The 288,358-nt window shown below is 40.4% G+C and overlaps 3 protein-coding genes, 1 non-coding gene and 1 pseudogene across 8 annotated transcripts in view; all 5 read left to right on the forward strand.

The window, feature by feature from the left end:
* The first annotated feature begins 68,551 nt into the window (after positions 1-68,551).
* ATP2B1 (ATPase plasma membrane Ca2+ transporting 1) lies at positions 68,552-189,430 on the forward strand. Of its 3 annotated transcripts, none has more exons than XM_043447428.1 (22): positions 68,552-68,682; positions 126,623-127,050; positions 138,203-138,400; positions 143,943-144,197; positions 144,289-144,414; positions 148,500-148,640; positions 151,092-151,130; positions 151,858-152,019; positions 153,675-153,889; positions 156,864-157,106; positions 159,218-159,459; positions 160,552-160,789; positions 165,529-165,708; positions 166,355-166,442; positions 166,810-166,916; positions 172,907-173,098; positions 173,336-173,549; positions 173,983-174,194; positions 175,604-175,711; positions 177,611-177,793; positions 178,182-178,335; positions 186,155-189,430. In XM_043447428.1, exons 2-22 carry the CDS (start codon positions 126,843-126,845, stop codon positions 186,178-186,180), a joined length of 3,531 nt encoding a protein of 1,176 aa, XP_043303363.1. In that variant the 5' UTR covers positions 68,552-68,682; positions 126,623-126,842; the 3' UTR covers positions 186,181-189,430. The 3 variants fall into 3 exon arrangements, with proteins under 3 accessions (XP_043303363.1, XP_043303361.1, XP_043303362.1); XM_043447426.1 differs by having other exon boundaries at positions 178,182-178,268; XM_043447427.1 differs by lacking the exon at positions 178,182-178,335.
* A 31,960-nt stretch (positions 189,431-221,390) lies between these two features.
* On the forward strand, positions 221,391-221,722 carry LOC122427186 (annotated as a pseudogene).
* A 3,944-nt stretch (positions 221,723-225,666) lies between these two features.
* On the forward strand, positions 225,667-225,774 carry LOC122427919. Its single transcript, XR_006265609.1, has one exon. It is a non-coding gene; the product is annotated as a U6 spliceosomal RNA (small nuclear RNA).
* Positions 225,775-259,072: 33,298 nt separating this feature from the next.
* Positions 259,073-288,358, forward strand: part of POC1B (POC1 centriolar protein B) — a 97,658-nt gene continuing 68,372 nt past the window's right edge. For all 3 annotated transcript variants that reach the window (XM_043446553.1, XM_043446554.1, XM_043446555.1), the window contains exons 1-3: positions 259,073-259,336; positions 260,006-260,090; positions 286,167-286,338. In XM_043446553.1, the coding sequence (XP_043302488.1) occupies positions 259,076-259,336; positions 260,006-260,090; positions 286,167-286,338 (518 nt within the window). In that variant the 5' untranslated portion in view covers positions 259,073-259,075. The remainder of the gene's footprint in view (positions 259,337-260,005; positions 260,091-286,166; positions 286,339-288,358) is intronic.
* Positions 260,085-265,742, forward strand: LOC122427243 (polypeptide N-acetylgalactosaminyltransferase 4). Its single transcript, XM_043446551.1, has one exon. It carries the CDS (start codon positions 260,695-260,697, stop codon positions 262,441-262,443), a length of 1,749 nt encoding a protein of 582 aa, XP_043302486.1. The 5' UTR covers positions 260,085-260,694; the 3' UTR covers positions 262,444-265,742.

Here is a 288,358-nt window from a genome sequence, read left to right on the forward strand (position 1 = left end):
TTCTTCTAAGGTGTTCCTGCCCACAGTAGATATAATGGTCATCTGAGTTGAATTCACCCATTCCAGTTCATTTTAGTTTGCTGATTCCTAGAATGTCGACATTCACTCTTGCCACCTCCTGTTTAACCACTTCCAATTTTCCTTGATTCATGAATCTATATTCCACGTTCCTGTGCAATATTGCTCTTTACAGCATTGGACCTTGCTTCCATCATCAGTTATATCCACAGCTGGGTGTTGTTTTTGCTTTGGCTCCATCCCTTTGTTCTTTCTGGCGTTATTTCTCCACTGATCTCCAGTATGCAGTATGTTTCTGGAAATCAGAGGAAATATTTCCATTTATATTTTTAGTGTTTAGCAGTTAATTAGATTTTAGTCATAGTTAATTAAGTTCTAGAATGCAGAACCACTCCAGCTTATCTAGTCAGAAACATGACTAATACAGAGACACAGGTATACACGAAGTTTGAGGAGCAAGATCTCATCTTAGCTTCCAGAAGTGATTCCCAGGTACAACAACGAACCCATGTGGAAACTGCTGTTTCTCCATCAGAAATCTAGAAAATAGGAAAAATGCAGTTGCTCATTTCAAGAACACACCGTCTTAAGTGCAATCCACAGGAGCACAGTGGGTGCTCCGTGTCCTACTCCTCAACACCCCAGAAGTGAGAAACAACCAAACCTCTTGCAGAAAAACAAATGCTTCACAACCAAATATTTCACAAACAAACTTGTGCAAAGTAACAACAGAAGCACAATCACCTCATTTCTGACTTCCAAAAATTATATTTGGAAAATCCCAAATATAAGGGAAATGGTGAAATGTAGGCTTTGACTTCCAGCCCACTTGTTTTCAATAATGCATGATCCAAAGGTTGGAGTGATGTTGGGTGAGCCGAAGAACAGTAATTTTACAATGCTGTGGCTGCTAATTCACTCACAGGCCCCAGATGTGATCATCCACCTAACTAAAGCTAATTAAAAAGTTAATTCCATTAGAAAAACTCCTAAAACTGATCCTCTCACAAGACATAGCATTTATTGAGAAGTCAATGATTAGTAATAGCTAATAAAACTATACATTTATATATGACTATATATCATATTTGAGGGCTTCCCTGGTAGTTCAGATGGTAAAGAATCTGCCTGCAATGCAGGAGATGCGGGTTTGATCCCTGGGTGGGGAAGATCCTCTGGAAAAGGGAATGGCCACCTACTTCAGTATTCTTGCCTGGAGAATCTCATGGACAGAGGAGCCTGACAGGCTACAGTCCATAGCACCACAAAGACACGACTGAAAGATTAACGCGTTCCGAATGTTGTTAGAAGTGAAGTGGTATGCACATTCCAATGATTTCGTCAATAAGAGATGGAATCATCCCTGAAATAAGAACAGTGTGTTGGTCCTTAGACTGTCCTCAGACTCACACCTCTCTCTCCCTCCTTTCTGCTCCCCTCTGTCTGCAGAGGGGCCGTCCCACAGGCTGTTTTTCCCAGACTCCTTTGTCAACTGCTGTTTTGCTGGATGTTTTTCAATGAGAAATGCTGAACAGAGGATGGGAAAGGAAGAGAGAAGGGAGGACATTTCTCCCTCTCTGCCTTGGGGATCATCTCTGGCAGTATATACATTTCCTCCTTGACTCCAGCTATCATTAAAAAGCCCATCTTGGTTTCACCTTCCTTCAGATAACCCTGAACACTAGGCTCTGATAATATTACCTCCTCCTTGAGGCTCTCCAGCAGTTACTAATCTACATGATGATTTCTGTTTTCCTGATTGGACTCTGACTGATAAAATTATTGCAATAATCCTTTTGAGTTGATCTGCAATTTTTTTCCCCCTGGGGGCAAGAGATAGTTTGTACTTAGCCTGTGATTCGAAATCAACTTTAGTGATTGTCTTTCTTTTTCTAATTTTTACTTACTTCTGGCTGTGCTGGGTCTTCGTTGCTGTGCAGGGACTTTTCTCTAGCTGCAATGAGTGGGGACTACTCTTCGTTGCAGTGCAAGGGCTTCTCCTTGCAGTGGCCCCTCTTGTTGCAGAGCACAGGCTCTAGGGTGCATGGGCTTCAGTAGCTGCTGAGTGTGGGCTCAGTAGTTGTGGCTCCCAGACCCTAGAGCTCAGGCTCAATAGTTGCGGCACACCAGCTCAGTCTCTCGGCAGCTTGTGGGATCTTCCAGGACCAGGGATCAAACCTGTATCTCCTGCATTGGCAGGCAGATTCTTTACCACTGAGCTATCAGGGAAATCCAGTGATTGTCTCCTTTTTTTTTAAATGTGAGTTTATTAACTTTTCCTAGTGATCTAGTGTGTGTGGATCAAGGATTTCCTTTGACATATGAAACATAATTGGGATAATGAAAGGGTTCAGTAAGTGCTTAGTTAGGAGACAAAAGCCAGCCTGCCTTCTCTGTTTCTTTCTCAACCTGGTTCTCCATCAGAATAATATGGAGAGTCTTAAAAATTATTCCCACCAGGGAGATTCTGATTTAAATAATCTAGGATGAAAAATTTTTACAGTAAGGGTCCCCAGATCAGTGGCATCAGTATTACCTAGGAACTACTTAAAAAAGCAAAATGTGGGTTCTCCCTCCCACCCCATAACTACTGAATTAAAAACTTCTTGAGGTTGGCACAGGAAATCTTTGTTTTAACAAGCCTACCAGGTGTTTGGATGTACACTGAAGTTTTAAGTGCAACTATTCTAAAACTGGTGCTTCCCAAATGGCTCTGTGGGTAATGAACTGCTTATAACACAGATGTGGGTTCAATCCCTGGGTCAGGAAGATCCCCTGGAGGAGGGCAAGGCAACTCACTCTAGTATTCTTGCCTGGAGAATCCCACAAACAGAGGAGCCTGGTGGGCTACAGTCCAGAGGGTCGCAAAGAGTCAGACATGACTGAAGCAACTTAGCTCGCACACACACACCCTAAAACTACCCAGGTGGTGCTGGTGTGCATCTTAACCCAGGAGTTTAAGAACCACTGGTTTGGGGATAAGCTATCTATAAAATCATAGCTTTAATTAAGCATGCAATTATTTAATACCTGCCATGTTTTGGAACTTCCTGTTGCCCAAGAAAACAACTGAAAGTGAGATTATTAATAAAATTTGAAACTATGCAGAAAGACGATGCATTAAAACAAAAAGTTGTAAGAACCACAAATATTCAATCACCGAGAATACAAAAAGCAAACTACATTATGAAATGTCTTCTTTCTGAATTGAAAATAGCTAGCTGGATAGTAAATGTGCTTCAACAATAAGGCTGAACTCCATTGCAGTATGCATGTCCAATTATCTAACATACATTTCTCCAACTTGTCTTTAATCACACTAATGCACAAAGTCTTTGCTAGTGATGATTTTAGATATCATATAATCCAGCATTTTTTGACCAATAATTCATGGACCCAAGAGCTCACAAAAGTTTTCTGGCAAGGTAACAGTTGAAGGATGCAAATAACAGTAGCTCCAACTCAAAGTAGCATAAATGATCAAGCGGATAGGCTCACTCATTTTAGGTCCACGACTAATGATAGTTTCAGGTGCAGTTTGCCCCAGCTCCATCTCTCTGCCATTCTCTTGGTTTCGCTCTCCTCCTTGTGTCAATCGACTTTGACTTCAAACTTGATGCCCGTCATTGTCACAAAACAGCTGCAGCAGTATCAGACCTCTCATCACATCCCATACCATCCAAAGAGAAAGTGTCACTCCAGATAAACACTGAAGAAAAACAAGGATTCTCTTTTTCTAGAAATCCTTGAAAAATATATTCTGGTTTTTCTTTAGCCCAGGTTGGTTTATGGGACCTAATCCTTGTGGTCCGGAGAATGAACTAGACCTCGATCAGGGCCAAGTCCTAGAGCTAGGGTTGAAGTTGTTTTTTTCATGAGACAAATGGAAAACTAAGATACTACTGCCATAGGAAAATGCAATGAATGCCAAGAAGCCTGAAACAGCAAATGTCTGCCACACATGGGGGAGGGGAAGTGTTTTAAAACTGACAAGTAAAATAATTGTTCAAATGTTTTCTTTCAAACTAGATGCATCTTAGAGCCTCCAAGAGTTTATCAGATGACCGTTCATGGCAGCCAGCGGGCATCAGAGGGATATTCTCAATACTCTCAATCATTAAGTCAGTTTATTATCTAGTTTAATGCTTTATTTGTTCTTCACCTTAAGATAATTTTTATTCTTAGTTGTGTATTGTATGATTTAGCATCTACAAGGGACCACTGTTTCGAGACAGATAGGTATACATATTGATGTGTTGTTCATGTTCACCCAGCACATTCTGATGACAGAACCACAGTTTTCTTATAGGAGGGTACCGATACTCTGGGACTTCCCAGGTGGCTCAGTGGTAAAGAATCCACCTGCCAACTCGGGAGATGCAGGAGACATGGATTCTATCCCTGGGTTGGGAAGATCCCCTGGAGAAGGAATTGACAACCCACTCCAGTATTCTTGCCTGGGAAATCCCATGGACAGAGTAGCCTGATGGGCTATACAGTCCATGGGGTCACAAAATTTGGACATGCCTGAGCACAGAACCAGCACCTCTTTCCTAGTGGGCACAATATAAGCAGGACTAGGGTTTCCCTGGTGGCTCAGTGGTAAAGAACCCTCCTGCCAATGCAGGAGGCGCAGGAGATGCGGGTTTGATCCGTGGGTCGGGAAGATTCCCTAGAAAAGGAAATGGCAACCCACACCTATTCTTGCCCAGGGAAATCCCATGGACAGAGGAGCCTGGCGGGCTACCAAAGAGTCAGACACAACTTAGCAACTAAACAGTAACAACATTAATTATGACGTCCCTCTATCGCATAACCAAGCAGTGAACACGTGACTCGCAACAGGCCAACCAAATTCCTTTTCCTGGGACAGGAACGAATGACAGAGCTGATTCATCTCTGTGATGACACCTTAACACGACGATTAAACTACCTACTGCTCACAAAACCCAAGAGCTTTCCAGGTTCTTGCTGTTTCTAACCTGGCCCTTGAGCGTCCTTTGATGTGTGAGTCACCCGTGGCCTTCCAGTCAATTCTCTTCTTGTTTGAGTTTTTCAAGAATAGGTTTCTATGGTTTGCAACATACAATCCTGACAAGAAGCATAAAAATTATAATTATGAACATTTCCTTCAAAATGATCAACACTGAATTAATAAATTGCATATCTGATCAAAAAAATTTATACAGTGCATGAATGTACCTCTAGTACTTTAAAAATCATTGTTGAAAAGGGAAAACATTTTATCCAATCTGACTTATAATTTGTTAGGAATAAAATCTTTCTAAACTCTCAATGTGTTATTTGTGGATGAGTGGTTGGGAATAGCAGCTTGAAGCCTTCTCTTTTATCTTACCATTTAGAAACAAAAGAAAAAAATTATGAAAATAAACTAGCTTCTTTTTTAAAGCAAAACTGCTTTAAATGTTAAAATTCTAAGTATAGCTACAAAAGTGGGTTTTTGTCAAGGTTTGATGCATAATAGGCAGTAAAATTTTAGTGTATATTTTAATATGTATTTAATCCCCAAAGAAACATGATGTAATATTATTTTTAGTTGATTCACCAACAGATTATGCTTTTTCTCATACAATAAAATTCAGGAAAACTAAAGAGAATTAAGCTTTTTCTGAATAAGTCATAGGAATGTAATGTACAGAACAACTATAGTTAATGATACTGTATTGCACATTTGAAAGTACTGAGTTGATCTCAAAAGTCCTCATCACAAGAAAAATAATGCTGTAGCTATGTATAGCTATGGATATCAACTATAGTTGTCATGGTGATCATTTTGCAATATATTCAAATATCAAATCATCATGATGTGGTATACCCGAAACTAATAGAATATTGTATTATACCTCAATTTTTAAAAAAAGAAAATTAAATGCTTTCTAAAGCCAAATGGTATATTCAAATATATGGTAACTAATGCACAATAAATATAAAGCAATATTAAGAAAAAGAATAAAAATGTGTATAGTGCTCTTTGAAGACATACTGATTTGGAAGCTTTCCTTGCCTTTCCAATCTACATTTCACACAGATAATAATTATTTTTAACTTCTAGTCACCTTCTATAGATTATTTATCTCACTGAAAGGTGTTCAAGTCAAAAGGAAAGCTGGGAAACACTGATATACCTCCTTACTTGACAGGAACCAGAGAGGTCACACAGATAACCCTGAGTGAGATACAAGCAGAGTTCCTTAGACTCTCAGGGCCCATCAGACACTCTTGCTTTCTGCCACCACAAATGCACTTCAGCACTTGTACAAAAGCAAATTCTCATCAGCTTCTAGGCTATGTCTGTAACTTGTCAGTTCCCAAACCACACATTTCTATGTAATTACATATATGATTGCCTATGAACCTCCAGATGAAATCTTGTGTTGAACCCCAACATTTTGAGGCTAAAATCTAGAGCAGTTGCCCAGGATCCACAGCCCATAGGTTGATTTAGGACCTTCTCAATATTGAGTGATATTGCTAAATGAAGATTTCATACATCTGAGTTTAGAGATTGAACTTCTAATATTTAAAAGAGGTGTAACCCTATATGCAAAACAGAAAAAGAGACACAGAAATACAGAACAGACTTTTGAACTCTGTGGGAGAATGTGAGGGTGGGATATTTCAAAAGAACAGCATGTATACTATCTATGGTGAAACAGATCCCCAGCCCAGGTGGGATGCATGAGACAAGTGCTCCGGCCTGGTGCACTGGGAAGACCCAGAGGAATCGGGTGGAGAGGGAGGTGGGAGGGGGGATCGGGATGGGGAATACGTGTAAATCCATGGCTGATTCATATCAATGTATGACCAAACCCACTGAAATGTTGTGAAGGAATTAGCCTCCAACTAATAAAAAAATAAAATAAAATAAAATAAAAGAGGTGTAGAAAGGACTGCCCTCCTCTAATCCTCTGCGAGAAGTTTGCTGGGAGACCAAGGCAGGAAACCAAGAACGGACAGAAGCTGTGTCCCGTTGGTTGCTTCTGTTGCCCCAACCAGCCACTTTTGAATATTTCTGCTGTCTCCAGCTGTCTCTGATGAAACTGATACATAAACTTCCAATAATCAGGATCCCATGGCATTGAGTGTCTGTAAGTAACAAAGAATAATTCAAAGTTCCCAGACAAGACTGTTCCCCTTGTAAAATGGGCTGCCCTGATAAGCAGAGGAGGGGTAGACTTAGAAGGTTGGAGAAGGTGACAATATCATACCATTAGTGAAGTGAAAGTCGCTCAGTCATGTCTGACTCTTTGCTACCCCATGGACTGCATAGTCCATGGAATTCTCCAGGCCAGAATACTGGAGTGGGTAAGTTTTCCCTTCTCCAGGAGATCTTCCCAACTCAGGGATTGAACCCAGGTCTCCCACATTGCAAGCAGATTCTTTACCAGCTGAGCCACAAGGGAAGCCCAAGAATACTGGAGTGTGTAGCCTAGCCCTTCTCCAGTGGATCTTCCCAACTCAGGAATCAAACCAGGGTCTCCTGCATCGCAGGTGGATTCTTTATCAACTGAGCTATGAGGAAAGCCCCATACCATTAGAACACCTGTCAAAATTTTATGTTAGCTTCAGTCGGAGCCCGATGTGACTCCTGTGACATGATGAATGTCATGTGGCTAACAAAAACCACATTTTAGACCAAGAGCTTTCATGTTCCTCTAGATAGGCCAAGAATCCTAAGCTAAAAAAAAAAAAAACCAAATTAAATAAACAGACAAGCAAATAGAGGAAGAGTTTTAATCAGCTATAGCATCCACCAACTGTAGTGCTCCACCCAGTTGATTAGAATTCCTGCCGTGTTTTTTTTCTGAAAGGATGGCCAAAAGATACATGTTTTATCAATTATTCTATTTTTTTTTTTTGGTGAGAACATTTAAGTTCTACTCTCTTAGCGTATTTTAATTGTATGATTCAATATATATTCACTATGTTATATATTAGATTCTCGGCTCTTACTGATAACTGAAAATTTGTATCCCTTTACCAACTTCTCTATTCCCTCAGGTCAGACTTATTCCTGACTTTATTTTATTTTATTTTAATTGAAGTAGGGTTGATTTACAATGTTGTTAGTTTCTGTTATACAGCAAAGTGATTCAGTTATTTGTTTTTCAGATTCTCTTCCGTTATAGTTATTATAAGATGTTGAATATCGTTCCCTGTGCTATATAGGAAATCTTTATGGTTTATCTCTTCTATATATAGAAGTGTGTACTGTTAATCCTGTAATCATAATTTATCCCCCCCTTTTCCTTTTTGGTAACTATAAGTTTGTTCTCTGTATCTCTAGATTCCACGTATAAGTGGATACTATATTATATTTGTCTTTCACTGTCTGACTTACTTCACTTCGTATAATAATCTCTGGGTCCACCCATGTGGCTGCAAATGGCATTATTTCAATCTTTTCATGACTAAGTAATATTCCAATGTGTGTGTGTGAGAGAGGGTGTATGTGTATGTACAGATACACACATCTTCTTTATCAATTCCTTCTGTTGGTGAACACTTAGGTTACTTTCATGAAAAGACACGTTTTTTTCTTCAACACTCTGCCACCAGGTCTAGAATCCAAGTGAATTTTCCCTCACCCCTCTCTTATTCTGAAATTTAGGATTCAGGCCTAATGATCTGCCTTCACTTAAATTCCAGACCACTATCAGAACAGTGTTTCACCTCCTCAACAGTTGAGTCTCTGGGCTTCGGTCAGCATGGAGCCCATAAGAAGTTACCAGTGTTGACCTTTTGTGGCTTATCAACCTGACAGTCAGGTCCTTGTGGCAACCCACAGAAATCTTCTTAACTGATAATATCATTGAACTGTGGTGGTAATACCAGTAGATCTCCACTTGCAGAGTTTTAGTTGGAGATACCAATCACACCCCTTCATTGGCTACAATGGAAGCATAAATTCAAAATCTTTATAAAAATGTGCCATAGAATCAAGTTTAATCTAGCTCAGTGTCTGACACCATTGTGTAGTAAACACCACGTGATAAATAAAATCTCCCAGTATTTTTCCTGCTAATGATCTCTGTGTTTCTTTAAGTTTCCCAAGAACACTTCTTTCCTAAGAAAGCTATGACAACAAAAAGGAAGTGGGGATGGATATGATCACCTCAAGATGTGCCACTTTCAGGGCCTTCATATCTTAGTGATGTAGGGACGAAAGTTACCTGTTTAATATTCATTGGACCCACCTGAATCAGGGAATGTCCATGCTTACTTTTTCAACTCTGAAATTCTGCTCTCTGATCTTTTCCTCTTTTGGCTGGGGTGAGTCTTTGTTGCTGCACGCGGGCTTTGTCTAGCTGCAAGGAATGGGGACTACTTTTAGTTGTGGTGTGCAAGCTTCTCATTGCAGTGGCTTCTCTTCTTGCAGGACACAGGCTCTAGGAGCACTAGCTGGAGTACTTACAGTGCGTGAGCTCAGTAGTTACGGCTCATGGGATCTAGAGTGCTGCTTCAGTAGTTGTGGTGCACGGGATTAGCTGCTCTGTAGCATGTGGGATTGTCCCGGGCCAGGGATCGATCCGGTGTCCCTTGCACTGCAAAGCAGATTCTTAACCACTGAACCACCAGGGAAGCCCTGCTCCCTAATCTTTGAAGTTAGAGTTTTTGTCAGAGAAAGTAAGAGGATTATTCATAAAGATTGTGGCATGTATGGTAGGCTGAATGTAGCACAGGTAATGCAAATGCCATATTAAATGTGAAACCATGTTTATGGAAAAGAAAAGGGGAGCTTCCAGGGAGCAAAAATGCACCAGAATATAGAAACTACAGAAGACAGAGTTAGAACATGCTTCAGATGTCTAGGAATAGCAGAGTTAAAATGTCTGTATATTAGCAGATGTGGAAAATTACAGAATCATATTTGACAAAACCTTTTATTTCATACTTCTGCTGTTTGTCCAGTTTCTTCCTTCTTTCCTTCCTTCCTTTCTTTCTTTCTCTTCCTTCATTTCTACAATATAAGATTATATATTTATATGCTGCTCTTAATATATTCTAGTTCTGTTCATGTTTCCCTTCTTTTGATTCTATGGGCACCAAAAATAGTTTGCCTTTCTGATCACTGAATGGAAACATTTTTGTGTAAATTCTGAAACCTGGACCCTATGATATTGAGTATAGTCTTTCAGGGAGGCTGAACTGAAAATTTCCACAAAGTTATTTTTCAATTATAATATCCTTCTGTGCAATATGGGATATGATTTCTTATCCAAAATTTTCAAGTTAATTAATTTGTGAATTTGCTATATTGCATACTCTTTGATCAACATGAATACCAAATAAGTGAAATTATTTACCTATAGTCATTTTAGGTTCCCAAAGAGAAAAATCTCTGTATATCTTAGGTACGATTACCAGTCCATGCTTAATCCATTTTAGCTGACCAGCTGGCTGGCTAACTGCAGGTCTCTCTGTATCAGACAGCCCAGGTAGCACATTGGAAAGGTCCTGGATGAGGAGCCAGAAGCTCAAATATCAGCTCCACAGTGTCCCTGGTAAAATCTCCCAGCCCTTATAACTCTCAGTTTTTTCATCTGTAAAATAGGATAAAAATATCTTCTGGCCTGCCCTGCTGGATTGTTAGGAGAATCAGAGAAGACAGTTCTTGTGAAAGCATTTTGCAAATGCAAGGCATTTGGGATACAATTTTACTTAACTAGTAATTGATATTCTCCTGCTTTAAAGCCACATTGTCAGAAAATGAAGCAATTAGTTATGGCAGTTCATATATATCCCAAAGCTAATTTTGACATAAAAGCATCAAGTTCAAAGGCCCAAACCATGTGGCCTGTCCTTAGGCCTGAAAATTATTCAATGTTTCGTAAAGCTGAGATCAGTCCATTGGTGCCTCAGGACGGTATCAGCAGCAGGCCAGCGATACTCAGCTTTAACTGGAGACCAGTTTTCCGCTGTCCTCAATATTACAGTGTTTCAGCTATCACATGTTACAACCCTGTAGGCTGGTTGATAAGAAAAATGAGGCAGGATGCAAACAGCTGGGGCATAGCTACCCTAGTGAGGTCAAGTCACTGTTAGGAATCAGGAGGCATTTCGGCAAGGGCTCTCACATTTATTTAAATTGATTTTAGCCTAAAGGTAAACTATTAACCTACTTAAGGAGCAACTAAATTAGAGTAGCAATGTAGTTTCTCAATTCAGGTATCAGAAGGACCTGGTAGGGAACCTTGCCCATGAATGAAGACATGGTCACTTTGTCACCTAGGTATTCAACCTGGGACAAGTTATTTTCCAGAAAGTGGTAGCATCATCTTATGTTTGTCTGGTCTTTGGGATTGAAGGGGCATAGTTCTATGAGAACATTACTGGTAGAAATGGAACCAGCTCAAACATTAGCATCATGACAGCAGTCTCACTGCCAGTGGTTAAAATTTCAGCTTTCAGTTTTCAGATATTAAAATAACAAGAACAATTTCTACAAATTAACTGATACTTTTCCCTACCTTTGCCACTTCACAAACACATTATATCTGGAAGCTAAGATATGGGACCAGGACTTTGAGTGTTTCCATTAGTAGGTTGGTTTGCATGGCTAGATAAAGATGTCTGCTGCTGCTAAGTCGCTTCAGTCGTGTCCGACTCTGTGAGACCCCATAGACGGCAGCCCACCAGGCTCCCCCGTCCCTGGGATTCTCCAGGCAAGAGCACTGGAGTGGGTTGCCATTTCCTTCTCCAATGCATGAAAGTGAAAAGTGAAAGTGAAGTCGCTCAGTCGTGTCCTACTCTTTGAGACCCCATGGACTAGAGCCTACCAGGCTCCTCTGCCCATGGGATTTTCCAAGCAAGAGTACTGGAGTGCATTGCAATTGCCTTTTCCAAGATAAAGATGTCTGGGGGAGTCCGAATCTCATTTACCACGAGGCTCCTTTTTATTTTTCCATTCACCTTCTGTATTGTATAACACAACAAAGTTAAATAGCATAGATTCCCAGGTTGAGGGCTAGCAATAGACTAGACCGAGTCTACTAGAGGATGAGCAGTGGAGAAGCAGAAATTTTAATAAAATCCAGGGAGCAGGGGTAGAAAATCTGATGTTTTAATTAGTTCCACCTCTTCCAGGCTTCTGATAGTTGTACAGTTATTTTCTGCTTCATCACCATGAGCTTCTTCAAGTAAAACAGTAATTAATAAATCTTTAGACTGCCCTTCCAAACAATTAAAAAAATCTGCAAGCAGAATTATTATATCATTTTATCACAGCCATTTAAAAAAATAGGGTAATATAATTAGCAAATTGAGACTGACCTGTGACATGTCCAAGCACTTTCTTAACTGATAAATCAAGAATTGAACCAAGCATTTCTGGAGTCTCTCCAAGCACTAATACTCTATGCTTCTATTTCAAAAGGCAAAGGGATGCAGATAGCTCTTGAATTAATTGGGATGAAATTAATGTATCTAATATAACTGATAATACTAAAACCTAATTTTATCAATTTATTTTTGGCTCCTCTTTCCCTAAATGTCTTTTTCTCTTCTTCCTGCTTATTTTTTGGTAGTTGCACAAGTGGAAATGAAAGGTCAAATAGATGGCATAGACAGAGGAAACATAGGTCAGAGAATACAAACTTTCAGTCATAAGTAGAGTAAGTTCTGAAGATCAAATGTACAGCATGGGGGCTACGATTAATAACATGGTATTGTATACTTGGAAGTTGCTGACAGTAGATCTTCACCTTTATCACTATAAAAAAAAAAACTTCGTGAGTGTTGAACATGTTTATTTCATTGATGTTGGTAGTTACTCCGCAACATATATGTGTATCAAATCATCATGCTGCATACTAATTATATACAGTTATATCTGTCAATTAATCAATAAATTTGTGGGTAGGGGGACAAACAGCTGATCTTTCAATATTAAAGCCCTGGCCATTGTCAGGATTCCACACAACCACTTATGAAATTTATTGAAAATTCCTCATATATCTATCTTTACTGTAAGTGGATTAGGCCTTAAAATGTTTCAGGTGAGATCCCACCTAGGGTTGCTTGCCTTCTAACTGAAGAATTTATTTAACATTGTTGATGAGTTTTCATGCCAACCCCTCTTCCCCCGCCGCCCATTCATCGAAGAAGAGAAACAGAGCATTGACGAGCCTGCTCCAGGGCATTGTGCTACTAGTTGGCCTCAATCCTGACCTAGAAGGAACATCTTCAAAGCTGAATGTTAATTTAGAGTCTGTTCCAGGTCAGTCCTTGGCATCTTTGCTGAGAAGACCTATTAATGCCAACCTCAACAAAAATAAACACAAGCCCATCAGGAAATGGACTAAGACCATTCATCATTTAGCATAAGACAAATAGCACAGCCTATCAAATGATGAACCTACCAACTCAAAACTGAGTACAAAATAGCATTTCCAAAATGTTTTAGTAGGTAATATCCTATTAAAAGGTATAGAGTTTACACATGACCAACAAACAAATTAATGTACAATTAAAATAACATACTAGAAAACTCTAAATGTAATGATCTTGTGATGTAGTCTGAGCCAGGAATGCTTCAAAATAACATATTGTAATTTAGGGTATTTCACTACAAATTATCCTTCATACCTGGTACAATTTAAGATATAAAGATGCATGTCTGGGATATGGTGAAATTTTTATTACCATAAAAACAGTAAGCTGCAAAATATTAAAACATAACTAGCAATCTACCATCTCAATTTTTGAAACACTTTCAAATATCTCCATAAATGGAGAGATTTTTAGAGTTATCAAGTAGGTATAGGATTTTCTTGACAGTAAATTCTTATAGAATGAAGCTAATTTATACTCATTTTTCAATATCTAAAAGAACTACAAATTTAAATTAGCAAACTGTATCATACACTCGTATTGATAAGCATGTCCTTGGTGGTTCATATATAAATATTTTAAACACTTCTTTGCATCCTTTGGAGAACTGGATTAGAAGGACACTTTTCTGAGGTCTTTCTGTCATCATAAGGGGCCGGTCCAGATAAAAAGTCTGTCTCATGTGGCTTACAGACAAGGAGACCCCTGTTGTTATCTGGGCAGGTGTTGCTTCTGCTACTAGGCATACTAATACTTCAACAGTGTGAGTAAGTAATGAGGGAAATGAGGTCAGGACTGGGCAGGGACAAAGCTGGGAGAAAGCATCCCAGCTCTAGGGCTGGTGCCCAAGGAGGTAGTCTACAGTCAAATGACCAGTCTAAAAGGGCACAGTGATCCTCCAGCGTGGTTGCAGCAGTCAGGGTCCTAGAGGAATCACACTCAGATTAGGAAAATTCAAGAAAGTTCAGGTAAGGAACTATTTCAAAAGTTGCAGGATGCAATCAAAAGGGAAAAGACAATTCCCCAATACCTGAAAATGAAAGTGTTAGTCATTCAGTCATGTCTGACTCTTCGTGACCCCATGGACTGTAGCCCACCAGGTTCCTCTGTCCATGGAATTCTCCAGGCAAGAATACTGGAATGGGTTACCATTCCCTTCTCCAAGGGATCTTCCTGACCAAGGGGTCAAACCTGGGTCTCCTGCATTGCAGGCAGATTTTTACCATCTGAGTCATCAGGGAAGCCCCAATACCTAGCTAGGCTAGGTGAGAAGGGGTGAGAAGTGAAAGCAGTTCTTAGAATTTGGAAACAGAGGACCACCTGGAACAGAGCTCTGACCTTCTGTGGAAGGAGGCAGGCAGCTCCAGGTAGCCCCAGAGGAAAGAATCCAGAGATATAAATCCAGACATATAAATATATAAACTCCGGCCAAACCCAGCCAGAACCAGAGGGCGAGCGTTGGTAGGTTCATATGGGTCAGTATGGAGGAGAAAGGAAGAATGCAAGGTGGAAGAGGGTGGAGAAGAGTCTGCAGAGCAAACAAAAAAAAAATGGTGACATAAACAGGATCCCCCAAAATATGCGGGAGTCTCGGGATGAGGGTCCAGCATCCGGAGAAAGGGGCCCACAGAGGGAAGCAGAATATTACAGCCGTCATCAAAAAAAAAAAAAAAAAAAACAGAAATTGCGTCAGAGGACTCCACCCACGTAGGAAGTCAGATGCTAACCATCAAACCAAGTCTGCTGGCGCATGTTCTGCCAGAGATGTGGGAGGAGGAGAAAGTCCCCAGGCAGGCTGCAGGACTGGCTGCAGAGCAGAAACTCTCATCCTAGATCCAGCTCACTGATGCCTTTAGCATCGGAAGTACCTTCTGCCTAGATCAGGACTCACAGAAGAACAAGTCAGGATTGAGACTAGTGAAGATCAACACATGGGCCACTGAGCAAACAGGAAGGAAAAGAAGCATCAGGGCTATCAGAGACTGTATTCCCTGCAGGAAGTGGATGACACATGCAAGTTGGGAAACCTAAGGAGAGTTTACAAAGGTGTGGGAAGAATGTAGGAAATCCTGAGAATCCACACAGGATGTGTGCTCCTCCTCTAGGTTTGGGACAGCAAGGGGAGGGGGTAGTTACAAAAACCGTAACTACAACCTGAGAGAAGCCCCCAGCCTCCAACTGAGGGACATTATCAGCCCTAGGATGGAAGGAGGGTGGCCACCTATGGAGAAGAAATCGAAGGGGCATATCCCTGGACGCACTCTCCACCCTCTTCTTCTTCTTCTTCTGCAGGACTCCCCATTGACCAAACCCACCCTGCAGCCAGAGAACCCGCTTAACTATTCCATATAGGTCAATGTTGTAGGCCTCAAAGAAGGATGCAGAAGGTTGGGATAGGGACACAGCAAAGCTGATCAAAATTATCCAGCACAGGCTGTCATGTCATCCTGGTGACAATGAGGTTCTTCCCATGGGATACTTATTCTTTACAAAGGAAAAAGAGTAACTTCACAGTAAAAGATACTAGCAGACCCCACCTTGACTAGATGATCAAGATAGCATCACCAGACACAAGTCAAAGTGGTATCATGTGCCTCCCTGTGTGATTCACTGAGAAGAAATGCACACCCAAGTCTAATTGTGAAGAATCACCAGACAAACCCAGACCGAGGGGCAGCTTGCAGAACAATTAGTCCATCCACTTCAGAAATGTCAGTGTCATGAAAGGCAAAGAAAGACTGCACAGTTGTTCCTGGTGAAAGGAGACTAAAGAGACTCAATGGCTGAATGCGGTGCATGACACAGGGTTTTCTCCTGCTACAAGGACATTGCAGGACACACCGCGAAATTTGAATTAGGTCTGCAAATCAGGTAACAGTGTTATATCTGTGTTAATTTCCTGATTTTGATTGTTGTACTGCAGTTATGTAATAAAAAGCCCTTGTTTTTAAAAACTACATAATGAGGTATTGAGGGGTAAAGATGCCCTGTGTCTACCCTCAAACAGTTCAGGGGGAAAAAGGCACAGAGAGAAAGAAAAGACAGAAAATACTATAAAATGGTAACATTTGGGGAATTTGGGTGAAGGATATAGAAAAGTTCCTTTACTATTCTTTGCAATTTAAGTATAAAATTATGTCAAAATAAGGGTAAAGATAAAAGTGATGAGACCTTGAGCTGGTGCAATAGCAGTGGGGTTAGAGAGAAAGGAACATATACAAGAACAGTGTGGGAGGGAATATGGATCTAATTTAAGTGATGAATTAAGTGGGAGGGGTCTCCAGTGGACATAACACATATGGTTTTGGCCACTGCATAGTGCAGAATATCGTCATTTTTGGTATTGTTAGCATGAGTTGTTAAGTTGTCTGAATATATACTAAATGTGCCCTGGCTAAAATTTAAATGTCTATTTCTATAATTTGCTATTTTCCTATCAGATTGACACAGTCGTTTAAATATTAGTAGATTCAAAACAAGATCCTAAATATTGCCATCATCAGTAGTAGTAAGAGTTTAATTCTTTCCCCCGGAAGAGCAAGCAAGTGTGAATTTACCCAACAAGGGGTGAAAGAATGCCCCTGCCAAATCAGTCCCTCTTCTCCAGGGATACAGAGCCTATTAGAGGTCTTTCTAAACATCAGAAGAACAGTTAGAATGCAAAATAACTCAGACCTGTGAGAGAAGAGTTACCTGAAACTGATATTGGAAGCCAATTGTAAGAGAGAGCATTCCAAACTCTTCTTCTCTCATGTAAAACACGAAGTTGAGAGAGAAAATCATATGTCTTATAGGCTTCCATCAATCTCAAGTAGTCGCCAATTTGAGAAATTAGCCCCATTTCTCTGATCATCCCATGTGTCCTATTCCAGGGTACAAAGGCCATTTTTTTTTAAGGCACAGTCTATTCAACAAACTCAACAAACACGTACCAAACACGTACCATTACATCAGCTTTCAATCAATGTCAGATTTACGTAGGTATAACCCACACTTGGTATAACCCACACGTAGGTATAACCCACACTTGGCAGGAAATAGAGACTTAAGGGTATAACTTTTCTGCTGTATTTCTCATAATAGTGTGAGTTTTGTGTGACTAATTGTGATTATGGATTTAATGCCTAGTGAATATGAATTTTATCTGAATTTCATCTGTGAATATGAATTTTACCTGTATTCTCCAGGCCGGAATACTGGAGTGGGTAGCCTTTCCCTTCTCCAGGAGATCTTCCTAGTCAAGGGCTCAAACCCAGGTTTCCCACATTTCAGGCAGATTCTTTACCAGCTGAGCCACCAGGGAAGCCCAGATTCCACAAGGTTACCATTAAATCCCATAGGTAGCCATTAAATACCATAGATTCTGCAAGGTTACCATTAAAAATCCCTTGCTTTGGAATAACCACACCTATCAAGGTCTCCTTTAAAATGCAAATACCCTTAAGGTATGTCAATTATACAGAAGGGTAAATCAATTTATTAACTATTACCAAGGATGAGGATAATATAAGAGTATTTTCAGGTCTGAAAGGGGAAGATTTTAAAATGGAGAAAAGGGCAGAGAATAGGGAAGTGCAAAGTTTGAAAAGAAAAAAAAAAAAAAAATCTGCCTACTTCACAGCTTTCCCCGGGACTGGCCCTAAAACTAAGGTCGTGAGTGTATGTTTTCTTTAACTTTGTCCAGTCAAGAAATTTTTTCCAAGGCTACAATCTACATCCCCAAATTTTGACAAACACATTGTATCAGAATGAGAGTTGAGGAGCAAGAGTGCAGGAACTCAAATAACTAGAATTTCCAGAACCCATGCTTTTAAATGTGGGAAGTAGCATCAAAATCATAAAATAATTCAGGATGTTTGCTTATCTTCCCTATTTGCTTACCTTCCTATGACCTGCCATTTCTAGCATTCTCTCTCTGCCAAAAACAAAGTTTTGTTCTGACCACATAAAAGAGCATCACTGAGATCTGCGACTGTTTGGAAGGATATCTCCAAGCATGGGGCTGGACTTCTTCAATTAATTTTCAAAGAACATTTCCTTCCATCAAGATATGTTTGGCATTTCAGGATTCAAAGCATTGTACCTTAAGCTTCATTTTCAAACTGAGCATCCTCTTTAATTTTCTCATCACACAGAGCATGCACATAGTGGAGAGCTCCCTGGGACCTGTGTCTGATCAGAGCCCACAGTTCAGCAGGAGGCATCTTCCAACCAAGATCTAAAGGTAAACTGTGAGTGTTCTCATGAACACACTCTGGATAATGGCTTATATTTAATCACTTCAAGTGCTGCCTCTCTTTCTCTCTGGTAACTTCTATTTTAATTTTCATCTTTAGTGATCAAAAAAAGAGGAAAGAAAAACTTACAATAATTTTTCTCCTAGTTTTTTGTCATTGGAACTACATTTCTAAATTTTTCCCACTCTGTTTCCTAAACCTAACATAATGTTATATGCCAATTACAACTTGATTTTTTAAATAATTACAATGGCTTTTACATTTTAAAAATTTGATAAAATATAATAAAATCCAGGAGGGTCAACTCTCCGGTCAGGCCCCACATATGTAAAATAGCATAATGCTTTCTATCTCACATAGTCTTGGTAGCACATGAAGTTATATTACATACATATCTCGCACAGAATGGACACTTAGTAAATAGTTTTTCAGTCGTGTCTGACTCTTTGCGACCCCATGGACTGTAGCTTGCCAGGCTCCTCTGTCTGTGGAATTCTCCAAACAAGAATACTGGAGTGGGTAACCATTCCCTTCTCCAACCTAAGTCTCCTGCATTGAAGGCAGATTCTTTACCACTGCGCCACCTGGAAAGCCCAAATAGTAGCTATTATTTTCTAAGACTGGCATTTTAATAGCTGGCGATTCAAGAGCAAGATAGAGACTGATAATGCTAAGAACATCAATGAAAAAAAAAAAAAAACATCAATGATAGCAGTTAGGTTATGTATGCTGCTTAATAATTTCTGATGCATTTTATACAATAATCACACAGCAACTCTGTAAGGTAGATGGATAGTGTGATTATATTAGTTTTTCATTGCTGCATAACAAATGGCCACAAATTTACTGAATTAAATGATACAAATATATTATCTTATAGTTCTGCACATTCCAACAGGGGTCTCAACAAGCTTAAATCAAGGTGTTGGTAGGGCTGTGTTTCCTTCTGGAGGCTTTAGGGGAGAATTTAATTCCTTGCTTACCCAGGTTGTGAGTGGAATTTAGTTCTTTGCAGTCATAGGACTAAGGTCCGCATTTCCTTGCTGGTTGTCAACTGACAGCCATTCCAGCTTCCAGAGCCTGCCCTATTCCTCAGCTCTCGGCCTCTTCCCTCCCTCAAAGCCAGCAACATTAGGGTGAATCCTGTTCATTTTTTTCAGGCTTCCCTGCTGATTCAGACAGTAAAGAATCTACCTGCGATGCAGGAGACCCGGGCTTGATCCTTGTATCTGGAAGATCCCCTGGAGAAGGGAATGGCAACCCACTCCATATTCTTGCCTGAACAGGGAAGCCTGACTGGCTACAGTCCATAGAGTCACAAAGCGTCAGATATGAGTGAAATGACTAACACTTTCAGACTTGCAATCATTTTTTAAATCTTTCCTGCCTCATCTGGCATAACATCTTTCTGATTTCAGTCAGGAAAAGTTTCCCAGTTTTAAGTGTTGGTGTGACTAGATTGGGCCCACTTGAATTCTCCAGGATAACTCTCCGTCTCAGAGTCCGTGTCTTTAATCACACCTCCAAAGCCCCTTTGATCATGTAACATAATGCATTCACAAGTGCTAGGGATTAAGACACAGACATCTTGGGAGATGGAGAAGGGCATGGCAACCCACTCCAGCATTCTTGCCTGGAGCACTCTATGGACAGAGGAGCCTGGCCAGTTACAGTCCATGGGGTCACAAAGAGCTGGACACAACTGAGTAACTAATACAACAACAAAATCTTGGGAGATTCATTAATTTTCCTCCCACCGTTATCATTATCCACATCTTCAAGAAGAATAATGAGATCAAAGAGAATAAGAGCCTTGCAAAGAATGCACAATACGCAGCAAAGAATGAACTCAAATCCCCAAATTGTTTTACTCCAAACCCAAGTCAGTGTTCTCCCAGCAGTTTTTCCTCTGAAAGGCAATTTGGCATTTTTTGCTCTTGCATCGTCCCTCCCTCCCACCCACATGTAAACCCACACTTCCTTTAACTATATTTAAGGCTGACATTCTTCAGGAATTAATGCATTTTCCAAAGCTTCCAAAAAGAAGCCAAAGTTTAGTTGCATTTCTACTGATTTTGATGTAATTTCTTCCAGGACTTACACCATTGAAAGTATTATTTTGCCAACAATTGGATACTTTCAGCTGGAGCTATAAAGAAAATATATTTGCTGATGGGCTGAGCACTAAAAGAAGTTTATGTCATGGTACATTTAGGTTATCTCACAGTTCTTCTCAAAAGATGTACTTAGCCATTTGATACTGAAATGTTCAACATTCATCTGAGATAGGACTGATCACTTCACGCTTCCTAGAAAATAGTATTTCCAGGCTCCTATCTTTTTGTTAGGATTTAGAAACATAATTTCAAATTTATTTTCATGTGATTTCAGTTGACCAGTAAGTGTTTATTAAACCCATTAACAAATATGAAATGTTGATAGGCAACTCAAGGGAATATGTGATTAAATGGAAAATTGTGGAGCCCAGATTGTACTCTGTAAATAATCATGTTCCTGAAATCTAAGGCGACTGTTCTGACTAGAAGTAGAAAATGCTCTTTAAAGACCAGCCCAGGTGGGATGCATGAGACAAGTGCTCGGGCCTGGTGCACTGGGAAGACCCAGAGGAATCGGGTGGAGAGGGAGGTGGGAGGGGGGATTGGGATTGGGAATACATGTAAATCCATGGCTGATTCATATCAATGTATGACAAAACCCACTGGGAAAAAAAAAATAAAAAATAAAAAATAAAAAAAAAAAAAAGAAAGATGAATGATAAGTTCAGCTTGGTTGTATGCCGAAATATAGAGAACATGGTAAAAGCCTGGCCATGATCAGTCATATACAAGAAAAAAACAATAAAATTAATGTTTTTATTTTTTAAAAATCCTGAAAAGTAAGTCATCAGTTTATGCATTTTGATATATTTCTATAAATTACAAAATTAAGTCGATAAAACTCATTTGTAAAAAGACCAGACCATGGAGTAGATGCAAAGCAAAATAGAGAGATTAAAATTTAAGACATTTAAATTTTAAGTGAAATTTAAGCAAAATTAGTCTGACAACAGTACCCAATCTGAACTGTAAGTGGAAGAAAATAAGGACTGATAAAGAACCAAATGCTTCACAGCCATTTCAGTCTGTGATAATGAAGGCAGTGTAATTGAATAGTTGACTGGCTCTAGAGTCTCACACATATTGGGCCAAATTCTGGCTTTTTCCTTACCAGCTCTTTGCCTTTGAGCAAGATACTTGATTACTTTAAGACTCAATGGTCTCATCTATAAGATGAAGATGATGATATTATCCAATTCATGGAATTGTCAGGAGAATTAAATGAGCTGCTATATAAGAAGCACCTAGCATCTAACAAATAGAAAACACTCAATAACTTTTAACTGTCATTATTATCATGATTATTAACAATGGTGGCAATGAAATGGAAAGAGAAGAGACAAAGGTCATTTTGCAGGCAATATGATTAGGACACAGTTAATATCCCCAGACTTTCTAACTTATTACTAACACTTAATTGTTTAGGAAGTTGGTACAGCTTAAAACCTGACTCAATCTAGATCTTCACTCCAAATACATCACCTTAAATCATTTCTGTCTACATAGGGCAAAATATGGTCAGGATTGTACTCTAAAGACCTCCAATTTAACAAAGTTGTCCAACAGAACTTTCTACAGTGAAATAAAGGTTCTATATTGGAACTGTGCAATATGATTGACACTAGCCACATGTGGTATTGAGCCATAAAAGTGTGGCTAGTGGAGCTGAAGTTGAATATTTTGGCCACCTGATGCAAAGAGTCAGTTTATTGGAAAAGACCTGATGCTGGAAAAGATTGAGGGCAAGAGGAAAAGTGGGCAACAGAAGATAAGATGGTTGGATGACATTACCGACTCAACGGACATGAGTTTGAGCAAACTCCAGGAGATAATGAAGGACAGGGAAGGCTGGCGTGCTACAGTCCATAGAGTAAGTCCATACTCTAGGGTCACAAAGAGTTGGACACAACTTAGCAACTGAACAACAACAAGTGCTACTAAGAAACTATTTCTTTAAAATTTTAGTCAATTTCATCTTATTAATTAATTAGCAAATTTAATTTTAATTAAAAGTGAATGTCCACATGTGGCTGGCGGCTACCTTCCTAGACACTGGCACAGCTGCTATGATACCCAAGATGGTCTGTGACCAGGATGTGAACCCTTCAGTGCAAATGCATGACGTGTTGCGGGCTGGCGGCTCTGAGTACAGAGGAGGTGTTCATAAGATGACTCCAAAAGCTGGAGTAGACTAGAACAAAAGCTGAGGCCGTGATCATCCTAGAGCTAAAAAGCCCAGTTCTTCACTGTACACTTCAAAGCCAACTATTGAATACGTTTACACTATCCAATAGTTTCCATAAATCTGAAGGATGGGTAGAGAGGAGGAAATGAATTAGGAGGTAAGAAGATGAAATGGGGGACACTAAAGACAAAAGTTCAATGTCCAACCAGGAAGCCGCTGGGGTCGATCCGCTTCTCTCTGTCTCTGCGCACAAGTGAAACTCGAGATGGAGGAAGAAACAGTAGTTTGATTTCACTTCCTTTTTTTGCCTTCTCCATCTATTTGTCCACTTCACTTCCAGTGTTAACCCTTCAGCTAACTGCTTCCCTCCTCTGTCTTCTTCCCTGATAGTGACAACGCAGAAAGAAACAAACATTCTGGAAAGTTCATTCTATCTCTCCTAAGAGAAGCAGAGGGAACAGGGTAGGACAGATGGAGAAACTGTGATTCAATTGAACCAAAGGCCTCAGCTGATCCCTCGGAGGGTGTGGTGGTGGAAAAGCTTGAGTGGCCCCTTCAAAAGGTCTTGAAGTGTCCCGAACTGCAGCAAAGAGGCTAGTCCTTGGAATTTTCCGCAGCCTAGATACCAGACAGTTCCGGAATGCAGGCTCTGCCTGGGGCAAAGGCAGAGGCTTGAGCAAGGCAGCTTCCCTTTGGCAAAGGACGGTGCCTAGAGAAAGGGAATTCCTGGAGAGGAAACTGACTGTCTCAGCAACCAATGCTCCAGGCTGTTGACAGACAAAAAGAGCCCATATAAGTGGAGCGGAGGGGGAAGCAGCCACTGAGGTTGGGTCCCAGTCTTTGCCACCAGCAAGTGAACTTGAACCATCCACTCCGCTGTGATTGGGTGGGATGGCTTTTAAGCCACCCCTGAGGAAAAGGTTTAAGTCTCATTCTTAAATGTCTCCAAGGAGCTCTTTCAGAATGTGATATGCCCTTTAACACTCATCAGCAACATTCATAGTTAGGAAGTTCTTTCTGATATCTAACCTAAATCTCTCCTACTGCAATTTCAAACCACTCCCTTTTCCATCCTTAATTAAATAGGAAAAGATCTGGTAATCACTGTCACTTACCTCATAATTTTCATGTTTAACTTTATCAGGATTTACTAATACCTAAACATTCTCTCCTATGTGGCATTTTATCCCACTTAGCTATTGCCTGCTTTTTGACTCTTGAGAAATATTGTTTAATCTTTTTAGTACATTTTCTAGCTTCTTTATTCCTTTATTTATGGAGCTTCTTTATTCCATAAAGAATGGAGGCCAAACTTAATGAGTCTTTAAAACACCATGATTAATGAAGTCTTTGTTTAGACATTTGGCATATTACAACCTAACATGGGTTAGCTTTCAAATTGCCTTTAACTATCCCTACATTAAAAATGTATATCAGATTGTTTAACCTCAAGGAAGAAGTAATTTTCCCATGAGACCTATTTATAAAGTAGGATAGGATCTTCCCTTATAGAGGAAGCTAAGGTAAACTATTAATGGCATGTATCAAGTGCAAAATGTTCTTCATGTTCACTCTTTCCAAATAATCTTTAAAATAACAAGACTCATTTTGCCTATTAGAATTTGGTTTTGAAAGACAAATATCTTCATTATTATTAGCTCAGTAATCAATACTTAGGAAAGTTACTGTTTTTTCTGAGTGCAGCCTCCATAATGTCATTGGCTAATGTGAGTTTTTTGACATGTAATATCTTTCCTGACGTTTACAAAATTAGAAGAAAAAAAAAATGAATAGAGCTTCCTGACAGATTTTTCTGTTAGTATGTAGAGTTCAAAAGAATTACAGAAAAACAAAAGCTCAAATTTTGTGTTTTAAGGAACATATGGAGAAAATACAAAAAAAGAAAATTCACTTTCTACCTGACATGTCAAAGATAAAGACAATTTAAAACATTTACAGTGGTTTCTATTTAAGTGTAAATTTTATATTTATACATGGGAAGTAAGTATATCATATGCACTTGTATTTTGGGGACACAGCCTCCTTAAATGGACCTCTGCCTGATACTTTTATCATCTCCTCCTAAAAGTTGACTACCCACAAATGCATGTCAATTGGAGAGTCTCTTGACACTGTAATTTGGGTCTCCTCTGGCCTGTAGTCACGGTGACTATCACCTCTGCCTCTTGGATTTATATTACCATTGAGAAAGTGAAAGTCGCTCAGTTGTGTCCGACTCTTTGCTACCCCATGGACTATACTGTCCATGGAATTCTCCAGGCCAGAATACTAGAGTGGGTAGCCTTTCCCTTCTCCAGGGGATCTTCCCAACCTAGGGATTGAACCCAGGCCTCCCGCATTGCAGGCAGATTCTTTACCAGCTGAGTCACAAGGGAAGCCCACATCTTCTCCCAGTTCTGACTATGAGCCCTGGGTTTACTGCTCTGATACCCCTGTTCCCACAGGCTGGGAAGAGCAGCTGAGCTGTTCCACAAAATCCCTTTGCACAAAAATACCTTCCCCCTTTTTTCCCAGTCATACATTCAGATGTGAAGAATGCTTCATATTTTGGTGACAGGTACTGTCTAGGCACTAATTTATTTAACTCCATACTAAACTTGTAATATAAGTACCACTGTTACTATTCTACATTTTAGAAAATTAAATTCAGAGAAATTAAATATCTTACCCAAGCCGCATACCAGTAAAGGGAGGAGACAAGATTTGAATAGGTATTTCTGACCCTAGTGCACAAGTGTTTCCCATTATCCACTTTATATTCCTGGCCATATGTAGGCAGGACAGCTTAGTGGTACAAAGCGATGGTGGAGTTAAACTGTTAAAAGTGTTCCAAAACCGCTTCTCAGTTTATGACCTACTTGGCATCTCTACACTCCAGGTCCGTGTAAAATGGATATAATATTAATAATAGTGAATAGTTCATAGAGTTGGTGTAAGCATTAAATGTGACTGTGTGGAAGGTAATGGTTAGCATGTAGTGTCATTAAATTAGCTATTATTATTATTATTTTATTTTTAACACACACTAAGAAGATCCTGAGTTGTGTGTAGTCGCTCAGTCGTGTCCGACTCTTTGCAGCCCCATGGACTGTAGTCCGCCAGGTTCCTCTGTCCATGGGATTCTCAAGGCAGGAATACTAGAGTGGGTTGCTATCTCCTTCTCCAAGGGATCTTCCTGAACCAGGGGTTGAACCCATGTGTCCTCTGTCTCCTGCACTGCAGGAAGATTCTTTCCCCACTGAGCCACCAGGGAAGCCCCAAGAAGGTCCTGGTGGGGGTGGTTTCATCACTAAGTTGTGTCTGACTCCTTGCGACCCCATGGACTGTAACCCGCCAGGCTCCTCTGTCCATGGGATTTTCCAGGCAAGAGTACTGGAGTGGGTTCCCATTTCCTTCTCCCAAGAAGATCCTACTGAAAAGCAAATGATATAAAAGTGGAAGAGGGGTAGTCACACATTAATTCAACAGCCCCTGTGGAGTCTGAAAGCTGGTAACTAGTCACCTAGTAGATCTGTAGGGAAATGGATAAGAGCAGGTGTATTTGACTGTTGGACAAGGTAGGTCTCCTTCAAGGTAGTGCTATGGTGGACAATGACTGGGAGCAAGGGACACGAGAAGCCCACATTTAAAATTATACATGTGGGAGAATAATTATAAAACTACTTGGGGTTATATATGGGACCTATATTAAATCTAAGCCTTAAATTTTTATTATTTCCTAATTTGGGTCAAGGTCTGGTGCTTAATAAAGTCTAGAGTGTGTTTGACAGCATTCCAAATATCCTTTATTCATCTTGATTTGACTTTGAACTTCTTTACTTAACATTCTACTTCTTTGTCAGCACCTCAGAGGAGATAGCCTGCCTAAGTAATAGATTTCATAGCTATACTGGTACCAAGATCTTAAAACTCTCTGATCAGCTTGTCACACTTTAAGAATTAAAGCTTTAGTGGCATGATCAAATGCTGAGATTCCATTGAGAACTTCACCTAGGATTTTAATCTGACTCCCTGTACATGCTAGTTGCAAGCATATAAAAAATTTTATTAGTTTGTAGTGATTCCTTATGTAAAAAATTAAATCATGCAGAGGAAAGGGTCATGGAAGTGACTAAATCGTCAGAGGAAAGATGAAACCATTTGTACCTTTGCTTTTCCAACTGATGCACAGTCAGAGGAATTTAGATTCCCAGTAACAGTTCAATAAGCACTCTATTGGAGCAGTAGGAACTTGAATGCCTACTTCATAACACAAAACCAATGGATGTGCACCATATTATTATGAATTCCTCAGTGAATTTTTAGTAATATCTAACATTCATTCTTTTTGTGTTCCTCCAATAAAATAAAACTTAATAGTAAGAATGAGTATGCTATAATGGCATGTGTTTTTGTTAGTGTATCAAAAACACCAACTAACAGTATTTTAATCTAAATTTCATCAATTTATAGTGAACCCTACTCCACTGATTGTTGTTGATTAGTTGCTAAGTTGTGTCCCACTCTTTGTATGGACTACAGCCTATGGACTGTAGCCCACTAGGCTCCTCTGTCCATGGGATTCTTCAGGCAAAAATACTGGAGTGCATTGCCATGATTCACTCCAGGCGATCTTCCCAACCCAAGGATTGAACCCACATCTCCTGTGTCTCCTGCATTGCAGGCGGAATCTTTACAACTGAGCCACAAGGGGAGCTCAGGGAGTTTTATGTGAGGCAAAAAAAAAAAAAAAAAAAGGCCTGGATTCAACAAAACAAACGGAATGGGCGTGAAAGAAAAGATAATTCATTAGCAAAGTGTGAGATGAATTAGAAGGGCCATCAAAATAATGGAGGCATGGTGAAGCCTTATATCAAGAATAGCACTGAGTCATTAAAGAAAGAAACCAAATACTATTTTGGGGAACCAATATGATTTAAATGCAAACAGCAAAGATCAGAGGCAATCCCAAGAATTAGAATTACCTGTATGATGATGGCATGTGTGTGTGTGTGTGCATGTGTAGAAATGGAGCCTCAAAAATGCTGGGTAAGGTTACAAGGTTATGGCAGAATGTGGATTCAAAGCTAGGTCTTCGGCTTTGAATTTGGTATACAGCAAAAGAGCATGGTTCTTCTCTAAATACACCGTGAACAAAGGAAAAGGATCTGCTAGAGAGTGTCCTGATACAAGAGAAAAGATACAAGATACAATAGAAAAGGACACTATTATCTTTGAAGAGTAAAAACGTAATAGGAAATAAGGATAATGTTAAGACAAATAATAAGATATAAGCTGGATAAACATACGCTGAAAAGATATATAGGAAAGATGCACTCAGAGTGTACAGTGTTATTTTTAACATATCAGTGGTTAACACAGAGTCCAAAAATTATCTCATATTCTGTGATAATATTAGGAGTACTCCCTGAAGTCAAAAAAAGATTAAGTGATAAGATATTTTAAATCTGAAATTTTAATATTTTCCATATTATTTAGAAATTGGATGTGATGTCTTTCCATCCAAGAGTGTCAAATGCTCTCTACCTCTGTAGACATGTTGTTCTTGAACATTTATCTCAGCACAGAGCCATCATCAACTCACAGATTAGTCATGAAGTTCAAGAACTGAAACCCAGGGACTTGTCCATATAAATGAACATGTTTAACCTGTGCAGCATGACAGAAACTAAAATGTTTCTTTCTAATGGATGAATCATAGCATAATATAGACCTTCCCACAAAAGAACTTGACACTTTTTAAACATGCAATTTTAAAACCATTTAGTAAGCACAAAAGATTTCAGTTAATGTTAGATTTAGGAGAAGTAATTCACAGTAAAAGTCCTTCACTGGAATTTGACTCTACCTTTCAGTGGTCCTCAACCTTGACCATGTATCAGAATGACTTGCAAAGCTTCATAAAAACGCCTGCTGAGTCAGAACCTCCGAAGGTGCAGCCTGGACTTATTTGTCTGGGGAAAAAAAACAATTCTACAAATGACTTAAATGCACAAACAAGATTGAGACTTCTGATATAAGCAATTCAAAAACACAAAAATGGTTCTTCAGTCACTTTTCTCTGTGGGGAATTAGTTAGGATATTGTCATGCAAGCCTAAAAACTAAAGTGTTCCCTGATAAGGAGAGTTTGACCACTTCTCAGAAGAGTTACCTCAGTTCCACAGAACAGCTGTAATTCCACAATCTGTGCACCTCCAGGCTATCCCACTTTCAGCAGCTGCGATAAATTCCAAGCATATTTCCAATGCAAACCACCCCAGCCTTTGAATCTAAATCCCTCCAACTCTCTCCTAAACTTTAACTGTGTAAGTGTTCCCTTTAGTTCAACTTTCCATTTCCCTGTGTATTAGTCAGCTAGAATGGTTTAAAGATTTATAGATAGAAAAGCTCACATATGATTCATATTTTACTGTAATCAAATATAAACTGGGTTGTTCATGCTACCAAGTGTTTGTCTACTAGGGACACTTGAAAATAATTATTTTCAATGAATCTGGGCTTTTTTTTTCCTTTGAAAAGTGATAGTTGACCTTAATAAATATTTATTGGCATTCTACTATTGTTGGACATAATGACATGCACTGGAAATATAATAATGCCCTTAATCTGCTCATGTTCTAATAGGAGAGCATGCACTAGACAAATATTTATTGAATGGAAGCAAAGATATTTAAGGTGTAATCTCTGCATTCTGGGACATCCCAGTTTACGTGGAGAGTCAGATTTATAAACAGAACTTCCTCTTCCATTTGCTAAGTGTCATGACAAAAGTATTATGAGGTGCTTGCTATGTGATCACAAAGGATAAGCAGTCTATATGGGGAAAGTCAGTACATGCTCTTCAGAGAAAGTGGCATCTACAGTGGAAGAACAAATGGAATTTTCCAGAGGAAAAGAAAGAGTATTCTGAACAGAGGTAGTACATGCAAGTCTCAGAAATATGAAAATCACGGCACTCTCATGGAAGAAAGACTTCATGGAATATTTAGCCACAAGACTCATCAACTCTTTTTCCATTGTCATCATTGTCATCACACTTGATGACTGCACCAGAGCTGTAGATAACCATCCAGTTGCCCCACCTCTAAGCTCTTAAGTTCCAGTCATCATACAGAAAGGTAAAATGATAGAGAATGGCTGTTTCTGCCACACTGTCTTTGAAATAGGACGTCAGTCTTCTCCTACCTTTGGACTCAGACTTGAACTAGACTACAGGCGCTCCTGGGTCTCCAGCTTACTCACCAACAGTTCTTGGGACCTCTTAGCTTCCATAACCATGTAAGCAAATTTCTTATAATATGCATGTGTACATGTGTGTATTCATGCATACGTGTGTGTGTCTTATGAGTTCTATTTTTCTATAGGACCCAGACTAATACAATAAGCATCAATAAACAAGGTGGATGAATGAATAATGGTATGTATAGTTAAAATATGGTGGGGGAATAAGGATATGAAGTTAAAGAGATATCAATAATAATAACACCACAAGTGGATTATGCCTTAATTATATGCAAGATACTCAGTCAAAAACTTTTTAAGTGGGCAGTCTCATTTAATCTTCAAAACACTATGAGATGTGTGCTTTTATTAGCTCCATTTTAGAGAGAAAGTCACTGAAGCTGAGAGAGGTGAGGTAAATTTCTAAGGTCACATTATTAAAAATGTTTTGTTTTAATTCATCTCCAAAATAGAAATACTTCTCTTCGTTATTTCAGTTCTTTTAAATCAATGAACTAATCAAGCAGCAAGAATGTACTGAGCCCGCTATTATGTGCCCTTCGTGATTTCCTCTCAGGAAATGAAGCTGCTGACAGTGAGCACAGGCATCTTCTTGGCTTCAAGAAACATCAGGCCAAAAGTACTCCAAACACATGATGCCTCTGGACAACCTTCCATTTTTCAGCTCTATAACTAGCTATTTGCAATAGAAATAAGTAATTGTAAGAGCAAAATAACTATTAATTACAAGCAGCTGTAAATAAGAAAACCTGAGCTCAATGAAATATATAACCCATGTGTTCCATTTCAGAAATGTGCTGTCCGGGTCATTAGTAACATGGGAATCATTTTTTACTCTATAAACCAAAAAGTCTGTCCCTGGTAGACTTATAAAATAAAAACTAAAATAAACAGAAAAACAAACACCTTTTTTCCCCCTCACAGAGCCATCTAGACCATGAACTAGCCAACTTTCCCCATAAAAGACCACAAAGTAAATATTGTAGGCTTTGCAGGCCATACAGTCTCTATCACAACTACTCAACTCTGTAGCTGCAGCATGCCAGACAGCCATAGACAATAAGTAAATTGACATGCTTATACATCCAATCAAACCGTATTTCTGAAAATAGATGGTCAGCTGGATTTGGCCTGAAGGTTGCAGATTGCCCAATCCCTGGTCTACAACATTTGATACCATATTCCCAGATTAGAAAACATAAGTAGTCTACTCAGTCTGATGAATGTTACTAACTGATGAGGTCTAATCTGATGAATACGAGTACATATCCAAAAGAATAGGTTGAGAACAGGTAAAATGTAGCAGTGTTTACAGGTTTGTGTCTCTACTTGAGCCTATAGTAAATAAATAACTAATAAAGAACCTGTGTCATTAAAGAATTAGAGTGATTACCACTTTAAGACAGGACTCTATCATTTATTTCAACATCATCTTTCATTGGCAGGTTCTTAAACATTATTGGTTCCTTCACATAAATTCCACTTTACTGTGGATATTTAGGTATCATAGACAAATCAGATTTGTTATTTACCCCATGATTTGGTGACTTGTAAATTTGTGAATTGAAACATAGAAATCAATTAGATAAAACCACCTGCAATTTAGTTTTTAGGTTACTTCTAAGTGGTACCACAGATTTCAAAGGTAATGACTTAGACATCAGAAAATCTGCATTGGCAGGTTTTGACCAAGGATTTTGAATTTTAAAAGATTACAGGAGAATGTTTCTAAAATTATAATAAAATTATCTGAGTCATAAACCCATTAATATTTAGATTATAATCAAATATTAAATCTTTCAATTTAAAACAATGTCATTTTAACCACCAAAAAAATCATGTAGCTAAAACTATTTTAATCCCCCTTAAAATTGCATTAATATTAGTAAACAACATTTTTTTTTTTGCTTTACACATTTTTTTTATAGATTTATAAAATCTATAGTATTTTGTTAACACTTCAGGTTGAAAATGAGATCTTGTTAACACGTTATACTGGGATTTTATTGCTATAGAAACTGAAAGAACCTTCAAAAGCTATCTGGTTTAGGCCTTAACTTTCAGTATAGAGTCGTTAAACTTTAATTTCCAAAGTGAATTCCACAGAATGCAAGTACCACCATTTAAAACAAAACAAAAAAACACGTGCTTTGAATTGTTTTATTTTATTCAATAAGAAGGATAATTTCTAAGTTCAACTAAATTTAGGAAACTCTTGGTTAATCTTAAACAGGATTCAAAGCTGATCTTCAGAAAATCTATTCGTCTGGAATATAATTTACTCTATTTGCCCTAATTACTACCCTCAGAAATTTAAGGCTTGGGTTAGCATTTGGAAAAAAACAGCATTCCTTGTCTGGCAGGGGTAGGCCAAGGATGTCCTGGGGGCAGAACAAAAGTCTCCTTCAACTTTTTCTTTCCAAACTACTGAAAGAGATTGACAAGCAGGTTCATGCATTGCCAACAGAGAAGGCCTTCTCTAATCCATGTACATGAGTCTCATTCCTAACTTTGGTTCAGAGACTTGAATTGTAAATCACATCAATCAACAAAATTATATTTATCAGTTTAAAACTACACCATATGCTATACTACTGTTACTATTTTTTTGAGTTATAAATTAGGAGGGAGTTGCTAGAGCCTGTGGAATTTTTTAAATAAACAACAAAAGTACATTGAGGCAAAAAAAAATTTTTTAATCTTTATTTTAAATTACAAAGTGGATCATGACAATAATCTTTGAACAACCAAAGGGCTGTTTGTGGAACAGGTGAGCACATTAGAGAAAAATCATTTGTCTTTCTTGCCATAATAACAAAGTTTTGAGAGTTAAATGTACATTTTTTTCAAATGTTGTTTCACTCATTTCCATACTTCATAAGCATAACTTCTGTACATAACAATACCTGTCAGTTGATTATCAAGTGCTTACATGAAACCACAATAAAAATGTAGTTAGAAGCTACCAAAAAACAAAAAAAGAGAGAGAGAAAATTCTTATTTCTTAGCTTTATAGGAGAAAGAGTGTGGTTAACAAAATAGTGTGTTTTAAAGTAACAAATGTCCTGTTGAGACAACTAAGTCCATCAATGGTTGTTTGAGAATATAATGTAATTAATTTTTAAAATTTTCTAAAATCAGGTATTATATGAAGAATAAGATAAATAAATAAAATAATAAAGAATAAAATCTTTATTATATGATGAGTTGAACATCATATGCCCTAATTTTAAATTACCTTATAAATTCTGAAGCCCTCTTTTTTCGTAGGAAGGCAGGAGTGACAGATCAACTAGAAGAAAAAAGTAGAGACTGGTCAATTGGAAGAGGTAAGTTGGAAAAAACAGAAACATCAGAAAGAGATCTTTAAGAAGATTTTAAAAAGAAGAAGGGCATTGAGAGAGAGATAAAAGGAAAGAATAGAAAACAAGAAGAAAAAAAAGAAAAAAACAGGGCTTCCCTGGTGGTCCAGTGATTAAGAATCCGGCTCTCAGTGCAGGGAACACCAGTTCAATCCCTGGTCCGGGAAGATCCCACATGTCTGGGAGCAGCTAAGCCCATGCACCACAGCACCTAACATGCGTGCCTAGACCCTGCCTTACAGCAAGAGAAATCGAGGCAATAAGACGCCCATGCACCACAATGAAGAGTGGCCCCCACTCTCTGCAACTAGAGAAAGCCTTCGTGGAGCAACAAAGACCAAGAGCAGCCAAAAATAAACATGTATTTTTTAAAAAGAGAAAAAGAAGGCAAAGAGGATAGTAAAGGAATCAAAATAGATTTATAGCTAATATAATGTGCTTTATTTTTCCTCTCCTTCCAAAAAAAACTATCTTGAAGAGAAAGATGGCTAAATTATATAAAACACAAACTGTAACCACCCAAGAATTGCAGAACTGAAACTTTTCTGTTACCAAATAGCCCTATTGCTTCACAATAATATGCCCTGCCTGGCATTTCTGGAACACAAAGATCACTCTATCTGCTATCTGATCTGCTATCTGATCCCATGGCTCACTTCCTGCTCCTTCCCTCCATGCATGCCCCGTGTCCAGAGGAATATCCTAGACACAGTTGGCTCAGTACTGGAAGTAAAGCTTTAAGAAAAGCAATATCTAGGTCCATAGGTAGCACAGGAGGATCATGGCAATTTTGTAGCTATCAGTGTAGTAATTTAGGCAAGTGTCATCAATGGATGCTGAAACCTTGGTCTCAAAGTATTACTCCATAGATGACTTATTAATTAAAAAGGGGAAAATTTGTCTTTCCAAAGGAGAAATCTGGCAGTCACCATCTTAATCAAGCAACCAAACTAAGCACCACCTACAGGGGAACAACCTGACATTCACCTTTGTACTATTCCTGCCCAAAATATTTTAACCTAAACCGAACTATGAGGAAACAATCAAACAAATACAGAATTTAGGACACTCTGCATGACAAGTGACCTGACTTTTCACAAACGATAATAGCATAAAAGATAAAAAATGGGGAAACTGTTCTGTGAAAAAAGATAAAAGATAGACTACCCAAATGCTATGCATGATCCTAGATTGGTTCCTAGATAGAAAAAAATAGAGCAATAAAAAATAGGGGGACAGTTATAGAAGTGTAAATACAGATGATATATTAGGCGATGTCACTGAATCATTATTATTAGTTTTTTAGGTGTGAAAAGATTTATTATGTAGGAGATGTCCTTATTCTTAAGAGATGCAGGCTAAATATACTTGGAGGTGACAGGATGTCTGCAACTTACTTTCAAATAGGTCACCATAAAACTCTGTGTGTGTGTGTGTGTGTGTGTGTGTGTAAAGACATAAACCAAATGTGGCAAAATATAATTAGTGAACAAGTGTTTGTGGTACTATTATAAACTGTTCATAGGTTTAAAGCATTCGAAATAAAGTTGGACAACAAGGTGGTGTTGGAAAATTGTGAACCTTTAAGTCAGAGAGCCTGGAAGCTCAAACTGGTGTTTCTCTCTTGGCCGCTTCAGCCCCTTGAGCTTGGAAAGGATTACCTCACTGATCTCCTCATAAGATTGCTCTAAAGATGTGTAATGTATGTGAAAAGGTGTTTGTAAACTATAAAGCACCCTAGAATCGTCAACTGGCAGTCCAAGGATACAAAACAGAGTGCCATGCATTTGGATAGGGGGAAAATTACACCTTTGCTTTCTGTCGTCTCTCAGTGAAATCTAACACTTCTTCCAATTATACACATAGGCTTGACTTGCATGTCTTGTGTCAAGTACACAGTAAGAGATCAACACTTGTTAGCCCTATTATCGCTGCAGTTAATTGTTTCAAATTGCACAAATGAGAGTCATGAAAAGCATGAGTCAGTCATGGGGTTCTTAGAATCTTGCATCCTCTTTTTTTCTTCCACATCTTAAAGGGCACACCTACTCTGAGCCTATGCCATGTGTCAGATGCTGTATCTCTGACTCATGCTTTCCATGGCCTTCTCTGGTGCAACTTTAAAATGAATAGCCCTGAAAACAGAGCTAACTCAATGCATTCAAAACTGAACTCCTGGTCTGCCCTCAACCTATCCCCTCTTCCAAAAAATACTGCTCACTCAGAGCATGCTCCCATAATGGCATTCCACCTGTCCAGCTACTCAAGTCAAAAATGTTGGCGTCATCTTGACTTTTCTTTTCTCCACTCACTTCTACTTTTTCAGAATATTCTGTTGGCTCTAACTTTAAAATAAATTTTAAAATCTAATCATTTCCCTTCACCTCCACTGCTACTATCCTGGCCCAAACCACCATCATCTCTCACTTAGAGATGATTCAACAGTCTGCTGAGGGGTCTCCTACTTCTTCTCTTGCTCCCGGTGCTATCCATGTAGAGTTCTCCTTTTACAATGTGTCACACCATGCCATTACTCTCCTGAAAACCTTGCAATGGCTCCCATTTCCCTCAGAATAAAAACAAAACCCCTTCAAGTGATATCAAGAACTGACTCCTGTTATGTCTGTGACCACAGCTCCTACTACTTTCCCTCTACCCCAGCCACTCACTTAGACCCGGCCACACTGGCCTCCTTGTGGTCCCTTCAACATGCCAGGCATGCATCCACCTTAGAACCTTCGTACTGACTCTTTCCTAGAGGTTCTTAGAACCTTCATACTGACTCTTTCCTAGATATTCATGTGGTTAATTCTATCATCTCCATGTCTCTGCTCAAGTCACCTCCTTAGAAAAGCCCATGCTGACAATTTGATGTAAAATAGCATCCCACCTTAGGATGTCTAATCTGTCCTTACCCTGTTCTTCTTTTTGTGCCTATAGTACTTATCACCTTTTAACATAGGAGTAATTTAATTACATATGCTCTATTTCTTCCTACTAGATTATAAGCCCCATAGAGGCAAAGATCATTTTTGTTTATTCATGTATTTTTTTAATTCATGTGTTCAATACACAATTAACAGATGTTGGCGAGAATGTGGAGAAAAGGGAAACTTTTTTTCTCATTTATTTTTATTAGTTGGAGGCTAATTACTTTACAATGGTTTTTGTAGTGGTTTTTGTCATATATTGACATGAATCAGCCATGGATTTACATGTATTCCCCATCCCGATCCCCCCTCCCACCTCCCTCTCCACCCAGTTCCTCTGGGTCTTCCCAGTGCACCAGGCCCGAGCACTTGTCTCATGCAATCCAACTGGGCCTCAGTGTGATGGAAATGCTCAGTATTAGTTACTCTCCTCATTGATACTATATAGACGAGGTTGTTCAAATGACTGTATTCTCATAACAACAGACCCTCGCTTCTCCCACAGAGTCCAAAAGTCTGTTCTGTACATCTGTGTCTCTTTTTCTGTTTTTTCATAAGTGTTTATCGTTACCATCTTTTCTAAATTCCATATATATGCGTTGTATACTGTTGTGTTTATCTTTCTGGCTTACTTCACTCTGTATGATGGGCTCCAGTTTCATCCATCTCATTAGAACTGATTCAAATGAATTCTTTTTAATGGCTGAGTAATATTCCATGGTGTATATGTACCACAGCTTCCTTATCCATTCGCCTGCTGATGGGCGTCTAGGTTGCTTCCATGTCCTGGCTATTATAAACAGTGCTGCGATGAACATTAGGGTACACGTGTCTCTTTCAGATCTGGTTTCCTTGGTGTGTATGCCCAGAAGTGGGATTGCTGGGTCATATGGCAGGTCTAATTCCAGTTTTTTAAGAAATCTCCACACTGTTCTCCATAGCGGCTGTACTAGTTTGCATTCCCACCAACAGTGTAAGAGGGTTCCCTAGAAAAGGGAAACTTTATACACCGTTAGTGAGAATGTACATTGGTACAGCCACCATGGAAAATGGAATGGAGGTTACTCAAAAAACTGAACATAGAACTACCATATGACCCAGCAATTGTACTCCTGGGTATACATCTGAAAAAAAAAAACAAAAACACTGACTCAAAAAGGTACATGCAGCCCAATGTTCATAGCAGCATCATTTAGAATTGCCATGGAAGCAACCTGTGTCCATCAACAAATGAACAGATTAAAAAAAAAAATGTAGTGTATGTATGCAATGGAATACTGCTCAGCCATAAAAAAAGAATGAGATTTTGTCCTTTGCAGCACCATGGACAGACTTGGAGGGTGTTATGCTAAGAAAAATAAGTCAAACAAAGAAAGACATATACTGTGTGATATCACTTATATATGAAATCTAAAAAGTAAAATAAAGCAGTGAATACAACAAAAAAGAAACAGACTCATAGATATAGAGAACAAACTAGAGATTACCAGTGGGGAAAGGGAAGCAGGGAGGGGCAAGATTGAAGTAGGAGATTAGAGGTACAAACCACTAAGTATCAAATGGATAATCTACAAGGATATATCATACATCATAAGCAATATAACCAGTATTTTATACTAACTGTGAATAGAATATAACCTTCAAAAATTATGAATCACTATGTTGTACACCTAAAACTTCAATAACATTGAACATCATTTATACCTCATTTTTAAAATTGTGTGTTTATTTATTTATTGTTATTGGGTTGTTTGTTCAGTTTTTTGTGTGTGATAAACCCCACGTAATATAATGCTTACCACTGTAACCATTTTTTAGTGTATAGTTCAGGTATGTTAAGCACCTTATATTGTTGTGCAACCATTGCCATACTACCATTTTCAGAACTCTTTTCATCTTGCAAAACTCAGACTCTGTACCCATTGAACAATAACTCCCCACTTCTGTTTGCTCATGCTCTGCAAGTGCCTACCACATAGGTACTTAATAATTTTTTGTGGACTTAATGAATGATTGCATGTCACAAAACTTCAGCTGTCATCTCCATGGGAAATATTTCCAAATGTGTGGGCTTCCCTCATAGCTCAGTTGGTAAAGAATCCACCTGCGTTACAGGAGACCCTGGTTCAATTCCTGGGTCGGCAAGGTCCCCTGGAAAAGGGATAGGCTACCCACTCCAGTATTCTTGGGCTTCCCTTGTGGCTCAGCTGGTAGAGAATCTGCCTGCAATGTGGGAGACTTGGGTTCGATCCCTGAGTTGCGAAGACCCCCTGGAGAAAGGAAAGGCTATCCACTCTAGTACTCTGGCCTAGAGAATTCCATGGACTGTATAGTCCATGGGCTAGCAAAGAATCAGACAAGACTGAGCAACTTTCACTTCCACTTTCAGTTTCAATGAATGATCACCTGTAGCAAAACTTCAGATGTCATCTCTGTGGGAAATATTTCCAAATGTATAACTCAAATAGGTTCTATTTCAAATTCCCCCCATTCTGTCTAAATTATCCTCTTCCTTGTACATAAATTGGACTGTGTGCCTTTTACATCTTTATATTTTCCAACATCATTATCAGATTATCTTAAACACAGCAAATATTTACTAAAAGTCTAATAAGTGAATAAATGACTGAATACCAGAGTCACGGGTGTTGGGCCTCCCACTACTTCAAAACCCAAACACATGTTTTAGCACCTCCTGCATGGTCCGACATGCACCAGCGTGTATTAAAGCTGAGATATTCTCAGTATGAAGGAAAGAGGCCACCAGCTAGAAAACACACAGAACTATTTTTTTAATGTCCTAAAAACCAAGGTTTACCATGGCATATTGATGGCCTTACTTTAAGATGCCAGTGCTTTAAGGACCAGCAGATGAGAAAAGATGGAAAGTGAGGAAGAACTGAATCAGTATATTTACATTGGGAATTGGGAATTTAAAACAAAAAAACAAAAACAGGCTTCCAAGAGTTCTAACTGCTAAAGAATATACTAGCCCCCTTGAGAGAAAAATCGAGATGGAAAGCCTAGGAAACCAGGATTGACACTTTCACCCAAAAAGAAAGGGATGATGAACCACCCCACCTAACATAGGAAAGAGGTCAATATGTTTAGAATCCATCCTGTGATACCTGTAAACAACGGTGTGGAAGAGAACATTTTAAGACATATGATTATGTCCCTCTACTTGACTTCCTCCCAGGCCCTAGGAAGTGCTGCAGGTTCTTTTGCAGAAGTACCTGTAAATAAGAGTCAGGCTGACGCTGGGATCGGGAAACAGAGCTGTGAGCAATGGTGAGGCGGGATCGCCTGCACACCTCTGAGAGAAAGAAAGGGCTGGCGCTATAGTGAGAGGACAGACGCAAGCCAACAGCAGGTGGAGAATGAGCGTTGGCAACAGGAACAAATCCTAAATGGCCACTGTGGAGAGGGCCTGAGCAAGCAGATGTGGGGAGGCTGAGAGGTCAGTTCAGTTCAGTTCAGTCAGTTCAGTCGCTCAGTCGTGTCTGACTCTTTGCGACCCCATGAATCACAGCACGCCAGGCCTCCCTGTCCATCACCAACTCCCAGAGCTTACTCAAACTCATGTCCATCGAGTCGGTGATGCCATCCAGCCATCTCATCCTCTGTTGTCCCCTTCTCCTCCTGCCCCCAATCCCTCCCAGCATCAGGGTCTTTTCCAACGAGTTAACTCTTCGCATGAGGTGGCCAAAGTATTGGAGTTTCAGCTTCAGCATCAGTCCTTCCAATGCTGAGAGGTCAAGGGGCTTAAATAGTTAGAACCCCGGAAGCCCTTTTTTATCCCACCTGCCCTACAGGGCTATTGTTCCAAGAAAGCAGAAGCACAATTAGATCAACTCAACTGAATTGTCTTTTCTTTGAACTGAAGTTTGAACCATAAAATGGGTCATAGAAGGTCTGTGCATCCTAACTCATAGATATTCTGTATTCCAAAATTTCATACTGGTTGAACTTTTTCATCAAACTGTGGGTTAAACCTCTCCATACCATTAGATCTAAAAAGTTGAAACTGACTTCTGATAGCTGTCGAACAAAGTGATGCAGTCCCTTCATGTTCCAGACCCTTGTTCCTCATCCAGTGCCTCTATTTTTAAAAGCTTCCCTTGTGACATTTAGATAAAAAGCTGTAGGATTTGGGGGTAAAAGAGTAGGAGACTACGTGGTGACAGAAAAATGCTTTGACTCTCATAAGCTCCTTCAACGGGCCTCAGCCCAGATTCACAACAGAGATTTGGAACCTGCACGCCATGAAAAACACACATCAGAAAATTCATCCACCACCTCCTTCTTTCATCTACTTCCAACTTGAGGATTGACACCTCTTCTTATTTAGCATTTGATGGTGCATCTTCGAATTGTTACTAATATTTCTAAGAAACTTTTTTCTAGTGTTTTTCCCTTAGCTCCGAGGAAAGTGGCCTTCACTTGGGGGAAAAACACCAGCCAGGCCCACAGTGTCCTTCCAGGGAAAGAAATAGGAAATCAGACACCAGAGTAACATGAAGGGGAGAGGCATCTTCTTATGTGTTGCAGGATGGGAAAAAAATGAAATTCAATTTTACTCAGTAATTGAATTCCATGCCACACTCCCTCCAGGGCCTGTGATTCTGAAGAATTTGTCTTAATTTCTAAAGGTTGAAAGAAAGTCTTGAAAGAGATTAGAGATAATGGGATGTAATTAAGGATTGGGTGGAATGGCAACAGAAATACAAGGTAAAGGGTCCACACTGACAATTTGGGAGGGGGGAGTTTTCAAAAAGTGTATCTGCTTGGCCATTTGTTGAAATTTGCATTACTTACCATATAAATGATGTTATGAAAGATGGTGAGGCAGTGGGGGAGGGGCTAGTCAGTATTAGTTGCCTTTCCAAGAGCCGTTCTTTCTTCTTTTTGTTTAAAGAATCCTGGCTTTATGGCCAGCTTTAGGGAATTAATCATAGTCTACACTAGAGGAAGACAATTTTTTAAAATAAAAAGCCAAGTAATAAATATTTTGGGCTTTGCAGTTCATATGATCTCTCACAACCCATCAGTTTTGCCACTGTAGTACAAAACAATCGTAGTCAGTATGTATGTGAATGGGTGTGGCTGTGTTCCAATAAAACTTGATTCACAAAAACAGGCATCAGTCTGGGTTTGGTCCAGGACCATAGTTTGTCAAGCCCTTATCTAAGGCAACATAGCAACTCCAATCCCTTTTGCCAGTGATTGACCTTGTCATACGTAAGTGACCTACTTTTGCTGAGTATGAAATATGAGGAAGTGAGGTAAGAGGTTTCTGATAAAACATTTCTTTCATAATAAAAGAGAGAGGATATAAGAAAAAAGTTTTTTGAGTCCTTCCCTCCTTGTTTTCCTTTGAATACTTGTTTGAGGACATGGTGCTTAAAGTTGTGGCAGCCTTCTTGTCCTCATGACGTTCTAAGTTGGAAAATAAAAGCCAACAGCTGAGAGTGGTGGAAGGGCAGAAAGGAAAGAGCTAGGATTCTTATCAAATCACTGACCTGCCATTTATCTCCAGATCTCTTGTTGGGAAAACAATATCTTGAGATTAAGTCATTGTGGTTCTAGTTTTCTGTTACTTGCACCTGAAAGCATTCTTAATTGATATATTCACAGAAGCTCAAAATGTAAATGAAATAGTTTTAATAGTACCTTTAAATTCTTCTGAACATGTGGGATACTTTCTGCCTTAGCATTGGAGCATGAGCTCATATAAAATGAAAATAAGGACTACCCAAAAAAGTACAGAATTGCCACTGTCGAAGGTGTGGAGATTACACTAGCGCTATCCATGCAGGAGTCACCGTGACTATAAAAGAGGTTATTTTCACATATAAAATCATTTTAGATCAGGTTTTATTAACAAAGGAGAAGAGAGTTTGGGGATATGAATAAAGGCAGCTAATAATGACTGCCACATCAGTACAATTACTGAAATTATTGATAATTTTGAATTGTCAAATAGAAGTGAAATTATGTGGTTTCTGTTTAAGAATTCAGGGATGTCCACAAATTATTGTAAAAGATTTTTGTGTAATTAAACCAAAAAGAGTTTTATAGTCTTCAGAATGCTCAGTATAAATGGACTCATGTCCCCTTATATTCACTCAGTAGATGTTTACTGATAGCTTTATAGTTTTATTTCAACCCTTTCCCTTTCTTTGTGGCCTCCGAGTGTTTCCATATGCTATTTCCTCTGAATGGAACATTCTCCCTTCTAATCCTACCTTCCCATTTCTCAATCTTGTTGATTCTAACTCAACTTTCAGGTTTCAGATAAACATTATTGCCTCAGGAAAACCTTTTTCTAACCGCATATGATAACATTATGTATTTTCATGGCTGCCTGTCATCCACCTATCATTATGCTCATTGTTCTATACTATAATTATTTTCTTTATTATCCATCTTTGTCACTTAGATGCTCCATGAGTTCTAAGATAATGTCTGCTCTGTACTTCAGGATCTAGCAAACTGCCTGCCCCATTTTGCGTATATACTTGTTGACTAAAAAATTAATGAGATGTCATATAAACTCTGAAATAGAAAACTAAAGACAGACCTAACACAAATGATTAATACTGCAAAGTGGCTACGGCTACTACAGAGTCATGAACAAGATGCTACAGTATATAGAACAAGTGAGTTTAACCCATGTCTTGAAAAATATGTTGATCAGGTAGAGCGTTTCATGCAGAAGAGATAATAGTTACAAAATCTACTAAAATCCTGAATCAAGGTAATTATAGTGGGAGGGGGTGACTGGAAATTCAGATATATTTTGAAAGTAGAATCATTATGGCATGTTGACAGATTGGTCGAGAATATTGAGGAAACAAGTGTTCAAAATGACTCCTGCATTTTTACCTGAGGCAACTACAGTGGTGATAACAACATTTAATAAGTATGGATTAAAAGAGAAGTACATGTTTGGAAAGCCAAGAAAGTTAGCTAAGCTTAGAATAAGCAGAATTTGGGGATTTGGGGAAACTTTTGGGTATAGATAATAAGAAAGTATAAGTTTGAAGTGGAAGATATATTTGAGGGAATCCATGGAGCACTGGGGGCTTCCCTGGTAAAGAATCTGCCTGCAATGTAGGAGACCCTGGTTCGATTCTTGGGTTGGAGAAATCCCCTGGAGAAGGGATAGGCTACCCACTCCAGTATTCTTAGGCTTCGCTGATGGCTCAGTCTGCAAAGAATCTGCCTGCAGTGAAGGAGACCCAGGTTCGATCTTTGGGTAGGGAAGATCTCCTGGAGAAGGGAATGGCAACCCACTCCAGTATTCCTGCCTGGAAAATCCCATGAACAGTGGAGACCAGTGGGCTACAGTCCGTGGGGTCATAAGAGTCAGACACGGCTGAGCAACTAACACACACATGGAGCACAGAAGATAGTTGAAAACAGGGGTCCAAATGAGACCAAGCCCAACTCATCTGCAAAAACATGGCATGATTATACAGTTACAATTGCTTCATCAAAACAAAAACAGCTTCACTTAGACATCCAAAAGAATTGATGCTTCCTTCAGCTGAGTTGCCCCAGGAAGCCCTGCATTCACACTGTCTCTGCTGCTACTATTGCTAAAAATATTTTCAACACTTTTTTTTTGGAGCCATCCTTTGAGAAGTGAAAAGGGTATTCTTTTGAACATCCTCAGTGATGGCAAATCTTCATTATTTAGTATAACTTTGATGGGGGGGAGGAAGAAAAACTTCAGGGCTAAGTCTGATGAATAAAGGAAATGAATAATCATATTATTATCAAGATCATTTTGATTTTAAAAAAGGGAGTAGCAATAGCAAGAAATTTTCTTACATGACTTATAACTGAATTTTAAAGCCATTTTAATTCAATAAATATTTCTGCAGTGTCTATCGGCTAAGCACTGTGCTCTCTGTGCACAGTAGCAAAAAGGAAGCTGCTGATGTTTTGAGCCATAGCATTTGAGTAAGAAGCATTATTTGAATAAATATTAGGGTTCCCCAATTGATTCCTTTGAAAGGTATATTACTTACAGAAGTGTTATATCTTCCTAGCTTCCACATGGTTGGGCCAGATGCCTCTTTATCGTCTTCCAAAGCTCTATGTGCATATCTCTTTAATAGCACATTCATATAATATTGTTATTATCACCACATGTAGGTTTACTTCACAAGAGTATCATTATTTTATTCTTCATTACCATGCCCAACACAGAGCAGTGGTTAATAATTGCTTGCTCATTGAATAGGTAGGTGGATTAATGAGTGAGTGAGTAAGTGAAGCATAATTGAATTTCTGCTCAAATGGCTCAAAGAAGTCTTTCCCCATCAGGTGACCTAAATATCTACACCCAGCTATCCCTGTCCGTCTCTGTGTTTTTATTTACTTTTTCTCCATAGTATTTATGTGTATCTGAAATTATGTATGTGCTATCTAATTTTTATTGTCTGTCTCCCTCAGTAGAAAGTAGCCTTCATGAGAACAATGGCCTTGCTTGGGTTATTCACAGATGCTTCCCCCAAGTGTCTACAACAGCTACTGGGAGAATACTTTCTTTTTAAATAAGTAGATGCATTTTCAGTTATATGTTGTTATGTAATAAATTACCCCAAAATGTAGTGGCTTAAAAGAACAACAATTTTATTATATCTCACGCTTTTGAGGGTCAGGAATTAGGGCAAGGGTCAGTTGGGAGATTCTTCTAGTAACTGAGGACCTTCAGTGATATTCATCTTGGTGATGGGCTAATCTGGAGGATCCAAGACAGATATGCTCACATTTCTGACTCTTTGGCAGAGATGACTAGAAAGCTGGGCTTCGATGGACCTGACGACCAGAGGCCTCCATTTGACTGTCCAAGATGGAGTTCTCAAGGCAATCAGGTTTCTCTTCAGTGGTTGAGAGCTCTCAAAATGAACATTCAAAGAGGTATAGGCAGAAGATTCAAGACTTTCTATTAATTAGCTTCCCATATCCCACTCTATCTATTCATCAAGCAAGTCACCAAGTCTAGCCTATATTCAAGAGCAGGAGAATTGGACTCCATGTCTCAAAGGGAGGGTTAGCAAAGAATACATGGTCATGTTTTAATCTTCTATGTTGCATGAAGGAAAAATAATTAATATGTAAAATTGGGTAAGGGTCGAAAACACTGATTTCTAGATAAGCCAGTCATAAGTAGCCAAGAGAAAATAAATTACAACCCAGACTTCTTTTCTCTACCCACAGAAAGACCAATTTTAGCAAACTCCTAGAATATAGGACCTATTAAATACTCTCTATATGTTGGCCATTCAAGTGACTACTTGACACGTATTCTTTGACTTGGTCCACACAAAAACCACACTATGGTGTCAACTATAGTCACCCGCATTTTACAGATGAAGAAACTGAGGCATGGATACATCAAGTCATTGTTTAAGATATTGATACACAATTAGTGAGTGGTAGGAACCCAAGCAGTTCAACTCCAGAGCCTACATTTTTATCCATCAAGCTACAGTGCTCTTAAGGCAGGCATCATAATATACTGCAAGGCTGATATTTCTCCTTAAGAAAGAGGAGGAAGGGCCTATTTAAAGAAAGTGAAAAGAATGTGAGCTTTAGAACCAACTCTTTGTCATAACCCTGGCTCTTCCTAGTAATAACTGTGCAACTATGGGCAAGTTATTTCTTAATTACTCATCTGTAAAACTGGGATGGTGGTATCTAGTTTGGAGGATACAGTGAAGATGAAAGTGAATATTTTAAAGTGCCTAGAATAGAGCCATCACTTAGAAAGACTTAAAAAGTGTTAGTTCCTTTCTCAAATACATAATGAGTGCCCTACTTATAGGGAAAATCAATCCCATTGTGTGTCACAATTTTTTTCAGAAGTTTTCCTGGCATAATTAAATATTTATTCTGAAAGAAAAAAAAAGATGCTCCAGAAATTTAGACTTATCCCTTGGTGGCTCAGTGGTAAAGAACCCACCTGCCAGTGCAGGAGATGCAAGAGACTCAGGTTCAATCCCTGGGTCAGGAAGATCCCCTGGAGGAGGAAATGGTAACCCACTCCAGTCTTCTTGTCTGGAGAATACCAAGGACAGAGGAGCCTGGTGGGCTACAGTCCATGGGGTTGCAACGAGTCGGACACAACTTAGCGACTAAACAACATCAACCTTCACCAGTTTAGTTTCTGCCCTATCTAGTGTGGACGATAAAATCAATTCTATTAAAAGCAAGGTTACCACTGACTCAGTAGTAACAGCCTGTCAACAACATTGTTCAGTGGTAACAGAAGTAGTTTTAGAAAAGACTTACTTTTTAGTTAGAATGAGCTGTAAAATTAAACTGTAAAGAAAAATGCTCTAGATTTAGTACCTAGTTCCATGTTCTACTAAGTATCACAGGGGGAGAGATGGTGGTATTAGAATATCAGCATATCTAACTTTCATAATCTTACTACTGTGATTAGCATGAATATTTTATTACTGATAGTATATAGTCATGGTTTTGTAAGAAAACTTTCTTTTCTACAGCTAAAAGCACAAAATTGGTACTTGGCCACTTATAATTATTATGTATAACAATGTACACTACTATTTTAAGTCTTAAATTAGCTACTCGCCTGACAAATAACAGAGAATATCAATTGCATTTACCATGCTCAAATTCTGTACTCTCTTAAAAGGGAAGAAAAATAAACTCGAGAGCAAACAGGCAGCCCAAGTATATGGAACATAAGGGCACCATTAGACTAGGGAAGAAATAGGACAGCTTGCAGTGACGGAAGGAAAAAGCTTGTAACTATCAGAAGAAGGAGGAGGAAAAAGTAGATACAAGTCAAGTGCAGAATATTTCAGTGTTGAGGCGAAGACAAATACATGACAAACACAAAAGATGGAAACACTCTTGAATTCTAATAATGCTATATCTACAAGCACCTCACTTGAAGACCAGAATTGTTGCCTGGAATATATTTCATAATTACCTAAATTATAAAACCAGACTATGAATCTTAGAGTAGAAGGATCACTGTAAAACAACAGGATATGATCATTACAGAAGAGATATGGGCAGGGAAACAAAGTCTGATTACTCCAATCTTCTTGAAAATACAAAGTTTTTTGTTTTGTTTTGTTTTGTTTTGTTACAAATAAGACCAGCAGAAGCACCGGGATTTTAAAGAGAAAGATTTCAGAGCGAACCTTAAGAGAAATGTGGAAGATTGAGGAGACTGCCTAGACTTTGAGAAATCAGTCTTTGAGCAGGAAACTGTTGTTGACACAGGAATCGAATGTGATAGGCAATTGTTAGGTTGGTGCAGAAGTAATTGCAGTTTTTGCATTGTTGAAATTTGCCCTTTGATATTGGAAGGCATTCTATATAAATGTGGTTATGTTATACATCATTTTAATGTGCTTGTCTCACTTTATGTTTTTTGCTAATGACTTATTACTTGCTGTTTATTTTATATTTATTTTAGACTATGAAAATAACGTTAGACCAAAAGTAAATTTGAGTGATTTTCTTATTTGAGTTCAAAATAAGTTGTTAAGCAGTGAAGACAACTTACAACATCAACGATGCATTTGGTCCAGGAACTGCTAATGAACATACAGCGCAGTGGTGGTTCAAGAAGTTTTGCAAAGAAGACGAGAAACTTGAAGATGAGGAGTGCAGTGACTGGCCATGGGAAGTTGACAAGGAAGGTGATCCTCTTACAACTACATGAGAAGTTGCCCAGGAACTCAACGTTGACCATTCTACGATTTGGCATTTGAAGCAAATCAGAAAGGTGAACACCTAGATAAATGGGTGCCTTGTGAACCGACTGAAAAAAAAAAAATTCATTGTGAAGTGTCATCTTCTTTTTTTGTACGCAGCAACAATGAACCATTTCTGGATTGGATTGTGATGTGCAGCAAAAAGTGGATTGCACATGACAACCAACAATGACCAACTCAGTGGCTGGACTGAGAATAAGTTCCAAAGTTCTTCCCAAAGCCAAACTTACACCAAAAAAACGTCAGGGTCACTGTTCAGTGGTGGTCTACTGCTGGTCTGATCCACTACAGCTTTATGAATCCTGGCAAAACTATTATATCTGAGAATTATACTCAGCAAATTCTTGAGATGCACTGAAAACTGCAATGCCTGCAGTCAGCATTGGTCAACAGAATGGGCCCAATTCTTCTCTACTGCAATGCCTGACTGCACATCACACAGCCAAGGCTTCAAAAGTTGAACAAACTGGGTTACAAAGTTTTGCCTCATCCTCTACATTCACCTGACCGCTCAGCAACTGACTTCTTCAAGCATCCTGACAACTTTTTGCAGGGAAAATGCTTCCACAACCAGCAGGACGCAGAAAATGCTTTCCAAAAATTTCATCTGATCCCGAAGCCTAGTTTTTATGTCATAATAATAAACAAACATTTCTTGTTGGCAAAAATGTGTTGATTGTAATGGTTCCTATTTTGATTAATAAAGATGTGTTTGAGCCTAGTTATAATGATTTGAAATTAATGGTCCAAAACTGTAATTATGTTTGCACCAACCTAATATTAAACAAAGCTTTTACAGCCAATGACTTACAAAGGAGACACAAATCTCTGTTAATTGTATAATAAGTGCATGTCTAAAAGCCACCTATGAATTAGCCAGTGGAGGTCAGTTAAAGGGATAATGGTCTACTCTTTGACTATTAAGTTTTTATTCACCAAATTTGGAAGGCAAGCAAGAAAATAAAGTCAGAAGAAAGTGGACTCATGGATGGTATTCAAGCCCTATAAAAGTCAATCTTTCTTTATAGTCATGGAAAATTTTGTGTATTATTGCACTGGGGATTTTTGTGATTAGCATACGCTTTAAATGAGATACAGTGGAAAAGTGACAGGGGTGGAGGGAAGTATGAAAGATACATACTTATTAAAGTCCTGAGTCATCACTGTGGCAAGAATATGGATCAGCTGATTGCCACACATCCTGGTTGTTGTTTTTTTTTAAAGGCAAGAAGAGAGGTCAAGTGTACACAATGGAAGATAGTGAATGACAGTTCAGATGTAGTATTACAGTGGACAGTTTTGGAAAGAAAGTGTAATGTATATAAAAGTCAGCACTTCCTTGGGTGTTCTTTGATTTGAGACTCACCCGAAGGGGTGCCTGTTTTCTAACAAAAAATATGTCTCCTATTTATTGAGGAGTCTAAAATTCACACCATCCTTTATCACTTTAGGTTTACAGAAGGAAAGGAAGAACCTAGGTCTGTTGGGATGAGGCCAGAATGGAACACCAGGAGGGAGTCTGGGCAACAGGAAAGTGCTTTGTATTCAATGGAAGACACAGAAAGGTCAGCAGTCTTAACATCTTACTAATATTGTCCAAAAATTTGGTCCAAAGGGAATAAGAGTGATATTTTCAATCCGTTTATCTCACTCACTGAATTGGTCATTTTGGCCTCAATTATTTTTGCCACTTACTAAGTTGTGTTTTGTGTATTTATCAGGAAGCTTTTTTTTTTTTTTTTAGGAAATTGATTTTGCCACTTGCTCCTTTCCTGATTGTTCCTTTTTAATCACAATTAATGACTATTGATTTTGACAACTTTCAGCTTAGATGGAGTAAGTGTCTTAATATGGAGATTAAGTATTAAGTATTCAATTGTTGAGTTGTGTCTGACTCTTTGCGACTCCATGGACCGTAGCCCATCAGTGTCCTCTGTCCATTGATTTCCCAGGCAAGAATACTGGAATGGGTTCCCATTTCATTCTCTGGGGATCTTCTTGACCCAAGAATCAAACCCAGGTCTCCTGCATTGCAGGTAGACTCTACTGTCTGAGCCATCAGGGAAGCCCAAAGATTTGTATCAAGTCCAAAATACATTTTTACCTAAATCTTTGGAGTTTGGTTCACATAGAATGTTTATAGGAACCACAGGTATATAATACAGAAATTTCTGTATAGATAGAATTTTCAAATATATATGATATCACTAATTTTCTTTATCTAGATATATAGAGAAAGAAACAAACAAATGTATATGCTCATTTAGAGTATTAACTTAATATCTTAAGACACTCTATCAGACAATTACTCTCGTATGGATGTGAGAGCTGGGCAATAAAAAAGGCTGAGAGCCGAAGAACTGATGCCCTTGAACTGTGGTGCTGAAGAAGACTTTTGAGAGTCCCTTGGACAGCAAGGAGATCAAGACAGTCTATCCTAAAGGAAATCAACCCTGAGTATTCATTAGGAGGACTGATGCTGAAGCTGAAGCTCCAGTACTTTGGCCACCTGATGTGAGAAGCCGACTCATTGGAAAACACCGAGATGCTGGGAAAGATTGAAAGCAGGAGGAGAGGGGGACGACAAAGGATGAGATGGTTGGGTGGTATCACCAGCTCAATGCACATGAGTTTGAACAAACTTCAGGAGATAGTGAAGGACAGGGAAGTCTGGCATGCTGCAGTCCACAGGGTCAAAAAGAGTCGGGGACAACTGAGTGACTGAAGGACAACAAGGAATTAGGAGGAATTCCTATTGAGAAATATTGAGGAATTATTTACATGATTATTGGAAAATCACTATGGTCCTTTGTAAGTTACTGAAGAAACAGAAGAAAACCTATAGATTTCATCTTTAGAGAAGTTGTTCATTTAAAACGACTCTCTGATAGTTTAACTTTATAGTAATACAAATGTAAATAGGACTTTTCTTTGAATAAAAAGCATTTGAGATAATGAAATTCCAAGCCTCTATTCAATGCAAAAGTCCCCAATAAGTTAAAAATGCAGATTTTGCTGAACGCCTTCCCATTTCCAGAGATGAGGAACTCACTACTTTGTACGCATAGAATTCCAACCTTAACCTGGGATAAGTTTTAATTCTTCCTGTCCATTGTCCTTCTACCCCTCCAATTCAGTTTATCTCAGAGTCCTTTAGATTCCAACTCCTTAATATTTTCCTCCATCTCCATGCCCATCACCACTTCCCTGTTTTACACCCTCATCACTTCCAATTGCATTACTGAAATAGCCCAAACTTCCCAAGGAGTTGTCCCCTCTCCTTGCAACCATTAATTCATGATACTATCAGAGTAGCTTTTGAAAACATACATCTGATCCTGTCATCTGCTGCTTAAAACCAGACTTCTTGAATTTACAGTAAAGACTTTGGTCCCAGCCCAGCTTCCTCTCCAAACTCATTCCTATATCTAATCTGAGTTCAGTTCAATTCAGTTGCTCAGTTGTGTCCAACTCTTTGCAACCCCATGGACTGCAGCACACCAGGCCTCCCTGTCCATCACCAACTCCCAGAGTTTACCCAAACTCATGCCTATTGAGTCAGTGATGCCATCCAACCATCTCATCCTCTGTCATCCCCTTATCCTCCCGCCTTCAATCTTTCCCAACATCAGGATCTTTTCAAATGAGTCACTTCTTCGCATCAGGTGGTCAAAGTATTGAAGTTTCAGCTTCAGCATCAGTCCTTCCAATGAATATTCAGGACTGATTTCCTTTAGAATGGACTGGTTGTATCTCCTTGCAGTCCAAAGGACTCTCAAGAGTCTTCTCCAACACCACCGTTCAAAAGCATCAATTCTTCTGTGCTCAGCTTTCTTTATAGTCCAACTCTCACATCCATACATGACTACTGGAAAAACCATAGCCTTGATAGACCTTTTATTTAGGTTGGTCATAGCTTTTCTTCCAAGGAGTAAGTGTCTTTTAATTTCATGGCTGCAGTCACCATCTGCAGTGATTATGGAGCCCAAAAAAGTAAAGTCTGCCACTGTTTCCGTTATTTCCCCATCTATTTGCCATGAAGTGATGGGACCAGATGCCATGATCTTTCTTTTCTGAATGTTGGGTTTTAAGCCAAATTTTTCACTCTCCTCTTTCACTTTCATCAAGAGGCTCTTTAGTTCTTCTTCACTTTCTGCCATAAGGGTGGTGTCATCTATATATCTGAGGCTATTGATATTTCTCCTGGCAATCTTGATTCCATCTTGTGCTTCATCCAGCCCAGCGTTTCTCATGATGTACTCTGCATATAAGTTAAATAAGCAGGGTGACAATATACAGCCTTGACATACTCCTTTTCCTATTTGGAACCAGTCTGTTGTTCCATGTCCAGTTCTAACTATTGCTTCCTGACCTGCATACAGGTTTCCCAAGAGACAGGTCAGGTGGTCTGGTATTCTCATCTCTTTAAGAATTTTCCACAGTTTATTGTGATCAAGACAGTCAAAGGCTTTGGCATAGTCAATAAAGCAGAAACAGATGTTTTTCTAGAACTCTCTTGCTTTTTTGATGATCCAGCGGATGTTGGCAACTTGACCTCTGGTTCCTCTGCCTTTTCTAAATCCAGCTTGAACACCTGGAAGCTCACGGTTCACCTATTGCCAGAATCTGGCTTGGAGAATTTTGAGCATTAATTTACTAGCGTGTGAGATGAGTGCAATTGTGCGGTAGTTTGAACATTTTTTGGCATTGCCTTTCTCTGGGATTGGAATGAAAACTGACCTTTTCCAGTCCCGTGGCCACTTCTGAGTTTTCCAAATTTGCTGACATATTGAGTGCAGCACTTTCTTTTTTTTTTTTTTTCCAGTGGGTTTTGTCATACATTGACATGAATCAGCAATAGATTTACACTTATTCCCCATCCCGATCCCCCCTCCCACCTCCCTCTCCACCCGATTCCCCTGGGTCTTCCCAGTGCACCAGGCTCGAGCACTTGTCTCATGCATCCCACCTGGGCTGGTGACCTGTTTCACCATAGATAGTATACATGCTGTTCTTTCGCAACAACCCACCCTCACCTTCTCCCACAGAGTTCAAAAGTCTGTTCTGTACTTCTGTGTCTCTTTTTCTGTTTTGCATATAGGGTTGTCGTTACCATCTTTCTAAATTCCATATATATGTGTTAGTATGCTGTAATGTTCTTTATCATTCTGGCTTACTTCACTCTGTATAATGGGGCTCCAGTTCATCCATCTCATTAGGACTGGTTCAAATGAATTCTTTTTGACGGCTGAGTAATATTCCATGGTGTATATGTACCACAGCTTCCTTATCCATTCATCTGCTGATGGGCATCTAGGTTGCTTCCATGTCCTGGCTATTATAAACAGTACTGAGTGCAGCACTTTCATAACATCATCTTTAAGGATTTGAAATAGCTCAAGTGAAATTCCATCACCTCCACTAGCTTTGTTCATAGTGATGCTTCCTAAGGCCCACTTGACTTCACATTCCAAGATGTCTGGCTCCAGGTGATTGATCACACCATTGTGATCACCTGGATCGTGAAGATCTTTTTTGTATAGTTCTTCTGTGTATTCTTGCCACCTCTTCTTAATATCTTCTGCTTCTGTTAGGTCCATACCATTTCTGTTCTTGATTGAGCCCATCTTTGCGTGAAATGTTCCCTTGGTATCTCTAATTTTCTTGAAGAGATCTCTAGTCTTTCCCATTCTATTGTTTTCCTCTTTTGCTTTAATTGATCACTGAGGAAGGCTTTCTTATCTCTCCTTGCTATACTTTGGAACTCTGCATTCAAATGGGTATATCTTTCCTTTTCTCCTTTGCTTTTCACTTTTCTTTTCAAAGCTCTTTGTAAGGCCTCCTCAAACAGCCATTTTGCTTTTTTGCATTTCTTTTTCTTGGGGATGGTCCTGATCCCTGTCTCCTGTACAATGTCATGAAGCTCCATCCATAGTTCATCAGGCACTCTGTCTATCAGATCTAGTCCCTTAAATCTATTTCTCACTTCCACTGTATAATCATAAGGGATTTGATTTAGGTCATACCTGAATTGTCTAGTGGTTTTCCCTACTTTCTTCAATTTAAGTCTGAATTTGGCAATAAAGAGTTCATGCTCTGAGCCACAGTCAGCTCCTGGTCTTGTTTTTGCTGACTGTATAGAACTTCTCCATCTTTGTCTGCAAAGAATATAATCATTTTGATTTCAGTGTTGACCACCTGGTGATGTCCATGAGTAGAGTCTTCTCTTGTGTTGTTGGAAGCGGGTGTTTGCTATGACCAGTGGGTTCTCTTGGCAAAACTCTCTTAGCCTTTGCCCTGCTTCATTCTGTACTCCAAAGCCAAATTTGCCTATTACTCCAGGTGTTTCTTGACTTCCTACTTTTCATTCCAGTCCCCTACAATGAAAACAACATCTTTTTTGGGTATTAGTTCTAGAAGGTCTTGTAGGTCTTCATAGAACCATTCAACTTCAGCTTCTTCAGCATTACAGTCAGGGCATAGCCTTGGATTGCCGTGCTATTGAATGGTTTGCCTTGGAAATGAACAGAGATCATTCTGTTGTTTTTGAGATTGGATCCAAGTACTGCATTTCAGACTCTTTTGTTGACAATGATGGCTACTCCATTTCTTCTAAGGGATTCTTGCCCACAATAGTAGATATAGTGGTCATCTAAGTTAAATTCACCCATTCCAGTCCATTTTAGTTTGCTGATTCCTAGAATGCTGACATTCACTCTTGCCATCTCCTGTTAGACCACTTCTAGTTTGCTTTGATTCATGGACCTAACATTCCAGGTTCCTATGCAATATCGCTCTTTACAGCATCCAACCTTGCTTCTATCACCAGTCACATCCACAACTGGGTGTTATTTTTGCTTTGGCTCCATCTCTTCATTCTTTCTGGAGTTATTTCTCCACTGATCTCCAGCAGCATATTGGGCACCTACCGACCTAGGGAGTTCATCTTTTAGTGTCCTATATTTTTGCCTTTTCATACTGTTCATGGGGTTCTCAAGGCAAGAATACTGGAGTGGTTTGCCATTCCCTTCTCCAGTGGACCACATTTTGTCAGAACTCTCCACCATGACCCATCCATCTTGGGTGGTCCTACACAGCATGGCTCATAGTTTCATTGAGTTAGACAAGGTTGGGCTCCATGTGATTAGATTGGTTAGTTTTCTGTTATTGTGGTTTTCAGGCTGTCTGCCCTCTGATAGAGAAGGATAGGAGGCTTATGGAAGCTTCCAGATGAGAGAGATTGACTGAGGGGGAAACTGGGTCTAGTTCTGATGGGCAGGGCCATGCTCAGTAAATCTTTAACCCAATTTTCTGTTGATGGGTGGAGCTGTGTTCCCTTCCTGCTATTTACTTGGGGCCAAACTATGGTGGAGGTGATGAAGATAATGGTGACCTCCTTCAAAAGGTCCCATGCATGTACGGCTATACTCAGTGCCCCCAGCCCTGCAGCAGGCCACCACTGACCCACGCCTCCGCTGGAGACTCCTGGACACTCACGGGCAAGTGAATGTCTACATCTAACCTCAGTTACATCCTCTACTCCAGCATCGTGAATAACCTAATAATTTCTAAAGAGCTAGCATTTCCTCATGCCTCCCTATCTTTCTTTGTGTGATCCCTTCTATCTGAAACGTCTCCTCAACCCTCTTATGGCCAAGCTAATTTTTAAAAAATTCAGCTTTGATATCATTTCCCCTGTGAAGCTCTCACAGCCTACAGGCATACCTTGCACTCCTCACACTGAATTAGAATTGTTTTTCTTATTTGGTTTTCCCACTAGATTGTGAGCCTTGTAGCTCATCTCCTATGGTACCTATATTACTATTTTTTTCCGTTGTTAAGTCGTGTTCAACTCTTTGTGACCCTATAGACTGCAGCTTGCCAAGCTCCTTTGTCCTTCACTATCTCCTGGAGTTTGTTCAAATTCGTCTGCATTGAGTCTGTGATACTATCTTACTATCTCATCCTGTACAACCCCCTTCTCCTTTTGCTTTCTATCTTTCCCAGCATTGGGGTCTTTTCCATGAGTTGGCTCTAGTACTATTATAGGAGCTGAACTATAGCTAGGTACTCAGTTTTAAATGACCATGAGAAATTGTTTCTGTTAAGCAAAAAAATTATTGGAAGACAGCTATTACGACTAAGGGGCTTCCCAGGTGGCATTAGTGGTAAAGAACCCACCTGCCAATCAGGAGACATAGGAGACTCGGGCTGGATCCCTGGGTCGGGAAGATCTCTTGGAGAAGGGCACCACAATCGCTCCAGTATTCTTGCCTGGAGAATCCCATGGACAGGGGAGCTTGGCCGGCTACAGTCCTTAGGGTTGCAAAGAGTCCAACATGACTGAAGCGACTTAGCGTGCATGCACATGTCTTAGCTTAGAAAGTTAAGACTGCTGAAAACTCTACCAAGCTAATAATTAGCTCTGAAAGACCAATCCTTACAAAAGTCTTTCATTCCTACTTAGAATTACTTAGGAAGGTGTTTGCAGGATCTAGAGAGCAAATCAAATAACCAAAATATGGCGTGCATGTGCGTTCAGTTGGGTTGGACCCTTTGCGACCGTATGTAGCCCGCCAGGCTCTTCGGTCCACGGGGACTCCCCAGGCAAGAATCCTGGAGTGGGTTGCTATGCCCTCCCGCAATGGATCTTCCCCACCCAGGGATTGGACCAGAGTCTCTTATAGGCTGGCGAGTTCTTTGGCACTAGTGGCACCTAGGAGAATGGCGCCACATCCTACAAGGAAAAATAAGTCTGTATGGAACAATGAGGAGAGATCCGTGTACCTACTTTTCAAAAAAGGTCAACCTGTTAACAAGATTACCGTCAGACTTTCTGTGCCTTCCCAGTTTGAAAGTAGATATGGCACATGAATACCTGTGATGTTATTTTTCTATACTTAACTGTATTTTTAAAATTTTCAAAATGAAAACTAAAAATAACTTTTAAAAGCTATGCAGAAACTTTCTTTTGCCTTGCCCCACTGCTTGACTTAAATCCTTACCCATCTATTAAAGTTATAAATAAGAGTATGTACTGTATGTGAGGTTTATTTGTCAATATGAAGTGTCTACTGAGGCTTCTATTGTTTTTTTCAGAATGGTTTTTACCTCTTCCAATGTAAGTACTAAAACTATTTAACTCTTCAAAAGCTATTGTCCCTTTTTTTTTTTTTCTTTTTTACAGCACTGGAAGAAATGGAGGATAAGTGCTGCTCTCTCCATTTTAGAGATGAGTGGATGTAGTTGTAAATGCATCACTGTCTGGCTCTGTGTCTTTCCGAATCACTACATCAAGGTCCCTGAAATGGTAACATTTTATGGCCTACAAAAAGTTTCATCATTAACTACCTTCATATCTTCTATCCTTACTGCCCATGTGTCACGCTCAGTCGTTTGGTTGTGCCCAACTCTTTGAGGCCCCATGGACTAGCTCATGGAATTTTCCAAGCAAAAATACTAATGGGTTGTCATTTCCTCCTCCAGGGAATTTTCCTGACCAGGGATCGATCCCCATATCTCCTGCATCAGCAGACAGATTCTTTACCTCTTGAGCCACCTGGGAAGCCCTACAGCCCATGGATAATAAATAAGTACAGCTTTCAGAATTTATTGATAAAGTATAATTTTTGTTTATTATTTAGATTTCTAGAGATAAACTTTAAAGCCCAGTTACCAAGATTAATTAGGAGGGAAAGTATTATACTTCACAGTAATTTAAACTACTTTTGACTTACTTCTTCCAATTACTGATTTATGCTAAGTTGAGAATTGCTACATATTTTGGATATATATCTAACTGTTAGATTCTAGTGTATTTGTAGTTATCAATATGTCTTTTAGAATCTTAGAAACAATCATATAGAATATAAATTTATTTTTGAACATGCTCTCAAGGTATCTAAAGCACTAGTTTTGGTTTAGTGTCAGGAGGCAATAAATAGCCTGATTGTTTTGGTTAGAAATTCATTGTGTGGTTTTCACATCTATATGGAGGATCTGATAGCCTCCATCTATAATAAGCAGCTTATCCAGTATGTTAATTTTTTAAATGCTGCTCAAAAAAAGAGGCTGCCTTCTTCTGATAAACCCCAGACTTTAATAACATGTCCTCTGAATTAATTCTATAAATGCAGTACTAAAGTTCAGCACAGCGATCTAGGCTGTTTAATTAGCTCACAGCTGCACTGCTGGGATAACATTTCTTGTTGAGGAGTTAGCTTGGTTTTCATTATTTGGGCTCTGGTTCATAGTTCAGTGGTCATTTTAAGCATTCTTAAAGAATTGCTTGTCTTTGTTTTTAGGGAAGACCATATACTCTATGCTTAATCATTACTCAGACACACTTACTAGTAATCTTGTCATGATTAATGTATAGCTGTTGATTTGGCCTTAATGTAACAAATGGGGGCAATCTTCTAGACATAGAAGGAGCCTGTGGGATAAAAAAATTATCTGAGTTACTAGTTTAACTAGTATGTAAGTCACACAGATAGAGCCTAAATCTCAAGTACTTTACTATTTCAAACTTCACTAAGCTTTTAAAATCTCCTTTTTAATGATGAATATTTGTTGTTCAGTCCCTCAATCATGTCTAACTCTTTGTGACCCCATGGACTACTGCACACCAGGCTTCCCTGTCCTTCACCAGCTCCCAGAGCTTGCTCAAACTCATGTCCATTGAGTTGGTGATGCCATCTAACCATCTTGTCCTCTGTCATCCCCTTCTCCTCCTGCCTTCAATCTTTCCCAGAATCTGGGTCTTTTCTAAGAGTCAACTCTTCACATCAGGTGGTCACAGTATTGGAGCTTCAACTTCAGCATCAGTCCTTCCAATGAATATTCAGGGTTGATTTCCTTTAGGGTTGACTGGTTGGATCTCCTTTCAGTTCAAAAGACTCTCAAGAGTCTACTCCAAAACCACAGTTTGAGAGCATCAATTCTCCGGTGCTCAGCCTTCTTTATGGTCCAACTCTCACATCCATACATGACTACTGGTGATGATGAATATAGATTATAATATTTTAATAAAATCCCTTTTAAGCTGTATTCAATTTGACTATATTTTCTAAATTTTCCAGTAAATTGTATTATTTGCGTATACACTACAAAATATGAAGACAATATAAAATGTGGCAGATTAAATGGGAGTTGAATATAAATACCTATTCATTTAGTGTCTACTAGAAAAAAAATTACATGATTTAATTTTATACTTGCAGCCACACTAGAAGACTGTCTCCATTTACACAGGGGAGAACCAAAGAATCAGAATAGTTAAGGCACTTGTTCAAAGTCACATAACTGGCAAATTTCAGAACTGGGATTTGAATCCAGGCCTGATTTCCATCAAAACTCAAGCTGTTTCTAAATGTCATATTGCCTCCTCCTCAAACCCAAGTTTAAGATTCATCTTTCACATAATATTCAATTTAATTCTCTTGGCATGAGTTTATGAAATGTGTACTATACTGTCACATATTGAGGTATTTCTTCGGAATTATTTTTATTGTTACTTCATGACTTGTTGAGGCTAATAGATGTACATATTCCTGGGGTCCAGATACTGTTCTACTTCCTTTTATGCCTCCCAGCAAGAACTACTTTGGACAAATGATACAACCTTTTACACTGATTTTATAAGGGTATGATTACAGAGATCTTTAGTCAGAATAGGACTACCTCAATGAAGAAGGCTGAGTGCCAAAGAATTGATGCTTTCGAATTGTGGTGCTGGAGAAGGCTCTTGAGAGTCCCTTGGACTGCAAGGAGATCCAACCAGTCCATCCTAAAGGAAATCAACCTTGAATCTTCATTGGAAGGACTGAGGCTGAAGCTGAAGCTCCAATACTTTGGCCACCTAATGCAAAGAGCTGACTCGTTGGAAAAGACCTGGTACTGGGAAAAATTGACAGGAGGAGAAGGGGGCATCAGAGAATGAGATAATTGGACGGCATCACCAACTTAATGGACATGAGTCTGAGCAAAGTCTGGGAGATAGTGAAGGAAAGGGAAGCCTAGCATGCTACAGTCCATGGTGCCACAAAGAGTCAGACATGACTTGGTGACTGGACAACCTCAAAAAACGTTCCCAGGAATATAGAAGGCCATGTATGCATGCTATATCAGTAGAATAATGACAGCTCAAAGAGAATTTAACACCCCAAACCAAAATGATAAAATTCTTATCCTTTTTGGTAGATTATTTAGTGTTGAAGTATTGTTGTAGTCCTAGAAATGAGGCATTATTACTTGGGGAAAATAATTTTGCTGTGATAAACTCTTTGTTCAGTGGTAAAGTGGCTTCATCTGGCTTACTCTGAAACAAGGAATGTAAGAAATATTTTAAAATTTAAATATAAAAAGTTAGGTGAATTATATAAGAAATTAAATGACAGTGGCCAGACATACAACTCAATTCCGGGACTGTGTGTGATGGTAGCAGAACATTAAAGGGGGACTAGAGTTTGGAACTGGGAAAGCCAGAGAGGCAGAGGAAGTGAAAATCTTGAGAAGACAAGGTAATCAGCCATCAGAACATTTTTTCAAGAAACAGGCATAAGTAAAATTAAAGATGAACCAGGGAGGTCAGAAACTAAGCAATAAGCAAGCAGAAGTGAGTATAAATAGATGTGAGAAGTAAGTCTGCTCACTGGGTCAGAAACTGGAGAGGCAAGCAGAAGATTATGAGGACGCGGTCACTGGAGTTTAAAGAGCTACTGCAAAGAGTATTTACCAGCACGGTTACTGGCAGAGTGTGAGAACCTGGAAGCCATAGGTTCCAAAAGAGAAAGGCAAAGCAAAGAGTCAGATCTTGGACTCCTAGGGGCTTCCCTGGTGGCTCAGATGGTAAAGAATCTGCCTGCAATGCAGGAGACCTAGGTTCAATCCCTGTGTCGGGAAGATCCCCTGGAGAAGGAAATGGCAACTCATTCCAGTATTCTTGCCTGGAGAATTCCACAGACAGAGGAGCTTGGCAGGCTACAGTCCATGGGGGTCAAAAGAGTCGGACACAGTTGAGTGACTAACACTTTCACTCACTGGACTTCTAGCCTGCAGAATTGTAAGAAAGTAAACGTAAGTACCTTAAGTCATCCATCCAGCATGTGGTCTGTTATTCTGGCAGCCCTGGCTGACTAATACAGTCCAATTATCAGTGCCCATGACCATCCCTACTGAGAAGAACTGCACCAGACTCCCTTGAACTCTTAACAACTGTAACCACAATGGGAAACCCCAGCTCTGAGTCACCAGAGAATGTTGTGCAAAACTATATTGCTATAAAATTGTATGCTAAATTTGCCTGAGCCTTGGGGAACATTTTATCCTTTGCTCACCCTTCAGTTTCTTTCATCAGCCCATTCCAGCCCTTCCTTAACCTTTTCCAGTTCTGGCTGATGACCATAAACACCTGTGATTGTCTAACAAAAAGTAAGATGGCATTTGTGCGCCTGTGTCACCTGTCTAAATAAACTACAAGTTTTACTTTTCTCACACTCTTTCCTTCTTGCCTTTTTCTTCTACATCAGAGAAAGAGATGCTCCTTTTCCTTTCCGAGGTGACTCCCCTCTGTTTTAGAACCTATCTTATTCTGATCTGCATACCCCCCAGCATTATCAGCTTTCCTCACCATCAAAACCACGTAAGTCAACAAACTGACTTTCTCTGACCTGGTTTTTGATGATTGGTAAATTGACTTTTTTTTTTCCAACATAGCTCACCCTTGAACACATGGGTTTGGGTTCACTTGCACGTGGATTGTTTTTGGTACATACATACTATAGTACCGCTCCATTTGCAGCTGATTGAATCTGAGGATTCAGAACCTCTGGCACAGAGGGAGAGCTGACTCTAAAGTTAGAGGCAAATTTTCAACTTCTGAGGGTGGGTGCCCCTTAACAGCTGTGTTGTTCAAGGTTCAACTTTATTTCTACCTGGAAGAAAAAAAAAAAGACCCTGAAAGGAGTTCCTTCAGGTCACCAGAATAAAAGAACAAGGCAGTGAATAAACATTTAGAATTCATCATTGGAGAGGTGATAGTTCATTTGTTTATTCATTTCAAACTAATTTTATTTTAATCACTTATTATGTGCCAGATCTTATTAAGCCTGGCATGTAATAAATGTTTAATAAAAGTTTCTTTGTATAAAAGGATAGATGAATTACTATGTTGATGCTAATGCCTCCTAAGTAGGTATCTTCCATGTTTTTCTTCCGTAGTAAGCTGGGAGGATAACTGTCAAGATCAACAAATGATTAATGAATAAATTAATGATTAACATTATCCTTACCCTCAAGGGTCTGAAGTCATGCAAATGGGTAAATTTTCTGAAAGTTAGGATAGAAATGCTCAAGTATAAGAACTTACTGTTGGAAATAGGGAAAAACAAAGGAGAACTAATGAAAAACACAATAAGAAAATGTCATGACAAAGTGGGGAAACAGAGACTGTGAGGTGCATCAAAGTCACCTAAAGGAACTGCCAAAAATGTAGATCCTGTAGTTCCACTCCAAACAGTCTGAATCAGAAGCTCTGCCACTCCGGCTCCACGAATCTGCACTGCTAAGTTCACACAGGTGATTCTGCCCACATTCTAATATCTTGAGAAACAAAGGAGTTCCAAAGGAAAGGTAGGCGATAAAGAAAAATTATATATAACCATTGTGGTGCTGGAGAAGATTCTTGAGAGTCCCTTGGACAGCAAGGAGATCAAACCAGTCAACCTAAAGGAAATCAACCTTGAATATTCATTGGAAGGACTGATGCTGAAGCTCCAATACTTTGGCCACCTCATGGGAAGAGACGACTCACTGGAAAAGACTCTAATGATGAGAATGATTGAGGGCAGGAGGAGAAGGGAGCGACAGAGGATGAGATGGTTGGATGGCATCACTGAATCAATGGATGTGAGCTTGAGCAAACTCCGGGAGATAGTGAAGGACAGGGAACACTGGTGTGCTGCAGTTCATGGGGGTCACAAAGAATCAGACACAACTTAGCGACTGAACAACAACAATAACAACATAAGCACTAAATAATATGAAAAATGTAAAACGTACCACAGATGTGAGAAAATCCGTCTGATTTTCCTATTTTTAGCATAAAAAGATACTGAAGGAAGCACAGATCAGGGAGGGTGGAGCAGAAAGCTGTGAGTCTGGATCCTTGATGTCTGTCTTCAACAGCTGAATCAATCATGTTATGAACTACCCCTGAACTTTTAATGTGAGAATAAGTCCCTACTTATTAATGAAGTAAAAATATATTTTCTTGTTTATAGCACATTCCCTTTGTAATAAGGGATAAAGACTACATGCTTACTAATAACAATGACAACATTTATTGAGCATTTAGTACACACCAAATAATCTGAGCTGTACATAAACAACTCACCAAACCTCACAACAAGCCTAGATGCACCATAACTCACCATTACTAATGGAAAAATAAATGAGTTACTCAAGGAGGTGAAATACAACAAAGGTAGAAATCTGTTTCATAGATAATAAAGTGTTAGTCGCTCAGTCGTGTCCAACTCTTGTTACCCATGGACTGTAGCCAACCAGGCTCCTCTGTCCACGAAATTCTCCAGGCAAGAATTACTAGAGTGGGTTGCCATTTACTTCTCCAGGGGATCTTGCCAACCCAGAGATCGAACCTGGGTCTCCTGGATTGCAGGCAGATTCTTTACTACCTGAGCCAGCAGGGAAGCCCATAGATAATACAAGGATAGGACGATGGACATGGTAAACATGCTTATTCTCAGTACATTTCCTGGCATTTCTATTGCCCATCTTCTTTTGCATTAATTTGAATCTCCTAGACATTTTGTGGCACAAATCATATCCAAATCCTCCTGTAGGAAATCTTCCTCAACAACATTTTAGTAAGAGCTCCCCCCACCTTTTTTTTTGATTCTCTGGAATTTAGATTTAGTGCCATAACCCATGACCTAGATATTACATATGGGGTAGAAAAAAGAAAAGCCTTACACCTTGAAGAGTACAGGATGTTAAATAATTCCATCAAATTATGACATCTAACTACTCACATTTTTCATCTATAAAAATTTTCCATTCTGTGACTTGAAAATTCTTATTCTAGGGTTACCTGTAATCATCCATCATTTGATTCAGAACTAATAGATAACAGTTCTCTGTTGTTTTCAGCTAAGTAATGTTTCTCTTCATACCTGTCTCTGGTGATCCAGGTTAATGGGAATTTGAGAACACACACAACTACTTTCTATGAAGCATTGAATATTTTTCCTCTCCTGCCTCCGTACACCTGTCAGCTTTCTTTAACAGTCTGCAGTGATTAGAAGTGATTAGAAGTGACATCCGCATATGTATAAATGTGTATTTTGGGAAATGATATGGTTTTAAAAATATGCTGCTGTTGGTATGTCTTTATTTTGTCCCCTTGCTAGATGCATGTGACAGAATTTTTGAGGGAGTAACGATTCAAATGCTTCCATTTACACTTAATTACATTGAGGGTTTTAGAAAACTCTCTCCATGAGTTATACAAAATAGTTCATATTGAATTGATCAACTTATCAGAAAAGATGTCAATAGTTTAGATTTATGCCACTAAATGGAACATTTGGAAAAGACTATGATTCTGGGAAAGACTGAAAGCAGAAGAGTGCAACACAGGATGAGATGGTTAGATGGCATAACCAGTTCAATGAACATGAACTTGGGCAAACTCTGGGAGATGGTGAGGGACATGGAAGCCTGGCATGCTGCAACCCATGGGGTTGCCAAGAGTCAGACACGACTTGGCGACTGAACAACAAAATGGAACATACTTTTATTTTTTTATTTTTATTTTTTTCATTTATTTTTATTAGTTGGAGGCTAATGCCATATGACCCAGCAATACCACTTCTGGGCATACACACCGAGGAAACCAGATCTGAAAGAGACACGTACACCCCAATGTTCATCGCAGCACTGTTTATAATAGCGGGAACATACTTTTAACAGTTTGCAAAATACATCATTTTGCATATACAATCTGTCTTCAAACAATGTTAACATTTCAAATGGTAACTTGCCATAGGATTTAAATCTTTATATACTGTTTTCATTGTAACTAAAAAATATATTTAAATTGTATTCAAATAATTTTGCAAAATTAAGTATTTCAACAATAAATTGCATCATTATATTGTTCTTATGCAGTGATATATCTCCGGATCAATTAAACCCATAAAATAAGTGAAGTATAGATTAAAAGGATATGATTATACCAAACACAGTGGCATCTTGTAAGTAGCTCCATTTTTTACGTAAATGCTAATTAAGCAAACCAAAACTCTTTATTTTTAACAATGAAAAATATGCCATTCAGAGGTTTCATTACTAAACCTTTGGGAGAAAAAGATGAATTTCCTAATTTAATGTGTACAATTATTTATATATTGCTTTCTACTTAAATGAAAATATAAAAACCAAATGACACAGTATAATCATCTTAACTATGACAGTAAAAATATACTATTGTATGTAACACACATGTCATTAAAATGCATATAAATATGTTCTGGGATAAGAAAATCCTATGGACAGAGGAGCCTGACAGGCTGCAGCCCATGGGGTCACAAGAGTCAGACAGGACTTAGCAACTAAGCCACCAACCATATATGTATATGAGCCCCATACATGAAAACTCTATTGAAATCATGTTCTAAAGTGAAGATGTTGAGTAACTTTTCATAACCACAACACTTTAACAGCATATATTTTATTATTGGGGACTGCAACAAACCCACAAAGTGAACAGATCCTAGTTTAATCTATTACCCATTTTGCTAGTGCACTATAGTAATGAATCATATATTACTTAATGTCAAATTCTTGATTAAAGTAGAATACATAATTCAATTTTCTATTAGAGGAAAAGTTGGACAAAAGCCAGTGATTCTTAAATGTCTCTAAGCCGTTTAGAAAAGTTAATCTGTTCTTCTGTTAAGAAGTTTAGAAATAGTGTCAGGACTGGCTGTTGTTCCCACCACCAATTTCTTAACAGTGATTAAACAGAGAGAAAAAAAACAAAGTATCATCCTACCCAGTGCTTATTTTGCATGTCTAGGGCACAGCGCAAAATGTTGGCACTGTTTGACCTGGAAAGATAGGTAAATTGATAAAATTTTTTCAACAAGGTTAACTTGGGGTTTTCTTTTTTTTTTTTAACTTTTCACATATTTAGTTTTTAATCCTTCAAAAATATTTTAAACACTATCAGCGTGAACAGAATAAAGTCCTTCGTATCACCTATTTGTTTTTCAGGAAGACTTACAGACATTACTTTTTCCAACCCTGGAGTGAGGAGAAAGGAGACTCTGATGAGCTTATCTTTCTGCTCTGAGTGGCACTGAAAATAACCCTGACATGGTCTCTAAAGCAGCGGCGACAGGTCAGAGGCGATGAGGCGAAGATGGAGCAGGATGTCTTAGGCAAGGTACAAGTCTTTACACGTGTGTATGTGTTGTGTAGGAAAGAAAAACGGTTTTATTCTTAAAGATGTCACTACGGTGGTTTTTTATTAACTTGCAAAATCTCTTGAAGGTTGGCGAAAAACAGGTTACCTTTCAGCATCTCAATTATCGCAAGTTACCCCGTGTATCACCCCTCGCCCCCCCCCCCCACACCCCCCGCAAAGAGGAGTGCTGGGTCGAGATGCTACAAGTGAACTAAAAGAGCCAACAGCGTGGCATAGGTAGAAAAAGCAAACCCCAAACAAAAAGGCGGGGATTCTGAGCGCAGACCATCACGGGCCTGTGTGCACCCATCAAACAACTGGGTTAACCCTTTGGGCGCTGCAGCGGGGATCCCCGGAGTCTCCGGGCCCGACCTGCAGGAACAGAGATGGGGCGCCCGAGCCTGTGCGGGGTATGGGCTATCGTTCCACAAGGAGGGACCGAGCTGGGTGGCACTTCTGTCGTCCGGCGCGTGAGTCACGGCCCTAGACAGGCACTGAGACCAGTAGTGAGTGGAGCAGAGACGCGGCGAGGAAGCCGCTCTAATGTCCGCGGACGCGGGGGTCAACGTTAACCTGTCTTCTCATGGAGGGCTCACCCTAGCCCGCCCGCCCGCCCGCCCGCCTGGCTCTCGAGCTCGGAGGGGCGCAGGCCCTGGGGTGGCCCCAAGGTGAAAGGTGACCAAGTCTGCCTGCGGCAGTCATCGCTTTCCAGCCTCCACAGTCGCGGGAGCCGCCCGGAGCCGCGCTGAAACAGCGGCTGTGACTGACGGAGTCACCGCCCCCCGCGCCCAAGCCACCCCCTCCTCCCCCCCGCCCCCCCTGCCCCGATACGTCATGGAAACACGGACGTCAGAGCCTCTCAGCCAATCGCCGACAGCGACTGGAGGAAAGGGGCGAGCAAGAGGGGGCGGGGGCAGCGGCCGGTCCGGGCGCTCAGCGGAGGAAGAGAGGGAGAGGCGCGCGGAGGCGCGAGTCCCCCGCCCCTCACTCCGGCCACCCTTTCCCCGCCGCGCGGCAAGTTCTAATCGCCGGGCGCGTGCTCGTCAGCCGGGAACGCGCTCGCCGGGCCCTCCCCTTAAACGCCCTCTCCGCGACGCTCGACTCCCAGTCTCCGTCCGAGTCGCGCTTCCTCCCGCGCGCGCGCGCGCGCCTGCCCGCCCCCAGGCTCCCCGCGGGCCGCGTCACGTGACCGCGGCTAGCCAAGGCGGCAGCGGCGGCGGCTCGAGCTTCGGCGGCGGCGGCGGCAGTGGCAGCGGCAGCAGCTGCGCCGCCAGCGTGGAGCGGGAGGCAAGAGGGTGTGGAGAGAAGGGAGCGCCAGACCGGAACGGGTGAGCGTCCTCTTCCCCTTGCCTCCCCCGGCAATCCTGCGGGCCACCCGGTGCAAACGGGGCCCCTGCCTGAAGCTTCGCGCAGCCCCCTTCGCGCTCGGTGGTCGGCTCTCCGGGGGCTGCGGGTCCCGCCCCGAGCGGGTCGGGCTGCGTTGTTCACCGAGGGGGCTGCACCCCCGCCCGCCGCTGCCTTTGCGGACGGCGGCGTGAGGCCGGCGGAGCTGCCCGTGCTGAGCGCGGCGCGCCCTATGTGCGGCTCTGCGGAGCCCGGGAGGCGGGTCCTGCGGGGACGCGGGCGGCCACTCGGCGGCTGCCGGGCTCTGGGCGGGGGCCGGCCCGGGCGCCGCCTCCTCCTCCGCCGCTGCCGCCTCCTCGCAGTGCAGCGTGAGTAGGGAGCCCAGGCTGGTGGACGCCGAGCCTCTCGGCTGCGCGGTCACCTCATCCTCGAGGTGCAGCCGATCCTCCGCGTGGCGCCCCGAGTCCTCCGAGCCTCCTGCGGACGGAGCCGAGGACCGAGCCCTCGATCTCCGCGCTTCCCTCAGCTTTCACCGCTCTCTCCCTCGACCCTCCTGCAGCCTCCCCTTTCTTTCCCCTTCGGAAAATGGTTCCTGCTGCCGGGCGAGGTGAGTCGCGGCCGCCGCCCGCCAGCGGCGGGGGCGGCTGGGCAGGTCACCTGCGGGGGAGGCCGGGCGGAACGCGGAGGTCCGGGCGTCGCGGCGGGGATCCTGACAGCTGGGTGCTCCGCGGATAGCGCCGATTCGAGAGAAGTTGGCGGGGGCGGACCGCGGGGCCCGTCGCAGGTGGTCTCCCGCCGCGCCCGCCCCGGCAAATCGTAAAGGTGAGCCGGTTCCTCGGCGTGCGCCTCAGCGCCGTGTCCGACCGGGAGTCCCCGCCTAGGGCTCGAGGGAAGGGGCTCGGTGGGACTTCGCGTCTACATCCGCAGCTTTTTATGGCTTCTCCGAGCCGCCTCGGCCGCGCCGTAGCCCATCCTGCGGCCGGCCGCCCCCGCCCCGGCGCCTGGTGACCTTGAGGGCAGCGGTGCCCGGCACTCTTTCCCCGCGCCCCGGGAGGGTCACCCCTCTAATCCCTGGCGTCGGCCCCACTGGCGCTCCGCGGGCGGAGAGCGGACCCCCGGCTAGGGCTAGCTGATTGATGTGTGTCACACCGGACGATGATTCCCCGGGAGTTGGAGAACCGCCTCGCCTTTCTCCCGGCGTCTCCAGTCTGGCCCCCCGGGATATTCATGGTTGCTTCCGTCCGATTCGCGTTCTTAGACTTAGTTTAAAAGAAGAAAAAAAAAAAATCTTGCGTCCTCCACTCTGTTTTTGGAAGGGTCAGTAGGAACCGCATTCGCGGGGGTGGGGGGTGGGAGGTGGTGTGCTCCCTTGATTCCATCCTGTAGGAGAATCCTCTGGCTTAGGCTGGTTAGCGACTCCTGGTTCTGCGCCGCGGTCCCTGGCCAGGTTGGTGTCTGTGCGCATTTCATTCACCAGTTTTCTGGCACCTGGCAGACGCCAGGAGTGCGTCTCGGGACTGGCAACGCCGAGAGTGCCCGAATCCAGTGCGGTGCAGCGGTGCCGGGGCGGGCCAGAGGTGCCAGGGGGGTCTTTGAACCAGCGGAAGCCTTGATCCTCCTCTGCAGGCATAACTGTGCCCTTCCTGGGGTGGGAGCGCAGCAGACAGCCACCTCGGGCCGCTGTGCACGCTACTTTTCTGGGTTTATTAATAATCTAATGGCCCCAGTTGGTATCGATTGCTGTTCATGATAAATTAGTTCTATGGATTTTTCTTCCTCGGAGTGTAGGTATATGCATCTATTTGGACTGTCTGCCTTTCAACATGGAAGGCATTGTTGTGTTTAACCTCCTCCACCTGAGGACAGTCTTATTTTAAAATAAAGCTCTTGTTCAGCGTGGGTGTGTTTTATAATAAGAAGTACTTGTGAGGCTCTGCTTTGTATGAGGCTCTCGTCGGGCAGAGGGTGTGTAACCCTTTGGATAGTGGCCCACGTGAGTGAATGAAGGGCCTTCACCGCTCGCCCTGCAGCCAGCCTTCTTCCCGACTCCCTGCCCTTGTGTGTGGCAGAGGCGGATTGAGGGGAATTAAAGGGATTGGAGGAGAATCTGCTTTTTATACTTGAGCGTTTCATTTGGTCCCCCTGCTCTTCCCCTCCCCCCTCCCCTTTTTTTTCTTTTTTTGTCCTGGTGAGTTTAGATTTGAAGTAAATAGAAACATGTTCCTTAAAGGGAGCCTTTGAGAACTGGTATATGAAATGGGCTTATTTAGCCATGATTTCAGGGGGACGTTTTAGTTTCTACCTTGCTTTGCATGAGACAGTTAAATTGCTGTAATTAAGGGTGGATCTCTGTCCTGATTTTGGCTTGGGTGTAACTGCAAAGATCTTTGAAAAGTAACAGTTATTTCCTACCATACAGTCTGCAAAAGTGAGTCACAATCGGGTGAGTTGAGGACAGAGCGCCACCTTTAATTTTAAGATTTCGGCATATTCGTTTATTAAAATGGTGAATATTCAGATTACGCCTTCTTGATTTTTGTTGGAGTTGTTGTCATTACTGGCATCCCCATTTAGATGTGTAAAATGAAACTGTCTTCATTTTTCTGTATTTTGTAATTCCTCACTCCGTTAAGAAGGTTTCTGCAATTGTATGGGAAATCATGGTTTTTTTCATTGAAGCTTGGGATTTAATGTAGACCTCTGAGATGAGATGAGAAACTAGATTTGATTTGTGCTTATAAAATAACTGGGACAATAATAGTTTGGATCTGTTTAGGAAAAGAAGGAAAGTAACAGCTTCATTGTAAATAGATAAAACTAGGTGTTGCCACAAATAAGAGTACTCACTAGCATGACAGTGGTTTATAAATTTTTTTTAGCGTCTGTGCTATTAACAAATTGTAAAGCAAATATGCAAAATTGAATAAGGTGTAGTAATTTTTTTGTTTTTCATCTTCCAACAGCTTGCCTTTTATGGTTTGCGAGTTTTCCAATTACTTGTTTTTAGATAATGCAAATAAGGACTTCAGCAGGCCTACTTAATACTCAGAGTTATTGAAGACCTTATTGGAAAAAGTGGTTTCTGTGTGTGCCTTTTCTCAAATGTATCTCTTATAAAAATAAATGGAGTTTGTAATGCTTAGGAAACAAATGCTGTAGTGACAGCTGAATGGATGGGCTTTCCTTCCCAACCACTTGCTCCTTCCTGTCCCCCTCCCTCGCAAATCAAAAACTTAAGGTACACTGTCTCTTCAGACACGGATACTTTCTGATGATTGTGACTGCAGATGTAACAGAAAAAAGATTTAGCTTTCAAGTAGTGAATGAATAAATGTGTGAATATTACTAAATATAGTTTTAATCACAAGACACAAGGTTGTCAGCATTCTTATCTGCATTTACTTTTTAATTCAACACTTCCAGTTTCTTCATAGACTACTGTAAAGGGTATGCTACTGAGCTACAGATAGTTTTATTAAGGTAGAAAAATCTGCTTGAGGTGAAAAGTAGTTTATGCTTGTAAGGCTGTGGAATATGGCCCCAGGTTAAAGGACATCATTTGAGCAATTAGGTTGATGTATGTAGAGTAATTATAGAGTGTTACGCATATCTTGATAGAATCCTGATTTGAGGGTTAAAATATACCGATTTCTTTTGTCTGACAGATATGTTAACTTCATTTTGGGTACAGCGTTCCCTTGCCATGTGAGTTGAGTTGTATTGGTTCATAGGTTTTAAGAGGAATGTCCAGTTACAATTATTGGTGGTCTTTTGCAATACTAACCAAAAAGTATGTGAGACTCCTTTTTTCTTTATGTTTTTACACATACATGCAGTTGAAACTGGTCATTTCCAGTTTTTAATTATGAAATTTTATAATGAATGAGCAAAAAATTAAAGGAATAAGATCAGGATGCAGAAACTTAAGAATTAAGTTTTTGCAGCTTAGGTAAGAGTATTTACTTGCCCTGTTGTGGGGAATATTTTCTAATAGGTGTCATGATATGTAGAAGGGTACTGTGAGAGTAGCTTATTTTGAAATATATAGACTCTGAGGTAACATGTAAGGAAAATGATACAATAGATACGGAAATAATTTTCAAAAAAAAACTTAAAGATTTTTTAGTTTTTATAAATATTTTATGCACACACATACACAGTTGTATTGTTAAAATTTTTTATTATGGAAATTGTCCAGAATGTGAAAGTAGAATAATATAATTACTGTTCAGTTTTGACAGTTACCAATTCATGGCACATCTAATTTCATTTCTATTTTTAAACAAGAAATATAAGTGGGGACATAAGACAGATGACTGAATTAAATTCTTACATTTTTTATTTATAATTTCTAGGATATATACAATAATGTACAGCATCTAATTGAATCTAAAAGGTCAGTTTTTATGTTCCTTGTTTCTGTAATAGTCTTTTATAGCAGGCACCTAAAGATAGTGTCTCTTAAATTTCACTCTTAATGATAATGCCTTTGAGTTATAAAATGCTTTACAGTATTTTGGAATGTATTACATACTATTTCATCTGATTCTCACAGTCAGTAATTCTGTGGAATGAGCAAAGTAGACAGCTGTACTTTCCTTGTGTTTTAGATAGGTAAAATGATTTCTCTAGGCCCTAAGCTCATATAATATAGTCAGCAGCTGGATTAACTAGAACTGGACTCTGGGTGGCTTCTAGTTTTTGCTTCATTGCTCTTTCCATTATAAATGTTTATGTAAGTTTGTGAAAGTTATATAAGTTTATGAAAATCAGTTTCCGACCAGAGTAAATTTAATAGTGGAATATAAACAGATTTGTTTGGGTTTAACTTTATAAATTTAATCTTTGCTTGTATTTGGTATAATGTAAGTAAGCAGTTCATACCCTGATTTGCTTACCAGCTGAGTAAATGAATTTGACCGTGTGTGAAATACTGTATTTTTAATGTTGTGGATTGGATTATTTTTAAGTTAGGAATTTTGTTCTCAAAGACCTGTTAGTCCTTGAAATGATCAGGGATGTCTTAAATCATGAGTTAAAACTAAAGCGGCCTATACTGAAAATTTCTTTCAATTACTACTGTAAGCTTTTTCATGCATTTTTTTTTTTTCTGCCACTGCATGTTTTTTACCTAAAGCTTTTTGAAATATTAACTTCGTACATAACGAAGCTTAGTTTTAAAAGGTCCCAAATGAAGAGATTTTCATTCTCGAAATCCAAGACCTTGTTGGAAATCTCACAAGAAAGGTGGTGTTCTCTAAAATGTGTGCAGGAGGACCACCTGGGAGAGTTATTGAAAGTGCAGATTCCCTGGCATTGCCCCTGCAGATCTGATTCAGCAGATCTGAGTGGGGCCCAGTAGTCAGCATTTTGAGAAACACTGACGTTGAATTTACATCTAGGTTAAAATTATATTGTGTGGTAGAGATGCCTTTATAAATTAGAAGAGTGTTATTGATTTATTTGACTTTGAACATCGGGCTTTCAAGTAGTTTTGACTATTGTAGCCAAGTTTGATTTGTGGGCTTGGTGGGTTTTGTGATAATTGTAAAACCGGTAAGTTGAAAATATTTGTGATACCTGTGTGCACTGTCTTCTTGCAGAAGATCCATCTACAGTTATTAAGTTACTTATTAAGCACTGTAAAAGTTCTAAGTGGAGAATGTTCTTCTCTTTGTTTTCATGCCCCAGTATCTGCCATTTCCAAATGAGTTGAAAATGGGGGCCTATTTATGTAAAAATATTGAATGCTGTGTCAGTACAGTACTGTGTATTTATGCTTTAGTCTATCTCTGATTTTATGTTGAAAGGAACATTTATATCAAATGTTCCTTCAAACTAAAAGGACATAAATTGGTGGATAAGTAGTGGTCCTTATTAATTTCAGTTAACAAGTAGCCATTCCTTCAGAAACAGTGTTAGACCTTTATGATCTTTCAAGAATATTAATGACATAAGACTAAATAACAATTTATCATTCTGTGCATGAAAACAAAAGTTACTGCTGTTTTACTTAAATGTTATATAACAATCTATGTAGTTCACTGATCTGACTTTTAAATTAATTTTGTCTAATACTATATATCCCATATGGATTACTATTGAAGACCAGATTTAAAATGCAATTACTTTTGCTGCATTTATGACACTATAGTAAATAGCCTATATCTGTTTCTAATATATATTTTATATTGAACTTAATTTCAAAGCAGGTCTATCTCAAGACTGGGCTGAACATTTTTTTTGTTCATTTGTTCCAAAAACTTAGGCTTATTGGCTATGCTTTAGAATATATTTAGGAATCATGGGCTATAATTTACTAATGATTGTGGAAATTTAAACTAATAAAGGTTTCTGGCAGGGAGATCCAGATAAATTGTAGGTAACACTTTTAAGGCTATTTCTTTTATTCTTTTAAAGCTATTTTTATTAAAAATTTCCTAGGACTGTGTTAATTATTCTAAACATTAGTATGCAGTTACCTCTTTGGTAAGAATATTATTTAGTATTTCTGAGTTGGGTAACTTTCAACAATATGGCATCTCAATATCTGGGATACCTGCTTTATATTAATGTTTTTGTCACTTGGGCCTTTGAAGGAAAAAATGATGGTTTTGAATGGACCAGTGCTTGCTTACATTGTGAAATCTGAGATTATACTCTAACTGTAAACTGGTATGACTACTGTAAAGATCTGACAAATATAGGACTAAAAGTTGTATGCTCTGAAAAGTAGATCTTAAAAAGGATTTGACTGTTCAAAAGATGCTTTTTAAATAACTTGATTATTAGCAATGTAGATTGATTGTCCATTGTATTAACTCAGTGAGTTAGTTTGCTCCCAGAAGTATCTTAAGCAGTCTTTTACTCTCAGAGTTCTTAGATCTGCTGCTTTATGCTGCTTTAACTACCTTTGATACTTGTGCCAGAAATTTTTGTTTCCTTTTGTTTTTTAAATAGTTTGCCTGCTGTCATTTCTTGACTAAAACTGTCAGTGGTTTCTCATTTTTCTCTTTATCAAGATGGAACTTGGCTCTGAAGGCCTTCTATAAAGTAGCTCGGAATTTTCTACAATGGGTTTTAGGACACTGATTCTAAGAAATATTAATAGGACGGGGTTATGGAGGGAGAGGGGCAAAACTGAAATTTGAGTTAGGCTGGTTGATGTAGTTTCCCGTTTGGGACTTCTCCCATACTGTGATACGGTAATATGGACTGAACCTGTCTAAATGTGTTTGGTATTTGGCTCCCTCATCCCTTTTAGTGAAGCCTCCACCTGTTACTTTTCTGAGCTACTTCACCAGGATCACCACTTCGCACAGCTCTGGGGGATGCTGTTCACGGTGTGAATCATGTTTCCGGGAGTTGCAAGCACTGCTTCAGTCCTGTCCTGCTGCCTGCTGCGGGCCAGTCACGTCTGGCAGTCTCTCTACATATACTGACTGCATGTACTCTGTCCCGCCTTTTGCCGTGGCTTCATCCTGTTTTTCCTCTCCCTGATAGGACCCTTGATCTTACCTATCTAAATGTTCCCATCCTTTAAAACTCAAGCATTCGTTGACCTTTCCCAGTCATCGCTCAGTAATTTTCATGTGTGAATTTCACTACATTTGTAGGTCTGGTTCATATATTTTCCATATTGTATGTCCTTTTTGTCTTGGGGATAATATGGGACTTCAGATAAGAACATGAGTTCTTGAGGATATATAGAGTTTTATCCCACAAACATTCAATCAGTATTTTGTGTATATATTGATTAGAACTTAGACATCGTGTAGCTGACATGAAGATAAAGTAGATAAGATGGAGGCATTTTTCTTGGGGAATTTCTAAAGACTTTTTTTTACCTTTGAAATTTTAACATTGCTCAGGTGAATTCATAGGACAACTTGTTTTACTTCTTGAGAGCGGCTACATTTCGTAGAATGTTGCTAGGACAGTAGAATTTAGCTTCTATGTAGGAAGTCTTTCCCCTTTCTTAACTAAAATTTGTCCTAAAACGACCAGTTTCACTTTTCTTTTAGCTTGTGACCTCTTTTCCTTTCATCAGCATTGATGTTCTTAAGATGTTTTTGCATCTGCTATCCATTAGCATATTGTGTGATGCAAAATGCCATAATTCAAAGCATATATTATGGTCTAAAGTTTAAAATATGATACCCATGTAATTACTCTTTATTGATAGGAATACCCTTGGAGCCAAGTTTTTAAATGTCAGTTTATGGCAGGTTCTTATCTTCGGAGAGTTCTTTTACTTGAATGGAGAGTGAACTTTTGGCCCATGACCTGGTGCAGTATCACTGTGGCATCAGGAGGAGGTGTAGATACGTGTTTTCTGTTAAGTGTTGGAGTACAGCAGTGTGATTTTTCTTCTAAGTACCTTCCTTAGGTCAAGGCAGGAAAGCCTGTCCTTGACTTTGTCATTTCTGTTGAATGGTCATGTAGTACATGGAGTCATAATTTCAAACATCTAAGCAATTAACAGTTGAGGTAGTTTTGGTGTGTAAGCTGTTGTAGTTTTAAATGCTTAAAAAAGTTGCTCTTCATAGATTATTCACTTTTTCCAAAAAAGTATTGTAGAAGGAATTAATTGTTAATCATACAGAGGTGTAGACCGTTTTAGTAGTGAATAAAATTAAAGTTCTGTGAAGGCAAGTCATCAGTGGAATCTGCAGAAGTGAAATAAGTCATCCTTAGAGCAGGATCTTTTCCTCCTGGGACAGACATGGATGGCATTGCCATGGACTCCATGCTGCTTTGCTTATAGTTATGCAGAAGTCTGTGCCAAATTTTCAGTTCCTCTGCTGTAATACTGTCCTTTTTTCTTCTACTTTTACCCCAAATCAAGTGAGTAATGCCTTAGGTAAAGTTTGTGAATCACAAACTTGAGGAACTTTACTTTGCACATTCCAGATAATTAGCACTATAGTGGAGAACTCCTTAGTTCAAGGGCAGATATAGGGGGCTGAGAACAAGGAAGATCAGTCAGTGAAATGGGGAAGAGATGCTGGCAACATCTAGGAAAAGGAGCTCCTCCAATCTCAGATCCTCTGAATGTCAGGTATGAGAAAAATAAAAGTCAGTCAGTCAACCAGCCCTTTTTTGCATGAAGAGTGGATTTAGAGTAAAGTTTAAATTCACCTGCCCTTAAGCTTAAACTGCACTATAATCTTCTACAACTAACCTTCTACAACTAACCTAACACCCCAGAAAGATGTCCTTTTCATTGTAGGAGACTGGAATGCAAAAGTAGGAAGTCAAGAGATACCTGGAGTAACAGGCAAGTTTGGCTTTGGAGAACAGAATGAAGCAGGACAAAGGCTTATAGAGTTTTGCCAAGAGAACCCACTGGTCATAGCAAACACCCTGTTCCAACAACACAAGAGAAGACTCTACACATATGGATATCACCAGATGGTCAATACTGAAATCAGATTGATTATATTCCTTGCAGCCAAAGATGGAGAAGTTCTATACAGTCAACAAAAACAAGACCGGGAGCTGACTGTGGCTCAGATCATGAACTCCTTATTGCCAAATTCAGACTTAAATTGAAGAAAGTAGGGAAAACCACTAGACCATTCAGGTATGACCTAAATCAAATCCCTTACGATTATATGATGGAAGTGACAAATAGATTCAAGGGATTAGATCTGATAGAGGGCCTGAAGAACTATGGACAGAAGTTTGTGACATTGTACAGGAGGCAGTGATCAAGACAATCCCCAAGAAAAAGAAATGCAAAAAGGCAAAATGGTTGTCTGAGGAGGTCTTAAAAATAGCTGTGAAAAGAAGAGAAGCAAAAGGCAAAGGAGAAAAGGAAAGATATACCCATTTGAATGCGGAGTTCCAAAGAATAGCAAGGAGAGATTAAAGCCTTCCTCAGTGATCAATGCAAAGAAATAGAGGAAAACAATGCAATGGGAAAGACTAGAAATCTCTTCAAGATTATTAGAGATACCATGGGAAATTTTCATGCAATAATGGGGACAATAAAGGACAGAAATAGTGTGGACCTAACAGAAGTAGAAGATATTAAGAAGAGATGGCAGGAATACACAGAAGAACTATACAAAAAAGATCTTCACGACCCAGATAATCACCATGGTGTGATCAGACATCCTGGAACGCGAAGTCCAGTGGGCCTTAGGAAGCATCACTATGAACAAAGCTAGTGGAGGTGATGGAATTCCAGTTGAGCTATTTCAAATCCGAAAAGATGATGCTGTGAAAGTGCTGCACTCAATATGTCAGCAAATTTGGAAAACTCAGCAGTGGCCACAGGAATAGAAAAGGTCAGTTTTCATTCCAATCACAAAAAAAGGCAATGCCAAAGAATGTTCAGATTACTGCACAGTTGCACTCATCTCACATGCTAGCAAAGTAATGCTCAAAATTCTCCAAGCCAGGCTTCAACAGTTCCTGAACCGTGAACTTCCAGATGTTCAAGCTGGATTTAGAAAAGGCAGAGGAACCAGGGATCAAATGGCCAGTATCCGCTGGATCATCGAAAAAGCAAGGGAGTTTCAGAAAAACATCTACTTCTGCTTTATTGACTCTGCCAAAGCCTTTGGCTGTGTGGATAATTACAAACTGTAGAAAATTCCTAAAGAGATGGGAACACCTGACTTGCCTCTTGAGAAATCTGTATACAAGTCAAGAAGCAACAGTTAGAACTGGACATGGAACAACAGACTGGTTCCAAATAGGAAAAGGAGTACATCAAGTCTGTATATTGTTACCCTGCTTATTTAACTTATATGCAGAGTACATCATGAGAAATGCTGCACTGGATGAAGCCCAAGCTGGAATCAAGATTGCTGGGACAAATATCAAGATTGCTGGGACAAATATCAATAACTTCAGATATGCATATGACACTACCCTTATGGCAGAAGGCAAAGAAGAACTAGAGAGCCTCTTGATGAAAGTGAAAGAGGAGAGTGAAAAAGTTGGCTTAAAGCTCAACATTCAGAAAACTAAGATCATGGCATCTGGTCCCATCACCTCATGGGAAATAGATGGGGAAACAGTGGAAACAGTGGCAGACTTTATTTTTGGGGGCTCCAAAATCACTGCAGATGGTGACTGCAGCCATGAAATTAAAGGACACTTGCTCCTTGAAAGAAAAGTTACAACCAACCTAGACAGCATATTAAAAAGCAGAGATGTTACTTTGCTGACAAAGGTCTGTCTAGTCAAAGCTGTGGTTTTTCCAGTAGTCATGTACGGATGTGAGAGTTGGACTATAAAGAAAGCTGAGCACTGAAGAATTAATGGTTTTGAACTGTGGTGCTGGAGAAGACACTTGAGAGTCCATTGGACTGCAAGGAGATCCAACCAGTCCATCCTAAAGGAAATCATCCTAAAGGAAATTAGAAGGACTGATGTTGAAACTGAAACTCCAATACTTTGACCACCTGATGCGAAGAGCTGACTCATTTGAAAAGGCCCTGATGGCTGGGAAAGATCGGAGGCAGGAGGATAAGGGGAGGACAGAGGATGAGATGGTTGGATGGCATCACTGACTCAGTGGGCATGAGTTTGAGTAAACTCCGGGAGTTGGTGATGGACAGGGAGGCCTGGCATGAGTCCATGGGGTCTCAAAGAGTTGGACACGACTGAGCAACTGAACTGAACTGATACATATTGAACATTGGAACTCACCTGATTTTCTTTTGCCTCTCGACTCTCTTGCTACATCATTCCTTTTGCCAGGAATGCCTACCTTTCTCAGAGCATGTATATCTTTATTTTTTTTTAATTGAATTATAGTTGTTTTACAGTGTCGTGTTAGTTTCAGGTGTAAAGCACAGTGATTCAGATATCTATCTTATCTATATATGTATCTATAGTGATACATAGATATGACTGAATTTCAGATTCTTTCCCCCTTACAGGTTGTTACAAAATAGTATACTTCCCAGTGATCTATACTTACAAAATAGTGAGTGTAGATCCTCCAGAGGATCTTCCCAACCCAGGGATCAAGCCCAGGTCTCCCACATTGCATGCGGATTATTTATCAGCTGAGCCACCAGGGAAGGCCAAGAATACTGGAGTGGGTAGCCTATCCTTTTTCCAACAGATCTTTCTGACCCAGGAATTTAACTGGGGTCTCCTGCATTGCAGGTGGATTCTTTACCAGCTGAGTTACCAAGGAAGCCCTGTGTGTGTGTGTGTGTGTGTGTACGTATATGTAGTGATATATAGTTATGACTGAATTTCAGATTCTTTGCCCTTATAGGTTGTCACAAAATAGTATAGTTTTCTGTGCTATATAGTAGGTCCTTGAGCCTATGTATCTTCATGGTATTCCTATGTGTGACCAGACCCAAAACTTCTGATTTTGGTTTTTAATTCTGTGATGTTGTTCTTAAGATCTCTCCACATTTGAAGTTGAGTTTCATCGTTGCCACTAAAGAGCCAAGTGACCATGGGTTCATCACTTGGTTTATTTGTTACCTCCCACAAAAGTACAAAATGCAAAATCAGAGTTCTGTTAATTTTCTTTCCTGGAACTGTTGGCTTTTAAAACAATATGTATGTCTGCACTCGGAGGTCTTCTCCCTCTGCCTTTTTTCCGAGTTTGCCACCTAATTTTGCCTTTAACTCATCATTTGATGTTTCATCAGTGATATGCTGTTTCATTCATGGGGACAGTTTAGCTTTTCAATAAGTATATTTATCTGAGACTTCCAGTTACAGAAGTGACTTGTCGCTGGCATTTAACCCTCTCCCTGCCAAAGTGCCCTGAAGTGAGAGTGAGTGTGCGTTTTCAGTATTTGTGAAGATGCTCAGCCCCCTTGCCTCACTTTGCTTTCAAGATGCTGACCAGAGTTGAAGTGTCTTCTCTAAGGACTCTGATACGCTCAAGAGAAAGGACCGAAGGAGTCCTAAACCAACTCTGTGTCTGCGGGAGGGGCTATCCAAAGAGCCTGTCCCCTGCAGACCGCGCTATGGTAGTGTCCCCGGTCAGAACCCCACATGGAGTCAGGAACTCCTATTTAACTTATTTGTGTCCTATTGTTTTCCCTCATAATTAAAAAAAAAAAAAATTGTTACAGCCTTTTTGAGGCATAATTGATATATAGTCCAGTGCATATATTTAAAATGAAAAACTTGAGTTTTGTTGTGTATGTATTGCAGTGAAACTCCTTCCACAGTCTCATTCATGAACACAGCCATTCCCCTAAACATTTCCTTGTACCTTTTTGTAATCAGCTTCCCTCCCTCTTCCTCTCCCACCACCTTCTTTCTAAAAGCAACCACTAATCTGCTTTCTGTCATTATAGATTAATTTGAACTTTCTAAGGTTTATGTACGTGGAATCACAAGGTATGTGCTCCTGGTCTGGCTCTCATTCAGCATAATTACTGGAAATTCATCCGTGCTGCATATATTAATAGTTCAACTCTTATTGTTGCTGATACTGTTGATGGTAAAACAAGAATTTTACCGTGTTTTAAAATCCCACCCCCTTCATTGATTGCATGTATACACGGCAGTTTGTTTATCCACTTACCCATTGATGGACCTTTTGGGTTCCAGTAACTTATGGTGTCTGTTCAGATCTTCAGTCTGCTTTTTCATTAGATTGTGTTATTATTGAGTTGTCATTTCTTTGTATACTCTTAAATAAAAGTACTTTGGGAAGCATGTGTACTTGTGCTAGGGGTGGGGGCAGGAATGATGTTAAAAGATGTCTATATCTATCGATACAGATACATATCATACATATCACCTCAAACTGGAAAAGCAAATGGGAGCGCTTTAAGTATTTTCTGTAGAAGTGGAAGTAGACACTTAAACAAAAATCACCTGTTCCTTGTTGCTTCTGAATGGAGAATGGGATAAGGGGGCTGATATTTTTAAAAAGCCTTGTAGACCTGTTTCACACAAACTTTATGCATGTATAAGTTTGTTGAAACTAAAAAGGAAAACGTGAGTGGAATGTTTGTGTGTGTGGATAAGACAGGTGTGTCCCCTGTTGTTCAGTTCTTGAGTCTGCATGCGTGTGTGTGCGCTTCAGTTGTGTCCAACTCCGCAACGCTATGGACTGTAACCCTGCAGACTCCTCTGTCTGTAGGATTCTCCAGGCAAGAATATGGAGTGGGTTGCCATGCCCTCTCCTGCAGGGGATCTTCCTGACCCAGGGATTGAACTCAGGTCTCTTGCATTTCAGACGGGTTCTTTACCACTAGGTATGTCTCTTGTTGTTTTTGAGTCTGCATGAAGTCTGGGGCAACTGAGATGCAGAATTCAGTACTACTTTGGATAAAAGAATTCCTTTTTACTAAAGCATATAAGTAAATATTATAGACTTGACTGAATACTTGTTTCGGGAACACAAGTCCACTTAAGTTCCTTGATTTCTCCCGCAAGTCCTCCTCTGCTTTCCAAGTTCACATTTCCCCTCCTTTATTACGTAGAACAGTTGGTTGCCTTCTTCAATTGAGTTTCCCCTGGGTTGTCGCTCAGCACCACCACTGCTCCACAGGCTCTCCACGCAGCTCATAAAAACATACGAAGACATTCCTTCCAAATAATATAGCCCTGTCCCAAATTAAGAGTTTAGTATGTGATTTCTCCATTTCTTCATCTGGATAAGTGTATATTCTTAATGTTAAACTTTCATCCTTTGAAATGTTAATTTGTGAGAGACTTATTAACATGTTAAGGATACCATTCTGTGCATGTGTCTTAACAGTTTGCCATATTTTAAAATTTCAGCCCCTTCATTAATTTCCCATCTTCTCTTTGAAGAATTTGATATTTGACAGAATTCCTTCCTCCTGCTCTTTCTTTGAAGGAAAATTCTCAAAAGGGAGACAGCTGACATCCTTGAAAGATGCTGGAATTCAGAGGGGAAAAACAAAAAAGCCTATGGTTCTGTTGTCAAAGTGCCGTGAAAAATAGACCAGCTCTAAAACACAGTAATTACTTGGATTGGATAAAGGGAATTTACAAATACTGGATAAAGTGAACACTGGTATAGCTCCTTTCTTTTTTTTTTTTTTTTTTAGGGTTCATTTACTTATTTTGGCTCTGCTGGGTCTTTGTTGCTGCACGCAGGCCTTCTCTAGGTGCCGCTTTCTGGTGCATGGGCTTCTCCTTGCAGTGGCTTCCCTTGCTGTGGAGCTCAGGCCGCGGGGCACGCGGGCTTCAGCAGCTCCAGTGCGCAGGCTCAGTGGTCGTGGCTCGCTGGCTTGGTATGGTGTGCAGCATGTGGGAACTTCCCAGCGCAGGGCTTGAACTCGCGTCCCCTGTATTGGCAGGCGGATTTTTTTTTTTTTTTTTTTACCACTGAGCCATCGGGGAAGTCCTGATGTAGCTGCTCCCTATCTGCCAGATGCTGTTCCAAGCAACTTGCAGATATTAACCTGTTTCAGTGAGTACGCTCTGTGGAATTTGGGGTGAGATAGTCTCTGCCGAAAAAGATGAAAAGGCTTATTAATGGTTTTAAAAGAGAGTCCTGGAATACAGTGACTTCCATAACTTTTCTACCAATTTAAAATGTAACAACACTATAATTTTGGGGAAACACAGAAGAATTAAAAGTGAAACAAAATCACTGCCTCTGAGAAATAGCCAACTTTAACATTTTGATTTATTTTTAAGCTTTAAAAAAATCTGTACACCTGTTAGCATGCTTGAGATAATGTAGGGGTCATTTTTTGATTTAAAAAAGTTTACATCATTTTTTCCTGTCCTCAAATTTTTTTTCACTAACATCATTTTAGTGAAGTGATAATCCATCCCATGGCTAGTCCCTTGTTACTGGATGTTTGGGTTTTAAAATTTTTCTTTCATGTTAAATAATCCTCCAGCGAACATCTGGGTTTTTTTTTTTTTTTTGTAGATTTTATCTTCATTTATGATTGTTTATTTTGTAATTATTAGGTTTAAGAGATTTCTGTAGTTTGTTATCATTTGATTAGCATTTTCTGCTAGCCTCATTGCTGAGAGACTGATTAAGTATTTGGGATTCTATGTCATTTTCCACTGTGTGTATAGTTTGTGCCATTCAAGTTCCAGGTCTTTCATTTATTTTCTTCAAATTCACATAGCCCTCTTACAATGTCATAAATTATTTGTTGTTCTACCTGTTTGACACCTCCATGAGATGTTCAGTTTGAGGGCACCAACTGTTAATCTTTCCATCTCACCTGGCACAATGCCTTTTACCTGTGATGCTCTTAATGACTCTCGAATGAGTATCATATGTTCGGTCTTCTTAATCTTTCTCTCTTTCCCCTCTGGCACAGTGCCTTTTACCTGCAATGATCTTAATGACTCTTGAACGAGCATCTTGTGTTCGGTCTTAAGTGCACTGACATTGAACTCCTGTGAAATGCTTGTTTTGTCTTTCTTTAGAAACTAATACGCTTGCTGTGAGAATTTATCAGAAGGCACTCGTTTTAAGCTAACTAATATGACAGCTGAATCATACTACTGAAGATGAGAAATAGCTTGTCATAACTGTGCTATATAGGTTTAATTCTTTCTGAAATTGTTCACCCTCCCTGCTTTTTTTTTAGAGTAAGATAGACTTTACTAAGAGGAGTAGAATATTAAGAAGCCCACAGAAATGGATGTTACCTTTATTATTATTTATTTCATAATGCTGATAAAATTTTCCTAGAATGCTCCTTACAGAGTAATATATCTTTTTTTTTTAACAGAGGAGAAAATCTTACAAAAGTTTGGCATTAAGCTTTTAAGTGCACGTGTATGCTGAGTTAATCCACAAAAGTGGAGGTTCTGTGTTTGCATATGAAATAAAACTTTAATAAAGGTTTAGGAAGGTGTCTTGGTAGGTTCCTCTTGTGACATCGTGGCTGATTTCTTTTTCTTTTTTTAAATGCTCAGTCTTTGAGTGGAAAACTTAAGATTTTGGATGAATAATTTCCTTCAAAAAATAGTTACCTGATCACTGTGCTAGGCAGTAGCACCTGTGGCCTGCCGGAAAGAGGTGATCAGGCACAGCTTGCAGCCCGCCACACTTGGTGTGGCCAGCGCTCCTTGGTTTCTTTTTTTGGGCAGTGATTCATCAGGTGTCGTGTGCTTCCAGGAAACCAGCATTAAGTGTATGCACATGTCGCTTTCCTAGTCTTTGATCTCTTCCTATAATGAATAGGAGTATATTGTCTCCAACTAGTCTAGAAGAGAGACATTTTGAAGTCAGCTGTCCAACCTTCATCTCAGTAGTTTTGCTTCCATCATTTCCTGTCCTTGGAACGCTTGATGGTGGTCTCTCTCCTGTTGCTATTACTCTTAAAGGATGTTTTTTAAGTTGCAGTGAGCTCTGCTTGTATTCTGCATTCAGCCAGCCTGTCAGTTCGCAGTTGCGTCATAATCTTGGACTTGCCCCTGTAGTCAGTCTCCTTTTTTGATGTGTGCCCATAGATTCAAATTGAATGTTTATCCAAGCCCAGGCTGTGTTGGTGAAGGTCTTTTTGCCAAAAAGAAAAAAAAAAAGAGAGAAAACTCCTCCTTCAAGGAGCTTCTTTGGCTCCGTCCCGCCAAAGTCTTCAATGCCTGGTAGCCCCAAAAGGCAGGTGCTGCAGGGAGTTGAAAGCCACAAATTTTGAGTGGTTTTTGGGATATAGAGAGTTTATAGTTTTAACTTAAAGCAGAGAGATTAGAGTCATCAGAAGTCACTACATTGTAGCATTGTTGAGGACTTTAAAGATGACAGCTACAGAAGTGGGATGTGACCAGAGGAAAAATAGGACAGATTATGTAGTTCATTGAATGTAACTTAGTAGACAGACATCATATATATTTGAATATTCAAAGCAGGCTTTTTTCCTCTTAAGTCCTGCCTCTTAATTACTTAGAAAAGTTAAAGGTGTTAAAGAGTTAAACTGTAATGACATACCTCTAATGTTGGAGTTGGTAAATAATGGTGGTCTTGTCGTGGAATGCTTTTTAGTAGACTTATTGCCATCTGAAATGCCTCTGAAGGGAGAGGATGAAAGAGGAAGGAGACTAGGAGAATGCGAAGTGTTGGATAGTTTCTCTGCTAGCCTGAAGGCTGTTGTTTATCTAACTTCCTGAACCATGTAAAACATGTAGAAAAGCAGGAAATTGACAGATAGGTCCTCTTAGAAGCCAGGAGTCCAGGCAGCAAATCTCTCAGTGCCTCATTCCACTTTAGGTATTTACTTGGTGTTTTTACTAGTATTTTAGATACATTTCTGTAGCATTTTGCTAACTGGCTTTCCACCACACTACAAATGAGAGCAGATTTAGAGAAACTGGGAAGGTTGTTCAGAAGAAGGCAGAAATAGTACCCTCAAAATTGAAAATGGACTTCTTGATAATTTGTGTTTTAATTTTGTCTTTAACGTAACTCTGAGAGCTAATGCATGAGAAGGAACCTCTGCCCTCTCTTAGTTTGATAATTTTGTGTTTTTTCTGAGAGGTGGCAAATTTTGTTTCCTTTAATTACTTTGCCTAGAAACAAAGAATCTGTATAAACTAGCTTTGGGTTTCGGTGTTGCTTCTTAATTATAAACTTCTAAAAAACATTTTAAGCGAAAACTGGGATTCAAATTCTCATCAACTCAACAAGGGTGGAATTTCCTTTTTTGTGGGCTTTAAATGCTGGGAAGTGGAATGATTTCTGAAATATATTTAAACCAGAGAAATATGGCATTTCTAAAATATCTTTTATTATCTTCTGTTTATCTGTCAAGTTCATACTCCTAGATAAGCAGAGTTCTTCAAGGGCTAGGTTTAAGTTGGTGGTTGTCTTTGTCTCCAGGACCTAGAATAATACCTAGCACATTGTAGGGTTTTTTTTTTTTTTTTTTTAAGTAATAATCTTCAGTGATTACCTGCTGGTTTAATTATGTTTGAATTTTTCAAATTTTCCAAGATAATTTTGTGGTGTGGTATGTTGTTGAAAGATTTTTATGTAAAAATATTTGAAATAAACTTTTCTTTATAAGGAGAAGCTTCAGTTTATGGCACATAATCTCACAACCCAATTCTGCTGCATTTAAATAAGTGCTTTTATCATGAAGAGTTTGAATATTATACTGGAAACAATCACAGACTTTGGACCATTGCTTTAGTTAAAGAAAATAGATTTGGCTTACTGGCTTTAATATTCGAGGTCATGAGGATAAAGAATCTGATTTTCTTTGATTGAAGAGGATTGATCCTGTCAGAAACTTGTTGCAACGGTATCATTTATTCTGCATGGCAGCCCTCCAGATACGAAGATGGGATGATGGTTCCTTTCTCTGGAGCTAGAGAAACGAGTCAGCCCACCTGTCCAGATGCCCAGTGGCAGAGAAGACCTGTGAACCCAGCCCTCTAATTCCCCACTCTGTTCCTCTTTCTGTCGTACACTCTTGAGCCTCTGACATGTCACCAGAAGTTTAAAGTAATACCAAGGGTTGGATTTTTTTCCTTTTTCTCTTTTTGGAATTAAAATGTTTTTGGATGATTTTTGACATGCTTACCTGCTTCCCTAGGGTTTGACAAAAAATGTATAGGAAGCTAGAGATTTGGAGTATTCTGATTAACTCTAAATATCATCTATGAAAAGCTAAATTTAAATATAGTTCTGCTTAAGTTGAAGGAAGTTTTTTTTTAACTTTTAAAAAAAGTTTAAAGTGACAACAAAGATTTGATATTATCTTGATCTTAAGAGGAAAATTTATCTTACCAGAGATATTAGGAAGTAGTAGTTGTTAATCAAATGTGGTATGTCTGACAATAAGTTAAGATCTTTAATAGAAAAACAACACTGGAGATTCAAGAAAGCATTCATGTCAAAATTAATGAGATAAATAGTAAATGGTAAAGCAGATGTTTATTAATTTTAAAAACCATAATTCTGTTGAATTCCACAAGGTTGAAAAATTCATTTGGGTTTAGGATGTTGACATTCTGAATTGATTGAAGTGATTCTATGTTATGAAACTCTGCCTTTCATAGACATTTAGCTCTGATAAAAAAGTTTCTGTGATATGATTTTTTTAAACCATGTCCCTATAATTTACAGTGTGTGAACAATTCACCTGTTAATGAAACTTATAAAATTATTTCTAATGACATATCCTTCAAAATAATGAAGATTGCCTGTCACTGAGAGTATTTTCTTTTAAAAGTGCCCCAGACTGTAAAAGAAATTTCAAAATAGGAGTCCTTAAAATGTTTTTAGCAATGACAGCCTTACTAGGATGAACTAAGGTATTAATAATTAATTCTTAATGTAAAAATAGATACTTTCAGGCTATATATTTTGATATATCAGCTATTTTTTTTATAGTCATGCTACCCAGTCATAATAAGGATCTAGGACAGAATCTAGATTTATTAGATGCTTAGTAAATGCTTATTGAAAAGAATCCAACTCTCCAGAAAGTTCATGATTGGAGTTTCTATACATTTTATTTTTAAACTACAGAGTCAATGTAAATTTAATTCAAAAAATGAGTTCCAGGTTTGTCGTGGAATCAATACACAGTCAGTACTGACAATTACAGTTTCTGTGTCTATACTGTTCAACTGTATTTCAATATATAGAAAATACTTGCTAAACTTCCATGTCTGTAGTGCTGTGTGTACTGTGTGTATGGTGTAGGATAAGAGATGAAGGTTTGGATTCAAAAGAAGTGTCTCCTTAATTGGTTTATGATATATTGGGTATGATAGATGAATATAAGTATTTATAATTGCAAATTAGAGAATAAGTGAGGATTAAGAAGCCATATTGATGATTTATATAAAATGTGGCATGCATTTATTCACAATGGAATGTTATTCAGCCATAAAAAAGGATATCTTGCCTTTTATGATAGCATGGATAAACTTCAAGGTCATTATGCTGAATAAGTCAGATGAGGGAGACAGATACTGTATGGTCTCACTTATGTGTGAAATCTGAAAAAATAAAACTTGTTGAATTGTGGGCAAGAGAAGACTCTTGAGAATGCTTTGGATTGCAAATAAATCAAACCAGTCAATCCTCAAGGAAATCAACCCAGAGTATTCGTTGGAAGGACTAATGCTGAAGCTCCAATACTTTGGTCACTTGATGCAAAGAGCCGACTCATTGGAAAAGACCCTGGAGCCGGGGAAGATTAAGGGCAGGAGGAGAAGTGGACAGCAGAGGGTGAGGTGGGGCTGGCTAGTGAGAGTTCAGGGCTTCCCTGGTGGTTCAGTAATAAAGAATCCACCTGCCAATAAAGGAGACTCAGGTTCAATTCCTGGGTCAGGAAGACCCCTTGGAATAGGAAATGCCTAGCCACTCCAGTATTCTTATCTGGAGAATCCCATGGACAGAGGAACCTGGCGGGCAACTGTGTGTGGGGTCGCAAAGAGTTGGACTCGAGTGAGCACACACGATACTGTCAGTATTATTTAAGTGGGGAAGGGACTAGAGGGTTAGATTGGCCACTTTCTTGACCTTCCTGTCTGGTAAGTTGGCCGTGGCTAATCATTAATGGGTGGTAGGGACAGGATCTTATTTATATCTGGCTTAATACCCAGTTTTCAAGCAAGCTCCGGGAGTTGGTGATGGACAGGGAAGCCTGGAGTGCTGCAGTCCATGGGGTTGCAGAGTCGGACACGATCGAGTGACTGAACTGAACCCAGTTTTCTCTTGGTGTCTGTGCGTGCACACACACACCACTTGAAGTCTGAAACTCTTCCCAGTCATGTAGTTTCATGCTGAGATTGAGCAGGAATATGTTGTGCCCTGATGTATACATGGTGGAAGTGGCCTGTGCCTAGAGAGTGCTCTAGGCTGCTGATGAAGCTGGTTGGTTGGCCGATGTTCGTTTGCATAACATGTATAAGAAATGCATGTTCGTATTCCTTAATGAAGCGTGCACTCAATGTTGCATTATTTTTGCTAAAATTTCCTCTTAGGATTTATGGAGGGTTTAGTGGTGTGCTCCACATCACATTTTATTCAAGGTAAACTGGATAAAGTGGGAAATACAGCTGTGATTTTTAAAATCCTTAACTGCAAACTGAAAGAAAAGGGAGTGTGCTCAAAAGCATATTCCTTATCTGGTTCTTGTAGTGAGGGGAAGATAGGGGATGAGAATTCGAGAAAGGGGTCTAGTCTTTGCTTAGACAAGTAAAGAGTAGACCAAAGTCAAATCAGTATGGATCACAGATATTTAGAGCAGCACCATTTTGTATTTGAAGCTAGATTTCTAGCAGATTAAGCTGCCTATGCTTCTGATCTTCCCAGGGAAGTGGGGTAAAAGGTAACCCTTCCTTTATCATCTAAGAAAGGTGAAAGAGTGACTGGGAGAAGGAGTTTTACAGATGCCCAGGGAAGCTTCAGACAATTTTCTTTTAACAATGGCCAGTGTTTCCAGTTCATATCTAAAGAAAAAGAGCATCAAATTATGTAGTGCTTGAGGTAAAACGGAATGTAAGAGTCTGCTTGACAAAATAACCACAGACTGCGTGGATTAAACAATAGAAGTTAGTGTTTCTCACAGTTCTAGGTACTGGAAGTCTCACAGGTGGACATGTAGGCACTTTGCATTTTCTCCTGAGGCCTCTCTTTGAGGCGTGTAGGTGGCTGTCTTGCTGTGCCCTTCTCTGGCCTTTTCTCTCTGCGAACCTCTCTGACTTCTCTTCTAATGAGAACAGCCAATCTCTTGGATTGGGCCCCGCCTTTATGATGGCAGGGCTTCCCTCATGGCTCAGACAGTAAAGAATCCACCTGCAATGCAAGAGACCAGGGTTTGATCCCTGGATTGGAAAGATCCTGTGGAGAAAGAAATGGCTATGCCGGGAGAAATATCAATAACCTCAGATACACAGATGACACCACCCTTATGGCAGAAAGCAAAGAACTAAAGTGAAAGAGGAGAGTGAAAACGTTGGCTTAAAACTCAACGTTCAGAAAACTAAGATCATGGCCTCTGGTCCCATCACTTCATGGCACATAGATGGGGAAACAGTGGCAAACTTTATTTTGGGGGGCTCCAAAATCACTGCAGACGGTCACTGCAGCCATGAAATTAAAAGACACTTGCTCCTTGGAAGAAAACTTATGACCAACCTAGACAGCATATTAAAAAGCAGAGACATTACTTTGGCAACAAAGGTCCTCCTAGTCAAAGCTATGGTTTTTCCAGTAGTCACGAATGGATGTGAGAGTTGGACTATAAAGAAAGCTGAGTGCCGAAGAATTGATGCTTTTGAACTGTGGTGTTGGAGAAGACTTGAGAGTCCCTTGAACTGCAAGGAGATCCACCCAGTCCATGCTAAAGGAAATCAGTCCTGAATATTCGTTGGAAGGACTGATGCTGAAGCTGAAACTCCAATACTTTGACCACTTGATGTGAAGAACTGACTCATTGGAAAAGACCCTGATGCTGGGAAAGATTGGAGGTGGGAGGAAAAGGGGGTGACAGAGGACGAGAAGGTTGGATGGTATCACCGACTCAATGGACGTGAGTTTGAGTAAACTCTGGGAGTTGGTGATGGACAGGGAGGCCTGGAGTGCTGCAGTCCATGGGATCTCAAAGAGTCAGACATGACTGAGCGATTGAACTGAACTGATGCACTCCAGTATTCTTGCCTGGAGAATTCCATGGACAGAGGAGCCTGGTGGGCTGCAGTCTGTGGGGTCGCCAAAAGTGGGACACAATTAATCGCTTTTCACTTACTTTATGACCGCATTTAACAATAATTACCTCTTTAAAAAGCCCTGTCTCCAAAGACAGTCCGCTTTTGGGTTAGGGCTTACACTTAAGAATTTTGAGGTGATCCAGTCCAGTGGTAACAGGAAAACCAAAGAAGTTCACTCTTTGAAGTGTGACTTTAGTCAGAAAATGGTTCTCAAATTGTAGCGTGCATCAAAATCACCCGGATGCTCGTCAGAACTCCTTCTTGGGTCCGGCGCCTTGACTTAATGGGTCTGGAGTGGGTCTGAGAATGTGCATTTACAACGAGCTCTGGGGTATGCTGAAGCCGCTGGTTGGCAGACCTTGCTCTGAGATCTCTGAGGTTCTAGCTGTCATCTGAATGGAGAGAAGTTGGAGAAGAATACCCCTGAGAGTTCTTGGGGTGAGAGTGACAAATGGGCTGCAGTGTGAAATAGAAGGCTTGGTGGGAATGTGGAGGAGATACTGCTCATGGTCATCAATTTTACTCTCAGTAAGTTCAAGAGACATTTGATTGGTGTGAAAAGCAAGCACTTATTTATGTTGTCTGTTACGGGAGGAGAGTGGACTCTAGACTTGGTTATTAAGGAGTTTAATTTCTAGAATATTTATCACATCCTTGAACTCGTTGCTGAAATGTCCCCCTCTTGGGTCAGGCATTCCCTGACCATCCTATTAAATTGTATCTATGAATTTACAGACTTTATCCCAAGAAAAGAGGGCAGAGGTAGGTGCTAAAGTGAAAAATACAAATTAGATAGAGTGGTCTCTGATGCTTTAGCATTTAATATTTGCTAGTTTAAACAGACTTTTGAGTTGAAATATAGGCAGTGACTAAAATTGGGTTGTACTTCAGAAGTTCAATTTTGTTGATTTAGAACTTGAGACAAATTTTTTTCATAGAAACAGAACTGTAACAGTATGTCAAGAAGATCCAAAAATGAAGCCAAGTCACTAGTGCTGTACTAGCCTGAGATCTGGGAGTCCCCATTTCATTAACTGAGGAGCAGGTAAGAGGCAGAGAGGCCAAGTTCCCTTTTCTCACCCCGTCTCAGGTGGACCGAGAGAACAGGAAGTTTTACAGTGTGACTGTAAATCTCTGTATTAGATACTCCAAAATAACCAACTTTTCTTTTAAAATATGACTGTTGGTGCAGCTGATTTCGGCTGGGTATTGAAATAGCCCTAAATCATTTTTTTCCTCGTCCTTAGAAGTTCTTATATTTTAAGATGTGTATAGACATACATATGTGTGTATGTATGTTTCATATACATATACATGTATACATACATATGTACATATACGTATACGTACATATATATATATGAAATAGTGAATTCATACTGATAGCTTCCATACCAGTCCAGCCCACAGGGCTCTTCTTTGCCTTCCCCTTTTCCATCTTTTTCTCCCTCTGCTTGTACTAGGAGAAATATAGCTCCTCACATGAACACTTTTTTGGGAACATCTGCATCCATGCCGCTATGCCAGACAGAGGTACTAAGAAATTTAAGACTTGTTTATAGTCCCCTTTCTTTTAGACAGAAGCTATGAAATAAAAATAATAGTGTGTCTGAAAGTTAACTTGCATTGTGTCCTCAAAGACACTTTCAGAGTTGTTTTATTCATTTGAAATATAGTTGGGCTCATTTATTTATGTTGTATCCTCTTTCAACTCCCCCAACCATTTTCATTTCAGTTGTATATTTTGAGTATGTAGAAAACTAATGTGCTTCCAAAACTACACATGAAAAATGTGTACTCAAAATGAAAGTCGCTCAATTCTGTCTGACTCTTTACGACCCCATGGACTATACAGTCCATGGAATTCTCCAGGCCAGAATACTGGAATGGGTAGCCTTTCCCTTCTCCAGGGGATCTTCCCAACCCAGGTCTCTAGCATTGCAGGCAGATTCTTTACCAGCTGAGCCACAAGGGAAGCCCCGGAATACTGGAGGGATAGCTATTCCTTCTCCAGGGGATCATCCAGACCCAGGAATCAAACCAGGGTCTCCTGCATCACAGGCGGATTCTTTACTAATTGAGCTATCAGGGAAGTGTACTCAAAATAGTTGGTTCTTTTCCTTTTCCCTTCTGTCCCTGCTCTTTTTGCAAGTAACCAGTTGTTTTGTTTTCTGCTTTATTCTTTCTGTTTCTTCTCTGAAAAATAAACAGACTTATATATCATTTGTTATTTCTCTTTTCTTACACAGAAAGTGGTGTACACAGTCTGCTTTTTCCCCTACTCTACATTCTGTGCACATCCCTTCATACAGGCTTGTAGAAGGCTTCTTTGGTTTTTTGTTTTTTATAGCTTCCTAGTATTTTGCCATATATTTTCTGTAACCACTCTCCTGTGTTTGGACATTTTAGGTAGTTTCTAGCATTTTGAAGTTAAAAATAATGCTGTAATGAGTATGCATATGTATTTTTATATTGTTAAGATATACTTCAAAATAAAATTTATGGGCTGATGTGAAGCATCAGTTAACAGTAATTTTATTATTGTCTAGTTAAGGACATGCCATGCTCTGGTTATCTCTCTGCTTAATATACTACCCCAGACCTAATTGTGTAACTTTCCTTTATTAAGCTTCTAGATTCTAGGTCAGAAATACAGGTAGGAGACTTTAAAGTGGCTCATCCCTGCTCCACAGTGCCTGGAGCTTCCACCAGGAAGTCTCAGATGGTGGGAAGTGACTAGAACTGTTAGGGACCATACTTCTTTGCCTGGACTGAAATTGGGCTCAGTTCAGATGGTCAACCAGAATATGTGCCCATGCTCTCACAGTGACCCTGGGCTTCTTCCCAGAGTTGGCAGCCTGGGTTCTGAGAGGGCACGCATGTGAGGAGACTGGGCATTCCAAGACAGCCAGACAGAAGCAGCACAGTGGCCGTTTGTGACCAAGCTGCAGGTCTCCTAAGGGTGCTTCTCCGGTCCTCTGTTGAGGGGGCTGTCCAGATTCAAGGGTAGGGGCTCGAACTTCACCTCTCCCTGGGAGTAGTGTCCAAAAATTTGCAACTGTGTTTTACAACTGGGCCTGATGTTTTACATGCATTGCTGGTGCATAGTTTGTTTCCTCAAAGCCTTACTAAACAATACAGGTTCCAGCTTTTGAATTTTTATTAGCACACATGGTGAGAGATGGTGTTTCACTGTAGATTTAATTTACATTTCTCTTATAAATGACATTGAGCATCTTTCCCTGTTTTTAAGGTCTGTTTTTATATTTTAGTGAATTGTCTGACTTTTTTATAGGATATTTGATCTTTTTCCCATCAACCTAAAAAATACCTTCAGTGTTTAAGGAAAATTAGCGTTGGGATTTTGGCCTCCAAAGTTTTGGTAGAATTACTCTGTGAAACCTTCGAATCTGGTGCTCTTCTGTAGAGGTTTTTCTTTGGTAATGTTTTCTCTTTATCTTTGCTGTGGTCAGCTTTGATAAGCTGTATTTTCTTAAGAAATTATCCATATCCTCTAGGTTTTAAGATTTATCTTTATAGAGGTCTTTAATCTATTTTTTGAAATTTCCTGTGCATATTTTTTCCTGTTGTCACTTTATTTTAGTATATTTGTGCATTCTTTCTACTTTGTCAGCCTGTATGACATGCTCATTCTCTTCTTTTAACCACGTTCCCATCTTTGTCTTAGATCTGTTGTTAAACATGTTAAAATGCTCACCCTTGAACTTTTCACTGAACATTCCCAAAGGATCCTTTGATTTGATGAAGTTCATCGTCTAGTAAATTCTTCAGGAAGGGCATGTGCATATTAATATTTCTGAGTTTTTGTGAATCCACAACTGTTCTCTTTGGTAGACTTAATATTTGAAGGGAGGCTTGGCTCCCACATTCTTAAATGTCTCAAAAATGCTTCTCTGCTCCACTCTTATTTCTTAGTGTTTGGGGCTTTTGTTGGTGGTGTTTGTTTCTGTCGTTTTGCTAAGAAATATCTTGAAGTAGATTGTTCCAGATCACCTTTCTCAGGTATACAGTGGACCCTTTCAAGGTTCAAGTTCAGATTTTCCCTTATTTCTGGAAAGATTTCTTGAACAATAGTTGTAAATATTCTGTTCCCTTTTTCTTTTCTTAAAGGTCTCCAGTTGTACAGTGTTGGGTCTCTTGCGTGTCTTATATTTCGTACACTCTTTTCTGACCCTTTTTATTCCTTTCTTATTTTCATTCTCTGATTTTCCTGCCTTTTCTTCAAACGTCTCTTATTAGATTTTCACTCAAATCCATTCTCTCCAGAGCACTTTATAATTTATTCTTAATTTCAGAAATGGTTTTATCTTTTCTTCTTTGAGATCGATCAGTTCCCGTTGCATTTCTTCCTAGAATTTTGTTCATTTCTGTTTTTTAGTTTTTGAATGTTTTATTCTAGGTGACTTTTGGTTTTGTTTTCAATGTCTTCAGGTACTTACTTGAGGGTCTTTAATTCAACTTGAAATATCACTTTGTAATTTTCTAATGTTTCGTGGGTTTTGTTGTATGTTATCATGTTTTGTGGGGAGAGTGTTCATTGGCTACAATGTTATTTGCATTTTCTGCTTCTTTCAGTAGCTCTTTATGGAATTGATGTGATTTCCCCCATCTCTTCATAGACATTTTTTTTTGTACAAGATTCTTGGTTTGTAAGTGCCTTCCATCAAAATAGTAAAGGACTTTTTTTTTTTAATGAATAATGGCAATAGTGAAGAGAATTAGGCAGGAATTTGTTTTTTTTTTTCTCTTTGGTTTCTTCAGGGTCCTTAAATTTTCTTTCTTCACTATTTTTTCTCTAAGGGGCACCTCTCTTCTCTTTTAGCCTGCTTCTTCCTCAGAAGTGCTACTTGTTTGAGCTTGCATTTTTTGTTACTGTTGTCTTTATGTGTAACCAGTGATGCAGACTATAGAACCCCAGTGTCATTCTAGCATCTGACGTTGGACTTCCTTCTTCAGTGGGTGATTTGGTCTGTGCTTCATCTGTGTCCTGAGGTCCCTTCTCTTTGCAGAGTCTCAGGTGCCTGTGTTATGTTCCCACAGGTTTGCCAGGCCAGTGGGCGCTCTCTTGGGTTTTGGTGTGGGTTTTTCCACTTACAGGTAATTTGAAGTTTGTGGTGTTCTGTCTCCTTGTTAATACTGGAGGTCCTGTGTGGTCTTATTTGCGCTCTTCGTGTTTTTATGTATTTGGGGAAGAGAGAGATTGGGATCCGGGCCGTTGCCATTATCCTCCTGGCACCGCAGTCCCAGAGGCGGTGGTGGTCGTCCAGCCGCTCCGTCGTGTCCGACTCTCTGCGGCCCGTGGACCGCAGCACGCCACGCCTCCCTGTCCTTCACTGTCTGCTGGAGCTCGCTCAAACTCACGTCCATCGAGTCGGTGATGCCATCCAACCATCTCACCCTCTGTCGTCCCCTTCTCCTCCTGCCTTCAGTCTTTCCCAGCATCAGGGTCTTTTCCAGTGAGTCAGCTCTTCGCATCAGGTGGCCAGAGTATTGGAGCTTCTGCGTCAGTCCTTCCAATGAATATTCAAGATTGATTTCCTTTAGGATTGACTGATTTGATCTCCTTGCAGTCCAAGGGGCTTTCGAGAGTCTTCTCCAGCACTCCAGTAAGCTTTTTAAAATGAAGATTCTCAGATCCTAGGTCTGGAGACTCTGATTCTGTTGGTGTAGGGTGCAGTGAAAGCTATCTGGATTAGATACAGAGCTAGTTTGGGGAACTGCTTGCCTTAGACCAAGGATTAGCAAGCTTTTTCTGTAAGGGACAGATATTAATATTTTTGGCTTTCAAGAGCCCTTGCAGTCTTTGCAGCATATTCTGTTTTTTTGTGTGTTTTTTTTAACCTTTTCAAACTATTTAAAAATTCAATCTTAGCTTTAGGCCTTACAAAAACTGGGTAAAGGCAGGTTTGGCCGATGACCTGCCACAGAACGTCTTCAATTGCCTCTTTATGAATTTGGCTTGAAAGCCAGCATTTACTAACTAATGTTTACTATTTTCTGAGAGCCTGGAACAGTGAATGTTTTCAGTGCCGTTCGGTGCCTTAAGCAGCTTTGGATCTCCTCAGGTGTGTAAACCAAGAGATGGGTTGAGGTACAAGCCAGAAAGCACGGAAGGAACGATGTGAAATGGAAAAGGTAAATGTAGGTGTTGCTGACTAACTGCTTCCAGAACAAAAGCACTTTATATGACTCCCGTAAACCAGCTCATTTCACAGAATACTGCTCTTGGGTGGATGCCTAGCACGTTGACCAGTGCAGTGTGTATTAATATGGGATCAGGAGCCTCAGAGTCACAATTATCCCTCAAGAGTTATTTGTTTAAATTTTAAGGATTTATACCAAATTTACTTTGACTTTTTGCACAGCTGACAATGAACTTTTCTGACCATATACAGATTCAGTTGCTTCTTAAGGCAACTCTTGATTTCTGTTAGTAAGGCAGGCGCAAAATAGCTGTATATTTCCCAGGACCAGAGGCCATGTTCTTAGTCTTAAAGCTGTTATTCTGTTGTCTGTAAATGTATTGGAGAAAGTGCATGAACTAGTACTGTGTCGACAACCGCCCTTACCACTTCTGATTCTCCAGCAGTAGTTTTAAACAGGCTTTTACAGCACAGTTTTAACAGGAGGAGCAGAGAGATCATTCTGGAAGGTGAAGTAACATGAATAACAGTATTGTGGAGTTATAGAGGTAAGAAAGAATAAGGCTTAATTAGCAGACTTGTTATTAGTCTTCAGCCATCTCTGAAAGCCATTTACTGACAGGTTCTCTTTCCGCTACTGTAAGAAAACGTGAAAGAAAAGTGAAAGTCTTAGTCGCTCAGTTGTGTCTGACTCTTTGTGACCCCGTGGACTATAGCCCGCCAGGCTCCTCTTCCTCTGTCCTTGGAATTTTCCAGGCAAGAAGACTGGAGTGGGTTGCCATTTCCTTCTCCAGGGGATCTTCCCAACCCAGGGTTTGAACCCAGGTCTTCTGCATTGCAGGTGATCCTTTACCAACTGAGCTGCCAGGGAAGCCCAAGAAAACATGAAATGGAGGTCAAATTGGCCCCGTAAAAGGAAGGTCATTTTAAACTTCAGGAGTCACATAGCTTAATCTTTCTGTAATCCATGAGGGGATGGATTTCTATTGTGAAATCGCTGTGGTTTGAAGCATGGGGTTAAAAAAAAAGGCACGATGTTAGTCACCTTTATTTTTGGTGACAAGTCATCCTGTTTATCTTCATTGTTCACTGCCGCAGTTAGTGTGTAAAAGTCTTTCACACACACTCTTACTTTGTGTAGGAGGAAGGGACAGTTGGGAGGTTAGTGATTTTGCTTGATGCATTGTCCTTGACTCCTCCACTTTTTCGGAGGTGTTACGATTTTCATTTCCTTGCCAAACAAGAAAAATGGACAAAAGCAGTTTGCTACCCTGATGCTGTGGTCCATTTTTCATGGAATCCAGCATAATCGTAAAGCACAGATCAGATCAGATCACCTTGTAATTAATGTTCAGACGCCTTGCCATGGCCTGCCAGGCCCTCCGTATCTGGCCCCCTCTAGCTCTCCCGTTCATCCCCGCCGGCCTCTGCCTGCTCACAGGCTGTGCGCTGGCTGCGCTGGGCTTCCTCCTGTCCCTCTGGGACGACATTTCAACTTCGTTTCTACCTTAGGACCTTACTGTTCCCTCCGCAGGACTGCCTCTTCCCTCACATGTTCTTGAGGCTTCTTTCTTGTCTCTGTTGAAAGTGAAAGTCGCTCAGTTGTGTCCAACTCTTTGTGACCCCATGGACTGTAGCCCGCCAGGCTCCTCCAGCCATGGAATTCTCCAGGCCAGAATACTGGAGTGTGGGGAGCCTTTCCCTCCTCCAGGGCATTTTCCCAGCCCGGGGATTGAACCCAGGTCTCCCGCGTTGCAGGTGGATTCTTTACCAGTGGACCCCTAAGGGAAGTCCAGGAATACTGGAGTGGGCAGCCTGTCCCCTCTCCAGGGGGTCTTCCTGACCCAGGAATTGGTGCTGTCAAGTCTTAAACTCAGCACCACCCCACCCCATCCGCCATGAATGTGTGATCGAGTGCTTTTAAAACTAACTGGCCAAGTGTCCTCAGCACCTAAGACCTATTCAGGGAATGCTCAGGAGACTTTGAAGATCACTGCTGCCCTCCCTTCTTATGTGAAAGTGTTAGTCACTCAGTCGTGTCAGATGCTTTGAAATCCCATGGACTGTAGCCTGCCAGGCTTCTCTGTCCATGGAATTCTCCAGGCAAGCTTACTGGAACAGGTTGCTGTTTCCTCTTCTGGGAATCTTCCTGACCCGGGGATTAAACCGGGGTCTCCCATATTGCAGGCAGATTCTTTATCGACTGAGCCGTCAGCGAAGCCCCCGAAGAGCATTAGTCAGCGTGTTAAGTCACTCAGTCGTATCTGACTCTTGGTGACCCCATGGACTGCAACCCACCAGGTTCCTCTGCCCATGGGATTTCCCAGGCAACAATACTGGAGTAGGTAGCCATTCCCTTCTCCAGGGGATTTTCCCAACCCAGGGATCGAACCCCAGTCTGCCATGTTGCATTATAACCTTCTTTTGTAGTGTAATGTTAATGCAGGCAGGCTTTGGGTATAACAAACTAAAACTCCTAATATTGTTTGAAGATTTCTCCATTCTGTACTTAAGGCTGCCCCCCTCCAGAAAATCTAAATGTGGGATTTAGTATTTATAATATTTCATGTCTTTCTTTTTCTGTCCCTTTTATTGAACATGTAGCCTGCCATCTGGTATATGAGATCTCCCCTGGTTGTAGCATTTGAAAATCATACATGTTTTACATCTGCCTTTAGGTTTTTGATTAAAAGCATTGGACAGAATGAATATATATTTTAATTGATGTGATAGACTACTACTGGTAAGCTTAGGAATAGCCACACCTGATTTTCTGGCACTACAGAGAAGAAGAAATGAACACCGGTGCGGTCTAATACCAGGAGAAATCAGCAAGAGCAGAAAGTGGTGAAGGAACCTGGTGGTGTATTTTCAAGGAAGTGTAAGTGGTATTTGTCCCAGTTCACTTTTCTTTTGAAGTTAGTAGGGAGGACACACAAGAGAGTATACTTGTTCTGTGTCATTTTAAGTCTTCAAATGAAGAAAGCATCAGTTTCATTAGAAACTTGGTGCTGTGTTCTTCCATTTAGAGGATGGTGAATCAGATAGTGCCATTAGTGAGTTAGGAGGAGAGTATTTGAAGGACAAATTAATCTCAGTTGGAAACTATTCTTTAAAATGTTCATTAGTGTGCCAGAAAGATTTGGGGAGGGTATAATCACTGCCTCCCACTTACTAGCACACAATTGAAATTAAACTCCTGTGGATAAATCACTCAAAACAGCTGGGCTTTGCATAGGAGTGTCTCAAAAGCTGGGCCCTGGATCCCTGAAAAAGACAAGGTGTTTAATATCCTGCAGGGTATGTATTCAGTATCATTCGGCAGTGACAGAGAAGGCATCTGTGCCCATCCTTATGTTGCTTTCCTGGCACTACTGATCATATGCAGCATCGTTAATAGTCAGAATTGTTAAGTCCTATTCAGACTAGGACTGTGGTTGGTTTTTTGGAGCGATAGTGGTTATTTTTTGTTTTTGAGAGAGACGAAAAAATTTTTGATCCATAATGGATACTGTTTCCTACAGGGTTTTCTTCTAAGGAGAGAAGGTGGTTTGAAACTGTGAAAAAAAGGATACTTTTTTCTTTTGTTTGTGTTCTTTAGTAATAGTAGTAATAATATTGTAGTAGTAATAATAAAAAGGACTGCTTTGTGAATCTGGGAATTATCATTGCTTTAAAAATGTGAATTTAGAAGGGTACTTATCTTGTAAGACTGTGGGAGCCAGAAAATTTTATTTTGTATTATGAGAAGTGGCCACAGCTATAAAAGCTGCAACTATTGGCAAGTTTTATACCCTTGGATAAGTATCAGTGGTGTCTTCACATAGTAGAGTAGTCCCCGATCTTTGCATACAAACTTTGTTGTCCTTTTAATGTAAATAATACCTACAGAAACTGCAGCCGTAGAAACCACTCCTTTCACTTAAAAACTGAAATATAGTAAATGCTTATTTTTCAGATCTTTTCTAGGAGAACATTATAATTTTTAAATGCAGTTATAGCTGGCACTGCTACACAGTCTTAACAGAATCTGTTGTCAGTAATTCTGCCAACCATCAGCTGGATAAACCATGTCGGTAACTCTTGTGCAGAGCCGTAGCTGGTTCTGTACATCCAGGGTGAAATAGTGTTGAAAATAAATTGAAGACCTTTGGGGTTTTCCCCCTGAATTAGTCCTTGCAGGACCTGCGGTGGGCAGGGTGGGGGGTGGGCTGGAAGGTCCTCTCCATCCCCGCATGGCTTTCCTCTCACCGTGCCCGCCCCCCGCGTGGAGTTTCTGTTTTACATGCTGGTCACCCACAAACAACAGGCTTTCAACTGCTTTCAAAGCAGACTCCTCTTTACTACTTACCCTCTCTCTCCACTCAGGAAACATTTTGATGACAACAAGTCTCTGAGGTTGTAAAAAAGGTTCTCTGGCCTAAATAGATCTGTTAGGTATTCCTGAAGTAGTACTGTTTTCTGAGAACCTTTTATCATTTTGAGGGGAAATAATTGCACATAAAAATAAGTTCTAGGTAGTTAGGGCTTTAAGGTAAAAAAGCAATAATAGTACATCAGTCACTGGAACCCAATCAGATTCTGGGGTAGCTTGGGAAGGACTCTTTTCTTACCTGTTTTATTATAGTGGTAACTGATGGTTGAATCAGGGGCTTCCCTGCTGGCTCAGCTAGTAAACAATCTGCCTGCAATGCGGGAGACCTGGGTTCGATCCCTGGGTTGGGAAGATCCCCTGGAAGAGGGAAAGGCTACCCACTCCAGTATTTTGGCCTGTAAAATTCTATGGACTGTATAGTCCATGCGGTTGCAAAGAGTCGGACACGACTTAGCGACTTTCCCTCACTCAGGCTGAATCAGATGAAATATTCTCACGGTTATGATCTTAAGTTGTAAGGGCCACCTTTCTGGAATGTAGTAAACACTTCATTGCTTCAGTTTTAAGTTACATAAAAGTAATATTGGGGCAGATACACATTTTATATTTGCATGGCTTTTCTAGCATTATAATTAAATTGTGCCATTTGTTCATTTAGCAAACATTCACGTGCCTGCCTTGTTCCAAACCACATACTCCTCTCTACTGGTAAAAGATGTACCCCTTAGGCTCATTGTTAATAAAGAAAGAACACAAATATTCTCAGAGTTCAGAATAATATATGTAAAAGGATGAATAGTAATGCTGCTTTCAGATACAAGTATGTCATGGTTCATAATGGATGAGTATTTGGGCTCTGAAAGAGATTTGTTGACGTTTATGTAATATGATTCCCTGTATACCGTTACATGTATGTCTTAACTGTAAAAAGCATTGAGCATAAGCTTAACTAGTAGAATAAGTTAAGGTTTCTGTCTGTTTTTATTGAAGAATTCTCTTCCTGGTTTGTATAGATAACACCTTTTCCTTTTTTTAACTTCTTTGTTTTTTATAATGTAGTGTAATTCTTTTCACATAATGAGCTTCAGGAGATATTGATGATAATGAAAATTCCTGATCTCTTTAACATATGACCATTCAGAATTAAAATTCCCAGAAAATTTTAGTGATGTGCTGAATTTCTGAAGAGATGAACATCTCAGGTCTGTACCATGCCTCAGTATATTTGTGAATGCATATGCAAAAGCAGGGCAGAGTGGGGAGGAGCAGACCTCACTGCTGTGGCGGGAATCCCAGCTCTCCGTAACAACCTTGTGACCTTGGACAAATTATTTAACCTGTTTCACTTCAGTTTCCTCAACTGTGAAGTGGAAAGTAATAGTGTCAGTCTCATAGGGCCGTAGTGTTCCATACAGCACTGTGGAAATGTTATTATTGTTGTTAGCATCATCCTCATCATTCAATTTCATGTAAAACTGTCGCAGTGCTCTCTGCATAGTAAACACTCAAGGTTGGGTGGTTTTTCTCTTACTGTTTTTGCTGTCACAGGGAACCTGCCTTTCATTTTACCTTGTGGCCAGAGCTTTCCCCTTAGCCACCCCTGTGTTCCCTGGAATATCCCAGGTTCCTTTTTTGTTTTCTGGCAGTTTTTAAGAGGTTCTAATGAGGCATACTGTTTTGAACCCTGTTAGAGCTTAATGCCCACTCTTTTCTCCTTCCCGAACTATGAATAACTAAAGGTTAAAAAAGCGCCACCTGACGTATGGTGTCACAGCTGTAGTCACATAGCTCTGTGTGGCTTCATACACACAGCTTGTGGTTGTCGTTAAATGGTTGTAGTAGTTTCACACCTGTATCTTCTCCAGAAGAATGTGAGATCTGTGGAGATGGAGATGATTCTCTCTCGTTTCCCAGCGTGGCCTCGACACCTAGCGCTCGAATGCACCTTGGATGAGGGGAAATGCTTGCCTGCCTGTTCTTTTCATGCTGATGTCACTGAGGGGCTACACATAAGTGTACGTGAATGAAGATCTTCACCTCTTCTGGAACTTGATAGAATAGTAGAGGAGGCACATAATTTACAGAGTTAGAAAAGCGCAACTTTAAATGCTTGATTAAATGAGGAAACTAGCTGCAAGCTGTTACCTCTTCTGTACCTCCTGATTGTATTTTGAAGGGAGTAACGACAGCATCAGGTGTGACATTCACTCCGCCACGGTTGTTACTCGTGCCATGTTCGTACTATTCACGTTTCTCATTTACCCATTTAAAAGTTCCCAGTCATGGCTGGTAGGTGTAAGGCCAGTGCTGCCTGTTTTAGGGAGATGGTATCCTTGAGCTTCGAGTTAAAATTTGTCATTATAAAGCGCAGATTCTGCCCGAGTCTAAGGGAGAAATGGTGGATGCTTATGAAAGACACATTATTCAAGATGTCACTTTTATTCTCTTTTTAATCCTCATGACAGCCTTGAGGCATTGAGAGCAACATATCTAATATTTATTTTGTAGACATGATCTATCACTTTTATGACAGGGTCTGGAATTCAGTGTTTAGGAGGGAATAGAAAGGATGGAAATGATTAGGTTGAGAAGGTAAAGGAATTCAGCTAATGACTGGATATTGGGGAGAGAGTGAGAGATCAGAGGCACTTCTGAACCTAAGTGGTGGATACTCTGACTGAACTAGGAAAGAATAGAACACCGTTTCCTAAAATATTCTGTGAAACACTGGTTCCAGGAGATATTAATAGGTGCTCCATGGAGAGGGAGGGGGGAATAGTAGTTAAAAATAAGTTCAGGAAATGCTACATACATTATTCCCCTCTTGTAGTTTCACAAAATTGCAAGGTTATTTGAAGTCTGACTAAAGAAGCTTGTTTGCTGTGCTGACCTTTTCATATCATACCTATTAGCCTTCTCTAGGACACCAGTTCGGAAGTCTGGTCTAGAGGAGTTTGGGGATTGGTAATAGGAATGGATTGTGAGGTTTGAGCTTGAGGCTGGGACTAAACCTTAAATTACTATCAGGATTTTGGAGATGAGTGAGAAGAAGTGAGGTCTGAAATAGAGGCTTGTAGGTAAATGAAGTGAAAACAAGAGACAAAACTTGGAAAAGGAAATACTAATATCCAGTTGAAATCCTGAACCTAAGACTGTTGAATTGCATGTGGGTCTTTCAGATAAAGGCACAGCGTTTCATTCCCACGAGTATATACAGATGCCATGCTAGGCTCAGTGTCATGGGGAGCATCGGTAGTGTTGATGAGTACAGATCTACAGTCATAACTGAGGGTTCCAGAGGTCGGAGTAGAGGACCCCAGACTACTGGGATAGGTGGAGAGACAGAAATTGGATGGGGGTGCCAGAGAAACAGAAGCAATGCGAAGAGAAAGAAACGTAAAACTGGAGAGTGCTTGTGGAGGGGGAGGGAGGCGTGTTGAACAGGAAAGACAGCCAGTGGTGTAGATAAGAAAGGGATAGCAGATCATGGAGCCCAGCTCCTCCATTTTATCCATGAAGAACTGAGGACAAGGAGGAGAGGAGCTGGCTCCAGTTACGTTAGCACAGCACAGTCAGGATGAGAATCTGGTCGCTTCTGTTACCTCTGTGTCCTCTAGAGATGTCAGAAGGGGAGGAAATGCTAATGATGAGGTTACTGTATCTCTCGGGAGAATGAGGACTGGCTGTCCCCCCAGGGGCCCTCACAGGATAGGGTTTATTATATCCCTTAGCAAGTTTACCATGATAAAGAGGCACTTGAGAACTTGCAGGTTCTGAAACCCAGGTGATCTGTACTCTTAATAATCGATTTTTTGGGATCAGGCTCATGTTATCAAAGCCTCATAAGATTCATATAAAATATTAGAATGTAAGTTTATTAATTTACTGTTGGGAAAAAATAACTGCCTTGGGAAACAGACTCTCAAGTTCTGGCTAGCACATTCTCCTTCCCATAGATGCTGCCACATGGGAACCCACATTATAATTAGAAGGTTGCTTAGTGAGTATGTAGGCAGAAGAAGTGGTACAATGTTTGGAATGTGTCATGGAGTCAGGCTTCTCTTACGCTCTCAAAGACCAGTTACCTCATCTGGCAGTTGGGGTAATAATAGTAGCACCTTGTTCATAGGGTGTTGAAAGGATTAGGTGGGACATACTGTCATTGTTTAGCATAATTCCTGCCACATGTAACATCAGTCTTACAGTTCTTCGCAGTCGTTGTTGTTTAGTCGCTAAGTTGTGTTCGACTGTTTGTGGCCCCGTGGGCTGCAGCACGCCAGGCTTCCCTGTCTCACCGTCTCCCAGCTAGGATACAGCTACTCCTGGAACCTCTCTGTGGCTTAGAATACTCCCTATGTGCGTGCTAAGTCGCTTCAGTTGTGCCCAACTCTTTGCAACCCTGTGGACTGTAGTCCTTCAGGCTTCTCTGTCCGTGGGGTTCTCCAGGTAAGAGTACTGGAGTGGGTTGCCATGCCCTCCTCCAGAGACTACTCCCCTACACCCTGCTTAAATGATAAAGACCAAGTTTTCTTTTGCTGTTCTGACAGCTGTTCTTTCCTTGTTCTTTTACGGTTGACCAACCCATTTCTGACTCTTACTCTCTCCCTTTCCCACCCCTCACCCCCCACCCATTAAATTAACTCATTCAATTTAGATGATGTTTGATCTTGAGTCCTGGGATCCATTTTAACCTTTTTAGTATGCTTGATATGGATACTGTGCTCAATCGATCATATTAGGTTGAACCATATGAAATTGCAGATTTTCTGTTGCTTTTCATATACAAAAACAGCAGTGTCATATGGCTTAATAGAATACCTTGATTTCTAAAGTTAATTCCTTCCAAGTGGTCCCAGTAGTTTCTTTTATGAGAAGCTAAGTCTGTTGATGAATTCAGAAGTCTTTCCTTTAAATGCAAAGAGCTGTGTGTATACCGGTATACTTCTCTTCCTGTAACTAGGTTCTGAGAAGGTTCTTCTGCTTGTGTCCTCTCTGTTGTAATACCAGTTTTCCTCTTCTTTTTACATTTACTCTTTACCTCCTCAAGCCAGCATCCAACGTGTGAATGATTATTTGAATCCCTTGATTGATAGTTTTACATGGTACATTTTCTGTTTAAGTTATTAAGCCACTGTTGGCTGCTCATTGTACATTCCTTGTGTTGTTCAGTTGCTCTGACTCGTCAACTCTGTGACCCCGTGGACTGCAGCACACCAGGCTTCTCTGTCCCTTGCCATCTCCAGGAGCTTGCTCAAACTCATGTCCATTGAGTCAGTGATGCCATCCAACTATCTCATCCCCTGTCATCCCCTTCTCCTCCTGCCTTCAGTCTTTCCCAGCACTAGGGTCATTTCCAGTGAGTTGGCTCTTCACATCAGGTGGCCAAAGTATTGGAGCTTCAGCTTCAGCATCAGTCCTTCCAATGAATATTCAGGGCTGATTTCCTTTAGGATGGACTGGTTGGATCTCCTTGCAGTCCAAGGGACTCTCAAGAGTCTTCTTCAGCACCACCATTCAAAAGCATCATTTCTTCAGCTCTCAGCTTTCTTTATGGTCCAGCTCTCACATCTGTACATAACCACTGGTTTTATATCCTAGCTCGTGGCCGTTAAATGTTGACGGTTCTGGTGAGCCTATTGTGGATCAGTACCAACGTTGGCAGATTCCTTCATTGCACTAGAATTTCAGCATAATGCTGACTAGATCAAAGTCAGAAGGCCTGATCATTGAAGGCAAATACATCACTTTTATAATACTCAACTAGCATCCACTGGCTTTTAGGAAAAGAAAAGGATCTAAAGGCTGCTTTGACAAATTGGCTATTTCTCCCTTGTGGTTTCTGGTTCTTGCCCATTTACAATATGAATTCTAAATGGTGATAATCACCATACAGACATAGATCTGTGTTTATTCCCTGAATATTGTGTCACAAAGAGTTTTCCAGATTGGTGTTTAGATTTCCTAATCATTATGTTTAAGTTTTGAAGAATCTTAATGGTTAATTGTCTAATTTTAATTGTGGCAAGAAAACTGTTTTCTCCCTCTGGGTGTAACTCTCCCTGTTTTTCTAAAGTAGATCAACTGTTAGAAAATTCTGAATGTGATCCAGGCCTCTCACTTTTTAATTTTTAAATGCTATTATATGTCATTATATATGAGGGCATCACATTCAAATATTGAATTTAATGTCTTCATTTATTTAACAAGTATATATTATGTGCCTTCTATATTGATAGGCTGGCTTAAGTATTATACAATGTATGCTGCATGTGACAGTTTATTGGAAACTAAAAATGTATTATAGTGTCAGTGTTACTACTAATTATTAATTTAACAATTAAGTAGGTATGGCGTCCCAAGTGGCACTAGTGGTGGAGAACCCACCTGCCAATGCAGGAGACTTAAGTGACCGGGGTTCCATCCCTGGGTGGGCAGGATCCCCTGGTAGCAGGCAATCCGATACTGGCAACCCACTCCAATATTCTTGCCTGGAGAATCCGTGGACAGAGGAGCCTGGTGGGCTGCAGTCCATGGGGTCGGAAAAGTCAGGCATGTTAACTTTACCTTGACGGAGAGGTTAGGAGAAAGGTGAAGGAAATAGGCCAGGTTTCATTAGGAAAGATGATGCTCAGAGACTTACGTGAAACATGTGCAAAGACAAAGGAATTAGGGAGTCTGAGAGCAATACCAAAACAAACGGATGAGAGAAGGGATGTTGACTGGGTACATGATACTACGCTGAGGCCCTCGGCATCCCCGTTTCTTGTTTTGAAGACCTCTGCCCAGGGGAGATGCCCCCAGGCTGAATGATGCCCAGTGTCTTACCACCGTCTTCAAAGACCCCCTTCCTTCTCATCCCCTTCCTGGTTCCTTCCTTTTACTTTTTGCTAGTGCTGAGGAAGGAAATTTCCCACATGGCTCAGTGATAAAGAATCTGCCTGCCAATGCAGGAGACACAGGAGACGTGGCTTCCATCCCTGTGTCTGGGATCCCCCAGAGGAAGAAATGGCAACCCACTCCGGTATTCTTGCCTGGAAAATTCCATGGCCAGAGGGGCCTGGTGGGCTACAGTCCACGAGATCTCAAAGAGTCGGGAGACAACTTCGCGACTGAGCACAGAAGAAAGGAAATTAAACATGTTCTGACCTTCTCAAAAGGTGATAAAAATCTCTCATTAGTTTTATAAGATGATCTAAAATCATTTGTATTAAGAAATTATCACAAAGAAGTAAAAAGCCAAGAGCTTTTGAAATCTGCATGTTTTCTCCCCCTGAGTACTATAATAAACTGAAGTTTTGGTTATTATGTGTATTCTTGTTTGTTTAAATACTCTGCTAGGAGAGTTTGAGGATTCTAAGTGCATTGATTGTCCACAATTTAGATCGACTCTTAACCATTTTTATTCTAGTGAATAGTTAAGCAATTTATTAGCCTCTGTAAGAACTATAAAAAGAACAATAGTTGGGGTTCCCTCAGAAAGCTTTAGTTATATTTAAGAAGAAAAGATAAGGTTTCTTTCAAGAAGCCTTCCAAAGATACAAGTAGATAGTGGTGGGTTTTTTTTTTTTTTATCATGGTATCAACTCTTTATTAAACTCTTTATCAACTCTTTAATAAAGCTACCTCTTTATTGTCCTTTGCTCAGATGTATCCACCCCTCTGTGTTCAACTCCTTTATCTACTCTGCCCCATCCCACCTCAGTCCGGGTGTGTCCCTGACAGTGAAGCCTTTCTCTGATCCACTTCCGCATTAACACTTGACACTTTATGTGCTCACCAAACCATTCCTCATGCTCTCTACAACAGCCACTTGTGTTTGCTTGTTGTTTAATCACTGAGTCATGTCTGACTCTGCAGCTCCATAAACTGCAGCACAACAGGCTTCCCTGTCCTTCACCAACTCCTAGAGTTTGCTCAAAGCCATATCCATTAAATCAGTGATGCCATCCAACCATCCCATCCACTGTTGCCCCCTTCTTCTCTTGCCCTCAGTTTTCCCCAGCATCAGGGTCTTTTCCAGTGAGTCAGCTCTTTGCATCGGGTGGCCAAAGTATTGGAGCTTCAGTTTCAGCATCAGTCCTTCCAGTGAATATTCAGGGTTGATTTCCTTTAGCATTGACTGCCTTATCCTCCTTGCAGTCCAAGGGACTCTCAAGCGTCACCTTCTATACCACAGTTCAAAAGCATCAATTCTTGGCTCTCACCCTTCTTCACAGTCCAACTCTCACATCCATACATGGCTACTGGGAAAACCATCCTTTTGACTAGACGGACCTTTGTCGGCAAAGTGATATCTCTGTCTTTGAAACACTGTCTGGGTTGGTCATAGCTTTTCTTCTAAGGAGCAAGCGTCTTTTAACTTCATGGTTGCAGTCACTCTCTGCAGTGGTTTTGGAGCGCAGGAAAGTAAAGCCTGTCACTATTTCCATTGTTTCCCCATCTATTTGCCATGAAGTGATGGGACCAGATGCCAAGATCTGCGTTTTTTGAATGTTGAATTTTAAGCCAGCTTTCTCACTCTCCTCTTTCACCTTCATCAAAAGGCTCTTCAGTTCCTTTTCGATTTCTGCCATTAAAGTGGTATCATCTGCATATCTGAGATTGTTAATATTTCTCCTGGCAGTCTTGATTCCAGCTTGTTTACTTGTCTTTCTCCCTCATTTAAGCTGTAAACTTCTTGGAGAAATTACCCTGGATGTAGGTCTTTACTCAAGTACCAGTTTAGTTCAGTCACTCAGTCATGTCCGACTCTTCGAGACCCCATGAACCGCAGCACGCCAGGCCTCCCTGTCCATCACTAACTCTTGGAGTTTACTCAGACTCACCTCCATTGAGTCAGTGATGCCGTCCAACCATCTCATCCTCTGTCATCCCCTTCTCCTCCCGCCTTCAATCTTTCCCAGCATCAGGGTGTTTTCAAATGAGTCAGTTCTTCACAACAGGTGACCAGAGTGTTGGAATTTCAGCTTCAGCATCAGTCCTCCCAATGAATATTTAGGACTGGTTTTCCTTTAGGATGGACTGGTTGAATCTCCTTGCTGTCCAACGGACTCTCAAGAGCCTTCTCCAACACCACAGTTCAAAAGCATCAATTCTTCAGTGCTCAGCTTTCTTTATAGTCCAACTCTCACATCCGTACATGACTGCTGGAAAAACCATAGCTTTTACTAGACAGACCTTTGTTGGCAGAGTAATGTCTCTGCTTTTTAATATGCTGTCTAGGTTGGTCATAACTTTTCTTCCAAGGAGCAAGCATCTTTTAATTTCATGGCTGCAGTTACCATCTCTAGTGATTTTTGGAGCTCAGAAAAATAAAGTCAGCCAGTTTCCCCATCTATTTGCCATGAAGTGATGGGACCAGATGCCATGATCTTAGTTTTCTGAATGTTTTGAGTTTTAAGCCAACTTTTTCATTCTCCTCTTTCATCAAGAGGCTCTTTTATTTCTTCTGCACTTTCTGCCATAAGGGTGGTGTCATCTACATATCTGAGGTTATTGATATTTCTCCTGGCAATCTTGATTCCAGCCTGTGCTTCATCCAGCCCCATGTTTCTCGTGATGTACTCTGCATGTAAATTAAAGAAGCAAGGTGACAGTATACAGCGTTGACGTACTCCTTTCCCAATTTGGAAGCAGTCTGTTGTTCCATGTCCAGTTCTAATTGTTGCTTCCTGAACTGCATGCAGATTTCTCAAGAGGCAGGTCAGATGGTCTAGTATTCCCACCTCTTTAAGAATTTTCCAGTGTGTTGTGATCCACACAGTCAAAGGCTTTGGCATAGTCAATAAAGCAGAAATAGATGTTTTTCTGGAACTCTCTTGCTTTTTCGATGATCCAACAGATGTTGACAATTTGATCTCTTGTTCCTCTGCCTTTTTAAAATACAGCTTGAACATCTAGAAGTTCATGGTTCACATACTATTGAAGCCTGGCTTGGAGGATTTTGAGCATTACTTTACTAGCGTGTGAGATGAGCGCAGTTGTGCAGTAGTTTGAGCATTCTTTGGCATTGCTTTTCTTTGGGATCAATCCCGGGTTTGATCCTCCAGTCTGCGTTAGAGACAGATTCTTTACCATCTGATCCACCAGGGAAGCCCTTAGGGACTTTAGGAACTTGTTTGGGACTAATAGGAACTTCAGAGAAAACAGATTCAGGAAGATAAGGATAATACTGGTGATTGAGTTTGATTTGCTGCAAGACATTCAAATGTTGAAGCAGTTGAAAACATTGGCCTGGGGCTTGGTCAAAAACTGCGATATAGATTATGATGTGGTATTTGCTGTTCTGAGAGGCCTGTGGAGATATCCCTGGGTGAGAAACTCATTTAGGATATGGTAAAAATGTAAAAAGCCAGGAAATACGTGGGCTGAGAATTGCCTAGAGACCTGGGAGAACTAAGTAAGCCAGATAATGGAGAGGAGGGAGTAATACTGTCAGATGACACAAAAATATATAGGAGGATGAGGACTGAGAAGAAGCCCAAGATTGCTAATCACCACAAGCAGCCAGCTCAGGAGTGAAGATGGCTCCAGTTTGCTCATCATGGTGAGTGATGATCCAGGAAGAAGAACTGAAGATCGACCTTATTCAGAGGCGGTAAAGGAAGGGACTTACCAGCTGGCACGCACGGTAAAGAAAGTGAAAGTCACTCAGCCATGTCCGACTCTCTGTGGCCCCATGTACTGTAGTCTGCTAGGCTTCTCTTCCTCTGTCCATGAAATTCTCCAGGCCAGAATACTGGACTGGGTAGCCGTTTCCTTCTCCAGGGCATCTTCCCAACCCGCAGATGGAACTCAGGTCGCCCACATTGCAGGTGGATTCTTTACCAGCTGAGCCACCAGGGTAAAGAACCCACTTGCCAGTGCAGGAGATGCAGAAGGCGTGGGTTCACTCCTGGGTCCGGAAGATCCCCAGGGGTAGGAAATGGCAACCCGCTGTATGCAGTATTCTTGCCTGTAGACTCCCATGGACAGAGGAGCCTGGCAGGCTACATACAGTGCATGGGGCCAAGAGAGTCGGACATGGCTGAGCAGAGCGACCAAGCACAAAAGGAAAGGCGGAAGAGGAGATCTTGTTTGGCTAGCAAAATCCAGAGGCTCGTTTTGGGAAGAGGAGAGAACAGTCTTAAGGGGGAGGGTGTATCTGAATATGGAAGGTGAAGGAACCAGTGTAAAGTGATGGTTGGGGCTTGCAGAGGCAGCTCAGGAAATAAGGTCTGGGAGTAGACTTGAGTAGCCTGGAGAGGCAGGAGCAGGAGGAAACACAGGAGCCCCTGAAGAGAAAAAGGAACAGGCTCGGACGTTGGAGATGTGTCAGTGGATCGTATGTGACTGAGAAAAACAGGTTTCTAGTGGAACTACGAACTCAGTTTTTAAAGTTTCAAGCACCATTGCCCACCAGTCGGCATGTCTTTGCAGGGCTCGCTGAGGAACCAGATGGCTGTAGCATGAGAATCAGAGCGAAGGGGGCAGAAGGGCAAGGCGGCGGTCACTGACCACCAGGAGGTTAGCTTTCTTAGGCAAGCGCGAGCAGAAAGGGTCTTGATCGCCTTTGAGCCTGGAGGCCAGCATGTCTACCAAGACTCCATTCTGTGTAAGAGAAATAAAGAGAAGTACCAGAGAGAAAATCTTGAATATAGAACAGCTCCCAGTGAGCATGACTTGTAATGTGCAGCTCTACCCTTGAATAGCAGTCCCAGAGTACAAGCCAGAGCCTTGGAAGGTCAGGAATGGTGTGAATCCAGAGTTTAAAGGATCATCCATGTGATGTGATGGGGTGGTCATGATTCACCACATCCACTGATGTCCTTCTTCTGTGCATTTTGGTGAGTGAACTATAAGTCAGCTTCTTGCCTCACATCGTCATAAAATACCTTCTATTTTAGCCAGATGCTTTGATCGCGTTGCAGAAGTGAGTATTGATATACTGGACCATTCTTTAGTATCCATGGCTGGAAAATGCAAAAGACTGGCAGCTTACTATCACAACGGTTTAAAGAAAAAAAAAGAAAGGAGTGGAAAAGGGTCTTCTGCCCTTCGTTCTGTGTGCCGTTGTTTAAATATTGCAATAAATAGTCCTTGAAATCTAGAATTTTAATTAAGAAAACAGACAGCTCATGTTAAATTTACAGCTAAGAGTTATGCTTCCTTAAATATTGCCAACTTTATTTTTGTGAGTTTGTTCTGTGACATAATGAGCATCCTGCCTCCTTAAGCAGTTAAGTGTAGGTTCTTATGAACTGACAGGAGAGAAGCTCTTAAGAACTGAGTAGGCTGGGAGAGCAGCTGGTGTGACATTCAAGTCTTCATGTTGCCTCCGAGCTCCTGAACAGAAGGGGAAAAACACTGTTTTAATTTAGAAATCGCTTTCTTGACTGTAGCTGAAATGCTCCAAGCCAGGGAAGCTAGAAAATGATAGAACATTTCGTTCTCATATTTAACTGTAGATATAATATGTTCTTATATTTGTTGGTAAGCAGCGCTGGATTATATAAAATTACTTCTGAGCTTTCCAAAGGCTCAGAGGGCTGGGGGCAGGTAGGAGAAGGTAGATCTCTGAATTGTAGTCAGTTCTCTGTTAAATTTGTTAAAGTTTGATTTTTTAGTTGTTTAAAATCATTTTACGTAAATTCAGAATAAAGCAGTATGTCTTCCTGTTTCTTTGAAGGAAATTATTTGCAGTATTTGTGTAATACATCAGTATATTTAGTATTAAAAATCAGAGTAACAGCTATTTTTAAAGTATGGTCTACTTTCAAATATTCATGCAGATTAAGAATAGCATGATAAAAAAAAAAATTAAAAAAAAAAAAAAAAAGAATAGCATGATAAAGAACTGTGAGTAGTTTGTTTATATTGTTGTTGGGAAATTTGGGGTTAAGATGGTAATCCAGCAGTTTGTTCCTTAATCCAGTTTCAGGGAATACTTAGTATCTCTAATAGTGGTTGTCCAAACCAGTAGCGTCACCGTCGCCAGAGAAGTTTTTCAAAATGTAAATTCTTCTTACGTCCTATCCTAGATCTTCTGAACTGGAGTCAGAGATTGCCAGCGGTCTGTGGATTAAGGAGCCCCTCAGGTGATTCCGATGCAGGCTGAGGTTTGAGAAGCACTCACCTTTGGTCTGGACAACCTTTCCAGAGACACAGGCATCATCGGTGTTTGGGGCAAGATGATTCCAACTGAATTGACCCTAAAGCAAAAATATCTATAGGGAACCTGAAGATCCCTGTGTTGGGGATCATTCACATTACAGTTTTATCATATATTCTGCTTAATTAAGGACTTTGATGTCATAAATAAATCATTGGTGCTGGAAATGACAGATATCAAAAGAGTAATTGTCTTACAGCCCTGGGACGGCGGTAAAGCCCCAGTTTAACAGGAACTGTTCTGCTTTGGGCTAACAAAGTCATTTCTTCATAAACTAAAGACTAAGAGGAATGGGAGCTGTATTGGGAACTAGGATAAGGAAACTGGGTGTTTTTTCCACACTTTTACTAAGCCAGAGTGCTATAGTGTGGGTTCATCATTTTAATTGAACAGTGAAATTGTGAGCTGTGCAAGGAAAAAAATGAATCTTGTAAATGCACATGCAAATAAATTTTTGCTGTTACCTACAAACCGATCTCACGCTCGCTAACTGAAAATAGATGGAAACAACTATGGTCAGGATTGCAGTGCCACCCAGTCTCTCTCTACTGATTCCCTTGACAGTTAATTCAAGAAGAGGAGCAAGCAGTGAAAAATGAATTGGCCACCAGAGATGGCACCATGGTGGGAAGGGGAGTCAAACATCAGAGATATGAAGGCAACATTTCAAGAGCGAAGTAGTGGTTAATAATAACAGAGGTTGCCACTAGGTCAGATAAAAGGGACTAAATGTATCCATTGGATTTAGGAACAAGAGAAGTCAGTGATCCCCTTGAAGAGTTGTTTCAGTGCGGCATAGGAGCAGCAGCTAGATAGAAATGGGGTGAACTGTGAGCTGGAGATGAAACAGAAATGGCCGATTTAAGAGGACGATAGCTAGATGTGGGATTGAGATCATCTTCCCCATGGACTTTTATGGGTAAGATTATTTCTTTATTATTTAGATCTAATCGCTAACTTTCCTACCATATTGATTTGGCATCATTTTAGCATGAGTAATCCTAACAAATTATTTCTCAAATAAATGCATCTTTTCTTCTAGACTTTGTGAAGTATTGAAACTCAGCATTATTACTTTGCATAGAGTCTAGCACCTGGTTAAGAACCACTGCCTTGTAGCAGTCATTGTATAATTTACTTGCAAATCTGAACTTACATTGTCTGAAAGAATTTAAAGGAAAGTTTGTGTATTTGCATACCAAACTGGTTTGAAAACTCTGAATCTTATGACTTTCTCTTAACAAACTAAACACCCAGCATATTATTTTAAACATAAGTTTAGAAGGTTTTGTTTTGCTCTGCTGTTTGAACTGGCATTGATTACTTTTCAAATAGATTTTTAGCTAAGGTTCAAAAAAGAATGTCTCTATTCGGTAAACATTGAGCACCTACTATATTCCTGAGAGTGCTGGGGGTTGAAAAGAAATGGCACAGATCCTGCCTTGAGTTCACAGATCATTGGGGAAGACAGAGTGGTAAACAAATCATTGCAGCCCTGTGTTAAAAGCTGTACTAGAAGAACAAATTAGCGCCTCCGCTATTCTAATCTACTTGCTTCCCACACTGAGAGATTTGCTAAAGTGGTCATGCTGAATTTATCACTGGCAGCATCTGTAACTTGCCCTTCCAAGTATTGTATTTAGTCTGTCTCTCAAAGACTCTGGTGGATAAGGAACTTGCTGAGAGGAGTAGGGCTAGTTTTTTTGTCAACACAGACGCAGCAATGATATTCATGAATTTTTTGAGACTTATAAATCAGGCCTTGTAGACAATGCTTATTTTCTGCTTGTCAGTTCTTATGAAACAAATCCTGTTCAGTGGATTTTATCTTGTATATGCGTATCATTCTTTACACACCTGAGGTAAATTACTTTTCTAAACAAGCTTAATATTTTATACAAGTATGTATGTTTTCTCTAAGCCCCTTAAAATGCGATTAAAGCCAGTTCAGAGTAATATTAAAAGTAAACAGTCCCTTGGTTCTTCAGTGTTTAAATGGAATAATTTGAGTATAACAAAATCCTGTAATAGAAGCTTCCCGCCGCTCATGGTCTTGTGATGTCTATTCCTTCCTGTGTATGATACTAGATCATCTGCTCTTTCCTCCATTGCAGTCATATATTATAGTACCTGTTCAGCAATTTACAGTAAATTTTTATTTCTTATTAAAATTGTTTTAAGTTTTTAAAAACTTCATTATAGGATATGAGTCAGTATAATGTTTTTTCCTGCAGAAGGTGACTATATAAGGAACTTGAAAGAGGGTAGTACCTCTTGTTTAAGATATGAAGATCAAAGATAAATAAGTTAGGATTCTTGTCTTTAAATAAGTGTTCAGTATGTGGAAAGGATGCTTAGTCACTCACTCAGTCGTGTCCGACACTTTGCCACCCCATGGTCTGTAGCCTGCCAGGCTCCTCTGTCCATGGGTTTTTTCAGGCAAGAGTACTGGAGTGGATTGCCATTTCCTCTTAAGTTGAATCATAGGTACACGGTCTGCCTCCCTTAGGGAGCATGTAAGGTGGGGAATTTCAGATTGCTCACCTTGGCTGAGCGTTACTGCTAGTATCTTGATGGGGTGGGGCAGGAAGGGGCTGGGTGAGGCTGGATTTCTGAGTTTATGAAATAGTGCTCACAGTCAATAAAATGCCAATAGGAGCCACAGTGAGAAACAGCTATAAAGATACTGTCCCTCTTCTCGTAGCTACTTGTCTACAAAGGATTTGAATCAATTTTTAGGTTTTTAAAAAAATATGAAAATGGAGATAACTTGAGTCTTCTTTTTTGAAAGGGCTGCAGTCAAAAACTTTTGTCAATCAAATGGTGTGTAACAGCTTAGGTAGTAGTACCCATTTGAGGTACACTGCCAGTTATTTTCTCCATAGTAGCCGCCGTAGAACTTACATGTTGTTATGATTTATCCCATGTTTTAAATTTTTATCTTTTTACCCTTTTAATGGTTTTTGTGAGCATTTAATGCTTGCTTTCTTTTGTTCTTTTTGGCAGTAGATGATGATGAGTATTTGGTTTCACTGCTATAAAATGAACCATGGATTTGATCTTCAACATCCCTTTCAGTTGTTAAATTCTGATTCTTTGTTATGTAATCTTTTTAGCAGAATACTGGCTTTCTAAATTTTGTTCATTGTTGGTATATTGATTTAGAAACTTACAATTTTTATCATTAAGTGAATGAAAATAAGCTGTCTTTATCTTTAGAGGCCCCCTGACAAACCCCAGATCCATAATTTGTATTCCTATAGGAGTCATGGACTAAGAACCTTTGTAAATACTTTTTTTTTTTAACTTTCGTGTTTACTGAGACATGTGATAGATCTAGTAAATAGAAATTTGACCTAACACTTAAACTACTTTGGTATATGAATGAAAATTTGAAGACACTGAATTATTTCAGTGTAGATACCTTAAGAGAAATGTTGGAATTTTCTTGAGAAAGGATATATGAAATCAGAAGTAACTTAATATACTGAATTAATTACAGAATCTGTAAGCATTAAAAAATGAAAGACTAAGATTTAGGACTGTAACTTTTTCTGTTAGTTTTGGAATTTCATACTGAGTTGGGAGTGATTTTGGAAAAAATCAAAATTACTTGCGAATCTTTGGTTGACTTGAAGGACACATTAAGAGATTAATGAAAGTTTAAATGAAAAGATTTGTTTCTAACAAATTTTGATTTATAACCAGTTTGCATAAACCTAAAGTTGAAATTAATCAAATGTCTTTCCTAAGCTGATGACCACAATTAGCAGATCTTCAAATTAGATGTTATGTTTCATACACTGTATACAAAAAAGAGTAAGTTTTCTTATCTGGGTTATGTTGTCTTTGACCTAATCTTGTCTAAAAGGAATCTTGATTTTTAAAAGCTAAGCCGTTTAGGATCATGGGAATGGAGTGCTGAATAGAAATTGTATACATGTTTAAAGCATACTTGCTGCATCAGGACTGACGGTGTTATCTTTTAAAACAGGGACAGACCTTCAAAACTAGTGTGTGTATGTACTTAGTCACTCAGCCATGTCCAACTCTTTGTGACCCCGTGGACTGTATAGCCTGCCAGACTCCTCTATCCATGGGGATTCTCCAGGCAAGAACACTGGAGTGGGTTGCCATGCCCTCCTCCAGGGGATCTTCCCAACCCAGAGATCAAACCCAGGTCTCCCGCATTGCAGGCGGATTCTCTTCCGAGTGCGCCACCAGGGAAGGAGTCGAGTCATCACCAAAACAGCGTGGGCTGTCTTCAAGTACTGAACTCTCCTCCATGCATTCTTTCAGTATAGCTTTATCAACTCCAAGGGTAGAGAGTCTGATTGACCAGGGACCCTTTATTGGTCAGAGTTCTCCGTCTCCAGAGAAAAGAAAGAACCAGTGGGAAATCTGTATAGTGATTTATCATCAACCCATGTAGTGATTTATCAGAAGGAATTTGCTCAGGCAGTTACAGTGACTGAGAAGTCCCACAATCTGCCATCTACAAAGTAAAGACTCAGGGAAGCTTGTGGTTTCATTCAGTTTGAAGGCCTGAGAGCCAAGGAAGTCAATGGGAAATTCCCAGCCTGACGGCCAAAGACTGGACAGTCATGCGGCGAGTGGGGTACGAGTTACCATTTTACGTTTCGTTTGGGTGCTCGCTGGATTGGATGATGCCCACCTGCATTGCAAAGAGTGGTCTGCTTGGCATAGTCTACTCATTCACATGCTAATCTCATCCAGAAACACCCTTGTAGGCATACCCATAAATAATGTTTGGCCAAATATCTGAGCACCATGGGATCCAGTCAAGTTGACATAAAATTAATAACTGTTACAGATCCGTTCCAATTTGGGACAACTTGTTACTAGTAAGTTCTGCCTCAGCCAAAAATCTACCTCTCTGTAACTTTCTTTCATTTCATACTAGTTGTGACCTCCACTACTCCACAGAATATATCTAGTCACTGTTCTGCACTCTAAATTTTCACATGTTTTATGCTGTCACTTATATGAGAAATCCACAATTCGACACAAGTGCACACATCTATGAAACTGATAGACTCACAGACGTAGCAAACAGACTTGTGGTTGCCTACACACAAGTGGAAGAGTGGACAGGGAGAGAGGAGGATTCAGAGTCTGGGATTAGCAGATGTAAAATATACACAGGATGGATAAGCAACAAGGTCCTACTGTGTAGGACAGGGACCTTCATTCAGTATCCTGTGATAAAATAGAATGTAAATGAATATGAAAAAGAATATATATATATATGTGTGTATAACTGATTCCCTTTGCTATATAGCAGGAATTAACACAACACTATAAATCAATACTTGAGTGAAAGTTTTTTAAAAATTTCAAATGTTTGAAAATAGCCATCTTGAGATTCTCCTCTCCTAGACTAAATTCTTTCCATATCGGTAATGGACTGGTTTTCTGACATCTTCAACATTCTCTTTATTATTTTTTACACTGTGCATCTCATGGTAATTCATAGCTGACCAATGCAAAATCTAGTTGGCCTGTTGTCTATAGTATACATAAAAGTTGGTCCTCTCTTTTGTTCATTAGTCGTCTTGATGTATTCACTCATCATATGCTTTATCCATATAGCAGAGGTTCACCTATATTAGACTTATCATCAGAATTCTGTTTAAGTTTAGAAATCTTAACAATAAAATTTGTTTGTTGTTGTTTAGTTGCTCCGTCATGGCCAACTCTTTTGTGACTTTTTGGACTGTAGCCCACCAGGTTCCTCTGTCCATGGGATTTCTCAGGCAAGAATACTGGAGTGGGTTACCATTTCCTTCTCCAAGGGATCTTTCTGACCCAGGGGTTGAACTGCATCTTGTGCATTGGCAGGCAGATTCTTTACCACTCAGCCACCAGGGAAGCCCAACAATAAAAATAGCTACCATGCATTTACAATTTACTGTGTGCCAGGCTCAGTTCACATTGTTTTATGTGTAGTCACACATTTAGGGAGGTATGTTATGTTATATGTGTGTTGTATGATCCTGTAACATTATAAGTGTGTTTGTGCAAGGCAACGTAGAACGGCTCTGTTAACTCCCGTTGTCAGTTGTTAATACTCCTGTCACGGCCACCTAAGACAGCTTGGGAATGGGAGGGGAAAGCACTTGCATCATGTTAATTAATTAGAACCTTTGTCTTTGAATGTATACTGTTGGGTTTCTTGTATGTCATGTTTGTACAGTTATGTTTTTGAAATTAAATATAAGAGATCATACCTTTGTACTAATTATAGTTAACTTCCCATTCCTACCTGTCTTTCCAGATTCTGTCATCTGATATACTTGCTGAGTTACCTAGCTTCAAGTCATCTATAGATTGGAGAAATATAACTTCTGTGTTTTCACATCACTAATAGAAGTTTAGAACAGTCGGGAATTTGGAACCCAATAATGCATTAACTAACACCTTTCAGGTTGTTCCTCTTATGCTAATACACTTAGTTCTAGTAGCATATATTTTCTTGCCTGCAGGAATCTTCATGTTACTGTATAATATTAATAATCACTTTTAGAGTTCAGTGTTTCATCCAACTCCATATTTCATCACCAAATTTATTGAACTGTTCAGCTGTTTCTTTTAGTTTTTCTAATGTGTGATATTTTTGTTGTCCTCATCATTGTTGAGTCTAAATAATATCCATACAGCCATTCCATGATCCAGAGTCAGGTGACCTTGTGAAAGAAAGCATTGATTTGTAACATTAACAAAACTGTCTCTTTATGAGCTTCACTCAGTCCTAAGACTTCATAGTCATCCTTTTGTTTTCTTTTGGGGTCCTGCCTGCCCATTCACAGTAAAGCGTATGTGTCAGTTGGAATCCATCTCATTCTTTTTGAAGACTGTGGCTATTTTTGCCCAACTCTAGTCTTAAACCATCTGTCTTTTTATGTAATAACTCAAAGATTACCAACAGTGCTTGGATCAGAGACATCATCTAGGGATTCTGGGATAAATTACGTATGGAGATAGGTGTTTTCTTTAAAACCCCCCTCTTGTGGAGCCTCAGCTTCCAAGATTTCTTCTTAAACTTTTCAAATGGAAGATCAGAATCTCTTCATGAACAATGAGAAGCAAAGCAAATACTACGTTCCGTTGTATCTCAGTCCTAAATAGTGTCTCTCTCTCCTGATTATCATGGTGTAGCTAACAGTAAAGAGCAAAGCTTTTCTGTTGTCCCTGGCATTTTTGTCAGTTTACTAGTTAGGTGACTAGAGGAGTGAATAGTAGGGAAGAGAGGAAAATAGAAGAGGTTATAGACAATCTAGAAATAGACAACGGATCTGTTTATCATTTGTGGGTTAATTAGTAGTTCAGATATATCGTCCACTTTCGGAAAGTGGTTCATTTGCACTTGGTAGTTTTATCTGGACTTCTCTTTCTTTAAACAGGAGGGGGACCCGAACATGGTGATCACGTACTTATGAAAGCCCTGTGGGTTGCAAAGTGATAGAAGAACCCCGAAAAGGAGTTTATTGACAAATAATGAAAAGATTATGGTTAGGACAGACTTTAGGTATTGATTGACCCAAGAGCCCAAATGATCCAGCACTGACACTCATATTTTCTCCTTCCCTTCCTTTTAAATGCATTTTCAGAGGCTTTCCACAGCTCAGTTTTAAGTTCAGTAAGAAGACACAAGTCTGTATTCCAGAGTCACAGCAGAAGCCTCCTTGCCACCTGTTGGCCTTTGTTGAGTCACGTGCACATGACCGAGCCGTCATCCTTGTGGTCAGGGCGGTATCTGGGGATGGGGATGGAGGGGCAGAGGTAGCAGATAACAAATAACCACTCTAATGTCTATTGAATTCTCGTTTTATCGTATATATTGGTACATTTGGTGTTGTTTGACTGTTTAACCTACAAAAATGTTCCATTTCAACCTGATAAACGTGAAGACTTAAAGCAGAGGCAGAGGTAGTATAAGAAACATGACTTTTGATTTGCAGATAGAGGTTCCAGATTCTAGCCCCGTTATTTATCCTTATTGTTGAGAAATCTAAGGGCCACCCAGTAAATAACACCCTTCTCTCCTGCTTGAATTCTGTCAAGAGAAAAGGCAAATATTGGCACATAGGAATAAAAATACTAGTTTTATTAATGACGAGAGCTGAAATGAATGACTTAGGTTTTGTGTGATAACTGAGATTCTAGTATTGAATCCAGAACTAAACAGTTACTTACCTCCACCCCAGGCATTTTGAAGGATGATAGGATTTTTTACCTGGGGGGTCTGCCCCTAATAATTCAGACCAGATTGTGTGAGTCTTACAGACATCTTGTTTACAAAGAAGGCAAGCTGGTGAGGAACTTCCTTGTTCTTTGAAAATCAGTCAAGCAGTTCATTTCAGCTTGATGGTGATGGATGGGGTAGGAGACCAGAGCCTGTTGAAAATTTCTCTTTCTGGAAACCGGAGGAATGGTGACGTACCTGCTTCCAACACGTAGACTAATGAATCTTAGTTGTTTATTTCTTAAATAAATAATGATTTACTTTAGGATTGGTGTGATGTTCAGATGCCAAATTTTAGGAAGGAAAACTCAGAGATCGTAAAATAACCACCCTCTCCAGCTTTTGAAGTTGACTTATTATAATAATTGATGTGTGAGTATGAACCCACTTTGCCTAGGGGATGAGTAAAATTAGTAATAATTGGGCAAGCATAAGGATTTGTGAAGTGGAATTGTGAAGTGAAGTATTTGGGTGGAAGCAGGCAACGAAAGAAAATGTCTTACAGAATTCATAGCTAGCACGTCCTTGTGAATTTAAACCAAGGCAAGCGGACTTTTCCCCTGCCAGCCGTCCCCAACCAGCCGTCCCTCGCCGTCCCCAACCAGCCGTCCCCCACCAACCATCCCTCACCAGCGGGTGAAAGTTCAAAGCTCTTGTCCGTTCTCCTGTCCAGCGGTTCTCACATTGTGCTCTCTGAACTAGTAGTGTTGGTGTCACCTAAGAATTTGTTGGAAAAGGAAACTGTGGAGCCCACCCTAACCGTGCTGAACTCTGGAAGTGGGGCTGGCAATCTGTAGTTTAACAAGTCCTCTCACCAATTTTGATGGATATTGAACTGTGAGAAACACATACCACGATTTGCAAACATCCCTGTAACAATTCCATAGCTGAAGATTAATTGCACTTGCAAGTAATCTTTTCTAGTTCCTCATCATTAGTGAAAGTCAAAGTCACTCAGTCGTGTCCAACTCTTTGTGACCCCATGGACTATAGAGTCCGTGAAATTCTCCAGGCCAAAACACTGGAGTGGGTAGCCTTTTCCTTCTCCAGGTATCTTCCCGACCCAGAGATCAAACCCAGGTTTCCTGCATTGCAGGCAGATTCTTTACCGGCTGAGCCACAAGGGAAGCCCAATCATTAAGCCTTTATTAAATATGGGCTTCCCTTGTACCTCAGTTGGTAATGAATCTGCCTGCATTGCAGTGCAGGAGACCCGGGTTCGATTCCTGGGTCGGGAAGATCCCCTAGAGAAGGAAATGACTACCCACTCCAGTATCCTTGCCTGGAAAATCTCATGGACAGAGGAGCCTGGTGGGCTGCTGTCTATGGGGTCACAAAGAGTTGGACATGACTGAATGACTTAACTCTTACTTACTTAAATATGGGGCATTCTGGGGAGCAAAAGAAATGGAGTAGGTAAAATTGTGCTTAGTCTTGAATGCCCAACAGATATTAACATTAAGACTGTATTTTCATCCTATAGATTTAGATGGAGTGGCACGATGGTTATTTAAAAGACTAAATATAGCCTCAAAATGTAGAAGGGATTGTATAGGAGATAATAGAATGAGAAAGAACTAGAGGGTAGTGATTATAATCTGTGTAGAGCACTTGAAGGTGGGGGAGAAAAGGGGATGTACAGAAGAGGCTTTTCAAAGGAACGATTAACTGAGCTCAGTTAACTCACTGAAGCTGAGGTGGACAGAATCAAATATGATTTAAGAGCTGAAGCCCAGATGATTAAGATAATGATAGTTGGGAAGGAGCTTTCTAATTAGGGAATAAGATGAATTGTCAGGAGTGTTAACTTTGTGGTCATAGTTTAAAAGGACATATATTGAGAAGGAAAAGTTGAGAGCTCATTTTTAGTTGGTTTAGAGTAAGAGGAGAACTTGAAAGTACATTTGTCCCTTGGTATTAGCAGGAGATTGGTTCTAGGCCAGAACGGCCCCCCAACTCTCCAATACCAAAATCTGCAGATGCTCATGTGGGCTGTCTATCTATGGGTTCCACATTTGCCCATTCAACCAACCGGTATTGTGAAGAAAATTACAGTAAAGCATTCAGTCATTCTCAAAATGCTTACTGAATGTCTACCATGGGTCCGGCACAGTTCTAGGTTCTCAGGATATAAAAATGGACCAACCCGTGCCCAGTCTTCAGAACTAATGTTGTGGGTGGAAGGAGACAACAAGTAAGTAAATAAATGAACAAGACAATTTCAGGTAATACTAAGGGCCAGCAAAGAAAATAAAATAACAGTGAAGAGTGACTAAGGGGTAGAGGATTTCTTTAGATAGTTAGTCAGTGAAGACCTGAGCAGGCAACATGTGACAGAAATCAGTTGAAAACTGTAAAACAGGTGAAAGATAGTTTTAGGAAGCCAAGAGGTGCTGGCATCACAGAGTGGCCAAGGAGAACTGCAGAAAAGCATGTGAGAAGGTTCCTGGTGCATTTTGCCTTTTCAGGCACTCTTCTATATGAAAGGTTTGGAGAGAGAGGATAGTGTGTATTTGAAGGAACATGAGCTTAGAGGCATCCTAGGTCATTCATGTCAGGCATTTGTTGGCTGTGTAGAAACTCCTTAATTTTTCTGAGGCCCATTCTTCTCAGTAGAGTAATAACACCTCATGGGATTAAATTGTGATGATTAAGTGAGAGAATGAATTTAAAGCAGCTAACGTATTGCTTGCAACATGTGCTTAATGATAACTATTAATAATCTCAATCGGTCATGTGAAATACAGTTTTATTTAATAATGGTGAAATATCATGTCTCTTGATACACAGTTTTATTTAGAAGTTATACTTTGAACTTTGATCATGCACAACATTTTAAGGGGTTCGAGACTATTATTTTTGCAGTTAAATGATATATTTTGATTAGGTACCTGATGACACTTAAAGTATGCTTATATGCATAACACTCTCAGATGGATTTTACTCACTTTAAATATTTTCTTTTTACAGATATGTACTTCTCATGACTGATAGGAAGAAACTAGTCATGGGCCAAAGGTCAAGATACTTGGCTGGGAAATGCTGCTGATGCTCCTTTACAAAGTCATACAATGAATGTTTGGTTTAAGAAAGATTTTCCTATTTAAGAGATTTTCATCTTGGAAATATATCAAGTGAAAATTACGGAGTCTTTTGGGAAACATTTTCCTCCTAACAAATTACACCTGTAATGGGCGACATGGCAAACAACTCAGTTGCATATGGTGGAGTAAAAAACTCTCTAAAGGAAGCTAATCACGATGGAGACTTTGGAATTACACTCGCAGAGCTGCGGGCCCTCATGGAGCTCAGATCCACAGACGCGTTACGGAAAATACAGGAAAGCTATGGAGACGTCTATGGAATCTGCGCCAGGTTAAAAACATCTCCCAATGAAGGTGAGCTGTATTGCGTCCCTTTTTAGTACTTTGTTCAGCAAGTGCTGTGATTGGCTCGTAAAGAAGCATGCTTAAATTGTCTTAGCTGCTGTTTGATGATGCCATACTTTTATTAACATTTAAGATGGGTTGGCTATCAGATTGATGTAAAGTAACTTTAGATCAAAAAATAGTATTGCACAGTAATTTATTTTAAGTTGGTGGGAGGAAGGATTTTGTACTGTTACACATGTTGCTACTTGTTTATTAAAGAGCATGGTTGTCTTGCCACTTGAGCTTTGGAGGGTGGAACCAGGCTTGGTAGTTCCCAGGAGATTCTGTGGAAATAAACCCTGCTCACTATCCTTCATTTTGCCAGGCAGCTTAAAATAGTTTTCACTGCCTGTAGCTGACTGAGTTGTTGTATTTTTTTTTTTTTTTAAAACTAAAACTTAAGCAATTTGTTCAGAAGGTACCAGAGCAAATGGAATAGATTAGATGGCAATTTTTTATTTAGCAGACATTTCCTTTGATTAAAAATAGTTTTCAATCTTAGAATTATATTCAATTTCCGTGTTCAAAGAAGTCTTTGGTTTCATAATTCTTGATTTGTAGTAAATTTCTTTTTGAGAAGCAGAAGAATTCATTATAACTTCATTACATTATGATCTTTGAAGTGTTTTCAAAGGATGACCTTTTTTTATACACTGATCATGTTAAACATGAAATTAAGGTTAGGGAGTTTCAGGAAGGCATTTCTGCACGCTGCAAAGGAAGCGGCAGGCAAATAGATGAAGGTGAGTTGTTTGGTGGTTACAGTTTATTTTAGTAAGAATAGGTGATTAGTAATGTTAAAAGTTAAGGATATTAGTATATATCCTTTATATGTAGAAAGGAGTATCTGTCCAAAGCCAGTTGTAGAGAAATCATTTTTCCGGAAGCATCTTATGCCATGCCACTACTTGTGATAAATTTTGGGGTAATAGCAAAAAGTTATTTCCAAAATTGTTAAAGAATTTTAAATCATACCAAAAGATTCTTTGAAACCTTTATATAATTCTATGTGAATTGCTCATCGTTTTAATGATGGGTAGTTACTTTAATTTTTCTGAGGAAACTGATGTCAGTATTCCCGTTTCCTTAAAGGGCTTCCTCAGGTCACTTGGAGTATGTTCTTTTTTCTGTAAAGTCTTCCAGATGGTCTGGATCTTTTCCTCAAGTCAGAACCACTGGAAACATGGACCCCTCAGTTACACCTTAAATATGCTGTACCATTTTAAGAGCTGCTTCAAGGAATCAGGAACAGACACGTGGACTTGAATCAATATAACATGACAAAATTGGAGCTTGTTCATTATGCAAGTCTTACTTTAAAGTTTTAGCTAACTTCATATGACTTTAGAGATTGTACATTACTTTTGCTATTCTCAGTTGGTAGATTCAGTAATTCAGCCACCTGTACTTAACTACATGTAGTCTAAAACCTAATCATTGGATGTTTCAGTATCACCAAATTGATCAAAAGCATTAACATTAAAATAAAAAACCCTCAATATAACTGAAAGTGATCCTGAACTTTACTTTGAAACCCGCCCGTAACTGCGCTTCCCCCAACCATAGCTCTGTGTTTCCCTACTATTAGTTAGTCAGAACTTTTGTCTTCTCAAAGCTAAAAATCCCTCCATGGTGTGTTCTTATTTTTAATGGACTTAGTTTCTGTTTAGTTTGCACTGCAATTTCTTTTCTTCTCTTATTTCAGGCAGTACTCCTCACATTGATTTTGGTTTAATTAGTGAAGTTTCTTAAATTAACTGAAAAGTTATACCTAATACATTAGTTTCTAGGGGAAGGGAATGATTATGTACCTCTTTTACTACGTGGTGGAAGTTGTGGATAATCTGTAGAAATATTCAACACTCAAAATTGTGTATGTTTTATTGCTGTTTTGTGCTATTAAACAAGCGAATGCCATTTCCCCCTCATTTACCAGAAAACTCTTGCTCAGCTTTCTCCTAATATAGTGAATTTAATTTTTGTCAAGATCTGTACAGACTTTTGTCTTCTACTCTTTATATATAGCTTGTCATTGTGAAATATTCCTTTAAAGAATTTTGTAAGCATTATATTTGTATTTACACTCCTTATAAGAATAAATATAAACAACGCAGCTTTCACAGGAATGTCATTTCCAAAGGAATAGTTCTAGTTTAATTTAGAAATAATTCACTCAGAAAGCTAATGAATATTTTGTCACTGATCAACTAGGCAAATGATAACAAGTGACTCATCATTGGGGAGGTTTTTATGCCCGAGTAAAATGATCTAGACAATAAGTAGCCTTTTGTTAGTATGATCTGCTTATGATCATGGAAAGTGAGATAGAAATACGCTTCTTCAGAGTACAGGAATTTTGTATAGGTAAAAATGTTTTGTGTCCCTTTAGTTCTTTCATTGATTAATTTCTTCATTGACACATACAGTCTTTCATCAAATCTAGGTTATTGTCGTATATTTTATATAATCCCTAAAAAAAGAATTAGTGTTGGGAGTTGTAAGTGTATAATTAAATTACATTCCAATTTCAGAGATGTTAATACAAGGTAAGAATATGTGTGTTTTAGAATTGATTTATTGTGTTCATTGGGTATCTTTTATCTGATTGTCACTTTTCTAGGCTCTGAGCATGTGCGTGCATGCTAAGTCACTTCAGTCTTGTCAAACTCTTTGTGACACTGTGGACCGTAGCTGGCCAGGCTCCTCTGTGCATGGGATTCTCCAGGCAAGAATACTGGAGTGGCTTGCTGTTTCTTTCTCCAGGGGATCTTCCCAACTCAGGGATCGAACCAGTACAGTTCTTTACCACTGACACTACCTGGGAAGCCCTCTGGGCATACATCAATGAATAAAACAAAACTGCCTGCCTTAATTTTCCACTTGGGAGACAAGTTCACAGGACAAATAGATGAGATGTGGCGGGGTGGGGAATGAGATGTGTGGTATGTTAGTGACATATGCCTAAGAGAAAAATGGAGAAGAAAAATCAGAAACAGTAAGGATGTAGATCTTAGATTGTTCAAAAGTCTGGAGGAGCAGTTAAAGATGTTGAGAACAACACAATGCTTTTTGTGCCACACTGGTAGTTAGCACTGAGAAACACTAACCTGTCCTCACAACGACCCTATCCAATGTACAGCCCAAGGACCCACAGCACAGAAAGGCTACGCAGCTTTGCTGAAGTCCTACAGCCTTTAAGCCCAGAGGAAGGACTCAAACCTAGACATTCTAGCTACGGAGAACATGCTTTTAACTGCTATAGTGTAGCCTGTTACAAAAGCTTACCTCATTCAGCGTGCAAAGGAGTTGAGATACTGAGAATGGAGTGTCTGTGTTCTCTCTTCACAGTAGTATTTTTTTGATGACAAGAATTGCATAGTGAAAAAAAAAAAGGGGGGGGGGGGTTATCAGTTAGTGTTTAAAATATGCCCTACTTAGGAAGTTGCATTTCTGTGCTTTCTCATTTGGCCTGCTAACTCACTGCTTGGTTTCTAGCAGACTAGTGCTTGACTCAATTTGAACCTTACCGTTCATGTACTGATCAGTAGGAAGTGTTTGAAGCCAGATGTGATTTTCATATTAAAAATTTCCTCAGTTCAGTCGCTCAGTTGTGTCCGACTCTTTGCGACCCCATGGACTAGTGGTTCTTATTGATCATCTTCACTCTTAAAAGAATTATAACTATAAATTTCAAGGTAAACTGGAATTGTGACTTATTCATATTTTTAGTTTAATCTGTTACCAAGCACCTAGCTTACAGTCCCCAGACTCCAAGAAAGAACTTTTATGCCAAAACAACCTTATAACAAAATAACCTAATGACAATTGTATTGTCACTACAGTTTTGTTCTTCTGTATCATTACTGTTTCCTTACATTAACTTTCTCATTTCCTATTCTAAACCTTCTCTCATGATCTTTTTATTTTTACACTAGCTTTTGGTATCTTTTCCATTTTAATGTGTTCCTTGTGTTATCTTTACAGTATATTTTTTATTGGATGGTAGAGTAGACTCTAATAGTAAGATTTGCAGAATGCAGATCTCAGCCCTTGGTATCATTTCTTATTCATAGCACTGTATTAAGCAAAGGATAAAAAGGAACTCATAAAAATTAGGTACTGAATGGTATTCTGTAAGAGGCATGGCTTTGTGAATTTATAAAGGGTAGGAAAGCAAGAAGAGACACCAAGCTTTCTAGTGGTAGTTGCTAAAATTAGAAGAGAACAAAAGGGGGGAAAAAGGAACTAAGGAAAGGAAACAGTGGTAGAGAGAAACAAAAGTAGCGTCTGGTAGGAAGCAGGATTGCCAGCAGCAGTTGTCCCTGGCTGACTGATGTCTCCATAATGTTTCAGATGGCAGTTTCTGTTTGCACGTGCTGGTAATGAGGCTGTTGGTCACCTTGTTCTTGGGCCATGTCTTCAGGATGTAATGTAACAAAGCAGGCATTCACACATGGAAATGTGTTCTAACTCTCTAAAGAAGGCAGCCTTTGCCCAGAATAAATCATTATTGACTCACAGGCCGCTGCAGGAAGACTGATTCCCTGATGTATGTGTTTGGTGATACGCAGTCGGCACAGCGATTTTAGGCGTTTGACAAGGATTTGCATGGTGGTGACATGCCAGCCACGTATGTTCCGATACTTGCATACGGTTACCAGTGAGGGGGTTCTATTGATGACTCTGTGTGACCTTGCCCTAGAAATTTATTCCTGCTCTGATAATTGCATACCACAGTTAAAAAATATAGAGAATTATACATTTAATACTTGCTCTGGTTACCAGTTTTCATTGCTTATGAGTTTGTTGAATTGCAATACTGACTCATTCTCAAATCTTGTAGGATATACATTATTTGTAAAGTTGTACTAGATAGAGTCTGAAGCAGCATCGTGTTGTTTTTTCAGGTTCAATTTTTTGAATATAATATTTCCTTCTCAAAGCCTTCTCTTCTGCTTTCATAACATTATACTCTCAAGGTTTGCTTTTTCCTGTCTGACCGCTTTCATCCGCCTCCTGTGCTTTCCTTCCCATGTTGGCAGGCCTTGGGTTTCCGATCATGGGGCACTGGCCTCTTCATCTCTGCCTTCTCCTTGGGTGACGCTCTCTGCTTCTAAGACTTCCCATCTGACTCCGGCATCTGTGGCTCCAGTCCAGGCTTTTCTCTCAGGCTTTGGGGCCAAAAGCTCAGTTGCTAGTAGACATCTTCATTTTCCCAGCCTCTCCAGACTTTCCCTTCAGAAAGCATACTTCCCCATGTCCCCTCTCTGATGAAACTGTCACTCATCTTGCTAGGTAGACTTGACTTCGATAGGAATCTTTCACCTATTCTTACTCATTGGGTCGACACGACAGGCAAATTCCATGACTCCTGCCTCTAAACTCAGGGGTATCTGCTTCTGTACCTCCCCCCGCCCTGGTTGAGGCCGCTGCCTTCCCCTTGCATAATCCAGGTAACAACACACTAACCAGTGTTTGTCCCGTCTCCCTCCGCACTGCCTGTCACTGCCTGTCAGCACTGCTGAAAGCTGACAGTGGTTTTGCACTTGCTCTTAGAAGGAAGTTCAGACTTCTCCCGTAGCTTAACAGATTTCTCTGGGGTCTGGCTCCTGCTTACTTCATCTCATCTCTTGTCTCCTCCTCAGTGTTTGAGGCCTAGCAAAATTTTCAGTTTTCTGAAATACTGTTGTGCCAAGCTCACTCTTATTGCCGGTCTTGTGATCTCTTCACCTTAAACATGCTACCTCACCCTTCCTGTGACTGTCTCTTAATCACTCCTGAGATCTCAGGTTTGGTATCTTATATTTCCCTTATCCACCCCAACTCCCTAAATTTGGATTCCAGTTCCTTTTGCTGGCTTCCGTTAACAACCTCACCACCCCCATCATTACTACTTAACACTCTGGGTTGTGATTAACTGATTACTTGTCGGTCTGCCCCACCAAACTGCGAGTTCCTTGAAGGCAAGTGCCGGAGAAAGGCATCCCGCCTGACTCATTTCCCTGGGGATGTTTGTGCCTCTCCTTATCTGGCCTGCGGTTGGCATTCAGGAACAAAGCCTGAGTTTCACTTCAGATAGTGATTCACTTAAATTTGAGGGGCGTCTCCTTTTTTGAAATTGAGAATATGATGATTGATCTGTTTTTCAAAAAGAATTGACACAGATCTTCACATGCTTTCTTGATCTGCATCTTTTCCTGTGTTGCCACTGTTTAGTCATTGAGTTGTGCCCAACTCTTTGCGACCCTGTGGACTGTAGCCCACCAGGCTACTGTGTCCATGGGATTTCCCAGGCAAGAATACCGGAGTGGGTTGCCATTTCCTCCTCTAGGGGATCTTCCCGACTCAGGGATCTAACCTGCATCTCTTGCATTGGCAGGCGGATTCTTGACCACTGCCCCACTTGGGAAGCTGTGTTTTCCTGTGACCCTCACTAAAAAGAAGGCGTCGCTGTTCCACAGACAGAACACACTCACAAATGCTGACATAATCTCAAGTAGAAAATTTGAGATTAGGATGTGCTGTGTATTAGCCATGATTTGCAGTTAAACCCACCATTTCAGTGCTCTTTCCTCTTCATTTTCTAAATTGAGACATAGTTTTATTAGCCTCAGCAGTTGGAATGCTACATTTTTTGGTAAAACATCAGTATCTTGATAGCATTTGCATTTTTTCCCATAAGCTGTCTCTTTCAGATATAAAGACAGTATTCTTGAGCTATTATCTATTCATAGAATGGTGGGTCCAGATCCCAAAAGCATTAAGTCTGAGGCTACTTTTGATGGTTTTTTAATCTATTTTCGAATCTGTCTCCTCTTTGTGAAGCTAACTGGGCCATTGGAAGATCAATGCCTTGGCCTCATTGCTGCTCCACTATGATCTATGGAGCCAATAGGTCCAGGCAGAACAGTTCTCATTCTGTTCATCTGTAATTTTTTCTAAATGATTTGATACCATATCTCATCTGTTTTTAAAGCTAGGACCATGTAGTCTCATTACCCGTTTCAACAGGGCTTACCTTTCTCTTACCCACAAACATTGCTTTTCTCCCTCCTCCCAGTGGAAATGTCTTCCTACACCTGTAGCAGCCTGACACCCATGCCCTGGATTCCATCTCCCCCGGCTTCTTCAGAGGGGAGCTCTAGATTAACTAGTCTGTGTCTCCTGTGTCACCAGTGTGGACGGTCATTTCCGCTGCTAAATAGCTTGCCTTAATATCTGTCACTCATCTTTTAAAAAGCAGAATGGTTTTATTTATCCATTTTGAAATAAGGAGCAAAATAAAGAAGTAGAGCAGTAAAGGTAAATATAACACTAAAGGCCGTCGTGCTGTATTTTGCCTTTGTGTGCGTGTGGGCTCAGTCATGTCCAGCTCTTTGCAACCCCATGAGCTATGTAGCCCACCAGCCTCCTCTGCCCATGGGATTTTCCAGGCAAGACTACAGAGGTGGGTTGCCATTTTATTTTACCTTTACTATGTTTTTACCTTGATTGCCTTATTTCTTGTTATTGCATCACATGCCTGGAAGTTACCTATGCTCATTGTTTCCACTTACCTCATTCCCAGACTTGCTTCCATACCACCTCTTGAAGCTTCCTTATCAAAGTCATCAGCCCCCATCTAGTGAAGGCCAGTTGTCCAGTCTTTCTTCATTTCATTCCACCTTTGTGACACCATTTGATATGATCGGCCACATCATCTTTTTAAAAGCTGCCTTTCTGTAGTACTCCATGAACCTGTGTCTGTGTGTGTGTGTCCCCCGATTTCTTCTCAGTTGCCTTTGGTTGTTTTGAGAACTCTCTGTGACCATCAGATGTTGGAGTGCTCCAAGGCTCCAACCTCAGTCTGGATTCCTTCTTGTCAATGTACTCTAGCTTTCCAGGGGCTGCCATTAGGCCCATGGCTCCAGAATCACCTGTATAGTGAGATCCTCTGGCTCAGAACTCTCCCAAGTTCTGAATGTGGATAACCAGCTATCTACTAGACATTTCCACCTGTTTGTTTAATGGGCATGTCGTGTTTAAACCTGTAAAGCAGAACTGTGAACTCTTGCCTCCCTTTTTCCACCCAGTTCTATTGTTCCCAAAGCCTGCCTTACCTTGGTAAATGTCTCTTATCTTCCATCCATTTAGGTGCATGGGCAAAAAAGAATCTAGGTACCGTGCTTTACCCTTCTTTTTTTTTTTTCCTTCTTTCATCCTCATCCAGTCCTTCAGCAAGTTCTGTCTGATTTCCTTACAAGATGCCTGGAAGATTCAGGGGCTCTGCCTCCGTTTTTGAAACCCAGAGCCAACCACCACCATCTCTCCTTTTGTGCTGGAGAGACAAGTGGTCTCCCAGCTGGTCTTTTCCTCTGCTTGCATACATACTCCTCAGTTTGCCCTTCAGTCAGTTTAAGTGAGATTAGTTACCACTACCCTCCTATAAAGCCTTCTAGTGGTTTCCATTGCACTTAGAATAAATACCAGTCCTCTCTCTGTATTAACTCTCTCTCTTTCCCTCCAGTACAGTGTAAGCTTGCTGAATGGAAGACTTTTTTGTTCACCCTGACTTCTCAGCAAAGTAAAGCAGTACCTGGGCAAAGTAGATATTCAGTAAATATCGGAGAGCGGGACAGACTGTTGTTGCAAAACTCTTAACTAGGTTCCGTAAGTTTGTTAAATTAATAGAAATCAGTTGTCCCCAAAATAGAGTTAAAACCTATAGTGTTTAGTTTGTAACTTGTCTTCCTCCTCACTTAATTAACGATTGCCCTGTAGTTTATGATTTATATACTTGGTACCTTCTTTGGTCTTCCCAAACAATCTAGGTTATACCAATAAATATTAATTCTGCCCCTCCCAGCCCCAGCCCCAAAAGTAGTAAGTGACTCGCACAAGATTTCAGTAGGTTAACTGGAACCTAGGTCTTCTAATTCCTAAACCAGACAGCTTTGGCGGTGCAGTGTTCTAGATGTGTGCTGGGAGCATAGAAGAATTATGCTGATCTTTGGATCAGTTGCTTTTTTACTTCCTGTATTCCCTCCAAGATAACATTTTAAAGCAGTCTTTAGCTCTGTGGCTGTTCTTTTCAGCATTAACATAAAATATCAGCCCCTGTTAACAACCAACATAAGATTTAATCAATTATTTTTATAGTTACAGTGATGATATTTAAAACTGAGGTGTTGTATGTAATTGATGGTTGACTCTTAAGGGTGAGTTAAACTGGTGGAACTAATATCTTCAAACATATTTCTTAGGGGGGAAAAAAGGAGACTGACACAGGGAGGAACAAGCATCTTTTATTTTTGCTATAATGGCATTAAAATAGAAGACACAACAAACCTACCCACTATCTAGTGATCATCGCTTCATAAAAGAAAGGCTGCTTAATTTGAAAAGCAGTAAGCACATAATTTCAGGACATCTCAAAGTAGACTTCTTTAAAACAAATACATTTTGTTTTGTGGAAAATCTCACTGCATTGATTCCGTTAACCCCCAGTTAAACCGTGGATGGCTGTTAACTCTCTGCAGCCAGGATTGGTGAAGGGATTGCTCTCACCTGAAGAAGCAGCTTGTGAAATCTGAGTCACACTTTGTGAGTTTCCTCTCTCATACTGCCTTTCCCCCAGTCACTGTCTGCCTTTCCATTGACTCTGACTCAGAGCCTTGAGCCCTGTGGAAGGTTTCAGTTGATGACTTTTGTCATCAGAAGTGCTTTGCACACTGCCCAGTGTGGACCTGACTTTGTTACAGTTGCTAGTGACAACCTTCTCTGGAAGCTTTTTGGTTTCTTTAGCAAGTAAATAAAAAATAATATGTAACTCCATGGCTGATTCATGTCAATGTATGACAAAACCCACTGCAATGTTGTGAAGTAATTAGCCTCCAACTAATAAAAATAATAATAATAATAATTAATGATAAACCGAAGTAAATCTTTAAGGATCTGTATATACATTTGTCACGGTTTATTCTAACAGTGAGCTTGCTTTGTTCTCTCTTTCCTACTCTCTGCCTGCCTCACATCCAGAATCATAGCTAAAGCAAGCCAAGAGCTTTCCAGTGATCTGCTGCCCCCGTCTTCCTCCCTGGCTGTTCTCCTAGAAGGGGTTCTTGCCAAAAAAACAAAGAGTTGAGGTTACTTCATTATAGATTTAAATATATAATGATAAAAGGCATGTCATCCCGGTATCTCTGTCCCCTTCTTCATTGCTCTTAAACTGGGGAAATGTCCTTTGTCACTGCCGCTTTTGTTTTCCTGCCTCCCTAATAATGTAAGTGTGGACAGCCTTTGCAGTAGCTCATTGGGATGAACCTAGGCTTGATGGGATCATCAGGATGAAATTAGAGGAGGAGTAACTTGGTAGGTGAAGAAAAGGCAAATTTGATCCTGCAGCTTTCTCTTAACCTTCATAGCTTGCTAATTTCATGCTCTAGGCAGTAAATCTTTTTTCCTACAAAATGTATCTTTTCCTTAACAGTGACAGTCAGTCAATAGCACTACCTATTTCTCCAATTGGAAATAAATCCTAAAAGTCAAGCTTGAAGGAAAGGTCATCCTAAGTCTCCCATTTTTTGTGACTTAAAAATCTTTTATCACTTGAATTAGAACTTTTAGAAGTTTTCAGGCTTGTGATAGGTGAACTTTTCATTGTTCAGCAAATAAGAGTGAAAATAAAAAGCTTTCACTTGTTAACTAAGATGTTGTAAGTAAATCAAGTGAACATCTTTCTATACTTCCCTACTTTTGGAAGAAAAATACAAGGAAAGATCGGAGAAATGTTTAATCCCAATCTAAAACTATCAAACATATCATTTCTGGTTTTCTAGCAGTCTGGTGGATGGCATAGATAGTATGACCAAAAACCAGCAGTTGGGAAAAGTGGAATTTCTTAATTCAGCCTTGTGTCATCTACTTAAAATATTTTCTTCAAGTACTTCGCATGTTTTTTGGTGATTTAAATTACGTACAGTTAGTCTAACTCACAGGAATAAACCATTGTAGTAGGATCTTATGCACTGTGTCTAAATGTAATGAATCTAAAGTGTAGAGAATGACTGTGTTTTGAATAAAATATTTTCATTTGTAAGTAGTAAAATCATTCACTAAAATTTCTTTCTTTTTTTACTAGGTTTAAGTGGAAACCCTGCAGATATAGAAAGAAGAGAAGCAGTATTTGGAAAGAATTTTATACCTCCTAAAAAGCCAAAAACCTTTCTTCAGCTAGTATGGGAAGCATTACAAGATGTCACTTTAATTATATTAGAAATTGCAGCCATAGTATCCTTGGGCCTTTCTTTTTATCAACCTCCAGAAGGGGATAATGCACGTAAGTAAATTGGTAGGGGAAAAAAGACTGTTATGTGTGATGTGAAGTTCAGCTCATTTGCTCACTTAGTACATAATAAAAATAGCAGGCCAGCATTTATTAAGTTTGCTGTATGCTAGATATCATTCTAATAGTGCTTTTTAATAGTTCTTTAAATATATTACCTCAGATAGTTTTCCCAATAGCCCTGTAAGATAGATAGTGTCATCTGCATTTTACAAGTGAGACACAGAGGTTAAATAACTTGCCCACATACACATCCTCTTGTGTCTGGCCAGGAGGTAAGCATGTATATGATGTGTTATGTGTCATGGTGGTTTTTAAGTTCTTCAGAACACTGTTGTGAAATAATTATTTTTTAATTTGGGGTTTTTAAAAAAACCTTTTGGAAAATCATTATAAAAGCAAAACTTATTCTTTTTCCCAGGCTATTACTTTCCAAGTTCTTTAAATATTGTATATACTTTATTGTTATGTGGACGATCTGGATAATTTCTTTACTGTCTTGGAAATGTTTATACTACAAAGTATTCTACTGTAGGTAACTTGCCTTTAGCCTGTAGCTGCAGATGATTTTGTTTTTCTCCTATCTTTCTATGTCTTTCATTTCTTTTTTAAATTTCTTCTTTTTCTTTAGAGCAAATTATTTTACATGGATTTTCCTGACAGTACTTTCTATATCTGACAGGAGATCTAGCTTGGGTTTTGGTCACTATATTTAAGGAGCTATAGAGTGAACCAGTGGTATTTTATATATCAGGAGAAGGATTCACCAAAATATTTTTGTTTGTGAAAGCTTCATTCTTCTGTCTTACAAGTTATGAAGAATTTTAACAAGTATTTGCTAACTTGGCTTAGGTAATCATTTAAATTAATTCTTCAAAGGTATGCCTAGAGCTCAAGTGAGAGAGAACTTCTTGGGGGTTGGGGGGGGGGGGGGCAGTGGGAGGAGACAGCTGGTCACAGAATAAGCAAATTTACCTGAGGCTGAAGTCTGTGTAGATCAGGGTTTCTCAGAGCAGCACTGTTGACATTTTGCACTGGAACATTCCTTGTCATCTGTTCATTGTACCATCGCCCAGTTGAGGCAAGCCAAAACATCTCCAAAGATAGCCAGTATCCTTTAAGGGGGCAGAAGTGCCTGTGGGTAAAAATCTCTGATGTAGATAAAAGAGGATTTAGGCAATATTCTGGGCAATATTGAGCCAGATTATTTTTTAAAACTTCTATTTGTTGAATAAATGGTACATACTTTGCTGTTGAAAAATTAGAGGGAAAATGATGTTTCAAAGTAAATCATGTTTACTGAAAATCCCACTGTTTAGAGATTATTGCTGAACCGTTTTGAGATATATATATCCTCTGAGATTAAAAAAAATTTTTTTTAGTTGTCACTAATGGTGCTCATGTATGTGCATGTGTGCACAAGTGGGTAGGTGTGAGGATATGTAAGTGTGTGTGTGTCTATCTGGAAAAGGAGGTGATACCATGTTTAGCAACATACAGCTAAATTCTTCACTGCTTGGTTTACCCAGCTGTCATTATAGAATGCTGGGAATTGGTGTTCTAGCCTTAAGTGAGTTAGCAGATGATCAAAAACTTTTTACTTGTAAAAATTTTTCCCCAGGACTATAAGAAAACTGAAGAAAAATGTTTTCAGTGGGAGTGGGTTTTTTTAATTCACAGAATCTGGACACATCTTGGAATTCAGCCTGCTTCATTTGTACAACGGAGTGACAGGCCCTTTTTCAAATTTGCTTAAGGAGATAACTGGTGTTAATCCAACTGAGAAGATAATCTAGAGTTGTTGGTGTCTTAGGGCCATTTAAAGAGACTCAAGATCTACCAGAAGGTCTTGATAAACAATATAAAGATGTTTTTGCTCTGTGGTAAAAGTTATTTAGGGTTTGCACTTAAAAAAAATACGCTTTTCAGTGTATTTCATGTATCTTTTCATCATATTTAACACTTAAGAAGTGATGACTTGCCTAAAAGGAAATCCAGTAATTATAAATCTATAGTCATAGAACTCCAGATCATCAAAATTTCTTACTAGTGCTGTTTGGTATGAAAATAAGCACTGTAACCCAGAAATCTGCAGTCCATACAACTAGTGGTTCTCAGACTCTTGGTCTCGGAACCCTTTTACACTCTCAAAGTACTGAGGACTCCAAAGAGGCTTTGGTCATGTGAGTTATAGCAGTAGGTATTTACTATATTCTAAATTAAAACTGAGAAATTAGAAAATATCAGTGCATTTTAAAATAATAAACATTGTTAGCATATAATTATACTTACTATAATTAATGAATGAAGTTTAAAATGAGACAATGAAGCGTAGTGGTATTTTTAATTTCATTGTGTCTAGTTAATGTCTGGCTTAATTGAAGATAACTGGATTCTCATCAGCTTCTGCAGTCATTGTGTTGTTTTTAGCTCATGGAGTTTTTGGAAAGTTTCACTGTACATTCATGAAATATGAGACAAAGAGCATCTTAGTATTATTGTAAAAACAGTTTTGACCTTGAGGATCCCCCTGGAATTCCTGAACAATACTTTGAGAACTGCTTTTTTGCACCAGTCATATACACACTTCATATATGACCCAAGAATCACATAGGGGGATTTGAGAATGGCGTATTTGCCCTGTGATATAGCATAGGCTGAATTCAGATGGTAAGTACCTCTCAGGTGAACATATTTACAAGGGAGCACCTTTAGTAAAATCGGTTTTTATTACTTTATTTATACTCGGACTTTACTGAAAACATTATTACTTTTTCTTTTTTCCATGTATAACTGGTAAACCACAATCCTTTCCTGACTTTGACTTTAGAGATTAATCTTTCCCTGCAGCTCCCTTAAAACTTTGTAACGGTCATCAGTAGGAAAAGTATTCAATTTCTAGAAATACTTTACTACTGTCTACTTCTTGATCATTCTAACTTTGTGTGATATAAAGTGGAACTATATATAAATGAAATATGTCACTAACTGCTCTCTTTAGAAATACTCAGTAGTTATAAATACATGTGCTTGTGAGATTTAAAACTGAAAATTAAATAATTCTCTCACAATTCCTTTCCTTTAACCTCAGTTTCTCTGTCTTTAAACTTTTTTGGTTATTTACCCTATAAAGAAAAGGTCTTGAGTACATGTCTCCCAATGATACATTTATGTTTTATATATATTTAAAGCTACATATAACGTGAGCATTTTAAAACATATACAAAAATAGGTTTAAAAGATGAAAGTTTTAAATTTTTATATTTAGTAGCCATAAGACATCGTTATTGATAGCATGATTGAATGTACATTATTATATTTTATAATCTCGATTTGGCCTGATTGGGGTCTTAAGTTTGTTTTCTTTCAGAACTTGGTTTTAATGTATCTTACAGGTAGGAAAAAACTCATAATGTTAGGCAAATCCAAGTAGAAAATTTTAGTGCACTCACTAAATCGTGATACTTAGACCATGATACTTCCACCAGTTATATAAAAGTTTGTGTTGAAATATGACTGGTAAATTTCATCTTCTGATGTCAGACTATTGTTTTCACGCACTCTTCTAAAGTCCTGCATCGTTAGGTTTTTAACTGGTAAGAGCAAAGCCCACTGCAGTGCTTTATTTGGAAGATTACATTTTAGCACTGCCTCCAAGTGGGTGAAAGTGGTCAGTAAAGTGGTCAATATAGTATTTCAGCCTTTCTCTGTTCTTGAATTCAGATTTGCTTTATCTGACTCAGAAAACAAATCTCCTGTCTTCTGGGCAGGGGCATAGGTAAGGATCAGCTGTCATTACAGCTTCTGCTATTTAAAATGATATCACCCATAGATTCACTTAACTAGTTATTGTATGCAGTGATACATGGTTATTTGTTCAGCTTGAAAATAATCAAAATAGAAGTTTTAGTGTTTCAATGGCTAGGCTGGCACATTCAGTAGACCATCCTGCCATCTCTTTTGGAGAACATACTTTATACCCATTGATCACTGCATCCTACTGATGTTCACAGGGATATTTTTAATGATTGTTCACATCATCCCTTCCGTTTCACCCCAGTTGATTTTTCTCCAATTTCTGTCTTCTCTTTCTTCATCTGTCCTACATACCTCTCACCAATTCATCTTTATTCAGCACCCTTGCACCTCAACTCCTCTCTTCAGTTATTCTCACTATTCTGGAATATGGGTTAATGATTTCTAGTGTTAATGTTTCCTTCTTATTTCCTTGTGAATAATCCTTTTCCTGTTCTGAATGTCCTAAGAGAACCATTGACTTTCAGAGAGTTTAGCTCAACCCTCAGTAAGAATGAACTTTACATAGGAACACAGAACATGTTTCATCATGTGAGTTTATAAATAACCAAAATAAGCTTTCAGAAAACAATACTTATCTTTATTACATGTATATCTTCTCTGTTTTGTTCTGTTTTATTTCTCAAAGTTTGGTCATAAGCCACTGAACTGATTTTACACTCACAAATAGACTACAGCCCAAGATCCAAAAAGAGCACTGTCCTTGTTCTTTCGTCACCATTACTGACCCTGCAGTTTTGAGCTTTCTCTTTTCTCTCCTCTTGTCTTCTTCTAAACCCTTTTATGCTGACTTTAATCTCTCCGTGCAGTTCTCATCCCTTAAATCTACACAGCTAGCTCCCTTGTATCATTTGACTCCTGGATCAAATGTCATGGACCCTTTAGAAGGGCCTCTGTTCACTTAACCATGATTAGCCTTCTTTTTCATTTGATAGCACATCATCATATTTTATTTTCTTCGTGCCGTTTACAATATCTGAAATTAACTATTTGTGTTTTATTAACTGAATTCTTCATATACTATCCTCACCTGCCAGTCTGATTATAGGTTCCCTGAGGAGAGAGAGCTTATATGTCTTATTCATCATCACATCCTTAGCTTTGAAAACAGTGTCTGGCACCGAGGGTAGGTGCTTAAGTAGTTGAATTAATGAGTAGCACTTGGCTTAAAATTTTATCTTATGAAAGTTAAGCTTTTATCATACTTCAGTGGTATTGATATGTCAAATAAGCATGATTCATGGGTAACACATAATACTTGTTTCTATATGTGGCTTGCCTACTGTATGTTGTAATTAGTAGCATTAACCATTGGTCGAGGATGAACAAGTTTCAGTCACTGCTCGACCTTCTTTATAAATGTCTTCTCATGTAATCCTTGCAACAACTCTGCAGTAAGTGGTGGTCTCCTACCTTGACAGATGAAGAAACTGAGTCTCAAAAATAAGTAACTTGCCTTAGGTCGAGATTTAATCCTTCCAGTTTCCTCCCTCTTAACTAGCACCTTGGACTGCCTCCCTGTCCTGAAGATGAGAATCTTTGGAGGCAGGGAACGTGAAATTAACAGAGTTAGCAACATCCTCACTGTGGAATGCTTTGAGTCAGTGAGGTGTTTAGAGCTCTACGTAAAATTAACGGAACATATAAACATCATAATTACATGTCTGTTGCCATCAATTCAGAATCTTTTTTGATAAGCATTTTCTTTCTTTCCAAATAGTTTGTGGAGACGTTTCTGTTGGAGAGGAAGAAGGTGAAGGTGAAACTGGTTGGATCGAAGGAGCTGCAATCCTCTTGTCAGTAGTGTGTGTGGTGTTAGTAACAGCTTTTAACGACTGGAGTAAGGAAAAGCAGTTCAGAGGTTTGCAGAGTCGAATTGAACAAGAACAGAAGTTCACAGTCATCAGGGGTGGTCAGGTCATTCAGATACCCGTAGCTGACATTACTGTTGGAGATATTGCTCAAGTGAAATATGGTAAGTAAAACAGGGCAGTCCATGTGACATGTGATGTGATTTTATTGTAATCTTGTTCACAGCTTGGCTTACCTTTATTATTTTGTTTTAGGTGATCTTCTTCCTGCTGATGGCATACTTATTCAAGGCAATGATCTTAAGATTGATGAAAGCTCATTGACTGGTGAATCTGATCATGTTAAGAAGTCTTTAGATAAGGATCCCTTACTTTTATCAGGTATGAGTTTCTTTATAACTTTTAACTTTTTCCTCCTCCATAACTGTACACCCCTGTCAGTAGTATCCCTAAGAGCCAGTAATGCGAAGAGGATTCTGTAGTTTGTGTTAGCTCCTATCCTTGTAATCCTTAGAGACTTTTTTTTTTGTAAGCTGGCAGAGACTTTAGAGATCTTCGAATCCAGAACTGTGTTTTATAAATGAGAAGCTCGAGTCCAAAAAACAGAAGATTTGAAAGTTAGTGTTAATGTTAGTATAATGATAAAGTTAAAAGTATAAACTTAATGATCTCTGTTGAATTGATCGGTTTTTCTGTGTCATATTTATTCTTCAGGCCTAGTGAAATATAAAATTAAAGAATGATTATGTGTTTAAAGCAAATTAATGCATTTTCTGTGATGATCTACATAGGACAAGTTTTCTGTTTTTAAAAAGCTCATAAATTCCTTAAAATTAGCCTAATCTCACTTCCTCATTTTAACTGCTGAGGAATGAGTCTGAGACATTAACTATTTACCTAAGGTAATATGACTAATAGTAAATAGATCCAGGAGTAGTACCACATCTGCCAGACAGACCTGAATTTGTACATGGTTAAGACATGTTCTGAAAGTGGAAGGGTGTGTATAGGTGAGGGTACTGTCTGAAAGGGGGGAGTAGGTGTCTACTTAGAAGGCTTTTGTTACAACTTGACTGTTGATAACTAGACCTGAGGTTAATTGAAATTGAAATGGAAGGGATGATGAAAAAAATTACGAGCTACCTTCTAAAATGAAAAGAAACCAAAGTACCACAACTTGTCTCCAAAAGTATGCCAGTTCCTTAACTTTTGTTTTCCAGTTTCCTATCTTAATTTTCTAGTATTCTTTGTAGAATTTGCAAAATTGCTTGTAAAACATTTGTTTTAGGTATAGATTAGATTAGGTATAGATTTAGATTGAGTTACACTAACATTTAGAGTAAGAATATTTGTCTTTAATTATCATTTTCAGATGTTAATGGAATGCTAACATTTCCTACATTGTAAGGAGATTCTGCTTATTTAACCGTTTAATAACTTGGCAGCTATGCTTTTTCACGTCTTCCGTGTGAACTTTATATTCTAATTGGTCAGACATGGTTTTACTCAACCCAAAGTCAAACCTGTGACAAGGGTCACTTACGTTAGAATCACAACTGTGGAGCGCATACCTAAGTTTAACCATTACCTTTTTAAGATTTGTAAATATGTGCCAAAAGGCTTATTGCAAAACAAGCCGCCATTAAAAATCAGAGTAATTTCATGTATGTACATTTACAAACACCATTATATATAGGGGGAAGGTTTCAGTTGTAATACAGACTTTCGCTTCTGTGAAATACCTTCAGTATCCTGCAATACTAAGACCATTTATACTCCTTTAAGTTTTTCTTTATCTTGGTGTGCTTGAAATTCATTCCAGATAGAAATATCTTGGCTATATAATATCCTCTGTCCATGGAATTCTCCAGGCAAGAATACTGGAGTGGATTACCGTTCCCTTCTCTAGCAGATCTTCCTGACCTAGGGATCAAACCTGGGTCTCCTGCATTGCAGGCGGATTCTGTACCATCTGAGGCACCAGGGAAGCCCATATGTTAAGTTTAATGTTCCTTGTTTTACTTATTCCTTGCCATACTTCTAAGAAACTGCAGTTCATGTTAACGAAGTAAAATCTGTGATCTTTCCAAAGGAGAGGGAAGCTTGCTGGTCAGACCTAAGCCATAGACTGACCGGGCCATAGTGTTTGGTGAACTGAGGCCATCTCCTCTTGTGTTTTAGCCACATGTACCTCATGGACTTTGCTGGCGGTACTTCTAGTTTATTCACACAGTGCTTAGCTCTTAGTGTCTTAGGTTGACATCCTGTTACGGAGCCTTGGTCCTTTTCTGTTTTAACAGAGATGATTGCTAAGTTTTTGGAGACTCAGGTTCTCAACACACCCAGTATATACCAGGAGGGACTCGATAAATTTTCCATGTTTAAGAAAAGACTGAAATAACTTTCTGGAGTTGCTTATCACTGTATGGGTGGGAAAGTTTTTCTACATTTATTTCCCTCTTCCAAAAATGTACTGAAAACATGAAATGCATTTATTTTTAAATTTATTCTCATGATGCCATCTCTCACTGCTGTTCTTGGCTTTTTAAATTTAGATGGTTAAAAGCAGTTATTCAGTTAGCAGTGAGGATATGACCAGAACAGACACTGTTTACTTTGCCTGAGCCTGTTAGCAGCCAGCATTCGATTACCTGTGGTAAAGACGAACATAACATAAATTGAAATTTGCTAAAAGCTAGAATTGTTAAAAGAAACTGTCTTTTATATCTAGTCCTTGCTCAGCATATTAAAAAGGAGACATCACTTTGCCAACAAAGGTCCATCTAGTCAAGGCTGTGGTTTTTGCAGTAGTCATGTATGGATGTGAGAGTTGGGCTATAAAGAAAGCTGAGCATAGAAGAATTAATGCTTTTGAACTGTGGTGTTGGAGACAACTCTTGAGAGTCCCTTGGACTGCAAGGAGGTCCAACCAGTCCATCCTAAAGGAGATCAGTCCTGGGTGTTCATTGGAAGGACTGATGCTGAAGCTGAAACTCCAATACTTTGGCCACCTGATGCGAAGAGCTGACTGATCTGAAAAGACCCTGATGCTGGGAAAGATTGAGGGCAGGAGGAGAAGGGGACAACAGTGGATGAGATGGTTGGATGGCATCACCGACTCAATGGACATGAGTTTGAGTAAACTCCGGGAGTTGGTGATGGACAAGGAGGCCTGGCGTGCTGCAGTTCATGGGGTCGCAGAGTCAGACACGACTAAGCGGCTGAACTGAACTTGCTCAGTAAATATTGTTTCACTGTCCTTCATTTCTTGTTTCTCTTGCATTTTTGCTGGCATAGGAGCTAATAATTAGTGAAGTAGTCAGAATATAGATTTTTTTTAAAGCAAGAAAATCAAAGATTTTAAAATTCATATGGGATAAATCACTCAGTAATTAATAGCCAAATACAAATCCTTAAGTACTAGAGTAAGTACACATGCTTCACAATCTTACTTTGCAAATAACAACTGAAGGTTGATTTGTTACACAGGATGTTAGTAGGTGCTTCAGACCTGTCCTCCTGATGGTTGTGAAGTAGGAGATGAAATAAATGATACCTATAAAGAAAATTTTCAGTATTTAAACAAGAGTTTCAGTTTAGAAAGCTACTTAAAATTCACAAAAATATTAGAACAGGGAGGTGGGAAGCCTTGTAGTGAATAAAACAAAGATGCAGAGGTGTGGATGTGCAGGTTGAAGAGCTGTGAGCAAGCTTAGCCGCATTATAAGGAGAATATGCCCTCTGTCCTCCTGGATTGAAGCTGCCTTGTCAGCTTGCAAGATTATTGTGAGGGACAGAGTCAGAATTCAGTCCGCGTTCCCGTCTCTGCCCGCTAGCTTTTTGTAATGGAGTTTTATGTGAGAGCAATAGATGGAAAAATTTGGAAGGTGGATTGGTCTCCGTGTGGAAATTTTGGAATTTATGGAGTAGGCCATGTAGGCTCCCGTTTGGAGCCACGGGAGGCTTGGATAAAATCACATTTGAGGAAGGTTAAACCTTTTTCAGGATGAACCGGAAAGACAGAAACTTGCTAGGAAGCTGTTGCAGTGATCGAGGTGGGCTAGCATGACATCCTGGGTTAGGGAGAGGTTGTGGGTTGTCTTAGGGATACGGCGGTTGCTGCTGTGTAATCCTTTTGGTTCTAAGCGTATTTCTTTCTAAGTGACGGGTTTCTCAGAGAAATGTCCCTAATGATAAAAACACAGTTATAATTTAAATACTGACCATTCACTGAACCCCTAGATTATACTTGATTCTCATTTTTAGAAAGTGCACATGTACTGTTATCCCCATCTGTGGACTGGTCATTGAGATGTTACACTTTGCCCCGTATCACAGGATAAATGAGTGGTAGACTGGGTTTTGAACTCAGATGACATATTACAAACATAAAACCTTAAGCACAAGAACTTAGGCTTCATTTAATATCTTACTGGATTTTAAAACCAAAGTTTTTATTGTTTTAGGTACTCATGTGATGGAAGGCTCTGGAAGAATGGTAGTTACTGCTGTAGGTGTAAATTCTCAAACTGGAATTATCTTCACCTTACTTGGAGCCGGAGGTGAAGAGGAAGAGAAGAAAGATGAGAAGAAAAAGGAAAAGAAAAGTAAGAATAGCAGTGTGCGGAACGAACTGATGATCAGAAATACAGCAGCTGTATTGTAGTAACTCACCCAATAAATAGTCTTTCATCAGGTTTTGCTGTGAAGAGTTCTACAGAAAGTTCGTTACCCAAAGTAGTACTTTCAGGTGTTAGAATTGATAGAAGGGATTTTTTGCTTTAAGACTTAAGAGTTCATAAAAGGCTTTATGAAGACATCATCCCCTTTACCATGGTCAGACAAATTCAGCACCTGCTTGAACACTTTAAGAAATCTCCCTGTCATTTGCATTTGACCAGCAAAGTGAATTAAACTCCCAGTTCCTATTTACTTTTTCTTTTTTTTTTTTTTTACTACTTTCATATCAACTGTGATATGTTAGACATGTCACATTTTGGCCTTATTGAACTTTTTCATCTTTTTCAAGTTTTCTGCTACTTAGGTAGTATCTTACTACATAAGATACTTGTTGGCTTTTAGACACACGATCAAGACTTCACTTTGACACCTGGTATGTTTGTCTTGTTATATTCAGCCCATCATTAGCTTATCAAGGTGTTAAAATTTTAATCTTGATCCATTGTATCTACTGTCCCTACATGGGATCTATTATCAGTAAGCTGGATAACCACAGTTTATCCACAAGGATCTTATAAGAAGCTCTGTTATATAGGGAAATAGTTATCAGAATCTTCACTGGGGAGTATGTCACTTTTTTAAAAAAGCCTTCCCTACTCTGCTTTTAAGTATTTACTGTACCACTGTTTACTCCAGAGTTTTTCCTTTTAGGGCAATAGCAGTTTACTGAGGTTTAACCACTTAGATTTACTTAATTTTACTTAGGCTAGTAAGCCCATATTTTTCTCACACACATAAGTATTCTGAAATCTTCTAAAATAAATGTTTGGTTTGCTATATCTATGTCATTGCTTTTAATCTTTAGGTTAAATCTTTAGGTTTTATTCTTTGGGTTTTATCTTTAGCTATGAAATCTTTATTTCAAACAGAAGCATGTTTGAAAAGCTCTGGCTGCAGGCAAGGGTGGCAGGCTCCACATTCTAGGTGTTTTCCTGTCCCACTCACAACAGTCCTCCATATGCCACCTTAAGGTTTCTTAAGGCAGAGTAGAAGTCAATTTAGAAACCGTAGTGGTGATACCATTTATTGAGTGCTTTATATGCATTATCTCAATAATCTAAGACTTATCTTTTTCTAATGATGAGTAGATTGAGGCTTATGCAGGTTGCATAACTTGCTCCAGATTAAAGATCTTAGTTAGTGGCAGACCAAACCCACTTGTCAAATTCAAGAGTCTGTATTCTTAACCATATATTATATTGCATCCCAATTTTCAGGAGACTAAAGTCAACAGACCTTATTAAAAAAGAAAGGGAAGTTCATATCATGACCTTATTCTTACTGACTCCAGTTTCTTTTCCAGTAAGCACCATTTTTTCTAAGATCTATTTCTAAGATCTTTTATACACCTATTTTTATTAATGCAGTTAAGAGTATTCCCGGGAATTAGCATCTGACTGTCTACCATTTTTGATTCTTAGGGTGTCTGTGTGTGTGTAAATTGCCGAGACCATTTTTTCATCTGTGGACTTTCAGCTCTTCTCGCATTCCTTTGAGTAAATTAATATTATATGTTAGTATAGTCCAGGGTAATGTTTCATAATCTGAAATGTGAATGTTTGGTCTCACTCCAGACTTGACCTCATCAAAGTAGCAGATATTCTGTGTCCCTTACCTGTCTTGAGTATCTGTTCCTCTTTGACCATATTTGCTCCATGTTTTCAAGTTTGAAGGTAGCACTCCTTGATGGATAAGTTCACTTTCCTCTTTTTTATTATTAATATGATACTACCTGCTGCAGACAATAGACCCATTCCTTCCCTGATTACTTTTTACTTCAGATGGTGTCATCTTTTGCGTTCTTCTAAGCTAAGCTAATTTAGGAATTGCCTTACCTAGTAGCCTGACTGACCTTGTATTTTCACGTTCCAGGTTTACCTGCTTGCCTCTCCTCTCTGTTACACGTACCAATTTGCTTCTGTTTCCCATCAAAGCTGTCCTGTGTGCCTGTGGTCTTCCTAGGGCACTCCTTCCCTCTCTACCTGTCTCTTTCCTACATTCTTAGGCTTGCATCTAGATTTAGTTTGAAAACCTCTTGCACCATATTTGGATATATTGCAGCATAAAAAAAGAATAAAGCTTTATGGAGAAATCAACCCAAGTGTGATGCCCCAAATTATTTTGGAGTGTTCCCCCATGATTAAGACCTAGGGAGAGATTGAGCCAGCAGGTCATCACAGGCCAAATGCTTTGTAATCTGTACACACACACCCCATTGTGTAACATTCTGTTATAGAAATGTGAACTACCTTTGCATAATTTAGCATGGCTGTATTCATTTCTTTTGGAAAGCTTTAATTCCCATTTTGTTCCTACAGATAAGAAACAAGATGGAGCTATTGAGAATCGCAACAAAGGTAAATTCAGGAGGTTAAAAGTACGCTTAGCTTATTCTTATTATATCCAAAACTATATCTCTTGTGTACTGTATTCATCCAAAAGTAGGATACTTGTAGCAGAGAAAATTAACAACCTGTATTACTTGGGTATATGTCTCTCTGGTCAGTGCCTGACTTAATGTTGCCTTAACGTTTTGATAAGATTTTAATTATGGCATGTGGTAGTAAATTTTGAAAGCTCCAGATGTAGGTAACTTTAAACTTAAACATTACAGGCATTTTATCATTGGTTACTATGTGATTGCTGGCAGAAATGCATAAGCAACAAAATATATAATGTAAATTTTTTGGCATCTATTTTAAGAGTCGGAAAGCATATGTACATTTCTCTGTATGTTTCTCACATGATGTTCTTTCTGCATTATGGTTATAACTTCTTGGGAGGAATTTATGGTGTTGGGAATGACACAACATCCAGGAGGAGAAATGATTTGGTATTTAGCTCTTTTAGGACCCTGTATTTCTTCTTATGCCTCATCTCTATTTCTTAGCACAGCATTCTCAAATCAGGTACAAAGTTTCAAAAGCTAGTGTCACTATTGTCTTATTTTCTCTGGGTAGGCACAGACATACACACTAAGGTAAATGTTTACATCTTTGTCTTTCTGTAAGAAATTGATTTCCCCCCCACACACACACCAAATTGCTTGAAAATGTTAACAGTTATGTATGCACTTCAATATAGCAAAAGCCCAGGATGGTGCAGCCATGGAAATGCAGCCTTTGAAGAGTGAAGAAGGTGGAGATGGTGATGAAAAAGACAAAAAGAAAGCAAATTTGCCAAAAAAGGAAAAATCTGTTTTACAGGGGAAACTGACGAAACTAGCTGTTCAGATTGGCAAAGCAGGTATGATATATATAAGAAAATAAGATGTTTTGTTTTAAAGTATGCTGACTTGCTATTTAAAAATACCTTTTGACATACGTAAGACTGCAAATCATTGCTTTGTGAGTGGAAGGGGAGTTAACGGTATTTTCAGTTTTATCTACAATGTACCTTTCGAGTTATTGGAGATCCTCATAATATTTTGAAACTTGGGAACAGTTATCATCATTTTATGTAGAGGGAGTGTCCTCTGTCAACTTGCTAATAAATAAATGGTCAGGTTAGGATTAGTGCTTAAGTCTACCCAACTCACAAGCCCATGAGCTCACATCTGAGTTTCTGGGAGCAATAGAGAGAGAGCTTACTCCATACAAATTACCCAGCTATATTTTAATAAAAAGAAATTTCACCACACATCTTCTCATCTTTTTATTGACTATGAAAAAAAAAATAGGTACATGTTTTTCCAAAAATTACAGTTTACTTAAATTGAGTGGATTAGTTAGAGCATCGCCCTGGTGAGACTGAAGTTATAAATTAGAACCATCACTAGAAAACACCTGTTAATAGAACCACTCTTCAGGGGAAAATAAAACAGTGCTGTAGCTAAAATCAGAGCATGCCCTTCAACTGTATCATCTTTATGAAAGAACACAGGTGGCTAAATCAGCATATACTATTCAAGTCACATAGGGGCTTCCCTGCTGGGTGAGTGATGAAGGATTCGCCTGCAATGCAGGAGACTCGGGTTCAATCCATTGGTCATGAAGATCCCCTGGAGAAGAAAGTGGCAACCTACTCCAGTATTCTTGCCTGGGAAATCTCATGGACAGAGGAGCCTGTTGGGCTATAGTCTATGAAGTCACAAAAGAGTCAGACATAACTTAGTGACTAAACAACAATTCAAGTCACTTACATTGCATCATTCTGTTACTTCCTGGGATTATCTCAGAAAAAGTTGAGATTTTACCTCTGTCCTCAGAAAGCTTATTATCTAGGAGATATTTGCTTTCTGTAATAGCCAAATGGTAATACTAAATCATACAGAAATGGATGGATTTAAGGTGGTGATGGTGTTTTTAATAAACATCCGATTGGATTATTAGTCCCACATATGTGGACATGCCTTATTTTGTAATATTCATTTATAAGGAGATTAAACACGCCACAGAATAGAAAGGTAAATGATTTGTAATATGTGATTGACTCTTGGTTTTCTTAGTTAATAAAGCAGTAAGGATAGATGAAAAAAATTAATTTCAGTAATGTGTGTTTTTTCATTAAAAAATATAGGGTTGAATATTTAATTGCAGGTCTCCCCATTGATCAGATTCTTACCACCTTTTCTTTTGTCATTAAGCAGCTTATGCTAAGCTTTTGTAGTTCCTTGTCATTGCCTGTTATTTTGTCTCAGGTTTAGTGAAAGACCGAAGATGCAGTTAAGTCTAGAAAAGAGTCATAAACACTTTTTTCCAGTTCTCCTGGTCAGAAGCAGAACTTTTAAATCTAACAATGTCAAGGGATGAGTTAGTGCAAAAAAGTAGGTAACAGTTTCTCAGAGAAATTAAATACCACCCAAGTAGTTACGATTCTTCTAGTAGCTAATATGTAACTGACAATGAGTCCCGTCTGGAATATTTAATGATTACATTTTCCTTCTTTTTGTGTGCTGAAAGGTTTGTTGATGTCTGCCATCACAGTTATCATTCTTGTCTTATATTTTGTAATTGATACCTTCTGGGTTCAGAAGAGACCGTGGCTCGCTGAGTGCACACCGATTTACATACAGTATTTTGTGAAGTTCTTCATTATTGGAGTTACGGTTTTGGTGGTGGCAGTTCCAGAAGGTCTGCCCCTTGCGGTCACTATCTCACTAGCTTACTCAGTCAAGGTAAGCAGAAAAGATTATGCACAACTGCCTACCCTTTTCCTTTCGGGTTCTGAAAGTAGGAGACATCCATAAATTTATACTATCTCCTTTAGAAATTCTGTCGTTGGCCCCCTCCTCCTCTCCCCAGTTGAAGATCTCTGCCCCGAGTCCTGTACATGCCTGAAAGGGCAGCCTTGACACGGAGCTCCGCAGAACTCCACTGGGGAAAGTTCCAGCTTACTTTTCCTCATGTGATGGTTGAGATGTCCGGTCCCCTTCTGTTTCCCCTCTGTAAAATTGAAGTAAGCGTGTTTGTCGTTTGCCTGTGGTACAAGAGCAGAGTGGTTGACTCGACTCCAGCACTCTAAGGCCTCCTTGTTGGACCCTCATGACCCACGGTCTTGGCTTCACATGGTGGGCAGATTCATGTTTCTAAAAAATAATTCAGGTAGTTTTTGTGTCTTGTGTAAAAACCCTCCAGTGGCTTCTCATCAGAATGAGATCCAAGGCTCCTCACCGTGGCCTGCAGGGCCTGCCCAATCTCTCTGTCTCCTCGTGCTCATCTCCCACCTCTCCGGCCCGCTCTGGTCCAGCCTCAGCAGCCTTCCTGCTGTTCCCACAAACTCTAGCCCCCTCCTCACTCTTGGACCTGTGTGCTCCGTCCTTTGAATCATCAGCTGTCTGACTTTGCTCGGCTCTCTTCACATGTCACTGTCTCTGACCACTCCGCGTACAGTAGCACAGTCTTTCTGTTCTCAATGCAGAGTGCTGAAAAAATGAGCTTTGATGTCTTTGCTGACTGCTGTTTTACTTAAAGGAATGTTCTGTTTGAAGATTATTAATTTCCTTTTTTATCAGTTTTATATCTTAAATGGTAAAAGTGAATTGGATTTTAAAAGACTTAGCCTGGACAGTTTTTTATTTTTTTCTAATTTTTACAGTAACGTTGTGTTCGTTTCTGCCATACAACAGCGCAAATCAGCCATATTTATACAGAGATCCCTTTCTTCTTGAGCCTCCGTCCCTTCCGCCCATCCTACCCCTCTAGGTCATCACAGAGCATCAGATGGCTCCCTGTGCTATATAGCAGCTTCGTCCCAGCTGTCCACTTTACGCACAATAGTGTGGATTTGTTGATTCTACTTTTTCCACTCATTCCACTTGCTCTCTCCCCCACTGTGTCTACAAGTTCATTCTCTACATCTGCCTCTCCATTCTTTCCCTGCAAATAGGTTCATCAATACCATTTTTCTAGATTTTAAATATGTGCATTAATATACTATATTTGTTTTTCTCTTTCTGACTTACTTCACTCTGTATAGCAGGCTCTAGGCTCTTCTACTTCACTGGAACTAACTCAAATTTGTTCTTTTTAATGGCTGAGAAATATTGCTTTGGATGTATGTACCACATCTTCCTTATCCATTCATCTGTTGATGGACATCTAGTTTGCTTACTAGTTGATGGACATCTAGTTTGTCTTCAGCCTGGACAGTTTTGATCTTTTTTTCAAAATGGCTTCACATATAAAATTATACCTAATGAGAGAATGCTGCTTTTGTTAATTTTTTATTATTAATTAGTATTTCTTCCTAAGTAGTATTGATGACAGAAAGCAATACAGAGTAATTAATCATAGTTCCTGCTCTAGCACTCTCATCTTCAGTGTTCCCAAGAATTTTCAGCAGATTTGTCTTCATAAGAATATTTTTTGGCTTCCTGTTTAAGTTTATTTTCAGGCATTTCACATCTTTTGTTTCAAAAATGAAGTGGTGAATATATCAAAGTAATAGTGAGATACAATCTGTTCATCTACTTGATGTCTTAAAATAATTAGAAAACAATTGAGGGTAAATGTAAGTTTTAGACACACAGGTAAAATCATTTTATTAGTACTGAAATTAGGTTATTTTGAGTAGTCATTAATGATACTGATTTTTTAGTTGATCAAAAAGATATAGGCAGAATTGATCTGCATTTCTTTGACAAAATGAGTAGAAGCATTTTGACTGTTGTTCTTTAAGCTTTCAATAAATGTTTGTTTAGCCCAAACGTTACCACTTTTCTTTCCACTGAGGTGTCCTCTTTATGGCTCCTCTGTTAGTGTTTCACAAGACTGAACACCTTTTTTTTTTTTTTACTGCAGAACTCTTTTAATCTTTAGTATTAATGCAGATCGCAGTAATCTTCCTTCCCCAAACTTGTTTCTTCAAGGAACCAGTTTCTTGCAATATCTTGCACATTAGTAGACACAGAACATACTTTGTAAAATAACTGCAGTTTTTAACCCATTCCAGTTAATGTTTGAGGAATCAATTATTAAGCATTTTAACCTAAATGCCCTTTGGAACTACAGTAAAACTCTTATTTTCTTTAGAAACTGTCTTTTTCTTGTAATAAGAGGAAGGGATGATCCTCAGGATGAGAGTCCCAGTGTACCACCATATGGAGAAGATAAAAGTGACCCTTGCTGGTTTTAACATGTTACCTCAATTTGTCAGAGTCAAAAAGAAAAAAAAATTCAGGCAACTACATGCCCACAAATTCTATATTTTAACTGACAAAAGCTACTTTTTTCTTATTGACTGATTCAAGAATCTTTTGTTTTCCACTTAACAAGGAGACTTAAACCTTACATGTAAATACACTGTTCCGTGGCTGTGAGTACAAGTTGTCATTGCCCTTACAATTTGAGCATTCTTCCTAGAACCTGTTGGAGGCATGTCAACATGATTTGCATGTGGATATCTGCCTTCATTTACTAGATTATGTTATGTAGTGGGAAACTTATTGAAGCCACAGGAAGCTAGTACTTTCTTTAGCTTATTTGAATAGGCCATTTATATTAAATTCTTCCAGTATTAAATCAGTACTTTATACTATGTATCCAGGTAAAATTATAGTTCTGATTTTAAAGCAGTTTGCAATCATTTTGATATAATGAGGTCATGGGTTTTGTGTGTAGCTTAACTACCTCTTTTTTTTGTCACTGTAGAAAATGATGAAAGATAATAATTTAGTAAGGCATCTGGATGCTTGTGAAACCATGGGGAATGCTACAGCTATTTGTTCAGATAAGACAGGAACGTTGACAATGAACCGAATGACAGTCGTTCAAGCTTACATAAATGAGAAACATTATAAAAAGATTCCTGACCCGGAAGCCATTCCACCAAATATTTTGTCCTATCTTGTAACAGGAATTTCTGTGAATTGTGCTTATACATCAAAAATATTGGTAAGGTCTCTTTAATAATTTATGGATGAAAGCTAATTTTTCCACTTGTGATGATTTGACTATATGTAGTTCTTAAGCCCTATGGCTGTTATTTATAAATTGAAGAAATGAGTTAAGTTTTTAAATAAGATCTGTTGATCAGCATATATATGATGTTTACTTGTATTTTCCGACTATATTTTGAATTTTTTGTGTTTAGAAACTTTAGAGCTGCATAACCAGAATAAATCCTCAATTTAAAATTTCTGCTTCATTCATTTCATGAAAGACTAGGCTATCTTACTGTAGCAAGTCAACTTTCAATCTCCAGGAGCAAATTTTGAAACCAGATTTTAACTTACTATGTATCATATATGCTTGCTATTGACTCTGTTTGGTTTCTCAGTAGATCGTACCTATAAGGTGATTCTTAAATCTTTGGGACTAACTGAATAAAGTAACTCTAGACTTGTGGTACCTTAGAATAAAATATTTTTAACTTTGCACTTTAAAAAAATTTTTTTATAACATAAAGCATGAGATTATTTGGCTGATATGTGTTCTAGTGACTTATGGATGAAGACCGTAAATGCAGTTAATATTGCATAAATTGGATTATTGGACTGGAAAGTTATGAGATCTTGATTCTACATCTGGCTTTGTCTTTTACTAGCTGAAAGCCTGAGTTTTACTTTCTTCAGTTGTTAAGTAAAGATGGTTTCATCTGCCCTTCATACTGTTGTGATGATTACAGAAGGAGTTATTTGTGAAGATACTCTGAAGGAAATAAAGGTTTTAAATGTATTTAAGGCAACTATATTTTAATGACTGTATTATTTTAAGCCATAAAAAATGGTAAAGTAGATTTAATTTTGAACTATTTCATATAAATGCTTATGAAAACAAGAGAAAAGGAAGGGAATTAAAATTTATTAAGTCCTATATGTGTCAGGCTGCATGAATCACAAGCCAGAATCAAAATTTCTGGGAGAAATATTAACAACTTCAAATATGCTGATGATATCACTGTAATGGCAGAAAGTGAAGAGGGACTAAAGAGCCTCTTGATGAAGGTGAAAGAGGAGAGTGAAAAAGCTGGCTTAAAACTCAAATGTGCAAAACTAAGATATAGTATATGGTCCCATCACTTCAGGGCAAATAGAAAGGGAAAAAGTAGAAGCAGTGACAGATTTTATTTTCTTGAACTCCAGAATCACTGCAGATGGTGACTACAGCCCTGAAATTAAAACACACTGGCTACTTGGAAGGAAAGTTATGACAAACCCAGACAGTGTATTAAAAAGCAGAGACATCACATTGCTGATAAAGGTCCATATAGTCAAAGCTGTGGTTTTTCCAGTAGTCATGTATGGATATGAAAATTGGACTATAAAGAAAGCTGAGCACTGAAAGAATTGATGGTTTTGAATTGTGGTGTTGGAGAGGACTCTTAAGAGTCCCTTGGACTGCAAGGAGATCAAACCAACCAATCCTAAAGGAAATCAACCCTGAATATTCATTGGAAGGACTGATGCTGAAGCTGAATCTCCAAATATTTTGGCCACCTGATGTGAAGAGCCAACTCACTGGAAAAGATCCTGATGCTGGGAAAGATGGAAGGCAAAAGGAGAAGAGGAAGGAAGAGGATGAGATGGTTAGATAGCATCACCAACTCAATAGACATGAGTTTGAGCAAAGTCTGGGAGAGAGTGTAAAAGACCGGGAAGCCTGGCATGCTGTAGTTCGCGGGGTTGCAAAGAGTCAAACATGACTTAGTGACGGAGCAACAGCAACACACGTCAGGAACCAGCTCTAAGCTCTACATGTCTCACCTCATTTAATTCTTGGGTGCTCCTGTTGTCCTGATGTTGAAGCCAAAAACCGCAGCAGTTGAGTTACTTGCCAAAAATTCACATAGCTAGTATTTGGCAGGGCTGAGCATGGAATCCATGTCATTTTTGCCCCAGAGCTTTTTTCAGCCTTTCTTTTTCTGTGTTCCTCTTTGAAATGCTGATACTAATAGAAGTTTCCTATATGATTTTGTTTACAATGTCTTGCTCTGTTTTGATTCTAAATTAAACTGTCATAGAGAAACAGTATGGTACTAGCTTCTAAACCTTTTTCTCTTATAGCCACCAGAGAAAGAGGGTGGATTACCTCGTCATGTTGGTAATAAAACTGAATGTGCCTTGTTGGGACTTCTTTTGGATTTAAAGAGGGATTATCAGGATGTTAGAAATGAAATACCGGAAGAAGCACTGTACAAAGTCTACACCTTCAATTCTGTCAGAAAGTCCATGAGCACTGTCCTGAAAAATTCAGACGGAAGTTACCGAATATTCAGCAAGGGTGCATCTGAGATAATTCTGAAAAAGTAAGAGTAAAATGCTTAGATGAATAAATTGCTCACTATGGTTGCTTTATGGAATACCTACTCTGTCGTTATTGTTGATACTCTCTTTTTGTGAACTTCAGGCGTTAGCTAGGACCTTCAGAGTTTTTTTATTAGTGTAATTTAATGGTATTGATCTTTTGTCCAGGGTTCTCATACTCCAGCTTCTTTTATTTCTTAATGTTTTGCTACAGGGAAAATAAGCCCATTATGTTCAATCTGTATGGTTGAACAAAGTGAACATTGATACTTGTTCTTAGGTGTGTTGAGTCCATTGCTGTATAGGATCACAAAAAATAAAAGCCTCCTGGGAAGAAAAATTAATGGTCATGTTTTCTATACCACATTGTAGATAGTGGTGAATGAATTACACATTAGTTTTTAGAATAACAAAGCATTAAAACTTGATCTTGAGGCTCCTCCTCCTGTATCAGAGTGAGATTTTATCATACTTATGCTACTGTATTGTTGTATTTAAATACCTGCTGTCATTTTGGATGGTAATCTTTTTTTTTTTTGTACTGTCCATATATAGACCAGTGACCCCAGTTTTGACATCACATGTTTAAATATAATTTTCGTAATGCTTATCTATTATTACAAGCATTGAAATTATTAGTGCTATCTTTCTTTTTTCTTGCCTTAAGGCTCTTGTATTTTTTGTCCCATTCTCCTGTACTTTAAAAGAAGGAAATATTTGGAAATTTTGTGTTACTTAAGACTAATATCTAAATCTATACCAAAATGTACAGGTACATAGTTTATTCTTCTCTGCCACTAGGGGTTTTTTGTGAAAATTTTAAAGCCCTGCATTTCCTAAAGGGAAGTTTTAAGAATATCTTGAGTAACTGATTCAATGAGGAATGATCAAATGAGAACCATAAAAAGAGAACTGTTTTGTAAAGTGGAGAGAGGAAAGTAAATATGGTTGAAGCCTGTAAAAATGCAACATACATAGTTCTCTGAATTCCGGATAATCAGATTACATGATTTCTAGCCCGTCCAAGTCACTTAAATGGCATTAACTATTATCTTTGTTAATTATTGATGTTTGGATTCAACATTTCCTTATAGGTGTTTCAAAATCTTGAGTGCTAATGGTGAGGCAAAAGTATTCAGACCAAGGGACCGTGATGATATTGTAAAAACTGTGATTGAACCGATGGCATCAGAAGGCTTGAGAACCATATGTCTTGCATTCAGAGATTTCCCAGCAGGAGAACCAGAACCAGAGTGGGATAATGAAAATGATATTGTCACCGGCCTTACATGCATTGCTGTTGTGGGCATTGAAGATCCTGTGAGACCTGAGGTGGTGAAACATTCTGTGTTCTGCATGTGCAGAAGGCACTAACTGCAACCGGTTTTCTAGTAAAATTCTTAGCGTTTGTGATTTTCTTTCCAGTGTGAATCCACGATGAGTGAGATAATAGTGCTTGGGATGCATGTGCTACCTATTTATGGTTTTAAATTCAATAACTCCTCTTTGGGACCCTCCATGTTTATATAGCACCATAACCAGTGCCTTGAACCGGGTAGGGTTTTTTCCATTGATATTTATATTATATAGTAAGTACCATTAATGGTATTTTCATGCTCTTTGGTCCAGCACTGTCCAGTAGGACCGTCTGCAACCATGGAATTGTTCTGTGTTGTTCCATATCACAGTCACTAGCCACATGTGACTACTGAGCTTTTGAGGTGTGGCTAGTTCAACTGAAAAACTGAATTAAAAAATTTTGTTTTCAATTTTAGCATCTTGCTACCATACTGGACAGTCCACAGCTGTAGACTTAGCTTTTTTTTTTTTTTCCTTAGTTTCTTTTTTTTTCTTAAGTTTATTGAGCAATAACTTTTTTAAAGTTATTGAGACTATACTAGGAAACTGGAGACATAAAGATTTTTGAGATCTGGTTCCTAGCCTCAAAGAAGTTACTGTCCTGGGTGGGAGTGGACAAATACATAGTTATAACCAGCATGTTAGTACATAGATACATATGGAAAGCATGTTACATGAGCACAGAACATGAGCCCCCAACCTTTTAAAATAATAACATTTTTAATGCCTTCTTACTGTGTGCCAGCTTTTATGCTTAGAGCTTTATGTGTATTATTTTACCTAATATTCACCTCTGAGTTGTAAGCATTATTACTTACAGGAAGATGAAGAAAAAATTGAGATTTATAGAAGCTATCTGTAAACCATAGAGCTAGTGTATTCAAACCTAGCTCTCCTTAAGATACGTGTGCTTAAAAAACCACTGTGCTGTGTTAACCCCGAGAGGTGTCAAGTAACGGACTTCCCAGAGATTACCTGATGTGAGTCTTACAGGATGAAGAGGTATTAGCTAGACCGAGAGAGAGAGAGAGGAAAGCACATTTGAGCAAAGAAGCAACATGAATAAAAAGCACAAAGGCAAAAATAGCTTTTGTTCAGTGACTATCATCAACTAATTGCTTCAACACCCAATGTGTAGTACCAGGCACTCATCTAGGAACTGGAAATACTGCAGTAAACACAATAATTATGAAACTTATACTCTAAAGAGGTAACACAACAGATAAAGTACTTGGTGTGCCAAGTGAAAACACATTCTGTAAGGACTGACTTGCTCCCTGCCCTCATAGGCCTTCTAATCTAGTTGGCGTGGGGTAGGAGGGGGCGTCAGCTGTGACAGTACAAGTGAAATCAGGGCCGTAAAGGATATGCACAAGAGTGGTAAAGGTAACAGAGACCCCACGTTAAAGACTTGTGAGGAGTTAACATTTCAGTTGAGCTCTGATGGCTGGAAGTGAGCCAGCCTTGTGAAGTAGCTGCAAGAACAGTATTACAGGAGAATGGGACAAAAAATACAGGAGCCTTAAGGCAAGAAAAAAGAAAGACAGGACTAAGTCATGTCCGGCTCTTGTGATACCATGAACTGGAGCCTGCCAGGTTCCTATGTCCATGGGATTCTCCAGGCAAGAATACTGGGGTGGGTTGCCATTTCCTTCTCCGGAGGAACTTCTGACCCAGGAATTGAACCCAGGTCTCCCACATTGCAGGCCGATGCTTTACCGACTGAGCTATGCAGGAAGTATTTAGCTTTTCAAAGATAGAAAGGAGGCCAGTGTGGCTGTAAGCCTGACCAAGAAAGAGCAGACGAGGTTATCTTTGGCCTTACCAGGCAGTGAGGACTCTGAATTTTATTCTGAAATGCAGTGGAAAGTCATTGAAGAAATTCAGGCTGGAAAGTGCCATGATTCATGTTAAAATTGTACATGGAGTACTCTGTAAGAAATAGAGAAGTCGACACACAGAACCCAATGAGATGATTGCAGTGATCTCAAACAAGAGATGATCATGGCTTAGTCAGTTGTGCCAGGGAAGTTGGAAGGAAAAGTTTGAATTCAAAGGAAATGGAGGTAGAACTACTAGATATTCATATGTTGGATTTGGATATATGTATCTGACATTGTGGAGGTGTCCGAAACAGCCAGTTATATTTCAAGTAGGCATTTGGAACTAGAGGCCTGAAGGTGAAGTAGGCAAGAGAATCTCTTGAGGAAAATGTGTAGCTAGAGACTTAGGACAGAGCTATCTCCTAGTAACTCTTCTAGAGGAGTAGGAATCACTCTTGAGCTTGCATAACTGAGTGGCTGGTAGATGGTATTACCAGTATAGTAAGAGAGTCAGACAAAGCTGCCTATTTAGAGGTCAAGGTAAATTCACTTTGGAGTTCTCGAGTTTCAGATGCTTGTGAGACATCCAGATCATGTTTGCCAACCTTTTGGTCAAAGGAAAACCATTCAAAGTTTTATACGTTGATTTATGGCTTAAATCTTATCTTAATACAGTGTTAAATCAGGATTCCTTCAACTTCTGTCCTTTGGAAGATGTATTGCTCATTTTGTGTTCTTGGCACTGAGGTTGATAGGTTTATTTTTTTTTTTAACACAGAAGTGGCAATTCATTTCTTCATTATCGCAAAATGAGATGAGTGCTTGCAGTGAAGTGAGACAGTGTAATAGGAGGCAGCTTTCCAGAATTCATCTTCTGGACCATGCAGTCCTCATGTAGAGAATCTTGATTAATTAGATACCTGGACTAAATCCAGCTTTATTGCATATGCATAGATGCTTTAAAAAAAGATTTGGCTTCTCTTCAATTTTTCTGTAAAATTGGAGGTAACTTGTGAGTTTTAAGTGGATGTATTTGGTGAATAGTGGGCTATTAATAATTTAGTTTGCTCTCTTAAATACCATTTGCCACATAGCTTTAACCAAGACAAGTTGTCACTTTCTTAGCCTGCTTTCCTCATTTCTGTTACCTGCATAGCCTGCTGGGTATTTGCATTTGTAGCCTCTGTTCTCGAAGGATCATCATGGATTTTCTGGTTAGAGAAGAACAGGAAAGGATTTTCTCGGCAAAGGGAACTGCAGAAGCAGAGACCCCAAAATTATACACAGATTAAGTGTTTAATAGAAAAAAAATTTAGATCTTGGAAGCTATTTTTTTCCTAATTCTTTTCTGAAACACAATCATGATACTTCAGACTTCTAACAATAATTCCTAAATATTCATTATTTTTAAAATTTCCTAAATTGTACCACAAATGTGTATTCAAATCAGAATCACCCAGGGCACACATTAAATTTATTGCCATGCCCCTCAAAGTCTTAACCTAGAGGATCTATAGGTTTCCTCTCTTTTCCATTCTTTCAGATTACCTGTCAAAGAAAATTGTTTTATTTTCTTCTCATCAGCAAATAAACTGTCATATTTTTGCAAATTATTTGTAGAAGGACATGTGTCCTGGAGAGTTTTCTACATTCCAGATTTTGCTGAGTGCTTTCCTTCTGTTTCCTGTAATCTGGTAGTTAGATCTAGAGTAGGGTTTCCAGATAAAATACAGTACACCCAACTAAATTTTCAATTTTATCTAAACAGTTTTTTTTTTTTTTTAATGTAAGAGTGTCCAATAGTACAGTATTTGGTCATCTTGTATTTTTTTTTTAATTGAAATGTAGTCAACTTACAATATTGTGTTAGTTTCAGGTGTACAACCAAGTGATTCAGTTACACATTTTTTTCTTTTTTATTCTTTTCCATTATAGGTTATTACAAGATATTGAATATAGTTCCCTGTGCTATACAGTAAATCCTTGTTTATCTACTAGGAAACTATTCTGAAGCTCAAGTGTGAGAACTTTGTGGTTTATAGTATAACAGTTGAGGAATCGTCATGTATTTTTAAGAAAGTGTGTTAGAGAAAGAACTCTATTGTCAGGTATATCAGATGTTCTAAAGGGGAAACAAACATAAACACAGGGATGCCAATTTAAAAAAAAAAAAAAAGCTTTTGCAATAGCTCGGGGAACAAGCATGGTGACGGGAAGTTCAGGGAAGGTTTGAGGTCCAATCTGCAGGATTCTTTGGCCCTTAAGGATGTAGAGGATAAGGGAGATGGAGGTCAGATCATCGTTAGGTTTCTATTAGAGAGAAAGCATAGTTTCCCTTTTGGACACCCACATTCTGATATCTGCTTTTCTGGTATGACTAAGAATCCATCTCTCACAATGAGCTGGGAAAAACATGTAGCTCTGAAAGTAATCATGTAGTGGTGGTTGGAGGTTCTAGAATAGGAGAGATGACCCTTAAAAGATAAAGGGTTGGGTGGAAAGTGAGTCTCTCTTTACCCCAAGGACACCAACAGTATATGCCTGGTGTCTGGGCAGTAGATCCTGAAAGGTAGAAAGCCAACCAGGAAAGAATTGCCTAATGGTTGCCAGGGGGAAAGGCGCTGGGAAAGGCCTTTGGCAAATGAATAATGCAGGCAAGTTAAGTCAAATGATAACTGAAAGTGAAACCTAAACTAGGCCTGTAGCAGTGGAAGAGGAAAGAAGAGGTTATTGGGCATACTGTGAGAAATATTTAATATCTTGAGACGAAATGAAGGTTGTCATTTGTGGGACTTTGAGGCATCTATATTTGTTCAGTGGGATTTTTTTCCCCATCCTGGAAATACTCTAATTTTCTTCCATGATATGAATTTTTTCCACATTAACCAGGTGCCAGATGCAATAAAGAAATGTCAGAGGGCTGGAATTACTGTGCGGATGGTCACTGGTGATAACATTAATACTGCTCGGGCTATTGCCACCAAATGTGGTATTTTACATCCTGGGGAAGATTTTCTTTGCCTAGAAGGTAAAGATTTCAACAGGAGAATACGAAATGAAAAAGGAGAGGTAAGGGTGTTTTATATTTTAAGCTGCCATATTTTTAGTATATTAGGGATTTCATTCAACAGATACACTTTGCATATGCACTGCGTGTTAGGCGTCACACCTGGAAAGGTGCAGCCCTCACCCCAAGAAGCAAAACATTTTAGGAAGTAGAGGGAACAAGTGATAAAGAAATTTGCCTTGAAGGGAGTGAGTGGTTCTTTTTTTCAGTCCAGGCCCAAGAAATACAGTATGTGTAAGCCAGTAAGGGGAGATGATTTTGGACAGGTTGCTATGGACCATATTTTAGGAGGCCCCAAACTGCACTACTTATGCTAAGGAGTTTTCATGTTCATAGGCAGTGGGGAGACGGTTAAAATTTGATCTTGTAATGATATGTATAACATTGTTCTCAAACTTGAGTCTGCATCAGAGTGACCTAGAGAGCTTTGTGTAATACATGGATTACTAGGCCCCACCTCACAGTATCTTTATCAGCTAGGCCTTGGATCTTGCTCAGCAATTTCCCTTTCTAACAAGTTCCCAGGAGTTGCTGATACTGCTGGTCTGGTAACCATCTTTTGAGAACCACTGATACAAATGCTAGATAGCTAATTTGGAATTATAAAATTAGGCTTGGGCATGTTTTAACTTTGACGAAAATTTATAGATTGAGCAAGAGCGGATAGACAAGATTTGGCCAAAGCTTCGAGTGCTTGCAAGATCATCTCCTACTGACAAACATACACTGGTTAAAGGTGAGTAGGTTTTGCAATTTTCCCACAATTTCTTGATACAGAAATGTACTGTTTCCTAAAATAGTAACAGAAACTGAGTATTAGATTGAATCATGGATGTCATCTTTGCCAATAAAATCTAAATACATTTCCTGTTGATACCTTGGGTGGATTGTGTTTATTCTCAGGGAGTAAAACAGGATATAATTGCTAATACAACAGTTTCGGGAGTTGTTCCATGCCCAGCATCTCAGCAGTTTCCATTTCTCTATGCTTAATTATTTATTTTGAACTTTGAGTCTGTAAAACTGGTAAGCCAAGGTATATCCTACAGAATCACTATTAAATTAAACAAATTGTTTTTACAGCACAAATACTTTTATTCCAGGTATAATTGACAGCACTGTTTCCGAACAACGCCAGGTTGTAGCCGTCACTGGTGATGGTACAAATGATGGCCCGGCATTAAAGAAGGCTGATGTTGGATTTGCAATGGTAGGGACTCACCTGATTCAAATATTCAGATGTAATTTACTGGCTGGGTTTTCTGTTTGGTTTCTTTGTTGCTAAATTGCTATTGATTTTAAACACTGTCCATCTACCCTTGAGGAGCAATGTATAAGCCGAAATTGGTTTATAAGTCTAATTATAATGTTAATGTGTACCAGTGTTTATTTGCATAATTTATCCCCCTGATATTTTGCTGCTAAAATAGGGGTTTAGCATGAACCATCACCATGGTGGCTGCCTTTCAGCAGACGTTAGGGAGATGGAAGAAGGAAATGATAGGAGTAAAGTACCCTCAACCAATAGCTGTGAACCCAGAGTTTCCCACCCTGCCCTGTCCCAAAGTCATTATGGTAAGCAGTACGTTGGTGTGAACCTCTGAAGAGTGGAGAAAAGTAGCTGAGAGGATAAGGAATATTGCAGGGCCGTTGCTTTGGCCGTGAGCAAAACAGGTTCACTTTGGAAACACACAGGATCCATACTTCTGCCCTCATCTGGACAGCTGACCAGGAATGTATTTCTGTACAATGCATTTTAAAATTTAAAAACAAAAAAACCTTCTTCCTAAAATTTAAGTGTTTAAGGCAGATGCTAAGGGCTTTAAATAACGGCAGGTAAATACAGTATTTCGAACAAAAGCACAATATAGCCACTTATCTTATTTGATTTTTAAGCCGTGAAAGTTTTAAGCCCATTTTACCAACTTTTTTTTAAAGGTAGCACGTCAAAAAAAAAAAGCCTAAATATATTTTAGTGGTTTTTTTTTTTTGTATGAAGAAAGAATAAGTGCTTGGTGGCTTGGACTTGAAAAGCATTCTTGCTCAAGCTTGAATTTACTTTGTATGTTTGTTCATGTCTTCAATTTCATATTTTAAAACTGAAAAACAAAATTATCTTGGGGTTTATTAGAGACCCACAAAAAATTGCTATCGATTAGATCTTTCTAAACCTGTCTCTTATATTTCAGACAGAAATAGTGTTTTAAAACACTCTATTCTCTTTCTCTCCTTTTTTCTCTCTCTTTCTCTGTGTCTGTATCTATGTATATTTAGCAAATTCAACATTAAAATTTACAGCAATAAAATAAAGGGGCTCTAATGTGAGTACATTGTTAGCTTGCAAAGAGACCTGGCATTTTCCCCTACTTAGCCACTCCTTTTAGAATTCCTTTAGATGGCAAGTTTAAAATATGATTACATTATTTTAAAAATTATATTGCATTATTCTTACAGGGGTTTCCCAGGTGGCACTAGTGGTAAAGAACCCACTGCCAATGCAGGAAATTGGGTTCGATCCCTGGGTTGAGACCATCCCCTGGAGGAGGACATGGCAACCCACTCCAGTATTCTTGCCTGGAAAATCCCTTGGACAGAGGAGCCTGATGGGCTTGCAAAGAGTCAGACATGACTGAAGCAACCTAGCATCCACGCATTCTTACCAAAATTCAGTTAACCACACATCTGCAGATACTTCTGTTATCAAAGCCTGAATGCCATGATGTATTAATATTTCTATAACCAGGTATCCATCTGTGGTAAGGTAAAGGTAAAATCTTTTTTTAAAAAAAGGTAAAATCTTCCCTAAGGTAGTTAAAATATTTTAATTTAAAATACTTTCAGACTTTGGGTTAATAAACATTTGTTTCTTCTCGAAACATTAAGAAGCTGTTTCCAGTATTCTGGTCCAATAGTTGCTGCCTCCTAAAGGTTCAGCACATAAGGGAGTAAATCAGTGAAGGACTAAAAACAGCACAGGGCGTGCCTCCACGAGGAAGTCCTAGACTCTGCCTCTAGAGGCTCAGAAAGGTTTTCTGAAAGTGGTGCCATTTGAACTGAGGGAGGGAGGAAAGTACTGCTAAGAGACTCCCAAGAATCATAGGTAGCCTAACTTCACTAGAAGAGGGTGTGGTGTTGATGGGTACTGGATATGAGGATCAGAAGGGCCTTGACTGTGAATCTGAGCAATTTGTTCTTTTATCCTGTAGATCAGCAGGTCCCGAGCAGACTTCAGATGTCTGACTTTTTGCAGCCCCGTGGACTGCAGCCTGCCAGGCTCCTCTGTCCATGGGATTCTCCAGGCAAGAGTACTGGAGTGGATTGCCAGTAGTATTCTTGATATTGGCAACCCTCTCCAGGGAATCTTCCCAGCCTAGGGACTGAACCCAGGTCTCCTGCATTGGCAGGCGGTTCTTTACCACTGAGCCACCTGGAAAGCCCCAGCATACAGCTCTAAGAAGCTCATGAAAAAGCTATTTTAAACTCTTTGATAGAAAGTTTCCCAAGTTTGTTTCACGATGGGACTAGTTTTTATTTGGACACCAATTAACATCTTAAAGTTGCTTTTTAAATTTCAAAAGATTTTGAACAGGGGAGTGTGAGATTTGCATTTGCTAAAGATGGAGAACGATTAGAGGCAGGAAAGTGTGTTGGGTTTAGAGGTGTTAAGTATGTTGCACATTAAAAGTAAAATATTCAGATTAGGAGCTAGAGACCAAAATTTTACATTAAGATTGCTCCTTCATGAACTATTTCAAGAAAAGCTTGATTTGGACTTTGTTTTGTGTTTATCAAAACAATATTACATAGCTTTTAAAAAGTCAGACAGTTATATAAGACTTGATAAACTACATCCCCTACCACATACCATTTCTTACAGCTCATTTTTTGACTAAAGAAAACCAACTATTTTTGCTGTTTCTCTTCCTTAGCTGTTTGCCTCCATGTATCTAAATGGCACAATAATAAGGATTTTTAAAATATGTTTAATAAACAGCATCTGTTGATGACTTTTCATTTAGGAAGGTAAGGATTTAGCACTTTGATAGGCACACACAGAGACATCTATAAACATTCATGCACACTTTCGAGCCTGCCTTCTTCCATCAGAGTTAGAGATCAGCCAGTATACCATCCTTATTGTGGTTGGTTATAGTGATTGGAAATGTTGTTCCAAGATGAGCCACGTGGTCTCTTATAACTGCTGTTACTTCCTTGCGTGACTTTTTGTATTCACTGTACATTTTCTTTTTCAAGTCACCTTTTAATCTTTATTTATCTGTTTATTTCCTTAGGTTTTTTTTTTTTTTTTTTAATGTTCTTAACACTGATTCATCTCCATCTTCTCCTTTCCTCATGTCAGAGATGTCAGGCACTTTTACAGTTCTGCCTTCTCACTAGTACCTCTCCCAGATCTTTTGACATGCTTTCATCTGAACTGTTTGCTCAGCTTGCTACACAGCTGTCTCTTCTTTCTTCATACCTAAGAATTTCCTTTACCCCTCTATTATGTTGCATTTGAATTTCTTAAATTTGGTGTAATTATCTTTTTAAGATAAAGAACATTATAGCATACTAACACATATATATGGGATTTAGAAAGATGGTAATGATAACCCTATATGCAAAACAGAAAAAGAGACACAGATGTACAGAATAGACTTTTGGACTCTGTGGGAGAAGGCGAGGGTGGGATGTCTCGAGAGAACAGCATTGAAACATGTATATTATCTAGGGTGAAACAGATCACCAGCCCAGGTTGGATGCATGAGACAAGTGCTCAGGCCTGGTGCACTGGGAAGACCCAGAGGAATCGGGTGGAGAGGGAGGTGGGAGGGGGGATCGGGATGGGGAATACGTGTAAATCCATGGCTGATTCATGTCAATGTATGGCAGAAACCACTACAATATGAAAAAAAAAAATTAAAAAAAAATTTTATTGGAGTTTAGTTGATTAACAAAGTCGTGTGATATCATCATCTTTTTTGGTTTACTGTCTCATGTAGTAAAGCCATCTCCAATAGATTCCTGAGAAAAAGGATTCATGAAAGTTAAACTTTTTCATAACTTTTATGAGTGAAATCTCTTCTTTCTTCAAAGACTCCTCCTTGATACGTAGTCCGACTTGGTATAAAAATCTAGATCGAAAATTACTTTCACTCAGAATTTTGGATTTGTACCTTCATTGTTATTACGTATCATTTTGAAATTTGAACTTCTTTTTGTTTTTCTTTCCATTTTTTTGGTATGTTAAGTCTTTCCTTTGTTCTCAGTCCTCTGAAATGTCATGATGTTTTGTCTTAGGGCAACTTTTTACTATGAAAACTCATTGTCTTCAATTTTGTGAAATTCCCTTATACTCATCTTGTTTCTTCTCCGCTGTGTATTCTTTGTGGATTTGTCCCCCTGATTTTTTAACCTCCTGGGCTTGCCTTATTTTGTCTTTTTTTTTCCTGTCTGCCGTACTTTTATCATCTTGCAGGAGTACAGGAGATATTTCCTCAGCTTCTGCTGTATTTTCATGTCTGTAACAATATATTTAATGTCCAAGAGTTGTTTTTGGATCTCTGAGTTCTTGTTTCATTGCTGTGCCTTTTGTCATTCTAAGGATTTGATTCTTTTTTTTTTTTTTTTTTAATGTTTCCTACATTCACTGGTGGGTTCTTTACCACCAGCACCACCTGGGAAACCCAGATTTTTTTTTTTTTTTAATCAGCTTTTGTCCCTCTGTAGAGTCTGTCTCTCTGTCTCCCTTTAGTTTAGTCTTTGTCTTTCAGGTTAGTGCTTTCATCAGATGTCAAAGTGATGGTAGGTTGTTTCTGCATTATTTTTACCAGTAGAAAGCTGAAAAGCTGGAAAGCCTGAGGCCTCTACATAGGATTGATCAACCAGAAGCTTCCCAGTAAAGTGATCTGGCTTGGCCATTTCGCTTTCTTAGGGTACCGTGAATTTTGCAGTATCTTTAGGTCTCGTCTCCTATGACGATCAGATTTTCAGGAAAGAGTTTTCAAATCTGCTGCCTACAGGGCAGTCTTGGTTACTGGGAAACAAGTAGAAGAAGAGTACTATACTCAGCAGCACGTGGTACCCTTCAGCCTAAAGTTCTCTGTTGGACCCTCTGTAGTCAGTTAGCAGGCAGTCTCCCGCCAGGTCAGAGGGAGTAGCAAACTGCCCAGTGGTGTGGACTTGGAGAGGGCCTCTGAGGCTCCAGCTGCCTTTTCTTTTACTTTTGTTATTAAAATGTAACACATACAGAAAAGTCTCTCTGTCATAAGTATGCACTGAATGGATTACCCCAAGTAAACAGAACTGTTCTATGCACGGCAAGAAATATATGTTCTATATTCCCATATTCCTCCCCCACACTCTCTCCTAATTACTGCTGTGTCTCTCCACAGAGAGAACCAGTAAGCTGAAGATTGCCTTCGTCTGTTTTTATACTTTGTACATTAGGATTATATATTACATGTTATTTTTGAGTCCATCTTCCTTTATGCATCATTATCGTGAGATTCATCTGTGTGGTTGCATATAGCTGCAGTTCATTCATTTTTATTAATCCACAGCTTAGTCATCCATCCCGTTCCCCTGCTGAGAGACAGTGTTGTTACAGTTTGGACCTTCTAAGTGCTCCTTCAGTGTCTGCAGCAGACTTTCTCCTGTTTTTATTCACGCCTTCACCTCTTCACCCGGTGCCGCAAGTCCTGAGCCTTACTTAGAAGAGTCCTGGGGTGCAGAAAGGCTGCTCCTCTGCTCTCCCTACTGTTGGTTTAGGGTTCAGCTTTCTGGGTCTGCGAGTTTCTTAACTATTTAGTTATCTGCTTTCCAACCTCTTATGATGTTTCTCTTTTCCCACTTTTTTTAGCCTTTGTGAGTTTTTATTTTTTAATTAAAAAAAAATCTTTTCTGTGACTTTTGGAAGGAACATGGGGTAGTGCCTATGTCCATTTCTCTCTCTCTCTTAACCCAAGTTGAACTTTATTGTAAATGTCTCATTTATTATTTTCAGTTTCTACTGAGATGAATGTCTTTCTGAGAGACAGTATCTTAGACTTAACTATATTACCTCCTTTTACAGTAAATGTAAGTCAATAATTATTAAGTATAATAGTAAATGTTTGTTTGTAAAATACATATCCTTTCAAATATTTAAAAGTTGTATGTTAAACAATCAGTCTAATTCACAGAAATTTTCTTTAATAGGGTATCGCTGGAACTGATGTAGCTAAAGAAGCATCTGATATTATTCTCACAGATGACAATTTTACAAGCATTGTTAAAGCAGTTATGTGGGGACGAAACGTCTATGACAGCATCTCAAAATTCCTTCAGTTCCAGCTTACCGTTAATGTAGTAGCAGTGATTGTTGCTTTCACGGGCGCCTGTATTACTCAAGTAGGTTGACAGTTTGTTTATTAAAACTTGCTTATTTTAGAGCACAAACATATATAACCTGCCTTTTTTAAATATTTAAGTATTTAAATAAGTTCAAGCTTCGCATTTTAGGTTAATTAATACAGAAATGTAATTTTTAACTCCTGTACTTTAAGTTTTTAAATAGAAATGGCTTCTTGGGAATTGCTGAATCCCTGGAAAGTTGTGAGTGTCTGTTAAGAAACCTGTCTTTTCTAGGACTCACCACTTAAGGCTGTGCAAATGCTATGGGTAAACCTCATCATGGACACTCTTGCTTCCCTGGCTCTGGCGACCGAACCCCCTACTGAATCTCTCTTGCTTCGGAAACCTTATGGTAGAAATAAGCCTCTCATCTCACGCACAATGATGAAGAATATTTTGGGTCATGCATTCTATCAGCTTGTGGTTGTCTTTACACTCTTGTTTGCTGGTAAGAATTCAATGCCCGATAAAGCTTCAGTTGTTTTAGTTCTGAGCTTACATTGCAGATTTTTCAAGAATGTATGTTATTTTTCTTTCTGGCTCCCCATTTATCTTTAATTTCTTCTGTCAGTGGGTGCCTAGTACGTTTTGAGAGGCAGTGTGATAGTAGCGGGAAGTAAAAAGAGTCCTGATTTCTTATCTTTGGCCCTACCACTAATTTAGATGTGATCTTGAACATGTCACCATAGTTCAGGGGGGCTTCTGACTCCTTCCATGTAAGATGAGAGGGTGATACTGGAGGATCCCAGGTCCCTCACAACTCTTTTTGTGCTGCTGCTTGAGAGCAAAGAAAGGTCTGGCTAGGTTTTATTGCATGCTTCCTTAAAATGTTCAGTTATTTTGTATGATAATTACAAAGCAATAATTTTTCATTCTTTCAGGAGAAAAGTTTTTTGATATTGATAGCGGAAGAAATGCTCCTTTGCATGCTCCTCCATCGGAACATTATACTATCGTTTTTAATACCTTTGTACTGATGCAACTTTTCAACGAGATAAATGCACGGAAAATTCACGGTGAAAGAAATGTGTTTGAAGGAATCTTTAATAATGCCATCTTCTGCACGATTGTTTTAGGCACTTTTGTGGTACAGGTGGGTAATTGTAAAAGAGAGTTTCAAATATGATTATTGTGTGGAGATCTTAGGTGAGCAGGTGACTTATTCCAGAAATTACTTGACCTGAATGTGTCGGCCTTTTATGTATTGCCTTGATGACATCAAAGAAGAATTTTAAATACCACAACTCAAGGGAAAATCTGCCCAATCCTGAAGTTCTGCATGTGAATGAGTATATTAAACTAGGACTCCTTCAGTTGCCCTACTGGTTCTGTGGCTGTGATCCTGCTCACAGCAGTGTTTGCTCACGCTTACTCTGTTTCTGATTATTTATTCTACATTGCTTTTATGAAAACTGTTATAATGTTGATCTTATTTAAGGCCAGTCTTACAGTTAACCACTTAGTCTGCCTAGAGCGATCCCTTAATTGCTTCTAACAATTAATAGCAGTTGTATTTCTACAGTTGAATTCATTATTAAGTAATAAAAGGCTTTGAAATAAGTATTTTAAAATCTACATGATTCTAAATGACTGCATCCTGAGTTGGTATGTGCCAATTTTATATTTTGTAATATTGTCAAAACAAGGCAGAAGAGGAGTGGAGGATGGGGTATGAACAGTGAGGTTGGGAAGGAATAGAAAGGACCAAATTTTGCCGTTTTTATAAAGACCATAATAAGGACAAACTAAGCATCACTTTATGTATGGTAAATTTTATGTAATTATGTGTTATACCTATGTTTTATGTCATCTTGGATTCTGTGGTACTCTTCTATGCAAATGACTGTTAATAGCAGAATCTGGAATCAAAGCAGGTAGGTGAGTGGTGCCTGATCGCATCAGGAGGTCAGTAAGCACAGGAAGGTTTAAAAAGTGAGCTTTTCAGGAATAAAATCAGACAGTGGTGGTGCTAGTTTCAAAATAAAGGTCTAAGCATTTTGAAGCGTTTATTCATTCTACACCTTGGGCACTGTGGATTCTGAAACCCCAAACTCAATTATTTCTGTGCAAACTGTTTCTGTTTTAGCTTTCAATTTTTCTGTCAACTTGAGAGGAACTGTTGCTTGCTTAGTTATTGTATGGTTTCTGGAAGAATTTTATTAGAAAAAAACTATTATTCTTGATACACTAAAATTTTAGTTCCTACTTACTATCAAAGTTAGCTTTATTTTATCTGTTTTTAATATATGGGGATTGCAAAAACATAACTTCTTGTCTCTCTATCAAGCAAGTCTGATAAAACTTAGTTGCTGACATAGACTGATATACCCAGTGCAGTTGATGTAAGTAAGGTATCATTCTTCAGTGCTTTCGTGCGACTCAAAGCATGGTCTGGATCAGCTGTTTTATTCATTACAAGTCCACAATGAGATATAAGGAGCATGGGTCAGAGTATAAGTCAACAACTTCACTAAATAAATTTATTCTTGATTATTCCTCCAGATAATAATTGTGCAGTTTGGTGGAAAACCTTTCAGTTGTTCAGAACTTTCAATAGAACAGTGGCTATGGTCAATATTCCTAGGAATGGGAACGTTACTCTGGGGCCAGGTAAAAAAAAAAATCTCATCACTTTTTGTTCAAACCTAAAAATTTTTTTTTTTTTAATTTCTAGTGTGTATATTCTTTTAATCAATTCTATAACTTGATTCTGGGTCAAGCAAGGACATTCAGATTATTTTTAATGTAGTATTTGCTCTAGTATGTCACTTGGTATTAATTATGATTATGCCTATGCAATAAAACACTAATTTCTTATATAGTCTTTTAACTTGTTTTTTAGAACAAGTTTTACAACTGTTATTAAATGATACATTTAGAACTGCTCAGAATGCTAATATCTATCTTTTGCTCTATGACCTACTTTGCATTTTCAGAATTAATATTTTAATAAAAATATTGTATGCTTTAGCCTTTTTATCATTCTGTTATATAATTTCATAAAAATGTAGCATTAAAAAAGTCTTGAGTTTCAGTTGATATGACGAATGTTTCCATAAAACCCCTGGTGTCTGGAAAAATAGGCCACAAAATGACATTTTAGATGATTTGGATTGAATGACTTTAACAGTGTACATATAAAATACAGTGCCTCAAAAATGAGATGTTCTTCATCTTCACTATGGGTAGCTGACTTGCAGATGTATGTCATTGTTTCTTAAAAGATAAGTGATAACAGTGTGTGTGTTCATTTTAAGTCTAATCACTAGAAAACTGATAGAGAATCTACTAACATTTTCATAAATGCAAGCTAGCACATGTATGTAATTGATGTGAACTAATTTATGGTCATCTTGCAAGTCAGACTAAACATTCAAATTGTACTTAACTCAATCTTTATGTGTTTTTTATCTTTTTCTTGTGTTTCTAGGGCCTGAGGGTTCTCTTCTTACTCATTGTAAAGACCTTTTTTAACTGAGATCTTCTTTTAAGTAGGATCTATACTAGGTCCACATTTTTTTTCTTTTTTTTTTTTAACTGTTCTAGTTACTTTATAATGTTCCCTCACAGGCAAAGCCAAACCCCTCAACCTCCCCCCACGTCTGGCTATTTTCAAGAAGAGGAAATTCAGTATAGTGTACATGCCTAATAGGCATCAGTAACTGTCTTTGGTTGACATTGTCTATTGATTTTTAGGTGCCATGGTAGAAAGCACTGATTTGTTAAGTCAGGAAACCTAGGGTCTTAGTCACTCCGTGAACAAGTCACTTTCTGTGTCTCTGAACCTGTTTCATCTCTCAAGTGAGGTGGTTGAACTAGAAATTCTCGGAGCAGTTCTGATACTCACTGCATGCCTGTTTCTCCTAACTTCCTTAAGAAATGGCTGTTAACACTTACAAGTTAATACATGTTGGTGGTGTTCTATCTTTTGTGTCTTCTGGAGCATTTGTTCCTGTTTGGTATCATTCTCAATCAGTTTTAATCCAATTTTAAATAGTTATACTTTATGAAAATAAATACATTTAATAAGATCTATTTTCAGGGCAGCCTTGAAGGTTTTCTGAACTTTAGTGTGTTTTTTCCTCATTGAATTCTTAAAGTGCTAATGAAATGTAAACTTTTTTTGCATCGTATTAGATCACCAATTTTCATTTTATTTGAAATAAATATAATTAATATGAGTTTAAGTAAGTCTGTATGTATATGTATATCAAAGCATGGTTGTATAATTCATGGTCTTGAATGTCTTAAATAAAATTTGCAAATATAATCAGGTTATTTTCATTCAGGGAAACGTTTGCCCTTCAAACTTAAATCTTTTGTGTAGCTAACAGAAGAATGTGTTTTGTTCTGAGAAAGAAGGCCTGTGATGGACAAGATTCCATTGCTTCATTGGTAAAGATAGTTGGCTCTTGAGTGCAGCTTTTCATTCCTTTTCTGTGTTGAAGTTGATCAGTTTCATTGTATTTTGACATGGTTTGTTTCTAAGTTCTCTCCCCTGTGTTGTAGCTTATTTCAACAATTCCAACTAGCCGTTTAAAATTCCTCAAAGAAGCTGGTCATGGCACACAGAAGGAGGAAATACCTGAGGAGGAGTTAGCGGAGGATGTGGAAGAGATTGATCACGCTGAGCGGGAGTTACGGCGTGGCCAGATCTTGTGGTTTAGAGGTCTGAACAGAATCCAGACACAGGTATGGGCCTGGTGGAGAGGTAGGAGAGACGATGGGAGCGGGAGCCAAGGGCCTTTGGAGCTGGGGAGGAGGTTTGAATGTGCTCCTTCGCTTCCTTTCTAGCCTCCCCAACCCACAGAACTTACTCTTTTGAAAAATAGTCCTGGTGCCTGGAATGAGTGCAAGTTTTAACTGACCACGAAAGAATGTGTCCGTATGCCCCTAAGCTCCTTTTCTCCTAGCTTTTTTTCCACCCCCTTCATCTCCAAATGCTCCTCTTGCCTATTTATCTGCTCTGTAAAAAGTGCCTTTTTCTTTACTTTTTATATGTTGATAGATGGAATGGTCCTTTCTCTTGTTCTCTCTCTTTCTTGCTGAGCAAGCTGTCACAATCTCTGATTCCTTGCAGATGGATGTAGTGAATGCTTTCCAGAGTGGAAGTTCCATTCAGGGGGCACTAAGGCGGCAACCCTCCATCGCCAGCCAGCATCATGATGTAACAAATATTTCTACCCCTACACATGTAGTGTTTTCCTCTTCTACTGCTTCTACTACTGTGGGGTGTGAGTGTGTGTTCCTAAGTGCATGAAATTAACATTTCCTACTCCACACACCTAACGTTTCTCATTTTCTCCTTAATGTTTAAATTCATTGTTCAGGCTTTTCATAAAGCTTTCTTTTCGTAAAGTGGATTGAGACCTCAAAGTGTTGTCGTTGTTGTCGTTTTATTTCTTAGAGGGCTAGATAACAGGCGGAACAATTGCAACCAAAGATCAGACATGAAATCTTTGTCTCTGCGCTAACTCTGATAGTTAATATGGGGAATAAAACTGTAGCTTAGAATTTGTGAAACTACTATAAATTTTTGAGTATATGCCTTTAAACATGTTCCATTCTGCATGATTCCCAAAAGCATGTGATTTGAAACCGATCTAACAGAACCAAGAAATTGTGTTTTTAAAGCTGAAAATGAACCTAGTGCCTTGACTTGTATCTTGTTCAGTTTAGAAAGTAAGTTGGTACCCTGAAGAAAAGTTCTGAGCGTATACCCAGGTGTTTTTGCCTTCTTAGACTTCCCTGGTGGCTCAGACGGTAAAGCGTCTGCCTCCAATGCGGGAGACCCGGGTTTGATCCCTGGGTCGGGAAGATCCTCTGGAGAAGGAAATGGCAGGCAACCCACTCCAGTACTCTTGTCTGGAAAATCCCATGGATGGAGGAGTGTGGTAGGCTACAGTCCATGGGGTTGCAAAGAGTCAGACACGACTGAGCGACTTCACTCATTTGCCTCCTTAGCCTGGACTTTGTGGGCTTGCTGTGAATTTTTTATTTATTTTGTTTTGAGGTGAATACCCCATAGAAGCTTCTAAGTTCTTTGGTATTTATGTGAGGTTGTTTTTTTTTGTTTTTGTTTTTGTTTTCATTTATACAATCAATTTAAAATTGCTTCCTAGATAAGACATTCTATTGAGTTTTCCAAAGAAGTAGGGAAAATGCATTAAAAGTTTTTTTTATTCAATTTTTTTTTTAAGTTTACTCAGATCTCCCACCACTGCCCACCTCCTACCTCTTGCAGCAACCATTTGTTTTTTTCATATCTGTGAGCTTGGTGTTGTGGGGTTTTTTTTTAGATGTCACATATACATGTAAGAGAAATCATATGTGTCTTTCTCTGTCTGATTTATTTCGTTTAGGATAATAATACTCTCAGGGTTCATCTGTGTTTTCACAAATGTCAAGAATCCCTTCTTTTTTATGGTTAAATACTATTCCTGTGTGTGTCCACCATACTTCATTTATCCATTCATTCATCAGCAAACACAGTTGTTTCCATTTCATCCTCATAGATGTGAAGTGATACCTCTCTGTGATTTTGACTTGCATTTCTGTGATGATTAGCAATATTGAGCAGGTTTTTATGTACCACTTGGCCATTTACATATATTTTTTTGGGAAACTGGCTGTTCAGATATTTTGGTCATATTTTAATTGGACTATTTGGGGGTTATGTTATTGATTTGTATAGATTTTTATATATATATATTTTTTATTATTTGCCCCATATCAGGTACATAGATTTGCAAATATTTTCTCACATTCTATGAGAACAAAATATTGCCTTTGCATTTTGGTCATGGTTTTCATTGATGCGTAGAAACTTTTCAGTTTGATGTAATCCCACTTGTTTATTTTTCCTTTTATGCTTTTGGTGTCAGATTCAAAAAACTGTCATCAAAACCCATGTCAAGAAGCTTACCATCTATGTTTTTTCTAGGAGCTTTATGGTTTCATGTGTTATGTAAAAGTCATTATAATTCTGAGTTCATTTTTGTGTATGATGTAAGATAGTGGTCCAGTTTCATTCTTTGGCATGTGGTTGTCCTGCTTTCCTAATACCATCTCCTGAAGAGACTGACTTTCCCCATTGTATATTCTTGATTCCTTTGTTATAAATTAATTGATCACGAATGCATGGGTTCATTTCTGGGGTCTCTGTTCTCGTCCATTGATCTGTATGTCCATTTTTATACAAACTCATGCCAATATCATACCGTTTTACTTACTATATCTTTGTAATGCAGTTGAAATCAGGGAGTGTGATGCCTCCAGCTTTGTTTTTATTTCTCAAGATTGCCTTGGCTATTCAGGGTCTTTGTGATTCCATACAAATTTTAGGATTGTTTGTTCTATTTCTGTGAAAAATGCCACTGGAATTTTGCTCAGGATTACATTGAATCTGTATTGCTTTGGGTAATATGCACATTTTAACACTATTAATCTTTCCAGCCTATGAATATGGAGTATCTTTTCATTTATTTGTGTCTTCTTCAGTTTCTTTCATTAATGATTTGTAGTTTTCAGTATACAGGTCTTTCACTTCCTTGGTTAAATTTATTCCTAGATACTTTATTATTTTTAATGCAATTGTAAATGAGATTTGTTTTCTTAATTTCCCTTTCATGTAGTTATTAGTGTAAAGAAATATAACAGATTGTTGCATTTTAGTAAACTCTCCAGAAGTCTTACAACCTTTATCATCCTTACTCTGAATTAGCTTGTTGATTCCATGGTGGATTCTTAGTATATTGGAAACATTAAAGATATAAACACACCCACCCCTCATCCGTACCCTCCAGCTCAGTGGAGATACCTGATTTGGGCAGTGACTTATCTTTTCCATTTGCTCTTTAGTCAGTAAAAGACTAGAGAGGAATCTAAGGAAACGTTGTTCAGTCGCTTACTTGTGTCCAGCTCTGCAGCCCTGTGGACTTCAGTGCAGCAGGCTTCCCTGTCCCTTCACCATCTTGCAGAGTTGGCTCAAGCTCACACCCACTGGGAAGCCGGGGAGAGGGTAACTTAAGGGGGAAAACAATGCTGCCTAAAAACAAACTGCTCACTCAAGAGTCTACCTGTTCACTGTTGGCCTAAGTAAGTTTCATTTATTATTTTTGACAGTGTTGCACAACAGGCAGAATAGGAACTATCCCCATTGTACAGGTGTGAAAGCTGACTTAGCGTTTACATGACGTGTCCACAGCTAATAAGCAGAGGCAGCGTGATGTCGGACAAAGAGCAGCCAGGTGCTGAAAAGACAAACTGACCCTGCAACTTTAGACACGTTGTATCTTTAGGGTGACTGACTTTAGGCTGTTACATTTACATAGGAGGACAGATAGGAATCTTCCTCTTCGAAGTTACCATGCCACCTGCCTGAATGACATGGAATAGGCAGCCTTATGCCTTATGCCTGGGACGGCTGATGTCACTTGCATCCCTCCCTCTTCTGGATTTCACCTGATTCCTGGCTTTCAAGGGCATGTTACCACTCACGCCTTCACCTCCTGCTCTTGCTGTTCACTTGTATTTCATAAACACTGCAAGGCCTACCACACGCTCTGGAACCTCCCGCCTTTATCCTCTAGGGAGAGAAGCAGATGAGGAGATAGGAGTTTCGACATGGTGGTGAAACAGTGTTATAACAAGGTCTTCACCCCTCCCTGAGAAGTCAGGGAAAATTACCTAAGGAAATGACCCGCAAGCTGACCCCTTGATAGAATTTGTTGGTTGAGGAAAGCAGATCCCAGCTGATGTAGTTTAAAACTAAAAGAGTAATGAAATGAAGAAGTTGATGAGGCTGGAATGGAAAGTAAGCTTCTATTTATATCCACAAGAAGGAGCCAAACTGAGACTTAACCCTGATATATTTCCTCCCCTCAAAACTGAAAAATTTCAAACTGATAGACAAGTTGAAAGGTTAATCCATACAAAATCCCTTTGCCTGGATTTACCACTTCTTAATGTTTTTATGATGTCTGCTTTATCTTTGTAATATAAATATATACCATTTTATCTAATATATAGTCCATATTTAGATTTCTTCAGTTGCCCCCAAAATGTCATATATTACAGCTTTTTTGATCCTGGATCCAAGAAAGGACATTCAGTAGTGTATGTTATGATTTTGTCTCCTTTAACCTGGATCCATTTTCTTTACCTTTATTTTTCATAACATTGATTTTCTTTTTTAAAAATCCAGGCAGATTGTTTTATAAAGTGTCCTACATTCTGAGTTTGATTGTTTACTCTTGATTAGCTTTATGTTAAACTTCTTTTGACACGTTTTATCTACTAGGTGGTATATATTCTGTTGATTTTTATTTCAGCAAAATTTTAAATAGTTTGCTTTTTTTCACTAGATGTGGTATCATATTAACTGTATTTCTCTGTGTAATTGTGTCCCAGGCTTTATATTAAATATCAAATCAATCACAAGCTCTGTTTTAAATCTTACACACCCACACCTGCTGCAGACTCTTTTCTGATGCACAGCTGTGTATGAAACCTGAGTTCCTGGGTGCAGGTAGCAAGAGTAATGGTGTTAATACATTTCAAGGAAGGTTTAATTTTATCACTGGCTTCCTGCCCTAGTAGGGAATAATCTTAGGAATATCTATGGCAAACTTCTTTGACTCTTTCTTTTAACCTCTTTTATTAATTGGAGTATAGTTAATTTACAATGTTGTGTTAAGTTTCAAGGGTACAGCAGAGTGGTGGTTATACATATATATCCATTCTTTTTCAAATTCTTTTCCATTATAGATTATTACAAGATATTGAATATAGTCCTCTGTGCTATGCAGTAGGTACTCTTTGGCACTTGACAGAAAATATTTTTCAACCCCTATTCCAGATAATTAAAACATTAGCTATTACACAGGTCTCACTTTGAGAAAATTTGATGTACAAAGACACAACTTTGAAAAGCAACCTAGAATTTTCTTTCCTGTTGCAGAGTATCTTTTACTTTACTACTGAAATTCTTTAATTTATGGTGCACATAGTAAAAGTATGATGACAAATTTCGGAAAAAGTCAGTCTGTTGTAGAAGGTAAAATAGAACTGTCTCCTGTGTACCATGTTTTGGTCAGTAATATTCTTTTCTCCTATCAAAAGTTAGGATTATATTTAAGAAAATGGGTGGTTTAGCATGGTACATGATCTTATTGCTAGGTTTAATGTAGTGTTTACCTTAGTAATCATTTTCAGTTTCCTAAAATTACTTTATTATTATAATAACCATTTCAATGTATTGTTTGCCATATGTGCCTCATGCCTTGGATTTTTTTATTCTTTAAAAATTTTTCTTAACATAGGAATTGTTGAATTTTCCTTAAATAGTGTTGTACATAGTAGGTCTTAATTGCTATTAAAAGAATAGCATTTAAAGACTGGATTAAATAAACAGTAGGGGTTGGATTGTCAAAAATAGGTAATCAGTTTCTGCTTAAACTGATTTCTGGTATTAAAATAATTTTCTATCTACCTACAGTATAATGCATGCAATTGTGCTTTTTCATTACTCAAAATTACTGTTGTACTGTGAGAATTTTACCTATAGAAAGTTATAGAGATGAAAGCAAATATAACTAGCTCAGTGGCATGCCTTAGATGGGGTGCTTTCTTATTTAATGAGTAGGAAGTAAAACAAATCTGTTTCAGTGACCCCCTAGTTAATCTAGATGTTATGTACCTAATATGATAACTGTTTTTTTGAAAATTATATTGCTTTGGAGCATTTCTAAGCTTCCCTTGTTTTGTACTGTGCTGACCTTAATCCTAGGAAATACCTTATTCTAGTAAAGTTAGTTATAAAGTTAATGTCCATATATTCTCTTCTTTCATTGACTTGAAAGAATCTGGAGCTGGGAGTCCAGAAACCTTAGCTCTGAGACTTTCTGGCACTGATTGGGAGTGACCTGGCAAGGCAGCCGCCTGTCTTCAGTCACTCGGTTGGTATTATTTGTAAAGTGGTTGAAATAAACTATCTCAAATATCCTTTCAAGCTTCGATGTTCTAGGATAACATAATAAATTTTGTCAGATGGGGGAAAAAATTGAAAAACTCAAGTGGAAAGCAGTCTGATTTCAGCTGTCACAGGTGTGTGTCGTTGTCTGTACAGACACACTTGCTGCCCTCACCTGCGTATTACTTTTTACACTCCACCCCTCCTTGAGCTTTGCTAAAACTCCCGGATCGCTCACTTACACCCATAACTTTCTTCTGAACTCTGAATGTTTTCACTTCAGTTGTCCTGTAGCCCCCCAAATTTAACATGTTTCAGAAATTGATTTATTTTCCCCGTGATTCTTCACTGCTGTCTTCTACCCAGACTGGTCAGAACAAGAGAGACCTCAACTGCTTCTCCAGCTCCATTAGCAATACCAGCAAACAAGTCCAATAAGCAGCAACTTCAGAGTCATGTTAAGCAGCTCACCACGCACCGGATAGGCTGGCTGGTCCTCCAGCTCGTATTCTCTGTGCCTACTGGCCACTGACAGTAGTGAACGTGGGAGTGCAGGAATCGCTCCAAAATCTTGATTTCAATTCCTTTAGTTAAAGTCTCAGAAGTGGGGATCTGGAATAGTCAGATGCATGTAAGTAGAGTAGAATGGGGATTACCAGGGGGAGGGGGAATTGCAAGATGTTGTTCAAGGGGTACAAAGTTTCAGTTATGCAAGATGAATGAGTTCTGGAAGTCTAATATATAGCATGGTGACTCTAGGTAACAATATTGTACTGTATACTGAAATTTGCTAGGAGAGTCCCACCTCAAGTGTTCTCAGCACACACACAGATAATAACTATGTGGGGTAGTGAATATGTTAATTAACTGGATTGTAGTGACTATTTCATGCTGTAGATGTATATCAGGTAGTCTTGTATGCCTTAAATATATGCAGTAAAAAAGTAGGCATAAATTGTTACATTTTTTTAAATAAATTGAAATATCCCTGTGAAGAAATTTATTTTTTGAATACCATTGTTTTATGAGGTGATTTTGGTGTCTTATGACTTTAGTGATCTTTTTTCCTGAAATGTCAGTGTCAGTTTTATCTGGATAACTGACATTTATAATAAATAATAATAATCCAATTATTTGGATTTTGTCTTTTTTTTTTTAAGTCTTTATGATACTGGATTAATGAGACCTGAGTCTGTATGTGCAGTAATGTATTTAAGTTGATTACTTATTGACCTCTTTTCTTCCATATAGCAGAATTCTGAGGAGGAAGATGAATTGTTGGGCTGTATGTTTAAGGGTGAAAATGCTAGAACACTTTGTGTCTTCTCCTCGGGAAATTTTTCACAGAAGAACCTCGGAAAGTTTTTTGTTTTATTTTAAATCTGTTCTTTCCAGTGGAGTGTAGTCCATAAAGTTATTTAAGTTTTATTATTATAGAGAAAAACACTAACACTTTATAGACAAATGGCATATACTCAAATATTTATAGCTGTTTAATGGCATTTCATAGATATTTATTTGGGTTTTGTCTTTATTTTTATTTTTTTAATCAAGGGCGTAGTGGGGTAGATGTGAGTTCATTGTGGCATTCAGCTTATATTTGCTTGGCTTTTTCATAGTCGGTGACTCCCTAATTCCTAGCATGATGAGTAGTAACCCTCTGTGCTTGACTTCGTTTAACTTATTTGAATTGTTTTTAAAAATTATATTTCTTTTATTTAAAAAATCAGCTAACGCTTGTGTATGGTTAGTTTTATGTTTGTTTTCTCTTTGATTTTGTTTTCTTAGGGAAAAATATCCTATAAAATGGCTATTAAATTCTTAGCCAGTTGACAATGAGATATTCTTAGTATTACTTTGAATTCTATACCCTTTAATTCTTAGAGTATGTGGTTTTGTTGTTCTGTAGTGTCCTACTAAAATATTCATTTTTTTTACAGTGTATTGCAAGTTCCACTGCATTACATGCAAATATGATTCACTCATCCCTAGCTGTTTGTGGATTCAAACTCATAAATGAACCATTTTTAAATTAAGGAAACAGCGTACTGATATGTTTCTGTGTTTTCTGATATTTACAGATTCGAGTGGTGAATGCATTTCGTAGTTCTTTATATGAAGGGTTAGAAAAACCGGAATCAAGAAGTTCAATTCACAACTTTATGACACATCCTGAGTTTAGGATAGAAGATTCAGAGCCTCATATTCCCCTTATTGATGACACTGATGCTGAAGATGATGCTCCTACAAAGCGTAACTCCAGTCCTCCACCCTCTCCCAACAAAAATAACAATGCTGTTGACAGCGGGATTTACCTTACAATAGAAATGAACAAGTCTGCTACCTCTTCATCCCCAGGAAGCCCACTACATAGTTTGGAAACGTCACTCTGATTGTAAGCTGAATGTTAACACACTAGCTGCATTGTAAAGAAACAAATTGAAACTGGGTCTTTTCACATATTGTGACGGACAAGATAGTATTCTTGTCTCTGGACTTCAACAGAAGACACACTTGTACGAATGTAGATTTATTTTTTTAAAAAAAAAAAGCAAAGCTTTCTGCCAGACTGAGGGTGCTTTTTGGGGGGTGGGAGAAATGAACTGACAGATAAACAGTAACTCAGCTAAGTCGACCTGTGGATCATCAGTAGAACCTAAGAATGGTCCTGAACAGTATATTAGCAAAATTTTAGTTGATCTCAATCCTTGATGGGAGAGAGGGAGGAGTAAAGCTGGGCAAGCAAGCAAAGAGCCCTGGATCATTGAATTGATGCTTTAATTTCTGCTGTTGGCTGTTAATAATTTGGATTATTTATGTTTATAAATGATGCAGATCTGTTTACAAGGTTTGTAGATACTTTTTTTGTTCCTGTTCATAGATGGGACGCTTCCTTATAACTGATGCAGAGATAAAATTAGTCCTTCAAATACTGCTGTATTTTCAGGAAAAAAAAGGGGGGGGGGGTGTTTCTATTGAAACTGTACTAAATTTTTGCCTACAATTTACCTTGTTAAATACTGTAGATAAATTGCTAATACTAATAGCCAAATAGATAACACTAATGCTTTGTTTAAAAAAAAAACAACAAAAAAAACAAAACAAAAAAAAACATGAGCAGTGGTGTTCTGATGAAGTTATGGCATCTGTCTTAATTAGTTTCTTAAATACATTTACTACTTAATGGTTTTGAAACAACTGTTTAATTTTTAAAATTTTTGAAAACTTGCTAATAACCTTTGTTCAGAATTTAGTAGATTGTTTAATGCAGGACATCAACAACATAATGAAAGATGCTTGAAATGCTTTTGTTATTTCAGGCAAATCAAATTAAATGAAACTATCAAACTACAAGAGAATTTTAGTCCTTTTTGTTTTTGTCTAAACATGTTAGTTCAGTGATGTCTTGGTGAACTGTGAGTGAACTGTATTGATTTTATTTTTTTCTAATAAATCCTTAGATATCTTCATAGAGCATGAGGGCTGTTGGCATTTTGAAAAAGGTTAATAAGTAGAAGCATACATGTTTTCCTTTTGTTTTTGAAACTTGTTTGTAAACATAAATAAATATGCCCTTTTATTAAATAAATACACCGCAATTTTTTTTAAAAAGAACTTTTAGCTTCTTTACTCAATTCTGCCTATGTGATACATCGGTCTGTTCTCTTTAACTGCAATTGGAATAAATTTCAAGATGGTAACAGCCCCATGAGGTACCCTCTTTAATTCCTTGGTGGCAATCTACTAGAACCAGATTAAGAAAATCATTGCAGTTTGACATGTTCTTCATAGAGTTTATTTAGTTGGCCTAAAATAGTCTCAGAGTTTAAAAAAATAATAATAGCAACCGCCATTGTCTCTGACACATTTGTTTTCATTCTTAAGTGGCCAAATAACAAATTAGTTAAAATGATAATGTGAAAAGATGGGAAAGGCCCTAAAAATATATATTTAGATGTGTTACTTAACCATATGCTGGAATGCCTGTCTCTAAGCCAGTTGGATTTTTTAAGTCTTTATTTCTTTTGTCTGCCTTCTCCCGCCTTTGGCCTCTGTCTTTACCATTTAGGAACTGGCACTGTTTAGGGCCCAGATTTCACCAGATACGCAATCCTCAGGCTGACATAAAGTTTACGAGGACTACTACAACATCTGAAAATGCTGACCCAGCAAAGAAACATTTAGTTGATGGTGCTTGATATTTTTGGTGGGTGGGGGAGAATCTTTTTCTCTCCATCAATCCTTCGCAGTTATCCTCTGCAAGACTTAGAAACACATTGGCTCTGTCAGCATTTGTAGTTGTACGTTACTCATCAGGTATTTAGAGTGAATCATACTGTAAAAAGAGGTAGCATGATATGCTGGAAAGCGTACTCGGCTAGGAATCAAGACCTGGTTTCTAGTCTGGGTTTTGCTATTAATGTGCTGCATGACCTTGGGAAAATCATCTCCCCTACACGAGGGTGGTGGACTAGACTATCTTGACGAACCCTTTTCAACTCTAAAAATTTATCCTATCAACTGGAGAGCCTACAAGGCATAGGGAATAGAGAAAAGGGAAGCGTTTTCAGTTTTCTTTTTTATTTTGGTTATGCTTAAATATGAATGTAATTACCAAAAGATATAGAAGTGCATGTGCTTTGGAGGGTTTGTATTGAGCTTTTACAGTATTCATTTTTCAACTCAAGGCAATGGCTTTTTACACCAACTCTAATCCATAAACGGGTCTTACGACATCCATGAAGTAGTAGCAAGACATGCTTAGTGTGTATTTCTCTCTTTGAGACACTGTAATTTCTACCAGAAATTTCCAGAGCATTATGTAAGTAGGAAAAAATGCAAGCAAGCTGTTAAAGATCTTGGATCCCATTATATAGTATGTATAGCTGAAATCAGCATCTGTAATTCAATCACTTTTTCTCTTTTATCCTCTAACCAAAAAATTGTTTAATTTTGCATCCCAAATGTTTTTAATCTTTGTATATTTTTTAAAAATCTTTTTCTCCTCATCATTGCCTTTTTTGTGGTTGTAAATAGACTTACTTGCACTTTGAAGATGAGTTACTCCTTGTCATCTTATAAATATGTGATATGGTAATTTTCATAACAGATGTCAGTTTTGAACCAAGAAATGGCAATTTGTTTATAAGAAAAAAAAACTGGCTTCATTTCTGTGAAACTGCTCTTTGAAAATTTCTTTTTACACGTGTAAGCCAACTGGGATACCGTGATGGTGTTGATTTCTTCCGACGATGCTTACCATCTATTTTAGCCACTGAGCCTTTTATTATTTGTCTCTTTGTAAAGTTTATTTGTCTTAACTCATTTAATAAATATACTGTTTATCTGTTTCTGAATGGGGACTGACTGAACTTTTTGAATATTTAAGTTAATCTGAACATCATATTTTGAAATTACTTTTTTCTACTTGAAATTTTAAAAATCTAATTGAGAATTCTGTAATGTACTAGAAATGTTACAGTTCTGTTACAGTGAATCAGTGTCCTAATATGCATGATCCTGTCCCTAGAATGAACGTGGGTATGTTGTCCATTCTCTCATGCCCACCGTCTTCAATCTTTGTAGCTGGAGTTAATTTCTGCAGTCCAGGGGGAAGTAAAGTTTTGGTTTTAGAAAAGATTATATTTTCACATTAACCTATAAGACCTGATTTTTTTCATTAACTAATCCAAACTTGTCAATAGCAATTATCTGAAGTTTATGGTAACAACATTAATCAATTTGCTCTCTGCTGGTATTGTTATAATAAATTTTTAACATAAATTAGCAACTTTGAACTACTGAGAAAACTTTGAATGGTTATGAATACTATACTTTTCCATTAGTAAATATTATTCAATTAATGAGTATATGAGTACCATATTTGTGAGGAGAGTTTTTTTTCCACTTTGTCAAGTTCAATTCTGTAAGTGTACTAAGTAGTAGGATTGAATTTTGAATGAAATCCCTTTGTAAAATTCACTGAATAAGGAAAGTTTCTGTAAGTTTGTGTTTATTGACATGTTTTTTTCTTGCCTGTGTCTTTAGGGAGCTCCTGTGTTAGACGACAGCTGCTCTCTTTCTTCTGCCACCCTAGGACCCTAATGTCCAGATCCCACATTGACTTTTACCTTTTCCAGTTAGTGTTACATTCCCTTGTAGACCAAAAAATTTTATTAGTGTAATGATACTACCTAACTAAAAGCTATCTTAGAAAGATCCTTGAAAATTTTTTTTAGATGAGGCATTATAAAAATACCATAAAGAATGTTCCATGCTGGAAGCGGAGTCTTGGTTGTGTTCCTATACTTCTCAGCAGTACATCAGTGCAAAAGGAAATGTCCTTCTGTAATTTGTAAGGTGGCTTTGTCCCAAACTCTCAATAATTTACTTCTCCTTTTTGTCTTAAGAATGACTTCTTTAACGTTTTCCCTATTCATTAGAAAAATGCTTCTGCTAACAGATGAATATACTAAATACAGGCATGTTTAAGCTGTATTCTCTGAATTCAGTGTCATTATTAAACTGGTTAACATTAGTGGTTCCAAAGTAGGAAATTAAAGGAGGAAATAGACCTATGTGCTTATACAGAATCAGTCTTTGGCCCAACTTTCTTAACCCACACTATATCCTAGGAAAACAAGTTTCCAAGGCAGTATTACATTAATCTGGCTGTAGGGGTTCAATGTGGTGAGTTCCTAAGATTGCCTTAATTAAATCCAAATTACAAGGACCACATAGCTTCCTAATTACTTTTCAGGTAACTAAATATAGGCGCTGATACTTTGCTTACTATTCAAAGGAATCTTGTCACATCACAGGTGAATATGTATAGAGTACCTGATCTGTCAATATGCTAAGCAGTTTATGTGGATTATGTAATAACTCTGTGTTACTTCTGCCACTTTACATAAGAAGAGACTGAAGCTTAGCAAGTTTAAGTAACGTGGTCTGGGTCACATGATGAGCTGGAATTGACACTAAACAGATCTTCCCAAGAGCCCAGGCTGGTAGCTATTGGTTTTACTGCAGTGCTAATATCTTGTTAACCAGAATCCAGGCCCAGTGCCTAAAAACCTTAACTTTTAAGTGTTTCTTTGTTGTTCTTCTTTTCTGATATCAAATGCATCAGAGTTGGTCTTGAAGATTCTTCACAACCGTCCTGGGTTATGAAGAGACTGAGGGAAAGAATCACTGATTAAGATGTATAACCCAGGCTTTCCTTATAATCAGACCTCGTGGAAGGTAAACTCAGTAGCAGTTGCTATATTTCCTAAATAATGTATAATGAAAATGGATCACTCTGATGAGATAATAGTGTTTGTCTTGAAATTTATGAAACTAAAGGATAGGGTGTATTTCTTGAAGAATTACTCTGTCCTCCAGTTGTATTTTCCTTGGTGAAAATTTTTAATGTTTTAATATTTAGCCTAAGGGAGTAACCCTATTGCACATTAGACTTGAATAGTTTTTAAAATAAGCAAATTGCACCCATTATTTCACAGCTGTTTTAATACCGTTTTATATTAACATTGTTTATGGTTTGTGAATAGCCATCCTCCCAATCTGTCAAAAGGAGATAACATGCTGATTTTTATAATCTTTAAGGTAACATTATCTGACTGATGATAAAATATTTTAAGACTTTTTTTTCTGTAAGGCTGCTCTTGGAATCACAAAAATTTAGCATAAGGCATACCTTAGTGAGTAGTTTGAGATGAAAGCAAAAATTTTTAACTGTGAACTCAGGGAGAGTTGTTATCTGAGGTTAGAACTTCAAATGTAGAATGTTTCTGATTTATCTAGGATTCTACTCTTTCAACCATAAGCCTACTCTCAATTGGCTTCAAATTCTCCAAGAAAGGTAGTCTGTAAGTATCTAAAATATTTCACTTTCTCACTGTTACGGACTTAGGATGGCACATGGGTCTTAAACTGAAGTGTGGAGGAGGGTATGGCAGTGAAACCACACCGTGTTTCCTGAGTCTGGGACGCACCTTCTTACGAACACTACCCTCGTGTCTGTCTCCTCTTTCCTGCCTCCCAGCGGCTGCTTTCCTGCCCTTTATCCACATCTCCTGCCCTCCAGTCATTCGGTCAATAGATAATCGGTACCTGTCGGGGAATTCATACCATTCTAGACAGGAGAACCAATCAGGGTCCTTTCTCTTAGTGTGGTCAGGGAAGCCTCTCAAACGAGGTGACATTTGAGCAGAGACCTGAAGGAAGCGAAGGAGCCAGCTTCGTGGTTGCTGGAAGAACCTTCCAAGGAAAGGTTCCGGTAGCTGGTGCTTGGTAGCTGAGGAAAAACAAGTGTAGCTGGGGTGGAGTGAACCAGTGTGACTGGTAGAATATAGCCTGAGAGGTGTAATGCGAGGACTTGCCCAACCTTATAAGCCTTGGCAAGAGCGTTGGCTCTTAGGCTGAGTGAGATGGGAAGCCAGTGGAGGTTTCTGAGCAGGGTAGCCACAGGTCCAACCTTTGAGAGGCTCATTGGCTGTTCAACAGAGTGAGAGGTTGGAAGAAAACCAGTTAGGAAGCCGTTGCCTTTTTTGGAAGCTTTCCATTCCAGCTTAGCTTATTCTGCTTTTGTAGCCCCAAAGCTGTATTTTAGAAGCTTCAGGCTACTAAAAAGTCTTGTGGACCCCTTATTTCTTTATATGTTTTACCTTTATGCTTGATCCAGATGACATAAGGCTGGCAATTTTAGTCAACTCACAGAACCTAGGTGTTTTCTTCATTCGCTTTAGTCTATATGCATTTTCCCACACAAATTATAGTACTGCGTTTTAACTGTGTTATTCAGAAACATGGTCACAAATAGAATATGGTCATTTTTCAGCTGTTCAGTCTCTGAGATTATAATTGCACCTTCTCCAAACTAGCCTTTGTTTCCTTTTTTTTTTTCCTTTGTAAAAGCTCTTTACACCTGCCAATTTAATTTTTTATACCAAGTGTGACTGCTAGTTTTGATTCCTTCATCCTCTCCCGGGTCTTTTTTAGCTAATTTCCTGGCTCCGTCCTATTGAAGGCACTCCAGTAGACTGCCTAACGCCTGCTCTGTCATTGACCGAGATGGCTTTGCCTCCTTGACGTTTCACACCTTGGTGCTCAATGCTGAACCAGCTCAGGCTTCACACCTGTCCTCAGCTTCAGACTATGCTCACAGGCTTGCTGGTGACCACCGTTCACACTCATTTCCTGGTTTTTCTCACTGATGCTCAAACCAGACTTTAATCCCTTATTCTCTTAAGGGTCATTCTTTGTATGTATTCCAAACCTTTTACATTTTTCTCAGGGCAAGGATTCGAGATGTGGTCTGTCTCACTTTAGAACACCCCTTTCCGTTTTACCTCTCACTGTCAACGAATCCTGTATTTATTCACACGTTTTAGCAGACATCTGCCTCACCTTGTACTACTACTGGTTTGGGATCCCAAAGAACAAGGTTTTACATCTATTTATAGTAAACTGTTGTGTTAGTCCATTCATATCACTTTGACTACTATTTTGATCATCTAGTTTTATCCTTGACCCTTCTCAATTTAATGCTGCCCAAGACAGTGATTAGCTTTCTTTCTACTCCTTTATGGAAACCAGTTTCTCACCAAAACTGAAACACATAAGACAGATCTGCCAACAACCCTTCACCTTACTTTTCAAAACCACTACCAGGTTGGTATTAATGCCCTTTTAATCCAGGCATTCAGCCAATTAGGGGTCAGCTAATTGAGTACTCTGTCATCCTACGCACAGCCATCAGATCCAAAAGTAAACGTCTTGTTGAAATAGTTGGCTACATTTCCTGTTTTGCTACAGATACTTCATCCTTGCTTTGAAGTATTTTGTCAGTTTCTTGATTTTCATTCTTATTGCCCTAATCTATTCCCTCTCTACCTCAAGCCCATATACTTAGGTTTCTTAACCGTATGATCCACATCCCTGTCCTCTCCTCTCCCATCATCAGTCCATCATGACAAGTAACCCAAAATCTTTCTAAATTACCACTCTGCCCACATCACCCCTCCTCTCCTCAAAAAATACCCAGTTTAAAAAAACACTTTAAATGCCCCTTAATTGCTCCTTGATAATTCTGGCCTTACGTGGTTGTCACGTGCCCCCTTCTCCATGCTCTGAGCACATTCTCTGTCTTCTCTCCCCTCTCAGGGATTCCTCCTTGAAGCTCCATGTTCCTGGCCCCTGTTTTACTTTAGACCTCTGCAGTGCTTGTACCACTGGACCTCAACGTCTCAAGATGTATTAGGGAGAAATAGTGAAGAGTGTTTTCTTAGAGGAAAAATCAGCTCCCCAGAAGAGGATGTTGAGGCTTAAAAGATCCCTGAGGTTTAGGTAGAGGTGACATCAGAAGAGCATATCCATAGGAGTCAGCCCTGGGGTCTGATCCCAACTCTGCTTTGTGCCAGCTTCTAATACCTTGAGCCCTTATTTTCCTCAACAGAACTGTAACCATTACAACTCTGGATGTTCAGATGGGCTTGGAGACTTGAAAGCACTTTTGACAATTATAAAGGGCAATCCAAGATGGTACTATTGACTCAGTAGCGACAGAAACAATCCTGTGAAGAGCTATTCCTGTCTCTCCCAATAAATTTGGTTTAAATAGAAAATTTCAGAGTTGAAAAGTGCTCTTAAATCTCAATTGGTTTATAAACACCCAAGGCTTTGTGAAGAGTACCCTGGAGATTCATCTTGCTAGAAGTAGTAGTGTTTGCTTCCATTTCCTTTTTTCTGTGCTTTTAGTCAGTATAAACATTCTACATTTTAAAAAGAAGCAGTCTGCTTGCCTCTTGCACATCTGGAGGTGGAGATCAAATGAGTGTGCTAGAAACCCACTCAATTTTTTTTTAAAAAACATGGTATTTAGCTAAACACCACTGATGGTTTTGGAACCTAGTTTTAATGGCTTTTTAAATCCTAGTCATAACTATTTCTATAATGGGCCATGGGATAAGACCATATTTCCCAAACTTTGTTGTACAGTGGAGTCAACCAGGGAACATGAAAACATACTGGCTTCCACTCCCCAGGCGTTGTGGCAGAGTCTGTGGCCTGGGTTTCAGGAGTTTTAGAAACTTCCCAGGTGATCCTACTTTGCAGCCGAAGTTTAGAAACTACTGGGTTAAACAGTGAGGCGTTGAGAACTACAATGCTGAAGTACAAGAAGTTATAATGAAGAGAATAAAAGGTAATATTTTTGTAAACTTTCCCTTCAAGATGTTCAGTACCAGAAGTTCTGTTTACTTGGACAAAATGCACTTAAAAAATCAGGCTCTTTAGTACTTCAAAAAATCAGTGTTAGCAAGAGAAAATAAACTATAGAGGACTATGTTTAGATGTTTTAAAATTTACTGGCATTAAAAACTAACTTAAAATACATTTTAGTAAGAAGTTAAAACCTCTTTGTCTTATTATTTGAAAAATAGATTATGACCAATTTTAAAATAAGCCAATTGTCTTTAATGAAAGGATTTCAAATAAAATGAAAGTTTACTTGTTTCTTAAATTCTAATCTCTTTACAGATGCAGTCTCAAAATCAAGCTATATGCCATTTTTAATTTTTTCTAACATGCTTTTTTTGCATTGTTAAAAATAAACAGCATATATAGCTTGACAGGAAAATGTCATTTTATGATGACTATTAAATATTAAAATATTTATCATTCATTATTTGAGTGCATGTAAAGATTTTGCATAAAATCACTTTATCTTGTACCTGGAAAAAAATTGCTAATTGATTTCTTCTATTTATAAGAATAAAAGTTAAATTACTCAGGAAAACAAACAGTTGGCTCTGACCATCCATTTAGTTAATCCCTGAAACAGCTTTGCACCACTGGTGGTCTGCCCCTGTGCTTGACTATTTCCAGCAGTATTTATTGAACCCCTCTTCTGTGTCACTTGCTCTTCTGTTTTACCTCAGTATGTCATTACAACTCTGTTCCCCTTTTATAATAAGAGACTTAGCTATAAGAGACACAGCTAGTTAGCCTCATCTGGGACTGAATCCAGACCTGTTCCACAGCCAAGCTCATGACCATGACATCAGATGGTAAAACCTCTTCAGCTTGGTCCAGTCACTCCATGGGCTAGAATAAGGATCATATCAAACTAGTTCTTTGTGGAGTTTTCAGATAGCTGAGGCACCTTGCAGGTCCCTCCAAACTCCGTCTTCACCTTCTCTTTTCCATGCTCACCATTGCCAGTTCCTACAACTGTTCTTCATAGTAGGGTGACCGTGTCTCAGGTTCTCGGGGATAGTCTGTATACAAACCTGCCATCCCATCCCTGTGTGATTATTAAGATCTCCTGTCTTTTACTTTCAAACATGTTCTAGATGGAATGATAAAAATTGTGTTTTAAGTTGTATCATCATCTTGGTCCCTTTTGTCTAATGTGTCTATATCCTTCTGTGTCTACAGTCAGCTATTATTTTGAAATTGTGGAGTTTGAAATTCTACTGCGTTGACAAGTAGAAAATTGAGAAAAGATGTGGAGCCTTTTTTTTGTCATTGGTATCGATGACAAAGAGACTCCAAAGTACATCCTGTTGGTAGGGGTTAACTTGCAAAGTTCAGCACATAAATCTCAATAAATCTAAAGTTTCTAGCTAAGAAGACCACTGTAATCTACTGTGCAATTCTCCACACTGAGCTATCTGAAGGACAGCTGCTTGCCACCCAAGAGACCAAGTATCGATGTAATTTGGGACCTGACCTCTGATTCAGAGGCAAATGCTTAAATGTCTTAAATTTTTTTGAAGCTGTTCGGAGGACTTCCTTCAAATTCATAGAAGCCCTGTACCATATGTGTGAGGGGTGGGGTAGGGGTAGAGCAGGTGATATGTATCTATGCTCACCAAAGATACAATTACAAATCAGACATTTCTTCGAGGAAAGCATATAATAAAATGACTGATGTATAGGCCATCAATTAATAATTTCAAGTGAATGAAGTCAGGATTTTGCAAAAAGACTTTCCTACTTGATTTTACTAGCAACTCAAGTGTTCAGTAGCAAAGGCTTTTTAATGTATATTATACCACATCTTCATGATAGAATAATAAGCAATCATTAAAAGTCTAAAAAAGGAAGTTTATAAGTCATGCATACTTTTGGACTTGTCTGTTTTCATTATGCATTATATTGTAAATAATTACATGTCAACACTTTAGACTCGGTTCCTTAAAAAATGAGTTACGTGACTTAGGACATGTTATTTGGTCTCAGTGAGCCTTATTTCATCCCGAAATGTTAGGGTAACAGTATATCTACCCACTTCTCAGGATTATTGTAATCATGAAAGGAGATTAAATGTCAGAAAGTCCTAGCACAGAGCATAGCATGTAAAAAAAATCTCAGTAAATACTCTGTGGGTCATGATAGTATGAGCTTTCATTAAAGGAGTATTATTAGCAAATTATTTACTGTGTGCTGATTCCAGTACCATGAGGGAGACAAAACAGATCTGATATTGTAAACTTGAGTAGTCTGGGAGCCATATTTGATCCATTAGTGTGTTTCATTCGGCCAGAATGGTAATGGTCCAAAAAGGTTATTTTTGTTTTTCCAATGTTCTTAATTGATTGCCTGCATTGACAATTAGATTTCACTAAAAACATTCAAATTATTAGTATCTAGCAAGACTAGCGGAGAAGACAATGGCACCCCACTCCAGTCCTCTTGCCTGGAAAATCCCATGGACGGAGGATCCTGGTGGGCTGCAGTCCATGGGGTCGCGAAGAGTCGGACATGACTGAGCGACTTCACTTTCACTTTTCACTTTCATGCATTGGAGAAGGAAATGGCAACCCACTCCAGGGTTCTTGCCTGGAGAATCCCAGGGACGGGGGAGCCTGGTGGGCTGCCGTCTATGGGGTTGCAGAGTCGGACACGACTAAAGTGACTTAGCAGCAGCAGCAAGACCCTGATTCCCATGTGGTAACACTATCTGGTTGCTTTACCTACCCTCTCTGGCTTGCCACAGTCTCTACCACTCCCTATAGGGCCGCCCCACGTCATTTATCAGTACTGGTAGCCATTTATTACTGTTTCTTTCAGAGTAAAACTAAGAGCAAAGTGAAATATGTTTATTGCTATCAAGTGTGGAATAAGGTAAGATTGATAAGGATTCACTCTCAAGAAAAATTCTTCTCACTCAGGTCTTTTTCACTCAATATGTGTTACCTACCTGACCCCATAGGTGTTTGTATGGCACCTGTAGCCTCTCATAAAATTCTAGAGCTATAACAAACCAGCACTTTAGACCAGATAATCATCTTTTCTTTATTTTATGCGTGAGTTAAGACCCCTCAGAGACAGTGACACGCCCAAGATTTTAGTTAGAAACAAATTTGAGGCTGAATCACATGTAGGGTGTTGTCTATTTTTCAGACTTCTAAAAATTTTATTATTTTTGTCTTAATTTTTAAATAATGGAAATTAGTGTCAATTCTCTTCAGAGTAAACAATCTCTCTCATACCTCTTCCCTCTACAAAATAGATATGTAATTCATGGCTTTTTAAATGCATATTTTTAGCATTTTTCCAATAATGTCAAGAAGCTTTTTAGTTCAATAAGCTTTAGTTTTGTTGCAATGCTCGTAGTGTTTTAAAAGACCATTTGAAAAGTGCTGTACTTTGCATTGATGGTTTTCCCTTTTTTCAAGAATGGAGAACCTGGATAGAATTTGTCCCTGAAGGCCATGCAACCTTGAAACCTGCATGTGGCGGTAGTTTGGGCGTTGTCGGTTGCAGACGTGGTTGGCTCTTGACTACCTGTGAAACCAGAAGCCCCGTGAATAATAGATTCATGTATGTGTCTGTAATTACTTTTAACTATTGATTTCAAACTTCTCCAAAACATTACTGAATACAAGTAACAAACAGCTGAATTAAACCATTTTACAATACTTTTATGTTCTTTTTCTTCCCCTCTCCAGTTTCTGGAAAGGGAACCAGCCCAAAGGAGTTGGAAAGCAGATGACATGGATAATTCACAAATGACTCTATCCTAAATAAGTGAGATATAACTAGGATGTATAAAAACAAAAGTTCTTTTGAGATTTATGGTATGATTGAGTTAATTTAAAGATAGAACAGAGCAACATAGCTAGTAATTCCATTAAGAAAACAGCACTTTATATTTTCCCTTTGGGAACATTACCTTTTATCATTGGATGTGAAACAGTTTTATATAGGAGATTTTGGATTATATTCATTATGAAACAATCCTAAGCATAAATAGTTTTGGTTTCTATTTCAAAGATTATTAGTATTATTTAGATTATAAGAATAATCTATACTTATTATTAAATAAGGAAAGTATCTAATGATAAGAAAAACTACCCTTAACCCCATCACACAGACTTAAAATATGAATGTATATTTAGAAGCTTTCGTTTGGTGAGTTAATACCACAGCTCATGTCTTCAGAACTGTCCACAACTGGAGTTTTAGGTATTAAAAAAACAAACAAAAAAAACTTCAATGGATTTTAGGAATAGTCTAATGCAATACTATGATAATTGTTGGAAGGGACAAGGGACACCCTGAAAAAAAAAGTTCACATCTATGAAGGTTGAAGTCATGGCCTATCGATCTTCAGTGACAAGACCAGCAGAGGGGATGAAGGCAGAGGACCTTGGCTCACAGTAAGTGCTGTTCCTAAGAAAGAAGACATGAAACAGAAGAGCTGTGTGGTCAGAGGCCTGGTGACCACGCAATAAAGGCCACCTTCCAAGAGGACTGTGGGATGAAACAGCATTGTTACCATGGACCCAGCCACTCTCCTATGGAACCATCAAAAACTGAGGCAAGGACATACACAGAGAAACCATTTCTACATCAGTCGGAGAAGGAGAGGGAGGTAGACTTTTAAGAAGTTCAAACGGCATAGTCCCAAGGGCCGAGTGGGGAAGACCCAATAGGAGAGCAGACCAGAGCAGAAATAAGCAGTTTTGTTATGCTAATCACTCAAACTGATGCTTTAAATTCTGGTTCAGAAACCTCATTGGGTATCCATCTTATGAAGGGACTGTCCTTGGAAGAAAATATACCAAATGAATAAGACACAATCCCCAGTATCTGAGACTGATACGGGAACAATTATGATAATGTGATAAATACAATAATGATATCAAACAATATATGTTGGGATTAACTCCAACAAAGATGGGAATCCAGGGTTAAAGAATGCTTATCAGAGAAGTCCTCAGGGCAAGAAATTGAAAGATAGATGGAGCTCTGCCAGCCCAGAGAGACAGAGGCAGTCCAGACAGAGAAAGCAGTTGATGCAGCATGCAGAGAAGACAGATGTTTTTGCCATGATCATCTGCAAGTTTGTCAGGTAAGCAATTATTCTGAATACACTACCCTTTAAGGTTAATTGAAAGATGAATGTTTGAAATACAGTAAAAATCTCTGTAGAACAGGCTAATGGGAAAGGCTTATCTTGATCAGCTAGATTCTTGAAGATGTGGGCTTGTATTAAGCATACCAAGGCATTCAGACAAGAATGACTGTTGGATAATAAGAATTTTAGAAACTGACAATGAATAGCTTATAAATTTATGCTTCTAACATGCTCTGGTCCTTTTCCCTTCCAATCTTGATTTTACTAAGAATTTGCTAAACTCACCTTCTTTCACTTGCATCTAAAGCAGAATAAATCCTGAATCAGAATAATAAATATTTACTGTACTATTTTGTGTTTCTTAAAAAAACTTTTTTTTTTGGTTACTAAAAGAACAGTCTACTCTTTAATGAATGGTTGACCTAGTAAATATTTTCTCATGGTTTAATTTGGTGACAGAAAGAACAAGAAGCCCTAAAGATAAATATCTTTAAAATCATACCTTCATTGCCAACTATATAACTTCATGTCAAGATCTAACATAATTAGAAAAAATAAATTCTCTGTGTTATGCCAACATAACCAATTCCATGACATTTGAATCATCACAAAGCTAAAATTGTTTCCTGATTTCTTTTATAGAAGACTTCTTAAAGTATACAGTATATGTTACTGTGTACTCAGTTTTATGGAATGTGGAGGCAGCATCTGATTTAATATTTTCTATTTGGGCTGTTTACTTTGTAGTCAAACATTTTTCAAAAACATTTGCATCTCCCCCGACATTTTCCATCCAAGGCTGTCAGTTCCTGTTTAGAAAGGTTAATGGAGATCTGGAGTCTCCAAGCCTCTGATACAGAAGCAGCTCTTGCTAGCCTTTGAATCTGCTGCCAGGTCTGATTCTACATGTAAATATTTGCCTGAGTGGGTTACATTTTCTTTTTCCACACCAGTCAGGGGAGCGAAGTTACCATAATGAAACTTATGAGAAACCTAACTTTGATTTTTGCATAACTTCTTTTGGCTAAATTCTTAGCTGTTGTCAAATTTGCAGACGCCTTCATTACTGCTCTTCATTAAACTTTCAGCCTCCTTGGGAACTGCTGAGTGGACCAGCAGATAATACAATATATTTGTGGGAGGCCAGCCTGTTTTAATTAACTTGCCTTAATGTCACAGAGAAGGTTGGGTTGAATGGGCCCCTCGCCATGACCCTTAACTCTTGAAAAGTGAACATCTTCTTAGGAGAGCCAGCTTGGAGCAACTTACTGCGGGATGCTGACGTGTTTCTTTTTTACCTCTTCAGAAAGCAGAGCCTGCTTTGGAATGTGGTGGAAATAACCCACCACAGAAGAAATCATCAGTGGGCCAAAGAACTTGCTGCTAATGTTGGCTTTTTGCCATGGCCTCCAGACTGTGGAAGGAAGAAACTTTGTCTTTTTCCACCACTTCACTTGCTCTTTCCAGCTGGAGTTCACCCAGCCAATTCAGACCCAAGGGAGGGAGCTGACCAAGCCAGCCCCTATACTCACTAGAATATAAAGTAAGCCACAAGGGTGGTTTTAAATTTTCTAGTAGCCACACTATTTTATTTTATTTAAAAAATAAATTAAACATGAAATTAATAACTTTAACAGTATATTTTTTGGACTTCCCTGGTGATAACTGGATGAGAACCTGCCTGCCATTGCAGGGGACGTGGATTCTATCCCTGGTCCAGGAAGATCCCACATGCCACGGAGCAACGAAGTCTGTGTGCTACAACCACTACACCCATCCTTTAGAGCCCATGAGCCACAAATACTGAAGCCCCCACACCTAGAGCTGTGCTCCACAATAAGAGAAGCCACTGCAATGAGATGCCCTAGTGTTGCAAGGAAGTGTAGTCCCTGCTCGCCGCAACAAGAGAAAGCCCAGGCAAAACAACAAAGAGCCAGAGCTGCCAAAAATAAAATAAATTTTTCAAAAATAGTATATTTTAACCTAACATATCTAAAATATCATTTCAATGTTCAGTCATTAGAAAATTTATTAAAAAGATATTTTACTTTTTTTAACTAAGTCTTCAGAATCTGTTATTTTATGCCCAGAATATATTTCAATTCAGACATTAAGTTTCCATTGGAAAAAGATGTTCAGCTATTTAGATTTCATTAAATTAATAACTGAAAAGATAGATTCACAAGTTGTTCTGAACATATTAAAAAATGTTTTCAGAGAACTGAACCAAGAGTCAGTTTTTTAAAATTAATTGAAATTAAAGTATTCCATTTCTTTGGTGCACTAGCCCACATTTCAAGGCCTCAATAGCATGTGTAACTGATGACTTCCATACTGACAGCACAGAACTATAGCCTTGTTACTGAAAGTGTGGCCTACCCACTAGCATCATCTGGGATTTTCTTGGAAATACAGAATCCCGGGCCTCCCCCCAGACTTACTGAATCAGAATCTACAGTTAGCAAGATTTTCCAGTGATTCATATGTAGAATATAGTTCAGGAAGCACTGATCTACTTAAGACACCAGGAAAACTGGTATTATTGCATCTATTTTATAGAGGTATATTGAGGCTCTTTTTATACCCTTTATACTGTTCATGGGGTTCTCGCAGTAAGAATACTGGAGTGGGATGTTATTCCCTTGTCCAGTGGACCATGTTTTGTCAGAACTCTTCATTACAACCCATCTGTCTTGGGTGGCCCTGCACAGCATGGCTTATTGCTTCATTGAGTTATGCAAGCCCCTTAGCCACAAAAAGGCAGTGATCCATGAAGGGCCAGGGAGGCCTGATGTGCTGCAGTCCATGGGGTCGCAGAGAGTCAGACATGACGTAGCAACTGAACAACAACATCATATTGAGGCTCAGAGAGGTTGCATAATGTGTCTAAAGTCACAGAGCTCATAAGTGTAGGAGCTAAAATTCAGACTCAAAGCTTGCCCATGTTTAAGCCCACACTCTTTCTAATATTTATCACTCAATGCATGAAACATGTTACTAATGGCATGAAAGGTCATTTTAAATGGTGCCCAGGAAGCATTCTAAAAAGCACTGAATACAAAGTGTGAAGGTTTGACCATTTTTTGTCCTCTTTTAAGTTTTCTAATATGGTCAAAGATAAAATCTCTGATTGATGACAGTTTGTTTTCAATACCTAACATTTGCTGTAAGTGGCCACAGCCTCAGAACTTTCAGTAAAGGAGGTCTTCATAGCTTTGTTTCCTTCCATTGTATTTATTCTTACTTCTACCATCTATTTATGATGAATGATGCTGGTTTGCTATTTACAGCAGTGATGCATAGATGCTTAAATACACTTAATTAAGTAGGAGAGTGGTCATAAGTGTGAATGTAGACGGGGCACAGCTCTGGCCGCCTGGGGAAGGAAACATGAGGATGACGAGGTGTGGGAAACACTGAATGAAAGTGCTTCCCCAGGAGGCGTGGAGCAGCAGTTCCAGCCCTAGAGAAGGCTGGGAAGCACAAGAATGTTGTGTGTTTTTGTTGTGGGTGCCTCATCAAAGCACTTAACAAGAGTACTCTTCTTTGCGCCTGCGATGGATGTAATTATGTTCAGTTGGTTGGTTGAAAACCCAGCATTTCCTACCTCCCAGCTGGAGGTCCTCCTCTTGACCTCCTCAACAAAACCTCCTCCTCCTGACCTCTTCAACCCAACAGCAAAGCTGTGGGCACCTCTAGTTGAATGCTTTTGTTCCTGGATTTGCATAGAGTGGGTGCCATAAAGAAGCAAAGGCAGTGGCTGCACTGATGGTCCATGGCGGCAGTGATTTCCACGGCAGGACCCAGCAGAGGCAGCAGGGATGTCTGGACGGGGCTCTGACCTGATTCAGGGGCTCAGACTCCCTTAGCAACATCCCGTTTTCTATGCAGATTGCTCTCCTGGTTTCCTACTGTATCGATGGGCTATGCAGCATCATTCCAAAATAGCCTCTTCCCTTTATGGTAACCAGACTTGGTTTCTGTCTTTTACAAATAAAATCCCTATTAGAATGAGATTATTTGATTGTCCAGAAACCCACTAGACAACCAAATCCCTGAAGAGTATAGCCTGTATTTGCTTGTTCACATGGCATAATTCCCCAGTTTCAAACAAAGTTGGTGCTTCCCTCGTGAATCAGATAGTAAAGAATCTGCCTGCAATGCAGGAGACCCAGGTTTGATACCTGGGTTGGGAAGATTCCCTGGAGTCAGGGAATGCCTGGAGAATCCCATGGACGGAGGACCCTGGTGGGCTACAGTCCATGAGGTCGCAAAGAGTCAGACAAGACTGAGCAACTAAGCAAGCAATAGTTATTTGATGAACGAATGCGTGTTAAACATATAGGAGATGCCAATAACCAATGTTGGAAAATCATGCTTTTACTTTCTCAAAACACATTAAGTGCATCCTATGACTTAAGAAAACCTATCTATGAAAATTAAACTTCAAAGATAAATTAATATCTAAATTGAAAGAACTCTATTTACAAAATGATTTACCCAAGATTGCTTCTCTAATTTTTTAAGTGTTGTTTTGTTTTCTAACTATAAACTATTAGAGGAGCTTAGCACATAAAGGAAAAGTTTAATTTTTGTGCAGTGAATATGCAATGATTTCAAAATTAAAGGAAATAAACTATTTTGTAAAATAACATTTTTAGAATGGATGGCAACCTGCATGGCTTTACCATGAAGATCACATGTGTCTGAAATAGGAACCTCAATCACAGAATTTTCAGAGAAGAGTATGTGGCATGGTAAATTGCAAAGCTGTGCATGCAGTTTACCGACATCATTAAGCTTCACCACAACCAAGGAGTTACCTAATTTGTGGCCTTGTTCCAGATGAAGAAACTGAGATGCAGCAAAGAAACTAATTTGCCTAACAAGCTCAAAGAGCTAATGAAAATCACACAGCTAAGGAGCTAGGATTTAAACTTCAGCCTCACTCCAGGCTTAAAGTTTTAAGCACCATGCTCTCCTTGTCACCTAAGAGATTTGTGACATGTGTTTGTAATAAATATTTGTAATAAAGACCCTTGACTCCATTCTTGATGTGTGACAGCTGGTAGCTTTTCGGTCCCCCTTCTTTTTCTGCTCCACAGCTGGGAGAACTTTTATGGAAGCTGGGACCTTCCCTCTCTTGGTGCCAGTGAAGAAGCTCACTTAACTTCAACCTTACCTCCTAACCACACACACACACACACACACACACAAGCCACTCACCCCTTCCTTCTCTCCAACCGTCTTCAGCCCTGTACCCCTACATCCTCATCTTCTATGACCCTGCTCATCACGCCCTTCTCTAACCAGGTGTGGTCTCATTGTAAGACCTTTGCACTCATTGTTTCCTCTGTCTGGACATTCTTCCCACAGATAGCCACATGACTGACTTCCTCACCTCCTGTGAGTCTTTGATGCCCTTACCACCTGTGACAGCTTGAAGCTTCCAAATATGGCCATGAAAATATCTCATCCTGAGACTTCTAATAATGTCACCTTTTCACTCTCTCGCTAACATACGGCATTGATGTCCCTTTCCCTTTGAACCTGGATGAAACTTTGTACTTCACTCAGTCAGCAGACAGAGAATCTGTGACTTGAGGCTAGGTCACAAAAAGCAACGCAATACCATTCTCCAGTGAAAGGAACCAAGGTTTCTTTTAGAAATTAGAGCATAGGACAGGGAAAATCCAAGTGATCCTGCAAACGTCTTATAGTACCAGGAAGTGCTTTAAAAAAAAAACCAGATCACCAGCCCAGGTTGGATGCATGAGACAAGTGCTCGGGCCTGGTGCACTGGGAAGACCCAGAGGGATCGGGTGGAGAGGGAGGTGGGAGGGGGGATCGGGATGGGGAATACATGTAAATCCATGGCTGCTTCATGTCAATGTATGACAAAAACCACTACAATATTGTAAAGTAATTAGCCTCCAACTAATAAAAATAAATGGGAAAAAAAAGAGCACAGTGAAAACAATAAATAAGTAAAAAATAAAAAATTAAAGAATGAAGGCATGTCAAAGGAACACAAGAGTGAAGTAAAGGACTCCCCAATGCCCAAAGCTGGAATAATTTGAGCAATAAAGGAATATATTATTGTAGTAATTTTTTAAAAATATATTTATTTATTTATTTGGCTGCACTGGTCTTAGTGGTGGCACACGGGATCTCCAACCTTTGTTGAGGCATGTGGGATCTTTAGTTGTGGCATCTGCACTCTTATCTGTGGCTTGTGGGATCTTATTCCCTGACCAGGGATCAAACTTGGGCACCCTGCATTGGGAGCATGGGATGTTAGTCACTGGACCTGCAGGGAAGTCTTGTAGTATTATAATGCAAAGTATAAAATAAGTATATGTGAGTCCACACTGATGTAAGTAAGTGAGGGAGGAAAGACAGATATTCCAAAGAAAAGAATTCCAAATGATCCTTGAAGATACTACCTCACCAGGATGTGGAGTTTAGCCTCACCCTCCCTTTTGAGTGTGGGATAGACTTAGTGACTTGCTTCCTAAGAATAGAATATGGGGGGGGGGGGGAGGGGGAAATAAAAACTTTGCTCTGGTAAAACATGGCAAATATGACCTTATCAGGTGATAAAAATTAATATCACTAGTGATATCACATGGATATTGTGTATCTACACGTGGGAAAGGCCCTTCCCCTTTGTGGTATTTTTTCTAAAAATCCATCCCCTCAGTCTAGTCAAGAGAAAAACACCAGAGGACTCCAGTTTGAGGGGTGTTCTACAAAGTAACTGACTAGTACCCGTCAAAACTGTCAGACCCAAGCAGACTAAGGAGACATGAAAATAAATGCAAAGGGGGATCCTAGATTGGATCCTGGAACAGAAAAAAAAAAAAACCATTAAGGAGATTATTGAAAAAAATTAGTGAAATCCTGATAAAGTCTAGAATGAATAGTTATAAGCCAATGTTAGTTTCTTAATTTTAACATGGTAACATTAGGGGAAAGTGAACCTGAGTGAGGCATGTATAGAAACTCTTTACTTTGTTTGCAACTTTTCTGGAAATCTAAAGTTATTCCAAGATAAAGTTTGTTTGAAAATAAGGAGGTGATATAGGGTCATCCAGGCTTCCCTGACGGCTCAGATGGTAAAGAATCAGCCTGCAATTGCAGGAGACCCAGGTTCACTCCCTGGGTTGGGAAGATCCCCTGGAGGAGGGAATGGCAGCCCACTCCAGTATTCTGGCCTGGGAAATCCCATGGACAGAGGAGCCTGGCGGGCTACCGTCCATGGGGTCGCGAAGAGTCGGACATGACTGAGCAACTAACACTTTAACACTATAGCTTCATCCAGACCTCCCCGCCTTCCCCCACCTCTCCCCTCACACACCCCACTTGCTCTTGATTCCAGATGTCAAGGGTGAGAACGTCCAGTGTACCTGGGGGCGCCTGATACATACCTTCCAGCGGACAGTCCCAGGGGTAGTTTCCAAGGACAGCCGACAGGAAGCGGCAGACACACGTGTGAGGAAGCCTCTGAGATGATCCCAGCCGAAGCCACCACTTGACCGCACCCACGGGACAGGCCGAGCGTAAGGATGCTTCCCCGAGCTGCGTCAGCCCTCGGAGCCCTGAGACGATGGTCATGAGACACTGTTACTGTTTGTGCCGCCAAGTTTGGGCTGCTTTATTACACAGATGACAACATTCTCTTTCCCAGGTTAATCATGCCCTGCTCTCTCTCGTACTCCATGTAGCAGGGGAGGCAGACTCCGAAAATTGACCTACACGTGCATTTCCAGGGGGAGAGGGGAGAGCTGACTTCTGCTCCAAGCCTTCAGATCATGCCAAAGGTGGTTATTACCAGAGAGCCTTGGCTTGGGAAAATAATGAGTGGTTGAGCATCTATTAATCACGTAGTAATCTGATTCCCATTCTTCTATTTTTGTGTATACAGGGTCCTAAAGAATGAGCTCCGAGACACTGTATGGAGCAGGTAGGATCCTAGCACACCTGAGTGGTTGTATAATACACTAAAACTTCTCACCCTTCAGAAGCATATAGGGAAAACTATCTCCCTGAAGTCTCAGTATCAAGAATTGCTCTGTGTTTCAGAACAGCTGATCTGCTTTTGCCTTTTGGACACTGAGAACCACGTGGAGTGATCTTTCACTGGCTGGGATGAATTTCTAAGCTGAGTTGGCAGGCCACTTCCTGCAGGAGGACTGGGGCTGGTGTATTATCTATACCCCTGACTTCTGGCTTCATCGCTCTTTCCTATTGTATAGTGTTCCCGCTTATCCCATGTGTTGTCTTGTAAGTTTTATATTCCTTCTGGAAAGAAGGTATAAATAAAATAAATACACAAGTACTTAATAATGTTAAGTGCCTCTTCCAGAATGAATGCCCAAGATATGAATTTTCTTGGTCTTTGCCTAGTCCTGAGCTTTACTGAGAAGGTTAGATGTCTACAGCCTTGTCTGTGCTTCACACTGATGGGTTCTGATAAATAGACCTGTAAGCAGAACCTCCGTTGAACCCCCTTTTCCATTTGTTGTCCATTTTAAATAAGAATTGGGCTCCAGCACAGTTTCAAAGTGGAGTGGCCCACTTTGACCTGGGCCACAAGTTTGGGTACCCTACGACTTTGAGGACAAAGTATTGGTTTCTTCTGGAACGTGACTCAGCAGATGCTGTGAGCAGACCCAGTTAAGTTCATAGGAGTTCACCTGGAGGCTTAAAAGATAAATGTTTTGTTCACTGAATTGCTAGAGTGAGATCTGTAAATTTCTGTAACTCTTGAGACTTTGGTTTCTCCTAAAACAAATATATCATCAGCTTTACCAATCCCATAAGGTAAAAACTCTACATTGTGGAAAATTCTTGTAATTGTGTCAAGTCTTTTTATGAGAAAAAGAAGAAATCTTGCTTGGGCTGTCAGAATAATATAAGACAGCTTGTGGTTTTTTTGCCTCGAGTTTGCGTGGGCAGGAAATTTATTCTTTGCTCAGTACATCTTTGAGCTGCACGCAGCTGTGTGAGATCCCAGCTCTTTACAAATTGCTAATAAAGAAGATAATGCCAACATTTGCACTCCACTCAGAAGTCAACCACTGAAGATTTAAATCCAGATTTCTGGATAGAAAAATCTTAGTCTTTTGAGTCATGTCACTATGCTTTTAAATTCATTTCTGAACACTGAAGTGAACTAAAATTAGAATTTGGAATAAGCTAGAAGCAATGAAACAATTTTCTCATTCATCTAACATGTACTTACTGAATATCTAATCTATGTGTGTGCATTTAGAAATTTTTAAAAAGTGACGACATGGGTTTGTTCTCCAAGTACAAGGATTCTATTAAGTTTTGGCCAAAGAAGCAGCAGCTAATTAATATTTGTTGAGCCCTTACTATGTGTCGGGGACTTGGCCTGGGCTTGTATAACTGTTATGACATAAATATTATGGATCCCATTTTATATGTGAGGATACTGAAGCTGTATAACCAGTAAGTCACAAAGTGGGATTTTTAACCTCAGCATAATTGATTCCACAGCCTGCTATATCACACTGCCTCCTACAATATAAATTTTCATCCTGATTAGAAAATTTTCTTTTATTTTACTTTTTAAAAATGTTCTCATATTTTTTAATTCATTTAAAGTAGATTTAAGGCCTTCCCTGGTGGTCTGCCTTCCAATGCAAGGGACACAGTTTCCATCCCTGGTCCAGGAAGATTCCACATGCCTCGGGGCAACTAGGCCTGTGTGCTACTGCTACTGAGCCTTCATGCCGCAACTATGGAAGCCCACATACTCTAGAGCTCATGTTCTGCAACGAGAAGTCACTGCCATGAGAAGCCCACGCACCACAGCTAGAGAGTAGCCCCCACTCACTGCAGTTAGAGAAAGCCTGCACACAGGAATGAAGACCCAGCACAGCCAAAAATAAATATGTAATAATTAGAATTAGAATATATGAGATTTAAATCTATTGAAAGCACAAAGGAGAGATATATGTGCATACATTTCTGTGACAACCACTTATTTATAAGTTAATGCGATATTGGATGTGCGTATGGGAAGCAAAGTGAAATAAAGCAGTCTCAAGGAGGTGTCTGGTCACCTTGAGTTCATCCCTGCTACCATCCACCTATCCTTCCCTCTTTCTATCCATCCCATTAATTGAGCTCCTACCACAGTCTATCCTGGGATAGGCGTTGGAATGAAGAGATAAAAAGAAATGGACTTCACACTCAAATAATTTTCAGGTGAGTGAGTGAAAAGGATACATAAAGTAAGAACTTAAATGTAATGTATTTCATTAAATACAAAAAATACAAGGGGCAATGGGGTCTGGGAAGAACTTGCGCACTTGGAGGAATCAGAAAGTGATTTGCAATTTTCCTTGTAGGAAAGATAAGAGATGAACGGAAGACATTTTGCTTGAATAACAAAGGGACAAGGTTGGATTAAACTGAACAGTTACATTCATAATGACTCCCGTGCCAGCGATCCACACTGAAAGATGAGTCTAGTACTTCCCTTTCATGATCCCAGTCCATATCCAGAAGTCAGCTGGGAATAGCATCAATTTATGTCTCTTCCAGGTTCAAGGAAATCTTTACACGCCAAGAGTACTTGGTGCCATTGTTGTTCAGTAGCTGAGTTGTGTCTGACTCTCTGTGACCACGTGAACTGCAGCAGGCCAAGCTCTCCTGTCCTCCACTATCTCCCAGAGTGTCCTCAGATTCATGCCCATTGAGTCAGCGACGCTATCCAACCATCTCACCCTCTGTCCCCCCTTTTCCTCCTACCCTCAATCCTTTGCATCATCAGGGTCTTTTCCAGTGAGTCGGCTCTTCACATCAGGTGGCCAAAGTATTGGAGCTTTAGCTTCAGCATTGGTCCTTCCAAAGAATGTTCAGGGTTGATTTCCTTTAGGACTGACTGGTTTGATCTCCTTTCAGTCCTTGGGGCCCTATTCGTTTCTCAATGCAGGCAGGAACATATTTAGAAGTTAGAAAAACCCTCATTCTAGACTATGCCAAGGTTCCCCCAAGTTCACAGGGATGCACGCACGCACCACTGAATGTGGTAGTGGTGGGAGAAGAGGAGAACTTCGGAGCTGTGTGGTCAGTCTCAAAATCCGGGCTTGTCAAGTGTAGTCTGAGGACCTCTGGCTCAGAATCCACTGGGGATACTCACTGAAAATGAGGTGTCCTAGCCCTACCTAGATAGCATGTTAAAAAGCAGAGACATTACTTTGTCAACACAGGTCCATCTAGTCAAGGCTATGCTTTTTTCCAGTGGTCATGTATGGATGTGGGAGTTGGACTGTGAAGAAAGCTGAGCGCCGAAGAATTGATGCTTTTGAACTGTGGTGTTGGGAAAGACTCTTGAGAGTCCCTTGGACTGCAAGGAGATCCAACCAGTCCATCCTAAAGGAAATCAGTCTTGGGTGTTCATTGGAAGGACTGATGTTGAGGCTGAAACTCCAGTATTTTGGCCACCTGATGTGAAGCACTGACTCATTTGAAAAGACCTTGATGTTGGGAAAGATTGAGGGCAGGAGGAGAAGGGGATGACAGAGGATGAGATGGTTGGATGGCATCACTGACTCAATGGACATGGGTTTGGGTGGACTCCGGGAGTTGGTGATGGACAGGGAGGCCTGCCTGGCATGCTGCGGTTCATGGGGTCGCAAAGAGTCGGACATGACTGAGTGACTGAACTGGACTGAACTGAACTGAGCCCTACACTGTGGCTCTGAGTCAGAATCTTTGAGCGTGGGACACAGGAATCCTCATTTAAACAAAATCTGAAGTTGAATCTGATGCTCTAAAGCCATCCTTGGGAATTCCCTGGTTTTCCAGTGGTTAGGATTTGGGGCTTTCACTGCCAGGGGCGGAGTTTGACCCCTGGTCAAACCCCTGGTCAGGGAACTAAGATCCTGAAAGTTGTGCAGCATGGCCAAAAAGGTGGCGGGGGGCATCTCTGACCTGTATTGCTATGGGTCCAGAGCTTCCCCAGAACTGGTATAAAAAGATATTGAAACTGCTCGTTACCACCATGTAAAACTGCTTGTTAACCTCTCCCTAACCCCCACCACAAAAAAGAATAAAGAAACTCATTATGTGCAAAACGTTATACTAGGTGCTGGTGGAGGACAAATAGAATTATGTGGGAGGGCCCACCTCTCCAGGAGCTGTGTTAAGGAACGAACATCGAGACAGAGCTAGGAGGGCAGGCGGTCTACAGGGGTAATGCCTATGGTAAAGGGATAAAGTGACAGGCACCGTGAGCCTTGGGCCATGACGCAGCTCTGAGGCCATCCTGGCCAGCCCAGAGGAGGGTTCCAGCTCACTGATTTGCCGAAGAGGAGTCCCAGGTGAAGCAGAAGTGGCCAGGCCCTAGCACCCCTACCACGCTCAGTCTCTGGCCACAGCTATGCCGAGAGAGTGTGTCCTTGCCTCAAACATTGCATCAAACCCCAAAGCTGTTGCATCTGGAAGCTGTCACCTGCCTCTACTCCTTATGAAGTTGCGGGGAGTGCTGAGAGGCATCCTTCCATGGCTGCCCCAGAACTTGGTCTCTAAACAGAGAGTTAAAGTTCTCATCCCAATCAATGCAACATCAGGAAGAAGGATGTGGCCATCATGAAGACTCAGACACGTCTCTGGAGCCATATGGGCCTAGGTTGGAATCTCAGCTGTCACTGAACATGGGACCTCAGGTAGCTGACCTGGCTGGCCAAGACAGTCCTCAGTGGTCAGGGTGGGGTGGTTCTAAGAGTGTGTTTGGGGCTGGCTAATGAGAGTTCAGGGCTTCCCTGGTGGCTCAGTGATAAAGAATCTGTCTATCTATCCAGGAGACATGGATTCGATCCTTGAGGTAGGGAAGATTCCCTGGAGGAGGAAATGACAACTCACTCCAATATTCTTGCCTGGGAAATCCCATGAACAGAGGAGTCCATGGGGTCACAAAAGAGTTGGACACGACTGAACAACAAAGAGTTCAAGCAGTCCCTAACTTATGATGGTTTGACTCATGATTTTTCAACTTTTATGATGGTGTGAAAGCAATACACATCCAGTAAAAACTGTACATTGAATTCCAAGCTTTGATCTTTCCCCGGGCTGTTAATACGATACTCTTATGATGCTGTGCAGGGGCAGTGAGCTCAGCTTCCAGGGAGCCCCACGATCATAAGTGGCCGATACACTGACAAACATTCTTTCCCTTCCAGTACAGTATTCAATAAATTCCATAAGATATTTGACACTTTATTATAAAATAGGCTTTGTGTTAGATGATCTTGCCCAACTGTAACCCTACAGTTTTTTAAAGCTAGGTTAGGCTAAACTCTGATGTTCGGTATGTTTAGGGTATAAAATGCATTTTTGCTTACAGTATTTTGAACTTGTGATGGGTTTATCAGGATACAACCCCATCATAAGTCAAGGAAGATCTGTATAGACAATATTATATCTAATAATATATACATACACCCACCCACACACTCATACATACACCACAATCTGCCTCTTCCTTTGCATGCAAGTTTTTTATTTCCTAACAAAGAAGAGAAACCAGAAAACAGGAAAGGCAAGCAGTCAAGTAATGGCACAGTGTCTATTGTTGAGCTGGTCCAGATTGGATTTTTATCCCTTTTGTGGTTGGCATAGGTTTGTGTGGTTGGGTTTGTATAGATGATTAGATTCATGTTATAGTATTTACAGAAAATGATAGTATCTATAGGCCACACTGGGGGGTGATGAAAAAGACTGCTCAACGTTAGATGGAGGTGTTCAAGCCCTGTCACTCCATTCCCACCAGGCTGCCCCAGGGGCCAAGTGGACCAAAATCCCCAGTAACTTCTGTGGTTCATCAGTGCCCCCAGGCACACTATTGGGAAGCCCTGCTGCTCATTAGGAGATTTGACAAGCTACTTACGGGCCAGGCAAAGAACTGCTAAAGGTGTGAGTTGACACGGAGGGTAAGGAGACATTCTCCCTGTCTCTTCATTAAACTCAGAGGTGTCTGGGCACCCCAAGGACCAGAACATTCAGTAGCATCTGTAGCTGAGATCTTGAATGCAGATACTGTTTCACAGTGACATCTGCATGTGAAGAAAAAGAACAGAACAGAATGTGTGGTGACTGAGGCTGACAGACTGGTTTATAAGAAACTATGAGTGAGATATTGTGATCTAGAAGGAACATATATTTGGTCATTCAGATGAGTAAAATATATTTCTCATGTATATTTGGTCTTTGTCCCAGGTTCCTGGCTCACAGCTTTCAAAACCCTTGGGATTTCCTGGGTAATGAGAGTTACAGAAGTCATAATATTTGGTCTTTTGTCCTCAGTTCTAGAAATTGCTTCAGAACCATAAAGGTGGAATAGATGCCTTTTTATTTATAACAAGGCCCTTTCCACTACAGCTGCATTTATGTTAATGAGGTGAATTTTGTAAGCGCTAAACATGGAGGCTGGCTGCCAAGGGAATCAAGCATGACTGGAGTGTTGGAACTTTTCGTCCCACCCCCAACCTCCGGGGAGTATGGGAGCTGGAGATTGCATTCAGTCATCAATGGCTAATGATGTAATTCATCATGCCAGTGTAATGAAGCCTCCCCAAAACCCCAAAGAGTGGGGTTTGGAGAGCTTCTGGGCTGGTGAACACATGGAGATATGGGGAGAACACTGCCCTTGGAGAGGACACTGTGGCTTCACGCGTTTTCCTCATGTCTTGCCCTAGGCATCTCTTTTGTCTGGCTGGTCCTGGGTTGTATCCTTTGTAATAAATTGGTTCTGGGTTTCCTGAGTTTTGTGAGTCACTCCATCAAATTAATCAAACCCAAGGAGGGAGTCCTGGGAACCTCTGGTTTATACTCCATCAATCAGAGGTATAAGTAACAATCTGGGTTTGCCACTGGCATCTGATATAGAGCATGGTCTTGTGGGACTGAGCCCTTTAGCAATGGAAACTGATGCAGTCTCAGAGTGGATAGTGTCTGAATGGAGCTGAATGGCAGGACACCAGCTGGTGCTGGAGAATTGTCTGTTGGTGCTATGAGGAAACCCCTCTCCCATCAGGAACTAGTGACCAGAGCCCCTTTAATGAGGCACCCTTTGGGGGACACAAGAAAAAATTTTAGGATACTTGAAGCTATTAGAGGAAACTTTTAACCCAAGAGAGAGCTGAGTCACAAGAACTACTTCTCAGGGAGCTGGAAGGGTTAAACGAGATAAGTCATATGAAGTCTGGTGCACACTACGTGCTCCATAAGTGGTAAGAGGGGTGCATGTAATAGGTCTTCTATTAAATCTCTGTGAACAGAAAATAACTGCAACATATTTAAACCAACAAAGAATTGTGTGCATGCAGGGGTGTGTGTGTGTGTGTGTGTGTGTGTGTGTGTGTGTGTGTGTGCATGCGCACGCAGAATGTGGGCTGTGGTGGTGTAGTGTTTATCGTAAAAAAAATAGTTATTTCATGGTGCCTGAGGGCTAGAACCTACCTGACCCTCAGGAGGGACTGGAACCTAAAACTGCAAAACCATTCAGAACTCACGCAATTTCAATGAGTGAATTTCTCTATGGATCAATTTACTCAGCTTGTGAGTCCACTTGGTGGGTAGAAACGGCACAGCACAACCCTTGCATGCCCCTCCTCTTCCATCCAGATGGGGAACTCCTTAAGGCATTATCCCCAGAAGAATATCTGACTGGCCTAATTCGGGTGAGGTGTCCAAACATTCTTTGAGTGAGCTACGGCCTGGAGTGTGGAACCCCGTTGCGTGAACACAGACCCTTGGCACCCCGCCTGTGATCAGGGTGAGCAGATACCCCACGTGTTTCTACCTCAGGACTTACAGAGGTCTCAGTGAGGAAGAGAGAGCGCACTCATCTTAGGATAACTTGAGGAAAGTGTAAGAAAAGGACTACTCACAAGGTGAGCAGGCTGTAGGGAGCAGGAACAAGATGGTAGTCAAGCTGGGCTGTCCCCAGCCCTGGACCCAACCAGAAAAGAAGGAATGGCTAGCAGAACCCAAGGGGAAGTGTGCGATTCTTCTATGGGATGCAGCAGCATGAGATGACCCTGCAAGGATGGAGCCTGGAAAATAGGTTCCCTCACATCACTCACCTCCTTCCCTCGAATCACTTGCAAGTCACTCCGTGGCTGAACCAGGAGGTAAGGGAGATGTTTGTCCTATCACCTCCACAGGCCTGCCCACTGGGGAGGAGAGCAGGAGGAGAAGGTAGAGATGTGTCTGGAGGGCAGAGGGACATCCTGATCCTTTTCACATCATTTACTAACAGCAAAGGAAGTCACTCCTCTACCTAATATTCAATGGCTCTCTTTAGAAAACAAACCATCAAGCTTATAGCATCGGACCCATCATGGGACCCTAATCACCATAATCCCCATTTCAATCAAAATAAGCTATTAACCATTCTCTCTGTGTGTGTTAGTCGCTCAGTCATGTCCAACTCTACGACCCCATGGACTGTAGCCCGCCAGGGTCCTCTGTCCATGGAATCCTCCAGGCAAGAATATTGGAGTGGATTGCCATTTCTTTCTCCTGGGGATCTTCCCGACCCAGGGATTGAACCCAGGTCTCCTGTATTGCAGGCAGATTCTTTATCATCTGAGCCACCAGGGAAGCCATTTAACCATTCTACTTATTCCAAACTCCCACTGCTTGCCCTCCACCACATCCCACTTACCCAAGAAAAAATTCAAACCCCACCTACTTCCTAAGGTGTTCCATTGAACAATCTCTCCCCATCTCTGATTTCTCTAAACTCAGGGAGATTTGGTGCTAACTCATTTCCTACTTTGTGTTTTGACTTTTGTCCAGCTTATGCTCTCATTTCTGTATATACGTGAAAACATGCAGAGAGCATCACCCATAAAAGAAGCTCAGGAATGTTTGCTAAGTTGTTGAAGGAGGTTTGAAGAGTTTGGCAAACTTCATTTCTTCTGGAATGATGTTTCCTCTTTTAAGATTACATAATGGATTCTTTAAGCTTGAAACTTGGAAATACACAGTTCAACAAGTTAGAACATTTGTGAAAGGATTTATATCTATCTCACAACACTGGCACAGCTCTATGCCCTTAGGTTACTTTTGAAGAACTTTGATTTATTTTGACTGTATCTGAGAAAGGGTTGAAATTAACTAATACAAGAGTGAATCCCTCTCCTATCTCTTATACAGCAATAAGAGATGGACTTTAGATTATTAAAACCCATGTGGACTGTATCTTGACATGGTATTAACTTAAAATCAAGTCACGCAAGATAAAGCTGAAGGTGAGACTGAAAATATGCATACAATATTCTGTTTCATACCTTTTAACCTTATTCCAAGAATTCATTTAGGATCTGGAAAACCACCCAGTTTTCCAAGTGACCACATTAGAATCAGAAAGAAGTTCACCCTTTCGAGTCTCATATTCTCAAGTTCACCCTCAAAACTCATCTTTTTATTTAGAGACTTTTTCCTGCATGTGAAATTACTATTCAAGGCCACGCTGTTAAAATAGGGGTCATTAGCCTTTCTTATTTCTCAACCTACCATCTTTCCACCCTATCGCTTCTACTTTGCACTTGCTATCACTGATCCTCTCTACTCTTTTCTGTTCCCACATTTAGTGAAACGCCACACCACATCTCTCCTGCCTGCTTACAAAGCATTGAATTTTCCCGACCCTGGGGCTCTCTCGCAAAGCTGTGAGTACTTAATAAAGAAAACACAAGTAAATCAAGTAGGAGTTCAATGACGAGAATGACAATACCTGGAAAGGTTTGTGAGAAAGATCCAGTAAGATATCACAGGCCAAGCAGCAGCCCCTAGAGGCTCATGATAAATACAAAATAAACATTGACTCTACAGTTCTCTTCGTCATGAGGAAATGGCCTCGCTTTCCAAGATTATTCATCTTTGGGGGCCAGACAAAAAGCTGGGGTGGCTGCAATAAGCACTGAACACACCCAACACCTCCTATCTGTGCTTCTGGGCAAGACTTGCATGGCTGATGAAGAAGCAAGTTTGGAAAAGAACACGTCTTGGATCAGTGAGCTCCCGTTCCTTCGCACAGTGCTCACTTCATGCATAGCTGGCCACACAAACACGCTTAGGTGTTTCTCATTGACAGATTCCCTCTCTCTCTCAGGGTTCTGAATTCTTAAACTTTTAAGATCAAACTTCAGCTACAGTCCTACACTCTGCCTCTTGGGAGGTACACAGTACTTTCATGTCAAAAAGAGAGAAAGTTTAGCTGGGGAACTACCCCTCCGGCCTTGGTAACCAGTCTTTCTGGAAAAATACCAGACTATGACAGAAGAGCCCAACACTGAATTCCTAGCCAGCAAGAATTTTCTTCTCCTCTTTGAATTCTCCAGTTTCCTTCAAGTATACCACTGATCTTATCTTCCCTCTTCCCAAGCCCTAAAATCCTGCAGTGAATGGTAATAATAACAATAAATACACCAAATTACACCATGGCCAACTCTTGGCATATGCTGTCCCGTTCAGTTCTCATTATTAACTGTGATGTAGATATGAACATTATTTCTGTTTTACAGGTGAGCTGCTGAGGTTTAGGAAGTTAATTGCCTGAAGTCAAATTGCTGTTACATGGTGAAGCCAGAAGTTAAACTCATTTCTGAATGCAAAGCCAGTGCTTGTAACCTCTGTGCCTGACGGGACCTTCTGCATCCTAACCTTCCCTCTCACCTGGCTGGTTTTGATGACATTTTTTACTATATTCACTTAAGTATCTTGCTTTTGTCTGTTAGTCTATGACTATATAAATATCTGCTTTTAATTTCTTTTTTTTTTTTTTTTTTCCCACATGGCTTGCAGGATCTTAGTTCCCTGACCAGGGATTGAACCAGGGCCCATGGCAGTGAGAGCACCCAGTTCCCTATGATTTTATTTAATGCAGTTTAAAGCTCTACTCAACTCTATTTCAGATACAAAGAATTTTGCCCTTAATTTTCTCAAAACATAACTGTCTTTACCCAAATGAAGTGGACATCTATTTGAATAATAAATTCTGGTTTTACTTCCTTCTCCATACAAAATTAGTGAACATATTCGTAAAGCCCTGGACACAAGGCATTAGTCTTGTGGTTCTATTAACTGCTGGGCCCCTGAAAAGAACACCATATTAACTTATTGCTCAAGCAAAGCCGAGTTTGCTGCTCGTTGCAAAGAAGGAGAGCCCTGTATTGGCATCATCTTAGTGTGTCTCAGGGTAGAACTTCAAGGATGGGTATTTATAAGGTGAAGGTGAGATTTCCAGTGTGGGAACTTGCTTGTGGCTGGACCAAGTGTGTGACACACAATTTAAGACTGGTGAATTCAGCAAGGTGTAGGTTTTGAAATGACTCTTGATAAGTAAACAACTCCTTGATAAGCAATCTGGTTTTCCCAGTTGGGCTGTCTAGCCTTCAGAGGAATGAATTTTTAGGATATTCTTGAGACAGATATTTTGCAAGCTCTATCTTCTTGGGCAAGAACTTCCTAGCGTAGAAAGTTATGTTAATGGAGTCCTATTTTGTATAGTTGTAAGCAGATTTTCTCAGTTCTTTATGTCTCTTATCTGTAAATGGAGATGATTCTAGCACTTACCTCATAGAGCTATTATGAGGTTTAATGAGTTAATGGAGGTTAAGCACTTAGAAAAAGGACCTGGCACACAGAAGGTGTTATGTATGCATTTATCATCATCTTTACAACCTAGTACACTTTAATTAGTCTTGCCCATGCCAGATTGAGGAGGACTTTCGATCTAAATGGATTTTTAAGGATTTTTTTCTGATAAAATCAGATTTATAGCAATGATAGTTATCTGACAACTCCACATTACTTTGCTTTTTAAGCCATTCTGAATCAACAAAATTCATTACATTTGCATATATTGCCCTGACTTTTATCTTTCCTGAGTTCTAGATGTGTGTTTGCTGTCAGAGATGAAATTCCATTTCCCAAAGTGGAACTTCTTATCTCTAAATGAGTTCTTCCAGCACCCAACTTGGCATTACTAGAGCCACTCAAACGTAGGAGTGAAGACAATGCAGGTTCTGATTTCTATCCCATCCTCCCCTAGGCTCTTGTCAAAGGTCTCAGTCATTAAGCAAATATTAGGTGAATACCTTGTATGTTCCTGGTGCTCTGATTGGTATAGGGAATAAAATGGTAAGCAAAACAAATGTGCAACTTCTCACAAAGCGTACAGTCCATGGTAGAGATGGACACCAATCCTGTGTAAAGTTCCAATTGCCACAGGTTACAGAGACACAGGCATGTCAAGAGGACTGAGCCTGCTTGCATCCATATCATTGTAACTTGGGATTCAGAACTAAGGCCACCTACATCAACAAGACTGCATGATTTATTCCAATAATTCCTGCCCAGGGAGCTAAGACTTTACACTGGTAAATATCTTTATTGTTTGCTTTAGGAACTTCCTAAGAAAATCAATTTATCTGAACTTTAGCTGTTCAAACAGTCAATTCCTCAGGATAACAGAACTCTTCACTGTATAACTCCTTGCTTCAAGACCCCCAGCTCACTCTCAGTTCACTACTTCTAAATGATTAAATAAAGAACTTTGCCTGATCTCAACTGGATCCCCTTAAAACCACTTGAGTCAAGACCTCAAAACTCTATAATATCAGCTCCTGACTTCCCCTTTCTAAGTTTTACTTGAGTGACAGGTTATGCTGGTGGTCTTTTGGAGAGTCTATACTCAATAAATCATGACAAACTGAGGCTATGATATCAAAACACAGGGACAAGAGTGGGTAGCAAGAGACCTGGTCTAGAATGAGAGTGGGGAAGGAGAGCTCAGAAAGCTCTAGAGTAAATGATGTTGGAACTGAAAATTCAACACTGAGGAGGAATTAACTAGATAAAGAGTGAAGGAGGGCCTCTTCCACCTCTGGGATTCCAAGATGACCAAGGAAAGAATCAAGAATAATGGTTGGACCAACAAGGGCGCATGCAGCCTATTCGCTGCACCAACTGTGCCTGATGCCTGCCCGAGGATAAGTCTATTAAGAAGTTCTTTATTTAGAATACCGTAGAGCTCGCAGCCTTCAGGGACATTTTCAAAGCGAGTGTCTTTGATGCCCACATGCTTCCTAAGCTTCCATTACTGCATGCATTGTGCCATGCATAGTAAGGTAGTTAAGAATCGCTCTTGGAAGCCCCAAAGGACCGAACACCTCTACCTCGATTTAGACATCCAGGTGCTACCCCATGTCCTCCTCCGAAGCCCAAGTAAGAATCCAAGTCCTTAAAGACTAAAGAAATACTGGGTTCTCTGAAATGACAATAAAATGGAAATTATACTTTAAAAAAAACAGAGTGAGGGAGGGAGAGTGTTCCAGGCAAAGGCCTTGAATTGGGAGAGGACTGTATTTTTCTAGAATGGAGAGAAGTCTACTGGGGCTGGAGCAGCAAGAAGGATAGGAGGAAATGGAGGGTAGGAGGAAATGCCCAAGGAATGGGCAGAACCAGCCAGGTCATGAGGACCTTACATTATGTATTGAAGATTGGAGCTCTTATTCCTGAAAGTAAAGGGGCATGATTGAAGACCTTACAGCAGAAGCATGATAGGATCTGATCTGACACTTTTTTAAAAGTTCACTCTAGCTGTTGAGTGGATGGAGTGATTGTAGAGGAGCAAAAGTTGATTGGGAGATAGTTAAGAGCTGCTGCAGAACTCCAAAAAAAAAAAAAAACTAAGATGGATTTGTCACCTGCATTGTAATCCAAGTCCATCCTACACTCCCAGTTTAGTTTTTCACCATAGCCTCCTACCCTAGTCTAACTTAGACCATTCTCCTTTTTTGGCTGAACCACGCTGGCATGCGAGATCTTAGCTTCCTGACTAGGTATTGAACCTGTGCCCCCTGCACTGGAAGGCAGAGTCTTATGCCCTGGACTGCCAGAGAAGTCACTAATCTAGACCATCCTAACTCAACTCTAGGACCTAACTAGTTCTCTGATTTTGGTATCCTGTTCTATAAAATGGGCGAAATAATAACATATATACTTCTCATTTAACTCAGCAAATACTTCTGAGCAACTGTCATATGTCCAGCATGTGCTAAGTCCCAGAAATTTACTCATGAGCAAAAGTAAGACAATACAAACATATCCTGCCCTGCAAAGCCATCAGATCAAGTGAAACAAAGCATATCAAAGCTGTTTGAAAACTGTGACACGTTAGGTATCGTATATATTTTTATTTTCTGTTTATTTGCTATTTTGACACCTGAGGTTTGACAGAAAACAGCAAAATTCTATAAATGGATTATCCTTCAGTGAAAAATGAATTTAAAAAAATTTTAAAAGCCTTTCTGGCTAGAGAGAGACTGTTCCTCCCGGGGCTAGCAAACTTAAGAGATAGCCAAAGGCTTCCCAGGTGACTCAAGTGGTAAAGAACCACTGCAGGCTGCAGTCCATGGGGTCACAAAGAGTCAGACACAACTTAGCGACTGAGCAGCTTCAAGAACCTGTCTGGGAGCATACCTTTGATATACCAACAAACCAATTAGAGCTGTCCTCTATCCAGCCTCCTGTCCCAGCAGACAATATCCCTCTGCCTTAATCATCCTAGGCCAGGTGTCAGGTGACTAGGACTTCCCTGAAGGTTCAGATGGTAAAGAATCCGCCTGCAATGCAGGAGACGAGGGTTAAACCCCTGGGTTGGGAAGATGTCCTGGAGAAGGAAATGGCAACCCACTCCAGTATTCTTGCCTGGAGAATTCCCATGGATAGAGGAGCCTGGTGGGCTACAGTCCTTGGGGTCTCAAAGAGTCGGACATGACTGAGCGACTGACACTATAATTTAGAGCCCATAGAAATGAGACTGTTTACCCTGGGATGCCTTGACTTTCCCCTAGAAACTGCAAAAAGTTTCTAGCCTCAGCTTTCCTACTCTTTCCTGTCTTCTGCTTGAAGATAAAACCCAAATTCTGGTGCTTTTCCTGTGACCCTGTGTGGCAACAGTGACTCTCCAGTCTAGACCCAGGAATATAATAAACTTGCTTTTCTTGTGCTCTCCTGTGTCTCCCCCTGTGGCTGCCCTTGACTCACCGCCACTTAAAAGCACACAGATGACTGCATTAACACTTTTGATTACAAGTAACTAAAATACAAATCAAGCAGCATGAAGAAAAAGGAAATTTTTTAACTCACGTAGGGGACAGTCCAGGAGTATCCTAGTCTGATGCATATTTGTATCTATGACACCAAAGAATGACTAGAGGGATCCGTATCTTTCGCCATCACTTAGGCTGTGTCCACAGCATGGACCAAATGGCCACCAGCAGTGAAAGGACAGTCTCAACAGAAGGACGACATGTCTCATGACAGCCCTAAGAGGAAAGTTCAGGGCAGAAATCTGATTGGCTCTGGCTTAGATCATGTGCCTGCCTATGGTGTCAGTCTTGAGGTACCATCCTATCGGGGCCTGAATCTCGTGCGCATTCCTGGCGGAAGTCATTGGGTGAGTCAGTTCTCCTGAGCAATGTTCCTAAGGGTTGGTGTGAGGGAAGATTGGTTCCCTAGTGGGAGGTTTCTGGGCAAAGAACAACCACAGCAACAAGTTCACAACAAAGATGTTGCAGACAAACAGTCAGCTTTATAATTAGGATCTGAATATCTGATGTCTGATAGCCTTTATGAGCCTCAACATAAGTAGTAGAGAGGAAGGAAGGAAAAGAAGAGAAAGAGCAAAATGGATTAATAATAGCTAGAGGATGACACTATGAGAGCCAGGCTGATGAATTTCCAGATAAAAGAGACTGGGAGATGTTTTTAGTCTGAAGAAGTTGGACTGAAAAACACTGGAGAGAAAGGGGGGAAATCAATGGGAAAAGGTCAAGGAGGAGGAAAAAAACAGAGAAAATAATGAGAGAATTTTAGTTTGGAGGAGGGATATCTCAGCTTTTGACACAGGAAAGAAAGGTTTTGATGGGTATGGATGTACCAAACTTAAAAATTGTCCATTCTTTAAAGAAAATTTACTGCTTGAATCATCTCTTATATAGAAGTTGTCTTAACATTTTTTCCATAATTTACTTGGAGCACTTTTTAGTGTTATATGAAATAATGGTGCTTCTTATAATCAATAGTCACTTAGATTTGATGAAATTGTATCAGTAATTGAACGTCCCCATGCTCTTCGTATTCAGAACAGATGAAGTAAGAGATGCAGAGAGGTCGTTTGCCAGTAGGAATGGGGTTGAAATTTAGATAAGGTCAGTTCAGCCCTCTGAACTGATCTCATCTATATTTCAACCCTTCTGAGTGTCTCTGGCGGGTATGGGGTTTGATTCTATAAATGCGATTTCGCCCTTCCTACTGTCTGGGTGGGGCCTCTCTTTTACCCTTGAACATGGGATATCTTTTTTTGGTGGGATTCAGCATTCTCCTGTCCATGGTTGCCCAGCAGCGAGTTGCAATTTTGAAGTTCTCGCAGAAGATAAGCACATGTCCTTCCACTCCATCATCTTACAGTGGCAAACGACCTCACTATATCTCTTACTTCATCTGCTCAGAACACTAAGAACATGGGGATGGTCAAACCATTACTGATACAATTACCCACCAAATTTCATCACATCTAAGTGGTTACTGATTCTCAGAAGCACCATTATTTCACATAACACTAAAAAAATGCTTCAATTATGGAAAAAAATGTTGACAATTCCTATATAAAAGATGGTTCAAAAAGTAAATTGTCTTTAAAAATTGACTCTTGGCTCCACCAGTTACTGTGCTTCCCTGATAGCTCAGATGGTAAAGAATCTGCCTGCAATGCAGGAGACCCAGGTTCAGTCCCTGGTGTTGGGAAGATCCCCTGGAGAAGGAAATGGCTACCTATTCCTGTATTCTTGCCTGTAGAATTTCATGGACAGAGGAGGCTAGCAGGTTACAGTCCATGGGGTTGCAGAGTCAGACACGACTGAGTGACTAACCCTTTCACTTTCACTTTTCACCAGTTACTAGTGAGATCCTTGGTCAAGGTTAACATCCCTATGCTTCAATTTTCTCATCTACAAAATAGAAGTACCTAAATATAAAAGTTATGACCAACCTAAACAGCATATTAAAAAGCAGAGACATTACTTTGTCAACAAACGTCCATCTAGTCAAGGCTGTGATTTTTCCAGTGGTCATGTATGGATGTGAGAGTTGGACTATAAAGAAAGCTGAGTGCTCGCTTCAGCAGCACATATACTAAAAATTGGAACGATACAGAGAAGATTAGCATGGCCCCTGCGCAAGGATGACATGCAAATTCGTGAAGCGTTCCATATTTAAAAAAAAAAAAAAGAAAGCTGAGCGCCAAAGAACTGATGCTTTTGAACTGTGGTGTTGGAGAAGACTCTTGAGAGTCCCTTGGACTGCAAGGAGATCCAGCCAGTCCACCTAAAAGAGATCAGTCCTGGGTGTTCATTGGAAGGACTAATGTTGAAGCTGAAACTCTAATACTTTGGCCACCTGATGGGAAGAGCTGACTGATCTGAAAAGACCCTGATGCTGGGAAAGATTGAGTGCAGGAGAAGAAGGGGATGACAGAGGATGAGATGGTTGGATGGCATCACTGACTCAGTGGACATGAGTTTGGGTAAACTCTGGGAGTTGGTGATGGACAGGGAGGCCTGGCGTGCTGCAGCTCATGGGGTCGCAAAGAGTCGGACACGACTGAGCGACTGAACTGAACTCAACCTATATATTTGGAGACTAAATGAATTAAATGTGTGGGAAAAAATTTAACATGTTGCCTGCACCATAGAGGCTTTGAGTAAAAGTTTGTTGCTATGTTTTTAATTTTATTTTTGGTTTGGAGATATGTGCATGTTTGGAAGGGCTGTGTTTCGTTGCAGTGTTTTAATTTTATTTTTGGTTTGGAGATGTGTGCATGTTTGGAAGGGCTGCCATGGCAAGTGGGAGTGAAACTGCACACCTCAGATGAAATACGAATCTTCCAACTAAAGCTGCATGACTCATCTCCGGACTTAATGAAACTCAAGTTCTTTATGTCTAGGTGCAGAAGGCATTCAGTGAGAGGCAACGTGCTAGGTAAGAAGTAGGTTTATTTATATCCTTTGTAAAGAGGTTGTAGGAAATGGGGCTTGAGAGGATGGTCATGTCCCAGGTCTCACGAAGTTCCTTGGCTTCTTGCAGGAAAGAATTCAAGAATGAGCCGTAGTAAAGTGAAAACAGAGATGCACACTCCATAGGCAGAACACAGGTCCATTTCAAAAGGCAAGAGCAACCCCCTAGTGTGGGGGTGGTTAATTTTAACCAGCTGGATTACTTCCTAGGCTAATGAGTGGGAGAATTGTTCCAGCTATTTGGGGAAAGTGGTGAGAATTTGCAGGAATTGGATCACCACTGACTTTTTCGCCTTTTAGTGTTGGCCTTGGAACTTTCATGACATCTGTAGGTGTGTCATTTAGCACGCTGGTGTGTTACAGTGAGCATATAGCGAGACTCAGGGTCTACTGGAAATCAAATCTGCCATCTTGGGTCTAGTAGATTCTAAGCAGTTTATGCTGTATCCTCAGTAGCTCTGTCTGTCCGCTTATGGTTGTTTCCTGCCCACTTCCTTCCTGCGTCAGGAGAAAGAACTAAGAACAAGAGCAGAACCCCTCTGAGAGTTGAAACAGTTCATCTACAGCATCACTGTTTGCCCAGTGCTGTGAGTCCCCCCCACTGATCAGGTGTAGGGTGGCGATGGCAGGCTGTACCACCTGATGTTTGGCTGAGTGAGGGCAGCAACATGCCACCCATGCCGCCACTGCTGCTGGTCCTTTGCCTACCGTTCTCCTGCCAAAAGAGAGGAGCCAAAGCCCTCCCCAAAGCCCTGTGGCTCCAGCCTCACTTCACTCTGACTCTTCCACCAATGTCATTTCTGCAGTGATGCCTCCCTAGTCACCCTCCTGAGAGTAACACTCTACCTCATTCTGATTGGTTGTTTTTCCTTTTTATTTCTTTTATGTGGACCAGAAAGTGAAGAGGAACTAAAGAGCCTTTTGATGAAAATGAAAAAGGAGAGTGAAAAATCTGCCTTAAAACTCAACATTCAGAAAACTAAGATCATGGCATCCAATCCCATCACTTCACGGCAAATAGATGGGGAAACAATGGAAACAGTGACAGACTTTCTTTTCTTGGGCTCCAGAATCACTGCAGATGGTGACTGCAGCCATGAAATTAAAAGACACTCGCTCCTTGGAAGAAAACTTATGACCAACCTAGACAGCATATTAAAAAGCAGAGACATTACTTTGCCAACAAAAGTCCATCTAGTCAAAGCTATGGTTTTTCCAGTACTCATGTCAGGATGTGAGAGTTGGACTATAAAGAAAGCTGAGTGCAGAAGAATTGATGATTTTGAACCGTGGTGCTGGAGAAGACTCTTTTGAGATTCCCTAGGACTGCAAGGAGATCCAACCAGTCCATCCTAAAGGAAATCAGTCCTGAATCTTCATTGGAAGGACGGATGCTGAAGCTCCAATACTTTGGCCACCTGGTGGGAAGAACTGACTCATTTGAAAAGACCCTGATGCTGGGAAAGATTGAAGGTGGGAGGAGAAGGGGACGACAGAGGATGAGATGGTTGGATGGCATCATCAACTCGATGGACATGAGTTTGAGCAAGCTCCAGGAGTTGGTGATGGACAGGGAAGCCTGGTGTGCTGCAGTCCATGGGGTCACAAGGAGTCAGACACGACTGAGCAACTGAATTGAATTGGACCATTTGGAAGGTCTTTACTGAATTTGTTACAATTTGCTTCTGTTTTATGTTTTGGTTTTTTGACCTCGAGGCGTGTGGAATCTTAACTCCCCAACTAGGACTCGAACCTGCACCCCCTGCATTAGAAGAAAAAATCTCAGCTGCTGGACTGCCAGGAAAACTCCAGCTTGATACTTTCATTGGCACACGATGGCCCTTAGGGGAGAAAAAAATCCTACTTTCTCTCTTTGAGGTTCTCAGCGGGGGTCCCTATAACAAAGGGAAGTTGTTCAGTGTGTCTGACTCTTTGCGATCCCGTGGACTGTAGCCTACCAGGCTCCTCCATCCATGGCATTTTCCAGGCAAGAGTACTGAGTGGGTTTTCTTTCTCCAGGGGATCTTCCCAACCCAGGGGTTGAACCCAGGTCTCCTGTATTGCACGCAGATGCTTTATCACCTGAGCCACCAGGGAAGCCTGTAACAAAGGACAGTTTAAAAGACAAAAGCAAGCAGAAGTTTATTAACATGTGTGTACCTGGGCTTCCAGGTGGCACAGTGGTAAAGAATCCATTTGTCAATGCAGGAGAAGCAAGAGATGCAGGTTCGATCCCTGGCTTGGGAAGATCCCCTGGAGAAAGAAATGGCAACCCACTCCAGTATTCTTGCCTGGGAAATTCCATGGACAGAGGAGCCTGGGGGGCTAGAGTCCATGGGGTCACAAAGAGTTGGACACGAATGAGTGACTAAATAGCTGCAGCAGCAGCTATGCCTCATATACAGAGAGAAACCCTGGGAAGAGTGACTCAGAAGTGGTTTAGAATTTGGACTTAAAGACTATCTTCAGCTCTAACAAAAGAGGAAAGGTGGGAGGGGAGGTGGCAAGTTAAGGGAAGGTGACCAGGGAAATAGAATAAACACGAGTAAGTCTTGTTATGCAGAGTGAAGTCTATGCCTTCCTTCTCTATGGAGAAGAGCTTTCTGTGATTTAGAGTCCTCTTTCCCTAGTACCCAGTGAGAGACACTTTTACAAATGGAGGTTTCTTTTATGAATGGAAATTTTCCTTACAAAAGGGTAATTTCTGCTCTGATTTCAGAGCGTCACTGGTGTCTGCTCTTTCTCAAAATAATCAGTTTACAATAATCCTTATGCAAAAGAGGCATATTTGGGGGCAGCATATTCTGATATCTCATAGCATATAACATTAGAGCACATTTCAATCTGTTTGTGTATTCATCGCCTGTCTTCCTGGTAAGGAACGAGGTGGTGACTTAGTTTTGTTCACTATCTCTAATGTCTGGTACAGAACAGACACATAAATAATTGCTGAGCAAACAAATGAATAAATGAATGAATCAAGGGTGAGGGAGTGATCAGGTCATCATCAGAAGTTGAGGTTGCCAGGGAGGGAAATGCAGCCAGCGGTAGCTAATATCCACTTGCTCATTCATTCAAAGCTATTTCCTGTGCTCCTGTTCTGTACCTACTCTGTTTTTGGTGCTGAAGACCAATCAGCACCAAATCTATCAGAAATAGATACAATTCCTGTTCTCTGGAGTTTATGTTCTACTGCGGGAGAGAGAAAATAAGCCTGATCAATAATTAATTATGTGCTGTGTTCAAAAGGGATCTGAGCTACGGAAAAGTGAAGCAGGACAAGGGGAATCTAGAACACAGGCCAGAGGGCGGGACAGACTGGAAGCTGATCACAGAGAATCTAGGAGCTGCCTGGGTGATGGTTTTTCTAGGCTGAAGGTACAGCTAGTACAAGGGGCCGAAGGCAGGAGCAGGTCTGGTGCCCAAGTAATAGCCAGTCAGCTGGTGTGCCCGCAGCAGAACAAGGTTGGGGTGCGGGGCGACCTGGGGATGAGTAGGGTGCCGATGTTGTTCTGGGCGTTGTCAGATATTGTAAGAATTTGGGCTGTGATTCTGAGGAGTGGGAGACATGCAGGGTTTTAGGTGGTAGAGTAACATGATCTGGGCTTCCCATCATCAAGGACCCGCCTGTCAATGCAGAAGTCGCAGGAGCCTCAAAAGAAACCTGCAGAGAGGGCACCCCCCATGTCCAGAGAGCAACGTGCCAGCTCTGTCTGACCTGAGCGTGCCCGGCGGCAACAGGAGCTGTGCACGCCAGTCTGTGAGCTTGTCCCTCGAGCCTACAGTGTCGCTGCGTTCGCTCACCCCTCCACCTGCGTCATCTCAGGGAGTGAGAAGAGAGTCACCCGAATACCAGGAGCCCCAAGGAAGCTCTGGGGTCGGGTCCCGTCCCCTCACAGCACTTGTGAAGAGAACTGCCCCACCCCCGGCCCCGACGTCTTGTGGCCTCCTGTGTACAGGCGTTTATGACCCAAGGGCAGCCTGTCCATTGTCTAGGCTGTGACATTATCCTGGCCCAGTGACGTTCTGTAACCCATCAGGACTCGAAAATTCTAAGAGATCTCCCTGTTAGTAGTAGCCACAGGAGTCAATGCAGAAGCAGAGGACTCGGTGGGTGGAGACAGGAAAATGGAGCCAGCAGATAGATAAAGGCACGCAGCAGATAGATTGAGAGGGCGCTGGTCCAGGAATGAGGCTGCCCGCGTTGCTGAGCTATTGACAGAAATAATAACAGACATTTCTGTTGCTAGAAATAGTGCATGGGGGTTCCTGCAAGTAGCTCTCACTTTTCCTGAGGTAACTTGAAAACCGACCCAAGCCAAGCTAAAGCATGTTCTCAGTTCATTCCTGATATTTTCAAAAAATACCACCTTCTGCTCTCCATGACTCAAGGGGTGTGGCCCCCTCCCCGGCCTATGCCCTCTGTGAGTGTGGCAGGGCTAGAACCCAGGTTGGGCCAAGTTCACATCTCCTGACTTCCGTCATTAGGATTCTAGATGATGCCTCTCTTTTCTGCTTGTGGTTCAATCCTTGAAAAACATTTAACCCTCTTCTCCACCAGACATTTTCACCTTATTTTTACTGTGATTGCTAACCTAGTCTGGAACTAAGAATCTAAAATAATCCTGGTAAGTTAAAGCTCTGTGTAGATGCACATGCTCAGTCGTGTCCAACTCTTTGCGACCCCATGGACTGTAGCCTGCCAGGCTCCTCTGACCGTGGCATTTTCCAGGCAAGAACACTGGAGTGCATTGTCATGTCCTACTCCAAGGGATCTTCCTGACCCAGGGGTCAAACCCAAGTCTTCTGTGGCTCCTGAATTGGCAGGTGGATTTTTTTGACCACTGAGCCACCTGGGAAGCCCCAAGTTAAACCTACTTTCTAGTATTCAACACAATCCAGTAAACACTATGTGAATATCTATTATATGCTGGGTATTGGGAGCAACTGTGCATAAGGCAGGTAAGTCCTCAGGCAGATTCAGTCTAAAAAAAAAAAAAATAAAAACAAATTTGTAGTCTTATTTTGGGCCAGGTGGCATAGTGCTGTTTATATAGAGCTTTGTTTTGAGGATCATAGAAGAGCAAGGCTTCTTCTTGTGAGCTTAAGAACTTGAAGTTGGTCATTTGCCGACCCAGCAAACTCTTGGAACATATTGCTGATTATTGCTGGAAAAGCTGATTAAAGCTAAAGCCTGTCTCCTTGACTCACGGGCTGAATACTTTATACTGAACCTTAATACTTCCATTAAAGGTTTGAATGTCATTCTTGTTCCTTTAAACATGGCATCAGGCCAAGTCATTAACTTTCTGATAGCCAGTCCTTTCTCCCGGCTATCTGTTCCAGATCTTCACTGGGTCACTCAAGCTGCATGGATGCTTTGATGGAAATTGGGAATGAATACACACGTAGAATATTAAATCTGAAAGGACTTGGCCTGAACAGTTTTCTACCCTAGATAAGTAGAAAAGGAAAACTGAGTAAAATGATGATTTTTCTGCCTGCTTTGTGCCTATGCCGTCTTCTGGGTTTTCTCCAGTTTTATTTTTAAAAATTAACATACAGTAAAGTTGACTTTTTTGTATGTACTGTCTGTCCTGTAAGCTTTAACATGTATATAAATTCGTGTAACCATCACCAAAATCAAGATTCAGAACAGTTCTCTCCTGCCCCAAACACCCTCTTATTGCCCCTTTGCCAGCACACTCTCTCCCCAACTCTAATCTGTCATTCATCACTATGATTTTGTCCTTTAGAGACTTTCATATAAATGGAATCATTGAATAGGTAACCTTTTCAGACTGGTTCCTTCTGCTCAGCTTAATGCCTTTGAGATTTATCAAAGCTGTTGAATGATTCAAAGTTGGTTTCACTATATTGTTGAGTAGTATTCCATATGTAGATGCACCATGCTTTGTTTATCTGTTCACTAATTGAAGGACATCTGGGTTGTTTTCAACTTTTGGTGATTATGACTAGAGCCACTACATAAACACTTAGGTACAAAGCTTGTCTGTTTTTGTAAATGTGTTTATTTCTTTATGGTAAATACTCAATAATAGGATTGCTGGATGTGGTGAGTGAGTGAAGTCAGTCAGACAGAAGAAAGATGAATATCATATGATATCGCTTACATGTGGTACAGATGAACTTACTTATAAAACAGAAATAGACTCACAGATGTAGAGACAAACTTATGGTTTCGGGGCAGGTAAGGGGGTGGGAACCTGGGATTGACAGATACACACCACTGTATATAAAATAGACAACTGATAAGGACCTACTTATAACACAGGGACCTCTTCTCAGCACTTGATGATGATCTATATGGGAAAAGAGTCTAAAAAAGAATTTGCTGCTGTTTGTTGCTGTTTAGTTGCTAAGTTGTATCTGACTCTTTTGAGACCCCACAGACTGCAGCCCACCAGGCTTCTCTTTCCCTGGGATTTCCTAGGCAAGAATATTGGAGTGGATTTCTATTTCCTTCTCCAGGCAGTCTTCCAGACCCAGGGATCGAACCCACATCTCCTGAATTGGCAGATGGGTTCTTTACGACTGAGCCACCTGGGAAGCCCCCCAAAAGAATAAATATATGTTTATTTTTACCTGATACACTTTTCTGTATAGCATAAACCGATGCAACATTGTAAATCAACTATATGCTAATAAAAAATTTTTTCAAAATTTTTCCAGAGGGCATGTACCATTTTCAGTTCAGTCAATATACCATTTTACATCTGCACTAACAAAGTACAAGAGTTATAGTTGCTCTGCATCCTTGCTACCACTTTGTATTTTGGTAATTTTTATTTTAGCCATTCTAATAGATGTGTCGTGGTTATAATTTGTATTTCCTTAATGGCTAATAACATTGAACATCTTTTCATGGGCCTTATTGCCATCTTTACATTCTCCTTGGTATAGTATCTACTCAAGTCTTTTATCTGTTTTAATATTATATTATTTTATTTCTAATTTTTTATTGAAATATAATTGATTTACAACATTGTATTAGTTTCCGATGTATGGCAAAGTGATTCAGTTATACATACATAAACATACTGTTTTTCATATTCTTTTCTATTATGGTTTATTAGTTCCCTGTGCTATTAAATAGGATTTTGTTGTGTATCTATTTTATATACGGTATTAATAGCTTGTATTTGCTAATCACAAACTTCTAATTTATTCCTCCTCTACCCTCTTTTCCCTTTGGTAGCAACCCACTTGTTTTCTGTGAGTCTCCTTCTGTTTCATAAGTAAGATCATTTGTGTCATATTTTAGGTTCCACATAATGAAATCTGGAGAAGCAAATGGCAACCCACTGCCTGGAGAATCCATGGACCGAGGACCCTGGCAGGCTACAGTCCACGGCTCACAAAGAGTTGGACACGGCTGAGCGACTAAGCACAAAGATACCATATGATATCTGTCTTTCTCTGTCTGACTTAGTTCATTTACTACAATAATCTCTAGGTCCATTCATGTTGTTGCAAATGGCATTAAGTCATTCATTTTATGGCTGAGTAGTATTCCATTGTACCTATGTACCACATCATCTTTATTCATTCGTCTGTCAATGGACATTTAAGTTGCTTCCGTGTCTTGGGTATTATAAATAGTGCTGTTATGCACATTGGGGTGCATGTATCTTTTTGAATTAGAGTTTTTATCTTTTCTGGTTACATGCCCAGAAGTGGGATTGCTGGATCATATGTCAACTCTATTTTTAGGTTTTTAAGATCCCTACACCAATTTATATTTACACCAACAGTATAGAAAAGTTCATTTTCTCCACACTGTCTCCAGTATTTGTTATCTGTAGACTTTGTAATGATGGCCATTCTGACTGGTGTGAGGTGGTACCTCGTTGTAGTTTTGATTTGCTTTTTTTCTAATAATTAGTGATATTGAGCATCTTTGCATGTGCCTCTTAGAATATGTATGTTTTCTTTGGAGAAATTATTATTATTCTATATAGTAGAAGACTATTTAGGTCTTCTGCCCATTTTTTGATTGAGTTATTTTTTTATTTCTTGTCATTGAGTTGTCTGAGCTATTTGTATATTCTGGAAATTAAGCCCTTGTTGGCCACATTGTTTGCAAATATTTTTTCCTAATATGTAGGTTGTCTTTTCATCTCATTTAGGAAATGAGGCTCTGATGTGTAAAAGCTGATAAGTTTAAGTACATCCCATTTATTTATTTTTGCCTTTCTTTCTATTGCCTTGGGAGACTGACCTAAGTAAACATTGATGTGATTTATGTCAGAGTTGGATTATTTTCTTTTTATTGATATTTGAGGGTTCTTTATGTATTCTGGTTAAATTCCTTTTTTAGAAATATGATTTGCAAGTATTTTCTCCCAGTTTGTAGCTTGTCTTTTCATGCTCTTACTGTCTTTTGCATATCAACAACTTTTGATGAAGTCCAATTTATCAATTTCTTCTTTTATACTTCATACTTTTGGTATTTGTTTGTTTACTCTTCAGAATGTCAATATGATGAAATTGCTTTGACTGATATTCAACACCGAACCAATCTTGCATTCACAGGATAAATTTCACTTGGCATTGTTTATTATTGTTTTTGTATGTTATTGGGCAGACTTGAGTTCATTTCAAGTGATACTAGAGGGGGAAAAGTAATAAACTCACCTTTTTGGTCATCTTCTCCAATATGACTGCTACTATTCACCTTCAGAGCCCTCAGATGCTTCATTTATTGAATGCAGATTTCATAGCTACAGTCAGTGGGAGGAAGAGGGTGGAATGAGTCAATGTGATCACTCTATTGCACCTAGAATTCAACCTCTTCAATAGTTTTAAAAAACTCCTACAAGAGACAAGAGAATGGTGGATGAAATTTCTATTCTAAATTTCCTGCCTAACCAAATGTTTAGACCTATTAATGCTAGGAAGAGGAAAAATCTAAGTGTGGGTGGATGAGGTGGGACTATCATATAGTCATGTGAACTATTTGAAAGCCAAAAAAAGAAAAGAGTCTTTTAAGCTTCACTTTTACAGGCTTATATTTTACCCACCATCTGTGGGAGAGGAAATAAGAAACGAAACATAAGAATTAAAATAAGTTTTGGAATCAGCAAAGGACCAAAGAAAGTTTTACTGGGCAAGTTAGTATGGATTCAGGAAAGGAGGAAATACACTATACTTACTGAGGTTTTTTTGTACCATCTCCAAACCAGTACTTGCCAGGAATTTCCCTTTTTCCATTTACCCTGCTTATAAGCCCACCACAAAGAGCAAGGCTTGGGTTTGCCTAAGCCTACGCTTGAGACAGAAATAAAACCCTTTTCCCTCCAAACAGGGGACTGAGCTGTGAGACCTTGAAAGCTTTTCTTATTGCTTATCTTCTTTGTTATTCTTTTATAGCCTTGTGGGTCCATAATATCATTACCTTTCCCCCACACGATTGTCTAGTTTTGACTCTCATGTCTATGGAGTTCATGGAGTTAGGTCACAATAAAGGTCAACTTCTACACAATGTGCCACTGTGTTAGCTGGTTTCAGTCTGAATATATTAATTCTGGTGCGTGTGTGTGTGTGTGTATTTTGGGAAATTTTCAGTCAGAGCTTAGTCAAGGATAAAACAGCCTGCATTGGGAGACTCCTGACAAAAGAGATAAGGATTTTCTCCATACTCTTTTCTACAAGTGTCTCTGTACTGGACTTCCATCCAGTGACTGGTTTGGTCAGAAACACGATTTCCTCCACTCTTCAAGGGCCAAAGTTGAGAAAAGGATTGCTGGGTATGATTTATAAGATGAAAATACAGACTGTTCACCCCAAATGAGACACTAAATTTACTCTGAAAACCTGCTCTGTTTGCCCGGAGATGACTCTCATGGAAAACAGCCTGGAGCCTCTGCTAAAACGAGGGTTGTTATTACACAAAGCACTGTCCCTCCTCTCTGCAGCCTAGCAGGAAACGGAGTTTAGAGTTTGTGCTATCAGCCTAACAGAGTAACCTGACCCAGAGCCACCAGACTGCAGGCTTCTCGTGAGCCAGGGACCACGTGTTCTTTACTTTAGCTCTTGCTCAGCATGATCCTTCCACATGGGGGTCATCCACAAAACAATTTAACTAAGTGACATCTCGACAAGATCTGAGAGTTGATTCATGTATCCACATTTAGTGAGTGGCCTGCTATGGGTGAGACCTTGTTCTAGTTCCATACACTGAAACAAGAAAAAGAAACCCCCCAAACCCTGCTTTAAAAAGACTCTTTTAGTGGGAGAGGCAGGAGGTAACCAATGGTCTCAATCAGCTTGGCCTGCCCTTACAAAATACTGTAGACTGGGTGGCTTTAAGCAACAGAAATTTATTTCTCATGGTTCCAGAAGCTAGAAGTCCAACATCAAAGTCTTGGCTAATTTGGTTTCTAGTGAGAGCTCTTCCTGGCTTGCGCATGGCCACCTTCTCTCTGGGTCCTCACACAAAGAGAGAGATGAATCTCTCGTGTCTCTTCTTATAAGGACACTAATTCTGTTGGATCAGGGATCCGCTCTTAAGACCTTATTTAACCTTAATTGGTTCTCAATTTACATATAATATGCTGAGAAGTAGGGCTTCAACATGCAAAGTTTAAGGGGACACATCTCAGTTCGTATCACCAACCGTCCAACAAATTAAGGTAGTACTGAGTGGTATAAAAAGAAAGTGGAAGAGACGAGGACAGCTTGAGATCAAATGATGCTAATAGGCTTCTCTGAGGAGATGACATTAGCAGAGGCTTCAGTGAAGAGAGGAAGCAAGCTGCTGAAAGGGGAGATGGCCCAGAGACTCTCCCCTCTCTGAGGAGACCAAGAAGAATGCTTGGTCACAGCAGGTAGATGTTTCAAAACCGAAAAGAATTGATCAGATAGAGCTGATTAGGGAGAAAGAGCAGGTAGATGTTTCAACACCAAAAAGCCTTTGATCAGATAGAGTTGATTAGGAAGAAAGAGCAAGTCTTCACTTGCTTGAGTGAAGTAGACTTCAGCCTTTCAGCTCAGTCCCAAGGAGGAAGCACCTTGGCCCACCTGATCCCCACTGTGCCTGGAGGAAATGAAGGGGAGGAAGTCTAAATGTATTTAGAATATCAGGTCTCTCTAATAATAAGAGCTCAAACCTCAGGAGACTTTAGCCTGTCCCCAGAGCCCTGAAATAATTCATTCAACGATTTGCAATAATTCAGAAGCTCTTATTACTATGTGCCAGCTACTGTGTGATTATTCATGATCCTGGCTTGGCATAGAAATGAGTAAAATGCCCTTGGACTTCTTTTCCTGGAAGGTAGTTATTACAGTGGAAAGTCAACCAGTTCTGTCTCAGGCTTGGGATGCCCTAGGACAGAACTGGCTGTTCTTTTTCTATTGCTTGGTCCTTCTCTTTGGTTCTCTTCTCTATCTTGTGTTCTTTTCCTGGTTATCTTATATAACCTCTATGCCTATTAATCTGTAATTTATATTTGTATTCACACATTTATTTTGAACTCTAAACTCATAGATACTTAACGACCTACTTGACCTCTCTGTTAGGATGTCTGATAGATGTCCCAAACTTATTGTGCCCCAAACCAAATATGTCATGTTCCTCCCCAGTCCTGCCCTACCACAGTCTTCCTCATCTGACTTGATGACACCTTCACCTTGCTCAGTCCTGAAACCTCAAAACCACGCTTGACTACTCAAATCTCATGCCCAATCTTTCAACAAATCCTGTTGGTTCAATCTTCAAAATATACACATACTCTGACAATTATGTGCATGTCTGCTGCCACCAGCCTGGACCAGGCACCATCATTGCCATCATTTTTCCCCTGTGTTATTGCAATAGTTTCCTGACAGGTCTTCCTGCTACTACTCTTTTTCTGCTTGTCAATTTAAAAAAAAAAATGAAGTATAGTTGGTTTACAGTGTTTCAAGTATACAGCAAAGTGATTTATAAACACACAGACACACATATGGGTCTTCAAAGTTGGCAGCAGTGGTGAAGAATCCGTCTGCCAATGCAGGAGATGCAGGAGCCGCAGGTTTGATCCCTGGGTCAGAAAGATCCCCTGGAGGAGGAAACGGCAACCCACTCCAGTATTCTTGCCTGGAAAATTCCATGGACAAAGGAGGCTGGCGGGGGTACAGTCCATGGGGTCACAAAGAGTTGGCTATGAGTAAGCATGCATGGCACACATATATATATTAATACATATATATATGTATATTATTTTTCAGATTCTTTTCCATCAGATTATTACAAGATACTAAAATCCCTGTGCTATACAGTAGGTCCTCATTATTTATTTTAAAAACTCTTTATTGGAGTATAGTTGATGTAAAATGTTGTGTTAGTTTCTGCTGTAGAGCAATGTGAATCGAACTATACATGTATCTGCTCTTTTTTAGATTTTTTTCCCATATAGTCATTACAGAGTATTGAGAAGAGTTCCCTGTGCTATACAGTACAGTAGGTCCTTATTAGTTATCTATTTTACGTATAGTAGTGTATAGCTATTAATCTCCAGTCCCTAATTTTTCCCCCCTCCCAAGTTTTTCCCCTTTGGTAAGATGTTTTCTATGTCTTTGACACTATTCTGTTTTTTAAATAAGTTCATTTTAATCATTTTTTAAGATTCCACATATAGATGATATCATATGATACTTGTCTTTGTCTGATTTACTTCACTTAGTATGATCATCCCTTAGGTCCATTGATGTTGCTATAAATGGCATTATTTCCTTCTTTTTACAGCTAAATAGTATCCCATTGTGTGTGTGTGTGTATGTGTGTGTATATATATATATGTTATATATGCATAATATATGTATAATATATGTTATATATGTATATATGTTATATAAAGTATATAAAGTAGTATCCCATTGTGTGTGTGTATATGTATGTATGTTATGTGTGTATATATATATGTTACATATGTATAATATATGTATATATGTGTATATATGTTATATATGTATATGCATATTATACACACCTTCTGTATCTATTTATCTGTTAATGGACACTTAGGCTGCTTTCCTGTCTTAGCTATTGTAAACAGTGCTGCTATGAACATTAGGGTGCATCTTTTCAAATTAGAGTTTTCAGGGTTTTTTTAATATATATGCCCAGGAGTGAGACTGCTTGATTATATGGTAACTTGAGCTTTAGTTTTTCAAGGAAACTCCATACCATTCTCCATAGTGGCGGCACCAGTTTACATTCCCACCAACAGTGTAGGAGGCTTTCCTTTCCTACTCTTCCTCCCTTGGAGTCTATTCATGAAAAGCAACTAGATGCTTGCAAAATGTGTGTCAGCTCATGACAGTCCCTTACTCAGATTCTTGCCCCATTTCACTGGAAGTAAATACCAAAATCATAGAGCAGCTTACAGTTCTCTTTCTTTTCATTAATTCCCTGACCTCACCACTGCTCCTTTTCCCTTGACTCACCTTATCCTAATACACTGGTTTCCTTGGCTGGAACTCATCAGGTCCTTTCCTGGCTCATGTTTCCTCTGCCTGGATTCTCTTCCTTCATCTTTACACATAGATAGCATCTTCTTTTGGGCTTCCAAGGTGGCTCAGATGGTGAAAAGATCTGTGTGCAATGCAGATGGCACAGGTTCAGTCCCTGGGTTGGGAAGATCCCCTGGAGAAGGGAATGGTTACCCACTCCAGTATTCTTGCCTGGAGAATACCAAGGACAGAGGAGCCTGGTGGGCTACAGTCCATGGGCTCACAAAGAGTTGGACATTTTTACTTAAGTGTCACCTTCTTAGTAACACCTCCCTGAACATATTATTTAAAATTGCAATTTCCTTCACAACACTCCCAACCCCTCTTACACTGCTCAACTTTCTTGAATATCCCATGTCACCATCTGACACATCATGCAATTTACTTATTATCTGTTGCTAACTGGCTGTATTCTCTCACTAGGCATCAGTTCCACAAGGACAAGAATTCTGCCTGTTTTGCTCACTTGTGTAAGCTCAGGAGTCTAGAATAGTGTCTGCTACTTAGTAGGTACTCAACAAATATTTGTCTTGAGAATTAATTGCTTTTAATGTAGATATGTTGCTCTCCCTACAAGGCTATGGACAATATTTAATGCAATGCTGTGCATCCTAGACCTTCAAATACATGATTTTGATGGATTGGTCAGTTGGAAAAAGGCACTAATTGTGCAGCATTTTGCAAAATTGTCTAATCTAATTTCTAGTTCATGAAAACTTTTGCAAGAATGTCATGATTATATAAAATGCATTTTATTTTTCCCTTCCTATTGAAGTGTAACAAACATGTACAAGAGTACATCTATCATAAGCACGTAGCTTCTTGCATTGTAATTTCACAAAATGAAGTTTCCTGTGTAATCAATGCTCAGAGGAAACACACATTATCAGTCGCTAGATGCCCCCTTGTGCTACCTTTCCTGACTTCTGACATCATAGGTTAGCTTAAGCACATTCATTTTAAAGACTCCATATTGTGGCTCCAGCAGTTTAAGAATGCTTGTATAAAATTTATCTTACAGAACTGATGTGATTTTTTTTCCCCTCACTGACAAAGAAAACAGAAAAATGAAACTCTTTAAAAAGCACAAGCATAAGGAATGTATCAGGAGCTCACATTTCAAAACAGACTTTCTGGCAAAAATCAATTAAGCTCAGATGTAAGAAGCATCTGGTACATTTACCTCTGGTACATTTTACCTCTGGTACATTTTACCTCTGGTACATTTAAGATGGACTAAGAAATACATGACTGAGGGCAGGAGGAGAAGGGGACAACAGAGGATGAGATGGTTGGATGGCATCACCGACTCGATGATGGGTTTGGGTAGACTCCGGGAGTTGGTGAAGGACAGGGAGGCCTGGCGTGCTGCGGTTCACGGGGTCGCAAAGAGTCGGACACGACTGAGCGACTGAAATGAACTGAACTGAAGAAATACATTGTGTGTCGGATATATATGTCAAGTGCTAAGTTATTATTCCTTTATTGCCTTCTTGGCTTGAATATCGATGCTGTTATGTCTGTGAAAATTTCTCACATAAAGTAAGAAGCAGCTTACTGAAGTTCCCTTTAAATCCCATTTAAATTTAAGGGTAAAGAACTTGCACGCATGTGGGTGAGCTGTTATCCCTTATCCCTTCGCATCCCCAGTGCTATTCTCAGCACTTCTCTTCGCTGCAGAAGCAGATGACTCAGACTTCCTACTGTTTCCCACCTCTCCCTCCAACCCTACCTCTGGCCTCAGGGAATTCCCTCTGACCAAATAATCAGAAGACAGGGGGACTCTGGCTTGATTTAAGGATGTATCTGTCTAGGGTGGCTCTGCAATTCAGAGGGAAATCTCTCTCTGATAGAACTTCAGGCACTACATCTGGTTGGTCACTTGACATGGAAAAAAAGGTAACATGAGTTTTCCTGAAATATACTGTTTCATGGGCAATAGCTAACAGGTGGATGGACTAATCAGGGACTCAGTAATTTTTAAACTGAAGACTCGGAAGACTGATGCCAAGATCATCTGCAGGGAAATGATGTCATGGACCCCTAAGAATGGCCATGGTGTTTGAAGCGACTTGAGTCTCATGTAAATGGCCCCCAGATGACATTCATTGCATGGAAGGCTAAGTGGGGAGGTGGCCAAGATGGCCTATGCCTTGTTTGGCAGTGAGCCCCTCCCCTGGCCATCTGGGCACTTGTATAAATAGCTCAAATACTCTGTGGGAACAGAGAGAGAGGCAATACATGGGGACAAAAATGTGTATTTCCTCTCACCACAGTTGATTTGGCCCTGCCGCTGCAGAGTATCCAACTTTCTAAACCAGATTCCAACCCTGAGCCCCTGTTTGGCACCGTTTCCTCAGAGCATCAGCCACTCAGGTCAATTATTTTGGACCACTCCACTTTGGAAGAGGCAGTGCTTCAATGTGTCTTTATGGAAATAGTTGTGTATTCTGGAGAGTGACCCCCCCTTTGCTGCTCGTGGGGCTTCTGCCAGCATTATCACAGGTGGTTGACAGACTGCCTTCTTCACCCCCATGGTATCAGGCACGTCACTGCCTTTGACTCCAGAACTCACTTACAATGAAATAACTGTGGTGCTGAGAGCTGACATCACGAAATCCACTGTTTCTTACATCACCTCGAAGCACCTGGCTTGATGGAATGGTGGAATGTCATATGGAAGTCTCAGTGTTTTTCATTTTAATTTGTGTTTTATATTTGAGTATAGTGGATTTACAGTGTTGTGTACAGCCAAGTCATTGTTATCCGTACCCACAGATCCGTTCTTTTTCAGAGTCTTTTCCCGCGTAGGTTATTTCAGGATGTTGAGTAGGGTTCCTCCCTGTCCTTTACAGTGAATAGTGAAAGTCACTCAGTCGTGTCCGACTCTTTGTGATCCCATGGACTGTAGTCCATGGAATTCTCCAGGCCAGAATACTCGAGTGGGTAGCCTTTCCCTTCTCCAGGGGATCTTCCCAACCCAGGGATCAAACCCAGGTCTCCTGCATTTCAGGCAGACTCTTTACCAGCTGAGCCACAAGGGAAGCCCTAGGTCCTTGTTGATTATCTATTTTATTTATAGTAGTGAGTGTATGTTAATCCCAAACTCCTGATTTATCCCTCCCCGCCCCCACCTTCCCCCTTTGGTGGATCAAGTTAGTTTTCTAAATCTGTGTCTGTTTTGTAAATAATTTCATTTGTTCATTTTTAAGATTCATTTGTATCATTATTTTTACATTCCAGGTATAAGGAATATCATATGGCACTTGTCTTTTTCTGACTTATTGAAGGTTTGCTTTATGGAAGGGGGAGGCAAGGGAGACAGCCTCTTGTGAGGCTGGAGTGTTGTTCATCAAGTGCTCAGATCCGTGGTCAATACAAGGTGCTGAGTATGTCTGTAGGCACCCGGGATGGAGGTGGAAGTGGCTTCTCTGTTACCCTGAATAACCCTCTTCAAGGAGGTTATCTTCCTGTCCCTGAAACATTTTGTATCTAGTGAGCTTGAGGTCCTTGTGCCAAACAGGGAGGAATATTTCCATGGCGCAACACTGAAAATGCCCCATGGCCATCTCAGGCTGTGCCTGCCGTAATTAAGGGCAAAGCATTGGGTGTTTCTATGGGCCAGTGAGATTGATTCTGTTTAACAGGGAGAAACTGAATTGCTACCAAATGGGGACAGTGCTATGACCGGAGCCCAGGGGATTTATCATAGTCCCCGTGCAACTGACATGGTCAATGGGAGGCCAGAGTGACTCCATAATGACAGAGCGCTAAGTATGATACCTGGGTCCTGAGGAATGGAAGGGTTGGCGCACTCCTTCAGGGAAGAACTGCCTTCACTGCCAGGATGCCAGCTGAGAGTCAGGGCATCATGAACAGAGGGGGCGGGAGAAGGCAGTCAGGATGGTCACATCAGGTCTGCTCAGGCCTGGGGCTGGAGCAGCCAGATTCTGCCGTCCCTGCTTCCTCATCTCCCTCTCCTGGCCACCTTGCGCCCCTCCGGGTTTAGTGTTTCCAGGAAGGAGCAGGAACCAACTCTGTCATCCGTCAGTGATGACACTTGGAGTGTTCTCATGGTCGGGGACCTGAGCTGCTTTCTCCTGCGGAGGAAAGGACTGGAATGGAAGCTGAGTGGCAGCAGGCGGCCCGGCCTGGTTCTTCTGGGCTCTTTCCTCCGTCCTCTCTGGCCAGGCTCTGGGGCCTGGAGTCTGACCACCCCTGCACCAGGCGCCTGGCATGCTCTCCCTGCCCTCTGACCCGAGGCAATGGCCAGAGGCCCCACCTCCCTGCCGTGGGTCTCTCTGGGCAGCGCGGCTCTCTGCAGACCGGGAGCTGCACCCCTCTCTGGGGCTGAGGGTTAATCCCTGGGTGTCTCCCTAGATCTTGTGGGCCCCGTTAACCCTGCCCACGCCTCTGATAATAATCCCTGTGCGCAATGCTTTTCAGTTAAACCCTTTTGAGGGTGCCATCTGTTTCCTGCTAAGACTTCAGTGGATAGAGCAGGGAAAAATCGCTGAGAAATTGAGATGCCATTGGCTGCTGTGAGGAGAAGGGAAATTTAGGGGATATACAGGCCAACATATTACAGCAGGCCAGAATCCATGCCTTTGCACAGACTGAAGAAAAAGAAAAGAAACCAGTCATCTCGACTGGTCTGAGTTCATAGATTTTTGTTGCTATTTGTTTTGTTAAGGGTTGTCAGATAGAAAACAGCCTGTAACACGAATTGAGTTGTGCCTGAGATTGAGGGGATTCCTTCAATGCTGAACCGAGGACAGTCCTGGACAGATACGGGGATTACCTTCATCTCAGTCTTTAGTCAGGACCTCCGAGTCCTCCCCAGAGGACCCTGCTCAAGGAATATTCCAAGGCAAAGAACACACTTCTAGAATCACATGCTCTCTCCTCTCAGTCCTGTATCAATGGCAGAAATCTTCTCTGGCTTGTGGCATTCTTTCCGTTAATCCTACATATAGTCTGCGGAGCCCTCTGACTGTTGGTCTAGGCAGCCAGTATCAACTGATCAGAGCTGGAATGCCAGACAAGAACGGTCTGCCACCTCAGAACTTAGAGCTCTGACCCCCAAACCAACAGCTGAACTGGGTCCCCTTAGAGCCTCCAGAAGACTTTTTTTTTTGACCTTATAACCCTGGACCTTGCCAACGTGGCGGACAGAGTGGTCTTTTTGATTCCTTTGGCTCCTCAAGCCAAAAACCTGACTTTGTCTTTCTCTCTCTCTCTCCATCTACCGTAGAAGCCCCAGAGGCTGACAGCATGTCGTAAAGACAGCAGCTCAATCCTTTGGGACATTAACAACACGCACGGTGCTGTTCTTTCTTTCATTTTGGCTGTGCTGGGTCTACGTTGCTGTTCAGATTTTTCTCTAGTTGCAGAGAGAGGGGCTACTCTCTAGCTGTGGTGTGTGGGCTTCTCATTGTGATAGCTTCTCTTGCTGCAGAGGGCTTCACGGTGCACGGGCTTCAGTAGCTGTGGCTCCCCAGGCTCTAGAGGACAGGCTCAATAGTTGTAGCTCACAGGTCTCGCTGCTCCACGGCACGTGGAATCTTCCCAGATCAGGGATCAAACTCACGTCTCCCACATTGACAGGTGGACTCTCTTCCTCTGAGCCATCAGGGAAGCTCCCATTGCATTGCTCTTAGGTAGTATTTATCTACTATGCATCTTTGATGGATAAGGAAACAGAGTGTTGAGTGACGTAGGGTCTGGCCCTGCTCAGACAGGTGGCATGTCGTGGACTCGGGATTCGCCTCTGCTCCGCACACTCGGAACTCTGAGGGCTGCACGGTCATGACCTCATCTTGCTCATCTGGGTAACCTTGGCACCTGGTCCAGAGCCTGGCAGGTAGTCGGTGTCAGTCATTAAATATGTGCTTAAAATTGTTCAATGAAGATAAACCCTAACATAGAAAGCTTCTTCTACTTTCACGCTCCTTTTCCCTGGACCCTGCCCTGGCTTTATTAGGCTACACGGCTTTATTAGGCTTCTAAGGAAGGGCAACCTTTAGTGGACTAAAGCAGCAACCTGGAAGAAAAAAGGAGCAGAGAGGCCCAGCGTTATGTGGGTCCAAATCCAGGCTCTCCCAGTCCCCTAATCTGTAAAATGGGAATATAAGTGGTGTGTACCTTGAGGAATTGTACTAAATGCTATACTAAAACTTGGCATCCAGTGAATAATACCTAGTGGCAGTTTTGACTTCTTTAATTGGTATTATTACAAATCAACCCAAATGTAGCAAATCTAAGTGCAAAGGGAAAATTTCCATTTCTGGGCGCAATTGCTGTCCACTTCCGAGTTCCATCTCCTAGCTGAGGGCTCTTTCCCTGGAATCTATATATTTCTTCTTCAAGGCTTTATCGATGTTTTGTCTCTGGAGCCAGTGAGCGCAAGGAGAGAAATCCTTGAGCTCCCTCTAGAGGCCAGTGGTGCTCCAACTCTGAAATTTTCAATGATGTCCTGGGACCCACAGGATGCTTTCTGAGAGTTTGTTTATTCCTCCAGGTGTTCACCCTCCTTCTGTGCCGGCTGTTTCCTGTTTGTCCCTTTAGGTCCCAACACTTTCCACTCTTCTCTGGGCCCCAGGATGCTGACTTGTAATAGACTGCCTTCATAATATCCCTCGCCCACCAACTTGTAGTTTGTCGTAACCAATGGCAGTCACCAGCACTGAGGTCTAGGGTTTTCTTTCTCCAGGCTCCTCCCAGCCAGGTTGCTAAGAGCAGACAACAACACCCTTCTAGCAAACCCCACAGCTCCCGTCAGCAGACTCTGAGATGTCTGGTCCTTTGGTGTTGGCTCCCCTGTTCCCCCTCAGACCTAGGGATGGCAATGACTTTGTGTTGCTGTTACCTCATAATACAGCATGTCTCTTTAGGCCTTTATTAAGAGGGGCAGGGAATCCTGGCATGCTGCAGCCCATGGGGTCGCAAAGAATCAGACACGGCTTGGCAACAGAACAATGGCAACATAGCATATCTCTGTTATGTCCCTTAATCCTTCCCACAGCGTTGTAAATAGTCCCTTTACCAAGCTCTCAATTGCTCTGTTTGAGAGTGGCATCTAGCTCCTGACAGTTCTACTCATCCTGTGTCCAAATTCCTCGGGTAGACACTCTTCTCTCCCTCATCTCCCTGGTACCTGGTGCGCCAACAAATCAGCTCCTTACAGTTTCCATAACATAATGCACTGTGTAGCGCTCCAGGATTCTTCGATTAATTCACCGATCTGCAGAGCCCTTTCACACTCCATGTCCAACCCTTTACAATCCACTCTCCTCCTGGCCTCCACCCAATCCCTTTTCCTCTTCAGAGGTCATGGCTCAACAGCCATGCCTTCTACTCAGTCCGTCCTCATCTCCCACGGTGTACATTTCCCCCCCCTCACACCCATACCATTTCCGTCCTACTTGGTAGCAGCCTTGCATTTTGGTTGTGTTTACTTTTTCACTACTGCTTGTGGAGGATCCTGGCTAGTTTAATTATGTTCCATTGACTGGATTAATTTATACAAGCCTAATCCAGCCAGAACATGGCATTTCCCTAGCCACAGGGATTTCTTCGCAAGTGTTCCACTCAGCAGGGAACTGAGAATCTTTGATCCTCCCTTTCAGGAAGTAATGCTCTCCCCTTCAGAAGTGAAGGGGGAACATGCAGTTACATCTGCTGCCAGCTGCCATTTGGTAACCAAGCAGGATGCTGGGTCTGAGGAAGAAGCCAGGACAGAGAGAGGCAGAGCTGAGAAAAGCAGGGAAACAGATCTGTGGTCTTGCCCACACTGTGCCCACATCTATTACACAAGCCCGTTTGAGATGGGTTTTCAGTTATTCAAACTAAAAATACCTGCAACATTTATGTTAATAAAAGAGAGGGATTCATAAGGTGCAATTAGAAAACAATTTAATTCTTTTCTTCTTCTGCCCAAACTTACCCAAAGTCCTACTTCTTCCTCTCTGCGTGAAATCTCAGAGGCGGGGTGCAAGGGGGAGGGGGAAGCCCCATGCCTCATCTGTTCTTTCACTGATGATAAAATGCCTTCCAGGACACCTCTAATTCAAAACAGTTTTATTCCAGAAATTAAAGCATCCACCTCCTCTCCCCTTTGGCTTTCCTTGTCGCAGAGTTGCCCCGGAGAGTCGGGAAGCAGGGGCGGAGCACACCCAGCTCCGCCTCTCTCCAGGTCCTGCCTCTTATGTCTGCGAAGAGGGAGGGAATATTCCAGTTTGCTTTTTTCACTGAAGGGTAAACTTTGCTTTGCTGGAGTGAACGGCTGGATTGGGTGAGAGCGCGGTTAGTTCAGTTTAGAAGCCTGCTAGGAGTCTGTTTAGATATAGCCTAATGCTTACACGCATGCTCACTCGCTCGCTCACTCGCTCAGTCGTGTCCCACTCTTTGTGACCCCATGGACGGTAGCCCCCCAGGTTTCTCCGTCCATGAAATTCTCCAGGCAAGAATACTGGAGTGGGTTGCTATGCCCACTTCCAATCCAGGGATCCCAATCCCTGAGCTTCCCAATCCAGGGATCGAACCCAGCCCCCCACTCCACCCCCATTTCATGTCTCCAGCGTTGGCAGGCAGGCGGTTTACCACTAGCTTCTCTTGGGAAGCCCATATCCTTAAGTCAAATCCATTATTGTTATAGCACTGGTGATATAAATTTCGACCTCCATCTGTCTGAAACCTGTAGGGCTCAACTGCTTCCCCATTTGGGTGGGAAAGAGAAGTCTTATTTGGGGCTTCCCTGGTGGCTCAGAGGTTAAAGCATCTGCCTGCAATGTGGGAGACCTGGGTTCTTCCCTGGGTTGGGAAGATCCCCTGGAGAAGAAAATGGCAACCCCACTCCAGTATTCTTGCCTGGAAAATCCCATGGACAGAGGAGCCTGGTGGGCTACAGTCCGGGGGTAGGGTAGCAAAGAGTTGGACACAACTGAGCAACTTCATTTTCTTTAAACACCATCAGAATCTACAGATACTTTTTTTAATCCCCCCAAGTAGTCTGTAAATTTTTCCAAATCAGTTGAGCACTTTTACAGTGTGGGAGAGTTTACTAAAAGCCTGGCTTCCCAGCTGATGTAGTTTAAATAATTTGGTGACCTCAGGGCTGTGTTTCCCGTGGCGACAACCTCTGAGACTGAGGCAGCTGCCCTCTGCTGGTGAGAGGGGCAGGCACTTTCCAGTTCTCTGCAAATTCCTGACATTCACATAAATAGCGATTTTATTTTACTGTTCTCAGTGTATGTCTTGTGTAACTGGTGCAATTCAGTTAGGACACTCTGTATTGTATCTGGTAACCCTACAGTCTAGCCTGTCTCACTCATTTTTGTTATCTGCTTGGGCCTAGAAGGTAAGTGAGTTTTCTACCTTTGTTCTCATTTTTACTTATATTTTTATTTAAAATATTGTGTGGTTCATAGTAGTGTGCTTAATAATGTTTATATCATGGATATATCAGTATAGTCTGAGGACCATAAGTATATTCCATAGAGACTATAAGACTTCCACTAAGTCTGGATAAAAAGCTGGATAAAAAGTCATAACCTCTGGCTGAGGTCATCTTGAATATGGATGACACATTCGTACTCCAGGGCCAGCCCAGACCTGGAATTCTGGAGCATTGACCTGTAGGGTTGGCTCCATGATGGTCTAGCTGAACAGTGTTGGGACTTAGTGAGTCTTCAGGGATCTTTGGTTTCTTACCTGTAACAGAAAGAGACTGAAAGACTTTCCAAGACCCCTACCTAATGTTTTGCAGTTTTTTGTTGTTCTGAGTAGTCATCAGAAAAAAGATGAGCATGTGCATAATTTGACAGCAGAATTTGTCAGCAGCAGCAGGAGAAAAGTCAATTAGTGACTCTGTATCGGTGATAATAAATCAGCGCACATATGTATAGATTACTTTTTTATGTCTTCAGGCGATATTTTGGGAACTCCTGATCCAACACAAGATGTAGATGCCTAGAAGAGGACATGGTAGACTACTTTTTTGGGAGTTTAAGATGCCATTAACTGATATAGTTTGGTAAGAGCTACTGAGGGAGAAAACACATAAATGATCACATATCATGCTAAGACATATTGACTGAGCACATGATGATTATATGACTTTTGTCTATCATCCTTTTAATGTGATATATAATATTTATTGATTTGCATATGTTGAAACATCCTTGCAACCTAGGGTTCTTCATCTGTTTGACTACAGCCATCCTGGTGTCTGTGAAGTAGTATCTCATTGTGGTTTTGATTTATATTTCTCTAATGATTAGCATCACTACGAACAAAGCTAGTGGAGGTGATGGAATTTCAGATGAGCTATTTCAAATCCTAAAAGATGATGCTGTGAAAGTGCTGCATTCAATATGCCAGCAAATTTGGAAAACTCAACAGTGGCCACAGGGCTGGAAAAGGTCAGTTTTCATTTCAATCCCAAAGAAAGGCAATCCCAAAGAATGCTCAAACTACTGCACAGTTTCACTCATCTCACATGCTAGTAAAGTAATGCTCAAAATTCTCCAAGCCAGATTTCAGAAGTACATGAACCATGAACTTTCAGATGTTCAAGCTGGTTTTAGAAAAGGCAGAGGAACCAGACATCAAATTGCCAACATCCGTTGGAGTATCAAAAAAGCAATAGAGTTCCAGAAAAACATCTATTTCTGCTTTATTGACTATGCCAAAGCCTTTGACTCTGTGGATCACCACAAACTGTGGAAAATTCTGAAAGAGATGGGAATACCACACCACCTGACTTGCCTCTTGAGAAATCTGTATGCAGGTTAGGAAGCAACAGTTAGAACTGGACATGGAACAACAGACTAGTTCCAAAGAGGGAAAGGAGTACATCAAGGCTGTATATTGTCACCCTGCTTGTCACCCTGCTTATTTAACTTATATGTAGTGTACATCATGAGAAAAATAGGCTGGATGAAGCACAAGCTGGAATCAAGATTGCCAGGAGAAATATCAATAACCTCAGATATGCAGATGACGTCACCCTTATGGCAGAAAGTGAAGAAGAACTAAAGAGCCTCTTGATGGAAGTGAAAGAGGAGAGTGAAAAGTTGGCTTAAAGCTCAACATTCAGAAAACTAAGATCATGGCATCCAGTCCTTTCACTTCATGGCAAATAGATGGGAAACAATGACAGACTTTATTTTTGGGGGTTCCAAAATCATTGCAGATGGTGATTGCAGCCATGAAATTAAAAGACGCTTACTCCTTGGAAGGAAAGTTATGACCAACCTAGACAGCATATTAAAAAGCAAAGACATTATCTTGCCAACAAAGGTCCGTCTAGTCAAGGCTATGGTTTTTCCAGTGGTCATGCATGGATGTGAGAGTTGGACTATAAAGAAAGCTGAGCGCCAAAGAATTGATGCTTTTGAACTGTGGTGTTGGAGAAGACTCTTGAGAGTACCTTGGACAGCAAGGAGATCCAACCAGCCCATCCTAAAGGAAATCAGTCCTGAATCTTCATTGGAAGGACTGATGCTGAAGCTGAAGCTCCAACCCTTTGGCCACCTGATGGGAAGAGCTGACTCATTTGAAAAGACCCTGATGTTGGGAATGATTGAAAGTGGGAGGAGAAAGGGAGGACAGAGGATGAGATGGTTGGATGGCATCACCGACTCAATGGACTTGAGTTTGAGTAAACTCTGGGGGTTGGTGATGGACAGGGAGGCCTGGTGTGCTACAGTCCATGGGGTTGCAAAGAGTCAGACTTGACTGAGTGACTAAACTGAACTGAATGATTAATGATGTCGGGAATCTCTTCATGCTTACCAACCATTTATATATCTTCTTTAGTGAAATGTCTTTTAAAATCATTTGTCTATTTTTAAGTTGTGAGGCATACATACTTGAAGAAAAATAAAAGTTTGATGTGGTATAGAATGAGATGAGGCATGAATTTTTAAAAAGCTTTAGAGATTTAAGTGAAGGAAAAGAAGGGGGTCAAGCAAAGATTTTATAGAAGTAAAGGCAGAGGGAATAGCTAAGACTACAAAGAAAATCAGAGATGGTAATTGGATAGAGAATGACTGGAAAGAGGAGCCACACTAAATAGGGTAGTCTCTGAAGGCTCTTTGAGGAGCGTCACTTAAGCAAAGACCTGTCAGCCATCTTCAATTCCATCTTCCCCTTCATCCCTCTTACACACTTACTTGACAAGTCATAGCTATGATACTTTACTGCAAATGACCTTCTAATGCATAAGCTCATGATGGTCATCATGGTCTAATGCATAAGCTCATGATGTGAAAAAGGAGAAAATTCTTACAAGTGCAAACCTGATACAACTGTCAAAATACATGGAAGAAGCTAGGTAAATTGTGAATTATTATCATGATTTTATTTATTCTGAGACAGTAAAAGCTACATTCTTTCTTTAAAAAAATTAAATATTAAACTATGTCTTTAAAAAAAATTATCAGTGTCTGAAGGCAGGTCCGATAACCCTTTGCCAACAGATACTATTGGTTCAGGACCAAGGACAGCATTTCAGTTTTTCTGCCCCCTCCCTTCATTTTATTCATGTCACGTGCATGCGTACTAAGTTGCTTCAGTCGTGTCCGACTCTGTGTGACCCCATGGCCTGGGACCAGCGAGGCTCCTCTGTTCATGGGATCCAGGCAAGAATACTGGAGTGGATTGCCATGCCCTCCTCCAGGGCCTCTTCCCAACCCAAGGATCAAACCTGTGTCTCTTATGTCTCCTTCATTGGCAGATAGATTCTTATCACTAGTGCCACCTGGGAAGCTCTATTTCTGTCAACTCTCAATTTTTTTTCTACATCCCTACTGCCAGCACCCCAACAGTGCCAGAATGTTCCATTCCTACAGTACCCTCCATTCTACTGAAGTTCACTGCCCAAATAGGATGCCATTGCTGCTGCTGCTGCTGCTAAGTTGCTTCAGCCATGTCTGACTCTGTGCGACCCCATAGACAGCAGCCCACCAGGCTTCCCCATCCCTGGGATTCTCCAGGCAAGAACACTGGAGTGTGTTGCCATTTCCTTCTCCAATGCATGCAAGTGAACAGTGAAAGTGAAGTCGCTCAGTTGTGTCCTACTCTTAGTGACCCCATGGACTGTAGCCCACCAGGCTCCTCCGTCCATGGGATTTTCCAGGCAAGAGTAGTGGAGTGGGGTGCCATTGCCTTCTCCAGGATGCCATTACTTATGTGCTTTCTTTCCCTTCAATACTTCTCTCTTACTTTTGTTTTCAATTTTGGTAAAGTACACCCAATATAAAACTTACTATTTAGCCATTTTTCAGCATATAGCTCAGTGACACTAAGTACATCCACCTAGACATTCTTTATCTTCTCAAACTGAAACTCTACACCCATAAAATAGTAACTCCGCAGCTCCTTCTCCCCCTCAGCTCCTGGCAAACACCAGATTCTACTTCCTGTCTCTTCCCCTAACCCTGCTACCACCACCACTTTTTATTTTCTATTCTGCGGATTTCCACAGAATAGTTCATCGATAGCATAAGCATCAACCTTAGTAATTATAAATGCAAATTTTCAGACTCTTGATCTACTGAACCAGAAATTCTCAAGTGGACTCAGCTCTCTGCAGTTTAACAAGTCCTTCAGGTGATCCTAATGCTCATTTCCTGCAGGAATTTTCTGCAGGTATTTCTTGAGGTAGCTGGGTAAAAGTGAAAGTGAAAGTCACTCAGTCCTGTCTGATTCTTTGCGACCCTATGGAATATACAGTCCATAGAATTCTCCAGGCTGGAATACTACAGTGGATAGCCTTTCCCTTCTCCAGGGGATCTTCCCAACCCAGGGATCAATCCCAGGTCTCCCACATTGCAGGCTGGTTCTTTACCAGCTGAGCCAGAAGGGAAGCATAAGACTGGAGTGGGGAGCCTACCCCTTCTCCAGCGGATCTTCCCAACCCAGGAATCAAATCGGGGTCTCCTGCATTGCAGTCAGATTCTTTACCAACTGAGCTATCAGGGAAGCCCTTGAAGTGATGGTTGAATATAAAATAAGACTTGGTTTGAGGCTCAGACCATGTAGCCACAAAATGCATTTTAAAGAAGTCCTGTGTCATGATTTGCCCAGTGGCTCCCAAATATTGATGCACATTATAATCGCCTGGAAAGCTTGTTTGAGAACCTATAGATTTCTTGTATTCACATCAGACTTTCTAAATCAAAATCTCTGGGGTGGGAATTGGTACTTTGGCTGCCCTGATGATTCTTACCTATTTGTTAGCAGCATGAAGGATAGACAGACACAAGTAAGTCTAGAAATTGGAAAGTAAGTTGGGATTACGGAACTACTCCAGGAGGCAGAGGCAGAGGGTCTATAGAGGGGGTGGAGCCAAAAGAACAGAAAGATGGGGAAATCAGTTGTGAGAATGTAGCTGATAGGACTTGGTGACTTAATGTTAATTGATATATATCATTCACAGTCTTTAAAAGAAAAAGGGTTAATGCTTTAATGGTTCAGAAGGATCTGGTACTTTCCTTTCCATGCATTCTCCTCTACTATGAAGCAACTATATCCAGAAGAGAGTTACACTGCTGGGCAACAGGCTACAAGTTAGTTGTTCAGTCGATAAGTTGTGTCCGACTCTTTTCGACCCCATGGAGTGCAGCACGCCAGGCTTCCCTGTCCCTCACTGTCTCCTGGAGTTTGCTAAAACTCATGTCTATTGAGTTGGTGATGCTGGGTAACTATCTCATCCTCTAATGCCCACTTCTCTTTTGCCCTCAATCTTTCCCAGCATCAGGGACCTTTGAACAATGCCGGGCAGTTGAAAATCCATGTATAACTTTTGACTCCTTGAAAACTTTTGCTGATAGCCTACTGTTGACTGGAAGCCTTACTGATCACATACACAGTTGATTAACAACTATTTTGTATGTTATACTTGATATATTTGAATTCTTACAATAAACAGAGAAAATTTTATCAAGAAAATCATAAGGGAGAGAAAATACACTTACAGTACTGTATTTATCCATATCATAAGTTTATGTCCTCTGTTTACAAAATGAATCATCTGCCTCTATCTACATCAATATTGTCTTGTATAATGCAAAACACTGTAGATGTTATACCTATTACTAAGATTAGACATCAAAAATGAAAAGGTAATGTGAAAAAGAAATCCATACTTGTTTATAGGTTTAACAGTTTCTGCATTGATAATGAAGTAGCAGCAATATGATTGCTTTATTGTAGCCTAGTGTAATCAATACAAATGCTTCATGGTAGCCTAGCCTATATACTCACCAATGATCAATATAAAATTTTTATAGCATACAGTGTAAGTCACTCAGTCATGTCCGACTCTTTGTGACCCCATAGAATGTAGCCTGCCAGGTTCCTCTGTCCATGGAATCTTCCAGGCAAGAATACTCAAGGGGTTGCCACTTCCTTCTCCAGGGGATCCTTCCAACCCTGGGGATTGAACCTGGTTCTTCCACACTGTGGCAGACTCTACTGACTGAGCCACCAAGGAAACTATTATAGCATACAGTATTACAGTCTTATTCACAGTATGGTATTGGGAACACCGTTACATTAAAAAAAATTACCTGTGATGCTAGGCTGATATGCAGTTTCTCTGATTACAAGGGACAGGCATACTGTGTGATGTAATTCTTTGAAGGAAAAATGATAAAACAAAAGAAGGCTAACACGCTATTCATTTAATATGAAATATCACTCACCTTATGCCTATGTAAGGATAGACAGAACCTTACATATTTTTATGCATTCATGACATACCTAAATTTCTTAATTTTTTGATATTTCTAGGCTACATAGTTTGTCCAAAAGTTTTTTCAAATTGTTGCAAATTTACAAAAAAAAAAATTCCAATATATTTATTGAAAAAATAAATACCATTTGTAAGTGGACCTGTGCAGTTCAAACCCATGTTGTTCAAGGGTTAACTTAGATTAAGTTCAGTTCAAGTGCCATATAGGGAAATGAACAGCAGATGGCACCTCTTTGCTATGCCTGAATTATCAACCTTTGAAGGGAACTGGCCTCAGAATGACTGGTGCTAAAGTAACAACCCTTTGGAGTGGATCAACTCAATTACTGATTTGAGGGGGATCTGGAAAAGGAAGGCCAAATAAAGAATCCATTTTGTCCTACCTTTGTACCTGGCTTCTAATGATACCTTGTAGACTTTTAAATATTTTAGCTCCCATTTAGATTAATAAATTTGCAATCCAAGGTCCCAAATGATCACTGTATCAAGTAGAATTACAAGAACTCAAGCAGGCTTGAGTTAAGGGAAAAAAAAATCCCCAACTTGGGCCACTTTTCCAGATGTCCTCCTTTGAGCTCCAAAATCACTGCAGATGGTGATTGCAGCCATGAAATTAAAAGACACTTGCTCCTTGGACCAACCTAGACAGCATATTAAAAAGCAGAGACATTATTTTGCCAACAAAGGACTGTCTAATCAAGACTATGGTTTTGCCAGTAGTCATGTATGGATGTGAGATTTGGACAATAAAGAAATCTGAGTGCCAAAGAATTAATGTTTTTCAACTGTGGTGTTGGAGAAGACTCTTGAGAGTTCCTTGGATGGCAAGGAGATCCAAGTTCCTTGGATCCAAGATGGATCCAAGATCCATCCTAAAGGAGATCAGTCCTGAATCTTCATTGGTAGGACTGATGCTGAAGCTGAAACTCCAATACTTTGGCCATCTGATGTGAAGAACTGACTCATTAGAAAAGACACTGATGCTGGGAAAGATTGAAGGTGGGAGAAGGGGATGACAGAGGATAAGATGGTTGGATGGCATCACCAACTCAATGGACATGAGTTTGAGTAAACTCTGGGAGTTGGTGATGGACAGGGAGGCCTGGTGTGCTGCAGTCCATGGGGTCACAAAGAGTTGGACAGGACTGAGCAACTGAACTGAAGTGAACTGACCTTTGAACTTTTGCTATTTGCAAAGTTTAGGAATAGCAAAAAAGAAATAAAATCAAATATGGAAAATAATGGGCAGGGCAGCTTGGACTAGTAAATGAGGACAGTGGAATGGAAATAAAGGAGGTGTTATATTTCTTGCTTTTTGTAAAACTTCCTGGGAAAACTGTTAAGTAGGATACAGAATTTTACATATTTTTAATGTGCTTGCAATCACAAAAAAATGGCATCATGACTTAGTGATTAAGAGGTGATATCTGGAAGCACCTCTGGAGTCTGGGGGCGGGCATGGCAACCCACTCCAGGCAACCCACTCCAGTATTCTTGCTTGGAGAATCCCCATAGACAAAGAAGCCTGGTGGGCTACAGTCCATGGGGTGGAAAAGAGCCGGACACAATTGATAGACTAAGCGCCACATGGCATGTTGCAGCATGTATCAGAATTTCATTCCTTTTTATGACTAACAGTGCATTGTATGTATGTATCACACTTATTGATTTATCTGTTGGATACATGAATTGCCTCCACTTATTTGTTACTGTGAATAATGCTGCTATGAATATTGGTGTACAAGTATCTATTCCAGTCCCTGTTTTTAATACACTTGGGCATATACCTCAGGGTTAAATTTTTAGGAACTGTCAACTGTTTCCACAGGGCTATATCCTTTTACATTCCCACAAGCATCCAGCATTATTTTTTTAATATGTTGGTCTTTTTTTTCTTTAAAGTCAAACCTGGACTGAGAGTAAGTAGCAAAGCTTAGAGTCCTGCCACAGTTTGCTGATACGTTGCTAGTAGCAACAATCTTGACACATCACCTCCTAGACTAGAGTGATGTTTCTCAATGTACACAGCTGAGACTCCCAACGCAATCACCTAAGAGGCTTATTATTAATACATCTGCAGGGTCCTTGATTCCACTTCATATATGCTGAATCAGCATCTTAGGGACTGCGGTCCCCTAAAATCATCATTATGCATGCTAAAACATGAAACTCAGAAACCTAGATTGTTGAGTTCCCAAAGGTGGGGAAAATACCTCAGTCACTTTTGTATCCCTCACTGCCAAATATCCTGAAGATATTCAACAAACATATACTTGAACTAATAATGCAGTCTAAATTTGCTTGATTGCTATGTACAGTATTCATTACAACTAAATTCTATCACTAAACAACTAGTTAGAAAATCTGTAATAGTGTAGTATGCCTTTCATTTGTATAGACCATGTATCTTACCAGCTGTGGTCTATTATGCCATCTTATGCTGCCAAGAATCTTTATTCTATATGTAATTTTCAGCTGAGTCCTTCAAGCTTTGTAACAGGGTAAAAAAGGATATGGACTTGGAACTGAAAGAGCTGTCTTTGTGTAACCTTTGATAATTAAATCAAAATGTCTAAGAATCAAGTTTATAATTTCTAAAGGTCGGCAACATTTCCTAACTATCAACTTCACAGTGTTGCTGAAGCTCAAATGATACTCTATGTAGGAAAGTCTACTGCAGCAACGTCTATAGTTACTATGTGGCCGGGTAATTTAAACAGAACAAAAATATGTGTCTGAGTCTTCCTAAAGACCTCAAATATGCTACTGTATCAATTTGCAGCTCTAAAGCACAGGCAAACGAGATTGGAACAGAAACACGGCAGAAGAGCCTTAAGTGGATGGAAAACATTCGTTCATTCATTCATCACGTTTATCCAGCATCTACATTTATAACACCCCGGGCGTGTGTGAAAAATAGTGATTAAATAAATTCAAGTCTGTCCTTCAGAGATTTAGTACTTTTGTGTATATTAATAAATAGCAAGCTGCCTCATTTCAGATCAAACTCTCTTCCGCATAAAAAAATAAGGTGTCAGGGACCCGCTTCAAATTCGCGCGCGCTGTCTCTTTAACGCGTAATAGAATTCTGATTGCATCGATCACAGGTTCGTAACCCTCTCCCAACCATCGGTCTCCTACCTATCTCGGTTACTACCCTCCTTTTGGTATCAAGCCGGGGGAAGCTCAGGTGTTAGCAAACGTTGGCTTTGCTGTGTGGCGACACCTGATGCCGGGGCGTCCGGCTTGCCAGGTGGCGGAGGTCCGGCTTTCCGCGGCGCGGGCGCAGCCTCGGAGCTCGGCTGGCCACGCCTGGAGCGCGGGGTTGGACTGGGGCGCCGTTGTTGTAGTGACCGGGAGGCGCTGCCGCTCCGGGCGGACGGTTCCGGGCACCGCACGGTCCCCTTTCCTACCCCGCCCCCTCCCTCCCCCCGGTTCCCCCTGCGGGCAGGAGCCGGGAGCTGAGCGCTCCCCCATGGCCTCCTCCCCGGTAAGGACGGGCTGCGGTGCGCCTCCCCGGAGCCGGTCCCGCGGGTCGGGGAGCCAGGTCCGGGCTACACCCGCACCTGGCGGGACATGGAGGCAGGAGTCCTCAGCCGAGTCCAGAGCCGCGAGCTCCGCGCCCCTCACCCCGGGGCGCCCGTGACTCATCCCTTGCCTCCGGGGCACCGGCAGCGCCGAGCCCTGACGGAGCCCCGGGCGCTCCTCCCCGAGCTCCGACCGCCCCGGCGGCCCCATGGTCCCCCCAGAATTCTCTTAGGGTTTCCGTGGAGCGCCTGCGTCAGAATCACCTGGGAGGTTTTTGAAAAGTACCGAAGCCGGGGGGCCCCGCCTCGCACCTGCGACCGCGAGCCTGCGGGCGGGGCCCCGGAACGTGCATCTCAATCGCTCTGCCCAGGTGGTCTGCGGCGGGCGCCCGCTTCTGGGCAGCGCTTGGCGGAGATTCCGCCGGCTCTGCGGGCGGAGGCTGGTGTTCGGCGTACACCCCAATATAGCTGCGGCCGCGCGTGCTCGCTCGGGGCGCTGCTGCTCCCCACAACCCCTCACCGATGTGGCGGTTCCCGGGCCGGCTCCCGCAGGCGGGGACCGCGCTCCCCTCCGACCCCCGCACATTCGAGGTCTGCACCTGCTTTCAAAACTTGACAACTTTCCTTCCCAGGAGGACCCGGTTCTGGAGCGTTACTTTAAGGGCCACAAAGCTGCGATCACCTCCGTGGACTTTAGCCCCAACGGCAAACAACTTGGTGAGTTTTCTTTTTCTTTCTTTTTTTTTTTTGTGTGTGTGATGAGACGCTCAATCGGTGGGAACCCTTGCCGCCCGTCCACGCTGGGTCCCCAGGAGAGCCACCTCTGAGGATCTATATGGGTGGAGTCATGTTGAGAGCGGCCGAGATGCAGTCGGAGCCGGAGTGGACCCGAGCCCGGGGTCACCTTGGTGCTCCCGGCCCCGCCAGGCCCCGCAGAGTCGCGCACAGGCCTGGGCCCGGGCCCGGGCCTGGCCGGCCACTGGCGCGAAGTCGCCGCCAGGGGGAGGAAGTGGGAAGGGGAGGGGTTTGCCCTCGGCCCGGGGAGGGTGGGGTGTTGCTGGCTGCAGAGTTTGTGAAAAGTTGTGAGGCGGGCGGGAGGAAGTGGGGAGAGAGGACTTGGGGCTGCACCGGAGGCCGTGCCCCGCGGAGGTCCCAGGTGACCCCCAGGAAGCCCCCGCGGCTGCCGAGGAGCCGAACGCCTGCATGAAAGGAGGGACCTGCTCGGAAGTTCGCTGCTACCTGAGCCCGGAGCTCAAGCGTCGGGTCCCGCAGCCTTTCCCCGGCGCGCGGTGACTCTGGTGGCCGCGTCCGCGCCCCAGCCATGAGGATCCGGATGGCCGTGAGGTGGACGTGGGCAGGCAAAAGCTGCCTGCTGCTGGCGCTTCTCACAGTGGCCTACCTCCTGATGGAACTCTCCGTCTCCACTTTCCATGTCTCCTTGCGAGTCGGCGGTGCCCGCGAGCCGGGGTCAAGACAGCTCTCCGAGCCGGGGAAGAAAGCAGTGGATTTGTCTCGGCCCCTATATGAGAAGCCCCCTGCAGATTCCCATGCCCTTGGGGAGTGGGGGAAAGCCAGCAAGCTCCAGCTCAGCGAGAGTGAGCTGAAGCAGCAAGAGGAACTCATTGAGAGATATGCCATTAACATTTACCTCAGTGACAGGATTTCCCTGCACCGCCACATAGAGGATAAGAGAATGTATGAGTGTAAGTCCAAGAAGTTTAACTACAGGAGACTTCCCACCACTTCTGTCATCATCGCTTTCTATAACGAAGCCTGGTCGACCTTACTTCGCACCATCCACAGTGTTTTGGAAACTTCTCCCGCAGTCCTTCTGAAGGAGATCATCTTAGTCGATGACTTGAGCGACAGAATATATTTGAAGACACAGCTGGAGACTTACGTCAGCAATCTGGATAGAGTCCGCCTGATTAGAACAAACAAGCGGGAAGGGCTGGTGAGGGCCCGTCTGATTGGGGCCACTTTTGCCACTGGCGACGTCCTCACTTTCCTGGATTGTCACTGTGAGTGTAATACTGGCTGGCTGGAGCCACTTTTGGAAAGGATTCATAAGGATGAAACAGTGATCATTTGTCCTGTTATAGACACCATCGACTGGAATACTTTTGAATTCTATATGCAGACTGGGGAGCCCATGATTGGTGGGTTCGACTGGCGTCTAACCTTCCAGTGGCATTCTGTCCCCAAACATGAGAGGGACAGGCGTAAATCGAGAATTGAACCATTCAGATCGCCCACCATGGCCGGAGGACTGTTTGCGGTCAGCAAGAAGTATTTTCAGTACCTTGGAACTTATGACACTGGGATGGAAGTGTGGGGAGGTGAAAACCTGGAGCTGTCTTTCAGGGTGTGGCAGTGTGGAGGTAAACTGGAGATCCACCCATGTTCCCACGTGGGCCACGTATTCCCTAAGCGGGCACCATATGCTCGGCCCAATTTCCTGCAGAATACTGCTCGGGCAGCGGAAGTCTGGATGGACGAGTACAAGGAGCATTTCTACAATCGAAACCCTCCAGCAAGGAAAGAAGCTTATGGCGATATTTCTGAAAGAAAATTACTACGGGAAAGGCTGAGGTGCAAGAGCTTTGATTGGTATTTGAAAAATGTGTTTTCTACTTTGCACGTTCCAGAGGATAGGCCAGGCTGGCATGGAGCTATTCGCAGTATTGGGATCTCTTCTGAATGTTTAGATTATAATGCTCCTGACAACAACCCCACAAGTGCTAACCTTTCCCTATTTGGATGCCATGGTCAAGGAGGCAATCAATTCTTTGAATATACCTCCAACAAAGAAATAAGGTTTAATTCGGTGACGGAGTTATGTGCAGAAGTTGCCGAGCTACGAAAGCATGTGGGAATGCAGAATTGTCCCAAAGATGGGTTTCCTATCCCAGCAAACATTATTTGGCATTTTAAAGAAGATGGAACTGTTTTTCATCCCCACTCAGGACTGTGTCTCAGTGCTTACCGGACACCCGAGGGCCGGCCCGATGTTCAGATGAGAACTTGTGATGCTCTGGATAAAAATCAAATCTGGAAGTTTGAGAAATAGATGAGCATAACAGCACTTTGGTCCGGAACTGACAATAGCTTCAGGGGAGTCAGCCTGCAGAGAGCCTCAGTGAAGATTTATTTCATCAGCATTCACCCAGTGGTCATCTGCACGAGCTCTGTAGAAGCGGTGGAGCGTTTGGGTTAAAACAAAACACTGAACCTGGGTGCGCAGAGAGCTGTTGTTTAATATTTTAAAGTGCCTTATTTGGGGGTTGTTTTATTTAAGAGCTTTGTCAATATGTTCTCTTACTTCTTAAAGAAGTCGACTCGACTGTGACTTAAGATACACAAAACATTTAAGTGCCAGACTTAATATTAAAGAATATAAAAGTCCAAGCAAAATGAGGGATGATTTATGTTGATGGGTAAGTCCACTGCACATCTCATTAAAAAGAAAAAACAAAAAAACTCAGAAATGTGCAGTTCAAGCTGTTGCTATTTTTGTTGTACATAGAATTTGAATTTCCTTTAGTCAGCATGTGAAATTTTAGGTTTTGTTTAGTTTTTTAATTCTAATTTTCTGTTACTCAGATAAAAATCAAGGAAAGTTACTCTTCAGGAGAAAGGCCTGGTTTAGTTATATTGTCACTGGATATGAATTGGAATTGAGTTTAAAGGTCTTCCTAACATACAGACATCTCAGAAAAATACACCCACATCTGAATGAAATGGAAACCATTTACATTCCACACTTTACCAGCTTGAGCTATTAGACTTAACTGCTCTATGTTGATACCTCAAATTGCTCTGATTTCGTAAGCTGTCCTCTCTGTGAACTTGTGTGTGTGTATGGGTTATTTTCTGATTGCACTTCCTTCAACTTTGAATGTATCAGAGAGGGACTCATTCAGAATACTGTGCTTCTCTTTGTTAATGCTTAATCACTTAAAGTAAATGCTTAATAATCACTTAAAATAAACACAATAGAGGCCAACTGTGTTTACTGAAACGTGTGAAACTGAAAGTGGGCCCTGTTTGACAAAGTCAGTGCAACTCTCCTACAGAGTTCTTGCTGATGAGGACTTTTAAGGGTTGATCTTAAAGATTTTCCAAGGGGAAGGATAGCTCTCTGCAATGGTAGATGGGGCCTTCCAGCTTCTTTTCTGCACGGAGCCCCAGGCCTGGTGCTTAGATAGCTGTCAGTAACTGTGGGTGAATGAATGACTGGCTGAATGAATGGCTCAGCCAAACAATGTGACTTTGGTAAGTCCTGTGATTAAATGACTCCTTTTGGGCCTCAGTTTTCTCATCTGTAGAATGTGGGTGCTGGAGCAGGTCTTGAAGATTCCCTCCAGCTCTGGAATGTCATGCTTGTACATTCAGCGACCTTGCAATCTCTACAACACTTTTATCTCCTCCCTGCTAACGTAGATAATGTTGTTGAGCAATGGTCATTCCAGGTATGAAGCTGGAAAAAAGAAATGATTTTTGAAAATTAAGTGAGCTGAGCTCAACTGAAGTGGTTTATTTTGGATTGAGTGGAAAGTTGTGGCCAGTGTTTGTATTCATTTTATTTTGAGAATTGCTGAACCAATTTTGTTTTTTACTCTTTAATCTTTCAAACTCTGAAAGGAATCTTTTGGGTTAAGAATATTAATATTTTCCAAACTAATTTATGTGAGAAGTAAACATACTTTTAAAAAGTTACTTTTACTGTTTTTATTCCCATGTTATATCCAGAAATCAATCACAGGCTGAATTCAGAATTAAATCTTAATTAGTTCATTTTGGTATAGATTTGTGAAAAAGGCATGCTCCGTAAAGGATCAGTCCACAGTACTCAGATGTTGTTTTTGGTGTCTACTTGATTACTTGGAGAGTAGGAACTTGGCAAAATCTAAACTTAAGAAAAGTTTTTAGAATAACCTTTTCAAACAGTAATATTGCTTTGTATATTTTGTTTCTCTTTTGTTTCTTAAAGTAAAAATGTGTTAATAATTTTCATATGTTATGTAGCAAAGAATGGTTTAGATTCTATATGCAATGTGCATGACCTTGGGTGTAATTTAGGAAGAATTAGTAACAGTGCTCTGAATTGGTTAATTGGCAGCAAATATTCTCCTAAACCCACCCTCACCCCTTACTGAACCTGCCTTTTGGTTTTTAAAAATCACTTTTCTCTTTTTATTTATTTTTCTTGTTCTTCTTGCATGCTCAGTCGCTTAGTCATATCTGACTCTTTGTGACCCCATGGACTGTAGCCGTTCAGGCTCCTCTGCCCATGCGATTTCCCAGGCAAGAACACTGGAGTGGGTTGCCATTTCCTTCTCCAGGGGATCTTCCCAACCCAGGGATTGAACCTGTGTCTCCTGTATTGGCAGATGGTTGTTCTTCTTAGCCCCCTATCAGATGGGAGCGATAAGATTGATATATTCTAGATGTATTTATTGGAATTATTTTTATCTTAGAATCTTTCTGCTCTCATCAAAAGCAAAAGGGAGCATTGAAAAGTAAAACACTGAATTCTTTATTTACCTTTTGCCTAAATTGCAGGGTGTGACCCAGTCATCTTTTTGGAAGAAATTTTAGGCTCGTGTTTTATTTATATCAGTAATTCAGAATAAGCGGGTGGTTCATTCTTCATAACAATGTAGGTAATAGAAGAATGAGACTTTCACATTTTCATATGTTGGCATTTCCAATTTAATTCCTAAAATACACTGTAAACTACAAGGTATATTTTGATTTCTTACTTCTAATTTATTGGTACCAAAGCTCTTTTGCTGTATATAATTAACAGATCTTTTAAGTTAATTTACATGCTTAAAAAGTTTTATAAAAATTTGGTAGACAAGAATTTCAACTTTAAATGGTGACTATGTTATTTAGTATTCAATTCTGTGAATAGGTTGACTCTAAATAGTCATTTTTAGCAGCCGTTTAAAAACAATGATAATCTAGTCATCTACAGAGTCTGTATAACTCAAAATAACTTGTTTGTAAAAGAAAATTTGTCTGTGCACCCAGTAGTAGGCTCTTGAGTATTCATTATATGTCAGCAAATCAGATTTTTCCTGGTTGATGGAAGGTTATTTTTCAGTTGTGTAGTTGATTTAGGGTCTCAATTTTAGTTAATGAAATACTTAGTTTTGACTTGTTTGTCCTTTTGAATTGGTGTTTTAATAATGTTATGAAATGAGCACAAAGAATGTTGAAATTCAGATTAATCTCTTTTGTTGAACAATGAATTTTTTGGTGTATGATGAGCGGTTTATATCCTTTTTCCTTTTGTTAATGATATTTGCAATATTGATTAAGACATGTAAAATAAAACATATGCCTAACTATTTTTGCAAATGGATTCTGATGCTTTTAGTCTCTGGGATCACTCTTTCTATGTACACATTTATGGATGGTAATAGGAGTAAGTTAAACTTGTTATCATTTTACTTACTTGACAAATGCAGACAGTAGAATATTAAAAAAGTTGAATTCCATGTATTATTTTGCAAAGTGTCATTAACCAGCAAGGATTCTGTAGTGGTTCTAACACCATTCGTGCATTAACTACTGATAAACAAACTGGAAATGATCAGAAATCTCTGGCACAAATTGGGAGCACTATAAAAGGAACCAAGTGGACACGTGGGCACATTAACACACCCTGGGCCGTAAAGAAACATGTCTGCCCTGTAAACTGCATAGCGTCACACGTCCCTAAGCACAATTCCTGTCCACCAGTAGTATCTTTCTTCCTCTTTCAGTAATCCTTGCCAAACACCCTCCACTCCTGCTAATCCCTGGCATGACACATTGCCTGAGCAGCACCAGTCTCAGGACTCTGCCTTATATTTCAGGTGTCTTGCAGCCTTATTTAAGGTATATGTAGTCAACTTGGCTTCCCAGGTGGCTCATGGTAAAGAATTCACTCGTCAGCGCAGGAGACGCAGTATACAAGGTTCGATCCCTGGGTCGGGAAGATCTCCTGGAGGAGGAAATGGCAACTTGCTCCAGTATTCTTGCCTGGAGAATCCCATGGACCGAGGAGCCTGGCAGACTACAGTCCATAGGGTCACAAAGAATCAGACACGGCTGAGCATGCATGCATGTAGTCAAGCTAAATATATTTTCACTGATCTTTTGTTTTTTTCTTTTATGTACAGTTTAAAAACTTACCCTAAACATGTGTGTTGTGATCTTCCTAATAAGGAGTAATAATAATCTTGCTAGTAAGTTCCTAAGTGGCTGCAACCCGATGCAAATCATTTCATCTCTCTGTGTTTCAGTTTCATTAACATTAAAAAAAAAAAAAAGACTGGAAAATCTTTAGAGTCAGAATATTAGTGGTTGCCAGGGTCTGGAGGAGGCAGGAATAGAGACTGATTACTCATGAAGGTGGATTTTTTGGAGGGTCTGTTGATGGTGGTGAGAATGTTCTGCGATTAGATGGTGACCGTGGTTGTACAACTTTGAACAAAACACTGCATTGTACACTTTAAAAGGATGAATTTGTGGTATGTGAATTGTATCTCAGTTAGAAAAAAACAAAACTTCAGGGGACAAAAAGTGGCTGGGGAATTTCACGTGTCTCAGAAAAGACTGCTCTTTTTCTCTGTTCTTCCGTGCATGGTGGTTTAGTTGCTAAATCGTGTCTGACTCTTGCAACCCCATGGACTGTAGCCTGCCAGACTCCTCTGTCCATGGGATTCTCCAGGCAAGCATACTGGAGTGGGTTGCTATTTCCTTCTCCAGAGGATCTTCCTGACCCAGGAATCGAATCCGGGTCTCCTGCATTGCAGGCAGATTCTTTACCGACTGAGCTAAGAGGGAAGGCCCTCCATGCATACTAGACTTTAAACCAGCCCAGCGGTATTTGTTGTTAATGCTTGAGTCATGCTGTAATTCAGCATAATTAAGGAAGTTAGATAAATCTGTGCACCTCCTAGCTTAGAATTAGGCTACAGGTAGAAATTAGTTTGTATTGGAGTTTTTCCCTAAACGTTCAGAAAAACCTCAATCAATCGTTTTGAACAGGAGGTAGAGATTATTATAAAAAGTGAAATGAGTTCCAGAGAGACTGTATAGCTGTCTGTGGCAGAACTGGAGACTAGAGAAGTCCTAACGCTATTAATCAGGTACTACTTTTCCTTTTGTTCCCAGCTTGAGCATTTCTAGGCTGGCTGGGCAAGGATGTCTCCTGCAGGCCAGCAGTGTCCTCCGCTGCCTGATCATCATTCTAACTCATTTATTTATACTTACCTGATCCTCTTTCAAAAAGGAATAGGAGGTATTCTACTTACTTTTTTCTTTTTTCTTAATTTAGTTCTGCTGTTTGTCAGGTGCTCGCCTATGCTTGGGTGTACATACTGAAGTGTACAAAACAGATGTGTTTCTTAACAATGGTATGAAGAATTCATGGTCCAGTGATAGACACAGATATTAACAAGTAAGCACAAATCATGTGCAGATACAACTTGTGGTGAAGAAAAGGAACAGGGTTCTTTGAATGATGGTAACTGGGGCAATATACTTAAGTTTATGGGGGTCAAAGAACACTTCTCTGCGTGTTAGATTCAACTCAAGACCTGAAGGAGGAGCTAGCTAGGCAAAGACCAGAGGCAGAATTATTTGTTGTTGTTTAGTCAATAAGTTGTGTCCAACTCTTTTGCAACCCTGTGGACTGTAGCCTGCCCTCTACCCATAGGATTTCCTAGGCAAGAATACGGCAATGGGTTGCCATTTCCTTCTCCAGGGAATCCTCCCAACCCAGCTATCAAACTGGCATCTCCTGCATTGGCAGGCAGATTCTTCACCACTGAGCCACCAACAAAGCCTGGAGAGAGATTAGCATAAGCAAAAATTCAGAGTGGGAAAGAGCTTGTCGTTGATCAAGGAGATAAAAGGCTTTGGGAGGTGAAGAAAGCTTTGGGAGGTGTAGTTGTGGGTGAGGCAGAGGCAGCTCACTGAGTCTTCGGAGGCTGTAGCAGGTTAAATGGCAACCCTCCCAAAGATGTGTCCGAGTCTTAATGCCTGGAACCTGTAAGTGTGACTTCATTGGAAAGAAAAGGTCTTTGCAGGATTTGAACAGAGATCATCCTGAGCTATCTGGGTGGGCCCTGAGTGAGACATACAGAGAGATAAGAGGAGGTCACATGAAGCCAGAGGCAGAAATTGCAGTCATAGAGCCACCAGCCAAGGAGATCCTGAAGGCACCAGAGACTGGCAAATGAAATCTCTAGAGCCTTTAGAGGGAGTGTGGTCCTGCGAACACTTGGATTTTGGACTTCCGGCCTCCAGACCTGTGAAAGAATAAATTTCTGTTGTTTGAAGGCTCCAAAGTTATGGTACTTGGTTACAGCAGCCGCAGGAAACTAAGACAGAAGCAATGTTTTAGGCTTTTGTTCCGAGAGTCATGGAACTCTGCTGAAGGATTTTAAGGGAGAGAATAACACGTTCACACCTCAAAACAATCACTCTGGTTTCTGTGTGGCTTGAACTACTGTGAGTAGAAAAGTCAGTTGGGAGCCATTATAGTAATATCAGCAGATGACGGTGCTTCAAACTAGGATGGTGGTCTTCAAACTAGGGTTATAGCATATGAGTGGTATTTTAAGTCATGGAATAGATGAAGTCACCTGGGAAAAACATAGAACAATGAGGGCAAATGGCCTGTTTCTAGGAGGCTCGGTGGTAAGGAATCTGCCTGCCACTGCAGGACTTGGTTAATTCCCTAGTCCAGGAAGATCCCCTGGAGAAGGAAATGGCAACCTACTCCAGTATTCTTGCCTGGACAGAGGAGCCTGGCAGGTTATAGTCCATGGAGTCGCAAAGAGTCAGACACGATTTAGCGACTCAATATGTACACATGCGAAGATCTCCAGCCTTTGGGTCAGAAGGGGAAATAGCAAAAGAATCCAAGAAGGAATGGTTAGAAAAATAGGAGGGAATGCCACTATAGCAGGGCATTATGAAAGCCAAGGTGTAGATAGAGCAGGGTAAAAATATTGGAAAGAGAGAATATGTTAGTCATTAGAGAGAGTGGGGGAGGGAATTATTGCAGAAGTGAGCACCACCGAGCAGTGTAGACTGGTCCCTATGAAATTAGCAGTCTTAAATTTATATTGTTCCTAGTCTTCCTTGGAGTGTGTCTAGCATTTCTGTCACAGATTCAGCGTCAGAAAAGGCAGAGTGACCGAGATTTTGCCAGAGGAATTTGAAGAGAGGAAGACAAGTCAAAGGTCTGAATATATGTGCAAGAAAGGGTTTATAAACTGGGTAAGGAAAGAAACGAAGACTACAAATTGGATAGTGAAATGAAGACAGTGAAAGAGAGCCTCCGTGGAGAACGGAGGTCAGTGGATTGGCGACTGGATGAGATAGAAGCTGTGAGCAAGCCAGCTATAAGGAAAGCGTGTTGTTAAGGATAGTGGGTTTCAGTTAGTGATCAGAGAAGTGTTGGCGCTGCTTGTGATAACATCCAGGGCGTGATCACCGGAACAGGATGCTGAGGACACATGGAAGAAAAGGTCTTCAGAGAGGCCTGGGTGAGCCCTTGATCAGAAATGTTCTTCACTACCTCCCTCTGCTTGGCTGGTTCCTCTGTGTCCTTCATGCCTCCACTTAAAATGCCACTGATCACTTCACCTGAATTAAGGATTCTGTGCCCACGAGAAATTCTCATATGACACCCTGCTTTATCTTTCATGCCTCTTAGCACAATTTAAATTGATACGTTAGCCTGCTCCTTGACTTGTTGCTCTCTTCTCTGCTTAAACTAAAGCTCCCTGTTTAGAGATTTTTGCCTATTTTGTGACTCAGGACTCCCCCCGCCCCAGCCATCCTGCCCTTACATGTGGTAGGGCTGAGATATCTGTTGAGTGAACTTATAATACCAAGACTTGGAACAGAGAGAAAGACTGTGACCTCAGGTAGGTGAAGTGTGAAAATGCTTGCCGCTTGGGAGGGTTTCAGGGAGCTTGACGTCCCCAGGCAGAGTCAATGTGTAAGTAGGTAAGTAGGAGGAGGGACTTTCAGAGAGGAGGATGTGTGTACAAGAGAGATCCTGTAAATGGTGTTTCTGTGGCCAGGTGGCAGCTTTGGGGAAAGGACAGCAAGCGTGGGTACCAGGGTCAGCCCAGGGACCATCCCGAGCATCACGGGAGCGAGAGTGAGGCATCACTGATGGCAGTGGGGCTGGAGGCATGCCTGGAGAAACCACAGGAGGTGTGGTGGATTTGTGTATACTCAGAGGGTAGTGCGCTCTTGGGTTTCACAGGATGGGAGGCAATCAGAGAGGAGAGGATGGGAGCAAACGATAGCTTGTGAATGTCATCCCTGTTCATGGAGGTGGAAACGGGAAGCTGAGTAAGTTAGCTGAGGCGGTGTAGCTGGTAAGCAGCAGAGCCTGGCTGAGCCCAATCTCTCATCAGCTTCTGGAGCCACACTTTCCCCCCTCAGCTCAGTTTCCCAGAGGGCCGCACTCAAGTTTATACAAACATCAGAAGAGTTTCAGAGCATTTTCACAAGATGTGCACAATCTAAGCCGCGTGTTGAAGTTTCCATTTAAAATGATGTATTTCAGCATTGACATTATCAGCCTTTCCTTTTTTTGTGTTCAGGGTTGCTCTGTCATCGACTCATTCCCTGTTTAATCTGTGGGATGTTTGTAGAATAAATGAGGGTGTAGAACAATTTTATTTACCCCCTTTCTTACTGAATAGAGGCAGAATGAAATTGTGAATTTTTAAAGTTATTTTCCTGACCGTGAAACCATAATTGAAGTTTGCCAAAAATTCTTTTTCTCTTCTGGTTCTTAGTTGCTGAGTTGTGTCCGACCCTTTGGAGACCTCATGGGTTGTAGCCCACCAGGCTCCTCTGTCCATGGAATTCTCCAGGCAAGAATAGTGGAGCAGGTTGCCACTTCCTACTCCAGGGTATATTCCTGACCGGGGGATCAAACCCGTTTTCTCCTGCATTGGCAGGTGGCTTTTCTACCCCTGAGCCTCCAGGGAAGCCTGTTATTCTGGTTCCTGATGGCAACCTGTGTAGCAGCTTTTACTGAAGCTCCTTCTCCTGTCACTGTTTTTAAACACCGCTCCCCAGTGTTAACGTGACCTCAGGTGTGCACTGAGAGGCAGAAGCAGGGTGCGGTCTTTCTCGGATTTCCACGTCCGTCAGAATTAACTGAGGAGGTGGTCAAAAGTTCAGGTTCCTGGGTTTCACTCTAGAGAGTGTAACTTCCTAGAAATACACGTCTTTAACAAGGTCCCCAGGAACTCCCGTGGGGCCAGTCTGTAAACCCCCGGAGCCTGGGCTCTTGATGTGGAATGTGGCGTCTGATTGTTGTTGTTGTTGAGTCCGCCTCTTTTGAGACCCCGGTGGGTGGGCTGTAGAACACCAGGCTCCTCTGTCCATGAATTTCCAAGACAAGGATACTGGAGTGGTTTGTCCTTTCCTTTTCCAGGAGGTCTTCCCGCCCCAGGGATCGAACCCACATCTCATGCATCGGCAAGCAGATTCTCTACCACCTCGCCACCAGGGAAGCCCTTGGAGTCTGATAGATCTGGGTTAAACTCTGCTCCTTTCTATGTTTATGACCCTGGGCAAGTGACTTCACCTCACCAAGCCTCATTTCCTCATCCATACAAAAGGGATAATGATAGTCACCTGCCTCCTTGTGAGGATTAAGTAAAAGGATGTTTATCAAGTTCTTAAAAGGATTTGGCCCTTAGTGACAACTCCGGAAGGGTTTGTGTTGTTAAGCTCCTCAGCCCTCATAGAGAATTTGAATACATTAAATTTCTCCACACTGTCATTACTAAAGATTATTTTTAAAGCAGCCCCAGTTTCTTTGAGACTCTGCTTACACTACTAACAGGCTAATTACTTCATGTCAGCTAGCAGGAAAATTATTCCCTATTCATGGCAGAGGAATTTTGAGTTACTGCCATCACTTAATTATATCAATACTATTACATAGTGCTTGGATTGGACAAGCTGATTCTGAAAGAATTAGATATTAAAGTTTATCTAGTTATGATTAGAATATTGTCTTTGTATTATGCAACCCTCTCTCTTACTTCTGTCTTGGTTTGTGGTGTGTTTGCCTGGGGGTTACATTTTATTTTTCTTGTCTTGAAAAAAATATTTACAGTGAATTCCTCCTCTTAGATTTCCTTAGAAAATTTTCTTGTTTATATCTCCCTGAAGAAGGTGATCCAGTGTTTTCTGTTGTAACCCAAAACCAAAATGAACCTAGAAATGCAGCAGAAAGTACAAATTGTGGTGCCTTCGTACCAGAGAGCTGAGTTTCGTCCCGGTAGGGAGTTTTAAAGCAGACGTGATGAAGGTAAGAAGTGTACTGAGGAACTTCTGAAATAATTGAAAAATTCGAGAATTTCTATATAGAGGTGGTTGAGTTTTTCAGACCCTCTTGACTATGGAATGAAAAGGCCTGAGAGGAATATAATCCAAATTTTTTAAGTTGTGAAGGATACTAGATGGTGAACATGGGCCTGCTAAAATACGTACTTTTTGACCCATCAATAATTATTCAGGGCATCTATCACAGTGATATTTTGTACATGTCAGAAATGACACGTGTTCATTACAATGCTGTTTGTAAACAACCTAAATATGGTCACCTGGTTGAAAAAATTAAGATACAGGTACATCGTAGAATGGCTTCCCTGGTGGTTCAGTGGCAACGAATCTGTCTGCAATGCAGGAAATGCGGGTTCAGTCTCTGGGTTGGGAAGATCCCCTGGAGAAGGAAATGGCAGCCCATTCCAATATTCTTGCCTGGAGAATTCCATGGACATAGGAGCCTGGAGGGCTACAGTTCACGGGGTCGCAAAGAGTCAGACACGACTTAGCGACTAAACACCACCACCATAGAATACTATTCAGCTATGAAAAAGACTGGGGCTGACTTCTTTCTCCAGTCAGGGTAGTTAACTAGGAACCAAATGTGCCCTCCAGCTGAAAGCAACTGTAAAACGAGACAGAATATACAAGGCAACTGTTTTCGGATGTTGAGCGACAGGGAACGTAAACCAGTGATCCTTGCAAGGGGGAGACACAAGGTGAGCCCCTCCCGTTCGCGCTTGGCCTTGGCTTTCTCTCGGGGGCGCACTCCCCGCTGCCCACGAGAGGGAGAGCTGAGCAGAGTGGGCCTGGCTGAGCCGGGGCAGGAGAGGCCTTCACCCTGGCTGTGACAGGGCCAGGGTGCGTGTGGCCGGATTCCCGAGAAGCTGCTACGGAGTGGGGCGGGTGACCTCAGACTCCGTGCGGCCGCTGCAGTTTTGGCTGAGGTGCACTTGAGAGAGTGTGAGGTCTCGGGGAGATCCCTTCCTGCTAGGCAGGAGGCGGGGGAGGATGAGGAGGAGGCTGGTGATCCCCGGGATCATGCCGAGTAGAGCTCGACCAAGCTGTGGCTCAGGCGGAGGGGAGATCTTTCCCAGCACCTCAGGCGAGACACCAGGGAGGCCAGGCCATAGGCATCAGGCTACATCTGAACTAAAGGGTATGCCCCAACACTCAGTTCACAACTGAAGGAGCCTTACTCTAACACAGAATAAAACCAAATCTGACAAGATCAAAAGGAGTGAAACCGCACCCTGACTCTAGTTAGTAGGACTGCTTATGGCAGGGATGTGGGTTAGTGATTCTGAAACTGTTTGCATGCCCTAGACTTGAACAAAAATATATTGAGTGTAATGTGAGCCAGGTTTTTTTCTTTCTTTTTACTGTGGGATATAAATGTTAGAAGAGGAAGGGCTGAAATATACTCTGTGCTGTTAGATTGAAATGGGAGTTACCAGTATATGAACACGTGGTTCTTAATACCTTTATCTTGATTTCTGCATATGGATAGATACCGCTTTCTATTTTTATCTTATTTCTTAGTTCTGACTTCTGAGATTTCTGTTTATATCTCATTTCTTAGTTCTGTCAGCTGTCACAGCAGTTTATGCATGCGTGCTAAGTCACTTCAGTCGTGTCCAACTCTTTCTGTACTGTGGACTGTAGCTCTCCAGGCTCCTGTGTCCATGGGATTCTCCAGGCACGAATACTGGAGTGGGTTGGCATGCCCTCCTCCATGGGATCTTCCCGACCCAGGAATCAAACCCACATCTCTCGCATCTCCTGTGTTGGCAGGCGCGTTCTTTACCCCTAGCACCACCTGGTAAGCCCAGTAGCAATGAGCAAACATAGTTGCCATATCTTGGTTTCTAAGTTTGCCATTCTCTATGAAAAGGAATCCAAACTTCTTGGGGGGAAAAAAAGACCTGCACCAGGGCTGGAGCAGGGAAAATACATCTTGCAATACCTTGTAAATATGGAAATAAGGAAGTATTCAAAGAATGATGGACACATATCAGAAGGACACAGAGGCGAGCTTTAAGGGGCTTTTCCTAGCCAAATCTGGAACAGTATGAGAATCAGAATAAATAATGATAAATCTGGATAATAGCCCATTGAGTAAAATAATCTGAGTCCATACTGATGTAAACGAGGTATTGAATAAGTAGATAGATGGAGAAAAAGAGAAGATTCATCCTTAAAATAGTAAATAGTTCATTAATTTAATTAAACATTAATTAGTAAATTAAAGAATAATGGGTTCAAAAATTATTGAAGGATGCTAAAATTAGTGGGTGACAGTTTATTGAGGAAGAGGATATTTACATAGTTTATCTCCCCCACAAAATACTTATTAATTACAAAGGGGAAAAAACACTAACTTTACAAGGCAAAAACTACCTACACCAAGTGATAAAAGTTAATCTCACCAATCCTGGGTCAAACATACCAAATGTACCCTAGTACAATGCACTGATAAGGGCACAGCATAACTTTTGTGGCATTCTTGTCAAAATATATGTATCCTAAATCTAATGACGAGGAAATATCAGCAAAAATCAAACTCAAAAAAAAAAAAAAAAAAGACCAATTGGTGGTTACCAGAGGCAGTGGTAGGAGAAGGGGAATTGATGAAAGTGGTCAAACGGTACAAACCTCCGGTTGTAAGAGATGTACTACTGGGATGTAGAAGTGTAATTAACACTGCTGTATGTTATATGTGGGCTTCCCAAGGGCGCAGTGGTAAAGAATCCACCTGCTGGTGTGGGGGAAGCAGGTTTGATCCCTGAATTGGGAAGATCCCCTGGAGGAGGAAATGGCAACCCACTCCAGTTTTCTTGCCGGGAAACTCCCATGGACAGAAGAGCCTGATGTCCCTAAGGACAGGGTTGCAAAGAGACGGACACGACTGAGCAGCTGATCAACAGATCAACCAACCGACAATATATATAAAAGTTAAGAGTAATCCTAAGAGTTCTCGTCATGGGGGAAATTATTTCCTTCCCTATTTCTTTGCTGTATGTTTATGAGATGATGGATGTTCACTAAACTTATCGTGGTAATCATTGGAGGTATGTAAGTCAAATCATTACTCCGTTCACCTTAAACTTATACAGTGTAGTATGTCAGTTATGTCTCAATAAAACTGGAGGAGAAAATTATAAATAATCTAGAGAGAAATGTAACTAGACACCCACATTTGTTTAAGCACAGAAGAGAGTATCTTCTCTCCTCTGTGCTTAAACAAATATGTTAAATATGCCTCCAGGAAGGGGAACCAGGTGGCCAAGGGCTGGAGGGAAATTCAGTAAATACTCCTGTAATATTGGAATTCTGTATCATACACACTTACACAACAGAATAGATAAGGGAATTTAGCAACAAATGGAGAAAACCGGAGGCAATACCATTGTTTCCAGAAAAGATATTCCTCACAAAGCAAGCCTCTAATTAACCGCAGTTGATTTTGGTTAAATCAGTGAGAGTGCTTGGGTTGATTAAAGAAAGTTACTGCTATTCAACACAACAACTGATGCCCTTTTGGACGTTATGTAGAGCAAACCATTATTAGTCTGTTCTTTGTCATCAGCTCCAGGTGAGTGTGAAGGATTTCTTGAAACAATGGACTATTGTTATAGAATATAATTTAAAGATTTTTTTTAATGGCTAGACTTATTAAACTTTTAGCTTCCTCCCTCTGATAGTTTATCTCAAACAGATGGCGATTAGGTGCAAGCTTTGACATTTTAAATGACGGGGTAATGTTTATAGAGGGTGTGGTTCACTGGAAATGTATGAACACAAATTCCAAGTTGACACTCTACAGCACAGATGCCAATAATCAGATACCTTTTATTATGATGGTATTAGGGTTTGGTGGGCCAGGGTTAAGGAACTAAGGAGAGAAATTCAGGGTCGGTTTTCATAGTTTCCAGGAAGAATGCATTCATGAGCATTTTGTAGATGGTTAGTCCTTTTTCTGTTTTCTTGAGATTTGGAAGACAATGTAGCATGTATATGCTGAGCCACACAGTTGTAAGTGGGACATCTCTGCTGCCAGTGTTTCATAGTTAATAAGGCTCGGAAAGCCACCTGGCTCTCAGGGTTAGCTGTCCACATCCTTTAAACTAAGCGTTCATCCAGCTTTCTGTCACTTCTCTTTAGCAGGCCTCATGCTGACAATAGCAGGTATTGCTGTAATATGGGTAAGTAGCCATCAACCCTAAAGCTAACAATTTTTGAGCATCCACTCTGGTTAAGGTAAGGGTTTCCATGGTGGCTCAGACAGTAAAGAATCTGCCTGCAATGCAGGAGACCCAGGTTCAGTCCCCGGGTCAGGAAGATCCCCTGGAGAAGGGAATGGCTACCCACTCCAGTATTCTTGCTTGGAGATTCCCATGGACAGAGGAGCCTGGTGGGCTACCGTCCGTGGGATCACAAAGAGCTGGACATGACTGAGCAACTAACACTAACTCTGTTAAGGTGCCCTTTTCCTTTTCTGAGGAAATATGTAAAAGCTCAATTCCTATGTCACCATCTCCGATGTGTCATATTCTTATACCTCTGGCTCTGTGTCTCTCCCACCCCCGCCACCAGCCCCAATTAATTGCCACTTCACATTGATCCTGTAATAACATTTTTTCCTGGTCCTTGTCATATTGAATTTTAGGGACCCTATAAACCTTCAATGAGTTCGTGGGTCAGTTGTGTATCTTAACTCTCTCTACTGCCTCCCTCCCATTTTCTCCTCAACCCACACCGTTCCAGCTTTGATCCCACCACTCCACTGAAACAATTCTGCTGCCAAAGCAGCCTTTGATCCTTGGGCCTACAGCTGGCTTCTTGGGCAATTGACCTGTATGGTCGCACAGGTCACACATTTAGTTTAAGGCCCTGCCATCCCGGTCTTGACATTTTCACTGATTTCCTACAAGAGACCCCACTTTTACATCTTATACGGGATCCCACAAATTATGTAGCTGGTCGTGTTCAGGCCTGATCTCACCAAGTCCCTTTGAAGCCTTTGACAACGACTCCGTCACCCTCTGTGAGTACACACTCTGTTCCTGGACACCGCAGTCTCCTGGCCCTTCCTACTCCACCAATGGCTCCTTCCTTTCGCTTCCTTCTCTCCAGGTTAAGCACCTTCTTCCGATTCTGTATCTAGACTTACTGCTTGAGTGACCCCATCCGATTTCCAGTCTTTAATGTATTGTCTACACTGACGCTGCTGACAGTAGCAAAAACTAACACTCCTGTAATAATAGCTACAGCTGAGTGTCTTCTGTGTGCCTGACTTGGCTTATGAGTCTTATTTCACTTAATACTTTAAATGCCTTAATCTCATTAACTATCTCTAGCATTCACCTGGGTGCCCAGGCCAGCAGCCAGGCACCTTTGTTTTCTTTTCTGTCTTTCCCCCTCACATCTAGTGTGTTTGCAAACCTTGGTGGACTCTGTCTTTACAATATACCTTGGTTTTGACTACTTCTCCCGCTTCCACAGTCTTCAGCCTGGTCCAGACCACCTCCTTCTGGCTGGACTATTGCAACAGCCTCCAGACTGACTTCCTTCTTCCTTCTGTATGCACTCCAGACAACAGCCAGACTGAGACTTTTTGTTTGTTTTGTCTAAACATTTTTTTTGAAGTATAAGATATGTACCAACAGTGAGCAGCTTGCTCAGTCTCCACAGTGTGACTTGCCTATTTGGCCAGTACCCTTGATCTCCCTTCCAGCCACTGTCCTCCCTGCCTGCCACCCACATAATCTCGGTGCTGACTTCTAACTCCATAGATCAGTTTTGCGTCTTCTTGAACTTTGTAAATACATTTTAATTACACAGGTACACAGTATGTATATACCACAATTTGTGTATCCATTTTACTTCGATGGGCAGTGGGGTTTCTAGTTTTGGTCTTCTTTGAGTAGTAGTTCCATAAACATTACTGTCTATATCTTCTGCTGAACATGTGTAAGAATTTCTGTAGATATTTGACTACTAGAAGTCGAATTGCTGAGTCAGATAGTAAGTGTATATTCAGCTGCTTATTGTTGTTTAGTCGCTAAGTCGTGTCCGACTGTCCTGCTACCTCATGGACTGTAGCCTGCCAGGCTCCCCTGTCCATGGGATTTCCCAGGCAAGAGGACTGGAGTGGGTTGCCATTTCCTTCTCCAGGGGATCTTCCCGACCCAGAGATCAAACCCACTTCTCCTACATTGGCGGGAGGATTCTTTACCATGGAAGCCCAAATACAGTCATCTTGTGTGCGAGTGTGTGTGGTGTGTGTGTGCATGTGTGTGTGTGCGTGCATGCATGTGTGTGTGTGCGTGTGTGTGTGTGCATGTGCACGTGTGGTGTGTGTGCGTGTGTGTGCGCGTGTGTGCATGTGCGTGTGTGTGCGTGCGTGCGTGTGGGGTGTGTGTGTGTGGTGTGTGTGTGCGCGTGTGTGGTGTGTGTGTGTGCGTGTGTGTGCGCGCGTGCATGCGTGTGGTGTGTGCGTGCGTGCATGTGGTGTGTGTGTGTGTGTGTGGTGTGGTGTGTGTGGTGTGTGTGGTGTGTTTACGTGTTAGTCGCTCAGTTGTGTCTGACTCTTTGAACCCTGTGGACTGTAGCCCTCTGGGTTTCTTTGTCCATGAAATTCTCCAGGCAGGAGTACTGGAGCGGGTTGCCATTTCTTTCTCCCGGGGATCTTCCTGACCCAAAGATCCAACCCAGGTCTTCTGCACTGCAGGCAGATTCTGTACCATCTGAGTCACCAGGGAAGTCTTTCAGCTTAACAGATTTCAAAACAATTTTCCAAGGGTGGTTATAACCACCAACATTATCTGAGAGTTCCTTTGTTCCACATACTCACCAAGATTTGGTGCTATTTATTTCTTCTGTTGTGTTTTTCATTCTGTCTGTCCTCTTTTAGAGAAGGATAAGAGGCTTATGGAAGCTTCCTAATGGGAGAGACTGACTGAAGGGGAAACTGAGTCTTGTTCTGGTGGGCGGGGCCGTGCTCCATAAATCTTTAATCCAGTTTTCTGTGGCTGGCAGGGCTGTGTTCCCTCCCTGTTGTCTGACCTGAGGCCAAACTGTGGTGGAGGTGATGAAGATAACGTGACCTCCTTCAAAAGGTCCTGTGCACACTGCCACACTCAGTGCCCTGGAGCCAGCAGCAGCCACCGCCAGCCCACGCCTCCACCAGAGACTCCTGGACACTCACGGACCAGTCTGGATTGGTCTCTTGTGGGGTCACTGCTCCTTTCTCCTGGGCCCTGGTGGGCACAAGATTTTGTTTGTGCCCTCCAAGAGTCTGTTTACCCAGTCCTGTGTAAGTTCTGGTGGCTCTATGGTGGGGTTAATGGCGACCTCCTTTAAGAGGGCTTATGCCACACCCAGGTCTGCTGCACCCAGAGCCCCTGCCCCTGCAGTAGGCCACTGCTGACCCATACCACTGCAGGAGACACTGAAACACTCAAAGGCAGATCTGGCTCAGCCTCTGATCACATGGAGCACAGCCTTATCTAACTCAATGAAACTATGAGCCATGCCATGTAGAGCCACCCAAGAAGGACAGGTCATGGTGGAGAGTTCTGACAAAACATGATCCACTGGAGAAGGGAATGGCAAAGCACTTAAGTATTCTTGCCTTAGAACCCCATGAACAGTATGAAAAGGCAAAATGATAGGACACTGAAAGATTAATTCCCCATGTCAGTAGGTGCCCAATATGCTACTGGGGAAGGGTGGAGAAATAACTCCAGAAAGAATGAAGAGACAGAACCAAAGCAAAATCAACACCCAGTTGTGGATGTGACTGGTAATGGAAGTAAAGTCTGATGCTGTAAAGAACAATACTGCATAGGAACCTGGAACGTTAGGTCCATGCATCAAGGTAAATTGGAAGTGGTCAAACAGGAGACAGTGAGTGAATATCGACAGGAATCAGTGAACTAAAATGGATTGGAATGGGTGAATTTAACTCAGATGACCATTATATCTACTACTGTGGGCAAGAATTCCTTAGAAGAAATGGAGTAGCCCTCGTAGGCAACAAAAGAGTCCAAAATGCAGTACTTGGATGCAATCTCAAAAACGACAAAATGATCTCTGTTCACTTCCAAGGCAAACCATTCAATATCACAGTAATCCAAGTCTATGCCCCAACCAGTAATGCTGAAGACGCTGAAGTTGAATGGTTCTATGAAGATCTACAAGACCTTCTAGAACCAACACCCCAAAAAATGTCATTTTCGTGTTAGGGGACTGGAATGCAAAAGTAGGAAGCCAAGAGATACCTGGAGTAACAGGCAAATTTGGCCTTGGAGTACAAAATGAAGCAGGGCAAAGACACAGAGTTTTGCCAAGAGAACACACTGGTCATAGCAAACACCCTCTTCCAACAACACAAGAGAAGACTCTACACATGGACATCACCAAATGGTTGGACATTACCAAAGTCAGATTGATATATTCTTTGCAGCTGAAGGTGGAGAAGCTGTATATAGTTAGCAAAAACAACACCGGGAGTTTACTGTCGCTCAGATCATGAACTCCTTATTGCGAAATTCAGACTTAAATTGAAGAAAGTAGGGAAAACCACTAGACCATTCAGGTATGACCTAAATCAAATCCCTTACAATTATACAATGGAAATGACAAATAGATTGACTGGATTAGATCTGATAGAGTGCCTCAAGATCTATGGATGGAAGTTTGTGACATTGTACAGGAGACAGGGATGAAGAGCATCCCCAAGAGAAAGAAACACAAAAAGGCAAAATGGTTGTCTGAGGAGGCCTTACAAATAGCTGAGAGAAGGAGTGAAGCTAAAGGCAAAGGAGAAAAGGAAAGATATACCCATTTGAATGCAGAGTTCCTAAGAATATCAAGGAGAGATAAGAAAGCCTTCCTCAGTAATCAATGCAAAGAAGTAGAGGAAAACAATAGGATAGGAAAGACTAAAGATCTCTTCAAGAAAATTAGAGATGCCAAGAAATATTTCATGCAAATATGGGCTCAATAAAGGACAGAAATGGTATGGACCTAACAGAAGCACAAGATATTAAGAAGATATCTTGTGGCAACAATACACAGAAGAACTATACAAAAAAGATCTTCATGACCCAGATAACCACAATGGTGTGATCACTCAGCTAGAGCCAGACATCCTGGGATGCAAAGTCAATTGGGCCGTAGGAAGTATCACTATGAACAAAGCTAATGGAGGTGATGAATTCCAGTTGAGCTAGTTCAAATCCTAAAAGATGATGCTGCGAAAGTGCTGCACTCAATGTGCCAGTAAATTTGTAAAACTCAGTGGTGGCCACAGGACTAGAGAAGGTCAGTTTTCATTCCAATCCCAAAAGAAAGCCAATGCCAAAGAATGTTCTAACTACCGCACAGTTGCACTTATCTCACATGTTAGCAAAGTAATGCTCAAAATTCTCCAAGTGAGACTTCAGCAGTACCTGAACTTCCAGATGTTCAAGCTGGTTTTAGAAAAGGCAGAGGAACCAGACATCAAATTGCCAACATCCATTGGATCATCAAAAAAACAAGAGAGTTCCAGAAAAATTTCTACTTCTGCTTTATTGCCTTTGTGTGGATCACAACAAACTGTGGAAAATCCTTAAAGAGATGGGAATACCAGACCACCTTACCTGCCTCCTGAGAAATCTGTACAGGTCAAGAAGCAACAGTTAGAACTGGACATGGAACAACAGACTGGTTCCAAATTGGGAAAGGAGTATGTCAAGGCTGTATATTGTCACCCTGCTTGTTTAACTTACAGGCAGAATACATCATGAGAAACACTAGACTGGATGAAGCACAAGCTGTAATCAAGATTGCTGGGAGAAATATCAATAATCTCAGATACGCAGATGACACCACCCTTATGGCAGAAAGTGAAGAACTAAAGAGCCTCTTGATGAAAGTGAAAGAGGAGAGTGAAAAAGTTGGCTTAAAGCTCAACATTCAGAAAACCAAGATCATGGCATCTGGTCCCATCACTTCATGGCAAATAAATGGGGAAACAATGGAAACAGTGAGAAACTTTAATTTCTTGGGCTCCAAGATCACTGCAGATGGTGTCTTCAGCCATGAAATTAAAAGAAGCTTGCTCCTTGGAAGAAAAGTTATGACCAACCTAGGCAGCATATTAAAAAACAGAGACATTACTTTGCTGACAAAGGTCTGTCTAGTCAAAGCTATGGTTTTTCCCAGTAGTCACGTATGGATGTGAGAGTTGGACTATAAAGAAAGCTGAGCACTGAAGAATCGATGCTTTTGAACTGTGGTGTTGGAGAGGACTCTTGGGAGTCCCTTGGACTGCATAGAGATCCAACCAGTCAATCCTGGAGGAAATCAGTCCTGAATATTCGTTGAAAGGACTGATGCTGAAGCTGAAGCTCCAATACTTCAGCCACCTGATGTGAAGAACTGACTCATTAGAAAAACCCTGATGAATGGGAGGGATTGGGGGCACAAGGAGAAGGGGGCAGCCTAGGATGAGATGGCTGGATGGCATCACCAACTCGATGGACATGAGTTTGAGTAAGCCCAGGGAGTTGGTGATGGACAGGGAGGCCTGACATGCTGCAGTCCATGGGGTCGCAAAAAGTCGGACACGACTGAGCGACTGAACTGAACAGATCTCTCCTATTGTAGCCATTCTAATGAGAGTGTAGTAGTGTCTCGTTGTCGTTTTAATTTACACTTTACTGGTGACTAATGGATTTGAGTACCTTTTTATACATTTATTAGCCATTTGTATATCTTCCCTTATGAAGTGCCTACTTAAGCCCTTTGCCTATGTGCCTACTGTGTTTTCTTAACTTTCCTTATTGATTTGTAGGGTTCTTTGTATATTCTTTGTTATATGTTGGATAAATGTATTGTGAATATCTTTTTCCTCTCTGTGACTTGCCATTTTATTCTCTTAGTGGTGTCTTTCAGTGAATAAAATTTCTTAATTTTAGTGTAGTACAAATTATCATTCCTTTAGTATTTTAGTAATTTTCATGTGTTGTTTAAACAATCATGCCTACCCCAGTGGCCATGAATATATTCCCCTAAGTTCTCTTCTAAAAGCTTATTGTTCTATCTGTCGCATTTAGATCTGTAATCCATATGGAATTATTTTTGTGTATAGTATAAAATATAGGAGACATTGTTTTCCTCACTGTGAATACCCAGTTGATCCACCATTATTGTTGGCTAGCCCTTCCTTTTCTCACTGTCAAAATGGCAGTTTTCTTAAATCAGATCACAAGATAGGCCTGTTCAGAATCCTTCAGTGGCTTAGGACTAAGTACACACCTCTCACACGGCTCCTTGCTGGCATCTGCTTCCTTGTGGGCTATTAGCCCCGGTTGTCTTTTTCTGCCTGTCCTGGTGGAGATGCTGGCCTCCTTGCTGTTCCTCAGGCTGCCAAGCTCACTGCTGTCTCAGGCCCTTACAGGTGGTGTCCTTCTGCCTAAAGTGCTCTTTCTTCATGTCTTAGCCTGAATCACTCCTCATTTCACTCAAGTCTCTGCTCAAATGGGGATGTCCCTTCCTTAAACAGAACCACTCACTACTCCGTATAACATTAAGAATGGGAAAAAAGGTATAAGCTTCCATTATAAGTACGAGAGACGTAATGTATAACATTAATTAACACTGCTGTATGCTATATATGAAAATTGCTGAGAGAGTAAGTCCTAAGAGTTCTTATCACATGGGAAAAGTTTTTTTTTCTATTTCTTTAATAAGAATTATAAGATGATTGATGTTCGCTAAATCTATGGCATAATACCTTAGAACTCAAGTCCTAAATATAACATATATGATAATTCATGGTTTTCCCTGTTTTGTCACATTAGCCCCAAATAATTTGAATCTGATTTATTTAATAATTTGATGAATTGTGATGGAACATCAACTTTTGTACTTTAAGAAAAAAAGGGGGGTAGTATGCAGCTTATAAACTCTTAATTGTTTTACATGGAAACAATGCATAGGTCAAGTTCAAATGAATTTTATCTATGGCTAAAGAACTTAAAAGCTTTTCAGAGCTTCAGAGACTTTATTTTTCTCTTCTAACAGTAATACTGTGTTTCAAGGTATTTTTTCCTAAACATTCTATAATATAAGCTTAATGATTCTCACTGACCTGGTTTCTCTCACTGGGGCTATTTTGGGGGTACAGGCATATATAATGGGCTTCCCTGGTGGCTCAGTTGGTAAAGAATCCGCCTGTAATGCAGGAGACGTGGGTTCAATCCCTGAGTTGGGAAGATTCCCCTGGAGAAGGGAATGGCTACCCACTCTAGTAGTCTGAACTGGAGAATTCCATGGATTGTATAGTCCATGGGATCGCAAAGAGTCGGATATGACTGAGCAACTTTCACTTCACCTCATTTTAATGTGTATATAACATTTGGTTTTGTGGCAAGAGTTAGATCTGTCTTTCATTGGTTTACTTCTTGATCAAGGGCATTTATTTCCACTATTGATTCCATTTGTTTTCCTTTTCTTAGAGCTTTAAGGTAATGTCTGAAACATATGATTCTTTTATTAATTGTAGGATGTCATAACAGAGCACAAAGTGGGTTTTAAGCTTACCTTATCTAGCTATAAAAGACATTACTGGTCAGTTAACAAAACTGGAAAACATTTGGTTGGTTAAAGTACTGTCACCGATAATTTTTGTGAAGTTGATTGCAGTGTTATTGGTATGTAGAATAGCTTTATTCTTAGAAATATGCACTTAAGTATTTAGGAGTACTTAGGTGCCATGGTGATGAATTTACTTACCCCAAAATGGCTTAAGAAAAAAATTGTGTGTGTGTGTGTGCATGCACATGCGTGCACATGCATGCTTGTGTACAGAAAAAGAGTGAGCACACAAGCAAATTATAAACCAAATGGGGCAAAATAGTAACAACAGGTGGATCTGGTAAAAAGTATATTAGTGTTCGTTATACTGTTAGTATAACTGTTCTGCAACTGTGAAATTATCTCCACATGAACAGTTGAAAAAAATCATCTTCTCCAGCCCTCTCGGGAGAAGCATGCAGTGCTTATGACACAGAGATTAAGTTACTCTCTCAGTCAGCCTGAGAGACACAGAACTCACCCCCAGTCCTGTGTCTCTGTTGTACTGAGCTGCCTTCTTTTAATAAGTAGTCATTGAGTTCTAACCAAATACAGGGGCCACTGATCCTGCTGTGTGGCTACATAGGACACAGCCATGCCTGCATATTAGTGACGTGGCTTTGGGTTTCTTTTTAAAATATTTTTGCCATTTCCTGGTCTGTCGTGCCACCTCCGGCCTCTCTGTTACCTGGATGTCTTGTTATTAGATACCCCGCCCATTGTAATGAGACATGCCTATGTTTGCATTTTCACACACAATGGTTTTGTTCTTCTGTTTCTTGATAGCTACCGGTTCTTGGGATACATTTCTCATGCTGTGGAGTTTCAGGCCACAAGCTAGAGCTTTCAGATACGTGGGTCACAAGGATGTTGTCACCAGCGTGCAGTTTTCTCCACTTGGAAACTTACTGGCATCAGCTTCACGAGACAGGACCATTAGACTCTGGATCCCTGATAAGTAAGAGAAGAACACCTTCTTTGCTATGGCTTTAGAAATGTAAAGGGTAACTGGGGCTGAGCTGTGTGCTATGCCCCTTGGATTGCCTAACCCCCCAGTTACCTGTACATCTTTTGTCTAAGTCACAGACGAGGTGTACTGCCTGGTAAAATTATTTCATACCATTTTTCCCTCATCTTGAACTCATAATTGTGTCTTCTACTTGAAAACTATTTCTAGCCACGGAAATATGCTTAATAATGTCTTAAGTGTTTTTGTGGGAGAGGCGGTTTGGGAGGGTGATGGTTATCAATCCCTTTATAAATCTCATGTAAGCTTTACATCATCTCTCCAGAGAGATACACATCGGACTGCCTAACCAAGATTTTACAGTTTATGGTGACTCAGATGATAAAGAATCTGCCTGCAACACAGGAGACCCGGGTTCAATCCCTGGGTCGGGAAGATCCCCTGGAGAAGGGAATGGCTACCCACTCCAGTATTCTTGCCTGGAGAATCCCATGGACCGAGGAGCCTAGTGGGCTACAGTCCACAGGGTTGTAAAGAGTCTGACATGACAGAGCAATGAACACTTTCAGTTTCAACCTACTACCTTTTCAAACCCTAGCTGAAAGTCCATCTATTTTAAGCAGTTATTGAGCTTTGATTATTTTAAAAGTTTTTAAACTCTTAAATTATATAGATTTCAAAGATATATGAAAGTAGAGTAGATAACATGACAGCTCCCCACCATAACCATCCACCACACTCAGTAATTCTTCAATGTTCTTATCAGTCTTGTTTCATCTGTCCACCCCCTTTTTTTCTGGAATATGTACATATCAGATCACTTCTCTTTAGATAATAAGAAATGTTTTCCATCACTCTGTAGGGGCGGGATTTGATCTGTGGTTCGTGCCTGAATGGGCTCAGGCACTCCCAAATAAATGAAGGTTCCTGAAGCATTTCCCTGCCAGTGGGCACTTTTTTCCCTGCCACGGCCCAAAGGAAACTCCAAACTGAGAAATCTGAACATTGTCTCAAGGCAGCAAACGCTACTGAGGAGAAGGGACATGTTGACATGTTCTGTCTGACACTACAGATAGCAGCCTAAGAGGGAACTGTAAGGAAGAGAGACTGGCTCAGGGTCTAAAAGGGAAAACATTTTTAAAAGCCTTGACTTTGACAATTTAGGACTAGTGGTTTGCTGTTTTTCAGCACAGCCTCCGCCTCCCATTGCTACTTTGGGGAAAGCCCAGTGAGTAAACCACTGGGTAGATGAGCTAAAAGCACATGGAATCATTAATTTTCACTGCCTGATCTAAGCACCACAATTAGGCTTGTGTAGATGTGTCTAGTTCCTCTTCCTAAATCATATCTCAGCAGGCCAGGGCAACAGCGGGTCATGGCGATGAGAAGGAAACTGATGAACCAGTTATCTGTTGCTGCATAACAGTCCCCAGACTTAGTAGCTTAAGACAGTCACCATCATCTCTCCCAGGTTGGGGGCGGTCTGGACGATTTTCCCACTGCCCCGTTAATGTGGACCGCCACGCAGCTTCATTGCGCTGGCAGCTGGGCTGGCAGGCCCAGTGCCTCCGTCAGAGGCCGGTGGCCTCGGTGTTGGCCAGAGGCTGGGCTCCTGTGTCCTCCACACGCCCTTTCTGCAGCAGCATAAAAGGGCCTCCTTACAGCGTGGCAGCTGTAGGATCATCAGAGCCGAAGCTGCTAGGCTGCTTTGCGGCTGGGCCTGGAGCCTGCACGGTGTGCCTCCTGCCACATCCCGTTGGTCACAGTCAGTCACAACAGTAGCCTGACTGAGACTCGAGATTTGAAGGAGGAGAAATTGGTGGATTCTGCCAAGGTGAGGAAGAGAGGTGTGTGTGCCCGGGGGAAAGAGGAACTGTGGGCCGCCAGGTGAGCAGACCGACCCTGAAGCTGGTGGTCGGAAGGCTGAGAAGGAATAGCAGGAGCGAGCTGGGAGGCAGGTCTGGCTGGCATTGGTCACGGTGGGCAGTCAAGAGAATTCAGGCAGAAAGGG

The sequence above is a fragment of the Cervus canadensis genome, chromosome 25 (assembly GCF_019320065.1).
Source record: "Cervus canadensis isolate Bull #8, Minnesota chromosome 25, ASM1932006v1, whole genome shotgun sequence".
In the NCBI taxonomy this organism is placed as follows: Eukaryota; Metazoa; Chordata; class Mammalia; order Artiodactyla; family Cervidae; genus Cervus; species Cervus canadensis.

Bases quoted from the DNA above. Each gene is read 5' to 3' on its own strand.
- ATP2B1 (XM_043447426.1), top strand. From the start codon at position 126,843: ATGGGCGACATGGCAAACAACTCAGTTGCATATGGTGGAGTAAAAAAC. The intron at 177,794-178,181 runs GTATGGGCCTGG...GATTCCTTGCAG, and splicing joins TGAACAGAATCCAGACACAG to ATGGATGTAGTGAATGCTTT. The intron at 178,269-186,154 runs GTAACAAATATT...TGATATTTACAG, and splicing joins TCGCCAGCCAGCATCATGAT to ATTCGAGTGGTGAATGCATT.
- LOC122427243 (XM_043446551.1), top strand. From the start codon at position 260,695: ATGAGGATCCGGATGGCCGTGAGGTGGACGTGGGCAGGCAAAAGCTGC.